Source organism: Homo sapiens, chromosome 4, assembly GCF_000001405.40.
Source record: "Homo sapiens chromosome 4, GRCh38.p14 Primary Assembly".
In the NCBI taxonomy this organism is placed as follows: Eukaryota; Metazoa; Chordata; class Mammalia; order Primates; family Hominidae; genus Homo; species Homo sapiens.
In genome coordinates, this window is record NC_000004.12 from 105,112,132 (window position 1) to 105,357,353 (window position 245,222).

General features: G+C 37.2%; 2 protein-coding genes, 1 long non-coding RNA gene and 1 pseudogene across 15 annotated transcripts, besides 8 other annotated features; 2 read left to right on the plus strand and 2 right to left on the minus strand.

Moving 5' to 3' along the window:
- Nucleotides 1-25,130: 25,130 nt before the first annotated feature.
- On the minus strand, nucleotides 25,131-58,879 carry LOC124900868 (uncharacterized). The gene is made up of 3 exons (XM_047416559.1): nucleotides 58,816-58,879; nucleotides 33,364-34,830; nucleotides 25,131-25,587 (listed from the first exon to the last, which is right to left on the minus strand). The coding sequence occupies exons 1-2, from the start codon at nucleotides 58,877-58,879 to the stop codon at nucleotides 34,142-34,144; spliced, it is 753 nt and encodes a 250-aa protein (XP_047272515.1). The 3' UTR covers nucleotides 25,131-25,587; nucleotides 33,364-34,141.
- Nucleotides 28,869-28,918: an enhancer, noted in NCBI's record as "active region_21776". NCBI's record gives its function as "activates an Ori minimal core promoter by ATAC-STARR-seq in GM12878 lymphoblastoid cells {active_cell/tissue: GM12878}" and the evidence as "EXISTENCE:reporter gene assay evidence [ECO:0000049][PMID:35858748]".
- Nucleotides 31,111-31,612: an enhancer, noted in NCBI's record as "NANOG hESC enhancer chr4:106064399-106064900 (GRCh37/hg19 assembly coordinates)". NCBI's record gives its function as "activates a minimal SCP1, AML or CMV promoter by ChIP-STARR-seq in naive H9 embryonic stem cells {active_cell/tissue: H9 hESC(naive)}" and the evidence as "EXISTENCE:reporter gene assay evidence [ECO:0000049][PMID:30033119]".
- On the plus strand, nucleotides 33,744-167,672 carry TET2 (tet methylcytosine dioxygenase 2). 13 transcript variants are annotated; one of them, XM_024454102.2, is made up of 12 exons: nucleotides 34,745-34,848; nucleotides 59,684-59,796; nucleotides 78,229-78,374; nucleotides 121,766-125,220; nucleotides 129,208-129,298; nucleotides 130,703-130,796; nucleotides 131,439-131,647; nucleotides 147,488-147,638; nucleotides 149,628-149,717; nucleotides 157,479-157,616; nucleotides 160,433-160,787; nucleotides 162,917-167,672. In XM_024454102.2, the coding sequence occupies exons 4-12, from the start codon at nucleotides 121,812-121,814 to the stop codon at nucleotides 164,386-164,388; spliced, it is 6,009 nt and encodes a 2,002-aa protein (XP_024309870.1). In that variant the 5' UTR covers nucleotides 34,745-34,848; nucleotides 59,684-59,796; nucleotides 78,229-78,374; nucleotides 121,766-121,811; the 3' UTR covers nucleotides 164,389-167,672. The 13 variants fall into 13 exon arrangements, 12 of the variants coding, with proteins under 12 accessions (XP_024309871.1, NP_060098.3, XP_024309870.1 ...); XM_024454103.2 differs by lacking the exons at nucleotides 34,745-34,848; nucleotides 59,684-59,796 and adding an exon at nucleotides 33,744-33,955; NM_001127208.3 differs by lacking the exon at nucleotides 59,684-59,796.
- Nucleotides 34,007-34,686: a silencer, noted in NCBI's record as "silent region_15606". NCBI's record gives its function as "represses an Ori minimal core promoter by ATAC-STARR-seq in GM12878 lymphoblastoid cells {active_cell/tissue: GM12878}" and the evidence as "EXISTENCE:reporter gene assay evidence [ECO:0000049][PMID:35858748]".
- Nucleotides 34,757-34,926: an enhancer, noted in NCBI's record as "active region_21777". NCBI's record gives its function as "activates an Ori minimal core promoter by ATAC-STARR-seq in GM12878 lymphoblastoid cells {active_cell/tissue: GM12878}" and the evidence as "EXISTENCE:reporter gene assay evidence [ECO:0000049][PMID:35858748]".
- Nucleotides 35,270-35,319: an enhancer, noted in NCBI's record as "active region_21778". NCBI's record gives its function as "activates an Ori minimal core promoter by ATAC-STARR-seq in GM12878 lymphoblastoid cells {active_cell/tissue: GM12878}" and the evidence as "EXISTENCE:reporter gene assay evidence [ECO:0000049][PMID:35858748]".
- Nucleotides 35,650-35,719: a silencer, noted in NCBI's record as "silent region_15607". NCBI's record gives its function as "represses an Ori minimal core promoter by ATAC-STARR-seq in GM12878 lymphoblastoid cells {active_cell/tissue: GM12878}" and the evidence as "EXISTENCE:reporter gene assay evidence [ECO:0000049][PMID:35858748]".
- Nucleotides 49,915-50,623: an enhancer, noted in NCBI's record as "OCT4-NANOG hESC enhancer chr4:106083203-106083911 (GRCh37/hg19 assembly coordinates)". NCBI's record gives its function as "activates a minimal SCP1, AML or CMV promoter by ChIP-STARR-seq in naive H9 embryonic stem cells {active_cell/tissue: H9 hESC(naive)}" and the evidence as "EXISTENCE:reporter gene assay evidence [ECO:0000049][PMID:30033119]".
- Nucleotides 59,223-240,750, minus strand: TET2-AS1 (TET2 antisense RNA 1). The gene is made up of 6 exons (NR_126420.1): nucleotides 240,549-240,750; nucleotides 222,255-222,370; nucleotides 65,461-65,541; nucleotides 60,285-60,447; nucleotides 59,456-59,600; nucleotides 59,223-59,269 (listed from the first exon to the last, which is right to left on the minus strand). It is a non-coding gene; the product is annotated as a TET2 antisense RNA 1 (long non-coding RNA).
- On the plus strand, nucleotides 181,533-181,815 carry RN7SL89P (RNA, 7SL, cytoplasmic 89, pseudogene; annotated as a pseudogene).
- Nucleotides 194,287-194,566: an enhancer, noted in NCBI's record as "active region_21779". NCBI's record gives its function as "activates an Ori minimal core promoter by ATAC-STARR-seq in GM12878 lymphoblastoid cells {active_cell/tissue: GM12878}" and the evidence as "EXISTENCE:reporter gene assay evidence [ECO:0000049][PMID:35858748]".
- Nucleotides 240,751-245,222: the final 4,472 nt, after the last annotated feature.

Here is a 245,222-nt window from a genome sequence, read left to right on the forward strand (position 1 = left end):
CACATATTTCCAAGTGCTTTCCAATGAGTTCTTCTATATCTCTGAATATTATTTCCAGGAAAATATTAAATTGAAACACAGTGAGAGCAAAGAATATATGCTGAACTGAAAATCAGGATATGGGATCACTTGAATTTTCCCCACCAATTGTGACATTAGTAACTTGGGCTCTCGGTTTCCTCATCTGAAAAATAATGGAAGTAAATTAATTATGTCTAAAGCCCCTTCAGCTTTAACATTCTTTCAAATAAGACTGTATTTGGTCTTATTATCCTGAAATAATTGGAATGACATTTTACAATAGCCATTCTCAATATGCATATTTGCTTAGGTATGTTAAGCTCTTTTTTTTTCTTTTAAACCTCAAATTCAAGGTTTGTGTCAACTAAAATAGACAAAATCTTATGAATGTTGAACCAGGAATGTGACAAAATGCATTTTTCCACCATAGAGTCAAAGTTAGCATAATATACTTTATCTAAATGAACACATTTTAGTAAAAGTAAAGTTCTGATTTAGGGCAACTTGGAAAATGAGAATTTCAGTTAAGACCTGCCTAAAGGAAAGGAAGCTGAGGAAATGAGCGAGAGAACGAGTATAATTCTTAAAGGAGAATTTAAGTTACACTTTGGAAAATACTTGTAAAAACAGAGTTGTCTTTGCAGGGAGCACATCATCTTGAGGGGAGGTGCTACAAAGTTAGAAAAAAGACAAATAACACCAAGCAAATTACAGTTTTTAAAAATAGTATTATCTCAAGGAAACAGATGAGAGCCTACAGGGAAGGGGAAAAGTTAGTAAGAAAAGAAAATAATAAAAAATATAAAACAAAAAGTTGTCCCAAAAAACTGATGAAAGAGAAAAATAAGGAAATAGCACGGAGATATGAGAGGAAAAAGACATAAAAGAATGACATACATGGAGTCATAGTGTCAAAAATACATTGATCTGACAGTCAGAAAGACAGCTTCCATATTCCAAAAAATAAGGTGGGGGTGGAGGTGGGTTGGCATAAGGAAGAGCCTAGAATGTTCAAAAATATGAAAGACAAAAAAGCTAGGAAACTGTTCTGATTAAAGGTGACTAAAGATAATACATAACCCTTGATAGAATCCTAGATTGTAAAAAAAAAAAAAAAAAAAAAAAAAAGACATGGAGACAATCAGGGACATTTGGATATGGATGGATTATATATTAAATAATAGTATTATGTTAATGATAAATAGTCTGAGTGGCAATGGTATTGTAGTTATATGTATACATACATATATATAGTATGTAGGTTATATATATATGTCTTATTATAGGAGATAGAGATATATGCTGTGGTATTTAGGGGTAAGATGTCTGCAACTTACTCTCAGCCTTTTCAGGGGGAAAAAACGTAGTATAAGGAAAAGGAGACAAAGTAAATATGGCAAAATGTTGACAATTCATGAATGTAGAGGGAGAATCTACAATGTTCATTGTCCTATTCTTGTAATCTGCCTGTAGGATTGCAGTTTTCAAAATAAAAAGTTTCTCAAAATTAAAAATAACATAAAATCTTGCAATAAATAAATTCCAAAGCTGTTTAAAAAAAGCAAAAAAAATTATGTAGCATAAGCTACCTTGCTCAACCCTTGTCCATCATCCTTCTCCACTACAACTTCATCAAAGAGAGAGTGTGTAAAACCAAATTATTACTAATTATTGATTAGTTCTGCAAATAAGAACCCTGAATTCTTTAGAGGTTAGTGCTCTTCTTATCATTAGAACCACAACAGTTCTCTACTGCCAGTCTGGACAGAAGCAGTTACTTTGTGGTATCTATTGGGTAACATTGAGAGGAAGAAATGGGAACCTCTAAATGCAAATTAAGCCTGTGGTTAAAAAAAATTAATTAAATAAAAAAATAAGCTAACGCAGGAGAACTTTTTTTGTCTCACTAAGATAGTTGTGTAATATCTTGAGTGGACAAGCAAGGAGGGGTAATTTAACAGATATAGCAATGTGTCTTGTGTGTTAGGCATATATGGTGGAGAATAGACTGGTTTTGGTAGTCTATCTCTAAAAAGAGAAGTATAGGTAACTGAATGTGTTTTAATTATTTGAAAGATTTACTTCTCTAACAATCTAAAAACTGAAAACCTTTAAAAGGAACCCTACCTAAAAGAGGAGGATTTTTTCTTAATGAGGAAGCATTCTATCATTACATTCAGTTTAAAATTACAATGAACAACTCTGGCAAATATGAAAAGGGATGATGCTCCTATACATTGGTGGTTTCAGCATAAATTGGTACAATATTCCTGGTAAATAATTTGGCAACAGGTTTCAAGAGTCACAAAAATATTCTTATCTTTTGATCACTTTTTATCTTAAGAAAATAAAGAAAACAAAAGAGAAGAGTAAGAGAAAGGGAAAGGGAGGTGAGAGGAATGAAGAAAGGGGGATGGAGGGAGAGAAGGAGGGCAGGCAAGCTGTGTATAGATGGTCATTTCAGAATATTTATAGTTTAAAAAAGAGAAAGGAAGAAAGATGTTCAGCAATAATGACATGTTTATATAATGCACATCAATATAAGCACGTATAATATCTTTCAAGCCTTAAGACTGAACAGGAAGAAAAATGCTAACATAGCGATGAGTGGAGTATATATAATTAAAAATGGCATCCATTTGATGATTCATCTATGTAAAGTCATGTAAGCATAAGGAGAAGGTAATTTGTTTGATTATGAACAGGATGGAGTGAGGTTTATCCTTTTTTTTTTTTTTTTTTTTTGAGACAGTCTTACTCTGTCGCCTGGGCTGGAGTGCAGTGGCGTGATCTTGGCTCTCTGCAACCTCCACCTCCTGGGTTCAAGCAATTCTCCTGCCTCCATCTCCCAAGTAGCTGGGATTACAGACACCCACCACTACGCCTAGCTAATTTTTTATATTTATAATAGAGAAGGGGTTTCACCATGTTAGCCAGGCTGGTCTCGAACTCCTGACCTCATGATTCGCCCGCCTCAGTCTCACAAAGTGCTGGGATTACAGGCATGAGCCACCTCGCCCAGCCGGTTTATCCTTTTAAAGTCCCCATTGCTATTGTTACAAGAGTAGAGTTTAGTTAATTGCTTTCTATTTATGACAGGGCATGGAGTGCAGCAAAGTCTACCAAACTGAATACAGTTTTGGAGTGTCGACAAAATATGAATTTCCTCTTCACTTCTGCAGACTATCCATATGAAATTATATTTAATCTGTATAACTAACTCCTCAGTCTATTCTGCTGTAATAAAGCATCTTTTCAAGAAATGAAAATAATATCTACATGATTAGAAAAGCTGTTTATGCCAATTTGATGAAGCATGTATTTTAGGTTTGCACCTATATAGTGTGGTTTTGGAACTGGCAACACTTCTATTTCCATCTGTCATTTAAAGCAAGCTTGGTTTAGAAGAGCCACATAGTGTGCTAAAGGTTAGAACAAAGACTCTAGAGCTAGGTCAATCTGGGTTTGAATCCCTTACATGCCTTCTAGTTGAGTATCCTTGGACAAATTTCTTAATATCTCTCTGCACTTCCATTTTCTCATCTGTAAAGTGGGTAGAAAACTTATGCCTACTTTATAGGGATATCATGAAGATTAAATGAGTTGATGCATATGAAGTTCTTAATACAGTACCTGGCATGCAGTGATGTTAGCTGATCATCAGGGATTATTGGTTCTCTTTAACCCACTGCTTTTATACAATGAACAGTTAGTTCTAAGGGTGATCAAATTAAAGCACATCTTTTAATATTGTGGGGCTTGGGTCTATATTTAGACTCATTTCCAGAATAGTCTCATGGCCAGAATTTAGACGCAGCCAGAATAGTCAATGGCTAATATTTTTTGAGGACATCTTCAGTGCCATAGTTCTATCATCACATATTATATAACAATGTAATATTAGTGTTGTGGGGATATTTTTTCAGGAAAATTATGTAAATTTATGTCCAGATATATTACTTTTTGAATTTCATAGAACATATATGATTGAAGGGAAGCTGAAGAGTAAATTTTGGTTTTCTTGAAACCACTACTGAAAAGAGTTCACCTCCATAATGCCTCTTGCTATATTCCTATTATTCAAGGTCTATCTAGACTGCCCCAGAAGATTTTCAGACATTTTAGGTAATCTACACTTCTTGGTTTTTCTAGAGAAGTCAGTCGGGGAATCATGGGAATTAATCTAAACTTCTTACAGGAATTATTCTAATTTTCTAATCCAGGAAGGTGAGAATGGACCAGGAAAACTTCTTAGTAATAAGCAGAAAGAATTTGGTGCTAAGAAAGAAGTTAAGTACACAGATTGCATTCTGTTTTTATTTACCAAGCAGTCCTGAACATTTGTAATGCACAAAGCTGTATACAGGCACAGTATAGAAACAAGTTGCACCATCTTTGCTCTCAAGTAGCTTATACTTCACATGACAAAAAGATATGCATGCACAAATATATAGCAAACGAGGAAATGCATATAAAATATCGTCCTATCAAAGCATGATTTTGAATAAGCTTTAAATCCTAAAAGATTCATTCCAGCAAGTATTAATAGTATTTTGGTTCTCATTAGTTCTACCAATAACTTGGGTCTTGAACTTTCAACACTTCATTAACTGAAAGAAGAGGCTGGGGTAATCACTGTTGCAATAGCATGACTGCTATTTTTTTTTCTCTTGCAGCCACCAACTGATAGCTACAAAACTGCACTTCCTAGAGACATGTTGAGAGAGGTTCAAGGCTCAACAGAACTTACCCTTTTGCTGTCAGAGGTACAATTAGATGTTTGATGTAGCTCCCAGGTTAATTACAAAGTGAGCATTACATTAGATTAATAAATGCTGAGGTTGATGCCCTTGCAATGAGGGAAGACAGTACCGAATAATTCAGCTCACATTTTCTGGTCGGCACTTATCAATGTTAGTTATTTGGCAGGTCAGCCTGACCTGGGTTATGTCACAAAAAGCCACATGGGGCAGCTGTGGAAGCAAATCAGTGATCCTAGCTCAAGGGTTGTACAAAGCATTTTGTGCACATTTAACAAGTTCAAGTACCATTCAATACTTGATGGTACTTGAACCATCCAATACATGCTGGTTTTTCCCTGGGATTAAAAGTAAATATGTTTTTCCACTTTTTAATTGGCCAAATATTTTATTGAAACATTTAATTGAAAGTAATCTCCAAAAGTATTTCCAAGTTCCAGGAATTTGAACAGTATGCTGATAGAATAAAGGAGGCTATTACTGTAAAACTTCTTTCAGTATATATAACCTATATCCACAGTACATCAGAAAGCAACTCTGCTTGAGCATATAAAAAGTGATGTCTAAGTAGGAAAAAATTTGGCACTAGGCCAGGTGTGGTGGCTCACACCTGTAATTCCAGCACGTTGGGAGGCAGAGGCGGGTGGATCACTTGAAGTCAGGAGTTCGAGACCAGCCTGGCCAACATGGTGAAACCTCGTCTCTACGAAGATAACCCAAAAATTAACCAGGTGTGGTAGTGAGAACCTGTAATTCCAGCTACTCAGGAGGCTGAGACATGAGAATCGCTTGAACCTGGGAGGCAGAGTTTGCATTAAGCCGAGATCATGCCACTACACTCCAGCCTAGGCGACAGAGCAAGACTGTCTTTAAAATTTTTTTTTAATTGGCACTTTATTTTATTATAACAATAGAAATGACAGTACAAAAGTTCATCTTTTCTAAATAGAACAATGACTAGCATATTGTAAGGTCTTGATAAATATTCCTTGAATAAATCTTTGGCTAGCCTGAGAAAGTAGAATTCATTTGGCATTTATACCTAATATTAATTTCCTGATGATTTACACAAATATTTTAGGGTCAAGTTTTGAAACCCCAATAACCTAATTCCTTACTATTCCACAGTGTGGTCCACAGACAAGCACCAATATCACCTGGGAGCTTGTGAGATCTGCAAAATCTCAGGCCTAATTAATCAGACCTGCTGAATCAGAATTTGCACATTAAAGTTTGATAAAATCTCTTTCAAAACTGGTGAAATAAGGCCGGGCACAGTGGCTCATGCCTGTAATCCCAGCACTTTGGGAAGCCGAGGTGGGTGGATCACTTGAGATCAGGAGTTCGAGACCAGCCTGACCAACATGGTGAAACCCTGCCTCTACTAAATACAAAAAATTAGCCGGGTGTGGTGGCGGGTGCCTGTACTCCCAGCTACTCGGGAGGCTGAGGCAGGAGAATTGCTTGAACCTGGGAGGCAGAGGTTGCAGTGAGCCAAGATCGCTCCATTGCACTCCAGCCTGGGCAACAAGAGCAAAACTCTGTCTCAAAAATAAATAAATAAATAATAAAACAGGCGAAATAGTCCTAAAGTTAAGATCAAAGCCCTCTTTAAATAGAGAAACACAAGGGAAGTAGATCTTAAAATATGGTAATGGAACCAGAAAGGATGTTTGGAAAGTGCAAAATATTACTTGCATATGTGATGTGGCAGATACATACTGTCAAATGTTCATACCCAAGTAATTATTGTGACTTTGAGTGAGTTCCTCAACCTCTCTTGCAGTTATTTGTAAAAGAAAAAAGGCAAGTTCGAAAACTTCTAGTTCTAATGTGACTTTCCTCTTGTCTTCAAGTGCTTTGGGTCTTATTTCCCACAAATTAACAGAAGCATCCCTTTCACCCTACGTCATACCAGTTTGGCCACTGTGTGTGCCTCTTGTCCTAATTTTTACCTAGCCCTCACCCTACACTACTCTGCCACACACCTGAGACATATGCTATAGGCATTCTGGATATACTTTTAGCCCATTAAATGTGAAAACAGCATTTATTCTGGAAAGCTCTCTTCATTTCAGATAAATCAGAAAGACATTTACTCATATATATTATACGTATATCACCTGATTAATTGGGCAAAATAAAATGAATAACCCTTTTAATATCCCCTTTTCAACACATATTCCCTTCTGTTATACTTCTTACTATCGTTGGGGAAACAGGAGAGATGTCTTCTTTTTTCTCTGCTCTGTAAAAATTTTTAAAGAAATCTTTCATAAAGATCTCTTTTGTATTTTTTAGTTTGATATATTTGTTCTACTAACTTAATAAGGTATTTTAATGGAGATTCCATAGAAAAATAATTGCTAGCAGAGTTTTAAAGACAGTTTAAGTACTTATATCCCTAGAGTAGAGGAATATTGTATGACATGATTTAAGAAAACCATTGCTAATGAACATAGTCATCAGCAGATTTTGACTTAAGGGGCACTGAAAAATCCTCTAATCTTATCTTCTCTTCCAAAATATACTATCTGCTGGGACCTTCTATTTGCATAGTATGAAGACAAAGAACTACTAAGCCATATGGCTTCAAGATAATCCTGATGTGGTAACTTAAAAGATGTCATCAAAGTCTTGCCACACCTCTCATCAGGAGGTGAAATCTATTTCCACTCCCCTTGAATCTAGACTGGCCCTGTCACAGACTTTGACAAATAGATTGTGGCAAAAGTGATTATGGAACTTCTAAGAGTAGGCCTTCAGAGATCTATATGCTTTCTCCCTCTTGGAATGCTCTCTATTGGAAGTGAGCAACCATGCAAGAAATAACAACTACCCTGAGTCCACCATGCAGGGAGGAAGCCTGAGCTAACCTCATGGAGAGAGAGAGTGTGTGAAGGAGTACAGAAGGGCCATACCTGTGAGTAAAACTTTCTCGGAACTTCCATTTCAGCTCCACCACCAGATAAGCACAACTGAGCGAATGACACCAACCAGTGCCAAGAGAAGCAGGACTACCCAACTACACTTTGCCTAAATTCCTGATTCACAGAATTATAAGCAAATAAAATGATTGTTTAAAGCACTAAGTTTTGGGTTCATTTGTTATGCGGCAATAAAGAATCAAAACACCTGGAACCCAGTTCCCTTCTCTTTTATTACCCACATGGTCTCTCTCCTGTAGTGTCGCTGTTTTTCCTGACTAGCTTTCTCATCCTGCTGTTACACCCTTACTAGGAATTTCTCTCAGCAATATCCAGTTAAAATTCCGGAAGGGAATAGGCTGGTTGGCTTTGCTCATTGTCTCACTTTTCTTGGGCAGAACCTTTTGTACCAATCCATTTCATCAGCATTTTTATGGGTGAATCTTAGTTGACCAGGTACCGACTCTCGTCAAATTACTGTCTGACTCTACACAAGAAATATACAAAGAGCCTGGTGCTGCTTTCCTGAGCAGGACAGTTCATAGGGACATTGAGCATGGTTGGCATCTAACCTGGTTATTCTGAAGATTTCATGATTAAATCCTCAGTCCTATGAATTAACCAATTGTCCAGTGTTAAAATACAGACACCCCCTGCACACATGAAACTGCTCATCAATTGTTTAAACTTTAACATATGTAAAAGGTGTCCAGTAGGAGCTAGCTGAATCTGAGCATTAATGCTGGAAAAGGAGGAGGAGGCCTGAGATCTTTGGCTGCTTGGTAGAGTAAAGGTGGTAGAAAGAAGTCAACAAGAACTTAAAGGAAAGATCAAAGGACAGTGAAAGAACATTTTTCCTAGTTTTGCCTAGAGCAGGCTTTTGATTAAAGGTAGAGTGCTGACTCTCTAAAGATAGATATCTAAAAGGATTCTTCTAGATACATGAGAGCACAGGAAAGATTGTGCAAGGGCATAAATATGAGCATACTATAGTGATTAAGACCATGTGACATTAAAGGAAGAGGAAGATGGAAAAAAAGGTACATGAAGAATATAAACAAGAGGTTGGTGCCTAGAAAAAGAGGAAGATAGTAGAAAGTTTGGGAAGTATAGAAAGTATAAGATCCTTTAGGAGTTGTTCTTTATATACTACTATTTGCTAAACTTCAATGTTTAAAATTCAGCATTTGTAGAGCAAGCGTAGGTATACAGCTATTATTAAATTCTAATATGTAATGGTCTGTATACTTCCAGAAGCTTTCAGAGTTTTGAATTGATATTCCATTATAAATTTTTTAGGAATTCACCATTTGTAATGCACATGTCTAGTGATAATTCTTTCCCTCAGCCCCACCCCCCAGATCTTTATATGTCTGGTAATTTCTCATCATTCAGGCTTTCGTTGAAACGGAAATGCCTCAGAAAGCCTTTTGCTTTCTTAACCATCCTTGGCAAGAAGAATTCCATGATGGACCCTCCAGGTTCCTAGCCTTGATATACACACATCTCTCAGTTATTCAGTAAAACACACTAATGTAGCTATTGCTGTAAAGGAAGTATGGAGATGAAATCAAGGTCCCAAATCTATTGACCTTTAAATAAAGAGATTAACCGGGTGGAACTGACCAAGTCATATGAGCCCTTTAAAATAAATTTTCTCAACCACAGTGAGATACGACCTCATAGCTGTTACAACGGCTATATCAAAGAGACAAGAGAGGCTGGGCATGGTGGCTCACGCCTATAATCCCTGCACTTTGGGAGGCAGAGGAGGGTGGGTTACTTGAGGTCAGGTGTTTGAGACCAGCCTGGCCAACAGGCTGAAAGCCCGTCTCTACTAAAAATACAAAAATTAACCTGGCATGGTGGAGGGCATCTGTAATCCCAGCAACTCAGCTGAGGCAGAATAATTGCTTAAACCCAAGAGATGGATGTTGCAGTGAGCCAAAACCACACCACAGCCCTTCAGCCTGGGCAACAGAGTGAGACTCCATCTTAAAAAAAAAAAAAACAAGAGATAACAAGTTCAGCTAATTTAATGTATAGCATGCCAATTATAATTAATAACAATGTAACATACACTTGGAAATTGCTAAAAGAGTCGATTTCAATGTCCTCACCCCAAACAAATAATATGTGAGGTAGTAGATATGTTAATTAGCTTGATTTTGTCATTTCACAATGTGTACATATATCAAAATATATTGTACACCATAAATATATACAATTTTTATTTATTCATTTAAAAATAAGTAAAAATAAAAATGGGGCTTATACTTTAAGAAATTGATTTTGGCCAGGCACAGTGGCTCACGCCTGTAATCCCAGCACTTTGGGAGGCCGAGGTGGGTGGATCACCTGAGGTCTGGAGTTCGAGACCAGCTTAGCCAACATGGTGAAACCCCATCTCTGATGAAAATATAAAAAATGAGCTGGGTGTGGTGGAAGGCTCCTATAATCCCAGCTACCTGAGAGGCTGAGGCAGGAGAATCACTTGAAGCGGGGTGGTGGAGGTTGCAGTGAGTCGAGATCGCATCATTGCACGCCAGCCTGGGCAACAGGAGCAAAACTCTGCTCAAAAAAAGAAAAAAGAAAAAAGAAAAAAAAAAACTTGATTTTATCTGGCTGTTTGAAGAAGTCAGAGATGTGAAGTTTGTGACGGTTATCACATGCCATTGCTGACAAAGATGGAGGAATTCAAGGAATGTGGCAGGCTACTGGAGCCCAGGGTAGCCCTTGGCTAACAGCCAGCAAGGAGCAAGGATCTCAGTCCTACAACTACAAGGAACTGGATTCTGCCAGTAACAGCAATGAGCTTGGAAGCAGAGTTTTTATTTCAGCCTTGTGAGACCCTGAGCAGAGAACCCAGCAATACCATGCCAGACTTCTGATCTACAAAGCAGTATATAATAAATGAGTGTTTTTTAAATGGCTGAGTTCATGATAATTTGTTACATAGCAACAGAAAACTAATTTACCATCCTAATCTAAAATAAGACCCCATAATCACACTCCAGTCATTATTATACATTAGTTTGTTTTTCTTTCTTCAAAAATATATATAATAATTTATGTATTATATATAAAACATAAAATTAATATTTATTTGCTTGCTTGCTTGCTAAATATCTCTTCCCTAATATTATATTAGACAATAAGCTTAGTGAGGGAACGTAAAAGGTACCCAATCAATATTTACTTAAAAAAAGATAAATGCCTACATTTAAACAAATATTTTTCAAAAAAAGGTTAATCAAATCTCAGAGATACCATCCCCCCCAAAAAATTTTTTAAATATGTCTTCTAGGCCAGGCGCAGTGGCTCACACCTGTAATCCCAGCACTTGGGGAGGCTGAGGTGGAAGGACTGCCTGAGTCCAGGAGTTCAAGACCAACCTAGGCAACATGTTGAGACTCCATCTCATAAAATAAATTTGTTTTTTAAAGTGTCTTCTGGCCGGGCGCGGTGGCTTACGCCTGTAATCCCAGCACTTTGGGAGGCCGAGGCGGGCGGATCACGAGGTCAGGAGATCGAGACCATCCTGGCTAACAAGGTGAAACCCCGTCTCTACTAAAAATACAAAAAATTAGCCGGGCGTAGTGGCGGGCGCCTGTAGTCCCAGCTACTTGGGAGGCTGAGGCAGGAGAACGGCGTGAACCCGGGAGGCGGAGCTTGCAGTGAGCCGAGATCGCGCCACTGCACTCCAGCCTGGGCGACAGAGCGAGACTCCGTCTCAAAAAAAAAAAAAAAAAAAAAAAAAAAAAGAAAAAAATAAAGTGTCTTCTACTTGTCAGGCCTGCTATAGTTGTCCCTTAAAGACCTACATATACTTCCATAATATATGAATTTCAATTTATACTCGGAGCTTAGCAAAATGGAGCACACATAAAAGTTAAAAGTTACAATTGGAAAGGACTCAGCTGATTATGTATTCCACCCTCAATGCTGTTTAAAAATATATATATATATATGAGTCTTCATGTAATATGGAATGTCCTGACAAGTTTCCTAACAAATTATTTCACAGACCAACAACAGAAATCACCAAGAAAAATGTCCACTTACTTAGGGTAAATCTGTCTAGGTTTAGTGTTCTTTATTAACATCTCTGTTGTTCTCTCCTGGGTTACTCACCCTCCTTCTCCAACCTTTTCTGTGCTCCAGAAGCTGGCCTGTAATTAACTATATCAACAGACTCCCACATCCTCTACTTTCTAGTAGATTTAGTCTAGTCCTGTCCAGGAGAAATTGTGTGATATGGTATGATATTATGTGATATGGTATGATATTATGTGATATGGTATGATATTATGTGATATGGTATGATATTATGTGATATGGTATGATATTATGTGATATGGAATGATATATGTATAAATAGTTTTTTAATTTTAATAATTTTCTAAAAATTTAAATTTTCTAATAGTTATGATTTAAATTAAAAAGCAGGTAAAAATAATATGTGTATATCAATATATTACATATATTGATATATACATATTTAATATGTGTTAATGTTTAATAATAATGTATATCAAATATATATGTCCATACTATTGATACCATTTTTATTTAACATAAAATTATTAAGGTGATATTTTACATTCTTTTTTCATACTAAGTCTTCAACATTTGGGATGTATTTTACACCTAAAACCACATTTCGGTAGACACCTGTGACCAGGCTATCGTATCAGGCAGTGCAGTGTAGCCCAGAAGAAGCCCTGTCAATGGATCACAGAGAGGGCCAAGAATAAATGTGGGATATTTCTTCCCCTGATTCCTTTGCTGTGGCATCACCTCAGACTGGCACTGTCCTCCATCCTAACATCATAATTCCTTTCAAGGTGGGATAAACTACACATCTCTTTCCTCCTGGGTTCTGGTAACCATTTTCTCACCTTTCCCCTTGAGCCTAGGGGTGATAATAGCATTCCCCTTTGTGATTCCTATAAACATTTTCCAAACATCTGTAATATTTCTATATAAAACCCTTCTCAAATTATCATAATGTGAATATGCCCTCTATTTCCTCCTGGGACCCTTTCTGATTCGTGGCTCTTTTGTTGGGATTTTTCTAAAACCTTTGAGGGCTGTATTTCCGATATTTCAAGAATGACCAATTCTGAGTATATACTCATCAAATGATAGGGTGGTATACCTAGCAAGTATGCTAATAAGCAGAATAATTAAATAGAATTTGATAAACTAAAAAATTGCTTAATATAATTTATAAAGGTACAAAACAGGAGTATATATTCTCTATTCAATGACAATTGTTAAAAAAAATAGCTGCATGGAAAAGTTGCAAGGTTTTTAATAGAAGCTTTAAATATATATATATGTATTTTTTTTAATGGAGTTTCACTCTTGTCACCCTGGCTGGAGTGCAATGGCGCGATCTTGGCTCACTGTAACCTCCGCCTCCCGGGTTCAAGCAATTCTCCTGCGTCAGCCTCCTGAGTAGCTGAGGCTACAGGCGCCCACAACCACGCCCAGCTAATTTTTTGTATTTTTAGTAGAGATGAGGTTTCACCGTGTTGGCCAGTCTGGTCTCGAACTCCTGACCTCAGGTGATCCACCCATCTTGGCCTCCCAAAGTGCTAGGATTACAAACGAGATCTTATATTTTATGGATAAAAGTATCTACTTCCAAAAAGGATGTGGAAAAAAATAAAATAAAAACATTCATTTATCTCACATAGATATTGACTCTATTTGTCTTATATAGATATATTCTAATTTTTTTTTTTTTTTTGAGGCAGAGTTTCACTCTTGTTGCCCAGGCTAGAGTGCAATGGCACAATCTCAGCTCCGCCTCCCGGGGTCAAGCGATTCTCCTGCCTCAGCCTCCCGAGTAGCTGGGATTACAGGCGTGTGCCACCATGCCACGCTAATTTTGTATTTTTAGTAAAGATGGGGTTTCTCCATGTTGGTCAGGCTGGTCTCGAACTCCCGACCTCAGGTGATCCACCTGTCTCGGCCTCCCAAAATGCTGGGATTACAGACATGAGCCACCACGCCCGGCCTATTTTAATTTTTTAGACAAAGGGTCTCACTCTGTCATCCACAATGGTGTGCAGTGGCATGGCCTTGGCTCACTTCAAGTGATTCTCCCACCTTAACCTCCCAAGGTATTGGGACTACAGGCACATGCCACCATGCCCAGCTACTTTTTTAATTTTTCGTAAAGACAGGGTCTCAGTATGTTTCCCAGCTCGTCTCGAACTCCTGGGCTCAAGCAATCCTACAACTTCAGCCTCCCAAAGTGTTGGGATTATAGGCATGAGCCACCACTCCCAGCATAGTCTTATATTATTGATTTCTAAGGTGTATCTATATTGAGAAGGATTGTTAACTAGTTCCAAGAAGGAAATTATACATAAATATCTTTTTCAGTTGTAATCTTTGGCATTTTTAAAATAAGAAAACTTACTCTGTTTCCCTCTGTGGAAGAAGAGAAGTTGATCCAATTGTGTAGCCTAATCCCTCACGTAAGCTGTTTAGGGACAGTTTCTGAACTCACTTTTGGCCCAAGGGAAATGGCATGTCTCTTTTATCACAAACTCTAATCATAATTTTATTTTTTTATGAAACAGAAAATTCAATTGTTTACACTTCTCTAAAGAAAACCAGACATTTCAGTAAAATATTTGCCTTTGAGGTTGTTTTTCTTGGCTAAAAGAGTTGTCCATGAAACAGATGGAAAAATCTATGCTAAAATGAAAAGTAATTGGAGTATAAGTTGACCTTAACCTAATGTGATAAGAACATTTCTTTTCTAAAAAGTAATACGATTATCTTTCTTAGGGATCAGTAAATAGTAACCGCACTATTGAAAAATATATTTGAATGAGATTCTAGGAAGCACAGTAGAAACAAAAGCACTTACAAAATCAGTTTTCTAAGCTAAATTCCATTTGTCTCACTGAAGCCAGACAATCTCCTCCATGTTTTGAAATAGTTGGCAGGTGTCCCTAGGACCATGACATTATGAGTATGTGAGGGTAAACTTATGCTTAGATACTGGTTAAAATAGAATGGGGAGTGGAGAGATTACTTTCTAAGCTGGAGTCTTCACTAATATATATGTGGATTCACATGAAGAAACTTAGATTTTTAAGGACAATCACTTGTAAAACCACAAGAGGGTTACCCCAAACCTTGGTCACTTATAACTAGCCACATAAGCCTGCTTTTGAATATCAGACTCTGTCAAACAGTAAATTAGGCTTCATGCTTATGAGCCTCTGCTTCTGCTCAAAGGAAAACATTAATCTAGATTAGTAAGCAATTAGATTGTTGAATAAGCTGTCTCAAGAATATTTCTACGCTACATTTACAATCCATTTTTTCTAAAAACTGGTACAATGAATTACCTGAAATACTCTCTGAGAATTGTTTATGCAAATATCTCTTGGTCAATCATTCAGCAATGACCCAGATTTTTAGATCACTCTTCCTCAGTAAAATGTCTTGAGAATTACAGAGAAAAAAAAAAAGACATTGTTACAGAGAAGGAAATCTTGTGGCAAGAAGCATTTGGGGCTGAAAGGTAAGTAATAAGCCAAAATATACGTGGGTTAGTATCCTGACACTAAAAGATTATGATGGGAAGCCAAGATAGGCATTATAGCATCAGAACTTTCTAGGTTTTTCTCATGATAATGAAATTATGTGATTTTTACAACCGATTTCATAAATATTAGACCTAATGTTGATAATTAAATTATGTGGTTTAACACATATTTCTATAAATATGAGACCTCAATTTTCTAGGACCTCAGAAGAATAGAAAAGCTTGAATGCAATAAAATGGAGGAGACAATTTTTTATCTTTAATATGAGCTTACTTTATATCTGCAATAATGCATTCAGTAAAAGATATATGAAACTCCCAGGAATAATCATATCAATAGAGATTTATTCTAAGGAGTAAGTTATTCTCAGTTATACATTGAGATAGAATTGTTTCTAATAACTCTGGGGAAAAAATGTATTTAAAGGAGTTGTGTCATCTGCTTAAAGAAGTTTGGTGACTTTTCCAAAAACTAAGAGATAACTAGAAAGTGGTAAACTGGTGGTAACATTGTTTGGAAAACAAAATGCAACTTTCTTTTAAGGTAAAAATTATGTCTGAATTTTTTTCAGGATTATACAAAAAGTCACTAAAAACTGACTCATTTTCTCAAAATTATATTTCCTAAAAGTCTTCAATAAGAAAGATATTTTATTGTTGGATCATGTTACACAATTATCTCTCATAGCAAATGTAAGCAGAGTTAGATTTGGTCTCATTACAAACATTTGGTACAAACATAGGTACAACTGACTAGCTGACTGAGTATTCTTATTTATGACTTTTAGAGAGTTAGATGGTGTTCATTCAAGATTAATTACTCAAAATTTGTTCTTTAAAAATCTCAAATCTGATCACATCCCAACCCTGCTTACATCCATTTCATGACATCCCATTGTTGTTGGGTTAAAGACTCTTTAGGTTGGGAAGGACATAAACCCAACAAAAAGTAGATTGCCCCCAAAAAAAGGGGAAGTGGAAGACGGATTGACTAGCATAGTGAAAACTTGCATAAATAGGTCATCTTCATGTTTAGCTAGAAAAATGAGCTCAAATGATATCACCAGGATTCCATCTCACTCTGCATTTTCCAGCTCTCATTTGGTCTATTTTAGCTCTGTTGTCAGGTGGGTTCTTCATTCATGATAGATGCTAGAAACTCTAAGCTTACATTTTATGTTTGCAACATCCCAACAAAGAACTGAGTCTCATTTTCTCTGATTTAACTGATTTAGCTATGATCCTGTGATTCAGATATCCACAATAAATCAATCACTAACATCACAGGGATACAATGTTCTGACTATCCAGGGCTGTGTCAATGTTGGCCTTGAGGCTAGACGTGAAGTCAAATTCACCTAGTCACATGTAATAAACGTAGGGAGAGGAATAGTTTCTCTGGGAAAATCAGACATGAACCTAGGAGAAATGGATTCTGAATAGGCCAAAATCACATATTTATTCCAGTTTACCTCTTGGCTGCACAAGCTCATGTATCTATATCTTTACCTAAAAATTCAAAAAAACCCAAGCCTACATTAAACAGTAATATCATATGTAATCAAAAAAAATGTATCAGCATCACTTCAGTTTTATTCAGTTGCTGCATCCAGCCTGAGTCCAGATTCTACTGTTATTGTGCCTTTCTCATGGTCCAAAAACCTATCTTTAAATGATACATTTGACCATCTCCAAGAAATCTAATATGCATTTATTTGGAGGAAACAAAATAACTATCATAAAAACTCCTACTTGAAAAAGGGGATTTGGGTGGGAGGTGGCAGAAAATGATCACCGTTCTTTAGCATATATACTATCCTGCTAGACAGGAGCAGCAACAACCCCTTGTCCTGGTCTTGAGGCAAATTCCTTGGTCAGTCCTTCAGTCTGCTCTTGGCTCTGTCTTTTGGGATGCCGTTGTTGCTTGTCCTTTATGGTCACAGCTGCCAAAGGCACTGGGGATACCCACTTTCTGGTTATCATACCCTACTGATAGTGCTGTTTCTGTTGGTATAGATTTAGGATCCTGACTGAGTATTGCCTCAGGGGTTGAGCAATCATAGCACTCAGTTTACGGGTATTTGCATTTCTCTGGAAACCTCTGTTCCTTAAAAGTTTACTAAACTCTACAATCTGTTTCAAGTAAATTCAGTTTGTTTACAACAAAACTGAGTTAGTATTGCATTCTAATCCTTGATTCCAAATTCCAAATTTGTTGTTTCTGTCTTCTAAGTCTCAGTGCTCTGTCTCCCCAGGTAGGCAGAATTCCTAGTTTCACTCATAGCTTCCAATTTTATTCTACTCTCCCTGCCTTTGCTAACACTAAATTTAGATGAGAGTGAAGCAGAAATGCTTCTGACTTTTGGCTGGCTTGTCTATCAGGACAAGGGCGAAAGGGCTGCTCTTAGTGTTTTTACTGCTTCCAGAGAAGCCAGCTTTTAATGCAGCTGTTTCTTGCATGTAGGACGTCATTAAACCCTACAAAAAGGAACAAACACATTTCTGGGGCTTTTTTTCATATACATCCTTTAATCTTCGGCCTCAGTGGACACATGGTCTGAGCCCCAAGATATAAAAGACAGGTTAATCAACATCTGTGTCAATTTCTCAGCTAAAGAAAGAAGGATCCTCATTGCCTCTTTACTACCTGAATTGAGCCAATTCCACATTTAAGGGTCTGTTACTTACAACGCTTCAAATCTTGACCCATTTAAAAAATATACAAATCAGGACTCTTTCAGATCTAAGTGTCTAAAAAAACCTCAAACAGGCTTGTTTGGTGAGAGAAATTTGCTGGTTCATAAAACTAAAAAGTTATGGAGTAGATCTGCTCAATGATGTCAACTTGACTTACCTCTTATCTCTCTGCTCCTCTATCCTCTGTGTTGTCTACGCCACAGAAAAGGCATTTCCTTTGAGAAAATGAGTTTTTTCCTTCTGGCTGCTAGTAGTATTAGGTTTACATCCCATCACATCAGCATCCCCGGCACAAACGGAATACTTTTCCCCAACAACACAAGCAGAAGGCCCAGAACTAACTTTATTGGTTCTTATTGGCCTAGCTTGGGTTGTATGTTTTCCTTTCTTAGTAATTTCTATGGTGAGAGGAGGATTATTCTCCAACTGGCCAAGGCTGGATTAACACATGTCCAGATTTAGGCCGCGCACAGTGGCTCATGCCTGTAATCCCAGCACTTTGGGAGACTGATGGTGAGAATCACTTGAAGTCAGGAGTTTGAGACCAGCCTGGAGTTTCATCAACATGGTAAAACCCTATCTCTACTAAAAATACAAAAATTAGCCAGGTGTGGTGGCGCATTCCTGTAATCCCAGCTACTCAGGAGGCTGAGGCACGAGAACCTGGGAGGTGGAGATTGCAGTGAGACAAGATTACACCACTGCACTCCAGCCTGGGCTACAGAAAAATACCCTCTTCCCCCCCAAAAAAATGCCCAGCTTTGTAGCTAAAGATAGAGAACCTGAGCCTTGTGGTTTGAAGGTTGGCTTTCCAAGGATAAATCATAGTGTTATTACTTGACAAAAGAGGGGATAGATCTTGGGTAGGTAAAACAATAATAATTTTTTTAAAGACTCAATGTGTCATATAAGGCCCTGGATGATCTGACCCCTGCCTGCCTTATCTGCCTTATCTGATTGTAGTCTCCTGCTTACCCTTTGGGCTCCACCCCACTGGCCTTATGTCATTTCCCATTCTGCTTGTGGACATTCACATGGGCAATTTCCTCTGCAAAAAGCAAAGCTCCTTTCTTCAGTTTTCATTGGATTGGTTCATTCCTACAAATTTTTCAAAGGTCAGCCCAACTATCACTTCCTCAAGGAAACGTTAGGTTGACTCATAAACTGGCTTGTATCCCTCCTGTTATCATCCCCCAAAGTCTCTAAACCTTTCATTTATATCTCTTACCATAATTGTAATTTAAGTACCTAATTGGGTAATTTTAGCTCCATGAGGACAAAATTTCTCTGTAAATTTAAAAATATGGTATTACTGAATGGATAAATGAAGGCATGAGAAAATGGGAAAGGTAAAGGAGTACATAGGTGCTGAAAGTTATTACTTTGTTTTTCCCATCGATCTATTTCTGGATCTAGTTTTTCATCAGCTCTCTCTTTCTTTTGTATATCAATACCAATATCTCCCACTGTGGGTTGTTCACTATTGTGTAACAGAGAAAATTAGTTGTAAAACATAACACTGCTATGAGGGTAATTTGAAGCAAAACATTGTCTATTTCAGAAAATGAGCACTTTACACTGGTGCTCATCATCTGAAATGGATAAACCTAGGTGAAGTGCTAGTTCAGTGATTTACCAGCTCTTTTGAGACAGAGTCTGGCTCTGTCACCCAGGCTACAGTGCAGTGGTGCAATCTTGGCTCACAGCTCACTGCAACTTCCACCTCCTGAGTTCAAGTGATTCTCCTGTCTCAGTCTCCCAAGTACCTCAGATTACAGGTGTGTGCCACCACACCCAGCTAATTTTTTTGTATTTTCAGTAGAGATGGGATTTGCTATGTTGGCCTGGCTGGTCTTGAACTCCTTGCCTCAAGTGATCCACCTGCCTTGGCCTCCCAAAGTGCTGGGATTACAGGCATGAACCACTGTGCCTGGCCATTTACTAGCTCTTTGATTGCAGAAATTTATTTATTTTCTCTGAGCTATTACTTATCTGTAAGCTGAGGATAATAATATCCACCTTGCATAATTCTTACAAGAGTATGAAGGCAATACAGTCATACCTCAGAGATCTTGTGGGTTCAGTACCAGACCATAGCAATAGAGCAAATATCACAATAAAGTGAGTCACATAATTTTTTTTGTTTCCCAGAGGATATAAAAGTTAAGTTTACACTATACCATAGTGTACGAAGTGTGCAATAGAATTATATCTTTTAATTTTTGAATATTGCTAAAAAATGCTAACAATCATCTGAACCTTCTGAAAGCCATGATCTTTTTGCTGGCAGAGGGTCTTGCCTCAATGTTGATGGCTGTTGACTGATCAGGGTGGGGGTTGCTGAAGGGTGGGGTGGCTATGTGTGGCAATTTCTTAAAATAAGAAAACAATGAAGTTTGCCACATTGATTGACTCTTCCTTTCACAAAGGTTTCTGTGTAGCATGTGATGCTGTTTGATAGCATGTTACCCACAGAACTTCTTTCAAAATTAGAGTTAATCCTCTCAAACCCTGCTGCTACTTCATACACTCAGTTTACATAATATTCTAAATCCTTTGTTGTCATTTCAACAGTGTTTATAGTGTCTTCACCAGGAGCAGATTCCATGTCAAGAAACCATTTTCTTTGCTCATCTACAAGTAACAACTCTTTAGCCATTCAAGTTTTACTGTGAGATTGCAGCAATGCAGTCACATCTTCAGACTCTCCACTAATTCTAGTTCTCTTGCTGCTTCCACCATGTCTGCAGTTACTTTATACTGAAATCTTCAACTCCTAAAAGTCATCCTTGAGAGTTGGCATCAACTGCTTCCAAACTCCTGTTAATGTTGCTATTTTGACCTCCTTTTGTGAATCACAAATATTCTTAATGGCATCTAGAATGGTGAGCTCTTTCCAGAATATTTTCAATTTACATTGTCTGGATTCAACAGAGGAATCGCTATCTGTGGTAGCTATACGCTAACAAAATGTGTTCCTTAAATAATAAGACTTGAAAGTCAAAGTTACTCCTTGATCTAGGGGTTGCAGAAAGAATGTTGTGTTAACAGGCATAAAAACAACATTATTCTCCTTGCACAAGTCTCCCAGAGCTCTTGGGTCACCAAGTGCATTGTCAATGAGCAGTAATATTTTGAAATAAATCTCCTTTTTTTGGATAGTAGGTTTCAACAGTGGGCTAAAAATATTCAGTAAACCATGTAGTAAACAGATAGGTTGCCATCCATGCTTTATTGTTCCATTTATAGAGCACAGGTAGAGTAAATTTGGCATGATTCTAAAGGGCCCTAGAATTTTCAGAATGGTAAATTGGCATTGGCTTCAACCTAAAGTCACCAGCTGCATGAGCCCCTAAGAAAAGAGTTGACCTGTCCTTTGAAGCTTTGAAGCCATGCATTGACTTCTTGTCCCTAGCTATGAAAGTCCTGGATGATGTCTTCTTCCAATACAAGGCTGTTTTGTCTCCATTGAAAAATCTATTGTTTAGTGGAGCCACCTCCATCATTTATTTTAGCTAGATCTTCTGGACAACTGCTACAGTTTCTCCATCAGCACTTGCGCTTCATTTTGTTCTTTTTCTTTTTTTTTTTTTTTTTGAGATGGAGTCTTGCTCTGTCACCCAGGCTGGAGTGCAATGGCACGATCTCGGCTCACTGCAACCTCTGCCTCCCGGGTTCAAGCTATTCTCCTGCCTCAGCGTCCTGAGTAGCTGGGACTACAGGCACATGCCACCATGCCCTGCTAATTTTTGTATTTTTAATAGAGATGGGGTTTCACCATGTTGGCCAGGATGGTTTCGATCTCTTTACCTCGTGATCCGCCGGCCTCGGCCTCCCAAAATGCTGGGATTACAGGCATGAGCCACCACGCCCGGCCATCATTTTGTTCTTTTATGTTAAGGAGATAGTGTTTTTCCTCAAACTTCATGAACCAACTTCTGCTAGCTTTCAACTTTTCTTCTGCAACTTCCTTACCACTCTCACAGACTTCACAGAGTTGAGGATTGTTACAGCCTTGCTCCAGAGTAAGTTTTGGCTTAAGGGAATGTTGTGGCTGGTTTGATCTTCTATCCAGACCAATAAAACTTCCTGCATGTCAACAATAAGGCCTTTTTGCTTTCTTATCATTTGTGTGTTCACTGAAGTAGCATTTTTAATTTCCTTCAATAATGTTTTCTTTTTTGCATTCACAACTTGGCTAACTGATGTGAAAGGCCCAGCTTTCAGCCTGTCTTGGCTTTTGACATGCCTTCCTCACTAAACTGAATCACTTCTAGCTTTTAATTTAGAGTGAGCTGTGCAACTCTTCCCCTTGAACATTTAGTGGCCATTGTAGGGTTATTACTTGACCTATATTTCAACATTGGTATGGTCTAGGGAATATGGAGGACCCAGGTGAAAAAGAGATAGGGAACAGCCAGTCAGCAGAGCAGGCAGAACACTTATTGCAATTAAGTTTGCCATCTTACGTGGGTACAGTGTTGCACCCAAAATAATTACAATAGTAACATCAAAGATCACTGATCACAGATCATTACAACAGATACAATCATAATGAAACTTAGAATATTATAAGAATGATCAAAATGTGAAACAGAGAAACAAAGTGAGCCCATGCTTTTGGAAAATGTACCAATAGGCTTGTTCAACTCAGGTTGCCACAAACCTTCGATTTGTAAAAATGCAGTATCTGTGATGTGCAATAAAATGAAGCACAATAAAACAAGATATGCCTACATATTCTCTGGGCCCAGCACAAGCAATATTCTTATGATTATTCTTGGATCACAGAACTGTCACTGCAGTAGCAAGCATAGATTTAAAACCATAACCATCATTGTACATCACCCAGATGAAGATCCTTTTGCCAGTGTAAGAAACATGGCGGCCAGGCGCCGTGGCTCATGCCTGTAATCCCAGCACTTTGGGAGGCTGAAGGGGGCTGGATCATCTGAGGTCAGGAGTTCAAGACCAGCCTGGCCAACATGGTGAAATCCCATCTCTACTAAAAATACAAAAATTAGTCAGGGATAGTGACAGGCGCCTGTAATCCCAGCTACTCGGGAGGCTGAGGCAGGAGAATTGCTTGAACCCAGGAGGTGGAGGTTGCAGTGAGCCAAGATCGTGCCATTGCACTCTAGCCTGGGGACAAGAGTGAGACTTCGTCTCAAAAAAAAAAAAAAGAAAGAAAAAACATGGCATGGGAGGGGGAGGGCACAATGAAATCAACTATTTTAGCCTACGTCAGTAACTATGGAGACTATACACCAATTCTGGAGAGGCATGTGGTGAAAATTCCCTCAGGTCTTGGGATTTAATCTATAAACTTACCTGAACCATAAAAAGAAAACTTTATACTGAGTCAATTGGCTCTGGAAAACCAAAGAATTTCTGTGACTTGCTTTATTATGATACTCTTTTTATTTTAGTGGTCTGGAACCAAACCCATGGTATCTCTCATACTTTCTTATCAGACAGAAGAAGTGTATTGAAACCATTCTCTTTTATTGCTTAAGGCAGAAGGGGGTGAGGTTTGATGGGTTTAGTCCTTTGTAAGACCTCTCCTCTACCTCAGCTTGTCAGTAGAGTGATTTTTTAAAAGACCCAATTTTTCAGGGACCTTATTCAATATATTATATTTTCTTCCCTTTAACTATGCACCTCAGTTTGCTCTCTCCCATTAGCATTTAGACATGCTCAATTCTTTCCCATCTTAAAAAATTCCTTTCTCAATCTCACATCCCCCTGTAGCTACTCTGCTATCTTCTTCCTCCTCTCTGTAGCGAACATTCTTTAAATAGTCATCCGCACTCACTATCTCTACATCCTCACTTCCTGTTTAGCATTCAACCTCAGGCAATCTGGCTTCTGTCACCACTGCTCTTCTACTAAAACTCATTTTGCCAAGGATTGCAATGAATGCACCACCATCCAAGGGATACTTCTTATTACTTGTCTCAGGTGATAGTTCAGTATGTGGCCCTGCTAATGCTCTGTCATGAAGCATTTCCTTAATTTGGCTCCCATAAAACCACACACATCTGGATTTCTCCTTTAGGGGCTCCTCCTCTTTCTCTCGAACCTCGAGAGTGGTGTTCCTCCGTTTCTCTTCTGGAGTTCCACTTTTCTTCTCCCTCAGTGTATGAGATTATTTTCCTCAACTGCCATCTTTATGCTGATGATTCACAAATTTCTAACTCCAGTCTGGATCTTTTTTCTGAATTTCGGGCTCAGATACCCAGCTACTCACTGTGTATCTCATAATGGATGTCCTTCCAGTGCCTGAAACTTAACTTGTTCATCGTGATTTCTTCTTCCCACAACCCCCAAACTCCTACTCCCAGGTCCTTCTATCTTCTTTTTATCTCCAGTGAAAGCCACTACCAACCATTTTGTCGGCCAGGTCAGAAACCTGGCTGACATCCTCAATCCTGCCTCTGCCTCACCCTGCTCCAAGGTAGTTACTGTGCTCCATTCCTGCTACTTCTGTTAATACCTCTGGATCTACCCATTTCTATCTTCTCTATTATTGCCTAATTTCTCATCTAGACCACTCTAATTTTTCTACTCTCTCCTCATAGGTGTCCTAGCCTCTGTTATTGTGTTCTCTCAATCCATTTTCCCCACAGCAACTACAAAAATATTTTCAAAGCCCAAATCTAATCATTTTCTTCTCTTTTCAAATCGATTATTGATTTCTCAGTCCACTTAAGCCACATTCCAAAACCCTTACCATGATTTAAAGTAACCCTCATAATCTGATCCCTGCAAACTGCTGCATCCCAATAGTATGAACTCTTCCTCTTTACTTTCTGTAAGGCTTTTGGAATTAATTTTATTTCATCAAACATGTCATGCTCTCTTATGTCTCTAATATAGATACAGTCGTTTATCTAAAGCAAGCACTTTTCTCTGACTTACCACTTGGCCTGAATAATTCCTATTCATCCTTTAGATCTCAGTTCAAATGTTACTTCCATGGAAAGATCTCCCTGAACCTACAAGGATGAATATTAAGCACCCTTCCTATTGCATCCTGGCATACTTTTATTCACATAACTCAAAATATAGAACAAGGCTGGGAAAATAGAGCATGAGAAATGCCACTACTAATGTGAAACAAGAATGAAGAACAAATATGTGTCATTCTTTTTTTTTTTTTTTAGAAAAAGACATTTATTCAGCGTCACGATCTGACTATTACATTTAGCAATCAAAGCATGGGTGCAAAAAAAAATCTACATTAAAACCCTTTGTTGGAATGCTTTACACTTTCCACAGAACAGGAACTAAAATACCCTGTTACACAATTAGTCACAAATACAGTCCTCGAGTTTTTTGCCCATACACATGAGTATTTGTCTAAAACATGTCTTCTTTGTAGCAGCTAGGCCCTGCCACCACTGTGCTTGGCTGAGTTCACAAATCTGTTGTAACCTGTAGCTTCCCTGTCATTCTTATAACACAGTTGTGAGAGACGTTCTATGACATTATTTCCATCTACTTCTGATCCTTCTGTATTTTGGGGATTTCCTGGGCAGATCTCCATGATGACACAGTTTACTCTGTTTGATTTTGGTCACGGACTGATTAAACTGTCTCTCTAGAATGTAGAAATCAAAACACAAATGACACATTAGTCTCTTAATGTATCACCATAAACTATGATAAATTAGAAATTCACATTTGAGCAACCATTTATGTAATGGAAATGAGAATAACAAGCCTTCATTTCTACAGTTTTTTTTAACAAAAAAAATTCTGTAAATGTGTCCTGACTAGGTTAGATTTTATTCATCTCAAATTCTTTGGTAAGCTCCTCCCTCCTCTCAATTCATGGCACATACCTTTCAGGAGCAAAGCAATTCAAAAGTCCCAACTAAAAGTGGGAACTATAACTATTTCCTTGGTCACCCCACAGCTATGATTTTGAATTTTATAAATTACTACAAAAATTCACATCTTTCCCATTGGCTCCCATCAATAAGTCTCTCAAAAGTAAAAATGTATGCTACCAAGTAAAGTAATTATTGTTTCAAAAAGCTAATGATTCTATAATAAATACATTCTACATTTGCCCTTTTTCTAAAGATATTGGATATGCAATAAGCATTATTGCTCGGTAAGCAGCCTTGTTGGAGAACATTATTATTTACCAGAATTATATGAAATTTTTCTTTTCATGAAATAGTTTAGAGCAAAATGTTTCACTCATTCCAGATTGTATGCATCAAGTTTCATTCTGAGTTTTTGTTTCATTAGAAAATATGTGAATTTGAAACTCTAAACTAAATCCACCAAGCCCCATCCCTCCAGCCTTAATCAATAAAAAGGGGAATTGTTTCAATAAATTTCAAAATTTAAAAAAAAAACTTTTCATAAAACTTTCAGTTTATAAACTTCTGGTCTAATGATTTTTTCTCATTACTTACACACACACACACACACACACACACACACACACACACACACACACAAACTTCTCTCCCTCTAGCTCTTTCTCTCTCCTCTCTCTCCCCTTCATCCAAACATCTTTCTCAGTTGCTTTGAAGGGGAGACAGCAAGTAAGAGCTCCAAACATTTTGTCTTTCATGCCTTTGAATAACTTATTCTTTCCCTTAGAAATGCTTTTAGGGAACAGATTAACTTTCATCTCACATTTGGAATAAACAGAATTACTATCACAGTGGATGGCCTACTTAAAAAAAATACACAAAGCACTCTCTTCCTAAATGTTTCCTTTACTGTAGCATTCTCCTCTATCTGTGTGAGCACAGGCAAGGAATGAAAATGTATCAACCTATGATACAATGTCACAAGTTGGTAAGAGCTTCTTTTCTGCCTTCAGGAAAGAATTAAAGTTGGCTATTTCCCTTTAGTTTGTGGAAAGAATACTGAAGAAAACTTGAATTTGAGAATTTATCACCTGCTGTGTCACCATGGGCAAGTTCTTAATCTCTCTGACACGTTCCTTCATGTATTAAACACATGTTCCCTGGTGTTAAAAAAGTAAAATTCAATAAAATGGAAATTATAATGGTCTTACCTGTTTTCAAGATTACTGTAAATACTAAATGACATAATGCATTTTAAAGGTTTTTTGTAGGTTTTCAGTAGTGGAGGCTAGACTACAATCTTGGATCCTATCATATACTTATTGCCTAAGTTTAACACTTCCAATAAGTGTGTTTTTGGAGTTTCTCTTTCTAAATTTTTTGAATATCTATTTTTGACCTCACACTACCTTTACCTTTAACAGCAATTCTCACTTATCAAAATTATGACTTTACTGTTTCACCAAATTTAAATTTAGAGACTCTCTCATTCTTGTTCACTAGTAGACAGTGCCTATTGACATTGTGTTACTAAAGGGGTTTCAGAAAATTTTCTTCATTAAAATTTATCATCATCACCCTAGGATCAGCATGCACCTGACCACTAATCCATGCTAAAGAAACCCTTCTTCAATAGTTCTCACTGTCTTGCATCTTCCTATCCAGTCAAACTAGGGCCAGTGTTCATAAGATTTCAGAGAACCTCAATGAAATGCTCCTTTGGGATTTGTTTTTGCTATTCTGATGTGTGTGTGTGTGTGTCTGTGTGTGTGTGTTTTCACCTTCTACCCTAGCCTGTCAGAAACCCCTGTTTTGTGGTCCCTGCTTGGATATAATTTATTCTCTTGAGTATACAAGTCATTGTGAAATGCAGAACAATTGCCTGGCAACCAACCCATGTTCACTTTAGTGGTATGCCTAATTACTAACAGATCAAGGTTTTCTGCCAAATCATAATAATATTGTACTCTGAGATATAACATAAGAAAACAAATTAAACAGAGGTTGGTAGTGCAGAGCTTCGCAGGAAACTACTTAGCCTCTCATGCTTGCACAGGCTTTGAGTTGGATCTGAGTCAGAGCTCAATTTTCCCACACATCTCCAGAAAATATGAAAACACACTTTAGAAGATTTGAAGAAAATTGGATATCAACTAATAGCTACCTTACTTCCTTTTTAATTTGCCTTCTCCATATAGGGTGTCTGTCGGAAAGGGAATAATTTAACTTACTGGGGCCTAAACATTGTTTAATCTCTATAGGTCTTCCTTCCAGGAAGAATTGCACTAACTGTTAGCATGATGCCAGATAATAACACTCATAAACTATTGCATGACTATTATTTTGGAAAAAGAAAAAAAATCATATTCAACTGGTCTAATTGCCAAGATTATAGGAATGGCTTAAAAACTTTAAAATTTTTGACACAACTCTATCAGTAGAATTTTCCCATGAGAATAACAACAACAACAAAACAGAATATTCTTCACACATGGAACTCAGGCAATGTTCAGTACTTCTTTCTCCCCACTGCTTCAGGGCATTGTTCCTGTCACTTACATTTCCCCCTAATCATTCTTATTCACTACTGATGATCTGAGTCATTCTTCAGCTGCTAATTATGTCTTCCTCAATTTTTTGACCTATCACAAGAGAATTCAGAAATATTTAATCAATATGAAATATCAAAAGAGTTAAAGGCAGCTTTGCAGGATCTTTGCAAAGGAAAGAGTTCCACTATACTATAGAGAGATATATAAAGTCTGTTCTTTGTCATAGGATGTTCTATGAATGATAATATTGTGTGCCTGTTAACTATTCATAATAGGTGTAAACACTAAATGTTTTTATTGCGTTCTCACACATTAAGCCATCCCAGTGATTTTCAAGCACAGTTTGTACATCTCATTGTGAATCATTCAAAAAGTATTGTTACTCCTGCCCCATCCCAGACCTCCTTAATCAGAATCTCCAAAAGGCCTGCGGGGGTAGAGGAGGGTAACCTAGTCATGCATATTTTTCAAAAGCTCCCTAAATTAGATTTTGTTTTCCCAATTGAAAGGTTTGGTGCTATCCCATTCTGAGCATTTTATTAATATCACCAAAGACCCATGTCCGATTAATGATTTCAGTAGATGGCGCTCTTTCCACCTGCCAGCTTCCTTGCTTGGCGGAATGAACCCTAAGCCATTCATAAAAGTCAAGGGCAGGTCAAAGGTGCAATTCCCACCAATATTGAAAACATACACTAGAACTTACCTTTGCAAACCAATTGTTAGTCGGTTAAGACACACGTTAAAGTGGTGGTGGGGAAGGGGTACAGTATCACATTTGCTTATTACATGAATGTAATTATTCTTCTGAAGAGTTCAAGAATGTCAACTCCCTGGCACAAAATTGGAAACTAAAGAAACAGAGTAGAAAGCAGTGATTTTTTTTATAAAGTAGAGATTTGGACAAAAGAGGTTTTTTTAAAAATATGAGAAAGATATAGGAAATACTGATGTTACTGCTATACAACATACTGTGTGAAAAACTTATGATGGGGCAAACATAGATGTCTGTATCTGCTAAATTGGGAGACAGCACCAGGTAGCCTGCAAGATCATCAGCTTTAGAGTCAGCTAACCCTGATTGAGACAATTCTTCCCGCTATTTTATAGCAACCAAGTTACTTAGCCCTTAATTCTCAACAAGATATTACCTACTTTACTTGGTTATAATAAGCATTAAATTAAAAGAGATAATGAATGTAAAACAATTATTTCAATGCTTGGTGCACAGCCAGTATTTAACCAATAAACTTACTTTTGGAGTGCTAAGTAAATGTAGGTGCTGAGTTTTTAATTTTTTAAGTAGCAAAGGATAATAGAAAATTAACATGAGGTTTTGAAGGGAAGATTCCTTTACCAGTCAGTACTAATAATGGTGAGAAAAAAATTAGAGGAGGATAAGCAGGAAAAAAACAGAAGGTTAGCTTTGGTATAATAAAAAAGGCCTAAACCTTAATTCACAAAATTTAGATTTGTAAGGTGCTCTCTATTTACAGGATGTCTGACCCTAAGTAAATCAATTAATCTCATCTTTAATATTTATATGATGGAAATTACATTAAATAAATCACTTAACCTCACCTTTAATATTTATATGATGGAAATTACATTAAATGCCATTTTTAATATGACATCATTTTGCATATTAAGTCATAATACACATAAAATGCCAAAAAACTATAGAGTCCTATAAAATGGTGCTGAGGTAATTATTAATAGTTAAATTTTATTGATTACTGAAATTCATCAATAAAGTTAAAAATTATTCTTTCAAAATAAAATGAGATACTAAGTGAGTTAGTAAATTTGGATGAGGACAAAAAGAGTAGTTACTGGATTGTGAAGTCAGAATTTATGAAAAGAAAAAGTATTCCCTAAAATTGTAAGAGATTGGTATTAGCAATATTTGCAATAATTGTGGAGGAATTTCCATGATGTTGTCCCACTAATGATTCTAATATTCTTTCATTTTCTTTTTGAGACAGAGTCTTGCACTATCACCCAGGCTGGAGTTCAGTGGTACAATCATGGCTCACGTGGCTCACAGTCTTGAATTCCTGGGCTTAAGTGATCCTCCTCAGTAATATTCTTTCTATAATGCCTTTGCCAATACTTTTCAGTTTATCTTATATTCTACTTTGCCCCCATTAAATTAGTACACACATTGGATAGTTCCTGATTTCATTAATTTAATATTATATAATTTGTATTTTTTCCTTAAAATTTTCAAATTATATAAAGAAAAATTAACCAAATAAAATCAGATTAGGAAAAAAGTAACTAGAAATCATAAGAGATTCTATCGAGATTCTCATCATATTATAATCCCTGGGTTTAGACAATAATTTTTATTAATAATAATTTATATTAATAAGCTAAAATATTATATCTCAATATGTCATCTATTGGAGACTGTTGAAACTTAGTATTCTGTGTTAAATACGTACCTACATATAATGTGCAGTAATGTAACCAAACAAAATAAATAAGAAAGCTTTTTAACCGCAGTGACTGCTATGCTGTTTGATGGTCAATTGTCTTTTAAGCATACAGAGAATCTTTATCATGTTATACTTCAGAAACATGTTTTTGGAGATGGGAAACAACAGGCCATGATTTTATGTTTTTGTTAAACCAGTATAATTCTTTCAAAGCAGTGTATATCACAACTATTTCTCTGTGTTGAAGAGAGTATCAAGTTCTTAAAGAAAAATGTAATCCCAGCACTTTGGGAGGCTGAGGTAGGAGGAGCACGAGGTCAGGAGTTGGAGAGCAGACAGGAGAATTGCTTGAATCCGGGAGGTGGAGGTTGCGGTGAGCAGAGATCGCGCCACTCACTCCGTCCTGGGTGACAGAGTGAGACTCCGTTTCAAAAAAAAAAAAAAAGAAAGAAAGAAAGAACATTTTCTATTCTGCAGGTGGGAGGAAATGAAGAATGCACCTATTATTTTTGTGTTAGTACAACATAAAAAAAATTTGCATTGTAAAGCAAACTACCATCATCAGCTCTTTAATGGACAGCAGCAGACAGGAAACTGCCTCCACCCTGAGACTTAAAGACTGAGCAACTGAGTTAGATAGCAGGTGCGCAGGCCAATCAAGTCAATTTTCTAACACAGAGTAGCATGTTGTGGAACTTGTTCTATTAGTCTTTTTTCTCTGTTAAGGAAGCAAGGATCTCTCTGTATGGAAGCAGTGCTGCTATTTCTAGTTTGAGGAAAAAAATGGTAAAGAATTTGATAATTAATTGTTGTTAAAACAGCAAATTATATTTTAAACACAGATTGTCCACACCTGTAGGAGGAGGAATCTCAAGAATGCACACAATTAATAAAAGCTGGTTCTGAATTACCCATACAAGTGCGCACTGCGTTCAGTAAACAACTGATTTGCAAACTATATCCTTTCTTTCCCAGAAATAGCAGGAGGAAGTTTTTCAAATCAAAAAAAAAATCTAACTAAAATATTTTATACGTGAAGGCCTGCAGAATTTTACTTCCTTTTGCTGTTGAAAAATCACAATAGCCAAGAGGAGTAATGTATTTTATTTTAACTTTTAAAAAGTCATGATGGTTAAGGGTAGAGTGGAGGTGCAGAGAAAGAAGTTGGCAAGAAAATGTTCAGGGCCTGTTGTAAAACCAACTGCAACCCAAACATGATTCCAAATAGGTAAGAACACCCTGTTACAACAGAGAGCAGTTTTCAAAGAAGAAATGAGAGGGAGGTGACCTGAAAGATCATTTCCCAGTTATAACTAAAGGAACCTACGGATACTTTTATATTAAACACATGCTAATATAATATTTTCCACATATTATTAAATGTAAGAAGATATATAATTATATACTTCTATAGTCAGAAACAAAATAACTCCTAGAAGTAAATGGTTTGTTACTGTAGTAGTAGTAACTACCTGGGCACTTACCTAGTGCTCTTATTAAAAACTCACCACAACTCTGCTGTCTTACAGGTTGTTGAACAGATTGAAAGAAACCGATACCGAGAGAGTTAAGTAAAATGCACAAGGTCACACTGGAAAAGATAGAGTTAAGAGTCACTCAGCTCTGTAAAACTCCAAAGCCCATGTTTCAACAACTCTGCAATACTGTGCACTGTATAAATGTATGTTGTGGTCTTGAGAGAACTTTATTTCCTGGACTTGAAAAATACATCACAAGCCGGGCGCGGTGGCTCACGCCTGTAATCCCAGCACTCTGGGAGGTCAGGAGTTCCAGACCAGCCTGGCCAATATGGTGAAACCCCGTCTCTATTAAAAATACAAAAAATAGCTGGGCGTGGTGGCGCACGCCTGTAGTCCCAGCTACTCCGGAGGCTGAGGCAGAAGAATCGCTTGAACCCGGAAGGCCGAGGTTGCAGTGAGCCGAGATCGCGCCACTGCACTCCAGCCTGGGTGACAGAGAGAGGCTGTCTCAAGAAAGAAAGAAAAGGAAAGAAAAGAAAGAAAGAAATAAAGATCACAAAGAACTTTCAAACAGCTTAGATTTTAAAGTGCATTAACAATTTCCAAGACCTAAGTGACGCTTTAGTGTACAGCTAGAAAACATGGAATGTCATTCCCACCTGAAATGTTTAAGGGAAAATGTACTATTTCCTTAGTTTGTGCAAAATCTGAAATCTGAGTCAACTTTGTTTCAAAATGGAATAAACAAAGTTTGATTGGACCCACTAAACATTCTTCTTAGCAACAATGCGACACTTGCAAGGAGTTCCCTTTTTCACACTCTTCAAAGAGGAAATATTCCGATTTCGTAAAATTAGGGCTTCGCTTTTAAAAAAAATTACAGACCAAAAAAAGTGTGGTTACACAATATAACTAGTATTGACTTAAGGGTACTGTGATCACCATGCAGTGATCCCATAAAAGATGTGACCAAAATACCCACTTAAAATTTGAACGTCAGTCATGTAAGAACATGTAAAAGATGAAGGGAATATTTCAAAAACGACTATCTGACGTAATATGATACTTACTATGACTCATATGGGCTTTGTTCTTCATCTCATCTTCAAATAAAAAGTTGATGATTAGAAAAAGGAGCATTAGAAGGGGGAAGTAACACTACTCGGCAATAGAGAAAAACTCCGGTCAAAGGAAGAGCATAGTTACAGAGCTCCGAATGTCAGGGAAAATCAAGCATCCGTCATTCGGAATTAGCTCTGTATCGGTCGGTTTCTTCATTACTTAATTGTACGGGGGGAAACTACTTCAAAGTAAGGGCTCTTACGAGAGGCAACTTAAGCATTTGAAAGTGCAGGTTTATTTCCTCCTAGCGAGAAGTAGGGGGTCACTAGTGAGAAACCTATTTCAATCTGTGAGACGCCCCCTTCTACTCAGCCCACGTGGCTAAAGTAAACAGAAGGTGGGCCGGGGCGGGGAGAAACAGAACTCGGTCAATTTCCCAGTTTGTCGGGTCTTTAAAAATACAGGCCCCTAAAGCACTAAGGGCATGCCCTCGGTGAAACAGGGGAGCGCTTCTGCTGAATGAGATTAAAGCGACAGAAAAGGGAAAGGAGAGCGCGGGCAACGGGATCTAAAGGGAGATAGAGACGCGGGCCTCTGAGGGTAAGGTGGGCGCAAGCGGAGGTGTGGTGCGGGGAGAGGTGCCAGTGGGTGGAGGCGGGGGCCAGAGCGAGGGCACGTGCGGGTACACTCCGGAGGAGGTGGGTGCGCGCGGGGGCGTGTGCGCGGGACCTCGAAGTGGTGGTGGAGTGCAGACCAGCAAAAAGTTTCAAAGGGAAATCTTAGATGTCACGTCTTTGTCCAGGCACCCGTGCCATCCCAACCTCCCACCTCGCCCCCAACCTTCGCGCTTGCTCTGCTTCTTCTCCCAGGGGTGGAGACCCGCCGAGGTCCCCGGGGTTCCCGAGGGCTGCACCCTTCCCCGCGCTCGCCAGCCCTGGCCCCTACTCCGCGCTGGTCCGGGCGCACCACTCCCCCCGCGCCACTGCACGGCGTGAGGGCAGCCCAGGTCTCCACTGCGCGCCCCGCTGTACGGCCCCAGGTGCCGCCGGCCTTTGTGCTGGACGCCCGGTGCGGGGGGCTAATTCCCTGGGAGCCGGGGCTGAGGGCCCCAGGGCGGCGGCGCAGGCCGGGGCGGAGCGGGAGGAGGCCGGGGCGGAGCAGGAGGAGGCCCGGGCGGAGGAGGAGAGCCGGCGGTAGCGGCAGTGGCAGCGGCGAGAGCTTGGGCGGCCGCCGCCGCCTCCTCGCGAGCGCCGCGCGCCCGGGTCCCGCTCGCATGCAAGTCACGTCCGCCCCCTCGGCGCGGCCGCCCCGAGACGCCGGCCCCGCTGAGTGATGAGAACAGACGTCAAACTGCCTTATGAATATTGATGCGGAGGCTAGGCTGCTTTCGTAGAGAAGCAGAAGGAAGCAAGATGGCTGCCCTTTAGGATTTGTTAGAAAGGAGACCCGACTGCAACTGCTGGATTGCTGCAAGGCTGAGGGACGAGAACGAGGTCAGAGCGCTTCTCTTATGCCGCGAAACTCTCCCTTTCTTCTCCCCTTCGCTTTTTCTCGGGCTTCCAGGGACTGGGGAGCAAACCCTGTAGTGTCACCCACAAATACCAAGAGGGAAGAGGGAAGCTTCACAAATTACTGGAGCCTCTTCAACATGGCTGACAAATATAGTTTTAATTCCCTCTACCCCTTTTAAACCTGTAGTTCTGTGTTCTCTTCTCTCCTCCTAATGCTCGTCCCCTCATCTCCCAGAAAACTTACCTTTGTGCCTCCGACGAGCCGGTTTCCCGGCCTTTTTTAATCCTCAGAAAAGTGATTTTTAAATTTGCTTTCCTTTCTAAAATAGTTCAGCTTTGGGGGCACTACTTTTCCCTTTAATCCTCTTCCCCTGTTTCTTTCGTGTAAGTGAAACGAGTCTCCCGTTTATCCTGAACAACCTCAGAGAGAACACTGATAGGGTGTTTTTCGACCCTTTTATCAGCTGTAGGGTCTGGGTCTGGGTTTGTGTCTGCCTCCTCCTACCTTCTTATCCCCCTTTAGGGGGCTGTACGAAGTGAATGTCACAGGGAGTGGAATTGGAGTACACTGAGTGGGTTTTTTTTTTCCTTAAGTCCGCGCGTTTTGTTAGCGGCGCTGAGTGAAAGAGGAAAGAATAGTTTCTCTGGTTCCCCAAACAAGACCAGAACTCACTTTTCTCAAGGTACATAAGTCAGCGCTGGGCTGAGCCTTCCAGCCTGGGGAATGTATGTAAGAGAATTTATGGACAAATCTGTGTCCCGGCTTTGTGCTTCTCCCGAATCAGCTTCGTTTGGTTCCTTGGTAAGTGACAGGCAGACACAAAGGCAGGCGCAGGCCCGGGGAGGGGGCGGGAGGGGGTGGGGAGCGCAGCGTTGGAGTTGCAAGACTGCAAGGTCAGGGGCGCCTAAAGAAATGAAACCCAATCCCAGCAAAGAAGTGAAGAGCAGATTTATAACAGTCCCATCCAAATTTCTCTTTGGCTTCTCTCTTTGGTCTTTCATCTCTCTGCCTTTCTCTCTGTGTCTCCTCTCTACTCTTTCTTCTCTCTCTCTCATACACATACACACACACACACACACACACACCTCACTCGCATCTTGCTGAATCTTTTCACTGGGACTGCTTGTCTAGTTTTATTAAGCTAATAGGGTTTGTATGGAGAGTTTTCTACCTATGACATAATGAAGTGTGGCCTGGATAGACTCCTGGAAAGGCCGAAAATGAAATATAAGTGTTATTTGCTGGTTATTCCCCTCATGATATACTTTTAATTACATTGAGGGAGTTCTCCCTTCTTCATCTAATGTTTAAGAATTGAGAAAAGGCTTATTTTCCAGCGGTAAAATTTAGTGCATAAAATTTAGTGAAATATTTATATATTTACGTGTCTAGGGAGTGGAATACATTCATGAATTTAATATCTCAAATCACACATTGTGCTTTTTCCCCTTCAGTCAGGGATTATAATGGGAAACCCAAATTCAAAGATATTCATCAACAAATGATCCATCATAGGAATAAGATTGTATCTTAAGGGAAGTTGGGATTCACAGAGAAAAGACATTGGTTTGGTTTGGTGTGATACTGTGGGTATTGTTGCCTGGCTAATGAAATCATTACATTTGCATTTTAATGGAAAGTTGAAATACTAAGGGGAGTTATGTTCTTTTACATGTTTGTATGTGTGCTTAATAATGTTTGGAATAGAATATAAATTTAAACACAATAAATATTGATTTTTTTAAATGTTAATAAGCAGAGAACGGTTAATGAAGTGTTGGATAATCAAACTGAAGTTTAGAAGACAATTTATAGGATTAAAAAATGGATAGAAGGAAAAACACAATAATAGATATTTCTCCATAAGTCGAATTTCCAAAACTATTTGTCCTCGATAGTTCACTTTGTAACTTTCTATTTTGATCTTTGTTAATTTAATGTAGTTTGCTTTAATCATTGATACGTGGGGTTCTTTCACATGATTACAAGGGAGAAGCATTACTCATCTCTGTGGAATAGAAACGGTTCATTGGTTAGTTCTTATTTGCCCTAAAATTAAAACAAAAATTAGGATTTTACCATTAATGCTGTTCATGGTAAACTATCGAGAAAACTATGGTTAATTATTCCAGCAATTCAGAATTAAAAACAATTCCTTTTGCTAACAAACTAATATTTACTTTTTGGGGACAACTTTTCAAATGTTGTGGTATATACTGTCTTCAGGCTACTCAACTAATAATAGATACAACATTTTCCACTCAATAAATAAGAATAACTACATTGGTTAATAATTTTGAATACAACTATGAAGGCTTGTTTTTTCCTGTCATCAAATTTAGATTCTTGTTATTTTGTGCATCCTACTTTTATACTGAAAATAGCTGCTAATTAATACTGTATAAAGTATTTCAGTGATTATAAGGAAGAGATGTGTATGTTAGTCACTTTATCCTTTGTTGGAAAAGAGAAATTATTTTAATAAGTATGGGGTAGTTTACAATAAAAGACATAACCTCAGTTCTTTCTTTACCATATATGTGATCATACTACCTAGGTGCTCCAAAAATTCCATAGGACTGTCTTGGGTTATTGAATTTTAGGAACATGATAATGGACAATAACAAGATAGATAGCTTTTCTTAACTATGACATTGTTTTGCTTATTTTCTTATTGAACTAATCATCAATGAGAAATTAAGTTGCAGTGAGAGAAATCCCTTGCTTTGTTTAAATTGTCATATTTGCCAAACTCTTCTTAAGGCTTTAATTAGGTCTGATGTGCCAGTTTATGCCAGAAGCCGGAGGAATTGATATGATTTTGAGGCAGTGGCACATGGTCCTACTAGACATTGGCAAGTGAATATCACTTCCAGAACAAGTGAAGTGCACCTGCCAAGGAGTTGTTATGAAAGAATTCCAAAGTCCTTATTGGGCACTGGTCTTGTATTAGGTAACAACAACTGGAGTTAATGTTTTAGTTTCACTTGTTGAAGTTAAAAGTTCCCTATCAATTCTTCTAAGACTCCACCCCCAAACAATGTTGTAAGTCAAATGTCACTATTGAAATGTATTTCCTTAATTACTGACCTCATTAAGAAGCCCTTCTTATGATTCATAGGCACACCTCACAGAAACTCTATTTTCCATCCTGCCCAAAGTCTGAGTAGGTAAATTCTTATGAATTCTTATGAAATTACCTTGAAATAAAATATCTTCAAAAGTTACGGATGCTAGACATTGTATAATGTCAATATTTTAGAATATCTAATATTTAGAAAATCTTAGATCTACTTTTTATGCTTTAATTGCTTCTAATGCAAGTTAAATTGTTTTTGTTGTTATTGTTTTAATAGAATTTCATAGTCTTATCTAGCAATTTCAAATCGCTGGAAAGAGTCATCTTTGTTATATAAATAACCATGTAGACTGTTTTAATGTTATTGTTTCCTACCTTGGGAACAGGCTAAAACTTTGGACCAGCTGTCAGTATTTGTTCATCAGAATAACACTTTGTCAATGATTATTCTACCATTGCACAGTAGTTCTTAAGGATAGTAATGGTACCAAAGCCAGCAGCAATAGAATATCTCCCAAGCCAACTTTACAATTGGAGCCTTCACTGTGGGAAAGACCAGTTGCCAAGTAGAGCTGGTGGTTATCTGGGAAACTGTGCTGAAGAACACAACCACAAATGATTTTGCCAAATATACAGTATTTACTTGGTCTAGATCTCCAATTTCTATTTCTACTCACTGCCAAAACTGAGTGAATACTGTGACATTATTGAAGGAGGTTATGCAGTACATCTGTTGGTTTGGTATATAGTAGGAGAGAAGGGTTCCAGGAGGGAAAGGGGAAAGTCAGAGCATGTGAATCACTGTGACTACAATCCAAAAAGAATTATGTATGTCTGCTATTTCCAGCATTATTTTTGTCCTATATTGTACATTGCAGAGACTTGCTGACTTAAAATAGATATATAATCTTTTTCTCAAAAGAATAGATATTTGGTTGTCCATTCCAAATAACAAATTTTGGATGGGCGTGGTGACTCATGCCTGTAATCCTAGCACTTTGGGAGGCCAAGGTGAGAGATCACTTGAGGCCAGGAGTTTGAAACCACCCTGGGCAACACAGTCAGGCCCCAGTCTCTACAAAAAATTTAAAAAGTTAGTGGGGCATGGTGGTACATTCCTGTAGTCCCAGCTACTCAGGAGACTGAGATAGGAGGATGGATTGAGCTCAAGTGTTCTAACTTATAGTGAGCTCTGATCACACCACTGCGCTCCAGCCCAGGCAAGAGGGAGAGACCCTATCTCAAACAGCGACAACAACAAAACCAAACAAACAAAAAAGCACATTCTATCAGCTTTGATTTATGTTTTCTTCATTTGTAATGACATGTAGTTAAATGTGTCATACTTCAAAAAGAAGAAACAGATAGTAGGTGGATTTTCAATATAATATATATTAGATATAGATAATATATATTTTCAATATATAATATATGTAAAAATAAATTCAGTGATAATATCATCCTACCTGCAGTTTTAAGAATTCAGAACTCAGGCCAGGTGTGGTGGCTCATTCTGGGAGGGGAAGGCAGGAGGATCACTTGAGGCCAGAAGTTCTAGACCAGCCTGGGCAACATAGTGAGATACCTGTCTCTATTCAATAAAAATAAAAATAAAAATAATTCAGAACTCAATGCTTTATACTCACTGAAAGTTGTTCCTCTAAACTGACTTGAAATCATGTTCCAAATAAACTGAGAATTAAAGTAAGAGACGAGGCCGGTTGTGGTGGCTCATGCCTGTAATCCCAGCACTTTGGGACGACAAGGCAGGTGGATGACCTGAGGTCAGGAGTTTGAGACCAGCCTGGCCAACATGGTGAAACCCTGTCTCTACTAAAAATACAAAAATTAGCCGGGCATGGTGGCACACACCAGTAATCCCAGCTACTCAGGAGGCTGAGGCCCGAGAATCACTTGAGCCTGGGCATGGTGGCTCATACCTATAATCCCAGCACTTTGGGAGGCCGAGGCAGGTGGATCACCTGACGTCAGGAATTCGAGACCAGTCTGGCCAACATGGTGAAACCCCATCTCCACTAAACATACAAAATTAGCTGGGTGTGGTGGCACATGCCTGTAGTCTCAGCTATTCTGGAGGCTGATACAGGAGAATTGCTTGAACCCTCCCGGGAGGCAGAGGCTGCGGTGAGCCGAGATGGCTCTGCTGCACTCCAGCCTGGGCGAGGCAGAGAGACTCTGCCTCAAAAAAAGAAAAATAATAATAATAAATAGGAGATGAATAAATTGGGATAAAGTGTTTTTGAAGGACAGTCTAGGATATAAAATGAACTGGTTGTTTGACTAAAAATACTACAAATGTTTCTTTCAAATTACATTTCTTTTTTGTCTATTGGAAGGTAGGCACTGATTTCTATGTCTTTCTATTCCCTAATAGAACCTACTGTTGACCTCTCAGTCAATATTTAATGGATGATATAGAACTAGTGAAAAACCATGCAATTTAACTAGAAAAAAAAAGTATAATCTATTTTCTTTTCCTTTTTCTTTCTTTCTTTCTTTCTTTTTTTTTTTTTTTTTGAGACGGTATCTTGCTCTGTCACCTAGGCTGGAGTGCAGTGGTGTGATCTCGGCTCACTGCAACCTCTGCCTTCCAGGTTCAAGTGATTCTCTTTCTCAGCCCCCAGAGTAGCTGGGACTAGGAGCGTGCCCCACCACACCTGGCTAATTTTTCTATTTTTATTAGAGACAGGGTTTCACCATGTTGGCCAGGCTGATCTCGTACTCCTGGTCTCAGGTGATCTGCCTGCCCGGGTCTCCCAAAGTGCTGGGATTACAGGCATGAGCCACTGCACCTGGTCTAATCTATTTTCAATGTATAAGAGAAAAATAGTGTTAAGTGTCTTGGTGATGGTGATGATGGTAGGAGTAATGGTGTGTTTTCCTTACATTTAATTTCTACAGGCTATGGCAATTGCCCTATAAAAGCCACCCATTTTAAGCACAAAAGTGAATGGTTTTTAGTAAACTTATATGGGATCATATATTTTTAATTGAAATATTTTTTGAGTTAATTATAGATTCATATGCCATTGTATGAAATAATACAGAGAGATTCCACGTATACTTGCTCAATTTCCCCCAGTGGCAACACTTTGCAAAACTATAATATCATATCACATCACATGCAAAACTATAATATCATATCACAACCATGATACTGACATTGATGTGGCCTACTAATCTTATTCAGATGTCCTCAGTTTAACTTGTACTCATTTGTGTGTGTTTTGTTTTATACCATTTAGTCACATGATCACATATTTTTAAACCTTTTTTTCTCAAAACAGAGAAGTTTAGCACAAAAGTTTAGCAATTTATCAATCTTGTGATTGTGCTGTTATGCCATATTAAAATGTGTGTCAGAATGTAAGTTTTTGTTTTCTTAAAAGTCCTTTTTTTGATAGAATGGCCTTTATGTTAAAAATATTTTAAGTTGTTTTGTGACAGTGTAAGTCGATGTCATTTAATTCTCATCACAACCCTAGAGATAGGTATTATTCTTATCCCTATTTATGAGTGAGGAAACTGAAGCCCAGTGAGGTTAAATAACTTCCTTAAGTTCATACAGCCTATACATGGCTTAGGCTTAGCCAGCATTTGAGTTAAGCAGTCTGTCTCTAGTGCCAAATCTTTTAATCACTATATTATACTTCATCATTATCATTGATAGCTGTAAAAGTGTATAATGTGGACTATGTAGAGAAAGTCATAAAAGGAGATTTAAAATGCATACAGTTGTTCACATGAAAACTTGTAGCCAAATGTTCATTACAGCATTATTAATAATGGTAAAAAATGGAAACAACCCAGATGTCTATCATGTCATGAGTGAATAAACAAATTGTGGTATATCCATACAGTGAAATATTATTAAGTAGTATAAAGGAATGGATTATTGATAAATGCTGTCACATAGGTGAATCTGAGAGGCACAAGAAAGGCCACATATGATATGCTTTCAATTTTAAGTAACGTCCAGAATAGGCAAATCTAAGGAGACAGAAAGTTGGCTAGTTATTACTAGGGGCTAGGGATGGGAGGGAGGTGACTCCTAATAAGTATGAGATTTCTTTTGGTGATGATGAAAATGTTCTATAATTAGATAGTAATGATTGCCCAACTCTTTGAATATGCTGAAACCCACTGAATTATATGCTTTAAAAGGATGAATTTATTGTATGTGAATTATATTTCAAAAAGCTGTTGTTATAAAAATGAATGTAGTTGAGTTATTTGGTTTATTTTATGTCAGAAAATGTCTTACATCTCATGCAAAAGAAATGCAGGAACTATTTGGATTGAATGAGGCTAAGCATATCTTTCTAGGAAGATGGCATCAAGGAGTTTTATTATGCCTGTAATCCTGGCACTTTGGGAGGCCAAGGCGGGAGACCAGAAGTTTGAGATTAGTCTGGGCAACATCCTCTTATAGATGAGAAGGATACTTAATCACTCAAAAGTTGGCATTGTGTTTTGTGATAACAATAGCCTTTAGAGCTCATATGGGAAGATTCAATAGATAGTGATAGGTTATATGACTTGGTAAAGAGGGCTTAATGTATAGGTGCAAGAAACTTTCTCAGATGTCTTTAGTTACCTAGCCATTCAGTTCAGGAGATGTAACCCAAGTGTTAAAAGGAATGTGACTGGGTGCGGTGGCTCACACCTGTAATCCCAGCACTTTGCGAGGCGGAAGTGGGTGGGTCTCTTGAGCTCAGGAGTTGGAGACAAGCCTGGGCAACATGGCAAAACCCCATCCCTACAAAAAATGCACAAATTAGCTGGGTGTGGTGGCACATCCCTGTAGTTCCAGGTACTTGTGGGGCTGAGGCGGGAGGATGGCTCGAGCCTGGGAAGTTGAGGCTGCAGTGAGCCATGTTGGTGCCCCCACACTTCAGCCTGGGTGACAAAATGAGACCCTCTCTCTCAAAAAAAAACTATAAAAATTGCTGTTCTTGTTTAAATTACTACAAAGTGCAGTTTAATCTAGAAATAATAACAAATTACTAGATTTGGGGGGTTATTAATGTCTTATCTATGTGAAAACAGAAGGGCAATGCAGGGCAGAGAATAAACTTCAAAACTTTGAGTTTGTTAACTGTTTATATCTCCACTTGTCATGTTTCAGATTTTAAAGTTAAAATGACAAAGTATCTCATAGGGTTTAAACAAGTGACTCTTTTCCTGTTAACTGATACTGTGGCATGTTGAAGATGTAAAATAAGGTTGAAAAGGAAATTGCTTTGCAGCAGTCTTCATAATGCCAGGACAAAGTGAGAAACAGGGTCAGAATGATGATGGCTCTCCATCTTTGCTACACATGGCTGCAAGTATTTACAAATACCAGCAGAACTTCTACAAACCACTTACAGGTAAAATGAGTGCAGATTTTTAACACTAGTCCCTATGGAACTATGACTTGTAGTTTTGGACACACAGGGTGAATTACTTGGGGTTGATTGTATTTGAATTTCTAACCTTATGTAATTCTAGATACCAGACATTCTTGTTGTGCAATGCTTCTCTCCCTTTTTATTCTCATGAGAATGCTGGGTTGCAGCCGGTTGGATCCCATACCTTGGGACCATGACTGATAACTGGAGTGGAGAAAATTCACTGATCTGGAAAGGTTGAGCTTTAGGGTTCAGAGACTTATTTAAGGTACACATGTGATTGTACCCAATAAGGAAGTATATTGGCTTTATATAATTGTTATGATCACTTGTTCAATGAGTAACTATAGAATTTTACTTTTTAAGAGTATGATCATAGCATCTACTTGTAGGTTTGTTGAGTATGTTTGACAAGCCCAAGATAGATGCTCATGTTAGACCCATTAAGAAGTTGGTGTAGTGATGGTTATGGAAAGCAGTAAGATAGAATTTAGGTTCTGTTCTCCTTACTGGAGAAATGACTAGCTTACTTGTCTTCACTCTCTCTTGTTTCTCTCAAAACTTTGTGAACCACCTCAGCTGACTATAAATTTTTGTACTAGTATCTCCATAATTTTAAAAAAGTTGTTCACAAGTTTGAGTGTAGTACTTCATCTTTGCTTTTTAATGCACTTCCAAAAAATGTAAATCTGTTCTCGCATATTAGGAACATTTTGATTTGTTGTTTATTTTTAGCTTTGCTTTTTATAAGTAATTTATACAGAAGGTACACCATATTCAAAAGAAGAAAAATGGGCTGTGAATTTTTGCTGATGTACTACTCTCTTCAAAGGGAATTGCCTATGTTCAGGCATAGAAATGCAGGCAGTCTGACATTTAGGTATGCCATACAGAGTATTGATATTTTTAATTTGCTACTTTTAACATTTTGAGATTTGTCACAGTTTGTTCTGTGGGTGGGTAAAAGTAATGGTAATTTTAATTACAGTTGTCGTGCCTCATTAGCCATTGCTAAAACCTGCCTTACCAAATCACTTATTTTCTTGATGCAGTGTTAAATCTAGCTTCTATGTCCAGGTTATACATTAATGAGAACATTCACCCATCTCTCAAATGGGTTATTATAGTATTTTCTCCTGAAATAGATGATGCATAAAAAAAAGTAAAAAAGCTTCAATAGGGATAATGAAAGCCAGATAACATAGCATGGTATATGAGTTATTCCTCCCGTTTTTCTTACCTGTCTGCACTAAGAAGGGCACCCATTAAATACCATAATTATTAGTTGTGCTGCCTCTGAAGTAGAGCACCAGAATGTGAGAGTAATACAATGAGACCACACCCAGATTCTATCCATAACATACTGTCCTGGTCTTATTAATTTTTTTAACCTGTTTGTTCTTTTAGCACTTTTCCTGCTTTTGTTTGAAGTCTCTTGCTTTGAAGTTATAGAATTTTTATATTTGCCATTGGCTGTAAAGTTATCTCAGCTCTTTTATAACTTTTCATTATATTTGCATTAAAAGGATCACTTTGAGCACCCTGTAATTAATTCAGATGATTATTAGCTTTTTTGTTTGTTCTACTGTGCACTCTCCTATATACATTATAACAGAAGAAAAAACCATTTCTACAAATACAGTGTCTGATAGTTCATCAAATCAGAATGAGCATCTTAAAAAGTGAATTATTAAAATATTAATTCATTTACATTCCTATTTTAATGTACCAAATGTAACTGATGAAAAGAAGAATACCATAAATGGGTACCTTTCAAAAATGAAGGAAAAAAAAATCTCACAACTAAAGATTCTTACCATATAAATTATTTATTTTAGTAAATAATTATTTTAGTACAAACAGATACATTTTAGCAGGAAAAAACACACTTTAAACCTTGTTTTATAGATTTTATCTTTCTTCCAATCTAGCCACTGAAATGGTTTTTTCTCCAGTGAAGTTATATTATCTACATAAGTTGAATTTAAAACAAGGTTGTATTTTAATTTTGCAGTTGTCTGCCACATTACGCTTGTGGAAAAACACTGGCAGAAAGCAAAGCTAATAGACATTTTGCTGTTGGCTCACCTTATTAATGGCTAAGATTTAATTATGTATTTCTACTGAAAAGCAAACTTGAAAAAGACGTTTGGTTACTAACTGTGGGAACTAAAAATTTTTATTTATTTTTATTTTTTATTTTTTGGTAGAGTCTCACTCTCTTGCCCAGGCTGGAGTGCAGTGGCATGATCTTGGCTCACTGCAGCCTCCTCCTTCTGGGTTCAAGCGATTCTCCTGTCTCAGCCTCCCGAGTAGCTGGGATTATAGGCACCAGCCACCATGCCTGGCTAATTTTTGCATTTTTAGTAGAAACAGCGTTTCGCCATGTAGGCTAGGCTGGTCTCGAACTCCTGACCTCTAGTGATCCACCCCCTTCTGCTTCCTAAAGTGCTGGGATTACAGGCATGAGCCATCGGCCTGGCCAACTTATTTACTGTTACAACTTACTTACTTTGAAACAACTTATTTACTGTTAAAAAATGTGGTTCTTATTTCAAATAAGATTTTATGGACATCAACTAATTTTTTAAACATATATTGTAATTTTAAAACATTTTTACCAACATTTTTCAAGAGCATGGGAAATCTAGGGTATGGCATTTTAAAGTGACTTTAAAGACACTTCTTGGGTTTTGTTGAAGTCAGAATATTTTTAAAAATACAATGAGTTTAATTTACTACTGACAGATTTTCTTTAATTTTTTTTGCATTGTTATAATTAGTCATGCCTTAATCCTCGGGGTTTTTGGGAAACTATATTTAGGGGTTAAAAACTTAGTTATTGACATTGTAATTTTTCTCAGTATTGGTAAGAATTCAGGTGTTTAAGGAATGGAGTTTACTTGTTTTCTGTTCACAAACCCATTGTAAAAGATATAATGAATGTAGATGAAGGTGAAATCCGAGATAGGAAGAGAGGTAAAATGCTACTTTTTTTTCCTTCACCCAAGGAAAGCCATTGAATACTGAATGGGTCATGTTGTAATTTAATTGGGTGTAAATTATAACTTTGTAAATCATTTGCCTACTTAGTGTATATCTCTGGTTTTTATGTAATTCATCTCCCATAATATCTCAGTTTACACTGAAGTAAATAAGCAAGCAGGAATAAGTCCTGCAAATAGAGGAAGTAGAAAGTGCATTCAGAATGCATTGCTGAAATTGTAAAACTGATCCTAAATTGAATTAGGTAGAGCAGTTAATTTAGATTACAAGAAATGCAACAGGAAAAAAATATTACAGTTCTTCCTCTTTTTTGGAAAAAAAAAAAGAAAGAAAAGACAAATAAATCACCCTTAGTTAGTGATAATTCCTTGACATCTGTATGCTCATTTTTAGGGCCAAAAAATAGTAGGCTTCTCTTTGGAAATTGTAGACGCTTTCTCTCCTTCCAGTTACACGCGGTCACATCAACATTTGACACGTGGGTACCGTGCACGTGGCAGCAGTATTTACAAACACCATCCTAGGATTCCAGAGACTCTTATGTAACAGTGGAGAGAGTAAGCTTTGAGTGTCTGTGGGCGGAGGAATCAACACAGTTTAATTCATTGTCCGGGAGCCCTTGTCTGGCTCTGATAGGGTCATGAACCAAAGATCAAGGTGTTTAGGTCAGGATATTCCCTAACGCATGGTTTTCCTACCAAAGCCTCAAAAGCTGTGCCTAAATACAAGATTAATCTTTTTCTTTCTTTCTTTCTTTTTTTTTTTTTTTTTTGAGACGGAGTTTCGCTCTTGCTGCCAAGGTTGGAGTGCAGTGGCGCCGCGATCTCGGCTCACTGCAACCTCCGCCTCACCGGTTCAAGCGATTCTCCAGCCTCAGACACCCAAGTAGCTGGGATTATAGGCATGCGCCACCACGCCCGGCTAATTTTGTATTTTTAGTACAGACGGGGTTTCTCCATGTTGGTCAGCCTGGTGTTGAACTCCCGACTTAAGGTGATCCGCTTGCTTCGGCCCCCCAAAGTGCTGGGATTACAGGCTTGAGCCACCGCGCCCAGCTAAGATTAATCTTTTTATGCCCTGCAGCAAACAACTAGTCATGCCAAACCATTTTTGTGATTTGGGGAAACATGAGCAGATGATGCTTTGGATCTGATTATAATTCACAGTGCTCTTGTAATTTACGTGAGATTTGCATACCTGCCTCCCAGCCTCACAAAATGCCTTTAAAAAATTACATCTTGGCCAGGATGGCTCACGCCTGTAATCCCGGCATTTTGGGAGGCCAAGGCGGGTGGCAAGAGATCGAGATCATCCTGGCCAACACGGTGAAAACCCGTCTCTGCTAAAAATACAAAAATTAGCTGGGCGTGGTGGCGGGCGCCTGTAATCCCAGCTACTTGGGAGACTGTGGCAGGAGAATCGCTTGACCCCGGGAGGCGGAGGTTGCAGTGAGCCGAGATCGCGCCACTGCACTCCAGCCTGGCGACAGAACGAGACTCCGTCTCAGAAAAAAAAAAAATCTTGATATTTGTATGCATCTTAAAAAGCAAGAGAATTCATGATTGACTTCCCAAACTAAACGGTCTGACCAGAAAACACTCAAGAAAACTCTTGGTTAATCATGCTCCTTAGTATACCATTATACCTGCCTCTCCCCTTTCCCCATCCTCTGTAAATTCTCTCAACCTTCTCTCATTTTTAATTTCATACCAAGACCTAGAGCTAAAACAACAACAACAAAGCTTTAAGTCTCTATATTTAGGGAATGTGCCTCCTATCCCAAATTGATTTTTAGAGCTTTTCATTTATTTTTATCAATACAAAGCAAGTTGAAATAAAAAAAAAGGCATCAAAAATTTAAATGTCTAACCACGTATATTTGGTATATGTATACTGGTGCTATGTATTAGCTGTAAGCAGACTGGTTTGAATATTTAAAATATGAACAGAATTTGAGTTCTTTTTGTATTGCATCTAAGGATCATTTGAGATGGATGTCATCATTTATCATCCAAAATAGAAGCCTTCTTGCCTAACAAAGAATTGTAATTAGATCATCAAAGATGAAATTTATAGTAATTGAAAAGTTAGCTCATTTGACTGCTTCTTTCATAGACTGTGTTTTTGTAATTACACTACCTTTCTAAAGATAGGAAAAATCAGAGTCTCTGAAATGTAATACTATAAGTGAAATATGTATTTTTTAAAATAAAGGATCTTTTCCCAAGAGCTAAACCAAGCACCAAATCTGTTTTTTGGGGGTTTTTTGGTTTGTTGGTTTGTTTGTTTGTTTGTTTTTGACAGAGTCTCCCTCTGTCGCCCAGGCTGGAGTGAAGCGGAGCGATCTGGGCTCACCGCAACCTCCGCCTCCTGGGTTCCAGCAATTCTCTGCCTCAGGCTTCGGAGTAGCTGGGATTACAGGCACTCGCCACCACGCCCGGCTAATTTTTGTATTTTTAGTAGAGGCGGGGTTTTACCATCTTGGTCAGGCTGGTTTTGAACTCCTGACCTGGTGATCCACTCGCCTCAGCCTCCCAAAGTGCTGGGATTACAGGTGTTTTTCTTTAAGTAATACTTGGTATAAGAGAACTTTATATCTGGAATAATTTAAATATTATCTGACCGAATCTATTATTCACATATAGAAACTCAGGTTTTAGCCATTTAACATCTAAAGCTGTTCTCATTTAGAGGAAATTACCAAAAGAGTGACTTATTTAACTAACAATAAAATCTAAGGATAGATATTTTTTCATTCTGTTGCAGAGCAAAAGCAGCCTTCTGGATATGAAAAGATATTACTTCTTTAGTGTTTATTACTTATAATTTATTGTACATTTCTGATACACTGAATTAAGATGCGATGAGAGTAGGTTGTAGATTTTTAAAAGTTCTTATTTGCGTGATTTATCTACTTGCTTTTTTAGTGTCGGACTATAAATGATGTATTTCTCTCAATTATCCTCGGCCTAAATAGTAAAAGCTTGGGTGAAATTACTTATGAGTATACTTTTCCTGCACAGAGCAGAGCCATTACTGAACACTCTCGAGCTTTAACAAAAATCATCCTATCTTATATTAGAATATTAATATTTTCCCTCTTTCTCGGACCTTTGTTTCACAGTAAATCATATATGGATATAAGCTGCAAGTGCTCAGAATTTGATTAAGGCTATAAGTTAATTTCTACTAAAAAAGGGATTCAAATAGAACTTTCATTTGGCTGTACTGTAGTTTCACTTGAAGGGGCAAGCATGCAATAAACATTGACTTATTCAATGCATAGGCTGTCTTCATAAAGATGAGACTGAGTGACAGTTGTCTGTGTATTATAAAATATCAGAATGGTAGATTGAATCTGATGCATACCAAGGAGCAATGTGGAAATTTTAGGCTGTTCGTCTTTTTTCAGTTACTACTAAGTGTGTGTATGTGGTGTGTATGTGTTTTGAACTTTTCATATTTAAGCTGAATCCTCTTTGGTAGAAATGGTTAAATAGACTATAGTAAAAGTTTCTGTCTATAAATATAAAATGAAAAAATACTGATATCTTGCATTTTCCCTAATATGTTGAAAGTGCACAGAATCCTTGGGGTCTTTTGTATAAACTGTTTTTATATGGTTCCTGTAGAAGACAGCTGAGGCACCAAACACACACACAAAACAAACAGCTTGCTTGGTGATGATAACATTCGTGCAAGGGAGTTCTCTCTTGCATAGGAGTCCCAGGTTACCCTAATGCCTTCCCACATGGTCAAACACATGGAGCTTTCATATTTACACACAGCTCCAGAATTCTGAAGCCTGCAGTTGTTTATCAGTGGGATACAGGGAGAAAGAGTGGTGTCTATCTTACTAACTGTTTAATGACCTGGATCATGAATACTGATACAGAATAAGAAAGCACTGGCCTGACTGCAGGGGAAACATGGTAGATGCCTAAAGGAGGCTTTTCCCTGCCCCACACTGTTTATTTTAAACTATCATTATCACCTGAAAGGAGCTTTTCACTTTGAACTTAAAATAGTAGCTTTTAACCCTGACAAGCAAGTAGGCACTTTAGTATTCAAGAACTGAAGGTGACAAGCCCTGAGGAGTGTTACTCTCTTTCATAACCAAGCTGACTCAAACTCTTTTAGAAGCTAGTGTAGTAACTTAACCATCTCTAATAATGTTGCTGCATGCCTTCATAGAAACAGTTGGAGCAAGAGCTGCATTTTCTTTTTTTTAAGTGTTTATTATTTACATTTTATTTTTGAAAACATGCCATTCCTATTACATATAGAAATACTTCCCAAAATCACTGTTTGTATAGAACTATTTTGCTTAACATTAGGATTCTATTGAAGAGCCTATATCTGCAATAATACGGGGAGAAAATCCCCTTTTGTGTGATAGATTAATGATAAAGAGAAAGAAAAGGTGAGAAGTAATTTTGGGAAATATGCAATGATAAACTAGTGGTATTTATTGAACTAAACACCAGCAGCTGTGCTTAGCATGGATAATTGCCTAAAAGGATGAGAAAAAAAAGTAAAAATCAGGAGACTATAAATTTTTCAGTGAAGAATAAATTTTCTGTCACAAATTATGAACATTTTAAATATGTATTTTAAACTTTTTCCTACTTGTAACAAATTATCAGACTTTTTAATCTACCTTTTTTGAGCTTTTCATCTTTTTCCCTGAATTATAGATTTAATTCTGTGTATGTATGTGTGTGTTTGAATATATTTTTATATTTTAGATCTAGATTTGTAAACTAGAGCTGTTTCTAACTGCTTATAAGACATTGCCACCTGGATTGCCACCACTTTCACTCCAGTATTTCAATAAACACTTCATCAAAAACATAGTTTATTTTCAAACATAGAATCATGGATTGCTACAAGCTGAAAGGACTTTAGAGACTCAGTAACCCCATTCCTTGCATTTACAGATGAGAAAATGGAGGCATGGGAAAGTAAAGTCAGTTGCCTCAAATAGCGTAACAAGCTATGTATATTTCTAATAATAGCTACTATTGATTAAGTTCTTATGTTGGGTTAAGTACCATGCTAAGCACTTTCCAAAGATTATCTAATTCTTATGTCATCTATATTTTTGTTGGTGCTATTACTCTCCTCACTTTACTAAGGAAGAAACCAAGACATGGGGTTAAATAACTTCCCTATAAATTTTGAATTATCTTTGGCATCATCTCCCTATTTGCAAATCTCCATTGTCTCTTTGTTCGTAATCAATGTAAATCAACTCTTAAACAGTTGGATGCCAACAAGCAGTCTGGTGTTTGGAGCTCGAAAGTTTCGAGAGAGAGAGAGAGAGAGAGAGAGAGAGAGAGAGAGAGAGAGAGAGAGTGTGTGTGTGTGTGTGTGTGTGTGTGTGTGTGTTCCAGCTTTGTTGAGGTATAATTGACAAGTAAACAGTCCACAAAACTGTACACATTTAAGAGATACAGTGTGATGTTTTAATATACATTGTGAAGTGATTATTACTATCAGGCTAATTCACATGTCCATCACCTCTCAGTCATTTTTTGTGTTTACGGTGAGAACACTTAAGAGCTACTCAAATGTAGTCAAGGATACCATACAGTACTAACTGTAGTCACCATGCTGTACATTAGATCTCCAGAATGTATTAAATATTCATCTGGCATAACTGAAACTGTGTATCCTTTGACAAACCTATTTCCCCTACTACCCAGCCCATGGCAACCACCATGTTACTCTCTGCGTTTATGAGTTCGACTTCTTTAGATTCCACATATAAGTGAGATCATGCAATAGGAAGATCTAATTTAGCATCCTGACTTTCCTTTTTATTAGCTGTGTATGTCATATTCAGGTTGCCTTAGCATTTGTGAATCTGCTTCTCTACCTGTAAAATGAGAACAACTAATAATTCTTATCTCATGGATTACTGAGAGGATCAGATGAAGTAACATAAATAAAACATCCAGCATGTTACTTGGCAAAATTGTAGTGATTGAATAAATATTTGTTTATTCTTCAAGCATGTGTTGAGCATCTATGTATCAGGCAAGAAGAGAGCCATCATCTTTACCCTTCTGGAATATACAGGCTCATAGGAAATAATCAATGCTTTGATCTTTTTTTAAAGCATAATGAGATGAAAATTATAGGACTCATAGACTGGTCAGTTGAGGAATTTCCCAGGATGCTTCCAGCCTCTGCTCAAAAGGTGTGAATTCCCAGTTGCCTGAATAGGCGCCAGAGTTGGCATAGCTTTCTCAGTATTGGGACCTGACAGGGAGATTGCACAAGTGTAACAGCACAGCCTCTGAAGATTGGCTCAAGGGGGAAGAGATGAAGGATTACTTCCATCCCTTTTATTGTTTCAATCAAGATATATATTATGAGCTCATAGTACCATCCTTTCATGATCATCCTTTATTGTCTTTATTAGATACAATGAAAAGATACAAATTTGTCCATAGAAATATTAAATGATAGCAGGCATGATTTAAAAAGTACTAAGGACTATAGATATTACTGTTTTTCCTCTATTTTGTATCATATTTTCAGGAAGAAGAGACAACATTTTGGCATACCTTGCTTAAAGATAGATGATAGCCGGGTGTGGTGGCTCAGACCTGTAATTCCAGCACTTTGGGAGGCCGAGGCGGGCAGATCACCTGAGGTCAGGAGTTTGAAACCAACCTGGCCAACGTAGAGAAACCCCGTCTGTACCAAAAAATACAAAAATTAGCCAGGCGTGGTGGTGGGCGCCTGTAATTCCAGCCACTCAGGAGACTGAGGCACGAGAATCACTTGAACCCAGGAGGCAGAGGTTGCAGTGAGCTGAGATCGTGCCATTGCACTCCAGCCTGGGTGACAGAGGGAGACTTCGTCTCCCAAAAAATAAAAATAAAAAATAATTGTCTTGGTGTGCTAATCAGGAGCTTCCTGTGAGAGTGGAAATTCCTTACATGGCAGTGTCATGAAATTTTAGGCCCATGTGAAAGATGTTTTTGAGTGTCTCAAAATAGTTAACGGTTTAAAAATACATTATTTATGTGTCAGAAACTGCTTTCATTGAAATTGAAGTTTCTTTGAGAACTAGGATCATATCATGTATATCTATTGAATTTCCCACAACAATTATCACGCAAGCAAATGAATAGCAGACCCTCAATAACACTTACTGATGATTATTGCCATGTATAAGTTGGGATACTCTTGAGTACCTTTCTAAGTCTGCATTTAGGGAAATACAGAACACAAAATGAAATGTTTGATTGGTTGCTTAGTTTCCACAGTGACTTTTCAAAATGTATAGGAGCATGGTAACAAAACTATTTTAAATACTACAATCTTAAGTATGCCTTTATTATTCTTACCCACAATAATGCATTGCTTTAAAAAATTGTTTATCAGTGTCAGACCATACCTTTCTGAGTCTCTACTATGTAAGATGTGAAAGTTAATATTCTTCAATTCCAGCTACTTTTCTTTTCCTGCCTTCTGTCAACTCCTGTATTCCATATCATTACTTCTTATTGCTAAATTTATAATATTTATATTCTGGTTTGCATCTATAGTTAATTCTCTTGTGCTTCATTTCTCAGTGCTAATTGAAAAAGAAAACACATCACTTACAATGCCATGATTGTAATAAATAAAATTCACTGTAACACCTAGCAGTATGGTTGAACATGTAGAAAAGGAAAAAGTGATCCTGTGACACTAAAATTTAGCTTGTTCTAAGGATGCTACTTTAAGCATTAGGGTAAAATGGATTCCCTTTTGCTAAATTCTTTCAGTTCCTCAAAATTATGCCACATTTTTGTTTCTTTCACATTTGGACTTAGATTTTCCTGTAAGCATTCAATTTTTCTTGAAAATTTTAATTGCATTTTTTTATTCTTGTTGACAGAAGAAACATTTTCATCATATCACAATTTTTTTTCAGATTTCTTAATTATACCATTTGATGAATGAAATACACTTTCTTCTTGAAGTCTGATTTTTCTGTTCTAATTTAGAGTTTCTTCTCATTTTTCTCCTGGCTATGTCTATTATTGCTTTAGTCTCATGTCTTTGTATTTGATTATTATTTTTCTTTTTACTACTGTTTTTCTTCTTACAGAAAAAAAAAGAAAAAAAAACAGGGGTTTTTACAAATATTGTGCTGAGTCTTTACATGTCCAAAATGCCTTATATTTTTCCTTATAGTACATTCATAAATTATTGTGATTAGAACCATAAATTCAAAGTAATTTTCTCTCAGAGCTTGGGAAACATTGGTACGTTGTTACCCTTCATCTAGGATTGCTTATGAGATAGATATCTGATGCCAGTCTGATTCTGTCTTTTTTAGATAACTTTTTTCCCTATTCATATGTTTATTAGGATCTTTATCTTTTCACTTCTGAAATTCCTCCAGATATGGCTCTGTTAAAATGTATTCTTCTCAGCACTTGATGATTCTGTACAATCTGGAAACAACTGCCTTTATTTAGCTTAAGGTACTTTTCTTCCATTGTACCTTTGATTATTTCTTCCTTCTTTTTTTCACCCTATCTTTATGAAACTCATGTTAATGGTGCATTAGAACTTGTGAACTGATTTTTCTTATTTATTAAATTCCATCACATATTTTTCATCTGTTTATCTCTGTATATTTTATTTTCTCAACTTTTGATATTTTTGTTAATTGAAATTTAATTTCCAAGAAGTCCATTTTCTATTCTCTGATTGATTCTTTTTAATGGTAGCCTATTTCGTGGCTCAAATCATATAAAATGTATTAAATTTTGTGGGAAAATTAGGCAAACAAAGAAAATTAAATTTTACCTAACTATATCTAAAAACAATACAACTAAACTTAAGAAAAGTGCGTATATGTGTACACATATACATATGCGTGTATATGTGTACACATATGCTACATATACATGTATATGTAGTATATGTACATGTAGTATATGTGTGTATGTATGTATATACACATGTAGTATATCTATATACATGTATATGTACAAAGAAAAAATATGTATATAATAGTTTCACTGTACTTTATTTGCTCCCCTTTTAAAAATAACAGTGCTAGAGTTCATGACTGACTAATTTTCAGAACTTGGTGTGTATGGTTGTTTATTAAGCCCTCAATAATAATGCTTTAGTATTACAGTGCCCAGGCATAGTCAGTGACTGTGCTAATAGTCCTAGCAGTAGCAGTTCATCCTGTACAGATCTAAGGTGTAACTATTTTCATTTCTGGGCCCTTGGAGATTCTTTGGTTGTCTTCATATCTTTTACCTATCTTGCTGTTCAATAACAGGTAATAGAAAAGGAGATAAAACTTAAATGTCATCATTTCCCACTGCTTAACAGTCTTTAAAAATAAATGTGAAACCCGTAAGGACGTAATCTTGCCTAGCTTTAAGGAATGAAGGAAACACTAGAAACAACAGAGAGAAAAGGAATAACTGATCCTCCAACATGTTCTGTTGACTCTACCTGTAAAGTATATTCAGGATCTGACTACTTCACACCATTTCACCAATTTCCATCTCCATTCAAACCACCTTCATGTGTTACTTTGAAAAGTGCAGTTTCCCTGTCATGGGTTTCCCTGTTTCTAGCTTTGCTCCCCCTTCTTACCTCACCGTGGGTTTTTACCCAAACAAAAATTCAAGTGATCATTTAAAAATTAAGTCAGGTCATGCCTCTCCTCTGCTTAAAACCATTAATGGGTCTCTGTTTCACTCAGAATATAAGCCAAAGCCCTTTTCATGACCCACCAGTCCTCAAGTGAATTGGCTGCTATTTGTGTTTCTGATTCCATTTCTTGCCACTATTCTCCCTCATTCTATTCTAATTTCCTTGGTTTTCTTGCTGTCCTGGCAACAAGAAGAGCATCCTTTTTCCTCCAGGCCTTTGCACTTGCTGTTCCCTCTTCCTGGAGCACCCTTCCTTCAGAGAGCCACAGGTATTGTTTCTATCTTTCCTTCTAATCTCTCCTTGAGTGTTACTTTTTCAGAGATAAATTCCCTAACCATTCTATCTAACAGAACTCTGACTATTGACCTTGCTTTATTTTCTCTCTTTTTTTTTAAAATTTTATTTTTTTATTCCCATAGGTTATTGGGGAACAGGTGGTATTTGGTTACATGGGTAAGTTCTTTAGTGGTGATTTGTGAGATCTTGGTGCACCTATCACCCGAGCAGTATACACTTCACCCTATTCGTAGTCTTTTATTCCTCACCCCCTTCCCACCCTTTTCCCCTGAGTCCCTAGAGTCCATTGTGTCATTCTTATGCCTTTGCATCCTCATAGCGTAGCTCCCACTTATGAGTGAGAACATATGATGTTTGGTTTTCCATCCCTGAGTTACTTCACTTAGAATAATAGTCTCCAGTCTTATCCAGGTCACTGCAAATGCCATTAATTCATTCCTTTTTATGGCTGAGTAGTATTCCATCTTATAAATATACCACAGTTTCTTTAACTACTCACCGATTGACGAGCATTTGGGTTGGTTCCACATTTTTGCAATTGCAAATTGTGCTGCTATAAATGTGTGTGCAAGTATCTTTTTCATATAATGACTTTTTTCCTCTGGGTAGATACCCAGTAGTGGGATTGCTGGATCAAATGGTAGTTGTACTTTTAGTTATTTAAGGAATCTCCACACTGTTTTCCATAGTGGCTGTACTAGTTTACATTCCCACCAGCAGTGTAGAAGTGTTCTCTGTTCACCATATCCATGCCAACGTCTACTATTTTTTGATTTTTTATTGCCGTTCTTGCAGGAGTAAAGTATTGCATTGTGGTTTTGATTTGCATTTCCCTGATCATTAGTGATATTGAACATTTTCTCATATGTTTGTTGGTCATTTGTATATCTTCTTTTTAAAATTGTCTATTCATGTCCTTAGCCCACTTTTTGATAGGATTGTTTGTTTTTTTCCTTGCTAATTTGTTGGAGTTCCTTGTAGATTCTAGATATTAGTCCTTTGCCGGATGCATAGATTGTGAAGATTTTCTCCCACTCTGTGGGTTGTCTGTTTACGCTGCTGACTGTTCCTATTGCTGTGCAGAGGCTCTTTTGTTTAATTAAGTCTCACCTATTTATCTTTGTTTTTGTTGCATTTGCTTTTGGGTTCTTGGTCATGAAGTCTTTACCTAAGCCAATGTCTAGAAGGGTTTTTCTGATGTTATCTTCTAGAATTTTTATAGTTTCAGCACGTAGATTTAAGTTTTTGATCCATCTTGAGTTGATTTTTATATAAGGTGAGAGATGAGGATCTAGTTTCATTCTTCTATATGTGGCTTACCAGCTATCCCAGCACCATTTGTTGAATAGGGTGTCCTTTACCTACTAATTTATGTTTTTGTTTGCTTTGTCAAAGGTCAGTTGGCTGTAAGTATGTGGGTTTCTTTCTTGGTTCTCTATCCCCCCATTGGTCTCTGTACCTATTTTTATACCAGTACCATGCTGTTTTGGTGTCTATGGCCTTCTAGTATAAAGTCAGGTAATGTGATTCTGCCCAATTTGTTCTTTGTGCTTAGTTTTGCTTTGGCTCTGTGGGTTCTTTTTTGTTTTCATATGAATTTTAAAATTGTTTTTCCTAATTCTGTGAAGAATGATGGTGGTATTTTGATGGGAATTGCATAGTTTATCAACCCTTGGCAAAGTGTTTCTGCTTTTCTTAAACAATTTTTATTGTCTGCTTTCTCCAGTAGATGTGAGTTCTATGAGATGAGGAACATTGTTTGGGTCACTGACATGTATTGTCAGCATACCAAACAGTGGCTAGCACATGGTGAGCACTCAATAAATATTTGGTGAAAGTTGCAGTGAATGAAAATGGTTTCTAAAATGGCAATGACTATAGTCCCAGCTACTCTGAAGGCTGAGGCAGGAAGATTGCCTGAGTCTCAAAAGTTTGGGGTTGTAGTGCACTATGATTGTGCCTGTGAATAGCTGCTGCATTGTAGCCTGGTCAACACAGTGAGAACCCATCTCTTTAAAAAAATGGCAATGAAATAATCTTATTTTTACTGCTTTTCTCTTTAAGGCTGCCAGTGTTGTCTTTTCTCTGCTGATTTATCCTCATTGGAAATTGAAGATAGATAAAATATCCATTGATTATTTATAGGTGAAATTAGGCTTTTGGATCCATGAGGAATAGCTGAGACAATCTTCCAGGAGCTTCTGGAGCCGAGGAAACATTGGTCACTAAAATACCATTTATATTGGCAACTGTACTCTTTTCCGATGCTAGTGTTTCAATTACATTGTGCATTTAAAAGGCTGTTGCGGCTACCTCAAAATATAAACATGATGTGCGACACTACTTGTTAGTTTTGAACAACTGATTTATAAATAGACTTAGGGTGCTCAAGCCTCCTGCAAGATGAGCACTGCCTGTGTTCTTCCTTCTGCTTCCTTTATTTCAGCTGTGTGTCTACCAACTTCCTCCTCCTTCTACACTAGGAGAAATTGCACTGTTTCCAATATCTTTAACATCTGCTATCATGATGAGAAAATATCTTTTCTGGATTTGAAATACCTTCTTCATTCTTTTTTTTTAAATGGCGGAAATAAATTCATAGTGTTTTGAGTGCAGTTTTCTTCCTGCTGTTATTGCTGGCTCAAAATCCAGGAGCATTTCAGTGTTATTTCTGAGCTCCATGATGGGAGTTCCATTTCTGTTTTATTCAAAGTGTTATCTCCAGTGTCTAGCACAGTGCCTGGCACATTATAAGCCTATAATGTTTATCTAGTGGATGTAGACCAATACTATTAAAGAATTATCATTGCAAAGATTTAGTGGCATGAAAAAATGATAATGATTAATGCTCTACTCCATGCTAAGGAAATGAAGTGCAAATCGTTCTTTATTTTTCTTCCAAGTATAGAGAACTTTCTGAAATTAAAGAAGCATTGATTAATAAGTTTTAATATATGTTATTGATCATAATAATATGTAATCATATAACCAAATAAGATAACACAGGCCATCTTTTGTTCTTTAAAAAATGACAGGAAGATTAGAATAAGAGAAAAAATTAGAGGTCAAAACAGTTTTCTTCAAACCAGTAGTGTAACTTACTGAGATATCTTCTGTAATCCTTAAATTCTGTATTGATGCTACCAAGATGCAACTCTTGAGCTACAACTGCCTCTTGATAAAGGATGCTGGTCCCTGCTGCCAGTGTAATGTTTGCTCATTTACAGTGGAATGTACAATATAGTACCTGGGATGGTGAAGAAGGTGAAGCAACAAATTTAAAATAGCTGTGGGTAAACCTACAGAAACAGACTATTCTCTTTCTTCCAGATTGCATTATTCATTTTCATATGCCTGCCTTTATCTGCTTTGGAAGCCTATTTCCTAATCTTCCAAGATTTATCATCACCTTCATATGTCCATAGCATGCATTTCTCAGACAGGTAAGATAGAATTGGTATATATTTGGTATAGCAAAAAGTCAAGGTTGTCTTTAGATTATATCCTTGGTTTTTCATGTGGTACTGGGGAGAAAGCCTACTGTTTCTTCATCTATAAAATGAAGGACCTGGGCAAGATAACATTCTGTGAAATTTCACTGAACTTTGAGCTCAGCAAAGTAGGGATGCGTGTGTGTGTGTCTATTTGCAATGCATCACAGACCTTAAATAAATACAGTTGACCCTTGAATAACATGGAGGTTAAGAGCACCAACCCCCTGCACTGTCAAAAATCCACATGTAATTTTTGACTCCCCAAAAACTTAACTACTAATAGCCTGCTGTTGTCTGGAGGCCCTGCTGATAACACACACAGTTGACTAACACATATTTTCTATGATATGTATTGTGTACTATATTCTTACAATAAACTAAGCTAGAGAAAAGAAACTGTTATTAAGAAAATCGTAAGGTAAAGAAAATATATTTACTATTTATTAAATGGAAGTAGATCATCATAAAGATCTTCATCCTTTGTTGTCTTCACCTTGAGTATGCTGAAGAAGAGGAGGAAAAGGATGGGTTGGTCTTGCTGTTCCAGGGGTGGCAGAAGTGGAAGAAAATTCACATATAAGCAGTCCATGCAGTTCAAACCTGTATTTTAAGGTCAACGGTATTTGTTACATTGCATTTTGTAAGTGACCTTGTTAATTTTTTTCAATGAAAAAAATAGTGTTCCATTCAAATGCCTGTATGTTTATGAGAAACATTTCAGAACTATGAAAGTTGAATTCAAGGTTTCTTGCAGATTGTTTGTATACTTTCTGTAATGTTTGTCATATAATGAGAATACTAATGGTCTTACAACTTGAAACTGATTAACTGATTAACTCTTTAAGCAACTTAAAAAGAAAATCTTTCAGTGAGGAAAGAGTATTCATCAGAAGTATTCTAGTAGATGACATATTTTTGGTAATGAAATTGATATGGGCAATTAACAGCTTTTTCCAAGTTGGCTATGCTGCTACTCTCTTATTATACAATGATACTATTTTTCAGAGCAGAAAGCAAATTAGTTTTATTTTTATAAACCAAATTTTAAATATCCCTTTAGAGAATAGAAAATATGAAAAAGTATTTGCTTCTCAGACCTCTCAACAATATAAATTTTCTTCTTAAGAGGAAATTTATTCTTGCATGCCAACACAAAGGATAAAAAGTTTACCTATCCTTAGTTTCTAAGAGGAAAATGTGCATAAAATTTCCATCTGCTGTGTGCCAGTTACCAAAACGATAAGTTCCAACTCAATCTTGGTTGGGTGTGGTGGCTCACGCCTGTGATCCCGGCACTTTGGGAGGCCGAGGTGGGCAGATCACGAGCTCAGGAGTTTGAGACCAGCCTGGCCAATATGGTGAAAACCCGTCTCTACTAAAAATACAAAAAAAAAAAAAAACAAAACTAGCCCGGCATGGTGGTGTGCTCCCGTAGTCCCAGCTACTTGGGAGGCTGAGGCAGGAGAATCGATTGAACCCAGGAGGTGGAGGTTGCAGTGAGCCAAGATTGCACCACTGCACTCCAGCCTGGGCAAAAGAGGGAGACTCTCTCTCAAACAAACAAAAAAGACTCAATCTTACTAAAAAACTGCAGAGAAGAATGAGTCATTTTAGTCAATAAAGGAAATAAAGAAATTCTAGTTTTGAAAATGACATAATTTGCTACAAGAATGCAAAGGTGATGACATGAGGAAAAAAGGGGTTTGCTGATTTGTTTTCTCTACTACTCAGCAAATGCAGGCCAGGAACCCATTTATTCAAATATTTATTACATGGTAAATTAAAACATTTATAAAATTAGGCTCATATTCTTAGAATTCCTGTTAACAAAGTGACATATAAACAAGATTATAATCTAATGGAGATTAATATTGGTTGAGAAAAATCTTGAGACTTCTTTAAGACTTCAGTTTAATAAAATATTGACTTAGGTAGATATATGTGAGGAAATATATATTTTACCCATGCATGCAAAAATGATGTATGTATTTCTTAAAAGAGTAGGTAGCAATGACTTCAAAGGACCATAGCTGTCCCTATCAACATATATATTAACAAAACAATTAGAAACATGAGCTTAGTATGCTAATTATATTTCTACCCAAAGCCTCAATTTGTTCTATAGCTATACTGTTCATATATAAGTAAAATTTTAGGGGTATCAGAGAGAGTTAGAAAAGAGCAAATACATGTATGAATTTGATAAGCCTATCCCTTAATTTGATAGATCTTAAAAGATATTTTATCACTGCATTCTTCTAAAGAAATGTATTTGTACATTGCAAAACAACCCTTTTTGAGAAGTAGACTATGATCACAGATTTTCTTGCCACTAGTATTTCCTAAGATTTATTTGGAATAGAAGATCGATATTTTTCTGGGATGACATATGGTTAAAAAGTAAAAAACAAAACAAAACAAAAAACTCTTTAAAAACACAACAAGTAAAAAGCTGAATGAATTGGAAAATTAACGAATCTTCTTAGATCTGTCAGAAAAATGAGATTATAGGGCAAACCACTGCATCAAATATTAGAGAAGCAGACAGGTAGATAGAAAGAATCACAACTTAGTGGGGCAAAAACCTACAAGGAAAATTTTTGTGGGAACCGGTGCCAGGTAGGAAAACATGAACTGTAATTGAAAAATTGTTCAGTGTGGGCGGTTGTTCAGTGTGGCAAGTCTGAGGGTTAAAAACTCCAGGAGGACTCACTTACGGAAGGGCCTGTACTTTTGTGAGTTTAACCTCCAGGAGTGTTCACAGTGACTACTGGAGAAAATTCCCTAAGGGGAGAAGAAAAGGAACCATCTTGAAATATGTCAGAGCATTTTGTTGGACTCAAGCCTGCTCTCAAGTGAAACTATTTTACCAGAGCCTAAACTTTTGGGATTTTATAAGAGTGTAACCTCCCAAAGGGAAGGGAAATACCTAAGTTCAGCCCCCTTTTAGCTTTCCACATAGGGAAAGGAAAATATATAACTCTGGACAACTCAAACCATCCTGTCCACGTTAGGGGGCCTAGGGGAACTGAGAAAACTGGTGAAGTTCATAGTCCATGGGTACAGTTTCACCAAAGAGGGAGACCAAATTATAAGGCTACAGAATGCTTCCCTTTCCCACACCTTTTACTATCATATTACTAAAAGCCTATTTGCAGCAGTTTCTTTTACTGAGTATATCATGTCTGTCATTCAACCAAAAAATTATAAGGCATGCTAAAAGGCAGGAAATGCAGTTTGAAGACACTGAATAAGCATCAGAAGCAGAGTCAAATATGGCAGTGACATTGGAATTATCAGACCAGAAACTTTATAAAAAACTATGGTTAATATGGTGAGGGATTAAAAAAATGACATACAAGAACAGATGGATAATGTAAATATAGAGACGGAAATTTTAGGAAAGAACCAAAGAGAAATGCCAAGTATCAAGCATAGTGTACAGAAATGATTAAAATGTCTTTGATAGGCTCATAAGTAGATTGAACATAGCCGAGGAAAAAATCTTTGAAGTTAAGGATATGATAATAGGAACTTCAAAACTAAAATGCAAAGAGAAAAAAGACTGTGAAAAAAACAGAAGAGATTATTCAAGAACTGCAGGAGAACTACAAAAGGTATAATGTACGTGCAATGGGCATACTAGAAAAAGAAAGAAAGGATTAGATGCAATATTTGAAGAAATAGTGTGTGAAAATCTCCCCCAATTAATGTCAGACACCAAACTACTTCTCCAGAGAGCTCAAAGAACACCAAGCAGGATAAATGTCCCAAAACTACTCATGGGCATATTATATTCAAACTTCAGAAAATCAAAGATTAAAAAAATATCGAAAGAATCCAGAAGGAAAAAACACCTATAGAGGAGCAAAAATAATAAATTTTATCTGACATATCCTCATAAACCATACAAATAAGAGAGTAGAGTGAGACATTTAAGATGTTGAAAGAAAAATCCGGCAGTGTACGATTCTGGACCTTGCAAAATTGTCCTTCAGAAGTTAAGAAATAAAGTCTGTCTTAAAGAAACAAAAATTTCAGGAATTTGTTGCCAGTGGACCACCCTTGCAAAAAATGTTTAAAGTTCTTTAGAGAGAGGTAAAATGATACAGGTTAGAAACTCAGATCCACATAAGGAAAATAAAATTAGGGATATAGTAGTATTCCCCAACTTGATAAAGAAAATACACAAAAAACCTACAGTTTACATCATACTTAATTTTTAGAAACTCAAAGCTTTCCTGCTAAGATCAAGAACAAGACAAAGGTGTCTCCTCTTACCACTTTGTTTCCTACTGGAAGTGCTACCTAATGCAATAAGACAAAGGAAAGAAAATGAAAAGCATACAGATTCCGGAGGAAGAAATCAAACTGTCTTTGTTCACGGATGACAGTTGTTTATATGGAATATCCAAAGGATCAGAAAAAAGAAAACTGGAACTAATAAATGATTATTGTAAGGTTACAGAATACAAACTTAATATAAAGAAAGCCAATCACTTTCCTGTATACCAGCAATAAACAAGTGTAATTTGAATTAAAAACACATTACCATTTACATTAGCACCCCAAGAAATGAAATACTTTTGTATAAATCTAACAGAATATGTACATGATCTATATGAAGAAAACTACAAAAGTGTAATGAAAAATACCAGTGAACTAAATAATGAAGAGATGTTACATGTTCATTGTCAAGATGTCAGTTCTTCCCAACTTGATCTATAGATTCAGTGCAATGCCATTAAAAAACACAGCACGATATTTTATGGATATCAACAAAAGGATTCTAAAGTTTATATGGAGAGGCAAAAGAGCAGAATAGCCAACTCAGTATTTGAGGAGAACAACAAAGTCAGAGGACTGACACTACCTGGCTTTAAAGCTTACTATAAAGCTCAGATAATCAATGTAGTGGGTACTGGTGAAAGAATATTCAAATAGACCAATGGAATAGAATAAAGAGCCCAAACAAACCCATGTAAATATAATCAAATGATCTTTGACAAGGGAGCAAAGGCAATACAATGGAGCAAAGATGGTCTTTTCAACAAATAATGCTGGAAAAACTACACATTAACATACAACAACAAAAATTTTTTAAATCCAAATTGAGTGTAAACACAGATCTTATACCCTTTGCAAAAATTAACTTGAATCATAGACCTAAATGTAAAATGCAGAACTATAAAACTCCCAGAAGATAACACAGGAAAAATCCTAGATGACTTTGGTATGGCAGTGGCATTTTTTAGATACAGCTCCAAAGGCACGATACATGAAGGAAATGATTGACAAGCTGGACTTAACTAAAATTTAAAACTTCTGCTCTGTGAAAGACAATATTAAGAGAATGAGAAGACAAGCCACAGATGGAAAAATTATTTGCAAAAGATACTTCTCATAAAGGACTATTGTTCACAATGTGCAAACAACTCTTACAACTCAACAGTTTGAAAATGAACAACTCAACTTAAAAAATGAGCAAAAAACCTGAACAGACAACTCACCAAAGAAGATACACAAGTGTCAAGAAAGCATAGGAAAAGATGTTAAACATCATAGTCATTAGGGTATTGAAAATTAAAACAACAATGAGATACCGCTACATACCTGTTAGAATGGCTGAAGTCAGAACACTGATGAAACCAAGTGCTGGTGAGAATGTGGAGCAACAGGAACCTTCATTCATTGCTGGTAAGAATTCAAAATGGCATAGTCACTTTGGAAGACAGTTTGGCAGTTTCTTACAAAATAAACATACTCTTCCCATATGATTCAGCAATAGCGCTCCTTGGTATGGACTTGAAAACTTATGTCCTGGCCGGGCACAGTAGCTCACGCCTGTAATTGCAGCACTTTGGGAGGCCCAGGCAGGTGGATCATTTGAGGTCAGGAGTTCAAGACCAGCCTGGTGAAATCCCATGGTGAAACCCCAGCTCTACTAAAGATACAAAAAAGTAGCTGGGTGTGGCAGTGTGCGCCTGTAATCTCAGCTACTAGGGAGGCTGAGGCAGGAGAATCACTTGAGCCCAGGAGGCGGAGGTTGCAGTGAGCTGAGATCATGCCATTGCACTCCAGCCTGAGTGACAGAGCAAAACTCCATCTCAAAAAAAAAAGCAAAAACAAAAACAAACAAACAAAACTTATCTCCACATAAAAACCTGCACACATTGTTTAACAGCTTTACATAATTGCCAAAACTTGGGTGCAATCAAGATATCCTTTAATATTTGAGTGGATAAACTGTGGTACATCCAGATGTAAGAATATTATTCAGCACTAAGAAATGAGCTATCACATCATAAAACGACATGGATGAAACTTAAATGCATATTATAAAGTGAAAGAAGCTAATCCGAAAAGGCTAAATACTGTATGATTCCAACTATATGACATTCCGGAAAAGCCAAAATTATGGAGACAGTAAAAAGAGCAGTGTTTTCCAGAGGGAGGAATGTATAGGCAAATTTTTAGTGCAGTGAAATGAATCTATGTAATACTATAGTGGTGGATCCATGTCATTATACATTTGTCCAAACACGTAGGATGTAACCACCAATAGTGAACCCTAATGTAAACTATGGGGTTTGGGTATCAAAATGCATCAATGTAGGTTTATCAGTTGTAACAAATATACCACTCTGGTATGGGATGTTGATAATGGGGAAGGTTGTGGGTCTGTGGGGACAGGGGTATATGGGAACTTTCTACTGTTTTACTGTGAATCAATTTTACTGTAAAGTTTATTAATGTTAAAAAATTTAATGCACATGTACCCTAAAACTTAAAGTATAATAATAATAAAATAAATTTAGGCAATCTGAAAAAATGTTAATAAAAAAGAAAATAAACTAGTTGAATGTATCAGTTCATTTTCATACTGCTATAAAGTACTGCCTGAGACTGAGTAATTTATAAAGGAAAGAGATTTAATTGACTCACAGTTTAGCATGGCTGGGGAGGTCTCAGGAAACTTAACAGTCATGGCAGGTGACTTCACAAAGTGGCAGGAAGGAGAAATGAACGCAGAAGCAACTACCAAACACTTATAAAACCATCAGATCTCATGAGAACTCACTCCCTATGATGAGAACAGCATGGGGGCAACTGCCCCCATGATCCAATTACTTCCACCTGGTCTCTGCCTTGACACATGGGTATTATGGAGATTATGGGGATTATAATTCAAGATGAGATTTGGGTGGGGACACAAAGCCTAACCATATCAGTGATAAAACTATGTCTTTTCTTTTATGGGGTGCTATAGTGTTTCATTTCAAGTTGTCTTTTTGACCTCCATTTTCCAATTTCTGGTTAGGAAAAATAACTTTGTCTCCTCCTTAATTGACCCACAACCTTGTTTGCAATGAAGAATCAACACAAATCTTTCATTAAAAGAAATAGGGGAGGTGATGGGGGATATCCATGAGTGTCCATGGGCATAATTCAGTTGCCTTCATTCAATGCCAATGATACTGCAAAGCCTACAAGGCAAATTCATGTACCTACAGACAGACTCCATCCTTTTTCTCAAACTATTCAAGATAAAAAATCTTGTTTCATTTTATGTGAGGATTTTTTTCACCATCTATCCTCAAAAAATGAAAAATATCCTCTTCATTTGGGAAATGAGTGCTTATAATAGAAAGTAATTTGTAGTCAGCTGTTACACTTAGATGATTTGTGTCACCTCTGACCTGCTTTCTGATAATGCATGACTTCATTCATGGCTCTCTAGGTGACCTGTGTACCCTGACCTGGCATAAACCACTAGAGTATTAAGTCATTTCAGTGGCACATGTTTGAGGGAAGATTGACATCCCACTGGAAGACTATCTACAGTGAGATCCTCTAAAGCAGCTGCATTCCTAGTGAGGCATGATTAAGTTTATCCCACTATTAGGTTCTGGAGTATTACTTGTCATGCCCAAGAGGAAAGTTTTTCTAGCATGCAGAGTATCTGGTTTTTAATGGCTACTGAGCTGAAATAAAATGTGCCTACTAAGGGTTGTTCATTTGTCTGTCTCCCTTCTTTCACTGTTTTTTTTCTTGGAGGTTACAGTAGTTATGCCTTTCTGGTCAGCTGGCTGTTGACCTATCATAGAAATGACACTTTCACATCTTCAAGTGTAAGGAATTAGATGTTCCAGCCTTCACTTTGTTTCTCATCCAAAATCAATGACAAAACTTTCAGTATTGATTTCTCATGGCCTATGAACCTGAGTCAACTTGGCATAAAGGACTTTTCAGACAAGCTTCTCTAAATGCAGAGTCAGTGGCTTCTTTTTGCCAAACTCCACTTTGCTCAGTGATAACATTAAAATGGTGATTTGATTCATTCCTAGTCTAAAAATACTTCCTCATATTCCAAAATCTCAGTCATTAATACATGGAGGAAAATACAAATTATTACATGCCTGTGCTTCTCGGCTGTTGTAGATAGATAAAATATATACAATTGTGTTCTATAATTATTGAGTTCTTTTAAGTTTTATCTTTTTTTGTTTTACCAGGAAGCAAAATTATGTTTATTTCAGAGCTTATTTACTGCATTTAGAATCTCATGACACTTAAAAAACCTTTCTAAAACGTAAATATTCTCCATGATCTCCATGGTCACAAACAGTATTTCACGTTCTAATTGATATTGCCATTTTATCATTTTTTTTTTTTTCTTGGAGACAGTCTCACTCTGTTGCCCAGGCTGGGATGCAGAAGCACGATCTTGCCTCACTGCAACCTCCACCTCCTGAGTTCAAGCGATTCTCCTGCCTCAGCCTGCCGGGTAGCTAGAATTACAGGCATGTGCCACCACACCTGGCTAATTCTGTATTTTTAGTAGAGACAGGGTTTCACGATGTTGGCCAGACTGGTCTTGAACTCCTGACCTCAGGTGATCCACCCACCGCAGCCTCCCAAAGTGCTGGAATTACAGGCGTGAGGCACTGCATCTGGCCCTTTTATCTTTCTTTTAACTCAAATCCTCAAATATATCCCTCCATGTGAAGTTGCCTTCCCTAATTATGTACTGTCCTAGTTTAATCTTCATTCCTTGTTTGCCTCTATAAAACCAAGTTTAAAAATAGTCTCTGATTCTGTAAATCATCACTCTTATGCTCATTTATATTTCTATCTAGAATATTTTAAATCCTTTGTAACAAAGTTTCTACTATGCAGTCTACCTTTCTCAGCTACGATCTATATACTCCTTGGCCATGTCTTTTGTTATTGTGTGTGTTTGTCTTTGTGTGTGTCTGTATAGTAGTGGTTTGTAAATTCTCCATTTAGTCACAATATGCTTTTTGAGGATTTTCCTTTTCCTGGGAATTTCTTGATGATTTTTATTTTGTCATGTGATGAAGAATGTATGTCAAAGCACCACTGCAGAAATAGTGCTTTTCTATTTACTTGCACTCTTCCATCTTAGAAGAGCTGGTGATAGACAACCGACTCTTCTTTTATCTTGGTTTCTACAACACAGAGGTTGCTAAGCGACTTTAATCCCTTTTAACACAGGACAATCAACAACAAATTCCTTCTTTCTTTAGATTCAGATATTTCACTTAGAAAATCTAGCAAATAAAAAATGGTTTAAAACTTCTTTAAAATGTGTAATTCTGTACAATCTCCTACATCTGTAACCCCTGCCCCAAATATTTTTTACTTATGCTATTTCTTGAGCATTATGATATGCTTATTCATAGGCAATCAACTTGTAAGTAGCAATAGTGTAGCCCCTTCTAGGAAATCGAAGATGTGAAAATCCAGTTTAATGTGATAATGAGTTACTTTGATGAAAAATACTATGTCACAATTTGTTATAAAAATACTCATTTGGATTTCTGATTCACTTATATTACCCTCCAACCTTAAGTATGATTGAATTTATAGCTTTTTATACTACTTTCTTTATTTAGGGAGGAGTGTATTTAAATTCTGTTATCTCGGTTATTACTTGAAAGTTCAACCTCATACTTTCATTTTTATATAATTTTAATATTATGAAAATATTTTATGTAATTTTATGTATAATTCGAAAACATTTTTAAATATTGCATCTTTAAATTTTTATTTCTTTTATCAAATTTTCCCTATCATTTGTTCTCTGGCTACAACCAAAGTTAATAGTTACATTTTTTTCCAGTGACAAATGGTAATTTGCAAAGACTTGTAACAGTTGCTTAATACTTTTTTATCCCTTATTTAAGAATCATGCAAACAACCAGAGCTGATAGGCAGCAGGTGCACATGAGTGTGGCTGTGCTGATGGTTACTGAAAGATTTCCAAGGTAGCTAGTAATTCTGCTACCCTAAGCCACTATAGCTCCTTCCCCATTACTCCCTGGGTCTACCCACCATCCTGCAGCTAGAATAATAAATGGCATGTAGGTTCCTCTAGGATCCTCCTCCAGCACTATGTCTCATGCCTGGACATATGAGCTGTTAAATATTTTGATTATCACTCCTGTGTGGTAAGGGAGACGTCTACTTGTCGTAACTTGATGTTTACTAAACTACTTTTAAGATTACCTTATGATAAAAGTAGACACTTGCAATTTTGCAGAATGCATAGTTTGTTTTTAACAAACCAGGTAAACATAACTGCAGAGTTTTCCTATACGTTTTGAAATCTTTAAAAAAGTATTTTTTATTTGCCTTTCTATTAGAAATAGATTAGATAAAAATTTCCTTGTTTCAATTTTTAGAATGAACATTAGAGAATATTGTTACTGAAGGAATTTTTTTAAAAATAGTGACTGATCAAATGTCAGCAGCTTTATACTATAGTGTAAAATTTTATTTTGTAGTTTGCCATCCCATTAAGCATTAGAATTTTTATAATTGATCCTTTGATGTTTATATTCATGATATTAATGTAATGTCTTTAAACCTTAGCTCATATAGGTCATATGACTTAAAGCATCCTTAGATGAAGATATTTGGGCTATAAATAATTTATGACATAAGTGATTTAAAAATTCATTCTTTCCATCCATTTTGAAGAAATTGTAAGGTAGGGTTCATGTATACCTAATACTTATCCCCCCAAAATACGAAAAATAAAATCATTTTTAAAATATCTGGGTTAATGCTATAGATTGGAAGCAGTTTTTAAAAAGCACTTAAAGTCTACCAGTTTATTGATCCTCAATCTGTGGCTGTTTTAAATGGATGCAATTAGCAGTTCAGTCTAAGAGAACCATGGTAGTAGACTCATTACTCCCCAGAAACCATTACATCATTTTGTAATATTAAATTACTAAATATAAGGAATAGAATATATATTGTAAAAATTGCTTTGGAATCAATAATAAGTATTGTGGCTATCAATTATAGTTATATATTACAATGTAAGGGATATCCTTTTATAAACTTAATATCACACAAGTAGACTTAGAATAATTCCATTAATATAATTTTGCTTGTGTTTTTATACCTATTCATTTCAATAACTCTTTTTCCTATATATATTTTTTATCTCAAATTCGATAGTATCTAAATCATGGAATCATAAAACCTTAAAGCTGGGTTGGAACAGAAATAATACAATTTAACATCTTATAGGCTCTCTAGTCCTCAGTTTCCCTAAGTGATCGGCTCAAGATCATGAATTTATGGAGGATTAGAGTCAGAATTAGAACCCAAGATTAATTTATACTTTGTTATCTCTTCTACAGCCTACCCCCTTAGTTTGCCTGTGGGTTTATGGAAGTTACAGGAGAGACATTCTGAGATTCAGCTAAAAACCTAGCTCCCAATAGAATTATTGCCCTGTAGTCAGCCGCGCAAATACAATCACAAATACCTGAAGTTCCTTGTGTGAAGAAAAAGAAAATGACTATTAAAGCATCAAAATCAATGCAAGTTACCTTTCTTTGCCCCTTTCTTCCCCTTTCACTCCTTTCTTCTCCTATACTACTTGAAATTTCTAGCGGGGATCTCTAAAATGCCTGGATGTTAGGAATGGTAAGTCTATTGTAGAGAATTATATTTTCTATTTTAGTGGATGAAAAATAAACCATACCCTTAAGAGGCTTTTCAAAGTTAAGATTTTGAGCACATCCTTCATTGGCCCAGTCTCTGACCAGTGAGGTCAAGTATTAGCCAGTGTCAGAATGTCGTGAAAAGTTTGTGTTTCAGATGCAGAATTTTTTTTTGCATTTTCTGTGTGATGTTTATAGGGTATTTTCTTCTGAAATGTTTTCCATCTTGGTTTTTAAAAATATCTATTATTTTAAAAAATATTCCCTCATAACTTCTTTTTATTTTCGGAAACTATATAAATTGATCTGATAATCTATACACAATGCCTTGTGAATTTATACCTGTACCTCTCATGTTCCAGTGTTTGGTTCTTAAATAATCACTTTGTATAATGGAAATACTATGTTAAATTGTTTATAACTGGTGGTTGATATTTCAGCCTTGTTTGGCTATCGTAGTTATATAAAGACTGTTAATTAGAAACAACCTCATATGGTGTATGCTTGTTTTTATCTTCATGGAATTTGTTCTGCAAACACTGAGTTCTTTACTGGGAGTCACCACTTTGTCTATGTTAGGAGGAGCAGGAAGTGAATACATTTAAGGTCTTTAATTTTCTTCTTAAAACTTTGACTACTGTAGTGGTTTTTTAAAGCATTAACAGGAGAATAGCCATCACTGCCAAGTAGCTGACATTCTGAAATAGCACTTCCCTTTAGGCACTGTACAGTTGGAATCATTTACTTGCAGAGAGGTGTGTGTGTGTGTGTGTGTATTTATGTGTGTACTCATGTGTATAAGAATAGGAGAAACACTTTGTGGGCATATCCTGCTGAGGTGAGTAACGTGCTGATTAGTGAACTCCAGTCTCATCCCATTTAAACCTGGAGGAGAACCACATCAAGCACAGAAGCAGCCAAAGCAGCATTTCAACAGGAAGGAAACATCTATTACTGGGGCTTTGAAGAAACATGCCATGAAGGTGTACTAATATCACAAAGGGAAGGGAAGGACTAAATTCAGCATGATAAACAAAGTCCCTTTTTTGTAACGGAAGTGTTTGATGATGTTTGATCAATGGTGGATCTATCTCTTGAAAGGAAAATGCATTTAAACCCCAAATGGAGGATTCTTATATAAGGTGCCTAGCTTGTAATGATATATTCATGTTTATAGGTAGAGTGACTGGTTTTTAGAGAAGAGGTTTTTTTTTTTCCTTCATTTTTGAACGAAAACTTGTCTGTCTCTAGGCTTTGAAATGTAGAATTATTTACCTTTCCCCAAAATGAAATGTTTCACTGAATCTCCTACAAGCTTGTGGAGGCCATGAAGCATGTTGAATAAGAGCACAGGCTCTGGAGGCCCTGCCACCCACAAAGGGTGTGCTAAGGTAAACAACTGATAGTATTTTGAAAATTAGATGACTTAGAATCCATTCAATAAATTTTAGCTATTTTTATTGTCTTTTTTTTCTAAATCTATTTGGAAAATATTGCAGATAAAGTAGATAATACCTTTCTAAAACACAGTGAGACCAGGCGCAGTGGCTCATGCCTGTAATCCCAGCACTTTCGGAGGCCGAGGTATGCGGATCACGAGGTCAGGAGATCGAGACCATCCTGGCTAACACGGTGAAATCCCGTCTCTACTAAAAATACAAAAATTAGCCAGGCGTGGGGGCATGCGCCTGTAATCCCAGCTACTCAGGAGGCTGAGGCAGGAGAATGGCGTGAACCGGGGAGGCGGAGCTTGCAGTGAGCCAAGATCGCACCACTGCACTCCAGCCTGGGCTACAGAGCAAGACTCTGTCTCTAAAAAATAAAAAATAAAAATAGAACAGTGAATAGTTTATAAAGATAAAATAGAATAGGCTTCAATTTAGGGAACAAAGGAAAATATGTTTAGGAATGATATTATGCTCAAAATGATTGCAACTTTGATGGTGAAGTGTATTTTATTCAATTAAAAATGTAGATATGGCTGGGCGTGGTGGCTCACACCTGTAATCCCAGCACTTTGGAAGGTTGACGCAGGTGGATCACTTGAGGTTAGGAGTTTGAGACCTGCCTGGGCAACATAGTGAGACCTCATCTCTACAAAAAATAAACAAAAAATGTGCTGGGTGTGGTGGTACATGCCTGTAGTCCTAGCCACTTGGGAGACTGAGATGGAAGGATAGCTTGAGTCTGGGAGGTCAGTGCTGCAGTGAGCCGAGATCGTGCCACTGCACTTGAGCCTGGGTGACAGAGCAAGACCCTGTCTCAAGAAAACAAACAAAAAAACAAAAACAACAGTAGATATGTGTGTGGGAATGAGAACATTTAAATGTGCTCATCGGCTTAGATTTTTCTTTAACCCCCTTCATGGCCCTTATCTTAACCTCTGTCTTCAGCACTACCCTTCATATGTTTGTTCCGTTTTATCTTCTAAGTGATTTTTTTATAACTCTCAATGTATCATGGCAGAAGGAAAACTCAGTGTATAAGCTGACTGTATTTTGCATTTTCTTTTTTTTTTTTTTTTTTTTGAGATGGAGTCTCACTCTGTCACCCAGGCTGGAGTGCAGTGGTGCGATCTCAGCTTATTGCAACCTCCGCCTCCTGGAGGCGATTCTCCCGCCTCAGCCTCCCCAGTAGCTGGGACTACAGGCTTGCACCACCATGCCTGGATAATTTTTATATTTTTAGTAGAGACGGGGTTTCATCATGTTGTCTAGGCAGGTCTCAAACTCCTGACCTCAAGTGATCCACCCACCTTGGCCTCCCAAAGTGCTGGGATTGCAGGCATGAGCCACCGCGGCCTGGCTTCATGATCCAAAATAGCATCATTAAGCTTCTCTTTCAAAACATGTATATAAGCCTGTGAGTCATCACTGTATTTATCAGAATATTATCATATTGGAGACTTTGCAAAGCTGAACAAAGCCAGAATTATTGGCTACTGAGGAACTATATTCTAGCAAGAGACTATTCTATTTGTTGGGGATCACCTCTTTTTACTAAAGGGGACTGTTTTGGGCATATAAAACTAGAATTCATGGTTTCTCCTTGATAGTTTGCCAGCTTGATTCCCAGTCAACCAGATAACTGCTGGTAGTGACACTCATGTCCTCCAGGACTCCCAATCTTGTGCCAGCTCAGAGAGGGAAATCCCCCTAGAACTGCTCACACCATTCCAAGAACCACAAGCACCACCTTGGTATAGTTAAAAATGTGATACCAACTCAAATTCTGATAAAAACAAGTTCTATAAAGCTTAATAAAGTTATATTTTTTACTTTTTAAGTTTTGTTTTACTATTTTAAACAGAAAACAGAAGGTAAAAACTCCTCTGCCTTCCTCAGTATTTGGTTTGTCAGTTGCTGAACTCAGATTTAAGAGTCTAATCATATACAGGCAATAACCCTCTTCTAATCTTAATAATGTTTCTTTGATCATTTCTTTAAAAAGAAAAATGAAATAGCCTATTGACTCCAACCCTGACCTCCTGTACTTCACCTGCCTGATGAATATTTATTTGGAATACATAAGTTTTTTCAAATGCATCATGTCAAGAATTTGTCATTTCAGATTCCTTTCTAGAATTATCTATTTATCTCATTAGTAGCATCATTCTTTCAGACAACCAAACTCAAAAGCTTTATCACTATAATTGAATTTCTTTTTTCTTCTTACATTTAAAATGTTACTAAATGCCATTCATTTCTTTATCAGTAATATTTCTGTTTGATCATTTTATTTCATTTATTCTGCCACCCTCTCATTCCAACTATTGCTTATACTTGAGTACTGCAATAAGCCAATATCTTGCATATGATTATTTATAACACCTAAATCTTCTACCACTTCACACTCACTGGGATGGATATAATTTTTAAAACATACAATAACAGGTGTTAGTGCGGATATGGAAAAATTGGAACCCTGACACATTGCTAGTGGAATGTAAAAAGGTGCAGCCACTTTGCAAAACAGTTTGGCAGTTCATCAAAAGATTAAGCATGGAACTACCATAAGACCCAGTAGTTTCGCTCTTAGGGATTCCACTCTCAAGAGAATTGAAAACATATGCCCATACAAAAACTTATAAACATTGTATATCCATGTTTGTTGCAGCATTATTCACAATAGCCTAAAGGTAGAAGCAACCCAAATGCCTACAGATGGATGAATGGATAAACAGAATGTGGTATAGACATACAATGGACTATTATTCAACCTTAAAGAGGAAGAAAATTCTGACACATGCTAGAAAATAAATGGATCTTGTATACATTCTACTAAGTGGAATAAGCCAATCACACAAAGAAAAATATTATGATTCCACTTACATGAGGTACTTAGAATAGTCAAATTAATAGAGGCATACAGTAGAATAATGATTGCCAGGGGCTGGGAGGAGGAGCAAATGGGAAGTTATTGTTTAATGAGTATAGAATTTCTGTTTAGGAAGATGAAAAAGTTCTGGAGATGGGTGGCAGTGATGGTTGCACAGCAATGTGAATGTACTTAATGCCACAGAATAGTATACTTAAATATGGTTTGAATGGCAAACTTTGTTACATACATTTTATCACAATTAAAAAGTTTGAAATGAATATCCAAAGAAGCATTATTTATGAGGCTAAAAGTGGAAGTAACCCAAAAGTTCATCATTGATAGCTAAAGGAAACATGGCATATCAAAACAGTAGAATATTAGTCATACAAAGGAATAAAGTACAGACACATGCTGCAATACAGATGCACCTTAAAAACATTACACTAAGTGAAAGAAACCAGACGTAAAAGGCCAAATTTTGTATGGTTTTATATATATAAAGTCGTTCAAAATAGGAAAACCCATAAAGACTGAAAGTTGATTAGTGGTCACCAAGGCCCGGGGGAGGAATGAATGAAAACTGGCTCCTAATGGGTACTGGGTTTTTTGGGGCGAGGGGGACAGAGTGATGAAAATATTGTAGAATTTGATAGTAATGATAGGTGAGAGTGGCATAATTTTTTTTAATATACTAAAACCCACTGACTCATATACTTTACAAGGATGTATTTTATGGTATGTGAATTATATCTCAAAACACCCCTTAAATTTTAACGTATGGCTTTTATGATGCCATGTTTCTAAAGAAGCAACGTGTCCCAGTCTCAGCTTACTATTTCTAGGCATGTGACTTTGAGAAAAAATTAAGAGACCTCCCTTCTTACTCTGTAAAATGGGAATAATAATAATGATGATAATGATAATAATAATGATCTTACCAGATTTTTTTGAGTGTTAAATGAGGTAACATATGTAGTGCATCTAGCATAGTGTCTGGCATTTACCAAGAACCCCGGGAACCTGAGCTTCAACTGCTTCTGATACTATTCCAGATACTATTTCAGGATATTCCAATACTGTTTCCATATATTCAGGACAATGGACCAACTCCTTTAGCCATTTTATCAAAACTCTTTAGATTCTGTTTCAAATCGGTCTTTCCAAAGTCTTCTTGTGCTCCTTTGTAGACACTCTTCAGTCAGAGAGAGCTTTTTAATCTCCTCCAATTTGCTGCAGCTGTATCTGTGCCTCAAAACAACGCTTTCTCCCCATTCCTCTTTTCTCTCTGCCCTTGGAACTCTGTGGACTTCTCTCATGTTTTTAACCTACTCCCTTTTATCAGTGCATGTCATCTCCACTTATTTGTAGCACCCAATATTTTTACTACATCTTTGACCAATTAAGTCTTACTTGGGTTATGTTTTTAAAGTAGGTATCTTATTAGGTGGTCCTTTTAAAGTATATGTCCAGTCTCTCCAGCTAAATTAAAACCCTTGAGCACAGAGACCACATGTTATAATGTTTTACCTTTTCCATAGCACTTAGCATGTTACCTTGACATGGCATATACTGAATGAATGCTTGCTATTTATGAGTTTAGTTAGTGCCACATCTCATGAAGTACAGGGACTTAATGATTCTCAATCCTGACTTCATCTTACAGTCACCTGGAGAATAAAGTTTCCTCTTAGCTCAACAAGTCAGAATCTCTGAGCAAAATCCTCAACTTCTTACCTAGGTGATACTCTTGTAAGCCACACTGTGAACCACTGGATTCAACAGATGAAGTAATATAAGCCACTGGCTCTTAAGCCTCATTGATTATTGCGGTGAAGATGTGAAGACTAAAGATGCTTTGGGCATGGCAAAGTGTTCTACAGATATTAGAATTGTTATTATGGTACATTTGAGAGTGTCATTGCTTTGAGAAAGATTCTCTAAGTTTTTTAACAGCCACACTGTAATGGAAATATCCAATTATAGGTATCCAAAACCTTTTAAACTCTTTATATCAGGTGTATATACCCTGTTCCTTTTTGCTAACTTAAAAATGTTCAAACTCTGTCTTCTCTAGGCTGGCAAACATTCAGCAGCACACCCTCTCAAGATTGTTTACTTGCCTTTGCTCCTGTTGAGTTACAACGCTTGGAAGCAGGAGATGGGCTCAGCAGCAGCCAATAGGACATGATCCAGGAAGAGCAGTAAGGGACTGAGCTGCTGGTAAGACAGTGGAGACAGTTGACACTTGTTTGTCAAGTATGAATTTATTCCTAATGTAATGGTAATCTCTCTCCCAAACTTCAACTTCAAGTTACCCTGCACCCTCTCAAATACTTTTCTTTATTGTCTATGCTTAGGACACATGGATTAGATTGTTAAGATTTGTGAATTTACTAAAGTTGTGTACTGACTTATGTATAGCTGTATTTTTCTGGAGAAAGATAGATTTTTATCAATTCTCAATGTCTATGGAGTTTTTAAAAAGAGGTAAGGATTATTCAAATGTAACTATAAACATAAGAAAATGTGATATCTATAACCAGTTGTTAGAGTATTTATCGCCTCCATTTTGCTTCACTTGTAGCCACTTCGTCTCAATCTTGTTAAGGACCAAATAAATGGTATTTGTGGTTACTTGCTGATCTGAAAAGTGAGTACCTCCTGCACCTGGCTAGTCAGTCTTGTGACAATTTGGTGCCATAGAACTAGCAGAGAACTAAATTATGGAATGGCAGATCTCAGGAGCAGCTATGTGATTTTACATACGGTTTGTTTTTAATGGATAGAGACAGAGTCTGGCTATGTTGCCCAGGCTGCTCTGAAACTCCTGGGTTCAAGCCATCATCCTGCCTTAGCCTCTTAAGGAGCTGGGATTACAGGTGCATGCCCCCAGGCCCAGTTCATATGATTTTCTGAAAATACAAAAGAAAGAGGGAGATACAAAATACTTTTTTAATCATGTTCTTATAATTATCTTAATAAAAATCAATTTGCTCTGAATGCCATGACCTGCTGAGTGTCCCAACCTAAGGGTTGTCAGACCATTTTCTCATATATGCATGTATAGAAGTAGGGAACTAATATATTTTTGTCTAAAATGTTTAAGATGAAGATGAGAATGAATTCTACAATATATAATTTTGCCTGAACTATATAAGACAGTTAAAATTATAGAGACATTGCAGGAGAGACTCTGGATTAGATAGAAAAAAGGAAGAATTAGGCTTTTTTTTTGTCTATAATCCTTTTAGTAGGTAATTCAGCTTCAGTTTCACTAAATCTTGTTTATGCATTCAGCATAACAAATCTTCTAATAAGCCTGTATAGCTCTAATCTCTGCCTTACTGCAGACACCTGAGGATATAAGTATCCACTCTGCCACTTGATACTTCTCAGAGACTGTTCTGGTGCTGAGAAATCCTTTCCAGTGTGTCCTCAGTTGAACTCCCATGATTCCTGGATGTTGCCATTTTCAAGACACAGGGCAAGCGCATCTGTCTAGATTACCTCTCTACCTTGGGAATTTTAAGTCACTCTGTGAGGGAAAGAGAACTCAGTATAGTAGTAACTCTCAGAATGAAAATTTTCCCCTTGCATGTTAATATTTTTAGAGTAATCATTGTCACTGAAAATAGACTTCCTCTTTCCCCTCTCATGCTGGAAAATCTTAGGTAATTATGAATAAAGCATTCTTTACTTTTCCCCTCCTCCCTTGATGATTGCTTTACCTCACTCTGTGAGAACTGTGACTACTCATTCTGCTCTTGTCTTTTACATGAGAACTGAGAGCGCATTTTTAAGATGGAATTTTCCTCCTTAATGAAGTCATAACATTAGTCAGAAGATTTTCTCTTCTTGAACGTTAAGCCTGGGTAAGGAATAAAGTGCAGAAGTTTATGGAAAATTATAAGATAACTTAAAAAAAAAACGAAGACAACAAATTAAAATATTAGCCATTGAGGGAAAAGGTTTTACAGGTAGCTCTCTGAGGAGTTCTTCCCTCATATCTCCTCAAAAATCTTGTTTTGCATTTAATTTTTTACAGTTGGATAAGCTCAGCCCTTGACATATTTTCAATAGCAAATAAGCCTAGAGTTTATTTTTAGTACATTTATTAGGAATGTGTTCTTGGGAAAATTATTTAACCTCTGTAAGCCCTGCTTTAAATGGCAAAGAAGAAAGTAGGTAATAATAGATAATAACAGGATTATTTTATGCATTACCTGTACATTGCCCAACATATAGTAAGTTCTCAATTTTATATTGGTATTTGTTTTATTATTAACCACTTTTATTAATGTTGCTTTTAGTTTTTGAAATATGAATTCATTCAAAAATATTTCTTGAGCACCTGCCAAATACCAGGCACTCTTCTAGGAACTAGAGTGGCATTAATGAGTAAGAGGCAAAAATCTCTTCCCTTGTTGAGCTTAGAATCCATTAGAGTAAGAGACAGACACATACAAAATAAAATGTATAATATAGTAAATACCAAGAAGTGCTAAGTTTTAAAAATGTAAAGCAGAAAAAGGAAATTGAGTGGCAGGGTTAGGTAGTAATTGAAGATATAGTAGTCAAGTAAGGCAGCTTCAAGAGAAGATTATGTCTTAAATAAAAATCTGATAAAGATATAAAAACAAGCCATGAAGTTATCTGAAGGAATTGCAGGTAGTGGAGAACAGCCAAAAGACCTGGAGTAGTAAAAGGTTTTATGCAGAGTGATTTAAAAAGAATCACAGTATCTTATACATCAGTAAATATTTACACATACACTTAAGTAAGTGATATGGACAAGAACTTTGGAAGTTGAATAGCAAGGTCCATCTGGACTATAACAGAGGAGGCTTCACAAAGGAAGGTGACAGGGCATGGCCTGGATCCTGAAGGACAGGAAGAATTGGGATCGATAACAAAGAATGACATCCCAGTGGAGAGAAGTGGAGGGGAAACAGCATGAAATGGAGTGAAATAAGAATGTTGGCCTTTAGGGCAGGAATGGGCCAGGCAGAGGGCAAGTGGGAAGCAGGAAAAAGGCGACCTTGTATAAAGTTCATGTTGGCAAATAGAGAGAAGATGGGAAAGCAGGGTAAGGCCAAATTTAGTAAAATCCTAAAGTCAAGCTAAAGATTATTGCATGCTATCCTGAAAATATTGGGGAATAATTAGAGCAGATGAGTAGAAAGGTGAATTCTTGTATTTAGCTATATCATTATTTTTACAAATTTAAACAAATAAGGAAATGGAGGCAGTAGTTGGAGTAATTTAGGAGATAAATTGAAAATGGATTTTGTTAAGAGAGAAGGGAAGATAGATTTTATATATTTTAAGGAAAAATCATGAGGATTTATTTGCTGACTGCACGTAAGAGATAAAAGAGAGGAGTCAAAGATTTCTCTAAAATTTTCAAAATGATTAATTACGTGTTGGTATTAAAAGAAATAGGGAAGTTGGGACATATGAGTTTGAATTCAGCATGAGTCAGTTAAGACAATCAGATGCAGATATTCTTAAGGCAACTAAAGTTCATTTGATATTTGTCATATAGGCTGAATTAAGTTTCTAAGAGCTGTTTTTACTATGCATTAAATCCGTGTAATACTAACATAGTACAAAAGTTGTTTGCTATCCAAATTTTGTATTTTTATAATAAGTTGGAGAGACAGAGAATCAAAAAATTATTGATTTGGAACCATTAGACATCAGCTAGTCCAATTAGTTCATTTTGTGGAAGGAAAAAGGATACCCAGAGATGTTACATGACTTTATAGCCATGCCTCTAGCTAGTATCTAACTTGGTCTAGCCCAGGTCTCCATACTGAGACTCTCCTCCTGCTAATAAAAAAATAATAAAAAAGTATTAGTGGTTTGTATTTTGCTGGCTTGCTTGTGGAGAATAGGATTAGAAGGTTTGACTTGCCTGTTAGCACTCTCTTGTAGCCATTTTTCTAATTAACATACACATTTTACCCTTTCTCATGAAACAGATCTAACTTGTTTAGAAGCTTCAGTCTTCTTGATTTAATTAATCACTTTCTCCCACCTTTAGTCATTGTTGAAGTTTCCTGATTTACAATGTTATCTTTTTATCTTTTCAGTAGTATAAGGAGGAATGATATTTCTACTGTTGTACTATTTTTCTGTTTATCTTTCAGAAGAAAAATAGCTTTTCTTATTGGCCCAAAAAACCATCACCCTACAGGAAATAAATCACACTCTTTGCTTGATTTTCCTGATCTGGCTACTGATTTCTCTTCAAATTTAAGCCAATACTTAGACTTTAAGACTTCATTGTTACTTCCTTACAGGTCATTCTTATGAACTAAAATCCATAGTCATTGTTCTAGCAAGCCTGAGCAGTTTATTCTTTGAGTCACAGGATTATAAAAGAAAAAATAGACCTTAGAGATCATAATACAGTGCTCTTCAAACTGTACTCTTCAATTTTTCTACTACTTATCAGTTGTTTTTTATTCTAATAAAATATAATTACCTAGCAAGTGAGCAGACATGTATTTACAGTAGCTTTACAATTCTTTATACACTTCTTTACTCTCTCCATTACACATGCCACATGGTATGATACAAGTCATAACTCAACTATGTGAAAGCAAAACCACTCTTATACATGGTGTCTTGCATATATATTAAGGCCCAGAGTGGTATCAGTAGTCTCTGTGTCCCAAGAGACTGAATTAAACAAGACTGTTGACCTTCTTGTGGCATTTATCTGACAACCTTGGCAATCCCTAAATTCACAAATAGCTGTATAGCATTTTTTGCATTTAATGCATATCCACATATGATGTGTCCTTTGATTTTAGAACAAGTAAAGCATGCTAAAATAGACTGCACCTTATGAAAGTCATTTTCACTATTCTTGTGTTTCAGTTTCCTCATCAAAAGGTGAAATATCAGCTGCCTCTGTTGATCTCAGGATCTTTTAAGTAGAAATGGAAGAGTCTTAGTGAAAACAGTTTGTATTCTGAAAGAAAATTGCAATGTAAATACAGGCACTAAAAACGTTTATTCATCTTTACAGATGTTAATCTGACCAGACATTTTTCTCAAAATGTGAAAATAGTATGGATTTTCTTAGCTCATTTAATATTGAAAGACTAGAAAAACAAGTAATGATGTTCTAGAAGAATCTATGATCATATAATTACAGTTGTCCTTCAGTATCTGTGGGAGATTGGTTCCAGGACCCCCCATGGATATCAAAATCTGTGGATCCTCAAGTCTCTTATATAAAATAGTGCAGTATTTGCACATGATTTACATATACCCTCCCATATACTTCGAATCATCTCTCGATTATTTATAATACTACAATGTCCATGCTATGTAAGTAGTTATTACACTGTATTGTTTAGGGAATAGTGACAAGAAAATTAATCTGTACATGTTCATTACAAACACAGCAATCCATTTTTTTTCTGAGTATTTTGATCTGTGATTGATTGAATCCACAGATGCTGGAATCCATGAATACCCATGGGGGGCTGACTATAATGTTGTCTATGTGCGTAGCAATTTTGTAATTCTCAACCAAGGACACGTATAGTCCTTGAATCTTGGTAGGAGTCTTGGGGACTTTTCTTAAAATATTTTGACCATCTTCTCAAGATCTTGACTCCTACCCCCACTTGTACACGTGCACATACTTGTGCACACTCACACACAATACCCTTCCTTAAGTCCTGCTCACCAGCTTGCTTCCTATTGCATTGAGAGCATTCAACCTGTAGACCAAGAACTTCTACCATATTTTTCCACCTCTACCCCAAAACACAGTTTAGACATATCCATTCTTTTCATTCTTCAGAGTCATCTCACCACTTCCATAAATTATTTCCTAATTGTTCCCTCTGCCTCTGTTCTTTTTTTTTTTTCTGATGATCAGTTCAAAGTACCTCTGTATGCCCATTCTTAAGTGCAAATCTGACCATCTATACCCCTTCTTAATATCCTTTCTTTTATGGATACCCATTTCAGACTTTATTAAAGGAGTGGAAGCTTCCCCCTCCCCACCTCACCACTTGAAGTTTTTGCAATTAGAATGGAGTTTATTTGGTTAATGCAAAAATAGATGTGATGTAGAATTCTTGGGGACACCTACTTATCCCCTTTTCAGAGTGGCCCTGAATAGCTCTGTGAACCCAGGAATCTGAAGAACTCAGTACAGAAAACCATCAGCCTACAGAAAGTAGATCAAACTCTATGCTTGATATTCCTGATCTGGCTCCTGGTTACTCTTCAAATTCCTCCTTACTATATTGTCCCTTCAGATTTGTAAATCTTTACCGTGACATCGTATTTTACACACTGAACCTTTGTACCGCTGTTCCTCTCCTGATGAACTTCCCTTTTCTCTTAACTACACAGCTCAGATTTCTCATAAGGGAAGCTTCATATTTGTTGTGGCACTGTTGTTCCTCAAACATCCTACTTACTGTAGTCATTTGTTTATGCTTGTCTCCTTTGCAGATTCTGAAATTCCTAGGGCAAAGGCTGCATCTTGTCTTCTTATTACTAATATTTTACACAGTATCTGGTTACATAGTAGGCATTCAATCATACAATTTAAAAGAAGAGGTTGACTTTGTGATCTTTTTCATATGTTTTATTTCCCTCTCCCCCTACTGGCAACTTCTTCCTACTTCTTAAAATAGATACAGCACTTGCCCACTAAGTGGAGGGAAGAGGTGTGGGAGTCGAGTAGTTGGAACTTCAAGTGTCAAAACATGATAATCTCATTTGCAAAGTTACATTATATCGGAGCTTGAACCTCAGAGATACTTAATTATAAGCAACACTTGTGGAACATTTGATACCTACATTTTTTTCACTAAAGTATCCTATCAAAATTAAATGTGTTGCAGTTGAGATTTGTGAGGTTTTAGCTATTTAGAGACTTTAGGGATATGTTTAGTGTTCTAATTCTAATAGTATTGATGAATATAAATGTTTCACTGTAGAAAGAGAAGTTTGAGAGCTGTTGTGAATGATATTTGATGTCTATTAGGTGATAATTTCTGATGACTAAACATGCTCAAGACCTTAGTGAGAAATACATGAATACAGAAAATATTTTGAAAATTATGAGAAGTTTATCATTGATTATAGATTTTCTTATCCAGCAGTTTTTGGTTGTGTTCTGTTTTTCACTGTCAGAGAAGCAGAAAGTGGTCAGTGGACTTTAGAATGTAGGCTCTTGTAGGAGGCCATATGTTTGAGAGTGCTGTCCAGGTGCTTTGTGATGTGGCTGAGAATGGATGCAGGCTTGCAGGGAAAAACTAATACTGTAGATCTCTAGAGAGCATTTTAGGAAAGACTTCTAAGCTTTAGGTTCCCTGACCAAAGAGTAAAAAGTGATTCTTAATATCCATAGCTATAGAGGAAAGTAAATACACTTCCCACATCAAATGTAGAATTAAATATTTAGGCATTTCAAGTGTATTTCATTTAGAACAAAATAAAATCATATATTCACTAATGAAATATAAAACCAGATGGTCTCTGAAAGGTTTTTCCCTTTACTCACTTTCAGAGTAAGGCAAGGAAGAGTAGTTTTGTTTTTTAATTTATATTTTAATTGTCCCTTTCTGTTTTTCCAAAAGTTTTATTTTTTGAAAGTGAGTCACCTTTTAGACATTTGAAAAATTAGAATTACTATGATGTTTATTTTATTAGTAAGTCTTCCTAGAGTAGCAACGTAGAAAAGCATCTCTGAATGCCTACATAGTAAGTATTTAATAAATGTTTTTTGGGCCAGGTGAGGTAGCTCACTCCTGTAATCCCAGCAATTTGGGAGGCCGAGGCGGGTGGATCACCTGAGGTCAAGAGTTTGAGACCAGCCTGACCAGTATGGTGAAACCCCATCTCTACTAAAAATGCAAAATTAGCTGGGGGTGGTGGTGCATGCCTATAATACCAGCTACTCGGGAGGCTGAGGCAGGGGAATCGCTTGAACTCAGGAGGTGGAGGTTGCAGTGAGCCGAGATCGTGCCGTTGCACTCCAGCCTGAGCAACAAGAGTGAAACTCTGTCTCAATAAATAAATAAATAAATAAAATACATAAATAAATGCTTTTTGATTTAACGAAGGTGTCATTGTCCTATGAAAAGGAAAACTATCAAAATATATTTTTTAAAACTTAGCTTTTGATAATGATATGGAAGATATTTCTCTTAATTAACCTAAGTCAGAAACTAAAATATGTTATAAAATGCTAACATCAAATATTTGAGACCAGTTAAAGGAGACAGAAGGAAGTTATGGAGAAAGAAGCAGTAGCCAGAAAATAAGGGCAAGAAAATGTTTTCTAAATTTATGAGAATCAGAATGTTTACAAAATTGCTATTATTATCATCTGGAAAAAATATGCCTTGTAGGCTGAAAAAATGAACATTCCCTTTCCATACCATGCAGGAACCTTCTTTACTGCATTCCTAAGAGGACTAGTCTAGCACCTAATTGGATACTTGTGGTAATATTTGGGAACTCACTGATCTGGTACATCAGTGTGGGAGTCGAGTAGTCAGAACTTCAAGTGTCAAAACATGATAGTCTCATTTGCGAAGTTACACTATATTAGAGCTTGAACCTCAGAGATACTTAATTATAATTAACACTTGCAGAACATTTGATACTTACATTTTTTTTTCACTAAAGTGTCCTACCAAAATTAAATGTGTTGCAGTTGAGAGTTGTGAGGTTTTAGCTATTTGGAAACTTTAGGGATATGTTTAGTGTTCTAATTCCAATAGTATTGATGAACATAAATGTTTTACTGTAGAAAGAGAAGTTTGAGAGCAAGTTGAGCAAGAATCTGTCACTCTAGGTCTTCTACTCTTTATTAAAGAATGTTGGATTCATTTATAACTTACTGGTCCCTTAAATATTAAAGTTTGGTGTTTGGTATCTTAAACATGATTACATCCTTATAGGGCTCTCTTCTAATTGCCTGGATACTGCACATCTATTAATACAGTCTCAAAGCACACTTGCTTTTTTGATAGTAAGAGCGTACGATTTAATCACATTGAAGTTAGTCCGCAAAGGTTTTTGTCTTTTTTTCAGGCAAGCAGCTGATGAATGAATCTCTACTATCCTTCACTTTGTGACTGTGATTTTCTAAATAAATGTTGGAGATTTTAACTTACAATTTATTAATTTCCATCTTGTTTCTTCAAGTCCCTCCTTTAAGGAAATTTATGGAAATCTTTTTCCATACCATCAAGTGGCTTATTTCTTTTTAACTTTTTTCCTTAAGTTCAGGAGTACACGTGCAGGTTTGTTGCATAGGCAACCTTGGGTCATGGGAGTTTGTTGTACAGGTTATTTCATCACCCAGGTATTAAGCCTAGTACCCATTAGTTATTTTTCCTGATCCTCTCCCTCCTCCCACCCTCCACCCTCTGATAGGCCCCGGTGTGTGTTGTTCCCCTCTGTGTCCATATGTCCTCATCATTTAGCTCCCACTTATAAGTGAGAACATGCAGTATTTGGTTTTCTGTTCCTATGTTAGTTTGCTATGGATAATGGCCTCCAGCTCCATCCATGTCCATGCAAAAAACATGATCTTATTCTCTTATATGGCTGCATGTTATTCCATGGTGTATATATAACACAGTTTTTTTTTATCCAGTCTATTATTGGTGGGCATTTAGGTTGATTCCATGTCTTTGCTATTGTGAATAGGACTGCAGTGAAAATATGTGTGCATGTGTCTTTATAATAGAATAATTTTTTTTTCCTTTGGTATATACCCAGTAGTGGGGTTGCTGGGTTGAATAGTATTTCTGTCTTGAGGTCTTTGAGGAATCGCTACACTGTCTTCCACAATGGTTGAACTAATTTACATTCCCACCAATAGCATATAAGTGTTCCTTTTTCTCCGCAACCTCACTAACGTGTTATTTTTTGACTTTTTAATAATAGCCGTCCTGACTGGTGTGAGATGGTATCTCATTGTGGTTTTGATTTGCATTTCTCTAATGATCAGTGATGTTGAGCTTTATTTCATATGTTTGTTGGCCGCATGTATGTCTTCTTTTGTAAAGTGTCTGTTCATGTCCTTTGCCCACTTTTTCAATGGGGATGTTTGTTTGTTTGTTTGTTTTTCCTGTAAATTTAAGATCCTTATAGATGCTGGATACTATTGTCAGATACATAAATTGCAAAATTTTTCTCCCATTCTGTAGGTTGTCTGTTTTCTCTGTTGATAGTTTATTTTGCTATGAAGAATGTCTTTAGTTTAATTAGATCCCATTTGTGAATTTTTGCTATGAACTGGATCTGATATAAGCATATGTTTAATTTTAACTCCCAGGTCACACTGTTTTTTTTTGTTTGTTTTGTTTTTGTTTTTGTTTTTGTTTTTGTTTTTTTGGAGATGGAGTCTCACGCTGTCACCAGTCTGGAGTGTGGTGATACAATCTTGGCTCATTGCAACCTCCACATTCCGGGTTCAAGCAATTCTTCTGCCTCAGCCTCCTGAGTAGCTGGGACTACAGGCACACACCACCATGCCCAGCTAATTTTTGTATTTTTAGTAAAGATGGGGTTTCACCATGTTGGCCAGGATGGTCTCTATCTCTTGACTTCATGATCTGCCCGCCTCAGCCTCCCAAAGTGCTGGGATTACAGGCTTGAGCCACCACACCTGGCCCCAGGTCATACTTTTAATCAAAATGAGAAAAAAGATTGACTTCACTGGAGTGCTTATGTCTTGTTTTATATTCAAGTTTTAAATTTATGTTCTTGAGATTATTACATCTTGAGTTACTTGATAATACCACGGTTGAAATCCATGTTGTTGAATCCTTCAACCCCTTGAGGACTGAGAATTCCCTTTAATTATCTGTCTGAATCATTAAATACTTGTAAATCAAGAGTTCAATTTAGAAATGTTATACTTGATACATTTTTTAAAGCTGGATAAATTAACCTATTAAACAAAATTATCTCTTCTTCAAAAAAAAGGCATCACTTCCCCCACAAATGTGTAATTTAGGAATTGTTTTCTATTGGAGTGGTTCACGCTTATATATTTTAGTTGCTCTAATGCAAGGTGTTTCCTAAAAAGTTTAAGGAAAGTATAACTTTATTTTCATGTATGATAGTAAATAATACAATAGGGGGTGCATTTGTGCTATGCTTGTTTTTGTTCCCATTTCAGTGCTCAATTACTGTAGCTTCTAATAAATAAAATTATCAGTTGCTAACATTTAAATCAAACAGTTCCACAAGTGGAAGTATTGCTTATTTGTGAGAGTTGTGTTTTTTTAAACTTAACCTTACTGAGGGGTTTTAAGGACTGCTAATTATAGATTGTACTAAGCAAAGTATAAAGTAATAGAAGGTTACCAAGTTGAGGCTAGAATTCAATTAGTGCCAATACAGTTAAAATGGTATCATTAACAGAACATCTTCATCCAGGACCTTTTTTTTTTTTTTTTTTTTTTTTTTCAGACAGGGTTTCACTCCTGTTGCCCAGACTGCGGTGCAGTGGCCTGATTGAGGCTCACTGCAGCCTCAACTTCCCAGGCTCAGGTGATCCTCCCACCTCAGCTTCCAGAGTAGCTGAGACCACAGGGGCATGCCACCACCCCTGGCTAATTTTTTGTATTTTTTGTAGAGACAGGGTTTTGCCATGTTGCCCAGGCTGTTCGCAAACTCCTGGCCTCAAGCAATCCACCTGCCTCGGCTTCCCAAAGTGCTGGAATTATGGGAATGAGCTGCCACACCCAGCCCCTCCGGAATCTTTAGATTACCAACTTCTGTCTTCCAGGTTTTTATGTCCTTGGAAATTTATGCATATTTTTAGAGGTAAGACCCATCCTCATCTTCTTCCTAATCCTTGACATATTGTGAACACAGATATATATACAATTAAGTAGTTCCCTGAGTTACAAATATACTTAAATATACTTTAACTTATTATAGAAGGCTTACAAAAACTGTGGATAAATAACATATATTTATCTTAGTTAATGAATAACTGATGCTGAAAATAATGTGAATGTCAAATTAGTTCTCTTTTTTTCTAGCCCTCACCTTTGAAAAGCCTGAGCCTCTGAGATGTGAGATGACTGCTGTAAAGTGAAGCAGCGAATTTCTAGAGGCTGGGTTCACGCTTCAGGTCCTCTAAATCCTAGGTCGCTTCCCACTACTACATACTACCCTAAAAAATCTGTAATTCGCAAATTTATTTTTTGATCTTTTTCATAACTTATTAAATTTTTATTGAACAAATACAGGAAACAGTTTTAAATTACTCATTGCTCTTGAATACATTGGTGATTATTTTTCTTCTCTGAAATTCTGTTTTCCTTAAAGGCAGTCATTTTTTGGTCTCTTCTAAATGACACTTAGTATTTTTAGTAACATCATAACTTCAGTGGCCACAGTGAGCCCTCATTTTGCAACATATGCCTACTTTTCATATCTGGCTTGCCTTTTATTATTTATAATTTAATGAAAAGAAAGTACCACTCTTTCCATAGTTTTGTAATAGAATTGCTGTCAACAAAGTAGTGGATGCACTATGTTATAAAGATTTCATTGTGAAAACATGAAATGGCTGTTAACTATACATCAGGCAAAATAAAAACAGGAAATATAAACATTTCCTGGAACAGGGCAGAGTATGAGTAATAAGGTATCAAATATAATTGGATACCTGACCAAATATTTTTAAATGTCTTAAGAAATGTCACTGGAAAGACTGGAGTACTTGGATTTGTCTCTTATTCTTATTTTGATTCCTAACACTGTGCTTGGCACATGGTAGGTAATTAATAAATGTGTGATGGATGAATAATGATTGTCATTCAATTAGTGACTAAGAGAGTTGGAAAGGGCTATCAATTTCAAATTGGTTCCTTTAAGACATTTTTACGTAAGATTTGGGAGAAAAGTAAAAGAGCACCATATGATTATGCTTTACTAAGAGCTGCTTCCATTCCTACATTGACCATGTGGACTCATATTTGGCCTATATAATTACATTAGAATAAACAAAGCACCAAAAGTTGGAAAAGGAAGTAGTAGTAGGAGAGGGTTTTAAGCTATGTATTTACTGGGAAAAAAAGTCATGTTTTCTTTTTTAAAAATGTTCTAAACAGTACTGTAATCACTTGGGAATTGAATGTGCTTTGTGTCAGACAAAGGTCTTTGTATACAATACATTACATTTTGTATACCAATACATTACATTACACAGAAGGGAGTGCCTGGCTTTGTATACAATACATTACATTTTGTATACCAATACATTACATTACACAGAAGGGAGTGCCTGGCTTTGTATACAATACATTACGTTTTGTATACCAATACATTACATTACACAGAAGGGAGTGCCTGGCTTTGGGAAACACATCTACCTAAACTCTTAACATAGCACAATGCTGCCATACGGTAGGTAATACCAAGACAAATCAGGGCCGTTATTAACAACCTTGAGGAAATGTCTTGGGAAATATTTAAATAATTTTTGTTTAATTATAATAAGGAATCTACAGCCTCTGTGAAGTCATCCCAAACTCTTCGAGGCAAATTTAGTCTCCTCCCACCCCTGTTTTTTAATGTTTCTAAAGGATGTTATGTATAATCTATTAGAAAACTGGCCAAGTGCAGTGGCTCATGCCTGTAATCGCAGCACTTTGGGAGGCCAAGGCGGGTAGATTACCTGAGGTCAGGAGTTTGAGACCAGCCTAGCCAATATGGCGAAACCCTCTCTACTAAAAATACAAAAATTAGCCAGGCGTAGTGGCAAGTGCCTGTAATCCCAGCTACTCAGGAGGCTGAGGCAGGAGAATCTCTTGAACCCGGGAGGCGAGGTTGCAGTGAGTTGAGTTCGCGTCACTGCATTCCAGCCTGGGCGACGGAGTGAGACTCCGTCTCAAAAAACAAAAACAAACCAAAAAAAAAAAAAATATATACACACACACACACACACACACACACACACACACATACATACATACATTAGAAAACTAATTACATTGTTTTCTTAAAATGTTTTAAGCATCTCTCTTCCTCAAGGACAAGAATCTTGAATCCTTAGTGCATATGAGGTACTTAATAGATATTTAAATGAATAGTGAGCTACTATTGCCTAAAAATATTAGACATCATGTAATATCAGGCCTACAGTTGATAGAAAAAGTATTCTCAACTAAGAATAATTTACCAATGGAGAAAACTGTTAGTTTTCCCTTCTTTTTCTTTGCTTTATAAAATTTAAATGACATTAAGAGTTACGTTTCTTGGAAAATTGAAAAGAATATCTGTGGCACAATGGGCTCTGGGTATAATTGCAGGATAATTTGAAAAGTTTAAAGAATATTTTCAATAGGTATAAGTTTATTTAGGCTCTGTGTCTCCTCTTGAGATGACTTTAGCAGTATATATTTCCCTGGAACACCATGCACTCTAGGTTTTCTAATTTATTGGTTTAAAATACATGGCATTTTACTACGTAAATATTCTCTGTATCTGTAGGTACAGCACCTCTGTGTACACTAAGTTAGTGTATGTATTTTTTTAAAATTGCCTTAGTTTTGCTATTCACTAGATTATTTTCCAAGGAACCTACTCTTAGATTTATTAAGCCTACTATATATATTTTGTTATTAACTAATTCTCTTATTTTTAAAAATTACTTTTCCTTTCTTTGCTTAAATTTGCTTTGTTTTCCTAAATTAGTGATTTGGAATACTTAATTGTTTTTATTTTGTTTTGTTTTGTCAATAAAAGAGTTTTAAGACTCTAGTTATACTATAGCTATAGCCAATGCATTTTGAGAGGTGCTTACATATTACAATTATTTTCAGAAATTCCTTATTTCAAAGCTTTGCTTTCTTTGAACAAAGAGTTATTTAGGAAAAGAAAGGAATAAAAATCTCAACTTATTCTCCACTTGACTAGCTTTATTATTTGCAGTATTCTGTTTTTTACTTGTTCTAATACTTCTTTATATTTTGTTGTGGAATTATGTCACCTAACAATATTTTCCTTAACTTCTTAATTTTAGCCTGTTTTCCAAGTTAATCATTTATCTGTTGTTTCAATGAATACCTAAGAAAATTTTCTTTGTCAGGATAAGGCACATGAGGTCTAAGATTTATTTCTAGAACAGTAAGCAAATCATTTCTGAAAGTGTGTTCTTCTACTATTAAGTAACATGTTTATTTTTGTCTTTTAGTTGAAGTCCCCCCCAACCCAATAGGTACTATTCTGATTTGTTCTCCTATTCACACATTCTTGAAGGAGAGCTGATTTATCTGTACCCACAAAATTATAATATAATTTTCTCAGAGTATTCAAAACATTGTCTTTTTTATTTTTCTTTTTTTTGAGTTTTTCACTCTTGTTGCCTAGGCTGGAGTGCAATGGCAGGATCTCAGCTCACTGCAACCTCCGCCTCCCGGTTTCAAGAGATTCTCCTGCCTCAGCCTCCCGAGTAGCTGGGATTATAGGCATGCACCACCACTCCTGGCTAATTTTTTTCTATTTTTAGTAGAGACGGAGTTTCTCCATGTTGGTCAGGCCGGTCTCAAACTCCCAACCTCAGGTGATCCACCTGCTTCAGCCTCCTAAAGTGCTAGGATTACAGGCGTGAGCCACCACACCCAGCCGAAAACATTATCTTAATGGAGCATTTAGAACGTTATCACTGACAAACTTTTTTCTATTGAAAATACTGCTTAAAAGATCAGGTCATGCCCACCCCACAACCCACACCCTTTGTATTTCTCTTTTACTTGTCTTGGCCTCTAGTTCAGATTTATAGTTTGGTAATGTCTGATTTTCTTTGTTAGTGCTTCAGCCCATCTGGTTGGGGAACAGCTCTATCCCACTGGGACCTCTCCCTTTCCTCATGAGTGACGCCAGGGTCCTGCTGCCCATAAGCATTCTGTTTGCTGAGTTTGTATATATTTCCTTTCCCCAGCTTCGCTGCCTTTGGCTGCTTTGTGATTAAGTAAGACATACCCATGTTTCCTAAAGCCTCCTTCGCCTTTAGTCCTTGATGCTGGGGACCTTTTGGTTGGGAAGACAGCTTCCTTATGTCAGGGTGAGCCTGCTACACAGGTATGTAACTCAGACAGTGACCTACTGTTGAGTTTCTGTTTAGTGTTTCTTTGTCTCCCTCAAATGGTACAAACGTGGAGGGCTTCAACTGCAGTCTACCTTTGTCCTGTTAGTTTTGTCTATCACAGCCCATGCCCTCCAAATAAGAGATGATGGAGCAGTCTGCTTATTTTCTGTAGCACTCCACAACTGACTTTAAAAGAGGGACTGGGATTGGGCTCTTAGTGATGACTTTTAATGTGGATTCATCTGCATTTTCTCTAGAAATTCTTTAAACTCTCTGCCTCTCAGCTGGCACTATTCCATGGTATTTTAGTGCTAATGGGGGATCTTTTCTAATTTTTGTTTTTCTTTGACTGTTTAAATCATTTACTGGAAAGAGGGCTTAGATATCTGCTCATATGCTCCTGCTAGTCTACAAGTCCTCCAGCCTGATTTTGTTCATGAACATGATGGAAATAAGCTTCTTAAATGCCTTTAATATTGGATACTGCTTTCAAGGAAATTTAAAATAGCAAGCAGGCTTTCAAGAAGAGAGAATAAATTATCAGCCAGTCTCGCAAGAACAAAAATAAGCCAAGTCATATAAAACAAGTTTGGAGTAAACTTGTTTTTACATTTCAAATTCGAGTTGAACTCTTCAAGTGAAGCTTCAGAGATATAAAAAACTTTAACTGATAAAGATTCCAAACATTAATATATGGAAATGTATGAGCTCACTGAAAATTTTACATAAATTTTACTAGAAGAGGTGACTGACCAGTTGCTTTTATAAGATTCTCAAAAAGATCTCAAATCTTAGGGACTAATATTGTAAGTATACGGGGAAATTAAGACAAAGATTTACTATCTTGTGAGTTTTTAGTTTGGATAATGAACTTAATTTCACAAGAAATTGCTTTAGCACAAACATGAAAACCTTAAGCATGAGAACTCTCCTTTTGAAGTACAAAGGGAGACTAAAGTGAATAACTCAAACTGGAAATGTAGAAAATTGAATTTGCTATGATTTGAAGTCCTTTCAGAATAGCCAACAGATTTTAAACAAGAGTTTTATTGCATAGTTTCTTTGGGATATACATTGAAGGAGAAAGGAGGAGGGAGTTTTAAAAGACAAGTGGAAAGCCCTTTCTGCTTGTTTTGGCTATGGCTTCCATTTCAGTGTCTGTATTTAAGGGATCATAAAAGGAACTGGAAAGACTGGTCACAATGGCAGCTCTGTACCTGTATGATTTCGGATGTGAAAAGAGTTTAGCGATTTCCTTGTTAACCTATACTGCTGTGGAAGTCATTCATTATGCAGTTAGGCATTAGCAGAACAAATAAAGTTCACAGCTCTAGGAACCAAATTTAACTTTATCACTCTTCTGATTTAGAATATTTTCATATGCTTTCATATGTCCTACAGACGATAAGAAGATAGAATCAATACTTGGTGATTGATAGGTTATTTTTTAAAAGGGAAGAAAGAATTAAACATCCATGGTTTCTTCTTAAGTAACTGGGGGGATGATAGTATCCCTCACACCAATGGGGAGTATAGATGACAGGTTTGGAGTGAAAGACAGTGAATTCCATTTTGGATAAGTTGAATTTGAAGTGCCTATGGGACATACAGGTACAGATGACTAGGAGACAATTGAAAATCCAAATTGTGAACTCTGCTGAAGATTAGAAGTACAGATCTGAGATTAAATTGCTACTTGAGTTCATGGGAATAAAATAGGTCATTCTGCAAATGGTTATCTCAATATCTTCCTGGCCATCTCTTGGGTCACCTTGCCAACTTTTCATTCTCTTTACAATCTCTAAATTCTCATGTTTTTAAGGCTCTCATCTTAGGCCAACTTATCTTGGGTCACCTTGCTAACTTTTCATTCTCTTTACAGTCTCTAAATTTGTGCTTTTAAGGCCCCATTCTCAAGCTGGCTTCTCTGTTTTGGTGGGAACTGGTAGCAAACATTCATTTGTAAACAACCCAAATGGCTAGCATTGAGCAGGACTCCCCAACATACTCCTCTGAATTACATTTTGAGTTATCTGAAGGATCAATATCTCAAACTAGGAAACTGTAGCTTTCTCATTTATTTTCATCATCTAATTATTTTTCTTGCCTTTAAGTATAAGGGATAGAGACTTGATTGATTTTTATGTACAACAAGTTAAAAAATTTAATTAGGCGTCTTTGCCATTTAATCAGTTTATACTTCTTGAATCTTTTCCAGTCATCAAAAAGTTGCTGAGCATGCGCAGCTTTACTTACTAGCTTATAGCATGAAGAAGAGTAAAATAGGAGTGGATAAAGGCACAGTGGTGAGTAGTCAGTGTTTCCAATTAATCTCAAAGTTTAGGATTAATTTAGCGTGAATTCTGTTCTTTTGTGTCTTCCTGCTTTTTGACGTGGTAACCTGCCATAACAAAAGGAAACAGCAGGAAACTTGGTACCAATTAAAACAGTCTTCTTCCCCCAAAGAACGAACTGTCAGCAAACAATCTCAAATTCAAAGTGATAAGTGTTTTAGAGTGAAACAAGGATAAAGAGACAAGGCTATTAAATTTTAACATCTGCTGGAACACAAAGCGCATGCCAGTAGAATTAAGTTTGGCATTTAATAAGATACAATTTGCACATCAGAAATGAAATAGATGCCTCAAGGCATGGTATATATATATATATATATATATATATATATATATATATATATATATATGTTTGAGCGAGGGGCACTTCTAGCAAAACTGAATACACTGGTATAAATGTCTGCGTGAAAATTTTTTTATCCATTCACTTTTGGTGTGTATTCCAGCTGTGAGTTATTCAACCAGGCTCACTAAGTTTGAGTCTGATTAATAACGTTTAAGGTCACATCTGATTAACAGTATTTGAAGTTTGAATTTGTTCTAAGATGACTCAAGCGCAATAACATTTTCTATATCAAAATGAATTTCCATCCAAATAGGGAGGAAATCTGAAATTTCAGTTCCAGTGTTGACTGAGATGCTCTGGATGAGCCTGGACTCAGAGCTCACCAACTTTGGATCTTTATGTTAAGTAGTCAGTGGGGTTGACTTCTAGACTAGAGATCAAAATGTTCTACACCTCTTGATATAGGTCAGTGGCTGATGTAATGTGCTTCCAACAACTTTCTTTTAACTAAAACAGTACATATACCAAGTTGGTTTGTCACAATGGGAACAAAACAGAAATCTGACAACAGATTTCTCTAATTTTTTGTGTGTATGTTTCTGAATGGGCTAAAATACATAATTTTACTCTTCCTTGGTGAAGATGCTTTTATAAGAGGACGTGTTTAAGAAAATTAAGAAATGTTGTAGGTAGCCATGAAAGAATTATTTTAAACAGAATTAGTATAGAGGTGTGAAGATCTACTGAAGGGTGATAAGTAAGTGTGGAAGAGATGGTGTTCAGCATTGGGCTTCAGTATGAATAGGTAGAAGATGAGCAAGGCTTAGAGACAAGAAGTTCATTCAATAGGCTGTTGCGGTTATCCAGCAATGAGATGGTGACAGCATGAGCCATGGTAGTAAAAGTAAGGACATGGATAATTTGTGGGTTCTACAGACAATAAGAACATAGAACCGATAGGTTATTTTTTAAACGGGAAGAAAGAATTAAACATCCATGGTTTCTTCTTAAGTAACTGCGTGGATGATAGTACCCCTCACACTGATGGGGAATGTAGATGACAGGTTTGGAGTGAAAGAATGAATTCCATTTTGGATAAGTAGAGTTTGAAGTGCCTATGGGACATACAGGTACAGATGACTAGGAGACGATTGAAAATCCAAATTGTGAACTCTGCTGAAGGTTAGAAGTATAGATCTGAGATTGAATTGCTACTTGAGTTCATGGGAATAAAATAGGTCATTCAGTAAATTGTTATCTCAATATCTTCCTGGCCATCTCTTGGGTCACCTTGTTGACTTTTCATTCTCTTTACAATGTCAAAATTCTGGTGTTTTTAAGGCCCCAATCTCAGGCTGGCTTCTCCAACTGTACTCTTACTTGGGATGATCTTATCTAGTCATGGGGCATTAAATACCATTGGTAGGTTAACACAGTTCACAATTTTCTCCAGCTTAGACCCCTTGCTGATTTCCTGACTTGTACACTCAACTGCCTGCCTAATATACCCACTTTAATGATAATGTACATCTCAAACTGAGCTTATTCGAAATAGAAGCCTTAATTTTTCTGTCAGTCATATTGTTCCCATTTACCCATCCTAACAAATAGCACCATCATCAACCTTTTAGCTCAAGACAAAACTCTAGGCATTATCTTGCTTTCATTCCTTTCATGTACTTTCTCACATCTAATCCATTACCAAGTTGTTCTGTTTCTGCCTTCAAAATGTGTCCTAAATTTATCCATTTCTCTGCCACTGCTATTCTCTAGTTCAGGACATTCTATCCTTTCTCTTGTATTACTGCGGTCTCTAAACTTCATGTATCTATGTTTTATACTTTTAATTCATTGTCTATACAGCTACCAGAGTGATCTTTTAAAGGTCTAAATCAGTTCATGTCACTGCTTTATATATAATGCACCTATGGCTTCCCACTGGATTTAAATAATAATCTTAACACTTTACTCCTCCATGGCCTTTACATACTTCTAGCCGCACCTCAAAACACTCCTCTTGTTCACTGAGAACTAACTAGACCAGTTTCTCTTCTCCTCAGCTATATCATGCTAATTTATGCTTCAGTGCCTTTTGTACTTTTGTTCCCTCTAGCTGAATCATTCTTCCAGGTCATTCTATCATTGGCTTTTTCATTCAGTTCAGATAGATATCAGCAAATCAAGAGAGTCTTTCCTTACCTGCTCTATCTAAATAGTCCTGTTTTAGTCCTCTTTATCTCATCACTCAGATTTATTTCCCTCATAGCACTCATCAGTCTGAAATTGTTTGTTTATTTGGCTACTTGTTTGTCTAGATAAACTTCACTGGTGAAGGAATCCAGACTATCTTGTTCATCCCTACATCCCTAGAACCTAGAACAATATGTTAAAGATAAATAAATAAATAGATGAAAGAATGTTGAAGAGAAGAGGGTCCAGTCCAGCCCCCTGAGGTGACCAGCATTTAGGGAATAAGCCGAGGCAGAGGAGGGCCATTAAGAAGGAGCAATGAGAGATAGAGGAAAACTAAGAACAAGGTGTCCCTAAAGTGAGAGTGTCCTAACACAGGTCTAAATGAAAGGATAGTTCAGAAGAGGGCACTGCAGCTGGCTGAAAGAGAACAAGAAAGGCTGTAAGGTGGAGGTGAATTTTTAATTGAGCCGTGAAAGATAGGGAAATTCTGTATGAAGGAGTAAATGGAGGCATAGAGGCATAGAGGCAGAAGATGCATGCCTGTTTGGGGAATAGTCATCCCATTTGTCTTTCACATATCTCATTTAATACTTCTCATTTAATCCTTTTAGTGTTAATGTTGTCACTAGATTAAAAAACAAAGGCTCCATCAGGATCACACAGTAAACAGAAGAATATGGATTTAAATGGAGATCTATCTGACTGCAAAGACTACTTACTGTAACTTAAGTCATTGAGATTCCTTATGGCCACCTCATATTCACCCTGCATATAACAGTATGCCAATGTAGGAATGAGGCGTGAATAAGCAGGGTAACAATAGAAACATATTCTCACCTTGATTATTCCTTTGGTAGCTTCAAGGGAAATTGAGTTTGAGGATAAAGTAACTCTTCCCATGTCAGCACTTTATCTGTCCTGAAACATGAGAAATTCCAAATGTTCAAGCCATGCAGTTTTTATCTAGTCAGATGGTTGAGAAGTCCAGGTTACCCATAGTTGTAATGAATACCTCCTCTTTATCTTCTTAATGTTCTGCTTTGCCAAATGATCTATAAAGATTACTCAGTGTACCTTTCAGATTGAGGTCCAGCAGACTTTCAGAACACTACATTTAATTACAGAAACCCAACTAATAAAATAATAAGCTCATGTTAGTTTCAGGTGTTGATTTGTTTTTAATGTAGTCAATAATATTTACATATAATGACTGGCAACTTAACAGAGTTATAATAGATTATTCACCTGTATTTGCCTTTATTTGTGGGTATACACACATATATACATGCCTTAAACTAGAGTAAAATCATTTATGCATACTAAATCAAATTTGAGAGTCCCAAAATTTTCAAATTGTGTATGGCTGGTCTATATTTTCTAGGACTGTCCTTTCTGGTTTAAATGAAATTAAAAATTGAATTAATGATATTAGTCTCTTTTAATTTTCTATTTTTTTCATGATTAAAAAATATTAATTTCCAGCCAGGTGCGGTAGCTCACGCCTGTAATCCCAGCACTTTGGGAGGCTGAGGCGGGTGGATCACCTGAAGTCAGGAGTTCAAAACCAGCCTGGCCAACATGGTGAAACCCTGTCTCTACTAAAAATACAAAAACTAGCCAGGCATGGTGGCACGTGCCTGTAGTCCCAGATACTTGGATGGCTGAGGCAGGAGAATCACTTGAACCCAGGAGGCGGAGGTTGCAGTGAGCTGAGATTGTGCCACTGCACTCTAGCCTGGTCGACAGAGTGAGAATCTGTCTCAGAGGAAAAAAAAAAATTAATTTTCCCCATTCCCCCACCCACCCACCAAAAGACTCCATTGGAGTTTTATTTTACAAATGCATCTGCTCATCTACTTCTTTTTAAGTGCATAAACTAGTTTTACAAGCTTGAGTTTAAATCTTAACTCCTCAATTCTTTTTCTGACATAGAAATATACAGGTGCATTATGAAATAGCTAATAGTGACTATTTTCTAGGGCTGTAACTCAATATTTATAAGCATAATGATATAACCTGCTGAAGTTTGACACGTCAGTATAGTTCTTTTGTTATTCTAAGTCATAAAGGCAGAATTTGGAAAAATTCACAGCTTTTCAAATATGCAGAAGAGGAAAAATTGAGAGGAAGCATACTAAAATTTCTTTAGCCAATTTTAATCAAATTGAGTTTGAAACTTACAGGATTATGCTTCAAAGCTTGTAATGATCGTCAAAAGTAGCCTTATTCAAAATGACACACTAATTTCTACCACATCTGTATTCTTCTCATTGTAAGATGTTACATATACCTATGCTTGACCAAATGGACTTCCTGCTATTTTAAGATATTTTTCTGTGTTTTAAGTCTTTCTACAAATTTTCTCAAGCATTTCCCTTTACCTAGGATGTTCTTCTTTCACTGCAAGTGAAGACATTCTAAAAATTCCTAAAGCACACTACCAAAAGCCCTTCATTTGGATGACCCACCTTCCTATGAGTCTCCATAGTTGCATGTCTGATGGCATTTATTTTAACTCTATGATCTGCTTCTAAATTAGATAAAAGCTCTCAGAGAGAACTATGACCAATTGTCATTCTGTTTCCCATGGCACCTAGTACAGTACTCTGCTCACAGGCTCAATAAGTAATGAGTTGAGCTACGTTTTTTTAAGGCAGAGTCTCCCTCTGTCGCCCAGGGTGGAGTACAGTGGTGCAATCTCTGCTCACTGCAACCTCTGCTGCTGGGTTCAAGTGATTCTCCTGTCTCAGACTCCCGAGTAGCTGGGACTATACCACCATGCCACCATGCCTGGCTAACTTTTAGTAGAAACAAGGTTTCACCATGTTGGCCAGGCTGGTCTCCAACTCCTGGCCTCAAGTGATCCACCTGCCTTGGCCTCATAAAGTGCTAGGACAAAAGTTTGCCATTGTCATGTTACGATATATATTGGTTTTTGTCCATGGTTTCTGGTTCATAGCTCCAATATCCCTTTTTACAGTCTTTTGTTAGAATGTGGGGTGTGTTGGACCTCGGGGCAGGCCTTAGAAAACAGAATCTCTCCTGCCTTCCTTTCACTTGTCCCCCGAGGGAGATTTTTTTTTTTTTTTTTTTTTTTGAGACAAGACTTCCCTGTGTCACCCAGGCTGGAGTGCAGTGGTGTGATCATAGCTCACCGCAGCCTCAGCCTCCTAGGTTCAAGCAATCCTCCCATCTCAGCCTCCCAAGTACCTGGGACTACAGGCACATGCCACCACACCTGGCATTTTTTTTTTTTTTTTTTTTTTTGTAGAGAGGTTTCGCCATGTTGCCCAGTCTGGCCTCCAGCTCCTGGGCTCAAGTGATCCACCCACCTTGGCTCAAACCACCACACCCAACCCTGAGGGAGATTCTAATCTTCCCCACCCTTCTGATTTTGAGTCTTAAAACCCCAGAGAAGGTCCCACCCTTTGCACTGGGGAAAGGAATGCTGATGATCATGAAGCCTCCATAAAAACTCAGGAGGATTGAGTCTGGGGAGCTTCTGGATAGCTGAACCAGTGGAGGTTCCTGGAAGGTGGCTCATCCAGGGAGGACTTAGAAGCTCCGTGCACTTTCCTTATACTTCACCCTAAGCATCTCTTCATCTGTATCCTTTGATAAACCAGCAAATATAAGTAAGTGTTTCTTGAGTTATGTGAGCTGCTTGACCAAACGTATTGAACCCAAAGAGGGTGTTGTGGGAACCCCAACTCGAAGCTGGTTGGTCAGAAGTTCTGGAGGCCTGGATTTGTGACTTGTGTCTGTGGCAGGAGCATCTTGGGAACTGAGCGTTTAATCTACGGGGTCTGACACTGTCTCCGGGAATTAAATTGGAGGACACCCAGCTAGTGTCTGCTGCTTGTTATTGGGGAGAAACCCTCACACATTTGGTCACAAGAGAGAAGTTTTCTGTTTTGAATATTGTTGTGATGTGAGAGCAGAGGAAAAATGCATTTTGGAGAGGTTTTTTCCTACACAGCCATAGGCAGTGATAAGAATATGATGCTTTTTTCCAGAAAATGCTACATGAGACCTTTTTATAAAATCTAATTTTCTTCAACTGAGTAGCATTTAAACTAAAAAGAATAGGTTATTTCAGTGTCTCTCTGTAATAACATCTTACAATCACTTGTCAGACCATGAAATAATGTTCTAGAAAATCAGTGAAAGAGCTTTTTAAACTTTGTGACATTTGACTTATATTTATTACCAAAAAGCCTGAATTATTATTCAGCACATTATAATTTTATTTAAAATTTAAATTAGAGATGAAATACTTGTAAATGTTTATAAGATTGGTAGCTGTGTGGGCTTCCAGAGTTAGAAATGCCTCTGAGAAAAGATTTAGAGTTTTGAAAGTATTTTGAAAAAAGAAACAGAAAGGAATACAACATTTTTCCCAGCACTGCTTCAATAATGCAGTCTTCAGCATCATCTCAAAGCAATAACTGCAGTACAGATGAGATCAGCCAGTTTTTTTTTCCCCCTTATCTGCAGTGATTTTACCATCTCTTCATGCTACATCTTACCACAAAGAGAACATTGAAACATGGGAAAGAGTTTGCTTTGATTTCAACCAGAATGCCAACTCATTTCTGGGGTTCTAAACCATAACCTTTTTTAGCAGAGCAGTGTAGAATTTTTATACGATACCATAAATGGTCGGCCTGAGTAACATTTTAACTGTAAGTCAATACCTTTGAAGAGACATGTCTGACAACTCAGAGTTCTATTTTCTCCATGTGTGACTAAAGTACCTTTTCTATTAAGAGATCAACCACCATTTCCTTCTACTCTTTGTTCTCCCCTTAAATAAAGTTAATTCAGCTTCAAAATATTTTATGATCTTGATTACTAACTGTGGGTCTTTAGAAGACAATGTAAAACATTTCCATGCTGTGAATATTAGAGCTAGTATACTTGGAGTTTGGCTAGTATTTCTGGGGGAGGTAGAAGAGGAGACATAGAGTACAAATGAGTATTTTTAAAGCCACGCTGACTAAAACAAAAGGAATGTTTTATACATGTTTATTTCATAGTACTTCTTTGAAACAGGTCGGGGGGAGGAGAGTTAAAATATTGCTTTGAATTTTAATCAAAGTTCTTTCATGGAATTGTTGGTGCTTCTGGTAATAACAGTTCTATAATCTTTGTGAGTTAATCTGAAATGCTCTTTTTCTTCATCGTAATTCAGTGCTTGTCTTAACTGGTGGACTTATTTTATGGTATTATGTTTATAAGATGGCAACTAAAATCAGATTTTTTATACTCCTAAAAGATGGATACGATAGAGGGGAAAGGGGGTAAGCTACAACTTTTAGGTTGTTGGTGATATTTGAAGTGTTTATTGCTTCTGATTTACATTTATATATTATATTCAAATATAAACTTTAAAAGTAATGATTTGCCACAGGTTAAAGCAGAACATTTATATGATATTTCCTAGATGTTTTCCTCTACAATCCTGTTTTTGTTCTATGAAAAATGCCATAAACTTGGATCATTCACTAATTAATTTGAAGCTGTTTTCAAACAAAAAGCTAATTCATCTTTTAGCGGATTTAGTTATAATCGTGATAACAGATGTATAGCTAAGTCTGTTGGACAAACTGTTGGTCACATCAATCTTAAATGCATCATACAGCGTGATGTGAATTTATGATATTTCCTAGGTAATGTTAAGGTTATATGGAAATTTCTTTGCAGGTAGTTAAGTCTTATTTTGAATTCAAATGTTATTTTCAATACATACGTGGAAGTGTATTTTTTGTTTGTCCTAAATGTTTAGATTTTTTGAGTTTACAATTTTTTTGTGTGTTCTTTCTTTGTTCTTGCCCCTCCCTGCATTCTCTATGAAGATACATGTCAGCACTATGCAACACTAAAATAACAATCAACCAAATTATATCCTATGAACAGACCTTTCTCTTCATTTCAAAGGCATAACTTGGATGGTCTGTTTAGCTCATGGTGAAAAAAAAAAGTTATGATTTTGTATTTGGGCAAAGTACAGGTGAAGAGCGTGAATCATTAGAACAGCAATATAACTGGAAGAAGATAGTTTAGTTTTTACAAGTTAAATTTGAAGCTAAAGCAAAACTTGCATAGGTATGTGTCCTTTGCTCTTGAAAATGAACTCAGAACTCTACATCTGAGTGGTTTTATGAATTTATACTCTCCTAGTCCACAGGTTCTCATCAGTGCCTCAAGATCTATGCACAGATTAAAATTACATAAGATATCATATACTACATCTGAATTAGGGTTTTCCAAAGTATGCTATTCCATGGAAATACTGTTTATTCAGGGTGCTCCATAAACAATGATCCTGTGTTTCATTATGTCCAGGAAATGCCACACAGCACCTTTCCAGACATCCTATCATCATATTAAAGACTTTGAGGCCATGCATTAAAGAAAGTTTTAAATTAGAAAAAAAATAAGTTTTCTTGCTTGAGCACAGAACTTTATTTTTTCTCAGGCTGGTTCTCCTTTTTTAAAATTACACGTTAATATCCCAAAGAACCAGTCCCATAGATAGATATCACATATGATAAGAATCTGTTTCAATGGTGTTGGTGTACATGTGTGTTCAGGTACCTACACATTAGGACACATCTCTAGTTTATTAATACTGCACTTATAAAGAGACATGGTAGAGACATCAAGAAGACATCATTTTAGGGTGGACACCATTGCCTAGGACCTGCTTCTTAATGTCAAAAATTCAGAAACCCAATTTTATCTCTCCCGCAGAGTTGACTCGAGTGAAGGAAATTGAGTTGTTTTAATTAAACTCACATGAGATTGATGTTTAAACAAAATTGTAAGTTTATCAATTAATAATCAAGAATTCTGATTTTTAATTTTCAAAATATTATTTATGTCCACTGTCCAGGGTACTTGCTTTAAGGGCACCCAGTGATTCTTGAAGATGAAGAGTCTTAGGAATATTTATTTTCTAGACCTCAATGAAGAAAGCTTTTTAATCATCCTGCCCCATAGAAGAATTTATGTTCCTAGTGATGTGATCATATTGGCCAATCCAGTGTTTCTTTTCCAAGGACAGTACTGATAAGGAGCACCAAATCTACCTCTTTGTCCTGAACAGATCATCTCCATCTATTCATAGTTTGGCTCAGAAGTTGGACAAGGCTGCATTTTATATCTACTTCTTCCTCATGTCGGCTATGCCATGCCGTTTCGTTCTTTTAGCTTGTTTACTTATGTGTAAAATGAGGTAAAAATTACACCCTTCAAACCGAAAGTGGTCTTCGTGATGAGTTATTTAATTGAAGCCCCAGTAGATATTTATCATTGCCAGTTTTAGAGAATCATAGCATTTTAGAACACAAGATGACCTTAGATGTAATCATGTTCATTCCCCTCGTATTATAAATTTTTAAAAATTGAGATGTGGGGTGGTTGTGACTTGCTCACAAACCCACATTTAGAACCAAAACTCAGCATTCTTGTTCTGACTGTGTCTATGTCCTGTAGGTATATGTCTTGTCTTCTCAGTTAAATAATTAAAGATTCTTAAAGATAGAGACCATATTTTATGCAACTTCTGGATCCCATAAATTATGTTTCCAGAAGAACCTTTTGTAATGAAAAAATATATATAATGTCTATATTATATATATAGTCTATTACTATTTTGATAATCTAAAACATGCTATATAATTTTAGGCGATCTTAACCTATTTATCAGAGCTTTTCAGATCAAAGAAAATTAGAGTAATCTTCATCATGTATGGGAACATTGATGTATTTTTCTGATGAACACATGGTTATATGATACTCTTTTAAAGCATCTGTATTACTCTTTCTTCTGATAGACTGGTTATTTTGTTTATGTTATGAAATAATGTTGGCAGCTTTTCATTAGAACTGATACATATTGAAATTTCTTAAATTGATAGCTCATGGATGTGCAGTTGGTTTAATGGCATCTCCATTATTAATCTTTAAGAAGATCTTCATCTTACTCTCAAAAATAACCGTAATATCCTACAAATTAACTAAAACATGATCATTGCTAGTTGTTCCAAAATAGGAAGAATAAAAATGACCAGATTGTTATGGTAACCAGTTGATTAAGACTAGATCAATAGGAAAACGAATTTATTCAAGTCTGTACAAAACTTCTCCAAAACATAGATGGCATGCCTTTTGAGGCAATGGTAGGGAACAAAATATTTTTGAGAAGGAGCAGATTTTAGGGATACAGTACAGTACATAATTGCCAAAATGCTTGTGTTACAAGGATTCCTGGTACAGAGTTTTTAAATAAAATGCTAGGTATGTCATGTTTGTTTCACATTAATATTGTAGAGTCCCCTGGGGATGTGACAATTTAGTTGACCAACTCTAATATAGTTAATTTCTACCTTTTGATAGCTTTGTGGGGTTTTGTTTGTTTGTTTTTTGTTTTGCCATTCTTGATTTTAGGGCTGAAGATATGAGACAATGTATCAAACAGTAAAGAATTATGCATTGATTAAGATCATCTTGGTGAATTAGATGTTTATTATATAACTCGACTTTAAGACTTTGTTCAGATCTCACTATCTTAATGAGATTTACCCTCATTATATAGTATTTAATAGGGCAACCACTCCCCGATACTCTTGATTCCTCGTTAGCTGCCCTATTATTTCTTTGTTTTTCCCTTAGCACTCAACATTTTCTTACCACACCACATAATTTACTTTCTTATTGTGTTTATTGTTTTTCTCCTCATTAGAATATCAGGTCCAAGAAGACAGGAGTATTTATCTCTTTTGTTCAGTGGTGTGTTACTGGTGACTACTAGAGTGCCTGACACATAGAATATGTTCAATAAATATTCGTTGCATGAAAGAATGAATACCTTGACAGATTATTTTTATAACTCTACCAGTGTCATTATATAACTACACTGAATGATTATGAGCCCTCCTAGAAATTACATAAAGTTCTTATATATTATTAGAACCCATTTGTTGGCCTTATGTAATGGTTCTATTGGAAAAATCATACCTCCGTATATAAAAATGAAAGTATTTTTTTTCTACAATTGCCCCTCATATATACTATTATAGTCTCCTTCACCCCATTCAGCCATTAATGTCTTCTTGACCAGGTAACATAATTTTTACAGCACCTTTTGGTTATTAGAACAATTTTATTTGTCTTTCAAACTCAGTCCTATTCATTTTAAAACTCCCAACTCAAGCCTGAGTCAGTGTTCTTCTCCCAGCACAAACTTAAACACTGGCTCCAACCCTTGGAGTTGAAAGTAGGGGAGCCTCACTCCTGATACCTCCCCTCCCCCTCTACCGTGAGCACCAGTGCCTAGGAGATTGGGCAGGACTGAGGAAGGATGAAAAGGAGCTCAGGGCTCCTTAAGCACCTGAACAAGACTGGAGGACTTTGGATGTTGCTATTTTTCTGCCTGGCATTGACTGGCTATTGGACGCCCTCTGTGAGGCAGGCATCCGAATACTGGCTTTCTTGACATATATGGAGCGTTCTTTAGAGAGGCCTACAAGGGCTCTCACTGCACAGTACCCTGATAGGAGAGATCTGTCCTTATTTCTTCTATCACCATAGCTACTTCAGCTTTGCCTGCTGAGTCCACCCCACAGTCTCTTTCTGCTGGGGCATCCTTGCCCTGGACAGATTCTTAGAGCATGACCAAGCCTAAACAACTTCTGCAATTTTTCTAAGTACACTTTTATTTAATTGAAAGTTTCAAGCATTGGATAATATAAATGTATCCTAGACAGTGTTCCAGTAAGGACAACCAGCTCACAATTATCCATTCTAATAATGGGAGTCAACTGAAATAGAAAAATATAGATTTTTAAAATAATTTATGAGAAACAAATATTTGTGACACAGTACATTTCTAATTATGTTTATCTTTATTATTATTATTATCGTTTCCTTCAGTACACACTAGTTTGGTGAGACTTGGAGAAAGGCCAGGAATAAGCCCAAATTCAAAAAACAATTCCAGGATTAACAGATAAGTGGATAATAGAGAATTGACAAAAGATCATGCTCATTTTACCAATAAGAAACTGGTTGGTTAACTTGGGTTGCAAACTGAAAGCAGATTTATACTAAACTGGCAGGTGTCTCCAGATCTTAAATGCAGATCTCTATCTCTGAGTTAATCTGCCTCTCATCTTCAATGGCATTCCTCTGAATTTTTCTCCCTCAAATAATCTATATATTATTAAATTTTGTTTATACTGCCATTTTAAGAAACAGATTTTAAAACTTTAAACATGGGAATTAAATAGGCCCTACTGAGGATTATGAAAAACCTGACAAAACCTCCTATGCACATGATTTAGATTAGGAGCAGTGCACACGCTGTATGTGTATGTGCAGCTACTTGTCCAATTAACACCTTTTCAGAAATGGAGGAACTTTCTCTGAGGACTTTGACATATTTGTGTGTTCAGCAGTCCTTTTTCTTTTTTTTTATTTTTTATTTTTTTATTATTATACTTTAAGTTTTAGGGTACATGGGCACAATGTGCAGGTTAGTTACATATGTATACATGTGCCATGCTGGTGCGCTGCACCCACTAACTCGTCATCTAGCATTAGGTGTATCTCCCAATGCTATCCCTCCCCCGTCCCCCCACCCCACAACAGTCCCCAGAGTGTGATGTTCCCCTTCCTGTGTCCATGTGTTCTCATTGTTCAATTCCCACCTATGAGTGAGAATATGCGGTGTTTGGTTTTTTGTTCTTGTGATAGTTTACTGAGAATGATGATTTCCAATTTCATCCATGTCCCTACAAAGGACATGAACTCATCATTTTTTATGGCTGCATAGTATTCCATGGTGTATATGTGCCACATTTTCTTAATCCAGTCTATCATTGTTGGACATTAGGGTTGGTTCCAAGTCTTTGCTATTGTGAATAGTGCCGCAATAAACATACGTGTGCATGTGTCTTTATAGCAGCATGATTTATAGTCCTTTGGGTATAAACCCAGTAATGGGATGGCTCAGTCAAATGGTATTTCTAGTTCTAGATCCCTGAGGAATCGCCACACTGACTTCCACAATGGTTGAACTAGTTTACAGTCCCACCAACAGCGTAAAAGTGTTCCTATTTCTCCACATCCTCTCCAGCACTTGTTGTGTCCTCACTTTTTAATGATCGCCATTCTAACTGGTGTGAGATGATATCTCATTGTGGTTTTGATTTTCATTTCTCTGATGGCCAGTGATGGTGAGCATTTTTTCATGTGTCTTTTGGCTGCATAAATGTCTTCTTTTGAGAAGTGTCTGTTCATGTGCTTCGCCCACTTTTTGATGGGATTGTTTGTTTTTTTCTTGTAAATTTGTTTGAGTTCTTTGTAGATTCTGGATATTAGCCCTTTGTCAGATGAGTAGGTTGCGAAAATTTTCTGCCATTTTGTGGGTTGCCTGTTCACTCTGATGGTAGTTCCTTTTGCTGTGCAGAAGCTCTTTAGTTTAATTAGATCCCATTTGTCAATTTTGGCTTTTGTTGCCATTGCTTTTGGTGTTTTAGACATGAAGTCCTTGCCCGTGCCTATGTCGTGAATGGTGTTGCCTAGGTTTTCTTCTAGGGTTTTTATGGTTTTAGGTCTAACGTTTAAGTCTTTAATCCATCTTGAATTGATTTTTGTATAAGGTGTAAGGAAGGGATCCAGTTTCAGCTTTCCACATATGGCTAGCCAGTTTTCCCAGCACCATTTATTAAATAGGGAATCCTTTCCCCATTTCTTGTTTTTCTCAGGTTTGTCAAAGATCAGATAGTTGTAGATATGTGGCCTTATTTCTGAGGGCTCTGTTCTGTTCCATTGATCTATATCTCTGTTTTGGTACCAGCACCAGGACCATGCTCAGCAGTCCTTTTTCAAGAGATGTGAAGTACATCTTCACAGATTTTTAAATATTTAGATAGAAAGTTCTTACAGAATGAGAAATAAAAAGTTAGCTTTGCCTTAAAAATATTAATTCACCTTATATTCTCCATACTTAATCCATATAGGAAACATTATATTCCAGGTCTAACATGTGGCTTGCTTACATTAATTTTGCTGTTGAAAAATATATGTTTTGGATTATGTTTTTAAAATTTTAGCTTTAATATTTAAATATTAAATAATGTTAACTTTAAATTAACGAAGAATAGTTTTTAATTTTATAAGAAATGCCCTATAAAAAACACTTTCTTTACCTCAAGAGTGAGACTTGGCAACCATACCAATATTACATAGTAATTTTAAAGTCAAACGAAATGGAGAGAACTTAATAGATACAGAAGATAAGAATTTAAACTAACATTTTGCTCGGGATTTTAGAACACTATACAGAGGGAAATTTAGTAGACAATAATGAAGTCCATAGCATTGCACACATCTTGAAATAAGTGTATAATTGACACAAGCTATGTCCCATGTTGATAGGAAGAATCCAAAATAGTTTTGGAGAATAATGCCATCTATGCAGGAGGTGTGGCCATATACATCATCTTTACTCAGTGTTTTTCATGTCAATAAATATTTAATTCCTAACACTCTGAATTACTAATAGAGGTGAAGCCTGTCAGTGGAAGTGACAGAGAGATACACAGTGATTCCCGTAAGTTTGATCCTGAAACACAGTGCCTTTAGCAGATATAGTTCCCATAAGCAAGCAGTCTGAAGTATTTACCCTCAGTAATCTGAATGTATAAATAAACAGGATTCATGATGGTAGAGTAATTTATATATACTTGTAGTATTAGGACATGCAAAACTTATTTTATGGAAAAAAATAATTTACTACCTTATAGTATGGCAACTATACAAATCTATAAATTGACTCTTTTGTCCCCTTGAAAAAAAGCTGACATAAAATTTAAATGATGTGTATTTTTTCTTAGAGCAATAAAAGATATACCCCCACCTAGAAAAGCAATAAACCAAAAAATAAAACAAAAACAAAATCAAGCCCTCTTCACAAATTTGAGCATATCTACAGCTTTATGTGGTGAGAGATACAGCTACCATTCTTGAGTAATCCGAAGAGTCAAATGGTATGGAGCAAAATTACAGTCCTAAATGCATATTGGTGAAATGAGATGCTGATCCATTTGCACACTAATGTGCTATTTTTAAGTCATGCATCATAGCATCTTCAAAGAGGCCTGTCATAATTATGATGGATTAGACTGCAGAGTCAGTCCTAGATGCAGTAATTGTTTCACAGATGCTGCCAATGCGACTAGAATTTATAATAAATTATTTTCAGAGAGGCGGGAGAAGGAACAAAATCAAAGGAAAACTGCTGTGGCTAAAACCTGTTTTGGTCTTAGGAAACCAAAATGTTAGCTAGTAGTCAAAAGGCCAGTATTTTCAACTGAGATAAACATGCTTCATTAATACATGCCTCTGACATAGAAGATAAAGGTTAACATAATTGACATATCAGCCAGTCTCTCTCTCTCTCTCTCTCTCTCTCTCTCTCTCTCTCTCTCTGTCTCGTAGCTTATGAAAATTTATTCTGGGGCATTAGCTGAAATTATTGAGTGGCCATATAATTGTTGCATGTTTCTATTTATGTTAAATTGCCTGGTTATAATTTGACCTTTAGAATTTCTGAAAAAAATGGTGGTATTTATAGTAAATAGAAATATTCTTTTTGGTTCCTTGGAAGCCCATGCATTACAAAGAACATTAGATTATTGGAATAAAAGGATAGACATACATAATATGACTAGTGGGATCTAAATTATAACCTTTTAAAATTGTAATTTAATTAGTCTGTCATTTAGGCAAATGATAATTTCTAAAACTGCCTTTTTAGACTTAAAAAAATACCAAAGTTCTTATAACTTTAGCATTATGTTTTGTTCATTCTTAAAGTTTAATTCACTTTGTTGCCTTTTTGGTAAACCTATGAAGAAATCTCATGCTGCACCATATAGTAAAAAATCGTGTGTGTGTGTGTGTGTGTGTGTGATTTGAATAATGAGCTATGTGTTATATTTTGATAAGCAAAGATAAGTTTATAGTGAAGCAGATAAACATGCCATGTATTTTCCTAGGTTAAGGGTTCAATAATCAGAAGAGCTTCTACAACTCATTTGCCTTCTCACTAGTTTTTTTGAAATTGCGCTCTATGAGTTTTTTATGTGGTGTTCTCTGTACTTGCTGACTACTGATGCACATTTCTCCTTAGGTCACTGGTTCTCCTCCCTCAGCAATGTTGTAGGTAGCTTTGATGAACATTCGTTGTCAGCCTTTTACCTTTGACTTAGTGTTTTTCTCTCATACTACGGCAAGAAGAAATGAAGTTAAATTTTACAAGAGTGACTTGGGTGGCTGATATGCCCACATTGACAGGGACAAGAGCTCTAGTCTTCCCCTCTCCTGTATTCCCATGGCACTTCAGTAGTCTCATTGCCTCAACATAACCACAGTTCAGGGCAGTAGAGGATGTTTGCATCTTTGTGTTAGCTCCATGCCATGGCAACTGCACTGAGTGAGGATTCAACTCAGTGCAGCAGGACTGAAAAAATAAATGAACTAATGTGTCTTGAGCTCCAATTCTCTGAGTGACATTATCAGGGGAGATTCATAAATCATCCTCAAATATTCTAGAGAAAAATCATCAGCAGTCCAGCATTGCAAAGATAATCTGGGAAGGTGGCAAAGAAGGGATCAGAATAACTCTGTGGCAGCTTCAAATTCCATGTCCTAAAAGTTTACGTTTTCTTTTTTATTCTATCCCAAACCACATAAAGAAATGATTTGTTGGCAAAAGACATGCAAAATGCCCTTAATCATCTTAATAATTACAGACCTACAGATACGTAGCCAAAATACTTGTTTTTTAATCCTAAACCTTAAAAAAAAAGCTTAAATTGTTGGCTAAATGTGAATTTAATAACAAAACTTACTCCTTTAATTATGCACTTGTCTTAGTATTGTGTGGTGGGAAGAGCTTTAGAGAGCTGCCAGAGTGCTTAGGCCTAGTCCCTGTGGGAGCCTCTGTTTTGGTGCTTCACCATGGGCAGATTCCTCAGTTTTCACATCTTTAAAATGAGAAAATGGTACTAGATCCTTGCTGCTACTCTGAAATGTTTATACATTGTTAGGACCATTGTTACATATTATTACTTATATTTGAGTGTCACCTTAGAATTTCTTAGCCGTGTGATATGGTTTGGTTGTTGGCTCCTCTAAATCTCCTGTTGAAATATAATCCCCAGTGTTGGAGGTGGGGGCCTGGTGGGAAGTGTTTGGATTATTGGGGCAGATCCCTCATGGCATGGTGCTGTCCTCCTGATAGTGAGTTCTCAAGAGATCTGGTTAAGGGTGTGTGGCACGTCCCCCTCCCTGTCTCCTTCCCTCCCTCTCTCCTTCCCTCCCTCTGTCCTTCCCTCCCTCTTCCTCCCTCTTCCTCTCTCTTTTTCTCCCACTCCAGCCATGTTAGATGCCTGCTCCCCTTTTGCTTTCTGCCATGATTATAAGTTTTGTAAGGCCTCACCCAAAGCAGATGCCAGTGCTTTGCCTCCTATACAGCCTGCAGAACCATGAGCCAATTAAACCTATTTTCTTATAAATTACCCAGACAGCTATTTCTTTATAGCAACTCAAAAACAGCCTAACATACCTTTCAAAAGGTTAAAATGCTATTTAGTCATTCCAGAAGCAAGATCTCTTTGTCCAGAATTCTGGAAATAAAGATGCCAAAATAATATGGCATGTATTTGATCTCAGGGAATTTTCATTTTTTCAAAAGGAGGAAAAAAGAGTAATATAATTTTTTAATATTTTGGTAGCTCTAACAGTGCTTAGAACCAGTTCTCAAGAGCACATTGTGAAACTTTCAGGAATTGCATGAGCTGTAGGTTGATAACATGATGCCAGCTATAACCCATAAGAGCATCTCCTGAGGAATATGTTAAAAACTGTATTCATTCTTAAATTTTAACTAAATGCAATGAGTGAAGTATTGACATCATGAAAATCATCCCTGGGTAAACAATTAGTCACTCCAGGTTTTCCCAAAGGTTCTTCTGTCTCTGTTCTTGTATATAAACTTCGTAACCAGTTTAACAACCCCAAAAAAGGCCTTAATTTTGATTGGCCAGCATCCTCTTAGGAAAGACATTGCCATCCTCTTGTAAAGTTGCTTCTCATTCTAAAATAAGAATTGTTTCCATCTAGGGAATGATTTTTATAGGTAGAATCTTATTTGGCATGGACTCTTTTGCATACAGTGAATTACAATGTGTAGACCTTCAATAGCAAGGTGTTTGAATATTTAGTTGCACAATAGAGCAGTATCTTAATATTGTATACCATATTAATTTTGTGTTCTCTGGTGTAAGAAAAAATAGAAGGATGTTTAATTTCAACTAAAAAATCAATCATGATAATTCAAAATATTTCTGATGAGTCATTTATAAGAGCAGATATGAATTAAAATTATATTTTTGTTCTTAGTCTCTGAGAAGCAAAAATCACACAAATAATCTCCATAGCAAAAATTTATATTTATCTGAAAAACAGTTTAACTTTGAAAAACTTTTCTTTGCAATCATTTAAATTCATAAAAAAAATTCATTAACTCTACTTTCACTGAATAGCAGGTGAATAGCAGGTCAATATCTACAAAAATTCATCTTTGAAGATTTTTTTATCTTACGCAAAAATTATTGACTTCATGTAGACTTTTTATGCAAGCTTGAAAACACTGTGTAAATGACCCCATAAAAACTACAGCATGAAAGCTTTTTCAGTATTTCTACAATGAGCAAAATGCATAGGTCTCATTTCCTTCTCTTTTATTAAGCAAAATAATACTTTATCAACATCAGTATGCAAGCACTAAGAGCTTGAAAGAGTACTGTGCAAGTGGGTTACTGGATCATAATATTCCAGGGTATGTATATAAAAAGTGTGATTTAGCACATATTAAAGTAAAAGAAAATATTGCATTTTTCTCCTTCTAAAATGGCAGTTTATTAGTTTAAATTTCCTGAAATAAGATTTAAAGACCAATAACAAATTTTCCTCATTCTAACATATAACTTTCCTGCCCTTCTTGTGAAAAAGTTAACCATTAAACTTTTCACACAAATGGTTGTATAAAGGACTTGCTGTCACAGACAAAATAGTTCTGTATAATGTTTAAAAATGGCCATTGTGTTTAAAACTCCATATTGAAATACATTTCTTTTTTAGTCACCTTCATTTCTTAGTAGCTATTATTATACTCAAAGGATTTGCCCTTGACACTTTAAAGAATGTCCAAAATTATGTGGAATGGATTATAATAAAAGATAATATATTAAATGCTTAAAATATTTTATACCTTAGAAAGTAGAAAAACATGTATTATGTACAGATCCTACAAATTTTATATAATTTATCATAAATGTACACATGTATATACATGTAAATACCTTTTGATTGCTCTGTATATGAATTGGTGTTTTACAGTTACCAAAAGAAAAGTGCCTTTTTTTGGTAGTATCTGGACAGGTAATTGACTTTCTTTCTGCAGGATTTATTTAGATTTATGTCTATGCTCCTTAATTTTTGAAAAGTGATAGTGTCCTGATTTTGGAGAAGCCTCTCATATCAAAGACTACAAATCAATTTTCATGATTTTAAAACCTAAAGTTTCTTTATTAGGTGTTATTGATGATTAAAAGCCATTGTCTCACCCAAATTTTCTACTTGTTCAATAGAAACATAATGTAAGCCACATGGAATTTTACATTTTCTAGTACTCACATTAAAACAAGTGAAAAAGAAACAAATTGATGATACGTTTGATTTAACCCAATACATTTAAAATAGTTCAACATGTATTAAATATTTTTTGAGTATTTTTGTGTTTTTTTAACACTAAATCTTTGAAATCCAAACTAAATGTTTTCATAGATACCACATCTCAATTTGGACTAGACACATTTTAAGGGCTCAATAGCTATATGTGACTAGTCACTGTTGGATGATGTATATCTAGACCATCTCTTAATGTATGGAAGGAAGTAAATCTAGCAGAAATAAAAACATCACTTTGTTTTCTTTGTCCAATATGAGTTATAACTTTATTTTTTTGAGACAGAGTCTCGCTCTGTTGCCAGGCTGGAGTGCAGTGGCGCGATCTCGGCTCACTGCAACCTCCGCCTCCTGGGTTCAAATGATTCTCCTGCCTCAGCCTCCCAAGTAACTGGGACTACAGGCATGCGCCACCATGCCCAGCTACTTTTTGTATTTTTAGTAGTGGCGGTGTTTGACCACGTTGGCCAAGATGGTCTCGATCTCTTGACCTCGTGATCTGCCTGCCTCAGCCTCCCAAAGTGCTGGGACTACAGGCGTGAGCCACCGTGCCTGGCCTTTTATTTTATTTATTAAGTAATACACATGCTTGGAAGTTATTTAAAAAAAAAAAAAAGGAATAGTTAAAAGTAATCCCCCTCCCAGTGCTTTTCTCCAGCTGCCCCATTCCTTTTCCTGGAGGCAAATTATTATGGCCAGTTCATTATATATTCTCCAGAGATGATTTTTTTTTATTTTACAAAGGTATAGGTTGTAGCATTCTTATATAAACTGTTGTGTAGCTTCCTTTATTCCATTTAATTACTGGGAGATACTTCCATCTGAAAATATAGAGATACTAATTTTAATAGCTACATGGTATTATATTGTGTGGCTGTACCATAAATTATTTAACATAACCCTTATTGATGTAGGTTGTTTCTAACCTTTTATTACTGCAAAAGATTGTGCCTACATCATTTAATGTATATATGAGCATATTTGTCAGATATATATATATATATTTTTTGAGACAGTGTCTCACTCTGTCACCCAGGCTGGAGTGCAGCATCACAATCTCACCTCACTGCAGTGTCCACCTCCTGGGTTCAGGTGATTCTTCTTCCTCAGCCTCCCAAGTAACTGGGATTACAGGTGCCTACCACCATGCCCTGCTAATTTTTGTATCTTTTTAGGAGAGACGGGATTTCACCATGTTGGCCAGGTTGGTCTAGAACTCCTGGCCTCAGGTGATCCACTGGCCTTAGCTTCCCAAAGTGCTGGGATTATAGGCGTGAGCTACCACACCCAGCCTGTCAGATAAATTCTTAAAAGGGTCAAGGAAAGTGTTTCTGAAATTTTATACATATTGCCAAATTGTCATCCTACATGATATTTGTGGCAGTTTTGACTCTCAAAAGCCACATGAGAGAGTATCTGTTTTCCCACATGCTTGCCAAACATAGTATAGTATCAAGCTTACTGATCTTCACTAATTGGAGAAGAGAAAAAAACTGTACCTTGTTGCAGTTTTAATTTGCATTTCTTTTTATGAGCAATAGTAGATATCTTCTTAAATACTTAAGAGCCATTCACATTTCATTTTCTATGAACTGTCCATGTCCCTTGTCCATTTTTTAGTATGTGGTTATTCATTTATTTGTAGGCGTCCTATATGTTAAGAAAAGTTTTATACAACTTTTAACTCTTTTTACATGTTTATTTTGGCACATATAAATTTTAGCAAACTTTCCCATCTTTTATGACTTCTAGATTTTGTTTCACAAAAAAAGAGCTTAGCCAGTCATTAGATTTTTTTAAGTTTTCTCAGATTGTTTTTAACTTTTGGGGGGGTTTTATTTCCTGTATTCAAATATTAAATTCATCTAGAATTTATCTTAAAGTGTAAGGGAATGATCCCACTTTATCATTTTTTCAGGAGATTACCCAGTTGTTCTAATATCAAGTATGTCTTTGAAATCCCATCCTTATCTTGTAGCATATTTCTGTGGTTTGGGTCTATTTTTGAACATTCTGTTTTATTCCATTGATCATATTAATATTATATGTGCAAACACAAACTATTTTAAGTATAGTAGCTTTGTTGCTTTTAAATATCTTTTAATTTGGCTACTAGGCCCCATACAATTCTTTTTCAGAATATTCCTGGCTACCCAATTTGTTTATTTTTCCAAATGAACTTTGGAGTCAACTTCCTTAATTCCTCAAAATATTCTGCAAGTACTTTTAGTAAGAGTATATTAAGTGAATAATTTGACAACTATCTAAGAACATATTATAGCTTTTCCCTTGTTTTGTTTTTGTACTTATATATTAGTATAGTTTTAAAGTTATATTAAAATAGGTCTTCCACATTTTAAAAACTTATTCCTAGTGTATTAATTTCTTCTATTATAACTACAGTATTTTATTCCAGTAAAACTTCTGACTGGTTGATGCTCTTATAAATCAAGGCTATAAATTTTTCTTCAGCTACTTTGCTGAATTCTCACAAACTGTAACCATTTTTTACTTGATTCTCTAGGTTGACCAGTATATAATCTTTTTATCTGTAAACAATAACTTTAGCGTTGCTTTCAACATCTATATTCTTATTCTATTTCATTTTTCTTGTTTATCAAGAAATAGCTGTTTTAATAGAGTTGTTTTTCGCCCAAAAAGAAAATAGTCTTTCTTTTTCTACTTATATCTTTAAAATAAATGTAATGAGAAAGACTGTGGGAAAATAAAGCAGACACCTTATACAATGGATTAATTTTTTTAGTGCCATTTCTTCTGGCTTTCTCTATTATTGGGACTCTGAAATCTTCGTTAGTACTACTCTCAAAAATGTTCGAATGAATGCAATCAGATTCAAGGGTACAAGTGCAGGTTATATAGGTGAATTGCATGCCTTGGGGGTTTGGTGTACAGACTATTTTGTCACCCAGGTAATAAGCGTAGTACTTAATAGGTAGTTTTTTGATCCTCTCCCTTCTCCCATCCTCAAAGTATCCCTGCTGTCTGTTGTTCCCCCTCTTTGTGTCCATGTGTTCTTGCTGTTTAGCTGCCACTTAAGAGAACATGTGGTATTTTTCTGTTCCTTTGTTAGTTTGTTTAGGATAATGGCCTCCAGCTCCATCCATGTTGCTGCACAGAACACGATTTTGTGTTTCTTTATGGCTGTGTAGTATTCCATGGTGTATATGTAACACTTTCTTTATCCAGTCTACTACTTACGGACATTTAGGTTGATTCCATGTCTTCGCTATCATTAATAGTGCTGTGATGAACATACGTGTGCAATATGCCTTTATGGTAGAATGATTTATATCCCTTTGGGTAATATGCCGAATAATGGGATTGCTCGGTCAGATGGCAATTCTAAGTCCTCTGAAATTACCGCACTGCTTTCCACAACAGCTGAACTAGTTTACATTCCCACAAGCAATAAGGGGATAAGTGTTCCCTTTTCTCTGCAGGAATGATTAATTCTTTTAGAGAGTCAAAGATGGAATCCTAGGGAAGATGATATCTGAGGCAGGTTTAGAGTCATTGGGCAAATAAGGGGATTAAGAAGGCATTCTAGGCAGACAGAAAACCAAAGGCATGAAGCTCTGAAACAGCTTACTATGTTTGGATATTTATAAGCTGTTGTTATTGTTGGAGTATAAACTGTAAGAGAGAGTAGGAGGACAGAAAAAACAGCCTGTATGCGGGGGGAAGAAAACATTTAAACAGAAATTCTCAAAAGATTTGGGCAGCCAGCCCCTCTAGAGAAAAACATAGAATCACCTAGAAAGGGTTTTTCATAAAGTACACTTTTCATCACCCCTATTCTGTCACCTGGAATATTGATAACACTGAAGGGAGTGTGCCTTATCTCTCAGGTGTATTTGGATGAAATAGTTTGAGAACCATGCAGGCAAGTTTAAGCCAGTGTGTTAAAGAGAATATGACATCAGATTTGCATTTTACAATCTTCCTTTTGATAACAAAGGGAACCTTAAAGGGCTGGAGGGGAAGGGCAGACGGGGCTAGGGGAGGAGAACCCTTTTAAAAAGCTACTGCAGGTGGGGTGCGGTGGCTCACACCTGTAATCCCAGCACTTTGGGAGGCCAAGGCAGGCAGATCACCTGAGGTCAGGAGTTCAAGACCAGCCTGGCCAACATAGTAAAACCCCATCTCTACTAAAAATACAAAAATTAGCTAGGCATGGTAGCAGGCACCTGTAATCTCAGCTACTTGGGAGGCTGAGGCAGGAGAATTGCTTGAACCTGGGAGGCAGAGGTTGCAGTGAGCCAAGATTGTGCCGCTGCACTCCAGCCTGGGCAAGAGAGTGAGACTCCATCTCAAAAAAAAAAAAAAAAAAGCTACTGCAGTAGATCAGGAGGAGGCACAGTGATAAAGAGAAGATCTGAGCTATGAAGTGGCAGTCAAGATGATTAAAGGAATATATAGGAAGTACAGTTGATAGAACTTAGCAAGTGATTAGGTAAATGAAGTGCTAGAGAAAATAAAGGGGATATTTTTCAATTGTTTTTAGCATTTTGGCAAAAAATTATTTAGGAATGAAATTGATGCTAGTAACTAAGAGTATGAACTTCCCACATTAGCTGGTAATTTTGATCACCCTTGTTCTCCATGACCATAAATATTTTAGAGTTGCTATGAAGACAAGAATGTTTATTTCCTGAGTAGCTGTCAGTTGTCACTATGAAACATGAAAATAAATATCAGTTTGCTATGTCTAGGTATTCCGATATTTATCCACAATTATTCCTTAAGATATATTAGTATTTTTATAGATAGATAGATAGATAGATAGAAATAAACACATTTTAATTTTTGTTTCCATGCTCTTTAGAATTCAACTAGAGGGCAGCCTTGTGGATGGCCCCGAAGCAAGCCTGATGGAACAGGATAGAACCAACCATGTTGAGGGCAACAGACTAAGTCCATTCCTGATACCATCACCTCCCATTTGCCAGACAGAACCTCTGGCTACAAAGCTCCAGAATGGAAGCCCACTGCCTGAGAGAGCTCATCCAGAAGTAAATGGAGACACCAAGTGGCACTCTTTCAAAAGTTATTATGGAATACCCTGTATGAAGGGAAGCCAGAATAGTCGTGTGAGTCCTGACTTTACACAAGAAAGTAGAGGGTATTCCAAGTGTTTGCAAAATGGAGGAATAAAACGCACAGTTAGTGAACCTTCTCTCTCTGGGCTCCTTCAGATCAAGAAATTGAAACAAGACCAAAAGGCTAATGGAGAAAGACGTAACTTCGGGGTAAGCCAAGAAAGAAATCCAGGTGAAAGCAGTCAACCAAATGTCTCCGATTTGAGTGATAAGAAAGAATCTGTGAGTTCTGTAGCCCAAGAAAATGCAGTTAAAGATTTCACCAGTTTTTCAACACATAACTGCAGTGGGCCTGAAAATCCAGAGCTTCAGATTCTGAATGAGCAGGAGGGGAAAAGTGCTAATTACCATGACAAGAACATTGTATTACTTAAAAACAAGGCAGTGCTAATGCCTAATGGTGCTACAGTTTCTGCCTCTTCCGTGGAACACACACATGGTGAACTCCTGGAAAAAACACTGTCTCAATATTATCCAGATTGTGTTTCCATTGCGGTGCAGAAAACCACATCTCACATAAATGCCATTAACAGTCAGGCTACTAATGAGTTGTCCTGTGAGATCACTCACCCATCGCATACCTCAGGGCAGATCAATTCCGCACAGACCTCTAACTCTGAGCTGCCTCCAAAGCCAGCTGCAGTGGTGAGTGAGGCCTGTGATGCTGATGATGCTGATAATGCCAGTAAACTAGCTGCAATGCTAAATACCTGTTCCTTTCAGAAACCAGAACAACTACAACAACAAAAATCAGTTTTTGAGATATGCCCATCTCCTGCAGAAAATAACATCCAGGGAACCACAAAGCTAGCGTCTGGTGAAGAATTCTGTTCAGGTTCCAGCAGCAATTTGCAAGCTCCTGGTGGCAGCTCTGAACGGTATTTAAAACAAAATGAAATGAATGGTGCTTACTTCAAGCAAAGCTCAGTGTTCACTAAGGATTCCTTTTCTGCCACTACCACACCACCACCACCATCACAATTGCTTCTTTCTCCCCCTCCTCCTCTTCCACAGGTTCCTCAGCTTCCTTCAGAAGGAAAAAGCACTCTGAATGGTGGAGTTTTAGAAGAACACCACCACTACCCCAACCAAAGTAACACAACACTTTTAAGGGAAGTGAAAATAGAGGGTAAACCTGAGGCACCACCTTCCCAGAGTCCTAATCCATCTACACATGTATGCAGCCCTTCTCCGATGCTTTCTGAAAGGCCTCAGAATAATTGTGTGAACAGGAATGACATACAGACTGCAGGGACAATGACTGTTCCATTGTGTTCTGAGAAAACAAGACCAATGTCAGAACACCTCAAGCATAACCCACCAATTTTTGGTAGCAGTGGAGAGCTACAGGACAACTGCCAGCAGTTGATGAGAAACAAAGAGCAAGAGATTCTGAAGGGTCGAGACAAGGAGCAAACACGAGATCTTGTGCCCCCAACACAGCACTATCTGAAACCAGGATGGATTGAATTGAAGGCCCCTCGTTTTCACCAAGCGGAATCCCATCTAAAACGTAATGAGGCATCACTGCCATCAATTCTTCAGTATCAACCCAATCTCTCCAATCAAATGACCTCCAAACAATACACTGGAAATTCCAACATGCCTGGGGGGCTCCCAAGGCAAGCTTACACCCAGAAAACAACACAGCTGGAGCACAAGTCACAAATGTACCAAGTTGAAATGAATCAAGGGCAGTCCCAAGGTACAGTGGACCAACATCTCCAGTTCCAAAAACCCTCACACCAGGTGCACTTCTCCAAAACAGACCATTTACCAAAAGCTCATGTGCAGTCACTGTGTGGCACTAGATTTCATTTTCAACAAAGAGCAGATTCCCAAACTGAAAAACTTATGTCCCCAGTGTTGAAACAGCACTTGAATCAACAGGCTTCAGAGACTGAGCCATTTTCAAACTCACACCTTTTGCAACATAAGCCTCATAAACAGGCAGCACAAACACAACCATCCCAGAGTTCACATCTCCCTCAAAACCAGCAACAGCAGCAAAAATTACAAATAAAGAATAAAGAGGAAATACTCCAGACTTTTCCTCACCCCCAAAGCAACAATGATCAGCAAAGAGAAGGATCATTCTTTGGCCAGACTAAAGTGGAAGAATGTTTTCATGGTGAAAATCAGTATTCAAAATCAAGCGAGTTCGAGACTCATAATGTCCAAATGGGACTGGAGGAAGTACAGAATATAAATCGTAGAAATTCCCCTTATAGTCAGACCATGAAATCAAGTGCATGCAAAATACAGGTTTCTTGTTCAAACAATACACACCTAGTTTCAGAGAATAAAGAACAGACTACACATCCTGAACTTTTTGCAGGAAACAAGACCCAAAACTTGCATCACATGCAATATTTTCCAAATAATGTGATCCCAAAGCAAGATCTTCTTCACAGGTGCTTTCAAGAACAGGAGCAGAAGTCACAACAAGCTTCAGTTCTACAGGGATATAAAAATAGAAACCAAGATATGTCTGGTCAACAAGCTGCGCAACTTGCTCAGCAAAGGTACTTGATACATAACCATGCAAATGTTTTTCCTGTGCCTGACCAGGGAGGAAGTCACACTCAGACCCCTCCCCAGAAGGACACTCAAAAGCATGCTGCTCTAAGGTGGCATCTCTTACAGAAGCAAGAACAGCAGCAAACACAGCAACCCCAAACTGAGTCTTGCCATAGTCAGATGCACAGGCCAATTAAGGTGGAACCTGGATGCAAGCCACATGCCTGTATGCACACAGCACCACCAGAAAACAAAACATGGAAAAAGGTAACTAAGCAAGAGAATCCACCTGCAAGCTGTGATAATGTGCAGCAAAAGAGCATCATTGAGACCATGGAGCAGCATCTGAAGCAGTTTCACGCCAAGTCGTTATTTGACCATAAGGCTCTTACTCTCAAATCACAGAAGCAAGTAAAAGTTGAAATGTCAGGGCCAGTCACAGTTTTGACTAGACAAACCACTGCTGCAGAACTTGATAGCCACACCCCAGCTTTAGAGCAGCAAACAACTTCTTCAGAAAAGACACCAACCAAAAGAACAGCTGCTTCTGTTCTCAATAATTTTATAGAGTCACCTTCCAAATTACTAGATACTCCTATAAAAAATTTATTGGATACACCTGTCAAGACTCAATATGATTTCCCATCTTGCAGATGTGTAGGTAAGTGCCAGAAATGTACTGAGACACATGGCGTTTATCCAGAATTAGCAAATTTATCTTCAGATATGGGATTTTCCTTCTTTTTTTAAATCTTGAGTCTGGCAGCAATTTGTAAAGGCTCATAAAAATCTGAAGCTTACATTTTTTGTCAAGTTACCGATGCTTGTGTCTTGTGAAAGAGAACTTCACTTACATGCAGTTTTTCCAAAAGAATTAAATAATCGTGCATGTTTATTTTTCCCTCTCTTCAGATCCTGTAAAATTTGAATGTATCTGTTTTAGATCAATTCGCCTATTTAGCTCTTTGTATATTATCTCCTGGAGAGACAGCTAGGCAGCAAAAAAACAATCTATTAAAATGAGAAAATAACGACCATAGGCAGTCTAATGTACGAACTTTAAATATTTTTTAATTCAAGGTAAAATATATTAGTTTCACAAGATTTCTGGCTAATAGGGAAATTATTATCTTCAGTCTTCATGAGTTGGGGGAAATGATAATGCTGACACTCTTAGTGCTCCTAAAGTTTCCTTTTCTCCATTTATACATTTGGAATGTTGTGATTTATATTCATTTTGATTCCCTTTTCTCTAAAATTTCATCTTTTTGATTAAAAAATATGATACAGGCATACCTCAGAGATATTGTGGGTTTGGCTCCATACCACAATAAAATGAATATTACAATAAAGCAAGTTGTAAGGACTTTTTGGTTTCTCACTGTATGTAAAAGTTATTTATATACTATACTGTAACATACTAAGTGTGCAATAGCATTGTGTCTAAAAAATATATACTTTAAAAATAATTTATTGTTAAAAAAATGCCAACAATTATCTGGGCCTTTAGTGAGTGCTAATCTTTTTGCTGGTGGAGGGTCGTGCTTCAGTATTGATCGCTGTGGACTGATCATGGTGGTAGTTGCTGAAGGTTGCTGGGATGGCTGTGTGTGTGGCAATTTCTTAAAATAAGACAACAGTGAAGTGCTGTATCAATTGATTTTTCCATTCACAAAAGATTTCTCTGTAGCATGCAATGCTGTTTGATAGCATTTAACCCACAGCAGAATTTCTTTGAAAATTGGACTCAGTCCTCTCAAACTGTGCTGCTGCTTTATCAACTAAGTTTTTGTAATTTTCTGAATCCTTTGTTGTCATTTCAGCAGTTTACAGCATCTTCATTGGAAGTATATTCCATCTCAAACATTCTTTGTTCATCCATAAGAAGCAACTTCTTATCAAGTTTTTTCATGACATTGCAGTAACTCAGCCCCATCTTCAGGCTCTACTTCTAATTCTGGTTCTCTTGCTACATCTCCCTCATCTGCAGTGACCTCTCCACGGAAGTCTTGAACTCCTCAAAGTAATCCATGAGGGTTGGAATCAACTTCTAAACTCCTGTTAATGTTGATATATTGACCCCCTCCCATGAATTATGAATGTTCTTAATAACTTCTAAATGGTGATACCTTTCCAGAAGGCTTTCAATGTACTTTGCCCGGATCCATCAGAAGACTATCTTGGCAGCTGTAGACTAACAATATATTTCTTAAATGATAAGACTTGAAAGTCAAAAGTACTCCTTAATCCATAGGCTGCAGAATCAATGTTGTATTAACAGGCACGAAAACAGCATTAATCTTGTGCATCTCCATCGGAGCTCTTGGGTGACTAGGTGCCTTGAGCAGTAATATTTTGAAAGGAGGTTTTGGTTTTGTTTTTTGTTTTTTTTTTTTGTTTTTTAGCAGTAAGTCTCAACACTGGGCTTAAAATATTCAGTAAACTATGTTGTAAAAAGATGTGTTATCATCCAGACTTTGTTGTTCCATTACTCTACACAAGCAGGGTACACTTAGCATAATTCTTAAGGGCCTTGGAATTTTCAGAATGGTAAATGAGTATGGGCTTCAACTTAAAATCATCAACTGCATTAGCCTGTAACAAGAGAGTCAGCCTGTCCTTTGAAGCAAGGCATTGACTTCTATCTATGAAAGTCTTAGATGGCACCTTGTTTCAATAGTAGGCTGTTTAGTACAGCCACCTTCATCAGTGATCTTAGCTAGATCTTCTGCATAACTTGCTGCAGCTTCTACATCAGCACTTGCTGCCTCACCTTGTCCTTTTATGTTATAGAGACAGCTGCGCTTCTTAAACTTTATAAACCAACTTCTGCTAGCTTCCAACTTCTCTTCTGCAGCTTCCTCATTCTCTTCATAGAACTGAAGGGAGTCAAGGCCTTGCTCTGGATTAAGCTTTGGCTTAAGGAATGTTGTGGCTGACGTGATCTTCTATCCAGACCACTAAAGCGCTCTCCATATCAGCAATAAGGCCGTTTTGCTTTCTTACCTTTCATGTGTTCACTGGAGTAATTTCCTTCAAGAATTTTTCCTTTACATTCACAACTTGGCTAACTGGCATGCAAGGCCTAGCTTTCAGCCTGTCTTGGCTTTTGACATGCCTTCCTCACTTAGCTCGTCATATCTAGCTTTTGATTTAAAGTGGCAGGCATACAACTCTTCCTTTCACTTGAACACTTAGAGGCCACTGTAGGGTTATTAATTGGCCTAATTTCAATATTGTTGTGTTTTAGGGAATAGAGAGGCCCAGGGAGAGGGAGAGAGCCCAAACGGCTGGTTGATAGAGCAGGCAGAATGCACACAACATTTATCAGATTATGTTTGCACCATTTACCAGATTATGGGTACGGTTTGTGGCACCCCCCAAAAATTAGAATAGTAACATCAAAGATCACTGATCACAGATCGCCATAACATAAATAATAATAAACTTTAAAATACTGTGAGAATTACCAAAATGTGATACAGAGACATGAAGTGAGCACATGCTGTTGAAAAAAATGACACTGATAGACATACTTAACACGTGGGATTGCCACAAACCTTCAGTTTGTAAAAGTCACAGTAACTGTGACTCACAAAAGAACAAAGCACAATAAAACGAGGTATGCCTGTATTTTTAAAAAAAGCTTTTTGTTAAAATTCAGGATATGTAATAGGTCTGTAGGAATAGTGAAATATTTTTGCTGATGGATGTAGATATATACGTGGATAGAGATGAAGATCTTAATTATAGCTATGCAGCATAGATTTAGTCAAAGACATTTGAAAAGACAAATGTTAAATTAGTGTGGCTAATGACCTACCCGTGCCATGTTTTCCCTCTTGCAATGAGATACCCCACACTGTGTAGAAGGATGGAGGGAGGACTCCTACTGTCCCTCTTTGCGTGTGGTTATTAAGTTGCCTCACTGGGCTAAAACACCACACATCTCATAGATAATATTTGGTAAGTTGTAATCGTCTTCACTCTTCTCTTATCACCCACCCCTATCTTCCCACTTTTCCATCTTTGTTGGTTTGCAACAGCCCCTTCTTTTTGCCTGACTCTCCAGGATTTTCTCTCATCATAAATTGTTCTAAAGTACATACTAATATGGGTCTGGATTGACTATTCTTATTTGCAAAACAGCAATTAAATGTTATAGGGAAGTAGGAAGAAAAAGGGGTATCCTTGACAATAAACCAAGCAATATTCTGGGGGTGGGATAGAGCAGGAAATTTTATTTTTAATCTTTTAAAATCCAAGTAATAGGTAGGCTTCCAGTTAGCTTTAAATGTTTTTTTTTTCCAGCTCAAAAAATTGGATTGTAGTTGATACTACATATAATACATTCTAATTCCCTCACTGTATTCTTTGTTTAGTTTCATTTATTTGGTTTAAAATAATTTTTTATCCCATATCTGAAATGTAATATATTTTTATCCAACAACCAGCATGTACATATACTTAATTATGTGGCACATTTTCTAATAGATCAGTCCATCAATCTACTCATTTTAAAGAAAAAAAAATTTTAAAGTCACTTTTAGAGCCCTTAATGTGTAGTTGGGGGTTAAGCTTTGTGGATGTAGCCTTTATATTTAGTATAATTGAGGTCTAAAATAATAATCTTCTATTATCTCAACAGAGCAAATTATTGAAAAAGATGAAGGTCCTTTTTATACCCATCTAGGAGCAGGTCCTAATGTGGCAGCTATTAGAGAAATCATGGAAGAAAGGTAATTAACGCAAAGGCACAGGGCAGATTAACGTTTATCCTTTTGTATATGTCAGAATTTTTCCAGCCTTCACACACAAAGCAGTAAACAATTGTAAATTGAGTAATTATTAGTAGGCTTAGCTATTCTAGGGTTGCCAACACTACACACTGTGCTATTCACCAGAGAGTCACAATATTTGACAGGACTAATAGTCTGCTAGCTGGCACAGGCTGCCCACTTTGCGATGGATGCCAGAAAACCCAGGCATGAACAGGAATCGGCCAGCCAGGCTGCCAGCCACAAGGTACTGGCACAGGCTCCAACGAGAGGTCCCACTCTGGCTTTCCCACCTGATAATAAAGTGTCAAAGCAGAAAGACTGGTAAAGTGTGGTATAAGAAAAGAACCACTGAATTAAATTCACCTAGTGTTGCAAATGAGTACTTATCTCTAAGTTTTCTTTTACCATAAAAAGAGAGCAAGTGTGATATGTTGAATAGAAAGAGAAACATACTATTTACAGCTGCCTTTTTTTTTTTTTTTCGCTATCAATCACAGGTATACAAGTACTTGCCTTTACTCCTGCATGTAGAAGACTCTTATGAGCGAGATAATGCAGAGAAGGCCTTTCATATAAATTTATACAGCTCTGAGCTGTTCTTCTTCTAGGGTGCCTTTTCATTAAGAGGTAGGCAGTATTATTATTAAAGTACTTAGGATACATTGGGGCAGCTAGGACATATTCAGTATCATTCTTGCTCCATTTCCAAATTATTCATTTCTAAATTAGCATGTAGAAGTTCACTAAATAATCATCTAGTGGCCTGGCAGAAATAGTGAATTTCCCTAAGTGCCTTTTTTTTGTTGTTTTTTTGTTTTGTTTTTTAAACAAGCAGTAGGTGGTGCTTTGGTCATAAGGGAAGATATAGTCTATTTCTAGGACTATTCCATATTTTCCATGTGGCTGGATACTAACTATTTGCCAGCCTCCTTTTCTAAATTGTGAGACATTCTTGGAGGAACAGTTCTAACTAAAATCTATTATGACTCCCCAAGTTTTAAAATAGCTAAATTTAGTAAGGGAAAAAATAGTTTATGTTTTAGAAGACTGAACTTAGCAAACTAACCTGAATTTTGTGCTTTGTGAAATTTTATATCGAAATGAGCTTTCCCATTTTCACCCACATGTAATTTACAAAATAGTTCATTACAATTATCTGTACATTTTGATATTGAGGAAAAACAAGGCTTAAAAACCATTATCCAGTTTGCTTGGCGTAGACCTGTTTAAAAAATAATAAACCGTTCATTTCTCAGGATGTGGTCATAGAATAAAGTTATGCTCAAATGTTCAAATATTTTGATTGCCTCTTGAATTCATTTGCTAATTGTATGTGTGTGTGTTTCTGTGGGTTTCTTTAAGGTTTGGACAGAAGGGTAAAGCTATTAGGATTGAAAGAGTCATCTATACTGGTAAAGAAGGCAAAAGTTCTCAGGGATGTCCTATTGCTAAGTGGGTAAGTGTGACTTGATAAAGCCTTTGGTCTTAAATCTTGGGCATTTTGATTTGTAAATCTGACCCTGAGAATTGGGTTACCCAGATCAAAGACTCATGCCAGTTAAAAAGAACATTACCTGTATTTTTTATCATGTGTTATCTCTTAAGAAGAGGCAGATTAGTTCTAAAATCAACAAATTGTATTTAATTGAAATAATTTAGTGATGAGGAAGAGGTCCATTCTAGTGCCTGCTAAATGTATAATCCTTCTTAGAATGTGAAGTTGTCCTTAAACTTTTAAATACCTTCAGTTAATCTTTATATTGTCATTTATGAAAACCTTGAACTAAGACTTATGTATCTTTCATCTAGCTCTGGTTTTAATGCAGGTAGCATTTAATTGTCCCCACTGTACTGGGTATAGTCTGCTAAACATTAAGGAGTAGTTTTGCATCTCTCCTTGTTCTGATACTAGGGTCAAAGCCCACTTTTTATAGATGGGCAGCAAAAGGCACATTGGACATGCTGATAAATGTTGCCCTAATTGTGATCTAAACATGATAAAATATACATACATAAGTGCCCTTATCTGCTGCAAGTGACCCTTGTTTTGTTTTGGTTGGGGTGGGGGGTGTTTGGGATGGAATGGTGATCCACGCAGGTGGTTCGCAGAAGCAGCAGTGAAGAGAAGCTACTGTGTTTGGTGCGGGAGCGAGCTGGCCACACCTGTGAGGCTGCAGTGATTGTGATTCTCATCCTGGTGTGGGAAGGAATCCCGCTGTCTCTGGCTGACAAACTCTACTCGGAGCTTACCGAGACGCTGAGGAAATACGGCACGCTCACCAATCGCCGGTGTGCCTTGAATGAAGAGTAAGTGAAGCCCAGGGCCTCTCCCCTCTTTGCGGCCACTGATAGGAAAGCCCAATCTTTGGTTGAAAGGAAGAGAGTTCAGCGTGCACTTTTACATTTATAAAATGGGCATCAAAATGCCTGTTTGGCAGTCATGCGATAAGAAGTTGTATTTGCTAATGTGAATAACTTGAGATGATTTCATTATCTGAATTGTACAGTTTAGCCATTAATTAGGAGCAGTCAGAGTGTCTGTAACCACATGGCCTCAGTTATACCATAAACTTGAAATTGTTTATGTGCTCACATGCTACAAGTGACGGCTCCTGTGTGCCTGGCCACTATATTAGTATGTATTGACTCCACTTCCATGTTGCAGTATCTGAAACAGAAAGTAAGTCTAATGAGAAACTTTGGGATTCCCAGGTCAAATACCTTCCATATGTATGTAGCAAAAACAAAATACAAAGCCTAGAAGTTCTGTAGAAATAGAACTGATTTTTACTTTCATTCAAACTATTCATTATTTCCACAATAGTAATCAAAACTGCTTCTACTTTTACTGCTGCTAAATGATCAGCAAATTACTGGATATGGATATATATTATTTTCCAGGAATATAAGAATTTAGAATAGAACTGCAAGAGTATGCACTTAAATATATTTAGTGCATCCAGTTGCTAATGTTTTGTTTTAAACACCATCCACTTTGCATGAAGTCTAAACCTTCAGTTGGAAAAAGCCTCATTTTTAATATTCCTCTACTGTGCTGATAATCCTGTATAACACTAAAAGAATAGATGAATGTTCACGGTGCTACACAGAAATGTTTTTTTTTTTTTTTTTTTTTTTTTTGAGATGGAGTTTCGCTCTTGTTGCCCAGGCTGGAGTGCAATGGCGCGATCTTGGTTCACCGCGACCTCCACCTCCCAGGTTCAAGAGATTCTCCTGCCTCAGCCTCCCTAGTAGCTGGGATTACAGGCATGTGCCACCACACCCGGCTAATTTTGTATTTTTAGTAGAGACAGGGTTTCTCCATGTTGGTCAGGCTGGTCTCGAACTCCCGACCTCAGGTGATTGCCCACCTCGGCCTCCCAAAGTGCCTTACAGGCATGAGCCGCCGCGCCTGGCCAGAAATCTTACAAGTTATTTTGCCCACGATTGGTTTTAAAATAATTTTAATTTTGCACTATTTCCTTTAGTGTCTTTTTCTCTGCATCCACCAAACTATAGAATCATTTGCTGAGCTTATAAGAAATGCTCATACTGCTCATTGCAACAGCTAGCCAAATTTGTCCTTTGCTGTTTAAAACTCTAACTAGCATGGTTTTACTAAATTTATGTTAACACAGTTTCTCTCTCTGGGTTGTGGGGAGACAAATCAATTATAAATAATCTCTTTAGAAAAGTTACTCTTTCTATATGAAAGTGTGACTTGACTTTCTATGATAATTATGATCCAAAAATTTTATGGTGTGTACCTGACCACTTTTACAAATGATTAATTGGAAGGTAGAAATTGCTGATTCATAACATGTAACTTATAAACTTATGATGGACTACTTTAAGCATAAATTTTTTTTTTTTTTTTAAGACAGAGTTTCACTCTGTCACCCAGGCTGGAGTGCAATGGTGCGATCTCGGCTCACTGCAACCTCCATCTCCTGGGTTCAAGCAATTCTCCTGCCTCAGCCTCCCGAATAGCTGGGATTACAGGCATGCACTACCACACCCAGCTAATTTTGTATTTTTAGTAGAGACAGGGTTTCTCCATGTTGATCAGGCTGGTCTGGAACTCCTGACCTCGGGTGATCCGCCCGCCTCGGCCTCCCAGAGTGCTGGGATTACAGGCATGAGCCACTGTGCCCAGCCTGAAATATTTTTTTAATCTACCCTGACTCCTCTTGCTCTTTCTGAAGAAAAATTTTTAAAAATGTATGTAGGTGCCTTTAATTAGAAAAAAAATTAAAAATTAAGGCAACTTGTGCTCATATTGGTAATAGCATTTCTTTCAAGAACTCAGTAATACTGCATTGTCTTTAAAGCATAATATCTCTTAGACTTGACGGTTTGAGATTCTAAATCACTGAAGAACCTCTTGTGAAAATGATAGTTTTAAAATTTCTTTTCAAAAATAGTCCTATTGCAAAATGTTTGATTTTCTTGAAGTTTCCTGGAAACTATATTTCATTCATTGTAATGAATTTAATTTTCATTAACATAGATCTCTAATATTTTTCTCAGCTCACCACAACCTCCACCTCCCGGGTTCAAGTGATTCTCATGCCACAGCCTCCCGAGTAGCTAGAATTACAGGCACCCACCCGGCTCATTTTTGTATTTTTAGTAGAGACAGGGTTTCACCATGTTGGCCAGATTGATCTCGAACTCCTGGCTTCAGGTAACCCACCCACCCTGGCCTCCCAAAGTGCTGGGATTACAGGTGTAGGCCACCATGCCCAGCCAGCTTTTCCATAATTCTTATAAATGCCAATGCCTGAAATGGAATCTGACATATAAAAAATTACATGAAGAACTTTTATTATTTTGCATTTGAAAACCATGAAAAATAGTTGGACCAGAGTCTCAGAAAGCTTGTAGTTTGTTAGTTTAACTGCTCTAAATGTCAGGCAGATACAAAACTATTAAAAGACATGCTTCAAATATGAAGACAATTTAAAAGCACAGCTGTACACTTTTGCTTTTTGTCTAGTTTCAAGGTAAAGATGAATAATCATTTAGATAATGCTTAAGCTATGCTTATGCATACTTAGAGCAATTCTCCAAAATAAAAAATTTTAATACTTAAATACATGATTAAAATAGACACGTATCCAATGTCAATACAGACTTTACTCAGAAATAGCTTTTGAAGTTTCTTCTACCCCATAAATAGATTTTATTTTATGGCTGGCAGAAATGAAAATTACAACTTTTTGCCAAGAACAGAGAATAGAATAATCTCAAATTGGGGCTGCGGACTCAGTTTTATGTTCAAAGCTGTGTGAACCTCATCACTGAGTTCTTACAAATCCCTGTGTCCACATGCTCCAAACCACCCACTGTGAGTTCAGAAAAGAACTCTGAGTGCATCTTTCAGTAGGAAAGTAAAAACTGATTTTTACATTTCCTTTGAGCCAAACCAGCTGTTTCTTCTTTAAAGATTTCCCTTTGAGATTTCCATTTTATGACTAAGTCTAACCAGTATTTTTTTGGCAAGTAAGAGTTGTGGGAGTGTATCTGTCATCATAAGGAAATCAAAGCCAGAAATGCCTTCTGCCATGGTGGGTGATGTTAAACATTTCAAGGAACTTTATATTATAAAAATTGTCAAACATAAAAGGAAAAGTGCAATATAATGAATTCCATGGACCCATCACACAGCATCAATATTTATCAACATTTTATCAATATTTTTTCATATATTTTTCCCACATCCACTCCCACTAGTGTTTGAAAGCAGAAGACAGATAACTTACCATCTTACCTGTTAACATTTCAGGATGTATTTCTAACAGGTAAAGACTTTATCATTTAATATTTAGACTGTGTTTGTTCAAATTATCTGATTAGATTCTATTTCAGAAAACACACACATAAACAAAAATGATAATGAGAAAAAGAAAGCCCTTCCACATGATTGACACTTCTGAGTAGTGTGATCCCAGTTCATGTCCATTGTCTGGGATAGCTATTAAATAAAACTTCCTCTCATAAAATTCTCTCCATTTAGAAGATAAATTCTGTGATTCACAAGCCTCTTTTTATTTATAATAGCCCTTCCCCTTTCTTTATGAATTTGAATTTGTTTTTTAAAGAAACTGTGATTTTCTCTGTAAAATTCCCCACATTCTGGATTTGGCCGATTTCATCTTGGTTCTTTTGTTTACTTTAACCTATTCCTCTATCCCCAGTATCTTCTGTGGACTGGTAGTTTGACTGGTTCTTTTTCTTTTCTTTTTTTTTTTTTTTTTTTTTTTTTGAGACAGGCTCTCGCTCTGTCGCTTAGGCTGGAGTGCAGTGGCCCAATCTCAGCTCACTGCAACCTCCACCTCCCAGGTTCAAGCTATTCTCATGCCTCAGCCTCCTGAGTAACTGGGACTGCAAGCATGTGCCACCTCATCCTGCTGATTTTTGTACTTTTAGTAGAGACGGGGTTTCGCCATGTTGGCCAGGCTGGTCTGGAACTCCTGGCCTCAAGTGATCCGCCCACCTTGGCCTCCCAAAGTGCTGGGATTACAGGCATGAGCTATCACGCCCAGCTGATTTTTAAGTAATATAAGTATGTGTGCATGTATAGTATACATTGGCAAAAACACTTCATAAGTAGTGCTAAAATCATCTTATTTATATACATCAGGAGACACATAATGTCTGTTTGTTTCCCATTTTAGTGATATTAAGAGTGTTTAGCATGTTTAGTTGTCAGCCTGATCCATCATTATGTTCTTCATCAAACTTTCACCAGATAGTTTCACATCAATTGATGATCATTGCCTGTTTCTATTATTTTGTTTTCAAGTTGACAGTTTTCTCTCACTTGATGTTGTGTAAATTTAGTTATATAAAGTTAAATTATTTTGCTATTTTTTCTATGCTGTATACATTTGAATAACTGACCTAATTTTTACTTTAAAAATATTTTACAATTAGAAGTCCAAATAGTAAATCAAAGGTTAAGAATTTTTGCAGAAATCTGTTATATAGATGACATTTTAATATTTGCCCTTTATATCATTTACCATGAGCCAAATTTCAAGTCATATTAAAATGACTGTCATGTGCTAATTCTAACAATATTTGAAAGACCCCTATCAAAATAAATATACCTTTTAGTAGCCACTTTATTAGAAAATCAACTTTAAGTTATTCCCCCATGTTTTTTTCTAATTGAGATATAATTCACATACCATAAAATTTACCCTTTTAAAGTATACAATTCAGTTGTTTCAGTACATTCACAAAGCTATGCAAATGTCACCTCTACCTAGTTTCAGAACGTTTTCATCATTCCCAGAAGGAAACCCTGTATTTATTAGGCAGTCACTTCCCCTTCTCCCCTTCTTCCTTCCTCTAAGTGGCAACCACAAATAAACATTCAGTTTCTCTGGATTTACCTATTCTGGGCATTTTGTATTAGTGAAATCATGTATTTGGCCTTTCTCTCTGGCTTCTTTCATGTACCTCAATGTTTTCAAGTCTCATTCATTTTATTAAAAAAAAAAAGTACCTTTTTTCTTTTTCTTTTTTTTTTTTTTGTCCACGTATATATTCACACCACATTTTTTGAGACAGAGTCTCGCTCTGTTGCCCAGGCTAGGGTGCAATGGTGCAACCTCAGCTCACTGCAACCTCTGTCTCCCGGGTTCAAGTGATTCTCATGCCTCAGCCCCCAAGTAGTTGGGATTACAGTTGTGCACCACCACACCCAGCTAATTTTTGTATTTTTAGTAGAGACAGGGTTTCACCATGTTGGCTAGGCTGGTCTCAAACTCAGCCTCAAGTGATCCTTCTACCTTAGCCTCCTAAAGTGCTGGGATTACAAGCATGAGCCACTGTGCCCAGCCACATTTTCTTTTTCCATTTATTAGTTAATTGACATTTGGATCGTTTCTACTTTTTGGCGATTATAAATTATGCTGCAATGAACATCGGTGTACAAGTTTTTGTGTGAACATGTTTTCAGTTACCTTGGGATATACACCTAGGAGTGACATTGTTAGTAATATGGTAACTTTATGTTTAACTTTTTGAAGAACTGCCAAACTGTTTTCCAAAGTAGCTTTATGCTTTTACATTTCTGCCAACAATGTATGAAGGTTCCAGTGTATCTCCACATCCTCAAGAAAATGTTATTGTCTTTTTAATTGTAACCATCCAAGTGGGTATGAAGTTTATCTCGTGATTTTGATTTGCATTTTCCTAATGGCTGATATTGGGCATCTTTTCACGTGTGTATTGACCATGTATTTTTTTGAGAAAAGTCTACTTATATGTTTTTAATTGTATTATTTTTAGAGTTGTAAGAATATGTTATGTTGATACTTGAACTTTGTCAAATGCCTGGTTTGCAGATATTTTCTCCTATCCCACAGGTTGTCGCTTCACTTTGATAATGTCCTTAAAGTACAAAAGTTTTAAATTGATTTTGATGAAACTCAATTTCTTTTTAATTGGCAGCTTGTGCATTTGGGGTCATATTTAAGAAATCATTGCCTCATTCAAGATCTGAAAGATTTACACCTATGCTTTCTTCTCAGAGTATTATAACTTTAGTTCTTACATTTAGATTTTTAATTAATGTTGAGTTAATTTGATGGTGAGAGATAAGAGTCCAACTTCATTCCTTTGCAAGTAGCTGTCCAGTTTTCTCAGCACCATTTGTTAAAAGACTGTTTTTTTTCAATTAACTGACCAAGATGTATGGGTTTATTTCTGGACTCTTAATTCTGTTAATCTGCATGACTTTTCTTATGCCAGTACCACACTGTGCTGATTCCTGTAGTTTTGTAGTAAATTTTGAAATCAAGACAGGTAAGTCTTCCAACTTTGTACTTTTGCCTACCATGTTTCTTGGGTTTCCATATGCATTTTAAGATCAGCTTCTCCGTTTCCTTTCTGGATTTTTTTTTTTTTTTTTTTTTTTTTTTTTTTGGTGGAGCTGGAGTCTTACTATATTACCCAAGCTGGTTTTGAACTCCTGGCTAAAGAGATCCTCCCTCCTAGGCTTCCCAGAGAGCTGGGGTTACAGGCATGAGCCACCACATCCAACCCCCTTCTGGGACTTTGACTGGGGTTCTGTTGAATCTGTTGGTCAATTTGGAGAGTATTGATATCTTAACATTAAAGCTTCCAATTTATGAACACAGGCTATTTTTCCATTTATTCTTAAATTTCTTTCAGTAATGTTTTGGATGAAACATGTACAAAGTCCTGCACTTTTTATTTTTTTTAAGACAGAGTCTTGCTCTGCTGCCCAGTCCAGAGTGCAGTGCTGCCATCTCAGCTCACTGCAACCTCCACCTCCGGGTTCAAGTGATTCTCCTGCCTCAGCTGGAACTACAGGTGCGCGCCACCATGCCTGGCTAATTGTTTTGTGTTTTTGGTGGAGACAGGGTTTCACCATGTTGGCCAGGCTGGTCTCAAACACCTGGCCTCAAGTGACCTGACTGCCTTGGCCTCCCAAAGTACTGGGATTACAGGCATGAGCCACCACGCCTGGCCTGTACTTCTGTTAAAATTTTTTCTATGTATTTTTTTTATCCTATTGCAAAATCAAATTTTTTGTTGATAATATATGGTCATAAATTTCATTTTTATATATTGGTCTCATATCCTACCAACTTGCTGAACTAGCTTATTAGCACTAACTTTTTTTGGTAGATTCCTTAGGATTTGCTGCATACAAGATTATGTCATCTACAAGTAGAGATAGTTTTGTTTCTTCACTTCCAATCTGGGTGGCTTTATGTTTTTTTCTTGCCTGATTACCCAGTTAGAACTTCCAGAAAATGTCAGGTACAATTAACAACTGCAAACATCCTTGTCTTATTCATTTTAGAAAGAAATTTTTAGTTTTTCACCATTAAGTATGATACTAGTTGTAGGTTTTGTTTAAAAAAAGACTGTGTCAAGTTCAGAAGTTCCCTTCTGTTGCTAGTTTGTTGAATAATTTTATCACGAAAGGGTGTTGAACTTTTCTCAAATGCTGTGGCTACATCTAATGAAATGATCATGCGTTCTTCTCCTTTATTCTATTAATATGGTATATTATATTGATTCATTTTTATACATTAGATTAACATTATATTTCTGGAATAAATCCCACTTGGCCTCAGTGTGTATTACTTTTTATATATTGCTGGAGTCTGTTTGCAGGTATTTCATTGAGGACTTTCGCATCTCTGTTGATAAGGTATACTGATCTTTAGTTCTCTTGTGATATCTTTGGTTTTGGTGTCAGAGTAATTCTGAGTTCACAAAATGCATTGGGAAATGTTCCCTTCTCTATCTTTTGGAAGAGTTTACAAAGGATTGGTTTAACTCTTTTTTAAATGTTTGAGGAAATTCTCTACCCCTGGGCTTTCCTTTGTGGGAATTTTTAAACATTTTTAAAATAGATTATTTTTAAAGCAATTTTAGGGTAAAAGCACATTGAATGAAAGGCACAGAGCTTCCTTAAGTACATGCTGCCCCTGTATGTGCATAGCCTCCCTCATTATCAACATCCTTTACCAGAATGGTACATTTGTTGCAGTCAATGAACCTGCATTGACAATTGTCGATGAAAGTTCATAGTTTAGAGTTCACCTTTGGTGTTATGTATTCTGTGAGTCTGGATCCATGTTTAATGATACTCATTCACCATTACAGTATCATTCAGAGTAATTTCACTGCCTTAAAAGTCCTCTGTACCCTACCTATTTTTCTCTCCTACCCCACTAACCCTTAGCAACCAATGATCTTTTTATCTCAATAATTTTGCCTATTCCAGAATGTCATATAGTTGGAATGATACAGTATATGGAGCCTTTTCAGACTGGTTTTTGTCACTTAGTAATAAGCTTTTAAATTTTCCACCATGTCATGATCGTTCATTTCTTTTCAGCATTGAATAATATTCCATTGTCTGGTTTATCACAGTTGATTTATCCATTCACATAGTGAAAGACATCTTAGTTGCTTCCAAGTTTTGACAATTATGAATAAAGCTGTTATAAAAGTATGTAGGTTTTTGTGTGGACAAAAGTTTTCAGCTCCTTTGAGTAAATAACACAGAGCACAGTAGCTTGATTGACAGTAAGAGTAAGAAATATTTTTTCTCAGTCTGTGTCTTATTTTTTCATTCACTTGACAGTGCCATTTGCAGAACAAACAGAAAGTTTTAATTTTAATGAAGTCTAGGTTATCAGTTAATTCATGAATAATGTTTTTGGTATTGTATCTAAAAAGTCAACACCAAGGTCATCTATATGTTCTGTGTTATCTTCCAGAAATTTTATAGTTCTGCATTTTACATTTAGGGCTGTGACCCATTTTGCATTAATTTTGCAAAAGCTATAAAGACTATGTATAGATTCACTTGTTTGCATGTGGAGTTGTCCAGTTGTTCCCGTACCATTTCTTAAAGACTATCTTTGCTTTATTGTATTACCTTTGCTACTTTGTCAAAGATCAGTTGATTATAATTAAGTGGTCTGTTTCTGGACTCTTTATTCTGTTCCATTGATATATTTGTCTAGACTTTCACCAATACCACACTATCTTGTTAACTTAGGCTTTAGAGTAAGTCTTGCAATCATGTAGTGTCAGTCCTCTGACATTGTTTTTCTCCTTCAGTATTGAGTTGGCTATTCTTTTGCCTATTACTAAGTAAAAAAAGCAGTCTGAAAAGGCTATATATACAGTCATTTATTGGTCTTTTGCCTCTTGATATAAACTTTAAAATTACTTTGTCAGTATCCTCAAAATCTTGCAGGAATTTTGATAGATTGCACTGCATTTCTAGATTGAGTTAGAAATACTGCCATCTTGACAATACACATCTTCCTATCCATGAACATGGAACATCTCTTTCTTGGATATCCTTCATTAGAATTTTGCATTTTCCCCATATAGACCATGTACATATTAGATTTATACATAAATATTTCATTTGGGGGGGTGCTAATGGTAATGTATTTTTATCTCAGATTCTGCTTGTACATTGCTGGTATGCAGAAAAGTGATCAACTTTTGTATATTAAACTTGTTTCCTGCAACCATGTTATATAATCACTTTAGATCCAGTTTTTTTTTTTTTGGTCATTCTTTCATATTTTCTAGGTGATCATGTCATCTAGCAAAGACAACTTCTTTCTAATCTGTATACCTTTTATTTTCTTGTCTTAATGTATTAGCTAGCATTTCCAGTATGATGTTGAAAGGCATTGGTGAGAGGCAACATACTTGCCTTGTTCCTGATCTCAGCAGGAAATCTTCAATTTTATGTTAGCTCTATGGTTTTGTAGATATTCTTTATTTACATTAAATATGTTAGCTGTATGGTTTTGTATATATTCTTTATCAGGTTCAGGTAGTTCCCCTCTTTTCCTAGTTTACTGAGAGGCTTTTGAAAATCATTAATCAGTGTTGGATTTTGTAAATACTTTTTTTCCACCTATTGATATTACCATATGATTTTTCTTTAGCTTATTAACGAAATGGATTACATTAATTGATTTTCAAATTTTGAACTAGACTGGCATACCTGGAGCAAATCCCACATGGTTGTGATACATTATTTATGAATGCATTCATGGTCATGGTTGCTATTAGTCTGTAGTTATCTTTTATTGTAAAGACTTTGGTGTTGGTATTAAGGTAATGCTGCCCTCATAGAATAAGTTATGAAGTATTTTCTCTGCTTCTGTCTTAATTGAGATTGTAGAGAATTCATATAATTTCTTCCTTAAAACTTTGGTAGAAATCAGAATGAACCATCTGTGTCTGGTACTTTGTTTTGAAAAGTTATTGCTGATTCAATTTCTTTCATAGATATAGGCCTATTTAGATTATTATTTTGCATAAATATTGGTAGTTGTGTCCTTCAAGGAATTGGTCCATTTCACCTTGATTATTAAATGTGTGGGCACATTTGTTCATAATATTTCTTTATTATCCTTTGTTTTTGAGACAGGGTCTCACTCTGGTTGCCCAGGCTGGAGTGCAGTAGTATGATCTCAGCTCACTGCAGCCTTGACTTCCTGGGCTCAAGTGATTTACCCACCTCAGCCTCCCAAGTAGCTCGGACTACAGGCACATGCCACCATGCCTGGCTAATTTTTTTATTATTATTAGAGATGGAGTTTTCCTATGTTGCCCAGTGTGGTCTTGAACTCCTGGACTCAAGCAATCTGCCTGCCTCAGCCTCCAAAGAGTGATGGGATTGCAGGCATGAGCCATCACACCTAGCCTGATGGCAGAACTTTTTAGGAACAATAGAATGGTATATGGCATTTTCAAAAATTGTTTTCCCCTCCTCCTATGGAAGCATGAAGGGATTTTTCTCTAGTATTCATTGTGAGAACCTCATCTGGCTCCTGAATGTAGAAAACTCACAAAACTGTGAGGAACCTATTATGACTGGATGCCTTTGGAGTTGTTCACACTGAACCTCCAGCAATTCATCAATTATATTTCAGATTTTCCTATCCCAACACTGGTTCCTACAGAGGTTTCTGCTCCAGTAAGCTGTAATTCTTTTTATCCATCTGCTTCCTTGGTTGTGAGGGCAGTGATTTTCCCTGTGACCTCATTTCTCTGACAGATCTAAGTAGTCTTGATTACATCTTTTAACCTGTTGTAGGTATATTCAGATTTTCTATTTCTTCTTCAGTCAATTTTAGTAGTTTGTGTTTTTCTAGAAGTTTGTTCTCTAGCTCTGCTTTAGCTCCATCCAATAAAATATGAGTATGTCGAGTTTTCATTTACAACAAGGTATTTTCTAATTTCTATCATGTTTTTTTGATTCCTGACTGTATAGGAGTATATTTTTACCTATTACCCAAATTTGCTTGTTATTCATGTATAATTTTATCAGAAAACACACTTTGCACAATTTTTGCAGTGTTACATTTATTTAGACTTGTTTTATAACTTGACATACAGTCCATCCTGGAGAATGTTTCACGTGTGCTTGAGAAGAATGTGTATATTCAGCTGTTGGTGGGTGGCATGTTTTATAGATGTCTGTTAGACCTAGTTGGTTTATAGTGTTTTTTACAACTTCTGTTTTCTTTTTAATCTTCTATCTACTTTTAGCCATTATTGAAAGTGGATTAGTAAATTATCTATTTATTCCTTTAATTCTGCCATTTTTTGCTTCATGTATTTTGGTGCTCTGTTGCTTATTACATGTATGTTTACATTTGTTACATCATTTTAATGGCTTGAACTTTTTATTATAAAATGTGTATATCTTGTAGATATCGTATAGTTAAATCTTTTTAAAAATTGATATTGCTAGTCTTTGCCTTTTAATTTTTCAATTTATATACATTTAACATAATTATTGATAAGGTAGGATTTGTCTGCCATTTTGTCTGTATCTTGTCTTTTTTTGTGTTCAATAGATATTTTCTAGTGTACTGTTTTAATTCCCTTGTCTTTTACTAAATTTTTTGATGTTCTTAATGGTTTCCCTGGGGATTACAACTAACTTATAACAGCTAGTCTGAAGTAATACCAATTTCATTACAATATAAGGAAACTTTGTTCCCATATAGCTACATTCCCTCTTTTTACTCTGTGCTATTATACAAATTACATTTTATTTTATGCCCATTAACACAGATTATGTTTTTTCTTTTAAATCAGATTGATATTGTCATTTAAATCAAATATGAGAAAAATAGTTACAAAAAAATACATATATGATTTCATATTTACCTATGTAATTATCTTTACTGGTGCTCTTTAAGTTCTTAGGTGTATTTGAGGTACTGTCTAGTGTCCTTTCCTTTCAGCCTGAAGTATACATTTAGTATTTTTTGTAGGACATGCCTGAAAACAATAAACTCTTATTTATCAGAGAATGTCCTAATTTATTATATAATACATTTCTGAAAGATAGTTTTGCAAAATACAGAATTCTTGGTTGGCAGTCTTTTTCTTGTGGTTCTATGTCATTCTACTGCCTTCTGGTCTTCATTGTTTCTGATCAGAGATCAGCTATTAATCTTATTGGGAATCCTGCATACATGATAATCATACAGTTTTCATGATTTTCTTGTGTTGGCTTTCAGCAGTTTGGTTATGATGTTTATATGTATGCATATCTTTGGGTTTATGTTACATGGAGTTAGTTGAGCTTCTTGGACATGTAGATTGATGTTGTTCATCAAATTTGAGAAGTTTTCGGCCATTATTTTTCAAATATTCTTCCTATTCTTTATTCTTCATCCTCTACTTTGGGGACCTGCATTATGTCTATGTTGGTATGCTTTATGGTCTTCCACAGATCTCTGAGGTTCTGTTTATGTTTTCATTTTTCAGACTGAATAATCTCAATTGACTTATCTTCAAGTCCCTTTTTCCCCTCCTTTTCAACTCTGCTATTGAACCCCTCTAATTTTTACTGCAGTTATTACACTTTCAGCTTTAGAATTCTATTTAATAATATCTTTTTCTTGAGTTTATCTCATGTATTTAATAAAATGCTGTAGTCTTACTTTAGTTATTTAAATACAGTTTTCTTTCATTATTTGGGCATACATGAAATAGCTGACTTAAAGTCTTTGTCCAGTGGCCTAACATCTGGACTTTTTCAGGAATAGCCTCTATTGACTACTTTATAGGGGCCATACTTTGTTTCTGTTTCTCTTAATTGTTTAGACATTTTAAACTAATGTAATGGCTGAGAGCAGTGGCTCGTGCCTGTAATCCCAGCACGTTGAGAGGCCAAAGCAGGAGCATCACTTAAGCCCAGGAGTTCAAGACTAGCCTGGGCAGCATAGTGAGACCCTGTCTCTACAAAAATAAAAATAAATAAAATAATATAATCTGGTAAATCTGAAAATCAGATTCTACCCCCTGCCCAGAATATGTTACTGTTTCTGGTGGTTGTTGTTTATTTCTTTTTAACTACTCCTATAAAGTTTGTATTGTTTCTCATAGATAGCCATCGAAGTCTTTGCTTGGTTAACTTAGAGGTCAGCTAAGGATTAGACAGAATTCCTTAGGTGCCTGAGATCAATAAGTCAGTCTTTGACAAAGGGGTCTGTATGTGTGTTGGGGCATGCATTCAACACTCAGCCAGGCTATTTGCAGCTCTGGATTAGCCTTTATTCCCTGCTTGTGCAGAGTCTCAAGGTTAGACTGTGGTGAGAGTTTAGGGCTTTCTGAGGTCTTTTGTGGGCCCTACAGTTGCATGTGGCTTTCTAAATTCCCAGGAATATATTTTCAAAGCCTCCTGTGGATCATCTCATTTCCCAGGTAATTTACTTTTAAGCTTTTTTAGTTATCTTATGTTTTGCTCCAGTTATTAGCTACACCTGAGTCAGTGACAATATTCAACAGCTGCCTATGATTATTTGACAAATGCCTCTGTGGAAAAGGTGGTTCACACTAGGTGAACTCCAAGTTAGATAAAGTAAAGATAACCTTACTAGTGGGATCTTCCAGGAAACTACCAAACAGGTCAAATAATGTAAGGTCTCTGTGAATGGGACTTTAGAGTATATCCAACCAGTCTAGAGTATATCCAACCAATCTGGCCTCCTCTAGTGGCAGCCTGGCTGCTGCTTTTCATAATAAATGTGGGCTGTTTTGATTTGAAGGCTACCATAGAGCTGTGGGGAAAGTTAAAATACCACAGAGCTCACTCTTCTCACTGAAATCCTGTCTTTTTTTCCCTTGAACAAATTCTCCCTATATTGCTGCAAGCTTTTTGCTAATTTCCAGATCTGAAAAAGCTGATTCTGACAATATTTATCAGTACTTTTATTGCTTTTATGGAGGATAAAATTTTCAGAGATCCTTATTCTGCCATTTTTGCTGACATGTGTAAAGTGATCATTTCTAATTGTAAAATTCCTTTTGCATTTATTAGCTGGAATACTTTACAGGACTTTTCCTCATCAACCGTTAGTTACCATTTAATATAGTTTGTAAGAATGATAGAATAAATGCATGGCAAGAATCTTTACTTCTCAAATTTCAGAGATTTTGATGGGAAATTATATTTAGAGATCACAATCAGTGTCTAGATGTGCTCCCTGCTATGGAGGTGTCATTACTTTTAGGCTTTTTTAATGGGCAAATACATGAAGTAATTATTTTTTAGAAAGAAAATCTGAGATTAACTCAAATCATTAATTCATACTGATTTTTCCTATTCATAGTTGACAGAGTATTATTATCTTTTGTTCTGCTTCTCTTGTACACTGAAATTCTTGGTTTTTGATATTAACAATTATTTACTTATATCACAATATACATACATTAATTTAAAAATAATTTACAGTGCTACCTGAATATTTTTTCTTGTAAGTTGTTTTATCTCTCTTTGCTTACTTGTATGTTTGTTTATTGTCATTAGAATGTATCAAACTAGGGCTATAAAGCTGTAATACTATATTTTAGCCAGAAACTAGGACCTAGCACTCAAATGCCCATCAATGGTAGAATAATTCATCACATTTTTATAAGATGGAATATGGTACTCAATGAAAATGAATAAAGTACAACTACATGCAGTGATTTGGATGGATATCCCAAACATAATGGAAAAAGCACACACAAATAAGCTTATATTATATAATTCCATATACCTATGTATATATCAAGTATAAAAGTAGGCAAAACAAGCTACTGATGGTGGCACACACCTATAGTTCCAGCTATTTGGGAGGCTGAGGCGGGAAGATCACTTGAGCCCAGAAGTTCAGGTTCAACCTGAGCAACATAGCAAGACCCCATCTGTAAAAAAGAAAGCATTATTAACATAAAAATAGGCAGAACTACTATATTCTTAGAGAAGTTACTGTTAGGGAGACAGACAGTGAGTGACTGAAAGGCAAAATGAGGGGAAATTCCAGGGGATAGTAAATATTTTGTTTCTTAGTGTGGGTTCTACTTAACTGGGTATTTTCCATTTGTAAACTGTAAAATTATGTGCACTTTTCTGTATGTGTATTACATTGCAATAAAATTGTTTAAAAGTCAATTGAAATAGTTCTGTGTGTGGTTATGCCACAGCTTAATACAGAGTTAGATTAGACTTCTTTTCAAACTCATTTTGCATATAGACACCTATAATATCAGCTGCACAGCCTATATAATGCTATCCATAGCAATGAATTTGGTCTTTTGATTTTTCAGGAGAACTTGCGCCTGTCAGGGGCTGGATCCAGAAACCTGTGGTGCCTCCTTCTCTTTTGGTTGTTCATGGAGCATGTACTACAATGGATGTAAGTTTGCCAGAAGCAAGATCCCAAGGAAGTTTAAGCTGCTTGGGGATGACCCAAAAGAGGTTTGTTTACTTCCTGATGTATAATCGCTTTATTTTTCATAGAGAATTCATTAGCTTAGATGAAGTGAACAATATGACATATCTTGGTAAGCTCTTATTAATCAAAGTTTTTCCCAAACTGTAGATACACACTATTTTTTAAGTTGGCATAATAATCATATTATGCCAAAATAATAGATAAAATTTGAGCAACAAAAACTTCCTCTTTGGTCTTTTATGTTAATTCCAAAGTTTTAAAGGGGTGTCACTTCATTGTTAAAACTAAATGAGAATTGGTGATGTTTTTCATATTTTGACTCTGAATTATGGAAGTTACATAAGTACTACATTCAGAAAAGACCATTTTTAGTCACATTTATGTGCAATGAGATTCAAATAATTTAAAGTCACTGTAATGAATGCATTTAATAAAGTCACTGTAATGAATGCATTTAAGTAACTAAAACATTTAGATTTTAATATAACTCTGTAATGGAAATAAATGGACACTAATTTCTCACTGAAGTCATTGGTTTTTGTCTTGTCTGTAGAATACGTATTTCTTATAATTTGCAAATTGATAAATTTAACAACTTTTGGGTGGCATGTAGTCTAGAGTATAGATACTTCTTGACTTATGAGGAGACTACATTCCTATAAATCCGTTGTAAAATGAAAATCCATTTAATACCCCCAATAAACCCATCCTAAAGTAAAAAAAAAACGAAGCCATTATAGGTCAGGGACTGTCTCCGTACTAATTGAATGATGAGAAAACCTCAGTATATTTAGCATTTAGCTATGACCACATTTTCAGTCATTCTATACACTTACAATTATCTTTTGAATTTCGAATACAATTAAAATATTTCCATACTATAGATATTATAACATTGATGAGTCCCTTTAAATGAAGAATTTGTTAACCTTATTAAGCTTTCACTTACTATTATAGTCACAGTTAATAAAGCAAGTGCAAAAACTCCTGAAATCACAGTATAAGTTTTTTAAAGGATGTTTTCAATAATTAAAGTTTACTTAAATGTGCGAGACATCATTTCATAAGACAAGAATATGAATATTAATAACTTAATGAAAAGTACTGATTTTGCTTGCTGTCATTTTAATTTTCTACAGATAACTTTTTTTTTAACCACTGTTTTATCAAGTGATAAATGTTTATCACTTTCACGAGGTTTCATGTAAACCAAATCCAGAGGATACCAAGTAACTTATTGCCTCTGTTGGGTAGGAGAGCTCTGTTCAGAAACCTCCTCACCTTCTAAAATTTACATCTCTGCCAGGTGGTTATGTCTCACAACTTTTTTTTTTTAGAGAAATATCAATCTGAAATGAAGACTTCTAAGTATAAATGGAGCAGCTAAATATGATCACCTACCATTTTTTAACAGTATATTACTTGGAAAATCTGTTCTTCATGAGCAGGGCAGGTGGGGGTGTAACTGAGCATTTCCCCTTTCAAGTAAATTCTGCAAAGGTTTTCATGTATCCTGCATTCTAGTTCTGAAGCATTTTATCCATATTTGAAGTGTCCAGTAAATTTTAGTTGCTCTATGGAGAGATCATTCCAAATTATTTAAATACTATCTTTATAAACATAAAATGTAAAGATTAGAAATAGACAAATTAAGCTAAAGAAGTTCTTTTAATAGTTCATCTTCCTTGGTAGCTAAAAAATGTGACCTCTTTAAGACCATACGGCTTAATTCCCCTAACCCTACTCCTGGCACAGGCTTGTGTGTATAAAATGCAAAATATCTGCATGCAGTTAGAAAATCAATCTTATGAAAAAAACAAATAGCTAGATATTTACTAGCACATATGAAATTAAATGATAGTCATGTTTTAAAGATGCTTTATTTAGTAATAAAGGCACCATATATTGTGTTTGGGATTCAAAATGTAAGGGGAATAATCTAACTGATAGTCTCTTTTACATAGAGAAAATGGACTTAGAATTTAATATGTAGAATTATTCACTTTATACAGGAAGAGAAACTGGAGTCTCATTTGCAAAACCTGTCCACTCTTATGGCACCAACATATAAGAAACTTGCACCTGATGCATATAATAATCAGGTAAGTTTAAATAATCATTGGCAGCAATTGTAACAACTTACTTGTTACTAATGACCTATGTCCAAAAATATTTTTGAAACAATGATTTTTAAATATTATTCTAACTTTTCCTCTTAATTGTTGAAACCACTGCAGTGTTCAGTTTCGAGTATATAAAAATTATACCATACAAAAGTACATTTTTTTTGTCTTTTAGCTGTAAAGACATGCGCTTCTAAAAGTCACAGGCTGTTCTATCTACTAATCTTGTTCTCATATGAATAATTTTGTTTCTGTAAACAGACTATGGAGATTACATCAAAATTATGTGGCCCAAGCTATAGGTTCTAACTACCTATTTTTACTGCAAGTCTATAAGTATAAATGAGTATTCATAAGAATTTATAGACTTACAAATATTCACATAAAGCTATGCATATACTAACATTGTAAGTATATATATTTCGGTCCAGATGTGTCAGATTTTGCTGATCTTCCTTTTTTGTTTGACCTTGACTTCATACACCAAGCAAAAACATTTTTTTTTTCTATTTTACATGTGTATTCTAAACTATAGCTAGTTAAGACAGGTAGATGATTTGGTCAGAAATCTCTCATCATGAAGGCAAAAAACTAAAATCTTCACTGTTTCAGTAACATCAACAACAAAAGCATTAAGTGAAAGTCTATTACAAACTAAACACTGTGTTTAGTCACTGGGAACATAAAGGTGAGCAGTGCCATCTCTGTCTGTCTTTAAGAATTCCGTCTTTGCTGGGTACGGTGGCTCACACCTTTAATCCCAACACTTTGGGAGGCCAAGGCAGGTGGATCACCTGAGGTCAGGAGTTCTAGACCAGCCTGATCAACATGGAGAAACCCTGTCTCTACTAAAAATACAAAATTAGCTGGGTGTGGTGGCAGGCACCTGTAATCCCAGCTACTCGGAAGGCTAAGGCAGGAGAATAGCTTGAACCTGGGAGGTGGAGGTTGCAGTGAGCCGAAGTCAAACCATTGCACTCCAGCCTAGGCAACAAGAGCGAAACTCCATCTCAAAAAAAAAAAAAAATTCATCTTTAACTGGGTGCGGTAGTTTATGCCTGTAATCCCAGCTACCCAGGAGACCAGGAGTCTGAGGCTGCGGTGAGCCATGATTGCATCACTGTGCTCCATCCTGGGTGACAAAGATGACCCAGATTCTAAAAAAAAAGCAAAAAACAAAAGAATTCCTTCTTTAGTGGAGACAGAGACATATAAAATAAATAGCAATTTTAGAATTACACAGTTCCAGCTGGAATAGAAGAATGTGCACATTTCTAAAAAAATTTAAAAACAAAACCCAAAAGTAGACTAGATGTCACAAGCAGCCTTAGACGCTAAATAAAGATCTTTGAACTTTATTCTGTAGGTAACCATTGGGCTGTTTCAAGTGTGTGTTGGGGATGGAAGGGTAAAGTGATGTAATTCGTATTTTGAAAAATTTACTTAAAAGCCAAGTAAGGGAAATATAACTTAAATCTATGTAAGATTAGAGAGAGAAGAAAGCTATTGCAATCATTGGGCAAGAGATTTTAAGGACCTAAAGAAATGGCAGGAATTAAGTATGTACACTAACTAAGGTGGAGCTTAGAGAACTTGGTGACTAGATGTATGGATGAGAAAAGAATTTGGAGATACAACAAATTTCCAGTTTGGACAGGTAGTTCTATTAACTAGTATCAGAAATTGGTAAGAAATAGTAAGTTTTGGGATGGGGAGAAGATATCAAAATTTTGGACATGCTAGGCTTCTAGGTTAATTAGATGGAGAATCAGGAGAAAAATTCAGGCTAGCACTGTAGATTTGAGAGTCAGAATGCTGGCAGGACTTAAAGTTGAATACATAGGAATGAAAGGAGGTTTTCAAAGTAGAGATTATAAAGAGGACAAAGGGCTGATGATGGGATTCTGGAGCCATCAATCATTTTAGGCATGAGTGGAGGAAGAGAAGCCAATGAAGTAAGAACTGGGGGAGGGAGTAGAAGAAATGTAGTAGGAAAAGTGAAAGAGGGAGATGGATGGATGGAGGAAAGCTGGAATGATGAGAAGACACCCAGAGCAGAGTATACAGGAGCAATAGGTATGGGGCTCTGGGATGGGTGCTCTGTCATTTACTTGATAATATTAAAGACTCTCGTGGGATTAGATTAGTTTACACAGCAGACATGGACAAGGGACTAATCCTAAAATGATTTAGCTACTCTTCTTTTCCACTGTGGACTTTAACGTCCCAAACATTTTTTTTTTTTTTTGGTTCGAACAATAGAGGCAAATTAAACGATGGTCTATTTGTAAGTTATTTTATGTCAAATTATGTTTTTAGAAATGTGTATGAATATCTATGAAAAGTTTTTAAACACTATTAATAGTTGGATTAATACTGTTATTTTGTTTAGCTAGTATCACAAAGTATAAGGAGTGCTTTGATACTGTCGTAAAAGTTTAATTCTCAGCAAGAACTTCTGAAATAAATCAAGCTATAAAAATAAATAAATGAATGAGTCTATGTTGCTAGATTTAAAGTTGGGTCATTTTCTATTAAATGAATTTTTAATAGGTGCTGTTAATCAAATGGCTTTACTTGAGGCAGAATAACAAAGCATTGATGTTCTTTTTGCTCCCTTGATTCTTATTATGGACCGTCTCATACTTGAAACTATTTTATACATTTCCTAAAACTTAAGTACCCAAAATATGAAGCCATCAAATATGTTCAAGTTTTAATATTTATATATGAAAATGTGTTGATGTAATGTCTAGATAAATTAAGTCAATTAATAGTTGTAAATGGATGAGATGCTTCTGAATGGATAAAATATTTTTATATTGCATGGTAGGTACTATTGGTAATATTCATCCATGTATGTTAATATGCTTTAGAGATCAAAATAATAGCCATGTGATGTTTCCACACAGTACACGGGAAGACCATTTGATGTTATAGATGCTGTCATAAAACCTACTATTTGATCTTTACCTCCTTTCCCCAACTGAGTGTCGTATCTCTATTTCTCACATCTGAATATTCTTCCTTGCTTTATTCCTTGATTTCATGAAGTCTTATTGCTAAAGTTTAGTTGGCTCTCCACAGCATCTCTTCTGTCAGTCCCATGGAATTAGAGCTTCAGTTTTCTCAACTTAAATGTCCTTTCTTCGTGTCTATCCAGTAGACATATATTTGGCTCTGTCTTTTCTATGCCTGCCTTACAATTTAACAGTAGACCTGAAATAGCAGGTGTCAATCTCAAAATCGTGTGCTATTTATCATACATGAAGATGACATTTTAGACAAATGCTTCTAAGAGAGCTTTCTATGAAGATGGAAATATTCTCTATTTATGCTGTTCAGTGTAATAGGCACTAGCCACATGTGGTTATTATTTAACAGTTGATACGTGGCTAGTGTAATTGAGTTTAAATTAATGTAAAAATTAACACAAACAGCCACATGTGGATAATGGTTACCATAGTGAACAGCACAACCTTAGACCATGAGAAAGTTATGCATTTAGAATTGTCTTCCAGACATTTAGATGGATTTCCAGTAATTCATTCACAAAATCCTGCATGGTATTTTTTAGGAGATGGCATAAGTGTAATTTCTAGCTGATTGTATATCTGTTTTTGTTCAAGAAACAGAATAAAGCTAACTAGACCACAGCATGAACTGAACGGCCACAAAGCACACATCTATGTTAAAGAGTAGTTGGTACCTTCATTTTCCTTTGGCCAAAGTTTTATGAGGTTAGATAGACAAATACATATATGAATCCAACAGTAAATAATATGAAGCCACCACAAACTTTTATCCTAATGCAAGTTCATCTTCTAGCCATGATGGAGTAAACAGAGACTACATATGCCGTTACACATTTAAGAAAAAACTGACAAAATATATGAAACAATGGTTTTTAGACATAGAATAAGAAATTCAAGAGACAGTGGCACCAGAGAGAAAGGAAGTAAAAAGGTGAACCTATAAATACCCCAGTTTACTTCCTGAAGAGAGTATTAGGCTCCAGTGTAGCCAGTAGGAACCCAAACACACCCAGCCTTATCTCTGTATTAAGGAGACAAAGTTCAAAATTTGGAGAGGCCAAGGTGACGAGAGTTCACTATTCAGAATATCAGAGAGGAGAGAGTGTTATTGAGAAAAGCTCCAGAGACCTGCAGAGGGTTCTGATCCAGTCTTCAGCTGAGTATTAAACAGCACATGCATGTGAAAAAACTGCCAAGGCTAGGTAGGGAAAGAACCATCAGAAGAAGCAGGCAGAATAATCCCTTGATCTCACACAGGACCTGGAATAGTTCTTGATCATACCAGCCAGACGGAGAAGACTTCATAATACTATTCATAATTGTATTGCCTTGGTAGTAGAAGTAAATTTGGCAGTTCTGACCTCATCTAAAAATGCTTAAAATGAAAACATAGAAGGGCCAAACTGATTCTAAGTAATTTAACTGCATCACAGTACAAAAATTAAAAAAAAAATCTACCAACAAGGTAAAATTTATAGTCTAGCATTCCATCAGAAAATACAAGGCATACAAAGAAAAAAGAAAATATAACCTTTACTGGGGAACAGGCAGAAATCAATCAATAAAAATAGTCCCAGAACTGACATATGTGATACAATATGTAAATAAGTTCATTAAAATGGCTATCATATTTCATATGTTAAAATGCCAGAGGAAAGCATGAGAGTGATAAGGAAAGATCAGAAGATATTAAAATACCCTACAATGACCTTCTAGAAGTGAAAAATATATATCTAGATTAAAAATACACTAGGCGGAATTAACAGATTAAGGAACTTGAAGACATAGTAATAGAAATTTTTCAGTATAAAGAAAAAACTGAAAAAAATGAATATATAAAAGACCTATTAGCCAATATTGTTACACTAATATATGTGTAATTGGAGTACCAGAAGGAGGTGGGAGACAGAAAAATATTTAAAGAAACAATGGCCAAATTTTTTTCAGATTTGTTCAAAACTGTGAACCCACAGATCTCAGCAGCTCAGCAAACCCCAGATTAAAAAACAAAGACATAAAAAAAGACTATCAAAAATTTATAATCAACTTGCTTACAATCTGTGATAAAGAGAAACTCAGAAAGGCAAATGGAGAAAAAAGGACATATTACACTAGGTGGGAAAAAATAAGACAGGAGACTTCATTCAGAAAAAGGCAAGAGAGAAGATGTAAGAGAAACATCTTTAACATACTAAAAGAAAAAAGACTCTCCACCCAGAAATATATAACCAATGAAAACAACTCTCAAAAAAGACAGCAAAATAAAGAATATTTTTTCAGACATACATACAAAAGCTGAAAGAATTCACCACCAACAAACTAGCACTTTAAAAATGTTAAACGAAATCCTTCAGGAAGAAAGAACATGATACCAGACAGAAATCCAGATCAACATAATGAAATGAACAGTATCAAAAATAGTAAACATGGTTAAAAGACTTTTAAAAAAATGATAACTTGCTATCTTAAAAATATATTAACAATGTATTATGAGGTTTATAACACGTAGAAGTAGCACAGAGGCTGAGGAATTGAAAGTATATTATTGTAAAGTACTTATACGATATGTGGACTGGGTATATTACTTGGCTGTAAACTGTGAGACGTTAGAGTACACTGTGTACCTTAAACCACTAAAAAAAAAAAAAAAAGTATATAGCTAATCAGCCAGTAAAGACAGAAAAATGAAATCAATCCAAAAATGTTTTTAAAAATATATAGGACCAAAAAAAGATAAATATAAAAATAAAACAAATAGCAAGATGGTTTATTTAAACCCAACTGTATCAACAACCACATTAAATGTAAATGGTTTTAACACCCCTAATTATAAGGCAGAGCTTGTGATATTGAAAAAAAAGCAAAAACCAAGAAAACCACTTTAAATATAAAGATACAAATAAATTAAAAAGATATTTTTAACATAAAAAATGATGTTGAAAAGACATAACAGGAAAAAATATGATTATTGCAGTAGGTACAGAAAAACCATTTGATAATATTCAACATTCATAAAAGGAAACTTTCTCAACCTATTAAATACATAAATGGAAAGCCAAAAGCTAATGCTATACTTAGTGGTGAAAGACTAATACTTGACCCCTAAGATAAGGAACAAGACAACAATGTCCATTTTTAACCAACTGCTTCTATTCAACATCAAACTGTAAATTTTAGAAAGTGCAGTAAGGCAATAAATAAAGCAGTCAAGATTGGGTAGGAAAAAATAAAACTGTACTTATTTGCAGATGACATGTTTGTCTACATAAGAAGTCTCAAAAAATCTACCAGAAAATGAAATTAATATATGAATTTAGCAAAGTTGTGAAATACAAAATTCAAGTGTATTTTTATATACTAGCAATAAATAAATCAAAATAAACCATTAAAATAGCATCAAAATATAAAATTCTTAGACATACATTTGACAAAAATGTATAAGATTATATACTGGAAACTAAAACATTGCTGAGATAAATTATAGAAAACTTCAGTAACTGGAGAGATACACTATGTTAATGGATCAAAAGACTAAATATTATTAAGATGTCAGTTCTCCCCAAACTAATCAATATGTTCAATACATGATGTTTCAAAACCCCAGCAGGTTTTTTGAAAGAATTGGACAAGATGGCTGTAAAATATATATACTTGGAAATGCAAAGGACTTGGAATAGTCAAATAATATTTTAAAATAAGGGCAGAATTTGAGACTATATATTGCATGGTTTTCAGATTTACTGAAATCTATAATTGCTACTGTCTGTCAAGACAGTTTGATATTGCCCAGGCGCAGTGGCTCACGCCTGTAATTCCAGCACTTTCGGAGGCCGAGGTGGGTGGATCACTTGAGGCCAGGAGTTTTGAGACCAGCCTGGCCAACATGGCAAAACTCTATCTCTAATAAAAATACAAAAAATTACTGGGGCATGGTGGCGCGTGCTTATAGTCCCAGCTGCTTGGGAGGTTGAGGCCTGAGAATCGCTTGAATCCAGGAGGCAGAGGTTGCAGTGAGCCCAGATCGTGCCACTGCACTCCAGCCTGGGTGACAGAGTGGGACTCTGTCTCAATAAATAAATAAAATTTTTAAAAAGTTTGATATTGACATACCTACATACACACCATTATACACAAGTGGATCAGAATAGAGAATCCTTAAGTAGACCCAACATATATAATATGGTCAATTGATTTTTAACAAAGATGATTCAATTGGGAAGGGATAACCATTTTATCCAGTAGTATCTGAACAGTTGGAAAGCCATAAGGGAAAAAAGGTAATCTTGACCCTTAATTTCACACCATTTATAAAAATTAACTCCAAATAAATCCATTTATATGAAATTCTAGAAAATGAAAATCTGTAGTGATAGATTAGTAGTTGTCTGAGAACAAAGCAGGAAGCATGAATTATACAGGGGCATGAGGAAATTTTTAAGAGTAATGAATATGTACTTTATTTTGGTTGTGACAAATATATATCAAAACTCAAATAGCATACTTTATGGCCTCAATAACACTATAAAATAAAAATTTTACCATGTCAAGATATTTGCTCTATTTTGTGTCATTCCATTTTGTTTCTGGATATATATTTAAGTTCAAAACATTTTTTTAAAGTTCTAAATGGTCTAAATACTAGTGAGTTTTCGGTGTAAGAGTAAAACTAACTACTTTCGCATTCACACACACTTTTATTTTTCAGATTGAATATGAACACAGAGCACCAGAGTGCCGTCTGGGTCTGAAGGAAGGCCGTCCATTCTCAGGGGTCACTGCATGTTTGGACTTCTGTGCTCATGCCCACAGAGACTTGCACAACATGCAGAATGGCAGCACATTGGTAAGTTGGGCTGAGGACAGCTTAGCAGCTGTTGAGTCTGTTCTCACACTGCTAATAAAGACATATGCAAGACTGGGTAATTTATAAAGGAAAGAGATTTAATTGACTCACAGTTCCACATGGCTGTGGAGGCCTCACAATCATAGCTGAAGGCAAATGAGGAGCAAAGTCACATCTTACATGGCGGCAGGCAAGAGAACATGTGCAGGGGAACTCCCCTTTATAAAATCATCAGATCTCATGAGACTTACTCTCCTGAGAACAGCATGGGAAAGATCTGCCCCCATGATTCAATTACCTCCCACTGGGTCCTTCCCAAAACACATGGGAATTTTGGGAGCTACAATTCAAGATGAGATTTAGGTAGGGACACAGCCAGACCATATCAGCAGCATCTCATGTTGAGGAGCAGAACACTGGAATTTAGTAGCATTCGGTTAGAGTAATATGTTGTCTGCAGGTTTCACTGGACAGCAATATTTTCATGAATGAATTCCTGTTGCAAAGTGACCTGCTTTGGCATAACTAGCACTCTCATGATAGGTTGGCACATTAGTTTCCTGTCAATTGTGTTGACAAGCACATGAGAATCATGGAAATCCTTGGTGTTAATCTAAACCAGTGACTATGCATTGCCAGTTACAGTTAACTTCCAGGAAAATCTCAAAATTCAGTGCCAGTTACCTGGTAGATTGTAATCAGTTAAGCAAAAAGCCAAATACAAGCCATTCACCTTACAGAGAGAGAAGCATATTCACCTTACAGAGAGAGAAGCATAAATGAGAAACACATCATCATTGTCACAGTAACTGTGGTAACCTATTGTAAAAGATTCACAGTGCAAAAGAGCCTGACTACATATTACAGTGGGTAAAATGGATCGGTCTTGTAATTGGAGGCAGTGGTGAGGGGAAAATAGATACATGTTATATATATATATATATATATATATGTTCTATACCAACAAAGGGTTCAGGGTATAATTTTGCATGTAAAGGGGTGACCCAGAGTAGAGATAAAGAACAAAATATTCTGTTGAAAAAACTATGAATCAATCAACCTAATGAATTATCAACATGGATGTAGGTGTAGTTGAAGAAGATGGTCAGTGAGAATATGGAAACAGATATCAGGAATTAAAGTCATATTCTAGGGCAGAAAAGCATTCATGGAGGTATTAGATGATAGCTGAAGTAATTTGAAGAAGCTGGTGTGAAGTTTTTGTTGAGAAGCAGAGAAGATATTAATTTAATGTTCTAGATCAGAGATTGGAAAACTCTTCTCTATAAAGGGCAAGATGGTAAATATTTTAGGGACTGCAGGCCACATAGGATTTCTGTCACATTGTTTGGTGGGGTTTTTTTGTTTATTTTGTTTTTTAAAAACTCCTTGAAAATGTAAAAACCATTCTTAGTTTACTGGCCATACAAACACAAGCTGTGAGGCACATTAGCCGTAGGTTCTGGTTTCCTAACTTCTGATCCAGAAGAACAAACACAAGGCCTACCAACCACCCCAACATCTAAAATCATCACTAATCATGTACTCAGCACCTGCTCATTATTAGGAGGCTATGCTAGTTTCTGAAAAGCAGAAGTAGTAAATGATAACTGGGGCTATAGTGCATCCTAATATAACCATGTTTCATTCCAGGAAGGTGACAGAGAGTAAGATGATGAGAAGGATGTTTAGAATCAAGAAGAATTTGCCTCTGATAGAGCATGGGTTCTGTGAAGTAAAATGGAAAGGAGCACTAGATAAGAACTGAATAGGGTTAAATATGTATGGGAAAAGTAACAAGGTGCTCAGAGACATGAATTTGAAGACTTCTGTGCAGAAAGTGACAGGCTCATTAATACCATCTCATGTTGAAGTTATTTCTAAAGTCAGTCCATTGTGATCACATTTCTCTCAAGAATATCTTCTAATTTTATTTTAGATCACATTAGATCACATTGTCTCCATTGATCAAAAACACTAAATACTAAAAAGTTAGTATTTAAAAACCACAAATAATCTTTTACCAAAGCTAGTGTAATTGTAGTAACTAAAGCAAAAAGTACCATTTAATTATCAAAGCAACAGAGGTAGCTTTCCTCCCTCCACCCCTTACCCTTTTCAGAGTACCCACTTATATGGTCATATTTCAGAAAAGAAATGAAGAAAAGAGAAAGTTAGGTTTGACAGAGTACAAAGGAGGAGAGACAAGAGAGTGAAAATAGTATTAAGTTGCATATTACCTGTATCAGCCAAATCTTTACCTTTTCATTTTTTATATTTTTACTTCAGTTATCTTATGGAAATTTCTTAAACAGAGAGAGTTAGGTGTCAGGTATGTGAAAAGACATGAAATTTGTGTTCAGAAGTATGAGATGAGGCAAATGTGATACTACCAAAAACAGAGGAAGTCATTTCGTAGAAAAAACTTTTAGCCTGTTTTTGAAGAGGCTTCACATCTAGCACATCTATTTTTGAAGTGTGAAAAGCAAGAGAGTGCTTCATTTTGGGGGAGTGTTGCTTCTTCCCATAGACAGAAACATATGTGAAGAACAAGGGTCACCACAGCTAACTGTTCCTGATAGACTCAGAGAAAGGGTGGGTGGGCAATGTCAATTTGTCTTATCTCCCTGTACCATTTTGTTGCTATTTTCATTAATAACAGGTAGGATGGTTTTATGGTAATATATATGTCACTGATCTGGATCAACTAGGCCACCAACACAAATCTGAATACTGAGAGGAGAAAGATACACACACACACACACGTTTTCTTTGGGACCTGTAGTTGAGGCTGTAATGTCTTACTTCCCTACCAGGTATGCACTCTCACTAGAGAAGACAATCGAGAATTTGGAGGAAAACCTGAGGATGAGCAGCTTCACGTTCTGCCTTTATACAAAGTCTCTGACGTGGATGAGTTTGGGAGTGTGGAAGCTCAGGAGGAGAAAAAACGGAGTGGTGCCATTCAGGTACTGAGTTCTTTTCGGCGAAAAGTCAGGATGTTAGCAGAGCCAGTCAAGACTTGCCGACAAAGGAAACTAGAAGCCAAGAAAGCTGCAGCTGAAAAGCTTTCCTCCCTGGAGAACAGCTCAAATAAAAATGAAAAGGAAAAGTCAGCCCCATCACGTACAAAACAAACTGAAAACGCAAGCCAGGCTAAACAGTTGGCAGGTAAATTTAATGTAAAGCATTTGTAGATAAATGTGTTGTGTGGTATATTAAAAATGAAAATTATTTTGGTTTTGCCCCCATCAACTTGTAAGTTCTGGGGTACACATGCAGGATGTGCAGGTTTGTTATACAGGTAAACATGTGCCATGGTGATTTGCTGCACAGATCAACCCATTACCTAGGTATTAAGCCCAGCATCTTCCTGATGCACCCCTACCAATAGGCGCCAGTGTGTGTTGTCCCCACTCCCCCACCATGTGTCCATGTGCTCTTATTGTAAAATGAACATTGTTAATTTTGGAAAGTTATATCAATCATGGTCTTAGTTCTGTGCCAGAGTCTTCTCTAAAGTAGCAAGGGCCAGGCTTTGTTCTCAGAGATGGTAATGAGATATTGCACCATCAACATGGAAAACATGGAAAAGTCTGGATTTTATTCTATAATAAACAGCAACTTTTTTTAACAGGTAAGTGATACGATGAAATTCATTGTAATTTGGCAGTAGGCCAAATTAGTAGAGGAGCTAATAGTTTGGAGATAAACACAGTAAACCAGAACTGAGGTAACAAGACCTTGAATTTTGTTGGTTAGTAGCAAAGATATAGCAAAATGATGCAAATGAGCTCTTCCAAAATGGGAAAAAGAAAATACATTGGTGACAAAACACTGGAATGAAAGAGAAGAAAAGTTTAAAGATGACCCCAAAGTTTTAAACCTAAACTTAACCTACTGTTTTAGGTTTCTAAAACAGTACTATTTATTGAAATAAGTAAGTTTGAAAATATGATTGAGAGAGAGAGAGGGGAGAATGAAACATTTTTCCTTAGACATGTTGAGTCTGTGGTTTAGGAGGGGTTCTACATGTAGATTATGCTACAAAACTTTTACCCATCAAAATAGATTACAGCTGTAGTAATAACAATAGAACATTATTCATGAATACTAAGTTATTGTCTTTCCATAGCCTCCTGCTTTATGTCTGCAGTTTGTAAAAAGAAAAAAAATCCAAAATTTGGGATGGTATTGGCCTGGCCATTAACAAAAGCAAACCAGTTTGCTTAAAACTAGCCATCTTTGCTGCTTCATGAAGTCAAATTTCTCTACTGATTCATTTCCAAGCTCAGAGGAACTAAGTTAAATAATTTAGAATATGCTAAAGATGCTTGATAAGTGTTTATTGACTGGTTGACTTAACACTAAGTAAATACTGTTCACTTAGGTTAGCTGTGAAATATAATTAGATAGAACCTTGTCTCTGCTCCCTTTTAACTGGCTTCTGCAGGTAATAATCCCTTCTGTTCTCAGAACTGCCATTGCAGTTTCATCTATTTGTTCTTAACTCATATGACTTTTTAAAGTGAGGTCAAAACAGAAGTATGACTTTTAAAAGTTTCATTTACAAAGCTGAAAGTTTCTTTAAAGTGTTATCTACAACTGTGTTAACTTCCTTTCTGGAAAGCCTGCTTATAAAGTAGCACTTGTTGATTATATAAGATGCTTTTTGTGTTTAAATACGTGTCATTCTTTTTTTTCACAACATTCCCGAATCTTACATAATAAATCTTATTTTAATTATTTAGCAAATTCCATTGCATGCCAGGCAATGAAGAAGTAAGTAAAATAAAACATTTTCCTTCCCATTTAGGAATTTACTTACCAGTGGGGGTGAAGAGAGGGCTAAAAACATAACTATAATACATTGTGAGTATTGCTTTATCAGATCTATCTTTGCAGTTGAGTATTACAAAAGCACTAGAAGATGAGGTCAAAGCGGTCCCTTGAGGAAGGGATGACTACACCAAGGAAGGATAGGGAGAGAGGGAGGAAAAGGGAGGCACTTCAAGCAGAGGCATGTTCAGAAGTTCCAAAGAACATTTTGCTCTCAATGGAATGGCTTTGGATGTTTATTACATTTTTTTTTTCACTAAGTTTTGTATTTCTAATGCCTTAGACAAAAAATTGTGCTGGACAATGATCAGAACCCTGACTTTGCTCTTATCTTTGCTTAATGGGTGTCGTATATCACTAGTGGAGTTTCTTACCTACATTTAAGTATCCTCACTAGCCTTCATAAAATAATCATCAACATCAAAGATACCTGTTTCTGTTCTCTCTTACCCTGTCCACAGAACTTTTGCGACTTTCAGGACCAGTCATGCAGCAGTCCCAGCAGCCCCAGCCTCTACAGAAGCAGCCACCACAGCCCCAGCAGCAGCAGAGACCCCAGCAGCAGCAGCCACATCACCCTCAGACAGAGTCTGTCAACTCTTATTCTGCTTCTGGATCCACCAATCCATACATGAGACGGCCCAATCCAGTTAGTCCTTATCCAAACTCTTCACACACTTCAGATATCTATGGAAGCACCAGCCCTATGAACTTCTATTCCACCTCATCTCAAGCTGCAGGTTCATATTTGAATTCTTCTAATCCCATGAACCCTTACCCTGGGCTTTTGAATCAGAATACCCAATATCCATCATATCAATGCAATGGAAACCTATCAGTGGACAACTGCTCCCCATATCTGGGTTCCTATTCTCCCCAGTCTCAGCCGATGGATCTGTATAGGTATCCAAGCCAAGACCCTCTGTCTAAGCTCAGTCTACCACCCATCCATACACTTTACCAGCCAAGGTTTGGAAATAGCCAGAGTTTTACATCTAAATACTTAGGTTATGGAAACCAAAATATGCAGGGAGATGGTTTCAGCAGTTGTACCATTAGACCAAATGTACATCATGTAGGGAAATTGCCTCCTTATCCCACTCATGAGATGGATGGCCACTTCATGGGAGCCACCTCTAGATTACCACCCAATCTGAGCAATCCAAACATGGACTATAAAAATGGTGAACATCATTCACCTTCTCACATAATCCATAACTACAGTGCAGCTCCGGGCATGTTCAACAGCTCTCTTCATGCCCTGCATCTCCAAAACAAGGAGAATGACATGCTTTCCCACACAGCTAATGGGTTATCAAAGATGCTTCCAGCTCTTAACCATGATAGAACTGCTTGTGTCCAAGGAGGCTTACACAAATTAAGTGATGCTAATGGTCAGGAAAAGCAGCCATTGGCACTAGTCCAGGGTGTGGCTTCTGGTGCAGAGGACAACGATGAGGTCTGGTCAGACAGCGAGCAGAGCTTTCTGGATCCTGACATTGGGGGAGTGGCCGTGGCTCCAACTCATGGGTCAATTCTCATTGAGTGTGCAAAGCGTGAGCTGCATGCCACAACCCCTTTAAAGAATCCCAATAGGAATCACCCCACCAGGATCTCCCTCGTCTTTTACCAGCATAAGAGCATGAATGAGCCAAAACATGGCTTGGCTCTTTGGGAAGCCAAAATGGCTGAAAAAGCCCGTGAGAAAGAGGAAGAGTGTGAAAAGTATGGCCCAGACTATGTGCCTCAGAAATCCCATGGCAAAAAAGTGAAACGGGAGCCTGCTGAGCCACATGAAACTTCAGAGCCCACTTACCTGCGTTTCATCAAGTCTCTTGCCGAAAGGACCATGTCCGTGACCACAGACTCCACAGTAACTACATCTCCATATGCCTTCACTCGGGTCACAGGGCCTTACAACAGATATATATGATATCACCCCCTTTTGTTGGTTACCTCACTTGAAAAGACCACAACCAACCTGTCAGTAGTATAGTTCTCATGACGTGGGCAGTGGGGAAAGGTCACAGTATTCATGACAAATGTGGTGGGAAAAACCTCAGCTCACCAGCAACAAAAGAGGTTATCTTACCATAGCACTTAATTTTCACTGGCTCCCAAGTGGTCACAGATGGCATCTAGGAAAAGACCAAAGCATTCTATGCAAAAAGAAGGTGGGGAAGAAAGTGTTCCGCAATTTACATTTTTAAACACTGGTTCTATTATTGGACGAGATGATATGTAAATGTGATCCCCCCCCCCCGCTTACAACTCTACACATCTGTGACCACTTTTAATAATATCAAGTTTGCATAGTCATGGAACACAAATCAAACAAGTACTGTAGTATTACAGTGACAGGAATCTTAAAATACCATCTGGTGCTGAATATATGATGTACTGAAATACTGGAATTATGGCTTTTTGAAATGCAGTTTTTACTGTAATCTTAACTTTTATTTATCAAAATAGCTACAGGAAACATGAATAGCAGGAAAACACTGAATTTGTTTGGATGTTCTAAGAAATGGTGCTAAGAAAATGGTGTCTTTAATAGCTAAAAATTTAATGCCTTTATATCATCAAGATGCTATCAGTGTACTCCAGTGCCCTTGAATAATAGGGGTACCTTTTCATTCAAGTTTTTATCATAATTACCTATTCTTACACAAGCTTAGTTTTTAAAATGTGGACATTTTAAAGGCCTCTGGATTTTGCTCATCCAGTGAAGTCCTTGTAGGACAATAAACGTATATATGTACATATATACACAAACATGTATATGTGCACACACATGTATATGTATAAATATTTTAAATGGTGTTTTAGAAGCACTTTGTCTACCTAAGCTTTGACAACTTGAACAATGCTAAGGTACTGAGATGTTTAAAAAACAAGTTTACTTTCATTTTAGAATGCAAAGTTGATTTTTTTAAGGAAACAAAGAAAGCTTTTAAAATATTTTTGCTTTTAGCCATGCATCTGCTGATGAGCAATTGTGTCCATTTTTAACACAGCCAGTTAAATCCACCATGGGGCTTACTGGATTCAAGGGAATACGTTAGTCCACAAAACATGTTTTCTGGTGCTCATCTCACATGCTATACTGTAAAACAGTTTTATACAAAATTGTATGACAAGTTCATTGCTCAAAAATGTACAGTTTTAAGAATTTTCTATTAACTGCAGGTAATAATTAGCTGCATGCTGCAGACTCAACAAAGCTAGTTCACTGAAGCCTATGCTATTTTATGGATCATAGGCTCTTCAGAGAACTGAATGGCAGTCTGCCTTTGTGTTGATAATTATGTACATTGTGACGTTGTCATTTCTTAGCTTAAGTGTCCTCTTTAACAAGAGGATTGAGCAGACTGATGCCTGCATAAGATGAATAAACAGGGTTAGTTCCATGTGAATCTGTCAGTTAAAAAGAAACAAAAACAGGCAGCTGGTTTGCTGTGGTGGTTTTAAATCATTAATTTGTATAAAGAAGTGAAAGAGTTGTATAGTAAATTAAATTGTAAACAAAACTTTTTTAATGCAATGCTTTAGTATTTTAGTACTGTAAAAAAATTAAATATATACATATATATATATATATATATATATATATATATGAGTTTGAAGCAGAATTCACATCATGATGGTGCTACTCAGCCTGCTACAAATATATCATAATGTGAGCTAAGAATTCATTAAATGTTTGAGTGATGTTCCTACTTGTCATATACCTCAACACTAGTTTGGCAATAGGATATTGAACTGAGAGTGAAAGCATTGTGTACCATCATTTTTTTCCAAGTCCTTTTTTTTATTGTTAAAAAAAAAAGCATACCTTTTTTCAATACTTGATTTCTTAGCAAGTATAACTTGAACTTCAACCTTTTTGTTCTAAAAATTCAGGGATATTTCAGCTCATGCTCTCCCTATGCCAACATGTCACCTGTGTTTATGTAAAATTGTTGTAGGTTAATAAATATATTCTTTGTCAGGGATTTAACCCTTTTATTTTGAATCCCTTCTATTTTACTTGTACATGTGCTGATGTAACTAAAACTAATTTTGTAAATCTGTTGGCTCTTTTTATTGTAAAGAAAAGCATTTTAAAAGTTTGAGGAATCTTTTGACTGTTTCAAGCAGGAAAAAAAAATTACATGAAAATAGAATGCACTGAGTTGATAAAGGGAAAAATTGTAAGGCAGGAGTTTGGCAAGTGGCTGTTGGCCAGAGACTTACTTGTAACTCTCTAAATGAAGTTTTTTTGATCCTGTAATCACTGAAGGTACATACTCCATGTGGACTTCCCTTAAACAGGCAAACACCTACAGGTATGGTGTGCAACAGATTGTACAATTACATTTTGGCCTAAATACATTTTTGCTTACTAGTATTTAAAATAAATTCTTAATCAGAGGAGGCCTTTGGGTTTTATTGGTCAAATCTTTGTAAGCTGGCTTTTGTCTTTTTAAAAAATTTCTTGAATTTGTGGTTGTGTCCAATTTGCAAACATTTCCAAAAATGTTTGCTTTGCTTACAAACCACATGATTTTAATGTTTTTTGTATACCATAATATCTAGCCCCAAACATTTGATTACTACATGTGCATTGGTGATTTTGATCATCCATTCTTAATATTTGATTTCTGTGTCACCTACTGTCATTTGTTAAACTGCTGGCCAACAAGAACAGGAAGTATAGTTTGGGGGGTTGGGGAGAGTTTACATAAGGAAGAGAAGAAATTGAGTGGCATATTGTAAATATCAGATCTATAATTGTAAATATAAAACCTGCCTCAGTTAGAATGAATGGAAAGCAGATCTACAATTTGCTAATATAGGAATATCAGGTTGACTATATAGCCATACTTGAAAATGCTTCTGAGTGGTGTCAACTTTACTTGAATGAATTTTTCATCTTGATTGACGCACAGTGATGTACAGTTCACTTCTGAAGCTAGTGGTTAACTTGTGTAGGAAACTTTTGCAGTTTGACACTAAGATAACTTCTGTGTGCATTTTTCTATGCTTTTTTAAAAACTAGTTTCATTTCATTTTCATGAGATGTTTGGTTTATAAGATCTGAGGATGGTTATAAATACTGTAAGTATTGTAATGTTATGAATGCAGGTTATTTGAAAGCTGTTTATTATTATATCATTCCTGATAATGCTATGTGAGTGTTTTTAATAAAATTTATATTTATTTAATGCACTCTAAGTGTTGTCTTCCTGAAGTTTTTTTAGTGCTTGAATGACTGCCACCTCAATGAAGAAAAGGGAATAAAAAATAATTTTTAAAGACACTTTTAAGATAGATAGTTAGTCTTATGTTAAACTATATCTAAGATAATACCCAAATAATTAAGGCCGAAGTATTTCTCTGGTTAAATGGTGTAGATATTCACTCACTTTTCCTTCCAACTAACTTGTTAGTGTATTCACTTTGCATGTGTAGACAGTGTAAATCAGATAGAGAGTAAAGCACCTCTAATCTTAGATTGCCCCCTCCAGTGTTTTGTGAAGGGTTTCAGTGATATAGCAGGTGCACTAAGGTTGAATTCATATTGCTTAGAACTAAGGCCAACTCTGTTTTCAGACTCTCACCTTCCACTTCTTGCCTACTCTTCTTAAGGGAAGATACTTCTTCCTGTACATCAGAAAGGCAGGGTGGTAGGCTGGAGGAATGGGGAGAGGAGGCCTGGAAGGTATCAGACAAATATACTTGTCCTCATCTAGTCCCACATGGCTTCAAGGAGCTTGAGGCTAAATCATCCTCATCTCTACCCATTCTCTGCCATGTGAATCATCCCATATATAATATCAGTGCACTCCAGCTGAAACACTTCCTAGAACCACAAGATGCTAAACAATAGTTGTGGGAATCTTCCAGCCCTCCATTCCTTCCCAAATTGGCAGAGAAATCATTTTCATCATGCATGAAGTAAAGGAATTCCCTTTCTCACATTTCTCTCTGTTCAGCCTGGGCCAAATCTGATTCAAATAGTGCAACCCAGGAAATGACTACCATTTAGTAACCTCTGAGCTTATTGACTGGGAGATTCCTCCAGGACTCTGCAAGCCAGGATATTAAGAGAAGCCACAACATCACTGTTAAAACACAATGATCTAATGACTTGGCTTTTGTTTTAATTTCAACCCTCTGAGCACATTGTCAACCCTCATTTCACCATCCATCATCTGGCTGAACCTTGGGAACCTCCCACTCCACATTTGCAAGTCTCCACTGCCCAGGGCAGGGAGAATTTTAGACTCCACAAGCTCAAAAGCCTTTCCTGCTAGAGCCCCATTCTGCTAGGATCTCTACTAGTGGAGGCTGGTGATGCTAGCACACCATAAATGAACGTGTGGGAAGGCCTGCTGCTTCTGAGCCTGCAGGTGGACTTGAACAGGGGAAACAGCTGGAAATGACAGATGAGCCAGCATTCACAAAGCTTTATTGGCCCCTTGCCTCTCCTGGAAAGACATAACAAGGCCAAACCTTTTCTTGTAGGCACACACAGCTGCCCTGTCACACAGTACCACCCGTTTCTTCCTCACTTTTTTTCAGTTGGTTTATCATAAAAATCCTTCCACTATGGGTAATTCTAGCTTATCTTTGAGTCCTGCCTGATTCCACTGCCCAGCACTCATCGGCTGTGTAAGAGCCAGACTTAGCGAGAAAAGTCATTTTTCAACAAGGCACCTAATCCGTAGAGTGTGGGGAATTTTAGATTGATTTTGTTGGTTTAAAGGCCATCTGGAGGCGAGTATCAAAAAAAGAAAAAAGGGTGTGGGGAAGCATCTTTTCTTCCCTTAATTGATTTGAGGGAAGTGCTTGTTTCATGAAGACACTTGTTTATTAACTTCAATCACCCAACTTATCCGTAAGGCGTCAGGGACTTTATCTTCCCCACCCCCATTGCCCCCCTCCCCCAATACACTCACAGTTGTTGAAAGAATGAAAAAGTGTTCACAAAAGATGCTTAGAATTAACTCATTTATGTTATTTTGGTTTTACTAGGAGAATTGTTTCAAAGAACGAAGATGCTTTTGTTCCCATATATTAGAGGCTACCTGCCTAAATTCTCTCTAACCAGGTAGTTTCTCACAAACTTCCTTGGTTTTCTCATCCAACATTCACTCTTTAAAAGAGCCACACTTTCCCTCACATATATACTCAACAAATATAGTTTTTTGGAGGGATTTCTTTTTATGCTGTTTCAATTTGGCATTTTACTCCCTAATGAGGTTTTTTTTGGCACAAATGTATGAGGTATGTGAGAAAGTTTGTTACATATATATATATACACACACATATATATACTATATATATACTATATATACATATATAATATATATGTATACATATATATTATATGCATAGTGATGAAGTCAAGGTATTTAGGGTATCCATCACCAAGTACAACATTTTTCTTAAGTATAGTCACCCTACTCTATTAACTTTTTTTCGGAGATGGAGTCAAGACTCCACTCTGTCGCCCAAGCTGGAGTACAGTGGCACAATCTCAGGTCACTGCAACCTCCACCTCCTGGGTTCAAGTGATTCTCCCACCTCAGCCTCCCAAGTAGCTGGGACTACAGGTGCACGCCACCACGCCTGGCTAATTTTTTGTATTTTTAGTAGAGTCAGGGTTTCACCTAGCCAGGCTGGTCTCAAACTCCTGACTTCAGGTGATCCGCCCACCTCAGCCTCCCAAAGTGCTGGGATTATAGGTTTGCACCACTGCACATGGCCAAATATTGACTTTATTCTATCTTACTATATATTTGTATACTTTAACCCAGTTCCCTTCATTCTCTCCTCTCCCCACAGTCACCCTTCCCAGTCTCTGTTATCTGTCTTTCCACTCTCTACCTCCGTGTGATCAAATTTTTTAGCTCCCACAGATAACCCACATATAACATATGATATTTGTCTTATGCCTGGCTTATTTCACTTAAAATAATGACCCCTCAGTGTCATCTACGTTGCTGCAAGTGACAAGATTTCGTTCTTTTCTGTGGTTGCTCCATTATGTGTAGAAACCACATTTTCTTTATCTATTCATCCACTGATGGACATATAGGTTATCCCATGTCTTTACTGTTGTGAATAGTGCTGCCATAAATATGCAGTGCAGAGATCCCTTTGATGTACTGACATCTTTCCCTTTAGGTCGTAGTAGGATTGCTGGATTGAATGATAGTTCTATTCTTAGTTTTTTAAGAAATTTCTATACTGTCTTCTATAGTGGCTGTAAAATTTACATTCCCACAAACAATGTAAAAAGAGTTCCCTTGGCCGGGCGCGGTGGCTCATGCCTGTAATCCCAGCACTTTGGGAGGCCGAGGTGGGCGGATCACGAGGTCAGGAGATCGAGACCATCCTGGCTCACACAGTGAAACCCTGTCTATATTAAAAATACAAAAAAAAATTAGCCAGGCGTGGTAGCGGGCCCCTGTAGTCCCAGTTACTCGGGAGGCTGAGGCAGGAGAATGGCATGAACTCCGGAGGCAGAGATTGCAGTGAGCCGAGATCGAGCCACTGCACTCCAGCCTGGGCGAGAGCGAGACTCCATCTCAAAAAAAAAAAAAAAAAAAAAAAAAAAGAGTTCCCTTTTTTCTGCATCCTTGCCAACATGTGTTTATTTTGTTTTGTTTTGTTTTACTAATAGCTATTATGAATGGCAATAAGATGATATCTCATTGTGGATATGATTTACATTTCTCTGATTATTACTGAAATACATTACTGATTATTACTGATCATAAGCCTGTTTGCCATACAAATGGCAAATAATCAGTAATAATCTATATCAGTATAGATTGTATCATTCTGATTATTACTGATTATAAACCTGTTTGCCATCTGTACATCTTCTTTTGAGAAATGTCTATTCACTTACTTTGCCTACTTTTTAAAAAGATTTGTGCTTTTTTCCTGTTCCTTCTACATTCTGATATTAGTCCCCTGTCAGATGAACAGTTTGCAAATATTTTCTCTCATTTAAAACAAGTTGTTCTCTCACTCTGTTCATTGTTTCCTTTGCTATGCAGCAGCTTTTTAGTTTAATATAGTCTCATTTGGCTATTTTTGTCTTTGTTGGCTATGCTTTTGAAGTCTTAGTCATAAATTCTTTGCTTTGACCAATATCCAGGAATGTTTTCTCTAGGTTTTCTTTCTATTGTTTTCACAGTTTTAGGTTTTACATTTACATCTTTAATCCATCTTGAGTTGATTTTTGTATATGGTGAGAGATCGGGTCTAGTTTCATTCTTCTGCATGTGGCTGTACAATTTTTCCAGCACCATTTATTGAATAGGGTGTCCTTTTTCTATTGTAAGTTCTTGTCAGCTTTGTCAAAAAACAGTTGACTATAAATATGTGGCTTTATTGCTGGATTCTCTATTCTGGTCCACTAGTCTATATATATATATACATATATATATATACACACACATATATATATATATATATACGTGTATATATATATGTATATATATATATACGTATATATATATATGTATATATATATACACATATATATATATTTTTTTTTTAACCAGTACCATACTGTTTTGGTTACTTGTAATATATTTTGAAGTTAGGTAACATGGTGCTTCCAGCTTTGTTCTTTTTGCTCAGGATTGCTTTGGCTATTTAGGCTCTTTGGGTTTCATATATATGTTAGTATTTTTCTAATTCTGTAAAGAAATAAAATGGTATTTTGATAGGAATCGTGTTGAATCTATAGATTGCCATGGCCAATGTGGTCATTTTAATATTAATTTTTCCAACCCATGAGCATGGATACTTTTCTATTTGTGTTGCCTTCAGTTTCTTTCATCAACGTTTTGTTCTTTTCCTTGTAGAGATCTTTTACCTCCTTGGTTAAATTTATTCCTAGGGTTTTTTTTTGGTGGGGGAGGGGGAGCGCTTATCTATTGTAAATGGGATTTCTTTCTCAGCTACATGATTAGTGAATAGAAATGCTACTGATTTTTGTATCCTAATTTTGTGTCCTGCAACTTTAATTCATTTGTCCGATCTAAGAGTTTTTTTCATGGAGTCTCTAGGTTTGTCTAGATATAAGATCATCCCATTAGCAAAGAAGAACAATTTGACTTCCTCTTTGCAAATTTGGATGCCTTTTCTCCTTCCTGATTGCTCAGGGAACACTTCCAGTATGAAGTTGAATAAAAGGGTAAAAGTGGTCATTTTTGCCTTGTTCCAGTTCTTAGTAAAGGCTTTCAACTTTTGCCAATTGGGTATGATGTTAGCTATGTGTTTGTCATATGTGGCCTTTATTGTTTTTAGGTGTGTTCTATGTCCAGTTTGAGTTTTCATCATGAATTGTTGAATTTTATCAAATGCTTTTTCTGCATCTATTAAGAAAATCATATGGTTTTTATCCTTCATTTTTTGTCGATATACCATGTTTATTGATTTACATATATTGAGCAATCCTTGCATCCCTGGGATAAATCTCACTTGGTTGTGGTGTATTATCGTTTTGTTCTGCTGTTGGATTTCATTTGCTAGTATTTTGTTGATGATTTTTGCCATCTATATTCATCAGAGATATTGGCCCTGTTTTCTTTTTCCTCGTATCCTTGTCTGATTTTTGGCATCAGGGTGATGCTGGCCTTGTTGAATGAGTTAGAATTCTCTCACCTTTAATTTTTTGGAATAGTTTCAGAAACATTGGTAGTAGTGATTTTTGTACATTTGGTAGAATTTGGCTAAGGATCCATTCAGGAGACTTGTTATTACTGATTCAATTTTACTACTCATTGTTGATCTGTTCAGGTTTTCTATTTCTTTTTGATTCAATCTTAATAAGATGAATGTTTCTAAGAACTTACTCATTTCATTTAGATTTTCCAGTTTGTTGTATATAGTTGTTTGTAATAGTCTCCGATAAATGTTTGTGTTTGTATTTCTGTGTTATCAGTTGTAATGTCTCCTTTTTCATCTGATCGTATTTGGATCTACGCTTCTTGGTTAGTCTACCTGGCAGTTTATCAATTTTGTTTATCTTTTTGAAGAAGCAACTTTTTGTTTTGTTGATCCTTTGTACTTTTCTCAGTCTAGACTTCATTTAGTTCTTCTCTGATTTTTATTATTTCTTTTCTTCTGCTAATTCTGGGTTTGATTTGTTCTTGCTTTTCTAGTTCTTTGAGGTACACTGTGAGATTGTTAATTTGTAATCTTTCTACTCTTGATATAGACATTTACTGATATAAACTTCCCTCTTAGTACTGCTTTTGCTGTATCCCACAAGTTTTGGTATATTGTGTTTCCATTTTCATTTGTGTCAAAAAATGTAATTTGCATTTTAATTTCTTCAGAAGCATGTTAATTTTATAACTATAGCTTTCAAAGTTTTTAGTATTGATTTCTAGTTGTATCCCATTGTGGTCTGAGAAGATACTTGATATGATTTTGATTTTTTGACATTTGTTGAGACTTGGTTTGCAGCCTAACATATGGTCTATCTTGAAAAATGGTCCATTTGCTGATAAAAAGAATGTGTATTCCACAGTTGTTGAATAGAATGTTCTCTAAATGTCTGTTAGGTCCATTTGGTCTGAAATCCAGTTTAAACTCAATGTTTGTTGATTTTCTGTCTAAATGATCTGTCTAATGCTGAGAATGGAATGTTGAAGTAACCCAGTATTAATATATTGCAGTCTATCTGTTCCTGTAGATGTAGTAATATTTGCTTTATGAATCTGGGTGCTCCAGTGTTGGGTGCATATATATGTAGAATTGTTATGTGTTCTGTCACTGAACTGATCCTTTATTGATATATAAAGCTTTAAAAAAAACCTGTTATTGAATACAAATCAAAACCACAATGAGATATCATCTCATGCCAGTTAGAATGGCAATTATTAAAAAGTCAGGAAACAACAGATGCTGGCAAGGCTATGGAGAAATAGGAACACTTTTACACTGTTGGTGGGAATGTAAATTAGTTCAACCATTGTGGAAAACTGTGGCGATTCCTGAAGGATCTAGAACCAGAAATACCATTTGACCCAGCAATCCCATTACTAGTCATAAGGAATATAATCATTCCACTATAAAGACATATGCACACGTATGTTTATTGCAGCACTATTTACAATAGCAAAGACTTGGAATCAACCCAAATGCCCATCAGTGATAGACTGGATAAAGAAAATGTGGCACATATCCACCATGTAATACTATGCAGCCATGAAAAAGGATGAGTTCATGTCCTTTGTAGGGACATGGATGAAGCTGGAAACCATCATTCTCAGCAAACTAACACAGGAACAGAAAACCAAACACCACCTGCTCTCACTCATAAGTGAGAGCTGAACAATGAGAACACATGGACACAGGGAGGGGAACATCACACACTGGGGCCAGTCAGGGGGCGGGGTGAGGAAGAGCATTGAGACAAATGCCTAATGCATGTGGGGCTTAATATCTAGGTGACGGGTTGATGCGTGTGGCAGACCACTGTGGCACATGGGTACCTATGTGGCAAACCTGCATGTTCTGCACATGTATCACAGAAATTAAAGTAAAATAAAAATTTAAAAAAGAAAAAACTGTTCTTGACTTAATCTGTTTTATCTGATGTAAGTATAGCTACTCCTGCTTTCAGTTTCATTTTGCACAGAATAACTTTCTATCCCTTTGCTTTTTATCTATATGTCTTTATAGGTGAATTTTTTGTAAGAAGCATATAGTTGGATCATGGTTTTTAAAAAATCCATTCAGCCATTCTACAACATTTAAGTGGACAATTTAATCTATTTATATTAAAGATTATTATTGATATGGGAAGTATTGTTCCTATCATATTGCTAATTATTTTCTGGTTGTTTTGTATATTTTTCATTCCTGTCTTTTTCTCTTATTGTTATTGTGATCCTGGTGGATTTCTGTAGTGGTACCATTTGAGTCCTTTCTCTTCCTCCTTTGTGTGATTTCTTTACCAGTAGGTTTTACACTTTCATGTGTTTATATGATGGTAAATGTCCTTTTGCTCTTAGGTTTAGGACTCCCTTAAGCATTTTTTGTAGAACTATTCTAGTGGTAAAATATTCCTCAGCATTTGCCTGTCTGGAAAAACTTTATAAAAGATATTTTGCTAGGTATAGTATTGTCTGGCAGGTTGTTTTTTTTTTTCTTTCAGCACTTTGAATATATCGTCCCATTCTCTTCTGGCCTGAAAGGTTTTTATTGAGAAATTCACTGTTACTCTGATGGGATTTCTTTTATAAGTGACTAGGCACTTTTCCCTTGCTGCTTTTAGAACTTGCTGTTTATCTTTGACTTTAGTCTGGCTGTAATGTATTGTAGAGACCTTTTTGCCTTGTTCAGTCCAGGGATTACTGAGCCTCCTGTATCTGAATATCTAAATCTCTTGCTAGATCCAGCAGGTTTTCATATATTATCTTGTTAAATAAAGATAATATATGAAACAATAAACACAAACTATAAATATGTTTTCTAATATTTTGTTCCTTTTCCCTTGGGGATACCAATAATTTAAATATTTGACCACTTTTTTCCAAAATGTAACTAAGGCTTTGCTCATTCTTTCCTATTTTTTCTTCATTATTGTCTGGCTAGATTGTTTCAAAAGACCTGTCTTCAAGTCTTAGAATTTTCTTCTTCTGACTAGTCTAGTCTATTGTTGAAGCTTTCAAATGTATTTTCTATTTCCTTTAATGAATTCTTCTAGAATTTTTTTTTTTTTTTTGAGGGTGAGTGGGGATGCAGAGACAGTCTTGCTCTGTCACCCAAGCTGGAGTGTAGTGGCATGATATTGGCTCACTGAAACCCTGCCTCTCAGGTTCAAGAGATTCTCCTGCCTCAGCCTCCCAAACAGCTGGCACCACAGGTATACGCCACCATGCCCGGCTAATTTTTGTAGTTTTTGTAGAGACAGGGTTTCACCATTTGGCCAAGCTGGTCTTGAACTCCTGGCCTCAAGTGATCCATCCGTCTCAGCCTTCCAAAGTGCTGGATTACAGGCATGAGCCACTGCACCCTGCCACTTCTAGAATTTCTATTGGGTTCTTTTTTCAAATATCTTTTTGAAAAGTTGTTCATATTCTGAATTGTTTTTCTAATTTCCTTGTATTATTTGTCAGAATGCTCTCATATCTCACTGATCTGCTTTAAAATCAATATTTTGAATTCTTTATCTGGAATTTCAAATATTTCCTTTAGATGAAGATCTTTTGCTGGAGAATTACTGTGTTCTTCTGGGGATGTTGTATTTTCTTGCTTTGTGTCTGTGTCCTTGCATTAATATCTGTGCATCTGGTTTAATAGTCACTTCTTCCTATTTTTAAATTTACTTTCATATGGGAGAATTTTTCCTGAAGATGTATCTATGATGTTGGTTGAGTAAGGCACTTCAACTTTGATTCTGGGTACATGCAGTAGGTAGTCTCCATATGATTTCTTTAGCTGTAAACAGTGTTATTGGTTTCTGCGATTTCCGCAATTGGTTAGGGTGTAGTTATTAGTGGAGGATACAGTGAAGTTGTACTGGGGACTAAGATGCCAGGTAGGCCAGTCTTAAGGCCCCAGTGGTGACAGTGGTGGGCTGAGCATGCCTATCTTTGCGCTTCAAGATGATGTACCCGAGAACCTATGTTGGTTGTTACTGGTGGCCTGATTCTTGGGCCTCAAGGTGGCTTGCTCAGATGCCAGTAGTGGCAGGGGTAGAGGGGTTCTCAGGCTCCTAGATAGCTGCTGTGGCATGGGCAATAGCAGTAGCCATGGCAAGATGATTTCTCTGGGTCCTAATCTGTGTGCATTGATATTGGCAGTAGCTGTGATGGGCTGGGCGGGCCTGTCTCCAGGTCCACAGTTGGTGCTTGCAGGTATATACCAGCTGAGGAGGTACAGGCTGTGAGTTAAGGCCCAACCTCAGGCCTGTAGGAGTGCTGAGTTACATGAGGTGGTGGATTGGTTGGGCAATCCCCACATCCCCAGGCTATGTGCTCTATCTTGGATGGGGGGAGGGCAAAATGAGCTGGGCAGGCTTGTGCTCCGGTTCCCTAATGGTGACAGCAGCAACCAGCCATGATGGGCATGGGTGGACAATCCCCAGGCCTCAGGTGGAGTGTTCTGCTTGGTAAAGAGACAGTAGCAGCTGCACTGAGGACTTGCCTGGGTGGTCATAGTCTGGGCCAATGGGTGAGAAACATGCAACCCCCACTCATACCCCAGTCTTAGTGGGGCTGGCCCCTCCAGCAGTGAAAGCCTATGCCTAGCTTACACCTTCTTGGTCGTAAGAGCAAGTCCCAAAGGCAACTCACACCCTGTTCATATCCTAATCTCCATCCTGGGGTTGCCCACTTCCTGGCAGCAGCAGCTGCAGTGCACACCTTGCTCACTTCCTACGCCAGGTGAGAAGGCACTCCCAGCTCACTCCCAAGTTGCATCAGCAACAGCCCGAGTTTCTGTAATGCCTCAGTCCTGGCACCACTGGGTCCTAAGGATAGTGTGTAGTCTGCTACAGGCTAGATTTGGAAATGGTTCCTTTTCATAACTGCTTAGGTCTCAGAAAAGGTATGGGGCTCACTGCAAGATCCCTTCTTGGAGCAGTTTCATTCCGTGACATCCCTGCAGCTCCCTGTTAGTTTCAGGGGTTGGGAGGGTCAAGGTGTTCTCCAACAGCCCAGATTCCACAGTTTTACAGTAGGGATGTGGAAGTCTCTCACTCACCCTTTCCCCGAGTTGGTAAGTCACTCCAGCTCCCAGTTGATCTGGGCCAGGCAGGCTTCTAATCAATTCTTAATTCACACAAAAATGAGAATTCTATTTAGTGAAATAGTAGTTATATAAAGTTACTTGACCTCCTATCTCACTTCCCCAAAAAGAATGAATTCTGATAATTCATGAAATTAAGGACTTATAGGCATATTCACTGAGCACTTGCTTTTATTACTTGCAAAAAAAATAGTAATGTCAATAGAAATTTGAGTGTTGTTGCTTGAAAACTGACTTGCCTGTGGTGCTCTCACATCCTTCTCTCATTGGGAGGCTCTTTATTTTGGTTTTAAGGAATGAAATGAAGCACAGAAAACAGTACACAGTTGATGCTCCACATATGTGGATTCAATCAACCATTGGGAATATTCGGGAAAAAAAATGAATGGTTGCATCTGTGCAGAATATGTAAAGACTTTTTTGTTATTTCCTAAATGATACTTTATAACAACTATATACATGGCATTCCTCTTATATTAGGTATTAGAAGTAGTCTAGAGACGATCTAAAGTATATGGGAGGGTGTGCGTAGGTTATATACAAATACTAAGCCATTTTATATGAAGGACTTGAACATCCCTGTATTTTTGGTATCTTTGGGGGATCAAGGAACCTCACGGATACACAAGGGACAACTGTAGCAGAAGTTACCTGGCTTTGGATTCAGACTTGAAGTTTTTTCAGTTGTGTACATTGAGCCTCATTTGAAAAAAAAATCTGTATAATATGCACCCATCATAGGGTTATGGTGAAGATTAAATACGAATGTAAAGCTTTAAGTGTGAAGTAGCAATAAATGTTTTTTTCTATTAATACAAAATTTTTTTTCATCTCTCTTCCTCCCCTTTCTTCACATTAGGAGGTTTCTTCTACTGAGCACATCATAGAGCTCTGCTGGCTGAGCCCTATAGCCCTTTCTCCCTTCTTCCCATAAGCAAGATCTCCGATTCCTCCTCTGACAAAACAGGTTTACATAGCAGCAAAAGAACACTTGATCATGAAGCATAACTAGGACTCCCAAATTAGAGAGAAGATAGTCACAAAGCAAGGAAATAATTCCCTGTCTATAATCTCATAATGCCTTAAATTGCTCTTAGATGAGGTTACTGTCCCCCAGTGACTGTGGAAACTCTAGTAGTTGGAGAGACATCACAAGTTTCTAACTTACCAAATACATATCAAACACTAATAAAAAGCCCAAACAATTTAAGAGCTAGCAGCAGAAAAAAAAAATCAAAGAGAAAAAAGTGAGGAAATGACAATATTTGTATTTTCATTTCATAAATTTAATGTTTATAATATCTGTGCCTGAAACAGATATATTATTTATTTATATTGTTTATTTATATAAACAGAATAAAGTATTTTTAAGGCAGAGTATGTTAAAAGGGACAGGACTAGAAGACAGGATATGCTTTTTTCCCCTACTGAACTGGGAAAGTGAAAGATCTAAACCAAGAGTTAAATGTTGGTCAAATCTATTAAATCGGCAAATAAAGCATTTTTAAATTAAAAAAAAAAATAAAGGTAAAAGGAGAATTTGGCTGAATTTGGCAGAAGAGACCTGGCTAAAACTCCTGTCAATTAAGTTTCAATTTCCTCATGAGGCAAATAAACACAGTCCTTCCTGACTTTCTCCTGAGACCCACATCTATAATACAGAGGCTAGGAGGCCAGGTCCATGCCTCTTTCCTCCTAGGCTCCGAGTTCCTGAGTTAGCCTGTTGTGATGAAAGAACAAGACCTAAAGGAGTCTGCAAACACACAGTTTATGACAGCAAAGAGGCCCTGGCAAACTGTTCTATCACGTGGTGCACATGGATAGAAGACAGCTGTCTCTAAGTTAATACCAGCCTCACTTTTCCCCATTCTTCACCTAAATGCATATTCAATTAAAAATTTCTTAAAAGAGTCTCACGTGACAGAGACAAATAGAGTGGTGATTAATAAAGCATAAGCATGGTTGACTGAGGGACCTGGGTCCAGACAGGGTTTCATCAACTACAAACTTGTTATTTATTAGCAAATTAGTAAACTTCTCTATGAGTTTGTCAGTAAAATGAGGATTATAACACCTACACCTCAGGAAACTTGAGAGAATTAAGTGAGATCACTCGTGTATGTCAGTCCTTGGTATAGTTTCTGTCATTATGTGTTCCAAAAATGATAGTTATTGGAGTTTAATTTTCTATAAATCTGAGTTTCACTTGGCATTGATTAATTTCAAAGTAAAATGTTTTTATAAAGTTTGAAAATGTAACAAAGTTCAACTATACCCATTCAATAATATGGATGAATCTAATAAATATTTAGCAAAAGAAGCCATACACAAGAGTACATAGTGTATTATTTAGTGCGTATGAAGTTCAAAATAGACAAAGCAAATCCATGTATTTTGAAAATCAGGGTAGCTACACTTTAGAGAAGATGGGGGTTGGTAGTGGGTAGTGACCGGCAGAGGGCTTGAGACAGAGGAATTTCTGATTTTAAAGTGCTGATAATATTCTTTTTCTGTATCTGGAAGCTGGTTACATGAGTGTATGCACTTGATGAAGGCTCACTGACCTTTATACTTATGATTGGTACTCTTTTCTGATATAGGTTAGACTTCATTATAAAGTTCACTAAATAAAGTTTTAAAAAGATAACAAAGTCATCACTTTTCCTACTATGGACAACTAGCTCCTCCCATTCATTCATGTTACAAATACTTATTAACTGCCTACTCTGTATGTTCCAGGCACAATTCTAGATGCATGAGGCACATCAGCAAATAAGAATCCTCCATTTGGACTGTTGTGGGGTGGGGGGAGGGGGGAGGGTTAGCATTAGGAGATATACCTAATGCTAAATGACAAGTTAATGGGTGCAGCACACCAGCATGGCACATGTATACATATATAACTAACCTGCACATTGTGCACATATACCCTAAAACTTAAAGTATAATAATAATTTTTAAAAAAACTAGAAAAAAAAATACAGCCTCCCCCCTCCAAAAAAAAAAAAAAAAAAAAAAAAGAATCCTCCATTTTCAGGAAGGGAAAAAAGAGGAAGAAAAAACCTGGCTAAAACTCCTGTTAATTAAGTTTCAATTTCCTCATGAGGCAAATGAAGATGATAAATATCCTGTCTACTTTTCAGAGTATACTTATGTATTCTAAAACCTATCAGAAAAAGAAAAATCTTCTCCCCCAAGATCTCATAAACAACACACATTGATCTTGTGAGTAGTACCCTCAATGATTTCCTCATTGAGAGAATGAGGAAATGAGATTGAGAGAAAAGTATTTTTCTCACTGAGGCTCAGGCCTGTAGCCTCAGCTACTGGGGAGGCTGAGGAAGGAGGATTGCTTGAGTCCAGTTGTGGGCTGTAGTGCACTAGGCTGATCAGGTATTTGCACTAATTTGGCATCAATATGGTGACCTCTCATGAGCAGGGGACAATCAGGTTGCCTAAGGAGTGGTAAACTAGCCCAGGCCAGAACTGTAGCAGTTCAAAACTCCTGTGCTGATTAGCAGGGGGATGGAGTCCATGGGTAATCACTGTACTCCAGCTGGGGCAACAGAGAAAGACCCTACCCTGTCTTTTCTTTTTTTTTTTTAAGATATTTTTCTCAACTCTAAATATAGCCCTCCAAGCCTTCTTTACTTTGCCTTCTAGTGGGAGTTTCTAGTTACTGTTAGTTTCAAAATCCAGAAATTTGGAATAGTACCTAAGAGCAATTTCAGTGGAGAGATCATTCAGAAATATCAATTTCCATCAGTATCCCCCAAACTACTCATAAACTCCCCCAAAATGTCATAAAACCTCCAGCATGGCATCCAGGAGCAGAAAAAGAAAGTCATAAAATCTGAGTTTAGGAGTACTGTCAACAAAATTGCAGACTAGGAAGCTCCAAGTCTTCACTTCCCCATGGAAACACTTTTAAAAAAAGAAAAAAAAAAAAAAACAGAAAAAAAAAGAAGAAACTGCTGGCTAAATTAACCCTACAGAAGCTCTGGAAAAATAATCACAGGTCTATAGCAATCAAGCAAATGCAAAAATCAAGAAAAAGCTGTATTCAAAATGATAAAAAAAAAATCATGCGCTGTTTTTATTTACCTTTGCCCTACCACCTCTCTGGCAAGGCAGTCTTGGTCTGGAAGAGGAAGCTTCCCAGTTTCCAGTTCCTTCCCATAAACTAGAGGGGCAGAGAAGACCTTATTTGCAAAGTTCTAACCTGTCTGGGGGCTACCTGAAGGTCTAGTCTGTTTTGCCTAACTTACATCTCAAATAAACAGAAGCAGTGGGTGCCGCTTATGAAAGCTACAGAGAGACTAAGACCAGCAGATGCCTGGAGCAAAAGGTTATGGGTAGAGACCTACAATAGGCCATGTAAGGTCCTAAGAAGCTAAAGGTGAGACTTTGGAAATGTAAAATATTCAAGAACCACCTTGTATATGGGGAAAATTGAGAAAGTCACACAAAGGCTCAGAATAGACCCATATGCAGAAAAGACTGGAGAAGAATTTGTTTTCCATTCAGGCTGGTCCCAAGGCCTAGAGAACACCCAGCTAATAAAAGAAGGACTACCCCTGCTCAGAGACAGTCCATAAAGACTGGGAGACATGGCTATTTTTCCAAATGCCCAATTTTTAAACAGTTTTTAACAAATTCACAAGGCATACAAGGAAACAGGAAAACATGTAAAACCCATTCCAAACAAGAAAATAAATTTCCAGAAATAAATTCCTTTCCCATCCTCCCCAAAACACAGATTTACTAGGTAAAGACTTTAAAATAACTGTGTTATTCAATGAAACAATCATACCAATTAAAAATGAACAAAGAACTTGAATAGACATTCTTCCAAAAAAGAAATACAAATGCCCAATAAGTATATGAGAAGATGCTCAACCTGACTAGTCACTTGGGAAATGCAAATAAAATCCATAATGATGGCCAGGCATGGTGGTTCATGCCTGTAACCCCAGCACTTTGGGAGGCCAAGGCAGGTGGATCATCTGAGGTCACGAGTTTGAGACCAGCTTGGCCAATGTGGTGAAACCCCGTCTCTACTAAAAATACAAAGATTTGCTGGGCGTGGTAGTGCATGCCTGTAATCCCAGCTACTAGGGAGGTTGAGGCAGGAGAATCACTTCCACCTAGAAGGCAGAGATGGCAGTGGGCTGTAACTGTGCCACTGCACTCCAGCCTGGTGACAGAGTGAGACTCTGTCTCAAAAAAACAAAAGAAATTCACAATGAGATGTCATTCTATCCCTGTTAAAATGGCAATTATAAAAAAAAAAAGAAAGAAGAAAACAACAGGTATTAGTGATGATATGGGGGAATTGGAACCCTTGTGCATTAATGGTGGGAATGTTAAATGGTGCAGCCACTGTGGAAAGCAGTAAGACTGTTCCTCAAAAAATGAAACAAAGAATTACCATATGACCCAGCAATTCTACTTCTAGGTATATATCCAAAATTATTAAAAAGCAGTGACTCAAACAGTCATGCTTGATATATACACCCATGTTCATAGTAGTATTGTTCACAATAGGTGGAAGAATCCCAAATGTCCATTGACAGATGAATGAATAAACAAAAAATAGTGTGTGTGTATATATGTGTGTGTATACACACACATATATACACACACACACACATATATACACACACATATATATACACACACACATATATATACACACACTAGAATATTATTCAAATTCTTCAAAGAGGAAGAAAATTATTCTAAAAGGAAGGAAATACATGCACATGCTACAACATGGATGAACCTTGAACACATTGTGTTAAATAAGTCAGACACAAAATGACTGATACAGTATAATTGCACCTATGCAAGGTAATTGGAGTAGTTGATAATTGGAGTAGTTGAATTCAGAGAGACAGAAAGTCGTATGGTGGTTGCCAGGGGCTGGGAGTAGGAAGAAAGGGGGAGATACTGATTAATTGGTATGGTGTTTTAGTTTGGAAAATTTTTTTTAAAATACTAGAAATGGATGATGGTGATGGTCCATGGTTAAAATGGTAAATTGTGGTGTATACTTTACCACAATAATAAAAAAAAAAAACCTTGGTTTTTGGTGAAAATGGTAAATTATTGTGTATATTTTACTACAATTAAAAAAACCTTAAATTTGCTAAAAGAGCTAAAGCAAAACATGGACAAAGAACTAAACAAAATCAGAAAAAAACAAGAATATGAAAAAGAAATTATAACTAAAATTCTCGAGCTGTAAACAATAACTGAATTGAAAAAGTCACTATTCAGAGGTGGCTGGCAAGATGGCTGAATAGGAACAATTCCGGTGTGCAGCTCCCAGCGAGATCAATGCAGAAAGCAGATGATATCTGCATTTCCAACTGAGATACCTGGCTCATCTCATTGAGACTGCTTAGACCATGGATGCAGCCCACAGAGGGTGAGCTGAAGCAGGGTGGGGTGTTGCCTCACCCAGGAAGTGCAATGGGTTGAGGAACTCCCTCCCCTAGCCAAGGGAAGCCCTGAGGGACTGTACCACAAGGAACAGTGCACTACGGCCCAGATAGTACACGTTTTCCATGGTCTTCGCGACCTGCAGACCAGGATATTCCCTCAGGTGCCTACACCACCAGGGCCCTGGATTTCAAGCACAAAACTGAATGGCCATTTGGGCAAACACCAAGCTAGCTGCAGATGTATTTTTTCATACCCCAGTGGCACCTGGACCTCCAGTGGGACAGAACCATTCACTCCCGCGGAAAGGGAGCTGAAACCAGGGAGCCAAGTGGTCTAGCTCAGAGGATCTCACCCCCACAGAGCCCAGCAAGATAAGAGTCACTGGTTTGAAATTCTCGCTGCCAGCACAGTAGTCTGAAGTTGACCTGGGATGCTCAAGCTTGGTGGGGGGAGGGAAATCTGCCATTACTGAGGCTTGAGTAGGTGGTTTTCCCCTCACAGTGTAAACAAAGCTTCCAGAAGTTCGAACTGGGCAGAGCATACTGCAGCTCAACAAAGCCACTGTAGCCAGACTGACTCTCTAGATTCCTTCTCTCTGGGCAGGGCATCTCTGAAAGAAAGGCAGCAGCACCAGTCAGGGGCTTATAGATAAAGGGGCTTATAGATAAAGTTCCCATCTCCCTGGGACAGAGCACCTGGAGGAAGGGGTGGCTGTTGGCACAGCTTCAGCAGACTTAAATATTCCTGCCTGCTGCCTCTGAAGAGAGCAGTGGATCTCCCAGCACAGCGCTCAAGCTCTGCTAAGGGACAGACTGTCTCCTCAAGTGGGTCCCTGACCCCCATGCCTCCTGACTGGGACACACCTCCTCAGCAATGGTCAACAGACACCTCATACAGGAGAAGTCCAGCTGGCATCTGGCGGGTGCCCCTCTGGGACAAAGCTTCCAGAGGAAGGAAGTGGCAGCAATCTTTGCTGTTCTGCAGCCTCCACTGGTGATACCCTGGCAACAGGGTATGAAGTAGACCACCAGCAAACTCCAGCAGACCTGCAGCAAAGGGGCCTGTTAGAAGGAAAACTAACAAAGGAATAGCATCAAAATCAACAAAAAGTGGACCACCAGTGAACTCCAGCAGACCTGTGGCAGAAGGGCCTGTTAGAAGGAAAACTAACAAAGAGGAAGGAAAAGCATCAACAAAAAGTACATCCACACAGAACCCTCATCCAAAGGTCACCAACATCAAAAACCAAAGGTAGATAAATCCACAAAGATGAGAAAAAAAAAAAAAAACAGCACAAAAAGGTTGAAAATTCCAAAAACTGGAACGCCTCTTCTCTTCCAAAGGATCACAACTCCTCGCCAGCAAGGGAACAACACTGGACGGAGAATGAATGTAACGAATTGACAGAAGTAGGCTTCAGAAGGTGGGTAATAACAAACTTCTCTGAGCTAAAGGAGCATGTTCTAACCCAATGCAAGGAAGCCAAGAACCTTGAAAAAAGGTTAGACAAATTGCTAACTAGAATAACCAGTATAGAGAAGAATATAAATGAGCTGATGGAGCTGAAACACAGCACGAGAACTTCATGAATCACTCACAAGTAACAATAGCTGAATCAATCAAGCAGAAGAAAGGATATCAGAGACTGAAAATCAACTTAATGAAGTAAAATGTGAAGAGAAGATTAGAGAAAAAAGAATGAAGAGAAATGAACAATGCCTCCAAGAAATATGGCACTATATGAAAAGACCAAACCTATGTTTGACTGGTGTACCTGAAAGTGTCAGGGAGAAGGAAACTAAGTTGGAAAACACTCTGCAGGATATTATCCAGGAGAACTCCCCCAACCTAGAGAGAGAGGCCAACATTCAAATTTAGGAAATACAGAGAACACCACAAAGATATGCCTCGAGAAGAGCAACCCCAAGACACAGAATCGTCAGATTCACCAAGATTGAAGTGAAGGAAAAAATGTTAAGGGCAGCCAGAGAAAAAGGTTGGGTTACCCCCAAAGGGAAGTCCATCAGACTAACAGCAGATCTCTTGGCAGAAACCCTACAAACCAGAAGAAAGTGGGGGCCAATATTCAAAATTCTTAAAGAAAAGAATTTTCAACCCAGAATTTCATATCAAGCCAAACTAAGTTTCATAAGTGAAGGAGAAATAAAATCCTTTACAGACAAGCAAATGGTGAGAGATTTTGTCATCACCAGGCCTGCCCTACAAGAGCTTCTGAAGGAAGCACTAAACATGGAAAGGAACAACCGGTACTAGCCACTGCAAAAACATGCCAAATTGTAAAGACCATTGACAATATGAAGAAACTGCATCAACTAATGGGCAAAATAACCAGCTAGCATCATAATGACAGGATCAAATTCACACATAACAATATTAACCTTAAATGTAAATGGGCTAAATGCCCAAATTAAAAGGCACAGACTGCCACATTGAATAAAGAGTCAAGACCCATTGGTGAGCTGTACTCAGGAGGCCAATCTCAAGTGCAAAGACACACATGGGCTCAAAATAAAGGGATGGAGGAATATTTACCAAGCAAATGGAAAGCAAAGAAGAAAAAAAAAGGCAGTGGTTGCAATTCTGGTCTCTGATAAAACAGACTTTAACCCAACAAATACCAAAAAACACAAACAAGGGCATCACATAATGGTAAAGGGATCAGTGCAACAAGAAGAGCTAACTATACTAAATATATATGCACCCAATACAGGAGCACCCAGATTCATAAGGCAAGTTCTTAGAGACCCACAAAGAGACTTAGACTCCCACACAATAATACTGGGAGACTTTAATACTCTACTGTCAATATGAGATCAACAATACAGAAAATTAACAAGGATATTCAGGACTTGAACTCAGCTCTAGACCAAGTGGACCTAGTAGACATCTACAGAACTCTCCACCCCAAATCAAAAGAGTATACGCACCCCTCTTAGCATCACATCGCACTTATTCTAAAACTGACCACATAATTGGAAGTAAAGCACTCCTTAGCAAATGCAAAAAAACCCAGAAATCATAACAAACAGTCTCTCAGAACACAGTGCAATCAAATTAGAACTCGGGATTAAGAAACTCACTCATCTACATGGATACTGAACAACCTGCTCCTGAATGACTACTGGGTAAATAATGAAATTAAGGCAGAAATAAAGATGTTCTTTGAAACCAAGGAGAATAAAGACACAAAATACCAGAATCTCTGGAAAACAGGTAAAGCAGTGTTTAGAGGAAAATTTATAGAACTAAATGCCCACAGGAGAAAGCAGGAAAGATCTAAAATCAACACCATAACATCACAATTAAAAGAACTAGGGAAGCAAGAGCAAACAAATTCAAAAGCTAGCAGAAAACAAGAAATAACTAAGATCAGAGTAGAACTCAAGGAGACAGAGACACCAAAAACCCTTCAAAAAAAAAAAATCATCAGTGAATCCAGGAGCTGGTTTTTTTGAAAACATCAACAATATAGATAGACTGCTAGCCAGACTAATAAAGAAGAAAAGAGAGAAGAATCAAATAGACACAATAAAAAATGATAAAGGGGATATCAACACTGATCCCACAGAAATAAAAACTAGCATCAGAGAATATTATAAACACCTCTATGCAAATAAACTAGAAAATCTAGAGGAAATGGATAAATTCCTGGACACATACACCCTCCCAAGACTAAACCAGGAAGAAGTCAAATCCCTGAATAGACCAATAACAAGTTTTAAAATTGAGGCAGTAATTAATAACCTACCAACAAAAAAAAGCCCAGGACCAGACGTATTCACAGCTGAATTCTACCAGGGGTACAAAAAGGAGCTGGTACCATTCTTTCTGAAACTCTTTTAAACAAGAGAAAAAGAGAGACTTCTCCCTAACTAATTTAATGAGGCCAGCATCAGCCTGATACGAAAACCTGGCAGAGACACCACAAAAAAAGAAAATTTCTAGCCAATATCCCTAATGAACATCGATGTGAAAATCCTCAAGAAAATACTGGCAATTTGAATCCAGCAGCCCATCAAAAAGCTTATCCACCACGATCAAGTCGGCTTCATCCCTGGGATGCAAGGCTGTTCAACATACACAAATCATAAACATAATCCATCACATAAACAGAACCAAGATAAAAACCATGTGATTATCTCAATAGATGCACAAAAGGACTTCGATAAAATTCAACATCCCTTCATGCTAAAAAAACTCTCAATAAACTAGGTATCAGTAGAACTTATCTCAAAATAATAAGAGCTATTTATGACAAACTCACAACCAATATCATACTAACTGGGCAAAAGCTGGAAGCATTCACTTTGAAAACCAGCACAAGACAAGGATACCCTCTCTCACCATTCCTACTCAACATATTATTGGAAGTTCTGGCCAGGGCAATCAGATAAGAAAAGGAAATAAAGGGAATTTAAATAGGAAGAGAAGAGAGGGAGTCAAATTGTCTCTGATTGCAGATAACATGATTGTATATTTAGAAAACCCCATAATGTCAGCTCAAAATCTCCTTAGGCTGATAAGCAATTTCAGCAAAGTCTCAGGATACAAAATCAAGGTGCAAAATTCACAAACATTGCTATACACCAATAATAGACAAACAGAGAGCCAAATCATGAGTGAACTCCCATTCACAGTTGCTACAAAGAGAATAAAATATCTAGGAATACAACTTACAAGGGATGTGAAGTATCTCTTCAAGAAGAGCTACAAACCACTGCTCAAGGAAATGAGAGGACACAAACAAATGGAAAAACATTCCATGCTCATGAATAGAAAGAATCAGTATCGTGAAAATGACCATACTGCCCAAGGTAATTTATAGATTCAACGCAATTCCCATCAAGCTACCATTGACTTTCTTCACAGAATTAGAAAAAAATTACTTTAAATTTCATATGGAACCAAAAAAGAGCCTGTATAGCCAAGACAATCCTAAGCCAAAAGAACAAAGCTGAAGGCATCACACTACCTGATGTAACTATACTACGAGGCTACTGTAACAAAAACAGCATGGTACTGGTACCAAAACAGATATATAGACCAATGGAACAGAACAGAGGCCTCCGAAATAATGCCACACATCTACAACCATCTGATGTTTGACAGCCTGACAAAAAGAAGCAATGGGGAAAGGATTCCCTATTTAATAAATGGTGTTGAGAAAACTGGCTAGCCATATGAAGAAAACTGAAACTGGACCCCTTCCTTACACCTTATATAAAAATTAGCTCAAGATGGATTAAAGACTTAAACGTAAACCTAAAACCATAAAAACCCTAGAAGACAACCTAGGCAATACCATTCAGGACATAGGCACGGGTAAAGACTTCATGACTAAAACAGCAAAAGCAATGGCAACAAAAGCCAAAATTGACAAATGAGATCTAATTAAACTGAAAAGCTTCTGCACAGCAAAAGAAACTCTCATCAGGGTGAACAGGCAACCTACAGAATGGGAGAAAATTTTTGCAATCTATCCATCTGATAAAGGGCTAATATCCAGAATCTACAAGGAACTTAATTTTACAAGAAAAAGACAAACAACCACATCAAAAAGTGGGCGAAGGATATGAACAGACACTTCTCAAAAGACAACATTTATGCGGCCAACAAACATATGAAAAAAAGTTCATCATCACTGGTCATTAGAGAAATGCAAATCAAAACCATAATGAGATACCATCTCATGCCAGTTAGAATGGCAATCATTAAAAAGTCAGGAAACAATATATGCTGGAGAGGATGTGGAGAAATAGAAATGTTTTTACACTGTTGGTGGGAGTGTAAATTAGTTCAACCATTGTGGAAGACAGTGTGGTGATTCCTCAAGGATCTAGAACCAGATATACCATTTGTCCTGGCATTCCCATTACTGGGTATATACACCAAAAGATTATAAATCATTCTACTATAAAGACACATACACACATGTTTATTGCAGCCCTATTCACAATAGCAAAGACTTGGAACAAACCCAAATGCCCATCAAGGATAGACTGGATAAAGAAAATGTGGCATATATACACCATGGAATACTATGCAGCCATAAAAAAGAATGAGTTCATGTCCTTTGCAGGACATGGATGAAGCTGGAAACCATCATTCTCAGCAAACTAACAAGAACAGAAAACCAAACACCGCATATTCTCACTCATAAGTGGGAGTTGAACAACGAGAACACATGATACATGGAGGGGAACATCACACACCAGGGCCTGTTGGGGGGTGGGGGGCTAGGGGATGGATAGCATTAGGAGAAATACAGATGATGATGGTTGATGGGTGCAGCAAACTACCGTGGCACATGTATACCTATGTAACATACCTGCAGGTTCTGCAATGTATCCCAGAACTTAAAGTATAATATTTTTTTTAAAAAGTCACTATTCAGGTTCAACATCAGATTTGAGCCAGCAGAAGAAAGAAACAGTGAACTTGAAGATACAACATTTAAAATTATCAAGTCTAAAAACAGAACAAAAGACAAGAAAAGTATACAGAGCCTAAGGAATTTATGGGATACCATCAAGCTGAACAATATAAGCTGTATGGAGTCTCTGAAATGTGGGTGGTCAGAGACTTTCTTTGAAGAAATAATGGCCAGAAACTTTCTAAACTTGATGAAAGACACAAATATACATCCAATAAGCTTGAAAAATCAATTATGATAAACCCAATAAAATATTTATTATGTACAAGGGAGTCCCAATATGATTATTAGCCAATTTCTCAGCAGAAACTTTGAAGGCTAGAAGGCACTGGAATGATATATTTAAAGTGCTGAAAGATAAAACTCAGATAAGAATTCTATATTTGGCAAAACCATGCCTTTAAAATGAGGGAGGAGTAAAGACATTCCCAGAAAAACAAAAAACTGAGGGAGTTTATAACCACTAGATCTGCCCAGCAAGAAATACTAGAGGGAGTCCTTTGCAATGAAGTAAAAAAAATTAGACAGTAACTCAAAGTTTTATGAATATATAAATATCTCTGGAGAAAGTAAACACATGGGCAAATATAAAAATCAATATTTTTATAAACTTGGTTTCTCATTCTACTTTTAATTTTCTACATGATTTAAAAGACAAATGCATAAAAATAGTTATAAATCTGTGGTTATAGGCATATAATGTATAAAGATGTAATCGGTGACATCAATAAAGTGAAGGAGAAGAAAGAACAGGATTTTTTGTAAGCAATTGAAGCTGAAGTGGTATAAATTCAAAAAAGATTGTTAAAACTTTAGAATATTATATGTAGTCCCTATGGTGACCATAAAGAATATACAAAATGTACACAAAAGGAAATGAGAAGGGAATCAAAACTTGTCATGATAAGAAATCAACTAAGGCAGTAATGGAGAAAAAGAGGAAGAAAAAGCTAGAATGTATACAGCAACCAAATAAAATAGCAAAAGTAAGTCCTCACCAATGAATAACTACATTAAGTGTAAATGGATTAAATTTTCCAATCAAAGGACATAGATTGGCAAAACTGATTAAGGAAAGCAGGATACAATTTTATGAGATTCATTTTAGAGCTAAGAATACACACAGATTGAGTGTGAAATAATGAGAAAAGGTAATCCATGCAAACAGCAACCAAAAGAGAGCAAGGATGACCATATTTATATTAGACAAAGTCAACTTTTTTCTGGTGTACATAGAACATTCTTCAGAATAGAAATGTTAAGCAACTGAAGCTTAACAAAAAAGTCTTAATAAATGTTAAACATTTATTAACAAAAAAGTCTTAACAAATGTTAAAAGGTTGATATCATACAAAGTATCCCTTACAATTATAATGGAATGAAACTAGAAATGAGTAGCAGAAGGAAAACTGGAAAATTCACACACATTGAAATTAAACAATATACTCAAACAGCCAATGGGTTAAAGAAGAAACTATAGAGAAACTGGAAAATATTTTGAGAGAAATGAAAACACAACCCCCCGACACTTATGGCATGTACAGAAATCAGACCCAAGAGAAAAATGTATAGCTGTAAATGCTTACATTAAAAAGAAGGATGTCAAATTAACAATGTACTTTACACTTTTAGGAACTAAAAAAAGAAAAAACTAAACCCACAGCCAGAAGAAGGAAGGAAAGATTACAACAAAGATACAATACAGGATACAAAAAAAAAAAAACAAAAAAATTAAACCAAAAGTAAGCTCTTAGAAAAGATCAACAAAATGTTTAGCTAGAATGACTAAGAAAAAAAGCTCAAGTAACTAAAATCAGAAATGAAAGAGGATATTACTACCAATTTTACAGAAATAGAAAACGATTACATCAGTGATTGTCAGAGTTAGAGGTGAGGAAACAAATAGGGCACAGAAGATTTTTAGGGCAGTGAAACTACTTGGTATGACACTGTAATGGTGGATACAGGTATATATTTGTTTAAATCCATAGAATGTACAAATCGAGCAAACCCATGTGTAAACTGTGGGCTCTGCATAATTATGTGTCAATGTAGGTTCAGCCAAGCAAAAGTGTCCTTTTCATGATAAAGATTCAAAATGATGCCCCTCAATGCTAACTCAATTAAGCATCTACAACAGGCCAGGCTTTGTGGTAGAACTACAAACAGCGTTGGAAATAACGGTAAGTTTCAGCCCCTACAGACTTCAAGTATAGCTGCAGGTTGAGAAAATCATATTCAATAAGTGCTCAGTTGCTTATGGTTTGCGATGGCAGTGATGGTCAGTCCAAGTATTTTCAGGTCAAGGCACACAACTTTCCAAAGATTATGCTTTCATCTGCCATACAGGCTGTGATATTACTCACATATTTGCAGCTTAGGAAGTTCCCAAGAGGGCTTGAAGCAAGAGGCTTGCTATGGATATTACTAATCACTAACATTTAAGAGTACTGTGGGCTAAATATTGATTTCAGCATTTTACATGTATTTATTCTTTTAATCCTTATAACCACAATTTAAGGGAAGTACAATTTTTATCTCCATTTCATGCTTGAGAAAACTGAGACACAGAATATCAATAATTTTCTTAAAACAGAGCTAATAAGTGGCTCCAGAGCCTGGTAGAAAGCAAGGCAGATATGAGGAGTTCTATTCTATCAGGGCAATAGGATGTTGGGCTGCCCAGTCAGAACAGTGAAAAGCCCAGTAGGCCAGCCTTTCCCCCAGCTGTCCAATTTTTTAATAGAGCTCCTGGTGGCAACATGTAGATTAGCCTTATTTAGACCTGTCAGCAAAGTCCTGGGGATCATGTCTGGGCCCCGTTAATAAATGGCTAAGATACACTGCCTACCATTTCTCTGTTCCACAGAAAGGGGTCTGGGTCAGTGAGAAAGAGAGTGGGAAGGAAAAGTCAAAAACATCCTCAGTTCCAATGACACAGCTTAGGATGGTGAGTATATGTCACATACACATTAAAACCCCCCTAATTAGGTTGTCCACTTCTGACTCGGAAAAGCCTCAGTGGAAAACATTATGCCATGATGCTACAATACCTGGGATTCTGCTCTGTTCAGCACTTCCAACCTTGAAGGACAAAAGCAAAACAGTGTGGGTGTAGGTGGGTGTGTGTCTGGCTGCAAGCACATGCCAGCCACTGCTGTCACACAGCCTTGCCTATGCCTTGGTATATTAAAGAGTGGTGAGTCACTCACACTTATGATAACCATTCATAACTAGAATTTTAGAAGAGGGGAAAACCCCAGGGCTGTACAGAATGACACGTGACACTCTCCAATGGAAGGACAGAAAGAGCAGAAGCCTCTTGCTAAATCTAACCATGAGCTCTTTCAGAGAAAAGAGGGCCGTTCAGCTTTTCTGCGTCACTATTAATGTGAGCCAGCTGGAAACAGAAAGAATGACTCAAGAGAGTACTACCTATCCTGGAAATGGGGTCAAAGCAGGTATGGTGGGGGAACTGGTTGTGGGCGAGACTGAAGGAGGAAGAAAGATGAGATGTGTGTTTCCTCAAAGTTGATGCTCCTCTCAGTTATTTACTCTTCTCAAGGGTGTCATCAGTATTCTCGGAAGGTCTCAAAAGTGGCAGGGTTCCACCTACCTCAGGTTTTTTTTGCATATTTAATCTTTTATATTTAATATTTAAAAACAATTTTTACATCTTTCACCGCAGGAATTTCCAGTTTGTAAATTGGAAAGCGCTGGAAAGCTGGACCCACTCAGTAACAAGACAACTCCAATCAAAGCAGGTGTTTGCAGGCATCAAGGTCAAGCTGGGCTGGGACAGCCAAGGGCAGCCCAGAGGTCCTTCTCATAGCACTACCTTCTCATAGTACTACCCTGTCTTGAGCAAAGACCCTTGTGGGACCATCAGCAGGATTTGGATGACTAACAGAGGGCAAATTTCATGCTGCTTTGAGCCTAATGCCTCTTTGTTTTTACTGCATTTTTTTTTAATTTTTTTTTTTTTATTATACTTTAAGTTTTAGGGTACATGTGCACATTGTGCAGGTTAGTTACATATGTATACATGTGCCATGCTGGTGCGCTGCACCCACTAACGTGTCATCTAGCATTAGGTATATCTCCCAGTGCTATCCCTCCCCCCTCCCCCGACCCCACCACAGTCCCCAGAGTGTGATATTCCCCTTCCTGTGTCCATGTGATCTCATTGTTCAATTCCTACCTATGCGTGAGAATATGCGGTGTTTGGTTTTTTGTTCTTGCGATAGTTTACTTAGAATGATGGTTTCCAATTTCATCCATGTCCCTACAAAGGACATGAACTCATCATTTTTTATGGCTGCATAGTATTCCATGGTGTATATGTGCCACATTTTCTTAATCCAGTCTATCATTGTTGGACATTTGGGTTGGTTCCAAGTCTTTGCTATTGTGAATAATGCCGCAATAAACATACGTGTGCATGTGTCTTTATAGCAGCATGATTTATAGTCCTTTGGGTATATACCCAGTAATGGGATGGCTGGGTCAAATGGTATTTCTAGTTCTAGATCCCTGAGGAATCGCCACACTGACTTCCACAATGGTTGAACTAGTTGACAGTCCCACCAACAGTGTAAAAGTGTTCCTATTTCTCCACATCCTCTCCAGCACCTGTTGTTTCCTGACTTTTTAATGATTGCCATTCTAACTGGTGTGAGATGATATCTCATAGTGGTTTCGATTTGCATTTCTCTGATGGCCAGTGATGATGAGCATTTTTTCATGTGTTTTTTGGCTGCATAAATGTCTTCTTTTGAGAAGTGTCTGTTCATGTCCTTTGCCCACTTTTTGATGGGGTTGTTTGTTTTTTTCTTGTAAATTTGTTTGAGTTCATTGTAGATTCTGGATATTAGCCCTTTGTCAGATGAGTAGGTTGCGAAAATTTTCTCCCATGTTGTAGGTTGCCTGTTCACTCTGATGGTAGTTTCTTTTGCTGTGCAGAAGCTCTTTAGTTTAATTAGATCCCATTTGTCAATTTTGGCTTTTGTTGCCATTGCTTTTGGTGTTTTGGACATGAAGTCCTTGCCCACGCCTATGTCCTGAATGGTAATGCCTAGGTTTTCTTCTAGGGTTTTTATGGTTTTAGGTCTAACGTTTAAATCTTTAATCCATCTTGAATTGATTTTTGTATAAGGTGTAAGGAAGGGATCCAGTTTCAGCTTTCTACATATGGCTAGCCAGTTTTCCCAGCACCATTTATTAAATAGGGAATCCTTTCCCCATTGCTTGTTTTTCTCAGGTTTGTCAAAGATCAGATAGTTGTAGATATGCGGCATTATTTCTGAGGGCTCTGTTCTGTTCCATTGATCTATATCTCTGTTTTGGTACCAGTACCATGTTGTTTTGGTTACTGTAGCCTTGCAGTATAGTTTGAAGTCAGGTAGTGTGATGCCTCCAGCTTTGTTCTTTTGGCTTAGGATTGACTTGGCGATGCGGGCTCTTTTTTGGTTCCATATGAACTTTAAAGTAGTTTTTTCTAATTCTGTGAAGAAAGTCATTGGTAGCTTGATGGGGATGGCATTGAATCTATAAATTACCTTGGGTAGTATGGCCATTTTCATGATATTGATTCTTCCTATCCATGAGCATGGAATGTTCTTCCATTTGTTTGTGTCCTCTTTTATTTAGTTGAGCAGTGGTTTGTAGTTCTCCTTGAAGAGGTCCTTCACATCCCTTGTAAGTTGGATTCCTAGGTATTTTATTCTCTTTGTAGCAATTGTGAATGGGAGTTCACTCATGATTTGGCTCTGTGTTTGTCTGTTATTGGTGTACAGGAATGCTCATGATTTTTGCACATTAATTTTGTATCCTGAGACTTTGCTGAAGTTGCTTATCAGCTTAAGGAGATTTTGGGCTGAGATGATGGGGTTTCCTAAATATACAATCATGTCATCTGCAAACAGGGACAATTTGACTTCCTCTTTTCCTAATTGAAAACCCTTTATTTCCTTCTCCTGCCTGATTGCCCTGGCCAGAACTTCCAACACTACGTTGAATAGGAATGGTGAGAGAGGGCATCCCTGTCTTGTGCCAGTTTTCAAAGGGGATGCTTCCAGTTTTTGCCCATTCAGTATGATATTGGCTGTGGGTTTGTCATAAATAGCTCTTATTATTTTGACGTACATCCCATCAATACCTAATTTATTGAGAGTTTTTAGCATGAAGGGCTGTTGAATTTTGTCAAAGGCCTTTTCTGCATCTATTGAGATAATCATGTGGTTTTTGTCTTTGGTTCTGTTTATATGCTGGATTACACTTATTAATTTGTGTATGTTGAACCAGCCTTGCATCCCAGGGATGAAGCCCACTTGATCATAGTGGATAAGCTTTTTGATGTGCTGCTGGATTCGGTTTGCCAGTGTTTTATTGAGGATTTTTGCATCAATGTTCATCAGGGATATTGGTCTAAAATTCTCTTTTGCTGTTGTGTCTCTGCAAGGCTTTCGTATCAGGATGATGCTGGCCTCATAAAATGAGTTAGGGAGGATTCCTCTTTTTCTGTTAATTGGAATAGTTTCAGAAGGAATGGTACCAGCTCTTCCTTGTACCTCTGGTAGAATTCGGCTGTGAATCCATCTGGTCCTGGACTTTTTTTTGGTTTGTAGGCTATTAATTATTGCCTCAATTTCAGAGTCTGTTATTTGTCTATTCAGGGATTCAGCTTCTTCCTGGTTTAGTCTTGGGAGGGTGTATGTGTCCAGGAATTTATCCATTTCTTCTAGATTTTCTAGTTTATTTGCATAGAGGTATTTATAATATCCTCTGATGGTAGTTTGTATTTCTGTGGGATTGGTGGTGATATCCCCTTTATCATTTTTTATTGCATCTATTTGATTCTTCTCTTTTTTCTTCTTTATTAGTCTCACTAGTGGTCTATCAATTTTGTTGATCTTTTCAAAAAACCAACTCCTAGATTCATTGATTTGATTTTTTTGAAGGGGTTTTTGTGTCTCTGTCTCCTTCAGTTCTACTCTGATCTTAGTTATCTCTTCCCTTCTGCTAGCTTTTGAATGTGTTTGCTCTTGCTTCTCTAGTTCTTTCAATTGTGATGTTAGGGTGTCAATTTTAGATCTTTCCTGCTTTCTCTTGTGGGCATTTAGTGCTATAAATTTCTCTCTACACACTGCTTTAAATGTGTCCCAGAGATTCTGGTATGTTGTGTCTTTGTTCTCATTGGTTTCAAAGAACATCTTTGTTTCTGCCTTCATTTCATTATGTACCCAGTAGTCATTCAGGAGCAGGTTGTTCTGTTTCCATGTAGTTGAGCAGTTTTGAGTGAGTTTCTTAATTCTGAGTTCTAGTTTGATTGCACTGTGGTCTGAGAGACAGTTTGTTGTAATTTCTGTTCTTTTACATTTGCTAAGGACTGCTTTACTTCCAACTATGTGGTCAATTTTAGAATAAGTGTGATGTGCTGAGAAGAATGTATGTTCTGTTGATTTAGGGTGGAGAGTTCTGTAGATGTCTATTAGGTGCACTTGGTGCAGAGCTGAGTTCAATTCCTGGATATCCTTGTTAACTTCCTGTCTCGTTGATCTGTCTAATGTTGACAGTGGGGTGTTAAAGTCTCCCATTATTAATGTGTGGGAGTCTAAGTCTCTTTGTAGGTCTCTAAGGACTTGCTTTATGAATCTGGGTGCTCCTGTATTGGGTGTATATATATTTAGGATAGTTAGCTCTTTTTGTTGAATTGATCCCTTTACCATTATGTAATGGCCTTCTTTGTCTCCTTTGATCTTTGTTGGCTTAAAGTCTGTTCTATCAGAGACTAGAATTGCAAGCCCTGCCTTTTTTTGTTTTCCATTGGCTTGTTAGATCTTCCTCCATCCCTTTATTTTGAGCCTATGTGTGTTTCTCCAAGTGAGATGGGTCTCCTGAATACAGCACACTGATGGGTCTTGACTCTTTATCCAATTTTCCACTCTGTGTCTTTTAATTGGATCATTTAGCCCATTTACATTTCAGGTTAATATCGTTATGTGTGAATTTGATCCTATCATTATGATGTTAGCTGATTATTTTGCCCATTAGTTGATGCAGTTTCTTCATAGCATCGATGGTCTTTACAATTTGGCATGCTTTTGCAGTGGTTGGTACCGGTTTTTCCTTTCCATGTTTAGTGCTTCCTTCAAGACTTCTTTTAGGGCAGGCCTGGTGGTGACAAAATCTCTCAGCATTTGCTTGTCTGTAAAGGATTTTATTTCTCCTTCGCTTATGAAGCTTAGTTGGGCTGGATATGAAATTCTGGGTTGAAAATTCTTTTAAGAATGTTGAATATCAGCCCCCACTCTCTCCTGGATTGTAGAGTTTCTGTCGAGAGATCCGCTGTTAGTCTGATGGGCTTCCCTTTGTGGGTAACTCGACCTTTATCTCTGACTGCCCTTAATATTTTTTCCTTCATTTCAACTTTGGTGAATCTGACAATTATGTGTCTTGGAGTTGCTCTTCTCGAGAAGTGTGTTTGTGGCATTCTCTGTAGTTCCTGAATTTGAATGTTGGCCTGCCTTGCTAGATTGGGGAAGTTCTACTGGATAATATCCTGCAGAGTGTTTTCCAACTTGGTTCCATTCTCCCTGTCACTTTCAGGTACACCAATCAGACGTAGATTTGGTCTTTTCACATAGTCCCATATTTCTTGGAGGCTTTGTTTTTTTGTTTTTACTCTTTTTTCTCTAAACTTCTCTTCTCACTTCATTTCATTCATTTGATCTTCAATCACTGATACCTTTCCTTCCAGTTGATCGAATCAGCTACTGAAGCTTGTGCATTCATCACGTAGTTCTTGTGCCATGGTTTTCAGCTCCATCAGGTCATTTAAGGACTTCTCTACACTGGTTATTCTAGTTAGCCAGTCATCTAATCTTTTTTAAGATTTTTAGCTTCTTTGTGATGGGTTCGAACTTCCTCCTTTAGCTCGGAGAAATTTGATCATCTGAAGCCTTCTTCTCTCAACTCGTCAAAGTCATTCTCCATCCAGCTTTGTTCTGTTGCTGGTGAGGGGCTGCTGCACTCCTTTGAAGTGGGAGAGGTGCTCAGATTTTTAGAATTTTCAGTTTTTCTGCTCTGTTTTCTCCCCATCTTTGTGGTTTTATCTACCTTTGGTCTTTGATGATAGTGATGTACAGATGGGGTTTTGGTGTGGATGTCCTTTCTGTTTGTTAGTTTTCCTTCTAACAGTCAGGACCCTCAGCTGCAGGTCTGTTGGAGTTTGCTGGAGGTCCACTCCAGATCCTGTTTGCCTGGGTATCAGCTGCAGAGGCTGCAGAACAGCGAATATTGCTGAACAGCAAATGTTGCTGTCTGATCGTTCCTCTGGAAGCTTCATCTCAGTGGGGTACCCGGCCATGTGAGGTGTCAGTCTGCCCTTACTGGAGGGTGCCTCCCAGTTAAGCTACTCGGGGGTCACGGACACACTTGAGGAGGCAGTCTGTCCATTCTCAGATCTCAAACTCCGTGCTGGGAGAACCACTACTCTCTTCACAGCTGTCAGACAGGGACATTTAAGTCTGCAGAGGTTTCTGCTGCCTTTTGTTTGACTATGCCCTGCCCCCAAAGGTGGAGTCTATAGAGGCAGGCAGGCCTCGTTGAGCTGTGGTGGGCTCCACCCAGTTCGAGCTTCCTGGCTGCTTTGTTTCCCTACTCAAGCCTCAGCAATGACGGGCGCCCCTTCCCCAGCCTCACTGCCACCTTGCAGTTCAATCTCAGACTGCTGTGCTAGCAATGAGTGAGGCTCTGTTGGTGTGGGACCCTCTGAGCCAGGTGCAGGATATAATCGCCTGGTGTGCCATTGGCTAATACCTTTGGAAAAGTGCAGTATTAGGGTAGGAGTGACCCGATTTTCCAGGTGCTGTCCGTCACAGCTTCCCTTGGCTAGGAATGGGAATTCCCTGACCCCTTGCACTTCCTGGGTGAGGCGATGCCTACCCCTGCTTCAGCTCTCGCTGGGTGGGCTACACCCACTTTCCTGCCCCTACTGTCTGACAAGCCCCTGTGAGATGAACCCGGTACCTCAGTTGGAAATGCAGAAATCACCCGTCTTCGGCATCGCTCATGCTGGGAGCTGTAAACTGGAGCTGTTCCTATTCAGCCATCTTGGAACCACCCCCACTACCTCAGAGTTTTAAGAGACTTAGCCTAGGGAAAAAAAAAAAAAAAAAGCTTGCCCTCACAATCCAGTGTGTACGGCATTGACATCTGAAAATCAGTAGGGAAAAGCTGGGCTAGGCAAGAAAAATCCTCCTCTATCTCATACACATGGACTCATTATATCAGTTATGCCTTCCAGGATTAATGAGGGAACAAGGGAAGGAGAGACGGAAGAACAGAACTATTTTCCTTTCTCTACTAGTAAGTTAGAACGTTTAAAACTTTGGAGCAGGGAAAGGAACTATTCCTATTCCTCTTTCTCTCCCCTCATCCTTCGCATCCCCCACCCTCATACTTGCTACTCTGTTACAAAATGTTTCTACATCTGACTTGGCCAGTAAAAAGTTGTTGGGCAAACTACCTGTTTTGGTGATTAGAACCCCTGGAAAAAAAATGTCACTTACAGTCTTCTTGAGACTCAGGCGAGAGACTATATAGCCTGCTGCATAAGGACAAGAGCCTAATATCAAAGGCAAAGCAGTCACTCTGCAGTCAGGCCTGGGTTCAAACTCTGGTTCTGCCATGTCTGAACTTGAACAATTTAACCTTTCTAAGCCTTAATGTCCTCAGTCTGAAAAATATTGTAATAGCTATCTTGCAGATTAATAGAATTAAATGATATGATGTATTTGAATGCCAACACATAGTAAAAGTGGCTCTTATTTTAGATATTTCTTTTCCAATGCCAAATAAAGCCTCCTACACCTTCCCGTCTGGCATTCCACCACATCAAAGCATAATCAGAACCAGATAAAAAGATTAGTCTAGACTTACAAGTCCCTGAATAGACCAATAATAAGTTCTGAAATTGAGGCAGTAACTAATAGCCTACCAACCAAAAAAAAGCCCAGGACCACATGGATTCACAGTCAAATTCTACCAGAGTTATAAAGAGGAGCTGGTATCATTCCTTCTGAAACTATTCCAATGAATAGAAAAATAAGGACTCCTCCCTAACTCATTTAACGAGGCCAGCATCATCCTGATACCAAAACCAGGCAGAGACACAACAAAAAAGGAAAATTTCAGGCCAATATCCCTGATGAACATCAATGCAAAAATCCTCAATAAAATACTAGCAAACCGAATCCAGCGCCACATCAAAAAGCTTATCCACCACAATCAAGTCAGCTTCATCCCTGGGATGCAACGCTGGTTCAACATATACAAATCAATAAATATAATCCATCACATAAACAGAACCAATGATAAAAACCACGTGATTATCTCAATAGATGCAGAAAAAGCCTTCGATAAAATTCAACACCCTTTCATGCTAAAAACTCTCAATAAACTAGGTATTGATGGAACAAATCTCAAAATAATAATAGCTATTTATGACAAATCCATAGCCAATATCATACTGAATAGGCAAAAGCTGGAAGCATTCACCTTGAAAACCAGCACAAGACAAGGATGCCCTCTCTCACCACTCATATTCAACATGCTATTGGAAGTTCTGGCCAGGGCAATCAGGCAAGAGAAAGAAATAAAGTTTATTCAAATAGGAAGAGAGGAGAGCAAGTCAAATTGTCTGCTTGTAGATGACATGATTGTACATTTAGAAAATGCCATCATCTCAGCCCAAAAACTCCTTCAGCTGATAAGAAAATTCAGCAGTCTCAGGATACAAAATCAATGTGCAAAAATCACAAGTACAAGCATTCCTATACATCAACAATAGACAAGCACAGAGCCAAATCATGAGTGAACTCCCATTCATAATTGCTACAAAGAAAATAAAATACCTAGGAATACAACTTACAAGGGATGTGAAGGACCTCTTCAGGGAGAACTACAAACCACTGCTCAACGAAATAAGAGGACAAAAATGGAAAAACATTCCATGCTCATTGATGGGAAGAATCAGTATCGTGAAAATGGCCATACTGACCAAAGTAATTTATAGATTCAATGCAATTCCCATCAAGCTACCAATGACTTTCTTCACAGAGAAAGAAAAAACTACTTTAAATTTCATATGGAACCAAAAAAGAACTGATATAGCCAAGACAATCCTAAGTAAAAAGAACAAAGCTGGAGGCCTCAGGTTACCTGACTTCAAACTGTACAACAAAGCTACAGTAACCAAAACAGCATGGTACTGGTACCAAAACAGATGTATAGACCAATGGAACAGAACAGACGCCTCAGAAATAATGCCACACATCTACAACCATCTGATCTTTGACAAACCTGACAAAAACAAGCAATAGGGAAACGATTCCCTATTTAATAAATGGTGTTGGGAAAACTGGCTAGCTATACGCAGAAAACTAAAACTGGACCTCTTCCTTACATGCTATACAAAAATTAACTCAAGATGGGTTAAAGACCTAAATGTAAAACCCAAAACCTTAAAAACACTAGAAGAGGTCCAGTTTCTAGAAGAAAACCTAGGCAATATCATTCAGGACATAGGCATGGGCAAGGACTTCATGTCTAAAACACCAAAAGCAATTGCAACAAATGCCCAGATCTACAAATGGGATCTAATCAAACCAAAGAGCTTCTGCACAGCAAAAGAAACCCTCATCAGAGTGAACAGGCAACCTACAGAATGGGAGAAAATTTTTGCAATCTACTCATCTGACAAAGGGCTAATATCCAGAATCTACAAAGAACTTAAATTTACAGGAAGAAAAAAAACAACCCCATCAAAAAGTGGACAAAGGATATGAAGAGACACTTCTCAAAAGATGGCATATGTGGCCAACATATATATGAAAAAAAGCTCACCATCACTAGTCATTAGAGAAATGCAAATTAAAACCACAATGAGATACCATCTCACACCAGTTAGAATGGTGATTAAAAAATAAGGAAACAACAGATGCTGGTGAGGCCATGGAAAAATAAGAATGCTTTTACACTGTCGGTGGGAGTGTAAATTAGTCCAACCATTGTGGAAGACAGTGTGGCGATTCCTCAAGGATCTAGAACCAGAAATACTATTTGAGCCAGCAATCCCATTACTGGGTATTTACAAAGGATTATAAGTCATCCTACTATAAAGACACATGCTCACGTTTATTGCAGCACTATTTACAATAGCAAAAACTTGGAACCAACCCAAATGCCCATCAATGATATACTGGATTTAGAAAATGTGGCACATATATACCATGGTACACTATGCAGCCATAAAGAAGAATGAGTTCCCTTTGCAGGGACATGGATGAAGCTGGAAGCCATCATTCTCAGCAAACTAGCACAGGAACAGAAAACCAAACACTGCATGTTCTCACTCATAAGTGAGAGTTGAACAATGAGAACACATGGACACAGGGAGGGGAACATCACACACCAGGGCCTGTCGGGGGGTGGGGTGGTGGGCAAAGGGAGGGAGAGCATTATGACAAACACCTAATGCACGTGGGGCTTAAAACCTAGCCTGGTCTGCCCAGGCTCCTCCCTCCCTGTTACCACAGCTGCCCTCCATCCCCTGCAGGGAGTAGAGATGGGATGGGGTCAGGCAAGTACACTGGATGGCAGCCACACTAGCAACACTGTGGTGCATCTGGTGAGCAGCTGACCAGTCTGTATCTCAGAAGAGGAAGTCTCTCACCCGCTCATCCCTGATCCAAGAACCAATCTTCTAGTGACATGGAAGCTGAAAGATCCTTGGGTTTCTCCTGTCTTTCATGGGTTGCGGAATGTGCCCATAGGAAGGGGATATGCCTGGCTTGACCATCCCAAACCCCACCCCCAACCAAGGCACAGCTCGCAGTTTGGCTGCTGGTGGGAATTGGTACCTGACCTGCATGGCAGGTCATGGCCCCAGATAAATATGAAGGTCCGTACTTGTCCACAGAATATCCTCATGCCCAGTGTCTATACTTGTTCCTCAAATATCGTCATGCCCAAGCGCCTGTGAAGAGAAAAGGATCCTATCTTCTTCTTTATAGTTTCCCTGAATCTGGTGTTTATCTTAGGCACTCTTTGAAGGGGATGAGCCACCAAATTCAAATTGTGTAATTTCAGTGTTTCTGTATATGAGTTAGATGCTCTGATATTTGAATTTTAAACTAGCACTGCACAGTATAAATGAATGGTAAAACTCATGTTAATAAATTTTTAATTTTTTTAACTTAAAACATTAAATAGCAAATAGAACACACCAGGCCAAGTCAAGAGAGACCACAGAAGAAAGGAAGTTTATGTGAATCCTTATTGGATAATATATTCCTGCTTTTTGAACAAGACGCCTCAAATTTTCATGGTACACTGGGTCCCTCAAATTATGCAGCCTCCATGATTTGACTGATTTTCAATCAGCAAAGGAGTACCTTTTAAGTGTAGATATCCTTCTAAGATCTCCTTAGAATGTGTAGATTATACTTTTCTCCATGCCTTATAATACTTCACTTATCTCTATATTTCTGTATGTGTTTTTAAATTCTGTCCTTACTAAATTATAAATTCTGTAGACAACAACTGTACCTTATTTATCTTTTATCTAATTCCTCTTAAATCTAGTACAATGGTCCAAATATGGAAGATTCTCAATTAAAATTGCTGCATGCCTGAAAATCACAAATAAGGAAATATGTAAAATGCCCATATGGTTTGGATGTTTGTCCCCTCCAGATATCATGTTGAAATGTGATCCCCAGTATTGGAGGTGGGCCTGGTGGGAGGCATTTGGGTCAAAGGGCAGATCCTTCATGAATGGCTTGGTGACAACCCCATGCTAATGTGTTAGTTCTTGCTCTTTTAGTTCACTTAGTGGTGGCTGGTTGTTTAAAGGAGCCTGGCACCTCTGCCCCCTCTCTCCCCCTTCTCTTGCCATGTGACATACCTTCTCCCCCTTTACTTTCTGCCATGAGTAAAAGCTTCCTGAGGACTCACCAGCAGCTGAGTAGATGAGGATATAATGCTTGTATAGCCTACACAACTGTGAGCCAAATAAACCTCTTTTATGAATTACCCAGTCTCAGGTATTCCTTTATTGCAGTGCAAAATGGATTAAGAAAAATGCCTCCAAGTAGCTTGTTGTCATTATAGAAATAAGAACCCAGAAAAGAGATAAATCCAAACTTTCCATGTTCATGCCTGTTTCTTTCCTGAGCTTCAGGCGATAGTTCCAACTGCTTGCTGGATAAACATCTTCATCTGAATGCCCCATGGACATCTCAAATTCAACATGCCCAGCTTATCTTTATCTACCTTCACCTCATCACTTCCTTCCCTCCTTTTGGGGTTTGTAGTAAATGGCTGCACCATTTCCCTTGTTACTCAAGCCAGAAATGTGACCACTGTGCCTCAATCTTTCTTCTTCCTATCTCCCATATCAATCTTTGAGTCTATTCATCTTACCAGCTGTCTCTCTTGATATTTACTTTTAAAATCTATTCATTTCCTCATATTGCCAACCACCTCTCCAACCCCCAGTTCAGGACATCCCCATCTATTGCCTGGACTATACTTGTCATTCAGTCTCTCTACTTTTATTATTTTCCCTCCTTATCCTTCCACCTACATTTAATTGATACAGGATATCTTGAAATATTTGACTGAAAAGTTTTCATTCTGTTTTATATTGGTAAATTGATAAAATAGTTATATTCAAAAACTGCTTTTATAATTCCTCAAAACCACAATGAGATCTCACTTTATACCTACCAAGGTGGCTATAATTTCAAAGTTTTTTTAATTAAAAAAAAAAAACAGGCCAGGCATGGTGGCTCACACTTGTAAACCTGGCACTTTGGAAGGCTGAGGCAGGTGGATCACTTGAGCCCAGGAGTTTGAGACCATCCTGGAAAACATGGTAAAATCCTGTCTCTACAAAAAATAGAAAAATTAGCTTGGTGTGGTGGTGCATGCCTGTAGTCCTTGCTACTCAGGAGGCTGAGGTGGGAGGATCACTTGAGCTTGGGAGGTTGAGGCTGCAGTGAGCCATGATTGTGAAGAAAAAGAAGGGAAAGGGAAAGGGAAATAAAAAAAGAAAAAGGGAAAGAAAAAAAGAAAAGAGAAAGAGAAGGAAAAAAAGAAGAAAAAGAAAAAAAGAAAAAGAAAAAAGTGTTGGTAAGGATTTGAAGACTGAAACCCCTGTGCATTGCTGGTGAGAAAGTAAAATGGCACAGCTAGTGTGTAAAACAGTTTCACAGCTCCTCAAAAAAGGTAACTATAAAATTATGTGGGCTAGCAGTTTTACTCTTAGGTACATACCCAAAGGAATGAAAATGGACTCAACCAGATACTTGTATGCCAATGTTTGTTTGCAGCATTACTTACAATAGCCAAAAGATGGAAACAGTTCCAGTACCCATCAACAGATACATAGATAAAGAAAATCCAGTGTATCTAGGTATACAATGAAATATCACTCAGTCATAAAAAAGAAGGAAAGTTCTGATACCTGCTACAACATGGATGAACCTCAAAAACATTATGCTATATGAAAGTAGCCAGGCACAAAAGGACAAATCCTATACAATTCCACTTACATGAAATAAGAAAAACAGGCAAGATCATAGACACAGAAAACAGATTAGAGATTTCCAGGGGCTGGGGTGAGAGGGAAGTAAAGAGTTATTGCTTAGTGGGTACAGAGTTTCTGTTTGGGTGATAAAAGAATATTGGAAGTAGATAGTGGAGATGGTTATACAACATAGTGAATGTAATTAATACTGCTGAAATATACACTTTAAAATGGTTAAAATGCCCAATTTTGTGCTATATTTTACCACAATAAATAAAATTCTTTCCAGAAATAACGTTCATGTACATGAAAGCAAAAAAAAATCCTTATTTATATGGATTATCTGAAATTTAAAATTATATTAGAATAATTATTCTTGGTACATATTTATGTGTAATATTTACTTTCTTTGCTGTAAATTACACTATGTGAATGTTATTTTCCCCAAAAAATTAAAATTTTCATTAAATTATCTGAATTTTTTTATAGCTGAATTTTACGGTTAAAAAATTTGAAGTTGTTACACCTTTAATGGACTCTTCCCTGAAGTCCGCATTATGTTTCACTGAGAGAGCACTCTTATTTATTATTTATTTACTTAGAGACAGAATCTTGCTCTGTCACCCAGATGGGAGTGCAGTGGCACGATCTCGGCTCACTGCAACCTCCGCCTCCCTGGTTCAAGCGATTCTCTTGCCTCAGCCTCCCAAGTAGCTGGGACTACAGGTGTGCGCCTCCATGCCTAGATAACTTTTGTATTTTTAGTAGAGATGGGGTTTCACCATATTGCCCAGGCTGGTTTCAAACCCCTGACCTTGCAATCCGCCCACCTCGGCCTCCCAGTGCTGGGATTACAGGCGTGAACCACCATGCCCAGCTGAGAAAGCACTCTTCACAGTATCTGGTAAGCCCATATCAAAATTGAATGTTGTATATTGAAATTATAGGTATTTCAGGTCAAATATTTTCACAGATACTATCTTTCTGCCATTCTTTAGAGTGCTTTTCTGCAATACATAATTTTACAAAACAAATTTGTTCAAAAATTTGCCTCTATTTATGATCCTTCTGAATGCTACATCAAATTTAGATGCTAAATATCATAAATCTTTTCACGTCCTTCCGTCTTAGCAGTCTTAGCATGGAATACTGATTCATCCAGGTAAAAACAGGAGCTCCATTAAAAGGTTATTCCCACTAATGGAAATATTGCAAGGCAAAATTTAGAACTTCAGAATTAGATATTACATACGACTTAAGTCCTCATTAGGTATTTCCATTCTTCTCTTACATTGCAGAGATAAATTTGAATGTCTTCCTACTTCTAAGCTTTCCTTTGTCACCCCCAGTAAATATAATTTGTTAAATAATTTTTTTGGGTTTCCATTTATTAAAAACTTGCATTAAAAATTCTCAACTTATTTTAAACAAAACAGTCCAAGGAATTTCCACAAAATTTTAAAACCACAGTAGGCCACTTAGGCTGATTTGCAGAGAGTCCTCCAAAGGCTTGGACATGTCTAAAATTCAACATAGTGTTGGAAGTTCTGGCCAGGGCAATTAGGCAGCAGAAGGAAATAAAGGGTTTTCAATTAGGAAAAGAAGAAGTCAAATTGTCCCTGTTTGCAGATGACATGATTGTATATTTAGAAAACCCCATTGTCTCAGCCCAAAATCTCCTTAAGCTGATAAGCAACTTCAGCAAAGTCTCAGGATACAAATCAATGTACAAAAATCACACGCATTCTTATACACCAATAACAGACAAAGAGCCAAATCATGAGTGAACTCCCATTCACAATTGCTTCAAAGAGAATAAAATACCTAGGAATCCAACTCACAAGGGACGTGAAGGACCTCTTCAAGGAGAACTACAAACCACTGCTCAATGAAATAAAAGATGATACAAACAAATGGAAGAACATTCCATGCTCATGGATAGGAAGAATCAATATTGTGAAAATGGCCATACTACCCAAGGTAATTTATAGATTCAATGCCATCCCCATCAAGCTACCAATGACTTTCTTCACAGAATTAGAAAAAACTACTTTAAAGTTCATATGGAACCAAAAAAGAGCCCACATCACCAAGTCAATCCTAAGCCAAAAGAACAAAGCTGGAGGCATCACGCTACCTGACTTCAAACTATATTACAAGGCTACAGTAACCAAAACAGCATGGTACTGGTACCAAAACAGAGATATAGATCAATGGAACAGAACAGAGCTCTCAGAAATAACGCTGTATATCTACAACTATCTGATCTTTAACAAACCTGAGAAAAACAAGCAATCGGGAAAGGATTCCTTATTTAATAAATGGTGCTGGGAAAACTGGCTAGCCATATGTAGAAAGCTGAAACTGGATCCCTTCCTTACACCTTATACAAAAATTAATTCAAGATGGATTAAAGACTTAAATGTTAGACCTAAAACCATAAAAACCCTAGAAGAAAACCTAGGCAATACCATTCAGGACATAGGCATGGGCAAGGACTTCATGTCTAAAACACCAAAAGCAATGGCAACAAAAGCCAAGATTGACAAATGGAATCTAATTAAACTAAAGAGCTTCTGCACAGCAAAAGAAACTACCATCAGAGTGAACAGGCAACCAACAAAATGGAAGAAAATTTTTGCAACCTACTCATCTGACAAAGGGCTAATATCCAGAATCTACAATGAACTCAAACAAATTTACAAGAAAAAAACAAACAACCCCATCAAACAGTGGGTGAAGGATATGAACAGACACTTCTCAAAAGAAGACATTTATGCAGCCAAAAGACACACAAAAAAATGCTCATCATCACTGGCCATCAGAGAAATGCAAATCAAAACCTCAATGAGATACCATCTCACACCAGTTAGAATGGCGATCATTCAAAAGTCAGGAAACAACAGGTGCTGGAGAGGATGTGGAGAAATAGGAACACTTTTACACTGTTGGTGGGACTGTCAACTAGTTCAACCATTGTGGAAGTCAGTGTGGCGACTCCTCAGGGATCTAGAACTAGAAATACCATTTGACCCAGCCATCCCATTACTGGGTATATACCCAAAGGACTATAAATCATGCTGCTAAAAGACACATGCACACATATGTTTATTGAGGCACTATTCACAATAGCAAAGACTTGGAACCAACCCAAATGTCCAACAATGATAGACTGGATTAAGAAAATGTGGCACATATACACCATGGAATACTATGCAGCCATAAAAAATGATGAGTTCATGTCCTTTGTAGGGACATGGATGAAATTGGAAATCATCATTCTCAGTAAACTATCACAAGGACAAAAAACCAAACACTGCATGTTCTCACTCATAGATGGGAATTGAACAATGAGAACACATGGACACAGGAAGGGGAACATCACACTCTGGGGACTGTTGTGGGGTGGGGGGAGGGGGGAGGGATAGCATTAGGAGATATACCTAATGCTAAATGACGAGTTAATGGGTGCAGCACACCAGCATGGCACATCTATACATATGTAACTAACCTGCCCGTTGTACACATGTACCCTAAAACTTAAAGTATAATAATAATTAAAAGAAAAGAAAGAAAAAAAAATAAAAAAACCAGGAAATTCTACAAAAACCAAAATAGACAAATGGGATCTAGTCAAACTAAAGAGTTTCTGCACAGGAAAAGAAACTACCATCAGAGTGAACAGGCAACCTACAGAATGAGAGAAAATTTTCACAATCTACCCATCTGACAAAGGGCTAATATCCAGAATCTACAAAGAACTTAAACAAATTCACAAGAAAAAAATCAAACAACCCCATCAAAAAGTGGGTGAAGAACATGAACAGACACTTCTCAAAAGAAGACATTTATGCAGCCAACAGACACATGAAAAAATGTTCATCATCACTGGCCATCAGAGAAATGCAAATCAAAACCACAATGAGATACCATCTCACACCAGTTAGAATGGCGATCATTAAAAAGTCAGGAAACAACAGGTGCCGGAGAAGATGTGGAGAAATAGGAACACTTTTACACTGTTGGTGGGACTGTAAACTAGTTCAACCATTGTGGAAGACAGTGTGGCAATTCCTCAAGGATCTAGAACTAGAAATACCATTTGACCCAGCCATCCCATTACTGGGTATATACCCAAAGGATTATAAATCATGCTGCTATAAAGACACATGCACATGTATGTTTATTGTGGCACTATTCACAATAGCAAAGACTTGGAACCAATCCAAATGTCCATCAATGATAGATGGATTAAGAAAATGTGGCACATATACACCATGGAATACAGCCATAAAAAAGGATGAGTTCATTTCCTTTGTAGGGATATGGATGAAGCTGGAAACCATCATTCTCAGCAAAGTATTGCAAGGACAGAAAACCAAACACCACATGTTCTCACTCATAGGTGGGAATTGAACAATGAGAACACTTGGACATAGAGTGGGGAACATCACACACCAGGGCCTGTTGTGGGGTTAGGGGAGGAGGGAGGGATAGCGTTAGGAGATATACCTAATGTAAATGACGAGTTAATGGGTGCAGCACACCAACATGGCACATGTATACATATGTAACAACTGTGCATGTTGTGCACATGTACCCTGGAACTTAAAGTATAATAATAAAAAATAAAATAAAATAAAATAAAATAAAATAAAATAAAATAAAAATAAATAAAATCCAATTGTTGATGAGAAGAGAAAAAAATAATTGTGCCATGAAAAAGTAGTTTTGTGTATTTAACATTATCAGCATCGTGAACTCGTATAGACTGTTTACATATTGATTTTTATATATTCAGAGTTCTAGCTACTCTGAATATATTAAAAATGTATTTATTTGGTAGAATAGCAGCTTGTTCAGTTGCATTTATAAAGTATGTATGCACCACAAGAAAATCCAAGTACATATATTTCAGCTCCATAAGTTTCTTAAATTTACTATAAAAATAATGGTTTATACCATGCCTGTTGTCCTTCACCAAATTTGTATTTCTCTTATCACAAAATAATTCCTTGTACAAAGTTGAACTTTTAAACTAAATTTGCAATAGCAATCACAATGATGCCAACCAAATGAACTTCCAAAAAAAGTTTACTTTGGTTCCATGAATTATATATTTTTTAAAAAGGGAACATTATTGGAATTGGTTTCTATTATTTAAAGCATCTGATAATACCAGCATAAACTGGTATCATTTGACTCAGAATTTTTCTTCTATTAATGGAGCCAATATATTAAGAATTTTCACTTCACTTGGTAAGTTCACTAGAAAACTTGGAAATGAAGATGAGCAGAGTAGTTATTTGCTGTAATACAAAGTCATGTTTCATGGAGTAATAAGGAAATGCACTTTCTGCATCTGTACAAATTAAATTGTTACACAGTTTTCTTATAAATATTAAATTTTGTAATAGATTTTTCAGCAGACTTTTCATTTGGTTAGTGATATCATTTTATGCAAGTTATCCAATCACCATCTACTTTCTCAAGAAACAATTCACTACTTAATTCTTCATTGAACATAGGTTTTTGACTATTTAAACTCATGGCTGCTGAAAGCATTTTTTGCTAAATAAAAGAGCACCATCAAACAATGAAACTAAGTAAATAATTGTAGACTTATACCCTCTAATAAATGGCAAACCCACTGTAGTAAATATTGAGATTTCTCTTTTTATGCTTTACAGAAAGACCACCCAACTGCTACTTCCTGCTCATTATTTCATGTACATTTAACCTTTACTGACCATGATGGTTTCCTGTGTCTCATAGACTGGCATAACTGGCTGGCACATCAGATAGAGAAGTTTCAAATACTTCTCCCACCACTGCCCAAAACTTAAAGGGCTCAGACATAGTTACCTACTGGGCTAGTTTATGGTAAGCACCCTGCATATTGTCCTTGAAAGGAAGATGCCTTTTAGAGTTAACCACATGATCAGGTGAGAATTCTGTTCACTGACAAACATCTCAAGTGCTACAAAAAGAGATCCTGGTAGAAGCCAGAAATACAGAGTTATTAATTTGTTAAAAATGAAAAATCTAAGACAAATGCTAAAAATAGATAAGACACTAGAACAGGCAACTTATTCCGTTTTGTTATCCAACTTATCTTTTCCCACTGAAGCCAGTGTGATGTTTTTGAAATGTAAATTTGATCTTGTCCTTATTAAATTCCTTCAATGGCTCCTTCTAAGCTAATGTTCAAAACCTTTGGGATAGCCTATGACGTTCTTCATGAAATGTACTTCCTCATCACTTGCCATCCCCACCTCACATAGTAGAGTTCACCTTCTCTGAATAAGGAGAAACATAGTAGTACAGGGGGAACTAACTAAATTTCCTTAATAAGCTATCCTGCCGTTATTTCCTTGCAAGATCTAAGATCTGCCTGTGGGCCTGGCTGACTCTTCCCCTTCCTTCAGGTATCAGGCCAAATGTAACTTCTTCAGGGAATACCTTCTGGACTGCAAGAATGAGTAAGGAGTCTTTCCCATCTCTCCTTGCTGTGCTCCCCGCTCTTAACACTCACTGCTCTCTAGTGGAATTTAACCTGTGTTCTTTTCTGATCCTTCTGTTTTAACTAGTGTCCAAGAAAGCAGACATGTCTTACTTACCATTATACAACTATATAGTCCACATAGTTAGCCCTTAAAATATTATTTACATACATGAATGACAATAAAAGACAGCATATAATCAGTGCCAAATTAGTAGTATAGAGAGAGAATAACTGCTGTGAGTACAGAGGAGTAAGAGTACACTTTAGACCCACTAGATTTCACTAAAGATATATTTGGTCTAGATCCTAAGGAGCTCAAATAGGAAGGGTCAGTGTCAGAGTTAAGGTTAGGCTTAGATTTCAATAGGGTAGGGCCCAGGACATACGTAACGATTGGAGCAGCTTGCCTGCAGAGTATGTGAAAGGGCCTGGAACATAATGAAAAAGATCAGTGAGGCCCCATTGTAGAAGGTCTTGGATTCCAGTCTAAGACATTTACTTTATCTTGTAGGCATGGGGAAGTCACTAAAAATTTGTGGGTCAGCATTTTACAATACAGCTAACTAGATTTAGTTTGATAAAGAACAAACTGGAAATCCTGAAGCTCTACATTTCTAACAAATACTTCCTCAATTTAGACTCACAGCTGGGTCTGCCTTCCATAATCGCAATCACACCCCCAGAATAAAAACTAGACAATGAATTTCTATAGATGCCCAGAAATTCCTAGGAGGCTGAAGAGTATCATCTTAGTCTTAAAAAAATGCACACAGTGTTAACAGCTCAGTAATTGGGAAGGGTCTTCAAATCCTTCCAGTAATGGAGTTAGATATACCTGATGTTGGCAGTGGCATTCAAGCTAATTTCTCAAATATGAATTTGAAAACTCATTATATAGATGTACACAAGATGTTCTAATCTTTTTTCCCCTTATTCTGAAGCCTGTCAGAAACTGCTTACCAGTTGAATGGGATCCAGTGTAGAAATGTAGTGTGTGTAGACTGACACATACACACAGCACCAATGTGATTCAGACGTGAATTGACTTGGCACAAAGCTGTTGCCAGCCATGTTATTAAATGCACCGCTCTAGTAATGACTGTCCCACTTCCTGAGGCTTCATCCCACCTCCCACTAACCTTGCTGTCTTTCATTTTGAATTGAAGTACCCATTAAGGAATCCAGAAGGGCTCTTTCTCCATTAACACTAGCAACATTTTATCATATACTATCTGGTTGGTTGGCCATATGTATCTACCTTCCTACCCATAACACAAACACACATGTGGCAAATATGTCCTTACTAAGTACCAATGCAGATGACAATTTGGGAGGAGTTCACTTAGTCAATTCAAATGGCAAAGGGGATAAAAATGGTAAATTTCACAGTTCAGCAGTAAAACAATAGTACCCTGTTATTTAACCAACATGGACAACAATCCTGTCTTAAAAATATGCATCTGACCAGTTTCTCTTACACTCAAAGACTTTCACCTTCCAGAGACACAACCAATAATTTTGCTCATCCAGAGCCAATAATTTTGTCTTCCACACTCTAGGTTGACAATTTGTTCTTGAAATAAAGTTGTCAGTATTATGCTCATCAGTCATCACCAAAACTTGTCACAGCTAGGATGGTGTAGCTTAAATGTTTTTCATACTTTTAAGATAACAGCCTTTCTCCTAAACACATTTTTGCTCTATTGCAATAAAAGAAAAACAAGTGCAGGAAAGTTTGCTTCTGAAAATGAATATGAATAATTCCTCAAAGCTGGCTTGCACATACCACTTTGTTTTCACCAGCTGTTTTCTATTTCCACTGTTAGGAACTGGGATTGTGGTTTATTTTAATGCAAAAGAGGTGTTGATTCCATTACAGGAGTGGTTCCCATATATTATGGCAGAATCAGCAGGAAAGCCTATTCTACTCTTTGAGTGGGATAAAAACACTCAGGACTTAGTCATTGAAGATGTCTCTTTTGCTGTGAGGATTCAAAATGTAAAAGATGAGCTACAGTTGGAAAAATTTAGTAGAAATACATCATGTACTATTACCTTTAGACTATCAAATTCCCAAAATAACAGACCTATCAGTCCACTGTAACTAAACTGGATGTCTGAGCATACCATCTTTCACTGAGTCTCCCACCAGCTACCTCCCCAGCACAGCTGGTTGGCACTGTTGCCCATTGCCCTCCTCTTGCAATGACTAAGGGAGACAATTAGGAGAATATAAGGTAAAACAAAAGCTTTTTTTGATAGAAGATGTTTTTTAAAAAATTATACAACTCATGCTACTTCTACCTCATCCTCTACACATAGGGGCTCTACATGTGAAAGCAGAAAATTATTAGCAGAGCAAATAATAAGCAGTAGTTAAGATATCAGAAACCACCCAGACAGCTCTGATCACTTTTGTTCTTTTTGGCAAATGGATTAAATTCCAATAGCCATAATGCTTATCTCCTATGTCCTCTTTAAGAAATCTATTTGATGCAAAGTACTCCATTAACCATTTTCAATTGTAGCATGCACAAGAGAGCTGGATGGTCTTCGAATACAGCCTCTGTAGGCAGGCTGCTTACAATACTCCTCCTTCCTTACATTCCTCCATCCTTTCTGGCTCTCTCTTTCATTTACTTCTTCTTGCTCTCCCCTTCCTAGGAGGGAGTTTTGTTTTCAATTAATGAAGAAAAACAGAGTTTCTAGCCCCTGATTGTCCTTCTCAGAGCATCTTTGGACAACAACAGCTGCTCGGCATCTGTGGGAAATTGTTTTATTCAAGAGATTGGGGAGCATTGATTCAATTCAGTAGACAAGAGAAGTCAAAATTACCATTAGCTACATTAGTGCACTTACTGCTCCAGACTGTGAAAGGAATTGTGAGGCTCCTCACTCAGAGGCCACATGAAGGCAATGAAGGAAACCACAATTACCTCCCTGAAGATCTCTCACCAGGACTGTAATTGGGCATGCCACAGTACTCAGTGTTAGCTGCAGTGAACAGCCAGCCTGTCATTGCATGTACAGGAACCATCCTGGAACTAAAAGTCTTGATGACTTCTGAATCCATTTCTCATAATGTAATCAATAAAATGCTTCATCATGACCCATCAAATCCTGCAGACATTACTAAGAGGCACAAATGATGCCTTGCATTAGACTCTAACATCTCCACAAAGGAGAAAATGGAATTCTCTGATTTCACCACTTACTAAACCTATAGACAAGGGGAAAAAACCTACCCCCACTCCCAAGTTGGCACAACCTCCTACTACAGACCTATTTTATTTCATTTCATCTCCTTCTCAAACTAGCTTTTATTTGGGAGGCGCGTCATGTCAAATACATACTTCTTTAAAAATCTATGATTTACTGGTACCAAAATAGAGATATGGACCAATGGAACAGAACAGAGGCCTCAGAAATAATGCCACTTATCTACAACTATCTGATCTTTGACAAACCTGACAAAAACAAGAAATAGGGAAAGGATTCCCTATTTACTAAATGGTGCTGGGCAAGACAGGGATGCCCTCTCTCACCACTCCTATTCAACATAGTGTTGGAAGTTCTGGCCAGGGCAATCAGGCAGGAGAAGGAAATAAAGGGCATTCAATTAGGAAAAGAGGAAGTCAAATTGTTCCTGTTTGCAGATGACATGATTGTATATCTAGAAAACCCCATCGTCTTAGCCCAAAATCTCCTTAAGCTGATAAGCAACTTCAGCAAAGTCTCAGGATACAAAATCAATGTGCAAAAATCACAAGCATTCTTATATACCAATAACAGACAAACAGAGAGCTAAATCATGAGTGAACTCCCATTCACAATTGCTACAAAGAGAATAAAATACCTAGGAATCCAACTTACAAGGGATGTGAAGGACCTCTTCAAGGAGAACTACAAACCACTGCTCAATGAAGAAAAAGAGGATACAAACAAATGGAAGAACATTCCATGCTCATAGGTAGGAAAAATCAATATCATGAAAATGGCCATACTGCCCAAGGTAATTTACAGATTCAATGCCATTCCCATCAAGCTACCAATGACTTTCTTTACAGAATTGGAAAAAACTACTTTAAAGTTCATATGGAATCAAAAAAGAGCCCGCATTGCCAAGTCAATCCTAAGCCAAAAGAACAAAGCTGGAGGCATCACACTAGCTGACCTCAAACTATACTACAAGGCTACAGTAACCAAAACAGCATGGTACTGGTACCAAAACGGAGATATAGACCAATGGAACAGAACAGAGTGCTCAGAAATAATGCCGCATATCTACAACTATCTGATCTTTGACGAACGTGACAAAAACAAGCAATGGGGAAAGGATTCCTTATTTAATAAATGGTGCTGGGAAAACTGGCTAGCCATATGGAGAAAGCTGAAACTGGATCCCTTCCTTACACCTCATAAAAAAATTAATTCAAGATGGATTAAAGACTTAAATGTTAGACCTAAAACCATAAAAACCCTAGAAGAAAACCTAGGCAATACCATTCAGGACATAGGCATGGGCAAGGACTTCATGTCTAAAACACCAAAAGCAATGGCAACAAAAGCCAAAATTGACAAATGGGATCTAATTAAACTAAAGAGCTTCTGCACAGCAAAAGAAACTACCATCAGAGTGAACAGGCAACCTACAGAATGAGAGAAAATTTTTGCAACCTACTCATCTGACAAAGGGCTAATATCCAGAATCTACAATGAACTCAAACAAATTTACAAGAAAAAAACAAACAACCCCATCAAAAAGTGGGCAAAGGATATGAACAGACACTTCTCAAAAGAAGACATTTATGCAGCCAACAGACACATGAAAAAATGCTCACCATCACTGGCCATCAGAGAAATGCAAATCAAAACCACAATGAGATACCATCTCACACCAGTTAGAATGGCGGTCATTAAAAAGTCAGGAAACAACAGGTGCTGGAGAGAATTTGGAGAAATAGGAACACTTTCACACTGTTGGTGGGACTGTAAACTAGTTCAACCATTGTGGAAGTCAGTGTGGCGATTCCTCAGGGATCTAGAACTAGAAATACCGTTTGACCCAGTCATCCCATTACTGGGTATATACCCAAAGGATTATAAATCATGCTGCTATAAAGACACATGCACATGTATGTTTATTGCGGCACTATTCACAATAGCAAAGACTTGGAACCAACCCAAATGTCCAACAAAGATAGACTGGATTAAGAAAATGTGGCACATATACACCATGGAATACTATGCAGCCATAAAAAATTATGAGTTCATGCCCTTCGTAGGGACACGGATGAAGCTGGAAACCATCATTCTCAGCAAACTATCGCAAGGACAAAAAACCAAACACCGCATGTTCTCACTCATAGATAGGAATTGAACAATGAGAACACATGGACACAGGAAGGGGAACATCACACACTGGGGCCTGTTGTGGGGTGGGGGTCTGGGGGAGGGATAGCATTAGGAGATGTACCTAATGTTAAATGACAAGTTAATGGGTGCAGCACACCAACATGGCACATTTATATACATGTAACAAACCTGCATGTTGTGTACATGTACCCTAAAACTTAAAGTATAATAAAAAAAATCCATTCTGATTTTCTTTTAAATTGGTGCCACATTAAAGAATCAGCAACATTAAGTATATTATGCAGCACTGTGGCTCTTTATAGCTTAAGGAGAAAAAGTCCCACATTTCCAGTGCTTTCAATTTTTCACCTTCCCTTGTGAGATCTCATATTCTAAATTTCTTAAGTGCTCACTAAAGAGAGCCTGAATCTGAATCCCAGACCAAAAGACTGCTTAGAAATGCTTAATGAATTAGAAAGCATCATGAGTTTTTTTATCCAAAACTACAAGCTTGAAAAAGATAACTTAGATCACAGATCCAATCACATGGAGTTTCCTTAGAAACAGCAAACCATATTCCCTTGGAGAAAAGGGCTTAAAACCAGCAAAGGGTTGATTATAACTCCTCCTCTGTAGTCACGACTGAGTTGACCAACAGTGGCAACTTTATAAAAGGAAATGAAGATGTAAACTGAGCACAGTGAGCCAGATTCTCCCTCAAGAATTTGAGCTGTAAGGCAGACTAAATAAAAAATATGATGACGGGTACAAGAATTGGAAGCAGCAGCATGTGGAATTGGGTCATGCAGCCATAATGGGCATGTGCTGATGAAACCATTTAGGTTTAGTAGGAGATATTGATAAACACTGATGAACATGCAGATTGGACAAAAGTCCCAGCCTGCCTGCCACCGGCATCCAAGAACACTGTCCCAAGGGCCTAGGAGTTGACATGCCCTGCCTGTGGCTTCTGGCTCACATGTGGACCATCAGAGGACCTAACAACAGGACCAGAACACCTGCCACCTGCACTCAAGATTCCCCATCCACCACGGTCTGAACAGGCACACTATCTGGGGGCCTGAGAATAGGATTCCACTGCCTGGTGCCACCATCACCACCCACACAACCTACCAACTTCGGGACTGGCCTTGCTGGCCTGCTACTGCCACTGCTGCAAACCACACAAGCCACCTACCATATGACCCAGAAATCCCACTACTGGGGATTTAACCAAAGGAAAGGAAAGAAAAATCAGTATCTCAAAGGGATACCTGCACTCCCATGTTTTTTGCAGCACTATTCACAATAGCAACAATATGGAATCAACCTAAGTGTCCATCAATGTATGTACGAATAAAGAAAATGTTATATACACACACACACACACACACACACACACATATATACAATGGAATATTATTTAGCCATAATAAAAAATGAAATCCTGTCGTTTGCAGCACCATGGATGGAACTGGTGGTCATTATGTTGTGTGAAATAGCCAGGCATAGAATAACAAATATTGCATGTATTCACTCATATGTGGGAACCAAAAGTTGATCTTATGGAAGTAGAGAGTAGGATGATAGTTACCAGAGGCTGGAAGGGTGTGTGGTTGGGAGGAAGGGATGAAGAGAAGTTGGTTAATGGGTACAAACATACTGTTAAGATAGAAAAGTAAGCTCTAGTGTTCGACAGCACAGTAGGGTGACTATAGTTAACAATATATTGTATATTTCAAAATATCTAGAAGATTTGAGATGTTACCAACATAAAAGTGTTCAATATAATAAATAACCTCACTTGATGTTTTCTATGCATGTATCAAAATATCACATGTGCCCTCTAAACATGTACAAATATTATGTAGCAGTTGAAAAAAAAAACACGTAGACTTAAAGGACAGAGGAAGCATCTTAACTTTTTGAATTTCCAGTTCTAGTTTCTGCATGACCTTGCTCTACTTTGTTTTCTATTCCTAAATGTATGCATTCTACTTTAAGTGGGCTTTTATTCCCTACAAGCAATAAATCTTTTTTTAAAAAATTGGATTATAACTGGCCCAAGTTACCAATTCATATAAGGACAACTTGTGTACTAATTGAGAATGAAACTACTACAAAACTAGAGGTAGAAATATCCTTCACATAATTGGTGTTCCCCATTTTTAATGCACTAGGGAGTAAACAAAAGTCTAACCACATTTCCAATTTCTCCCTATCACCACTTCCAAGCGTTCCAGTGTTGTGAAACTTCTGGACCATATAAATCATATACTATACATGTCTCTAAAGTGCCTGGATTAACAGTCATATTTAACTTTATTAGTTGAAGCTCTGGCACCTACTCCCGTGATTCCAACAAATCTTTTGAGAAAAAGTGAAGTCTTTTTTTTTTTTAAATCATTCCATTCATTTTTTCAACCCTTAGAAATCCTGCATGGTGGCTCATGCCTATAGTCCCAGCACTTTGGGAGGCCAAGGCAGGCAGATCGCTTGAGCCCAGGAGTTTGAGGCCAAGGCAGGCAGATCGCTTGAGCCCAGGAGTTTGAGGCCAAGGCAGGCAGATTGCTTGAGCCCAGGAGTTCAAGACCGGCCTGGGCAACATGGTGAAACCTCATCTTTACTAAAAATACAAAAAAATTAGCCAGGCAAGGTGGCATGTACCTGTAGTTCCAGCTACTTGTGAGGCTGAGGGAGAAGATCACCTGAGTTCAGGAAGCCGAGGCTGCAGTGAGCCATGATCACCACTGCACTACAGTCTGGGTGGCAGGAGTGAGACCCTGTCTCAAAAAGAAAGAAAAAAAGTAAAAGAAATCTCACAAAGATGCTCAATCTCTCAAAAATTACCAACTTCTACTTTCATGGCCCATATTGAGAAGACTGACATAAGAAATTTTGGGTACAATCAAGATGGAACATTATCAAGCTTGGGGAAGCACTGATTTCATGTTTCTTCTTTTCCCACCTGCTAACACACATACCTATGTTCGCTGTCTTTGCATCACGCCTCATTTGGCTGGTGAACCATTCCTACTCAAATGAACCCACCACTGTCTTGTTACTTGTCATGTCCTCTTTTAGTTTTTCTTAGTAGGAGGCCCTGCTTGTTTTATTTCTTCTCTGTAAACATCTTGCGTTTTCCCCCTTGGTGTTTCTCCAGCCCACTTTTGTATCCTTATTTGTATCCTCAATGTGATCGACATCTTCCATATTCCATGATGTCCAGGAAAATGAACTAGACTGAGACTGAAGGCACATGTATCAATCCCAGCTCTGCCACCAGTTGTATGATCTTATCCCTTACTTTTCTCATCTGTACAATGATGAAGGGTTGAAACAGGTGATCTCCAAAAGCCTTCCTTCTTAATTTCTGTAACTTTATAACATTTCTTCCAAAAGGAAAAAGCTTTTTAAAATATTTCTCCCATGACTATGTCTTATCTTTGTATCTCCAGTACTTCATACTGAATATTCGGAGGATGCCTAATAAACATCTGTTAAATGAGCCTATCACCCCTGGCACTGATTTGTGGCATGAGCTTCGGTAATGTTACATTTCATTATCACCAGTGCAACAAAATGGAAAAATGTACATTCTCCATAATTCCAGGTGGCAGAGGTGAGCAGAATAACCTGAAAAGACTATCCTCCGTAAAATAAGTCAAACTGATGAACTCTACCATATTTTCAACAGGTCTGCAGATCATGGAAGGGTTTTGTGTCAGAGGCATGGGCATTTAGAAGGTGGCAGAGTCTAAAGGTGCAGGCAAATGTTGGAAGACTGTGATGTCATCTCTTCCTACAACCCTTCACATTTTCAATAACATTACCAAATTCACAAAATCATTGACTGGACTTTCATGGAAAATGACATAGTGAACGTCTTCACGTTGGCTGGTGTAGGCTGGATTGTAATGGTATCAACATGCTAAGATTGACGATGATTAGAGGTGACCATAAGAAAATGGAATTGGGAAGTCATAGAAGTTATGTGGTGAATTCACATACACAAAAAGTGGCATATTCAGCACTATTCACAATAACAAAGATAGGGGATCAACCCAAGTGTCCATCAATGAATGAATGAAGGAAATGTGTTATATATACACACAATGCAACACTACTCAGACATAAAAAACGAATGAGTTGTCATTTGCAGCAACATGGATGGAACTGGGGGTTATTAAGTGTAATAAGCCAGGCACAGAAAGACAGATTTCTCATTTTCTTACTCATATGGGAGCTTACAAACTTGATCCCATGGATGTAGAAAGTAGGGTAATAGATATCAGGGTCTGGGGAGGATATATGGGTGGGAGGGGTGATGAAGAGAGTTTGGTCAATGAGTACAACATACAATGAGATAGAAGGTGCAAGTTCTGACATTCCATCGCAGAGCAGGGTGACTAAAGTTAGCAACAACATACTGTATATTTCAGTCTCTAGAAGAGAGAACTTGAAATGTTTACAACACAAATAAGTGATAGATATCCCAAATACCCTGACGTAATCATTGCGCATTCTATACATGCCACAAGAAAACCTAGCATATTGAGAATTTGAGCCCAAGTCACCTAAACCTTCAAGAAACTGAAATCCCAAGTGACATCTAGGTTACATGTCTCATTCCTTGCCAACAACTAGGGCCACAAATGCATAACTGGACTATTATAAATGTGATAAAATAAAAGAAATTAATATATCAAAGTTACATGGAAATGGTAGGATGCTATAATTAGGCCAACACCAATTATAATGGAAATACTTCCTTTGAATAAGGCAGGATGTTTAGTGATACAGCTCATAAAAAAACAAGCCTTTGGGCTGGGCACAGTGGCTCGCGTCTGCAATCCCAGAACTTTAGAAGGCCAAGGCGGGTGGATTACCTGAGGTCAGGAGTTCAAGACCAGCCAGACCAACATGGTGAAACCCCATCTCTAATAAATACAAAAAATTAGCCAGGCGTGGTGGGGCATGCCTGTAATCCCAGCTACTTGGGAGGCTGAGGCAGGAGAATAGCTTGAACCTGGGAGGCAGAGGTTGCAGTGAGCTGAGATTGCACTCCAGCCTGGGCAACAAGAGTGAAACTCCATTTCAAGCAAACAAACAAAAAACAAACAAAACCCACAAGCCTTCTCTGTGTACTAACTAAAAAAAAAAATTTGCCTTAACAGGATGTGCAAGACTGCCTTTGCTTTTATACCTACTCCAAAGTACTAACTATGATTAAAAAAGAAATTATCTCTGGATCTCATAACAATCATAACAGTAGCTGAAATGTGACAAACCAGAAAGGTAAAGAAAAATGGAGTTATACTGAGGTTAGCTTCAAGAGGCACTTCCTTTTTTCCCTAAAATGAAAACTTTATTTTTTTTTTGCTTGACCATAAAAGACACATATGTTTACTGTAGAAAGTCAATATTCTGGTGTCTCTCTCTTCCTCTTATAAGGATACAAATCCTATCAGATCAGGGCCCCAAGCTTTTGACCTCATGTAACCTTAATTACCTACTTAAAGGCCTTGTCTCCAAATACAGTAAAAATCTCAGGTGCTTTCCAGCTCTTGATGCACATTTTCACGAACAATTTATGATTGTGCCCATTATCCCTTGCAAATCAAGTATTCTCTACCTCCTCCCACATCAGACTGATAGTTTTAGTTTTTTTTTTAAATGTTGAGATGGAGTTTCGCTCTTGTTGCCCAGGCTGGAGTGCAATGGCACAATCTTGGCTTACTGCAACCTCCGCCTCCCAGGTTCAAGTGATTCTCCTGCCTCAGCCTCCGAGTAGCAGGGATTACAGACACCTGCCACCACACCTGGCTAATTTTTTGTATTTTTAGTCGAGATAGGGTGTCACCATGTTGGCCAGGCTGGTCTGAAACTCCTGATCCACTGCTTCGGCCTCCCAAAGTGCTGGGATTATAGGTGTGAGCCATCGTGCCCAGCCTGATAGTTTTTAAAACAATAGAATCTTGTTTTTATAAATGTTTATGTCACATTGGGGGCTAGACCAAATTTTGGATGGACATGATTCAGTTCACAACACCTTCCCATAAACATTTCAGATATTTAAATTCATGTCAATATAGACCTACATGATCATTTTAATGGTTTCCTAATATTCTCTTGTATGGATATACCATCATTTAAAAAGACACATGTATTTCTAAATTTTAATATTCTAAATAATGCTGCAATGCAAATATATTTATGCCTATGTGCACTTACGTTTGTACCCTATTCTAATAATTTCCTTGTAGCATATTCCAGGTAAAGAGTCACCTTGTCCCTTTGGGCTTAGGAAATTGGCCTAAGAAGATGTTGCTATTCTGGCTATTGCTGTTGTTGTGAGTAATAAAGTTTTTGTCTCTGGCCCAGGCATCCATGAAACTGTTATGGCCTAACCTGTTGGCTGTGCCAGGAATGTAAAAATCTCAGGTGCTTTCCAGCTCTTGACATACATTTTAAAATCCAACAATTTATTACAGTGTCCTTTATCCTTTGCAGATAAGGGATTATCTACCTCCTCCCTTATTAGGCTGATTGCTTAGGAAAAAAAAATCAATAGAATCTTGTTGTATTTACAACTTTTTGTTTTTTGGCCATTCCTATAGCTTTTTTTGTAAACATCGATTTTTCTATTGTGTATTTTCTGTACAAAATTTAACATTTTTTTCTATATTAGAAATATTGGCATTTTGTCTGCTAGATATTGACTTTTTTTCAACCTAAGTATGTGTTTTATTTTTCTAAAGTCAAATATAAAAATATTTTGCTTTGTGAGATTTTTGTCTCGATGTCATGTCTTCTCCCCTTTAAAATGAGTGCATAGTGACATATCTTTGCAGATATTCAGGTGGGCCATCAATTGGCAGGAAGAGTACACCTGCACCCCCCTCTTCCTAATTGAGTTATCCAATTTGGTTGACGTAAGGTAGCTGAGCAAACGTTTCATACCTCAGTGTAGCTTTCTTTGCCTACACCTCAATATGCCAGTGGCAGGGGCTTGTGGCCCAGCAACACTATCCTGTCCACTCTGGGGCTTCCCTGTGCTACACCACAACCCTTTATACTTGGAACTTACATCCCAATTCCAAAAGGCTTATACAAACAGTTGCTGAACTTAAAATCCCACTTCTGTTTATCAAGACCTGGCTCTCCTGAACCAAATTCAGTCTGCCCATGTCTTCACCCCTTTTACTCCTCTTTTGCAGACTTCAAGCTATTATCATACTTTACTTGTCCAAAAAATTTTAGAGTCATTTCGCAAATATTCCCTCATCTCACTCCCAAGCTCAATACCAGTAGAATCTTCAATGGGATTGCATTAAATATGCCATTTAATTTGAAAAGCATTGATGCCTGAATCCACAGCATATTCCCATACATTCTTGCAAGAATCTTTTCATAGCCCTCATATGTCTTTTTCATATTATCCTACATGTTTATTGGTAAGTTTCATCTGTATTTTTTATTGTTATTTATTTTTTCCTACTGTATAACCAGTTAGTATATGTAAAAACCATTGACTTTAATATCTTATAGCCAGCCATTTAACTTAATTTTATTGGCACTAATAGTTTTCCAGGTGATTATTTGCAAATAATAGATAGCTGTAGTCCATTTCTGTAGTGGCATTTAGGGTAGCCAGATGAAATAGGACCAAAAATTGTTTGCTCAGGTAAACTGATAAGTTTTTAGTATGAGTTTTTTCTATGCAATACTTTAGAGTACTATTACTAAAAAATTGTTGTTCATCTGAAACTCAAGTTTAACTAAGTGCCTTGTATTTTTATTTGGTAAATCTGGCAAGTTTGGTTGTGGTGCTAGCACTACAAGAATTGTGCCAAATAATGATGATAGCATTGCCGTACTATTTCTGTTTTACTAGAAATGACTCTACAGTGTTTCTCTGTCAAGTATGTTAATAGCTCCTAATTTTAGTTATAAGTTCAACAGGACCAGAGACCACTCACAAGTTTGTAAGCACAGTCCCAGCACCATGCCCGATATACAGTATATGTTTAAAAGATATTGACTGGATAAGTGATAAATATGCTTTACCATGTTAGCAAAGTTTAAGAAAGAAATTGTATAGTTGGCTGGGCATGGTGGCTCACGCCTATAATCCCAGCACTTTGGGAGGCCGAGGTGGGTGGACCACGAGGTCAGGAATTTGATACCAGCCTGACCAATATGGTGAAACCCCGTCTCTACTAAAAATACAGAAATTAGCTGGGCATGGTGGTGCGCACCTGTAGTCCCAGCTACTCGGAAGGCTGGGGCAGCAGAATCGCTTGAACCTGGGAGGCAGAGGTTGCAGTGAGCTGAGATGGCACCACTCCAGTTCCATCCATGTTGCTGCAAATGACACCTCATTCATTTTTTATGGCTGAGTAGTGTTGCATTGTGTGTATATATAACACATTTCCTTCATTCATTCATTGATGGACACTTGGGTTGATCCCCTATCTTTGTTATTGTGAATAGTGCTGAATATGCCACTTTTTGTGTATGTGAATTCACCACATAACTTCTATGACTTCCCAATTCCATTTTCTTATGGTCACCTCTAATCATCGTCAATCTTAGCATGTTGATACCATTACAATCCAGCCTACACCAGCCAACGTGAAGACGTTCACTATGTCATTTTCCATGAAAGTCCAGTCAATGATTTTGTGAATTTGGTAATGTTATTGAAAATGTGAAGGGTTGTAGGAAGAGATGACATCACAGTCTTCCAACATTTGCCTGCACCTTTAGACTCTGCCACCTTCTAAATGCCCATGCCTCTGACACAAAACCTTTCCATGATCTGCAGACCCATTGAAAATGTGGTAGAGTTCTGTCAGTTTGAATTCTTTTATGGAGGATATTCTTTTCAGGTTATTCTGCTCACCTCTGCCACCTGGAATTGCACTCCAGCCTGGGCGACAGAGCAAGCCTCCATCTAAAAAAAAAAAAATAAATTGTATAGCTTACATTGTATTGTTTTGTGAAACTATATAGAAATGTGTAGCTCAAGTGGCAAGTAAGATAAGAATGCATAAGCAGATATGAAATAACCGTATAAGAAGTTAATAGCAACTAAGAGTTTAGATTCAGAGCCATACTGCCTAGGTTCACATCTTACCTCCATTTTACTGACTTGCCTGATTGTGGGCAAGTTTCCTGAGTCCTAGTTTGCACATCTGTGAAACAAGAAGAATGACAGTATCTACCTCATAGGGTTATTATAAGAATTAACTGGGAAAATTCATGGTAAATAATCAGCACAGTACCCGGCATGGAGCATTTTCATAAGTGATATCTATTAGAAATTATATCTACTATTGAACATTCAGCAAGGACTAAGTACTGTTCTACATATTTTACTTATACTATCTCATTCAAAATAATATCACTCTTCACTTTTGTTTGCCCTGTTTCAGAGAATGACACTAAGAAAATAGCTGAACTTTTTCAGAAGTGTTTAAATTGGTAATACAAAACTCTCAAAAAATAAGCCAGTGATGCTTAAATTGTAACCCTGGGACCAGCGGCCTCAGCATTACCAGACATTGATTTTCTATTGCTGCTGTAACAAATGACCACAAATTAAGTAAGACTTAACATAACACAAATTTGTTACCTCACAGTTTTTGTAGATCAGAAGTCTGAACCCAGCTTGGTTTTCTGCTTAGTGTTTTTACAAGGCCAAAATCAAGGTTTCAGCAGAGCTGCACTGCTTTCCAGAAGCTCTGGGGATGAATCCACTTTGGATCATTCAGGGTATCAGAAGCCAGTTCCATATAGGACCAAGGTCCCTGTTTCTTTGAGCCATTGGGGGTCATTCTCAGTTTCTAGGGGCCAACCACATTCCTTGGCTCACAGCTCCTTCCTCCCTCTTCAAAGCTAGCAAGGACAGACTGAATGTTTCTCATGCCCCAAATGGCTCCGACCTCTCCTTCCGCCTCGCCTCTCCTGTTTGCCTCGTCTGCTTTCAAGGGCTCATTGGATTACATTGGCAATCTGGGCTAATCTCCCTATTTTATGGTCAGTTGATTAGTAACATTGATTCCCTCTGCAAAGTCCCTCCACAGCAGCATCTAGATTGCTGCTTAAATAACCAGGGGATGGGATTCCTTGGTGAGGCATCTTTAGAATTGTTCCTTTCACACCTGAGAATTTTTGGAAATTCAAATTCTCTTGCCCCATCCCAGACTTGCTGAATCAGGAACTCCAGAGGAAGGCCCAAAAACCTGTGTTTTAATGTAATTCAGCTGAGTCTGATTCGTGCACACCACAGTTTGAGAACCATTGAAATAGTGGACGGGTTGGGGCATGCCGTTTGATTTCAAAACTTAAAGCTAAGCCAAGGATATCTGTTCTTAATTTTAAAGGAAATCTCTGAGAGGAACTCACTTTAATAAATTATTTTATAATACATGACTATATTAATTACATTATATTAACCATTACTGATTTGTTTTATTCAGTGGTGATAGATTTCAGTTTAATTTTTAACTGATGCCAATGAAAATTTTGCTTCCTCAAAGAAAAAACGTTTTTTATATCTACCTTCTTGAAAAAGAGGCTAATTTAAGGGGAAAGTTTTGCAATCATGGAGGAGAACATGTAATTAAGAGCACCTGAGAAAATCCATAAAACAGCCTAGACACTCCTTCAATCCTGGTTAGTTAGAGGTAGCCGAGAAGGATTTTCCAGGTGCCACTCATCTCTTATCATTCACCTCCTTGCGTAGCTTTTTTGCGTCGCGTTTTTTGACTTTCAACACTCACATGAGAGTCGACTGATACAGAAGAAAGGGACTACAAGGGACCAAAGAGGACAGAAGACAAAACTGGCTCTAGAAAACAAGTCTTTAGAGTTAGTTGCTAAACTGGCCAGCTTGTGTACACATAGTTTGCAAATGAAGGCTAGCGAGGAATAATTTCCTGACTAAATTATTTTAAACACAACTTTTAATGCTACGTAACTATACTACATGCTTTAGAGATGTTTTAAAATGAAAGAAGAATAAAGTGGCATAAGACCTCTTTGCAAATGAAATGGCAAAAGATTGACATAGCTGCTCTAGCCCATAATGTCATATACCTACCCAACTTGTAATGAACCATCTTCAAATACATTGCCTATTGTTTTTAAAATTGGGGGATGTGCAATCACAGCTACACAGTAAACCTGACATATGAATCTGATAATTTTTTAAGTTCATTTTATACTCCTTGAAAAATCTATCAAAACCTCAGAGGGCTATGGGCATATGATTGATTCTTTTATCATATCTCCCTCCTTGGGATCCAGATTCTAGATCAAGCTCAAAAGCCATCACAATGCTAGCCTTCTAAGTCCACAAATTTAATTGAACTAGCCTATGTTTTGTTAGTTTTTAAACATTTTCTTAGAAGGATTAGACTACGAAAACTGTTTAAAAATATGATAAAGGAGAGGGCTCCCTTCAATGTGTTTTAAAATATATCTCCACTTAAGCAACCTCACTGTTAAACTTGTCACTTGAGGGGGAGATTAGTTTAGAATAAGACAAAATGGTCTTTCTTGCTAACCTTTTCTTCTCCCTTGTGTATTTCTGAGCGGAAACTGTTACAATTCTATTTCAAGCTTAAAAAAAAAATGTCTTACAAAGGCTCACCCTCAGCCCCTTGGCATTAGACCTGGTTTATCACTTTCCCCTGCAGACATTTACACAAGAGTATTAATGTGGCATGTCAGTAAATTGAGACTCTCAGAGTTAAGGGTTAATCAAAATAATTTAGGTGATAGCAGTTAACTCTCTGGAGAATCTGAGACCTGAGGCCTCATCAGAAGCTGGCTGCACAGGAGATGGAAAAAAATGTAAAAGCCAGGGCTCTTTCAGTAGAAATCTCCAGGTCTCAGCTGGCACACAGGCTCAATTATCGGCTTTTAGCTTGGTGAAAAGTCAAGCATCCCCAGGACCCTGCTGCTCCAGGCATTTTATTGGCTCATTAAATATAGGATTTTGTTTTTCAGCCCCAGCCAAACGTGATATGCTATCCAAACAGAAAGTATGATGAGAGCTGGAATAGCTAACACATGCGCTTCCTTTACCCCTTCTCTGCGCTTCTCTCATCCCACCCCGCCCCCTATGCACTTTATTACAAGCACAAAATTCCTACAGAAAGAAACAGTGAGAGGCTTCACTGCAGAGACTGTTCGTAAGAACTCCGACCTCATTCAGTTACTCGAAAGTATGTTCTCAGCATGTGTGTTAGATTAATTCAACTAGAAATGTTTTTGCCCCAAAGAGCTCACAAAGTAGAAGATGACAATGAAGAAATGAGACCCAGAAGACTTTAATACTAGATAAACATCAGTTAATCATGCTAAAATGTTCCAAAGTCAGAAGCCATCAATGAGCATGAGAAATCTTTGGAAAACTGCTTAATAAGATCAGGAAAAGTGGAGAGGAGTTTTTGCTTCCTTTACTCATTGAAATGAAGAATAACTTATCCCCTAGATTGACCTCCTATGTAAAAAATATTCAGATTATTTTGGAATAGGGACCTGTTCTACACATGCATAGGAACTGACTTTTAATGGTTAAAATAAGTCCAATACAGTGGAAGTGGAGAAGACAATTTCTGGATACAATCCAGCAGACCCCAGAGCTTCCTGCTACTCTGAACAAACAGACACATTACTTTTTTCTCTTTTAGAAGTAAGCAGTTTACAAGAACTGCAGAGATATATCTTGAAACAATCTGCCACACCATTTGCCACACACATAATCCTCCTAGATTAATTTTTAAAAAATGAATGTTGATATAACCAATATGAGTGACATGGTAGTAAAATAAAATGCATTCATGTGTGGCTGCTGACATCCTAAAGTAATAACACCCCTAAAAGATAAAACCCTAAGAGCAACCCGAAAATATGTGTTATAAACCAAAAATATGTTTATACCTTTTGACTGAGGAATGCCAGCTTGAGGATTTATCCCAAAATAAATAAATGAATAGAAGAAAAAGTCACATACTTAATTTATGTAAAAAAAAAAAAAAGTATTGGGCTCTATATTGGCCCTATGCAAAATACTTATTTAGCAAAGAGACAAATAAGGAATTGAAGACAATTTCTTATTTGTCTCTTTGCTAAATTACAAATTTACAAATTACAAACTACCTAGTGGGAGAAAATAGGAGCATAAATAATCACGATGTGATGTAATAAGCACATCATCTGAGATATATGCTAGGTTCAGCAGTAACACAGGAGGTGGGAGAAGAACTAAAGGGACATTTATTCAACATACATTGTAGAGCACCTCCTAAGGGCTGTGCTAGGCTCTGAGACTAAGAAGCAAGGCAGATTGCCCCTGTGCTCATGATGCCCATGGTGGTCTAGTGACTCCAGATGAAAAGGGTAGCACATGCCCATAAGAGATGAAATAGCCTAGTATATTTGAGGAACTGGATGTAATAAGGTATTTCTGGAGCATAGAGTTAAGGGTTAGGGTTAGAGGGAGTGAAAAGGGAAGCAAAGCCAGGCTGTGGGGAACTTGAACGCACAAAAAGGTGTTTAGACTTTACCCTATGTTTGATGTAGCTTCACTGAAGGATTTGTAGAGGAATGACAGTCAGATCTGCATTTTGAAAGATGATTCTGTTACCAGCATAACATGAGTTGGGTTAGGGTGGATGTGAGCAGTGAGATTAGTGTCAGTGAGACCAAATGAGAGTCTACTGGTCTAGTCCAGACGAGAAGCCAAAAAAGCTTGAACTAGGTGAGTGCCAGAGAGTACAGAGAGAAGAGAAGCAATTCAAACAATCTGGTACAGCTGGCCTTTGATCTTCACAAGAGATTTGTCCTTGCAAACCCCCTATCTGATGACCATGGAAGTGTTTATAGAAGGGCCTGGCTTTCTCTCAAACAACTTTCCATTGCCACTTAGAGATTCCTTTCCTGTACCTGTCTTGATACCATCAGTTAAATGACTATTAATTTTTCATCGTATCTTTCTGTTTCACTTGAGCAGTTTTTGCACTCAAACTGGAATGACCATTGAAGTGCTTTTGCAATGACGAAGTTGGTTATTATGATGCTCATCTAAACCACTGCCAAATATGACATTTCACTTCAATTTATCCAAATGATTTTCTTAGTCTGCATTCTCTTTCTTTTCACCTCTGCCATAAGCAACAAGTAATAAGTTCTTTATAGAATTGTGTTTCATAAGAAATAAAGTTTTGTTTTTGTCACTGTATATGCTAGGACAAGTAAGGAACCACAGAGTTGAATATGGAGGCAGGATGGGTTTCTATGACAGCTAGAAGCAGTGACTCACTTCTGTACCTTAGCTATACATCATCCTACATTAAATACTGCCTCAGGATGTAATGAAGTAATGCATATAAGGTAGTTAATATTATATCTAGTATACCGGAAGCATTCAAAAAATGTTAGTAATATAGTGAAATTTAATGCAGGTATCGAATTGTTTTTTTTTAATTTAATGGATATGAACTCTCTACCTCAGGCCAAAAAATTTTACATACAATTTCAGAATACATACAAAGGTATGAAAATAAGCATTATGTAGGTATTACTGCATATGCTAAAAACTAACACACATATGCACACACACACACACATATATACACGCTAGTACATGAGAAAACCAAAGACCATTAAGTTAAAAAAGAGCAAAGTGAAAACACATAAATTGCATTATCTTGTGTAAAAATTTTTATAAATCTAGAGCTAGACAGGAGGAATAAGTTCTAGTGTTCTATACCACTGTATGATGACTATGGCTAACAATACTATGTTACATAGGTTCAAAATAGCTAATAAAGGATATTGAATGTTCCCAACACAAAGAAATGGTAAATGTTTGAAATGATGAATATGCTAATTACACTTATCTAATCACTTTACATTATATATATCACATCACTATGTACCCCATAAATATATACAATTAGTATGTGTCAATTAAAAAGATTTTCTCTTAGGAAAATAACAAATTTTTACAACTTTTAGAATATCTCTGTATTTTCAGAATAAAGTAATGAAAAATTTCACAATTATTCTGGGAAAAATATTCATGTGCTGTTTTCAGGATAACATGATTCATATCATCTGACATTTTGGGGGTCTTTTGCTGGCAATAAAAGTTCACATGCTGAGAGTGGCTAAGCACGCTGCAAAGTGATTTCTCAGTTGCTATTGAGGTGTTTTAAGGTTCATTCCCTGTAAACACACGAATTTCTAGAGTGTTGTTTTTTTTAAACCTCTCAAGAGTTTACATGTCTGTAAAATGTCACTTAATGTCACTGGGATTCATGCAAATTGAAGCTTTTACCTCTGCTATAAAAATAAAGGTTGTCACCTACAATGAAAAATGTGAATGTGTCATCTCTCTGAGGTGCTGCTTCACCAGACCCAAGGCATCAGAGCAGTGTTCCCTATACTAAAGAAAAAGAGACAGATTTGAAACTTTCCCCAGTAAGACAAAGATAGTCTGGGGGCAAGACTTCCTTGAGATACATTTAGCATAAGTGCGAGTTGTAAGGCTAGGGCCTTGCGATTGAAAATATGGTCTTCTAACCATCAGCAGCATCATCAGCATCATTGACCCCTGTCAGAAATACAGAATCTCAGGCCCTACCCCAGGCCAAGTGAATCAGAATCTGCATTTTAACAAGATTGACAGTGATTTGGAAGCACATTAAGGTTTGAGGAGATCTCAGCTTAAATCAGTGGCTGGTATGGGCACTATCATTAACATTGTTTCTCATTAAACAACTTCATATATTTATTTTTCTATAAATTGTTTTTATTATTTACATTACTAAGTACTATATGGCTATTTTATTTTAACTACTTGAACATATACTTCAAAATGCTGTGTTTTCCTATGGAAAACTAATGTGTCTATTTTTTAAATGACCCACTTTCAGGAAACTAACCATGACTTAAATTGAGACAGAAAAAAAATACTGTAATAGGTGGACTTTAAAGGTAGCCCAAGAATACTGCAAATTACAAAGTCAAAAATTTACTAGGAGGTAGAATTGACATGTCCTAATGAAACTGCAGGCTGGATGCAGTGGCTCATGCCTCTAATCCCTGCACTTTGGGAGGCCAACGCTGGTGGATCACTTAAGATCAGGAGTTCATGACCAGCCTGGCCAACATGGTGAAACCCCGTTTATACTAAAAATACAAAAATTAGCCTGGCATTGTGGTGGGCAGCTGTAATCCCAGCTACTCGGGAGGCTGAGGCGGGAGAATCGCTTGAACCCGGGAGGTGGAGGTTGCGGTGAGCCAAGGTGGTGCCATTGCACTCCAGCCTGGGTGACAGAGTGAGAATCTGTCTCAAAAAAAAAGAAAGAAGAAAGAAGGAAGGGGAAGGGACGGAGAGAGAGAGAGAGAAAGAAAAAAGAAAGAGAGAGAGAAAGAAACTGCATGTGGAGACAAGACAACTGTGAGAGGAATTGCTAAGAATAACTCTGGGCTTTCCGGTCTTGGTAAGTGGATGAAGGCTGAAGCCCCATTCACCAATGGAAGACGCGTGGTTTTGGTAGGAAAAACCATAAGTCCAATTTTTGGACATGCTGATGCCTGTGGATTTTCCAGATGGAAAAGTCTGAAAGGTAGCTGGATACATGGGTGAGGCTCAGGAAAGATGGTTGCATTGATAAAACAGTGGGCCTCTTATGCAAGGCCCAGAGCAGGCTCCTCCAGTATCTGCAGTAAAGCCATTACCTTCACTCTCTCTTGACCCAACCCTAACCGTTTAACAGGAGCACTTCTGATGTCCATATCCACAATGCCCATGCAATTCTGAGACCTCAGTGAGACTTGATGCATCCACCATGAAACCATAGTTATCTTTACTCCCCCGCAGGGAGGGCCCTCTAGGTACAGTCTTATCAAGCTCATCTGGGGCAATTTCAGGAAGTCTGTACCAAAGCGGACTGGATCCCAGAAGGAAGAATACAGATGCCTGATATTATTCTAAACCAGGCGGAAGACTGGGTTTCTTCCCCAAATTCTCCAGCCTATAACCATAAGTTGCCATAGCCAATTCACTAACATATGCAAGAAGGTACATTTCCCCTCAGAACCTGTGCATCATGGTTTTCTATGAGACATTTCCTGACAACTGCATTGGTGCCCTTGCTTCTAAAATAAATATTGATTTTAGACTAAAGTAGAACTTAGACCCAAAGGGTAAAGACTGGAAAGCTGCAAGTGAGAAAAGAAGGAAATATATTAGGTAATGTCTCCCACAAGTATATCACTTAAAAACATTTCAGAGAGAAGCTAACTTTTTTGCTTTTATATTTTTGTTCTTAAAACTTGACAGTTAAGCAAGAGAAGACATTTTTAAAATTTGGTACATTAATAAATTCAAATCAACAAAAGAGAAACTACTCAGTGTGAGTGAATTTTTTAATTTTTTCAAAAAGTTACCTACAATATCAATTATAGAACTTAGGTTTATTGAGATAATTTTGCTTTTATAGACAGCACCACCTCTAAACACCACAACTGCTGCAGATGCAGCAGAAAAGCTGCATTATACCCATTTTATAAAATTTCATTACTTAAAGAGGATATTTAAAATCTAAAAACTGACAGTCCAATTCAAGCAGGATTGAAACTGCCTATCTTCGGTAGTAGCATGCGTTTTAGCTAAGCTTGTCCATTGGGAGACTGCCTGCTTCTTTCTGCCTGGGAGAGATACTTTCTCATAGCCAGAGCAGAGGTGCTTGTTAAGAGTAATATTTCAGGCTGGGCGTGGTGGCTCACGCCTGTAATCCCAACAGTTTGGAAGGCTGAGGAGGGTGGATCATTTGAGGTCAAGAGTTCAGGATCAGCCTGGCCAACATGGTGAGACCCAGTCTCAACTAAAAATACAAAAATTAGCCAGGAGTGGTGGCACACACTTGTAATCTCAGCTACTCGGGAGTCTGAGGCAGGAGGATTGCTTGAACCCGGGAGGCGGAGGTTGCAGTGAGCCAAGATCATGCCACTGCACTCCAGCCTGGGCAACAGTGAAAGACTCCATATCAAAAAAAAAAAAAAAAAAAAAGAAAAAGAGTAAATAAAATTTCAATGTTAAAGCAAGGAGCTTTCATTTGTGCCCTGTCTTGCCTCTGATGCAGATGTAAGCATTCTCCAGGTTGGAGAACCTGAGCACATCAGCTGCTGGTACGCCTCCTTCTCAGAGTGACCACTTTGGACAAGAAAATAATTGTTCATAGGTATGACATGACTAATGTTTCTATGAGCTTCTTTCTCTGATGACAGGTGCAGCAAAATATGGTTTCAAAGATTAAGCCAATGAGATTTTTTGGCCTTTGTCCATCAGCCCCGTTATTTCACAGACTATTTTAGAGCTATGTATCAGGTAGACACTATTCTAGATGCTTCACATACATTATCTCATTTGATCCTCATACTGTTCCTAGCAAGTCAAGTTTCAATTTAGAGATGGGTATCACTTTTTCTTTATTCCCACCTTATCATCACATTCCAGGAAGGGGTAGACCTTCATATGACAAGACCCTGATCCACCAGGTCACAGTTGACTAGACCAGAGGTTGACACCTGATATCAAGTAAACTGTGCTAATCAAATTTATATCTGTAGGAATTTGCAGCTGGATATATAAAATATTAAAACCAATAAATGCTGTAATAGGCTATATTTGATCCATTTGTAAGTCTTTAGAGCGAATAAAAAACGATGTAGAGACAAAAGACCATTTGGCTCTAAGACAAACTCACTCAGTACTCACTGATGCCTATGTTTCAATTCCTAGATTGACTTGTTTCTGAGGCCTACCGCATTTCATGTCCTTGGGGGTTCATAAGGCACCCTGTATCTTTACAATTATTTCTCCTTTCTTCTTAAATTACCTTGAATAGATAAGGTCATCTACTGAATACATTCAGTACAACCCAATGGTCTCTAAGAGACTATCCTTATCTTTGTTTTATAGATGAGGAAACATACTCAGAGAGTTTAAGCAAGTTACCCGAGATCATGCAGATAGGAAAAAGTGGAATTCAAGCCCAAATCTACATGACTCCAAAATTTGTGCCTTTCACCACTAGATTAATTTAGATCCAAAAATTTTAATGTACCTTGCTGTTTGTTAAAGCTGTCTAAATCTAAGCTAGAGGCTTTATGATTTACAGAAGTTATTGCCATGTCTTCTTAGAGTTTAATACTCAAAACAACTGCTCATTGTAAACAGACAGACATAGAGTATCCATATTTTCATCTACATCATTAAGTCTAGGGAAGTGAAACTTCCTGCTTTCTAGCTGAGTTGGCCTCCTTTCAAGGACTCCAGATCTAATTGCTTTTGCAGAACATGTATATTTCCAATACGTTAGACTCATCTGCTCCCAAGGAAAAATTTGACTTTTTTCTGGTCAATTTGCTATGCACAATTTGTCATCACTAGACCATTCCTATTGTTTATCTTTATGGATGGTTTCCCAGATGAAATTGACATATATTTTTTTCTCTTTCTAACTAGCCACAAGGCTAGAGTTACTCATGTAACTCTTCAACAGCTCAGCTCTGGAGTTTAGCTATTAGCCTTTCTTTATGGAGAAAAAAACCCCACTTAAGCAATCCTATTACCATATCTGAGCTGTTTTGGTTTTTGTCCTGGGATGTGGGGCCTCACCACTCTATCATCCTACATAACTGCTTAGCTTACAAGAATCTGGACTTGGGCCACTCTGATTCAATGATTATGAGAATGGTTTAGGTTAAGACGTTTTTATTGTATTTCAAGCAAAAAACCATCACTTGCTGTAAATCCACCAATTTTGGTTACTTTAAATTTGTTATACCCATAACATTATAACATCAACAGGAATTAGTAAAAATCATCCAGATGTCCATCACTCCAAGAAATCACCTTCATTAGTTTTCCTGTATTATTTTGTGTTCTGTTTGTATACATGTATACATTTTACCTAGTTTTAATCATAACAGATGGCACTTTTAGTTAGCTTTCCTTCATATAATTTGTCAGGAATCACTTTTTTGAACTGCTAATTCTTTTAAATTATTGTTTGAGTAGCCACATTCAACCATGTCAGATGTTAAACTTTTAGTGTTTCTTGTTACTTCTTTAAACAATGCTAAATCTGGTAACCTAGCCTTTGAGGTGACAAGCTCATGCTTATACCCCCTCATCATGAGTGTTGACAACCATTGGCCACATGTAAGCAAAAACTAAACTGGCAGCAGGAGAGCTCATCCCAGGATGTTGCCAGTTTTTCATTTGCCTGGCATGGGATCAGTATGCACCCATCTCTTTCTTGGCAGTAATCTAGGCAGATTTGGAAGGTTTTCATCATACTTAACTTGGGGTTCAAAAGCAACGACAACAAAAAAGCAGCTAGAGATCACTGCAACAACACATTTCATACTGAGGGCAATACGGGTCAGTAGGTGACATGCAGTACAAATTGAAACTAGTGTTTTCTATAAGCACTCAAAGTTGTATGCCTCTATCTTCTCTCCAAATAGGTCCCAAATATGTTACAGAAAAATCTAGGATGGCATTTTCCTCCTTTGACCACAGCTGAGACTCAGAGGGACTTGAGGTCTTTCTGGTACTATTAGTGAACATCTTTGAATTTTTCTCCTCTGGACCCTCAGTCAGTGCTTCTAGAACTGTGTGCCTCTTTTGGCTACTGTAAAAGGCACGGTGATTTAAGCCTGGAGAAATGTAAATCTGGGCAACCAACAACCTCCCGTCTATCCTTCAAACACATATACACACACTTTTACACATATCGGTTCATTTTCTTATCAAACACAAATACATGGAACAACACAGTAACAAGAAAAGCAAAGAGACCGGGGGTAGATAAGAGGTAACCTACATTTCCTAAGGTATTTATACTGACCATCCCTCAGCCTTACCTTTACAGGGGGATTCTCTCTTAAGTCAGGTTGCAGTGTTTAAAACGCTATGCAATTTGCTACTGTGTTACTCAGTTTCCAAAAGCCACAATCTACTCAATTCACCTGTTCTGAATCTTTCTTGATTCTCAAAGAAGCCTGTCTCTGAAGAGCTCCATCCTTCTGGGTCACACTTCCTTCTGATATGGGGCCTCTCTCTTCTGTGAAGGTCTCTATTCCAGTCTTCCTGAAGCAGCCCGATGTACCCTTCTTTCTCTGCCTTTTCAAATGGCCACAGTGATGTCACTCTCAGCTGTTTCTAAGCTGGTTCCTAACCTCAAGACTAAGGGAATGACTCAGCTGGAATCAGTAACCTTGTCTTTAAAAGGTCAGACTATTTTGAACCACCACCACCACCATAGACTTAATGCAGTCAACCCGTTTAACAGACAGGTATAAATTAAATACGGGCATACTAAACATGTGTTCTGAGTAAAAGAGACTTATAAAAGATGGAACATTGTTTGCCAAGATTCAAAAAAGTTTTAACTTTGAAATTTCATTACAGTTAGTCTGTTGAGAATGGTAGACAATTTTAAAGCTACTAGTGAACTCCCAAAACTCAATTCGGCAGGCTTTCCTCTGACCTCATCTTCCTTGACCACTAGGCCTTAGAGTCCAAAGGCTGGAGGGGCCGAAGTTCTGATGTCCAAAAGAAGGAGATGAAGTGTGTCCAGCTCCAGGAGAGAGAGGAGAGGAAAGAGAGAGAGAGACTAGCATTTGATACAATTGTCCCTCTAACCTTCCGTTCCTATCCTGGCTTCTCTGACACCCACAATGCCAAGTTAGTTTTGCTCTCATTCCTTTCCTGCTCCCTCAGGTAGTTTATTCATGACGAGTGTCTGCAGTTATCACCTGCATGTGGTTTCTTGGTATTAGTTGGGAGTTGCAAGTAATAGAAACCTAACTTGAACTAGCATAAATTTTACAAACATATTTAAGGATCTTAGGCAAGAATGAAGCTGCCTAAATAAGGAATACTTGGGATCAGAGACTCAAACATGTGAGTTTTCTACCAATTTTGTTTTCTTTTTCTGTGTGACTGTTTCATTTTCCTGTGTGCAGACCATTTTGAATTTATATCTCTTTTGTTCCAGAGAGCAGGAAGACTGGGTTGTAATGTCTTGGTCTCAATTCCAGATTTCTAAGTAAGGCTTTTGATTGGCTCAGTTTAGGCTTAGGTCTCGAATAAATCAATTTCAGCAGGGGGTACAGTCAAGGGAAAAGGTTAAGTGATCACCTTGGATCAATCAACCATGGCTAGGTGGTCATAAGAACATGGTGTCCCTAATGTCACCTCCAGACTTAACCTCCCATCTGAGCACATAAAGAATTTGCTAGATATTATCACATGCTGCCATCTCCAACTTAACAAGCCTGAAACTGATCTCATAATTTCCCACCCAAACTATAGGCCACCTTTACTATTTGTGAATGAATAGTATTATCATTCTCTCACCATCCTTGGCCCAAACCTTGAATCATCCTGCCTCATCTCTTTCTCTTCTGAGTGCAGTCATCAATTTGTAAAATAGTACTGATTAATATTTAGTGGATATTTACTGTATACCACTAAATGGTACATGTATTATCTCCTTTAATTCTCAAACAAACCCCTGAGATAGATTCTATTGGTAAAGCCATTTTTACAGATTAAGAAACTAAAAAAGTTAGCTTGCTCAAGATCATACAACTACAAAGCAATGGGACTTAGAAATAAATTTAAGTCTGTTCAAACTCTGAGCCAAAGCTTTTGTTTTGTTTTGTTTTGTTTTTTTGAGACCAAGTCTCACTCTGTTGCCCAGACTGGAGTGCAGTGGCTTGGTCTTGGCTCACTGCAACCTCCGCCTCCTGGGTTCAGGTGATCTTCTGCCTCAGCCTCCCGAGTAGCTGGGACTACAGGCATGTGCCACCACACCCGGCTATTTTTTATTCTGTATTTTTAATAGAGACAGACTTTCACCATTTGGCCAGGCTGGTCTCAAACTCCTGACCTCAGGTGATCTGCCGGCCTCAGCCTCCCAAAGTGCCGGGATTACAGGTGTGAGCCACAGTGCCCGGCCTAAGCCAAAGATTTTAACAATCATGCGATACTGTCTTATCGCTTCTCTAACATTTTTGTTACATAATATTTCTGATATCTCGTACCCTACAAATCCCTCCCCAATCAGCTTGTACACCCACACAAACAGCCCTGGCACTGCCATTCCCCTACAGCTGGAAAGCTAGAGTCAAGTGTGAGTAGTCCAGACTTTTTCAGGAGTTGCAGTGCTATGTTCCTTGACATTATATGTTAATTTTTAAAACAATGTGTTCATTTTTTTTTTTTTGAAACAGGTCTCACACCCATCACCCAGGCTGGAGTGCAGTAGTGTGATCATGGTTCACTGCAGCCTTGATTTCCTGGGTTCAGGTGATTCTCCCACCTCAGCCTCTCGATTAGCTGGGACTACAGGCACATGCCACCACTCCCAGCTAATTTTTGTATTTTTTTTATAGAGACAGGGTTTCACCACATTGCCTAGGCTGGTCTTAAACTCCTGGGCTCAAGCAATCCTCCTGCCTCGGCTTCCAAAAGTGTTGGGATTACAGGCATGAGTCACGATGCCCTGCCAGTTTTTGTTTGTTTGTTTGTTTGTTTTTTTAAAGTAGTGAAATGTATTAGCTTGTTCTATTTCCCTTTAAATCATTCATTCCTCTGCTATCTTCTATATTTTTCATGACTCAATGGACACCTGCAAAAATTCCAAAGCATAAAATGCTTTAGATGGATATAACCACTTATTGTTGGCCTATGTGTTGAATATATCATATTTTCTTTGACTAGATGCATCTCACTGTTAAGACTATTCCTAGGAAAGACCTTCCCATAATGTGCATCAATTTTCAAGTCTGGCGAACCTTGCAAATCCTTCACCAGGGCACATTTTCCCTTGGAACATGGCAGTGTAGATCTCTTCTCACATATAAACATTTGCTGGCCTATGTTGAATTTCTATTGCTTATAGTTAGTAGTTATAGTAGGGGGACTTTAAAATGGTGCCCAATGACCCTCTCCTCCTGATCTTCACTCCTTTGTTTAATCCCTTCTCTCAAGTGTAGGCTAAACCTCATGGCTTGCTTCTACACAATAGGATACAGCAAAGTTGACAGATGTCACTTCCAAGAGTGGTTACAAAAGATGGTGACTGCTGTCTTGCTAGGAGACTCTATTTCATTGTTGGCTTGTACACTTTGATGAAGCAAGCTGCTATGTTAAAGAGGCACATATAGTAAGGGGATGAGCAAGAAGCCAAATCTTCCTATCCACCAATGTAAGCTTGGAAGCAAATCCTTCCCCAGTCAAGACTTGAGATGACCCTGGAAATATGAAAACCTGTTAGGCCCTTCCTGGATTCCTTGACCCACAGAAATTGTGAGATAATAATGTTTGTTGTCTTAGGCCACTAGGTTTTATGGATTTTTACTCAGAAACAGATTAATAATATAACAAAATTCAAAACATCAACCTTTCCTCTATTAAACTGATGTAATCATATATTTGACTTTTTGGGAAAAATTATTTTTACAACTGTTTAACTTTTATTTGAGTCACACAATAAGCTATTTTTGTCCATCCTTAGAGTGTTTCCAGTTGATGACTTCCAGTATCCTATGCTAGGAACAGGGAAAGAGGCAAATGCAAACATGTGGCTCCTTTTCTGTTAACACTCCAACATTTGAGAAGCTGCAGCAAGTACACTTCCAACATAATTATGTGAGCCTTTCAATGTGACTTCTTGCCAATCCAAGGTCCCTCAACTAACATTCTTTCTACCGTCAATTTCTTCATGTAATATTCTTCTTACTAAATACTAAACACACACTAAAAATTTATATTTCAAAACTTAAAAATATAGCATATTAGTTTAGAAAACTAATGAGAACAGTAGGGAAAAATATCTTTATAATCTGAAATGATTCCAAAATTAATCCCAAAGTGCATACAATTCAGGCTGCCAAATAATCTATTAGTTATCAGTTGTAGTGAATAAATTACCAACTCCTTTTTATGATGTGATGACAACTTTGGCTTTAGTGACCATATTCTCTGTGATAACAAAGAGCAAAGGGGCACCCACTACCTATTTCCTTAGATGTAAAGTGTTGTACTCCTATTTTCACAGATTACAGAAAGACAATTGTTTTTGTGAATTATTTTCTTGGGAACAGAATTTTTACACTGATCCTGCCTCAAAGGTTTGTATTCTATATAAAGCAATAGCCAAATTTGTTTGTGGAGAAAATAAACAAATATTTACTGTTTCTCCCTTTTTTCTCCAAGAAGCACCACCTTAAGCCATATATATCTGTGCACCCCCATAAACCATCAAGTGTAATACTGGCCAGTTAGATGATCCTTTTTAGGGGAGAAAAAAGGGTCAGAAGCCAAATAGCATCTGCATGTAAAACGTTCTTTATTTCTCCAAAAAATAAGAAATCTAACTTGAAACTGCACTTTAACGCCAGATACCTTTTAGTATGCATGCAGGTTTCACTAAATAATTCTTTGTCTCAGTCACCCCAAGTATCCAACCCTGAGACCAACTCTTAACACTCCTCACAAAATATATTCCTTGTAATAAATTGCAAAAA

Coding starts and splice junctions, on each gene's coding strand:
- TET2 (XM_024454103.2), top strand. CDS start 121,812: ATGGAACAGGATAGAACCAACCATGTTGAGGGCAACAGACTAAGTCCA. Junction 130,797..131,438: donor GATGTCCTATTGCTAAGTGG/GTAAGTGTGACT, acceptor TGATCCACGCAG/GTGGTTCGCAGAAGCAGCAG. Junction 157,617..160,432: donor TGCAGAATGGCAGCACATTG/GTAAGTTGGGCT, acceptor CTTCCCTACCAG/GTATGCACTCTCACTAGAGA.
- LOC124900868 (XM_047416559.1), bottom strand. CDS start 58,879: ATGATAGCAGATGTTAAAGATATTGGAAACAGTGCAATTTCTCCTAGT. Junction 34,831..58,815: donor TAGTGTAGAAGGAGGAGGAA/GTTGGTAGACAC, acceptor CTCGTCCCTCAG/CCTTGCAGCAATCCAGCAGT.